The 288358-nt window shown below is 43.3% G+C and overlaps 4 protein-coding genes across 12 annotated transcripts in view; all 4 read left to right on the top strand.

The window, feature by feature from the left end:
* UHMK1 (U2AF homology motif kinase 1) overlaps positions 1–41418 on the top strand; it is a 52166-nt gene extending 10748 nt beyond the window's left edge. Inside the window, exons 6-8 of one of the 2 annotated variants that reach the window (XM_032845501.1) lie at positions 102–200; positions 2733–2821; positions 41361–41418. In XM_032845501.1, coding sequence (XP_032701392.1) covers positions 102–200; positions 2733–2821; positions 41361–41396 — 224 coding nt within the window. In that variant the 3' untranslated portion in view covers positions 41397–41418. Of the gene's footprint in view, positions 1–101; positions 201–2732; positions 2822–6502; positions 6670–41360 lie in introns of those variants that run through there. The other variant, XM_032845500.1, reaches the window with a different exon arrangement.
* A 1628-nt stretch (positions 41419–43046) lies between these two features.
* UAP1 (UDP-N-acetylglucosamine pyrophosphorylase 1) lies at positions 43047–77533 on the top strand. 3 transcript variants are annotated; one of them, XM_032845447.1, is made up of 11 exons: positions 43047–43270; positions 50702–51038; positions 59466–59670; positions 61798–61973; positions 63366–63538; positions 68517–68710; positions 69799–69939; positions 70747–70935; positions 71980–72027; positions 75801–75867; positions 76962–77533. In XM_032845447.1, exons 2-11 carry the CDS (start codon positions 50759–50761, stop codon positions 77052–77054), a joined length of 1566 nt encoding a protein of 521 aa, XP_032701338.1. In that variant the 5' UTR covers positions 43047–43270; positions 50702–50758; the 3' UTR covers positions 77055–77533. The 3 variants fall into 3 exon arrangements, with proteins under 3 accessions (XP_032701338.1, XP_032701337.1, XP_032701339.1); XM_032845446.1 differs by having other exon boundaries at positions 43048–43270; positions 71977–72027; XM_032845448.1 differs by lacking the exon at positions 71980–72027 and having other exon boundaries at positions 43048–43270.
* Positions 77534–112454: 34921 nt separating this feature from the next.
* Positions 112455–256630, top strand: DDR2 (discoidin domain receptor tyrosine kinase 2). 3 transcript variants are annotated; one of them, XM_032845463.1, is made up of 18 exons: positions 112455–112630; positions 135530–135676; positions 200506–200614; positions 226703–226805; positions 228241–228472; positions 228781–228928; positions 229315–229420; positions 233269–233452; positions 237005–237248; positions 240437–240499; positions 241272–241402; positions 243879–244089; positions 245536–245759; positions 246983–247110; positions 249383–249574; positions 249847–250081; positions 252777–252926; positions 254914–256630. In XM_032845463.1, the coding sequence occupies exons 2-18, from the start codon at positions 135671–135673 to the stop codon at positions 255046–255048; spliced, it is 2601 nt and encodes an 866-aa protein (XP_032701354.1). In that variant the 5' UTR covers positions 112455–112630; positions 135530–135670; the 3' UTR covers positions 255049–256630. The 3 variants fall into 3 exon arrangements, with proteins under 3 accessions (XP_032701354.1, XP_032701353.1, XP_032701355.1); XM_032845462.1 differs by lacking the exons at positions 112455–112630; positions 135530–135676 and adding an exon at positions 190848–190915; XM_032845464.1 differs by lacking the exons at positions 112455–112630; positions 135530–135676; positions 200506–200614; positions 226703–226805 and adding an exon at positions 227983–228029.
* An 8629-nt stretch (positions 256631–265259) lies between these two features.
* HSD17B7 (hydroxysteroid 17-beta dehydrogenase 7) lies at positions 265260–287262 on the top strand. Of its 4 annotated transcripts, none has more exons than XM_032845479.1 (10): positions 265260–265369; positions 267092–267295; positions 270591–270683; positions 271716–271830; positions 275164–275358; positions 278472–278576; positions 279766–279822; positions 283364–283462; positions 285909–286045; positions 286996–287262. In XM_032845479.1, exons 1-9 carry the CDS (start codon positions 265335–265337, stop codon positions 286026–286028), a joined length of 1023 nt encoding a protein of 340 aa, XP_032701370.1. In that variant the 5' UTR covers positions 265260–265334; the 3' UTR covers positions 286029–286045; positions 286996–287262. The 4 variants fall into 4 exon arrangements, with proteins under 4 accessions (XP_032701370.1, XP_032701369.1, XP_032701372.1 ...); XM_032845478.1 differs by having other exon boundaries at positions 275164–275373; XM_032845481.1 differs by lacking the exon at positions 267092–267295 and having other exon boundaries at positions 275164–275373.
* The last annotated feature ends 1096 nt before the right edge of the window (positions 287263–288358 follow it).

Below are 288358 nucleotides of genomic sequence, written 5' to 3'. Positions count from 1 at the left end.
AGACATCAGAGCTCACTTACACTCCCAAGCTCTTTTGCCTAGTGTTCATCCATTGATTTTCGTGAGTTTACATTTAACCGTGTTACGATGAACCTTAACAGCCCCTCATATTGAAGACCTGGTGATGCTTCCTACTCCAGTGCTAAGACTGCTGAATGTGCTGGATGACGATTATCTGGAGAACGAAGAGGAATATGAAGGTAACTGCTTCCTAAATTGTATTTTATGTCTTTTACAAGTAGAGTAGACGTATTGTTTCATAAGGTTCTCTATTCTCTTAATTTACATATTGAGGATATTGAACTACATGATTTCTAAAGGATCTCACTTTTTGATTCCTGTTGTAGATTGAATATGTCCCCCCAGAATTCATGTGGCAAAGTCCCAGTCACCAGTGTGCTAGTATTTTGAGTTGGAGCCTTTAGGATTTAATAGGACTAGGTTATGTCCTGAGGGTGGGGCTTTTTTTTTTTTTTAAGATTTTTTTTTTTTTTTTAAATTTATTTGACAGAGATCACAAGTAGGCAGAGAGGCAGGCAGAGAGTGAGAGGGGGAAGCAGGCTCCCCGCTGAGCAGAGAGCCTGATGCGGGGCTCCATCCCAGGACTCTGGGATCACGACCTGAGCCTAAGGCAGAGGCTTTTAAGCCACCCAGGCGCCGGGCTGGGGCCTTTTTAAAAAGAGGAGGAAACAGGAGAGCTCTCTGCTGCGTGAGGTTATGGCAAGAAAGCCGCCAGGTACATGGGACACTGAATCTTCCTATAACTTGCTGTGGGAATTCCAGCCCTTGGGACCAGAGAAGTAAATATGTGTTATAGAAGCCACCCAGTCAGTGTTTGTTATGGAAGCCACTCAGTCCGTGGCATCTTGTTAGAGCAGCCCGTTTAGGCAAAGATGATTCCTCGGGCCCATTGGACTCCTTCACATTTCATAAGCCTTTCCTGAATTAATCAAGGTTAATTTTTCCAGCATGTTCTTTCCATCTGCTCTTTCTAGTCCTGCCCCGTGCTTCCATTTCTCCATCTTAGCTCTCAGTTTTGCTTTTAACAACTCATTCCTTCCGTGTTCACTGAGGACTGGCTCTCTTCTTGCCTCAAGTATAGGAACAAGCGGGATTATTCCTTGTCTTTAGCGTAAGAGAGAGAGTTATGTCAACAAATGGTTGGAGTTTGATAAATCCGGAAGTAGGGTAATACACAGAGGCAGAGAGGAAAAGCACTAAACTCATGACACCATGAGGGTGTCTCTGGAGGTGATAGCCAAGCTCTGTCAGTAACTGGAGTGGTTTGGTTCCCAGTGGAGGGGTTGGTGAGGAAATGGCACAAAGACACAAAGATGAGAGAAAGTATGGCATGTGCCAAGAATAGTGAACTGTTGGGTATGTTCGTATGGTAGGTTATTTATTGGGGAGCAGTTAAAGAAATAGCCAAAAATATAGATACATAACAGACTCGTTTGCTGTGCTAAAGAATTTGGATTTTATCCCAGGGATAATAACACTGCAGTGTGACACCAAAGAACTTTGTATCAGGAGTAGAATAGTCCCTGGGTTAAAAGTACCCAGTATATTTGTTCTCTGTTGAATGTAATAAGAACCATTAAAAAATTAGGAGGGGTGCCTGGGTGGCTCAGAGGGTTAAGCCTCTGCCTTCGGCTCAGGTCATGGTCTCGGGTCATGGTCTCGGGGTCCTGGGACCAAGCCCCGCGTTGGGCTTTTGGCTCAGCAAGGAGCCTGCTTCCCCCTCTGCTTGCCTCTCTGCCTACTTGTGATCTCTCTCTCTCTGTGTCACATAAATAAATAGAATCTTTAAAAAACAATTGGACTAGGAGAGTGATATAGTCAGACTGAGGTTTTTGTAAGAGCAGTCTGAGAGCAGAGTGGTAAATGGACTAAAACAGAACGAAATTTAAAAATAGATGCTCACTGAAACTGTACAGATGAGATCGTTGTCACCTCATGTGGACGGTGAAAATGTTTGATAGCCCTCTTACTGGTAGAGTATAGGAGAATATTTTCATCATTGGAGAGAGTTTAAATTGCTAAACTTTATGAAAGGCAGATTGGTAATTCTAACAAACTTAAAAATTCATATTCATTTTGTCTTAGCAGTTCCACTTCTAGAGTCAACTTGGAAGTACATAAGTGAAATGAGATAGATACAGATTTATCTGTTACAGTATTTATAAGGGCAAAAAAATTGGAAATAGTTTATTTGGTAGTAGGGGACACAGTGGAGAATTTATTGATCACTCATAGGGTGAAATAATTACACAATCATAAAAACAAATGAGAAAATTGCACACAGTAATATTCAAGAATCTTCAAGATGCAATGTACTAATATAGAAAAAGTGAGACTGGAATTTTTACTTAGTAGAAAAAAGCATGTATGATCATGTTTGCTTGTATAACCTTAAAATATTTACGGAAGGACGCAGAAGAAACTGATAATGTTTGTTGCCTTCAAGGAGAGGAAGAGAGGCAGTTGGAAAACTGGGAAGAAGACATTTTGGGGGGGGTCATTTGAATATTAACTGTTCAAAATATTAAATTTAACAGAATTATTAGATGCATTGAATTTATATTAGTTTTAAGCTTAATTCTAGATGATGTAGAAAATGACCTCATTACTTAGATATGGATTCCTGAATTCTTTGGTGCTTTAAAATTTTTAAATAATGAATGCTTGGTAATTACAGCAAAGTGGTTACTGTTCTGTGTTTTCATAATCAGATGTTGTAGAGGATGTAAAAGAGGAGTGTCAAAAATATGGACCAGTGGTATCTCTCCTTGTTCCAAAGGAAAATCCTGGCAGAGGACAAGTAAGTGAATGTTTCTATAGTTTCAGAATTATTCAGAGGTTACTAAAATCCTGAGCAAATGTTTTAGTTCTATAGTACACGAAAATGTTGCTAGAAATGATGAATTTTGCATCATGGTTATTTTTATTTTCCTGTACTTTTCATTTTTTTCCCCAAGGTTCTGTAATATGCATGCTTTTTATATGGGTTAGAATTTTTTTTTTCTTAAAAAGTGTTCTCTACTTTTGAGCCATTGTGAAAAGTGACACCAACTGTATCATATACTAATTCAGGTCATGTCAGCTACAGAAATATTATGGCCTACTTTTGTTCTAATTAAGTAGAGTTAGAAAACCATTTAGGTTAGGTTCTCATTTTAATGGAATCATCGGTGCTAATTTAAAGAGGGAAAGTGTGCCAACAGAATCCTGAAATCGGAGCTCTGGTCTTAGTGTGACTGACTGACTGTGTGATGATGATCCTTAGTGCTCGCATCTCTAAAATGTACAAGCGAGAACTGTGAGTCTCAGTTTTGGGGGAAAGAATATTAGAGAAATCTTCTGAAAGCTCTTTTGAAGATCTTTCTTTTATCTGTAGTATATTTACTTTTCTGGGAACAGAATATTGTTTTATTCAGGGTTTCTCAACCTGGACACTGTTGACCTTTGAGCCAGCATCTTGGCTGTGGGAGCGGCCACTAGGTGTTTAGCAGCCATCACTGCCCTCCGCTCTGTAGATCCCCTCCCCCACTCCCCTTCTCAGTTGTGGTGATCAAAAGTACCTCTCAACACTGCCAAATGCCCCCTGGTGGGTGAAATCACCTCTGGGTGTGGATTGTTATTTTATCCTTTGGTTCAGTATTTTGAAAATGCTTGGCAACTGAAGAAAGAAATGAAAGAAATTTCACTCTAATCTTAGTGAAAAGTTATTGCCAATGTAGTAATAATATTTACCTCGTTTAGTGCTGGCAGCATACTATATGCATAATTGCTGTTTATTTAGTCAGCTGGTATTTATTGATCATCTGTTACGTTCTAGGCCCTGATACAACAGTGATCAAAAGAGGCACAAGGATATAGTGATAAGTGCTCTGGGGGGAAGGTCTCAGAAGAGGTTTCATAAGTGCCTGGTAGGGAGGATTATAGTTCCATGTCAGTGGTGGGGAAGGCCATACTGAGGTTTCATTTGAGTGGAAATATGAAGGAGATAAGGAAAAGAGTTCAGGCATAAGGGATAGCAGGCTCAGAGGCCATAAGTTTGCCTGGCAGGTTTGAAAGGGTTAGTGTGACTCTAGCAGAGTGAGAAAGGGGATATGGTGGATTTGCTCACAGGGGTGAGGGGGTGTAGGGTGAACCTTGTGGGACTCAAGACAGCACTGGCATTTACTCTAAATGAGAGGGGAAGATCTTTGAAGACTTTGAATGAAGGACTAACACGATCTGACCCAATGTTAACCTCATCCGTCCGTATGAAATAGAAGACATAGAATAGAGAAACAGAAGGAATATTTTCGGGATAGAAGTATCCCGGTTTCAAACAATACAAAAAAATAAATATTCATCAGCAAGAGGAAATTTGCTATGTTAAGAAGCTTTCATTGACGTTTAGAGGAGAATGAAAACAACCGATGAACTTGTGGCCTCACGGGTTTAACTTCTCCAGGTTGTTGAAATGTCAGTTGGCAAAGTCAGTCTTCATTTGAATTTTCCATTCAAATTAACAATGCTGTGGATTTTTTTTTTAAGAATATTTTAAAAATCACTGAAAACATGAATTATGGAATGGATCTCATAATTACAAAAGTAGTCAAGATTAAATTGATAAAATTATTTAATCTCATTGTAAATTATAAAAATGTTTCTCCTCTTTTGTTTGGAATGACGTAATATATAAAACTGTGGGTTGTCTCTGAGGTGAGGAGCATGCTAGAGAGCGGGGCATTCCTTCCGTAAGTGCATGTCTACTTGTTGAACTTCGTTGTATGGATTTAGAAGTCATTGAGAATCAGGTTAAAAATAATTTCAGAAAGAGCTTCATTCTTCTCACTGGGCATCATCTTCTAACTTCTCTTTTGTAGTCAGTGAAAAAGCATATGTTGCTAGAACTAACTGGTCCTACAGCCAGCATATACTTTCATTTTCTGTAAAAAAGGGGATATAAAGTATTAAGTATTTCTAAAATGAATAAAATAAGCATTGACTGGTTAGAGTATGGTTTTAAGATATAATTAGATAATATAGTTCTCACCTACATTATTATGTGAAGTCTGCATACTCTGAAAGAAATCACTGGATGGTATTGATAGCATTTTCTCCGTGCTGTTCGGTTTAAAGTAAACAGCCTGACTTACCGTACTGAGTTGGCCATTTGGAAGTGTTTTTATCTCCAGCTAATAACACAGTTAAGGATGGCTTTTAAGAATAGCTAAAAATCCCCACTTAGCTTTATATATATGAAAATCAGGGCAATTTTTAGTGCTGGATGATCTCTCATGAGGAACACGTAGCTTGAGAATAGTCGTGGCATGGGAGAGGAAGAGAGTCTGTCATCTTTCCACTTAACAGTATACAGGAATTCAGAAAATTCCATCCTGGGCCAGAGTATCTGAGGCCTGACGTCATGCATCATCCATAACAGAAATACTCACGTAAGACGGGGAGTGAGCAGTCTGGGAGTAGTGCTTTGCTTACCAGTGAAGGAAGATTCATTTAAAGAGTGCTGTATTTGGAATTGTCTTTCCTTTTCATGCCCTGGAGGTTTTTAATACCCTTTGGAAATAATTTTATCAGTGGGAGAAGGGCTCCCACGAAAGGGGAAATGAAAAAGGAGACTCTTGCCTCGAACTACTGGGTAGATCCGATTTTAAGAGAAGGTACAAGTAAAAGCTGAAAATTGGTTTCCTTCAGACAGTCTGTTTTTGCTTCCCTTTGAAAGTCCGAGTGTCTAGGATGCTGGCACCCAAGTTTGAAGACTGTTGACATCTCAGATGAGCACGTAACTGAGAAAGATGAGGCCGTTCTTTTTCTGGTTCACAAATTTATGGGTAACTGAGGACAAGTCATTTAAAATGATTTTCCCTCTGAGTAACTTTGGCTTTAGATCAACAAAAAGAGCATAAACTATTACGCTGTATCCTCTACCTGTCTCAGGTCAGAATTCAGATACTCTGGAAACAGAGATTTTACTTAGTTTTAAACTTACTCTTCACAGTAGTTAAGGCTTCTATGAGTCTTTAATAGGTGTAAAATCCGGTGACCTTGACTGGTAGTTTCTCCTCCTTCCTCTTCTAAGAGTGCGGACTGTCTTCCAGGCACCGTGGAGTGCATTTGCTCCCCGGGCTGTATGGCCCTGCCTCTGGCACACGTCCGCTGCTGCTCACCACTCCTGCAAGAACATGGCCAGTGGGTGTATATTTTTCACTCGACTTGTCTTCGATGGATTTTTCAGAATTGAACTGTGTAAAGGAATTGTTCTAACCTTGCTGCTCAAAAATGTGGTCCACGGACCAACCGCATTGGCATTGCCTGGGAGTTGACTTAGAAATGCAGAGACTCAGGCCCACGTTAGACCTCCTGAAACTGAGTGTGCATTGTAACAAGGTCCCCAAAAGATACTTGTGTGTCCACTAAAGTTGGAAAAGCCCTGTTCTGGAACAGTCTTGATGGAAATGAAGCCGACTTTGTTTTCTCTGTCCTCTTACAGGTCTTTGTTGAGTATGCAAATGCTGGTGATTCCAAAGCTGCTCAGAAATTACTGACTGGAAGGATGTTTGATGGGAAGTTTGTTGTGGCTACATTCTACCCGCTGAGTGCCTACAAGAGGGGATATCTGTATCAAACTTTGCTTTAATCAGTAACCTGAGGACTCTTTCCTGTTTCTCCTCCATTTCCTGGGTTATTGTATTCTATATCTGAATGCAGAAGTACCCCCTTACCATTTTAAGGGAATACTTTGTACATTTATTTAATCCTACTAATGTGCAGTTGAGCAATGGCTGCATTGCAAACATTTGGCACCGAGTAGGACAAGACCTCTCAGCTATACCTTGAGGGGTTTTAGAGCATCCATACGGGCAACCCTTTTTTTGTGCAGTAGGGCAAGTGCTGCTCTTCAGTATGTAACCTAAAAGGATATTAATTATTTCATGTGATCATGAAGCAAGGATGAGTAATATCATGTCATAGTGAATATTAACAGATTTGGTAAGAGTCGGTGCCGGCCCTCACGGATCGTTCCTTTACTCTGTGGGGCGGTTCTTCCTCATCCCAGATCTTCACAGCTGGCTCTGGACGCTCCCAGTCATTGTTAAGTGACCGTCAAGCAGCGATGACCTACTGTGTTCCTCACACTGAGTTATGAATTTTTTTAAAGGAGTACTGTAGTACTGAATATTCCTTTAAAGAAACTGCAGTGAGCCTATCTCCTTTTTTTTTTTTAATTAAGGCTTTTCAAATAGAAATGCTTGATCTTGCACAATTTTTATGTCTAGTACGTATGCTTGAGTGAGTGTGCAGGTATGAGAGATTAGAGAAGATCTGAGTCCCCATGCTTTATAGTGTGAATCTTGTGAGCTAATGCAGTCTACACCTCTCTCTTCCCTAGCTGTTTCGTATCTGTCAGGTTTAGGATGTATGTTCGAGAGTTGGTCTGTCTGACAGAATGTAAATGAGAAATAGATCATTCCTGAGAGGCTCAGAACAAATGAGTCTAGACTGAGTTACACTGAAACGCTCTTAAAGTGATTGGAACAAAGCAAAAGATTGCCCCATCCTTTAATCTCCTTGAGACCCTGTATTAGCTCATCTTTTTTGTACCGAACCTCCCATGATCATTGTAAGATTTCTCAAGATAGAGTTCTGCCTACAATGAAGGAAATTGAAATGGCCAAAAAGAAAGATGTTCAGTGAAGGGAAAAGAAAAAAATGGGCAAAGAGAAAGTGAATAGTCCAGGATTCTTTTTTTTTTCTTCTTCTTTCCTCTCTCTGTCCTCCCCTTCCCTCCACTGCGTCTCTTCTCTGTGGCTGTCTCCTGTCTCTGTGGCTGAAGAGAAGCTACTCTGAAAGTACTCTGGCTTCTGACTGCAGGGAAGTTAAGAAAAGTGTAGCTCTAATAAGATGGAAGTAGAAAGGAAGAAAAACTCCGAATTCTTAGAAGGATTCACAGCAATCTGCTGTGTCCCCGAGCCCAGGGTGCTGGTGTGCGTGAGTTCGTGAACATGGGTTGATGACATGGTTTTAGGAATTGTAATTATGGATTCTTCCCACTTCATGTAGATTGACTTCTAAGGTTTAGAACTTAGGAAACCTTTATAAAGCACTGATTATACAAAAAAATAAGTTGTATACAGGTTATGAAATTTTTTTTATTTCCTTACCTAAATGAAAGTTTTCATTTTTTTTTTTTTCCTAAGGAAAAAAGCCTTTTATACCTTTCCCTGTTGGAAGCCTCCTCATAGTCTTTCTTTGAAGTGTGTGCCGCACAGGTTGTTGAGAGCCCAACTAGGAGTTTACATTTCAGAGGATGAATTATCTTACCCTTTTCAGACAGTTACTATCTGACAGTTGAGTTATTTACAGTTATATCATTCAGGACTCTCCCTTCTTATTTATTATGAAGCCAGATTTGGTGTAAGGAGGCTGATTTATGAGTTGCCAGAAGGCCTTGTGGCGCAGTCCCCAAGGGAAAGTTGTGTATAGTATGTGCCCTTAGGAGGAAGAACTGTTAGTTCTAGTTTTGGCCCTCTCAGAAGTTGACTAGCTGTTATATGTTCAAATAACAATTCAAGAGAGTATAACCAGTACTCCAGAGACCTAAGCTTTCCTAAAACATCAGTGTTTGTAGGGGTGACAGCTCCCAGGGTGATTAGAAACACCAGGTTCTTGGTGTATACAGATGAACACAGAACACGAGTGGGTTCTTCTCAAGGGCAGGTATTCTAGGTGCGCACGTGTCCCTCTTTCATTCCCCCTCCCACCCCTACAAAGAGAAGAGACCCTGACACATGAGCTGCAGGTAGGCTTCTGAGCTTAGGGATGCAGTGTGCCGCCGGCATCTTGATGCTGAATTTCACAGCATTCTTTGTCTTCTTCTTTGCTGTTGTAGTCATACCTATATGTAGTGTTTAACACTGTAGAGTTGTATTACAGAAGATGCTAACTAGATTTTAAGAGAACTAAGGGACTAACTGATGAGCCTAAGAAACTATGCGTTGAATGCAGAATTTTATATTAAAGCCACAGAATTGAAATAAGATGCCTCCTGTGATTTAAGTGGTGATCTTACAGCTTTTAGCCCATGACTACCAAAGAAGACATTTGCAGATCCTCCCCCGCTCCTCTGATATTACATGAAGTTTAATCTTAGTTTCTCAAACCGGAACCAAATATTATCAGAAGATGCAATTTTTATGATACCTTTAGGGTGAAATAGATACACAGAGATTTTAATTCCTTAATTAGTAAAACCTAGGAATTTTCTTTTTGAGAGGCAGGGTAAAGAGGTGAGGGTTTTTGTCACTTAAACCTTACTCTTTGGGACAAATTTTATCTCAGGTAGTTTTTATTTCCCTCAGTTAACGTCTGTGCTTCCTTCCCTCTGCCTTTCCAATTTCTCATTCCGTGGTTTCGTCATGGTACATTTTTTGGCCCAGGAAATACCTATAAATTGGTTATTCTATAGGAAATCTTTGGTTCTTGGGAAACATCCGGAGGAGGTGACTAGCTAGCCACTTTCCAAACTCTGATGCCCTATTTCAAGGAGAGCAAGTCGAGCTGGACACCTCAGTAAAAGAAAGCAGCAGTCCAAGCAACTGTTGGCTGCATTTTAAAGGGACAATAAAACAGTAACCCTCTGGCAGTAAGAGATTGCACTTACTACCACTTGGGTGTCTTCCTTTGGTTTGTGGCCATCGGTATCGCAGCTCTTCGGGGAAATTCCCTCCCTGCTATGCCTTGAGCCAAAACTGGCTGCTTTTAGAACAAAACCATAAATGCAGTTTTACTTGTCCTTTCCTTTGTTTTCATTGAGACAAGGATTGCCTTCTTTTCGGTACTTCAGCTGCTATAGCATGCTGAGATATGTTAAATTAACCTTTAAAAAAAAATCCTTGAATTCTTATTTAACTTGCCTTCTACATTATATTTTAGTCTCTGAGCACATTTGTGATCAGGAATGCTGCCCGAAACTGTGCTGCCATGGAGAGGAAGTTGAAGAGAGAGTCTGGGCATAAGGTGTGTTTCTCTTTTAATGCACCGGGCTTTCACCCTGCTGAGGGCATCAGTTACCCTTCTGGAATAAATGCACACCCAAGGTAGAGCGCTCACGTTTCCCAGCCCCTTTGCGTTTGCTCATCCGGTGCAGGGAACACTCTTTCATCATTTTCGTCCCGACTTGATCATTTCTGCCATCGGTTTGACTCTGCACCATGACATTTTAGTTTCTGTCATTTAATAAAAATCAGCACCATTGTAACTGATGGTGATTATAATATCATAGTTACTGGGTGAGGCTGTGGGAGAGACACTCAGTGTGTTTTACCGATAGTTTTATGCAAGGGTACATGCTAGCTGGTATCGTTCAGATTAGGGTACAGATGGCATCGCGTCATGACGAAATTTTAGTCTGGTGGATGTGGAGACAGTCAAAGATTTAAGCAAGTGCCTTGTGTTTCCTGGAAAATATTAAAACTCATTTGGGTGAAAGCTCCCAGATGATGATAATTTATTGCACCTCTGCCTTTTCCTTGGAATAACTTTTGGATTAAGTCACATAGTATAAAAGTCCAAAATTTCCCTTGCTTCCCTTTATTTTATATGTGTGAAACTATTCATATTTGATCCCCCCCCCTCAATATTACATGTGATGGAAAGCCAGAGTTATCTGGCAGAATCTAATTCTTCCTGGGGTCTAGTTCCATTTTCAGTACTAGGTTCCTTCTTCAAATCTACTACTCTGGCTCTCTGATAGAATTTGTTTATTTCTTGGCAAATGTGGTCACGTACAGACCAGCTTTGGGGCATCATTAGCTCAAGAGAATTTCCATTTCTTCTTAAGGTGCTCAATAAACCACGTTCACTTGAGATGATAGTCTTCCCTTCGTATTGCCAGTAAGCTTTCTTGGTGAATATAAAGATGTTGAGTCTCTATGATGTGGAACTGCTCTGGACCTCTTGTGGTATACTTGGATAAGTTACATTTTCTTAGTTACAGAGGGACATGCATATTTTAGTTTTAAAGTCCCCAGAAATTTAAAGAATTTGTTTCGTTTTGTTTAAGGTTAGCTGCTTCTCTGCCTGATACCGCAGGATGTCAGGGTTATCTCAGCCGCCTCTCCCACCTCGCTGTTGGTCAGTTTTCTTTAAAATTGGGTAATGACCAATAGGTAGACACAGCGACACATAATTGACAAGTACTGTGGATATTTAAGAAGGAGGTGAACCATTTTAACTATTTTTGCTGCAATTTTATAGGGGAAATGGACTATAAAAGAAATACCTATAAACCAGAGAGCATGTAGGAGATTGTATATTTTATAGGTGGTAATTAAGGTGATCTTCAGGGTGTAAGATGCAAAGTTTATACAACCTTTGTTTTCCTGATGAAAAGTTTTTATTCATCTTCCTACAGCTTAGCACTTTTGTTGTTCCTTACGTGGCTTTTGAGGATTGATGTTTTAGATTCACTCTGTGCTTTTCAGACTGTCGTCATAATTGTGCGGTTCTTTTTATGTCACCATAAATGCTGGGATTCATGGGAAGCTTATCAGATGAGTGTTCTTTCCCATTAAACAGAGTAGCTTCCACAGTATCCTAAAAGAAACTGTACCTAGGGTCATAGTATTTTAGTTGAGAGGCAAAGAGAAGCATACTATCTTACTTGCCTTAACCAACTATCAATCCTTGTTGTGCAGAAAAGAGCTTATTTTGTTAGACTCTTGACTGTTAGCGAGAAAATTACATGTAGTTACTTGCCCCCCGCCGTACCTCCCAGTTGCAGTTGGCTTCCCCTTCTGGGCTCCCCTCTTACTGGTATTCACGATGTCAGGAGTGTGTGAGAGCAGACGTGGTGAGGTGTTCCAGATCATGCATATGGACATGGAATCACTTCGGTTATTGGAATTATGGATGGATGTATTATTTCGTTAGCATGGGCTGTCAGAAATCTGCCAAATTTAAGAGTAAAGAAGAAAAAGAAAAGTCAAAATAGAGAGGTGAGGGGAGGAAAACCGCTTCCTTACTGGTATTCGTAATCTTCCATCTAGTTTTTGATCAAAAAGTGCTCCTTTATTTGTAAAAATCTAGAGTGGTACCTGAAGCATAGAACGTTGCCTTTCTGACACATTCCTCATTGTCATTTCCCCAGAAAATCATTTTAAGAGCTTATAAAAGCAGACTAGGTATCCATATTCAGTTTGACCTAAATTTTTAAAGTAAACATTTAAACTCCACTTTTTGTGTGTTTGCTGTGCATCAACACTCATGCAAATCCGGGATCAGAAAGAAACTGGGGATTAGCCATCTCCAGATTTCCCTTTGCACATTGGGTACAATGGGTTTCAGTATGCACTTGCTGCAGAGTTTTCGAGCACCTTATGGGAGTAAGTAGTGTTTATTTATTATAATTAAAAAGAAAGTTAAAGCTGCATCTCTGTAGAATATTTACTTTGCAGAGTGTAAAGCTGTTGTATCTTTTCCAGCAGGATTTACTCTTTCATTCTTAATTCTTGGTTGAGAAAATCTTCAGTGATTTAACATTCCTTTATATCCTCTTAACAGTGTCAAATCTGGGGTAGAAGGGAAATTTCTTCCCAAAAAGGGCTCCATCTTTGTTACCTTTCTGATCACTCTTAGAAATCTAGCTATGATCAGTGGATGGTAACAGCTCATGGCTTCCTGTATCAGCACTGGAGAGGTTGGTTGTGAGGATTAAAATCTACTCTTTTCCCTCAGTAACATGTAATTGCTATGTTTTTGGTAAGAAGGTCTGGTCAGAAAAAATGTGAAAGATCACTCAAAACCAAAGCCAGTTATAAGGAGTACTGTCTCCTGTTGGTTTACCTTCACCTCAGAACTACAAGAATATTACAGTACCTAGTGAATAGTCTGTAACATTTCTACCAGTCGTTTCAATAGCCCATTGGTCTTGGCATTTCTTGGCACTGTGGTTCTCTGTTCTTGGTGATGTCTTCTTGTTTGTGACTTTTTTTTGTTGTTGTTGTTTTTTTTTTTTAAGTAACTAAATGGGACTATAAATGTAGATGTGTATCAGTACCAAGAAGTTTTTTCTGAAATCCCTAAATTCCTGATTCCTATTCAAGTCTTTTAAAGTTGTTTTTTTCTTGCTAAGTAGCAAAGAACTTTTATTTTTCATTTTCCTATATACCTAAGTATACCTAAAAAGTACGGACACTGCGTTTCAATGGATGTATTGCGTGTAGTTTTTTGCTGAAAACTTTTTCTGTAAACACAATGGCCTTGTTCAGTTTTGTTGTAAACTGACTTACCATAAGATGCACTGTTGATATGCTTTCTGATGTGTGTTTCATAAGGGTGATAAAATAAAGCTTAAAAATAAACGAGGTGTTTTTTCATTTCACCTGTTCCTGCAGTTAGTATAAATATTCCAAGTTAGATAACAGGTAAGTAGACTTATTTTATGATTTAATTTTTATTAAAAGCTATCACTGAAAAATTTCCATGTGGTCTCAACCATCCATTTCTAATATGGTCTTTCATGGATGGAAGTAGGGCATCAGACTGACAATACTGAAATGTAACTTTTTATTTTGGAATGAACATTCTTGATGTTGTAGAAACAGACTTATCTAATGAAAGAACCAGAATTCATAGTTGGGAGATTCGTGTTCTAATCTCGGTTTTTTATCAAGTTGGAAGGCTTTCATCAAGTGATAAGTGATTTAATTCCTGACAGTGTTGGTATTTCTGTGGTATCATTTTTATAGTAGAACAAAATGGGATGGTAGGTTCAGTAGTATCAGTGAATAGTCCTCGATTAGGGAGCATCTCTGGGATGACGGTACTGATAGGTAGTTTACAAATGGAGCCTCAGGCCCAGGTAGGGAACATACGCTTGCCCAGTTTCTCATAAGACTCAGAGGTGGTAGTCATATACCGCTGTGTCTGGGAGCGGCATGTTTTCAGGAAGCCTCTGGTCTGGGCAAGCAGTTCAAGTGAAAGGTGGCCTGGCAAGGTGCACCCTCTGGCTGTTTCAAGAGCTCAGACGGGAGAAAAGGAATGTTTAAATCCACAATTCCTCAACGAGTGAAGGGTCCCCTGGGAGGGCTTGTTAGATCACAGACTGCGGGACCCCAGCCCTAGTTTATGACTGTAGTTCTTGGGGAGCCTGCAAATTTGCATTTCTAACAAGTTCCCAGGTGACGCTGCTGCTGCTGGTGGCATGGAGACCTCTGTCGGAGAGGCACTGGGCTAGGACTGAACCCAGAAGTAGGCCAACTTGAAGAACTGCCTGGGAGTCCTTCTCAGCTCGCCCTTCGCCCCGGGGGCTGCCGTAATCACAGGAACAAGCTGAGCACTTACTTTGTGCCAGTCTGTGTACTAAACGCTTTGTGTGTCACCTTGCCTCGCCCTCCTCGCACACTTTGTCCTCACAGCAAGGCTGTGGGGAGGGGAGGGTACCCAGTGTTCACTCCATTGTCTGGTTGGGAAAATGGGCGTCTTGTTTCCACGGGTTGGCGGCAACAACCCCTGCTAGATCACCTCCAGTCAGCCCGGGACTCCTCTCCCATCCCTCTTCCTTTCCTTTCCTCTCCCACCACTTAGTCTAGTCGTTGATCTGTCCCTCCGTGCTGTGGCTTCTTACGGACTCCCCGTGTCTGGTCTCCGGTGCTTCTGGTCTCTCCTTCCTAGACTGACTCTGCATGATGAAGAATGAGTCCCGTCATGCTGCTCCCTCCTCTCCTTTGCCTTCAAAATAATATCTAATCCCCTGAGACTGGCACCTAAAACTTCAGAGTCTGGCTCAACCTGTAAGTCCTACCTCATCTCCTGTCTCTGTCGCTGTTCACACTGTACGCTTCCCTCCGCACGAAGCTACCCATACTTAGAGATTCATGGCTTTTTGCTATGTATCGAGCCTCTGACTAAAACACCACTCTGTTCTCTGTCCCTGCATCTTACCTGGGGGATAGAGTCCTGTTAATCTTTTCAAACAGCTCAATTGTCACCTTTTACATTTCCTTCTGCATAAAATTGCATATCTGAATAATCAAAGTCCTAGAGTCCTTGTCCTCCCCCTCCCCCCCCCCCGCTTTTTTTAAAGATTTTATGTGAGAGAGAGAATGAGCAGTGGGGAGGGGTGGAGGGAGAGAGATTGAGAGAGAGAAGCAGACTCCCTACCAAGCAAGGAGCCTGATGTGGGGCTTGGGGCTCACTCCCAGACCCCAAGATCATGGCCTGAGCCAAAGGCAGCCACTTTGTCGACTGAGGCACCCAGGCACTCCCTGAAGTCCCTTCTTAACATGAATTTGCTAGGCAAATTTCCGATATAGGGTGTTTTAATTGTACTTCACTATTCTGCAATTTTTTTTGTAAATTTTTTAAAAACATTTTTTATGTATTTATTTGACATAAAGAGAGAGAACACAAGCAGGGGCATGGCAGAGGCAGAGGGAGAAGCAGGCTTCCTGCAGGGAGCCTGATGCAGGGCTTGATCTCAGGACCCTGGGATCATGACCTGAGCTGAAGGCAGGCTTAACGACTGAGCCACCCAGGAGCCCCAGAAATGCATTTTTGAGCTTCATCTTCAAAAGTTTATTGCAAATTCTCAACTTTAATTTCCTTAATCTATCACTGATCTCTCAAGAATTGTGGTCTTAACAATATAGATGTTCTAATTATAAAGCAGTCATTTTTTCCTTTAGGACTGCTGAATAGTTTCCTACAAAAACATCAGTAATATGCCTCACTGCCTTACAATCTTAGTTAAACCGGTTTGTTCACAGGTCCTTGTCCCAGACGTCTTGCTGGGTCTTCTAACTCTGGGAGACATCTGAGTTAGCAGGTATTTCAATATGCTAGCGGGTATTTCAATATGCTGCTGTGATCACTTCCTTTCCTTTGCATTGACCTGAGCATTATTTTTATTTCCTATGTAAATCTATGAAGCATAGTATAGACATTGTATATAATTTATAAAACACAAATATAATTTATTAATGCACATAATAGGTATAATACATGGAAAATGGAATTTGAAAATGGTTTAATGATTATGCATTACAGACTCTCTTACAGTCCATCCTTATAGTCAAGAATTCTTAATAAAAATTGCAGAATGACCCCGACCAAGTGGAATTTATTCCAGGGCTGCAAGGTTGGTTCAACATCCGCAAGTCAATCAATGTGATAAAACACATTAATAAAAGAAAGAACAAGAACCATATGATACTCTCAGTAGATACTGAAAAAGCATTTGACAAAGTACAGCATCCCTTCCTGATCAAAACTGTTCAAAGTGTAGGGATAGAGGGCACACACCTCAATATTATCAAAGCCAACTATGAAAAACCCACCACAAATATTCTCAATGGAGAAAAACTGAAAGCTTTTCCACTAAGGTCAGGAACACGGCAGGGATGTCCATTATCACCACTGCTATTCAACATAATACTAGAAGTCCTAGCCTCAGCAATCAGACAAGAAAAAGAAATTAAAGGCATCCAAATTGGCAAAGAAGAAGTCAAACTATCACTCTTTGCAGATGATATGATACTATATGTGGAAAACCCAAAAGACCACTCCAAAACTGCTAGAACTTGTATAGGAATTCAGTAAAGTGTCAGTTGCATTTCTTTACACCAACAACAAGACAGAAGAAAGAGAAATTAAGGAGTCAATCCCATTTACAATTGCACCCAAAACCATCAGATACCTAGGAATAAACCTAACCAAAGAGGCAAAGAATCTATACTCAGAAAACTATACAGTATTCATGAAAGAAATGGAGGAAGACACAAAGAAATGGAAAAATGTTCCATGCTCTTGGATTGGAAGAACAAATATTGTGAAAATATCTATGCTACCTAAAGCAGTCTATTCAAAATCCCATCCTTTTTTTTCAAAGAAATGGAACAAATAATCCTAAAATTTATATGGAACCAGAAAAGACCTCAAATAGCCAAAGGAATATTGAAAAAGAAAGCCAAAGTTGGTGGCATCATAATTCCAGACTTCAAGCTCTATTACAAAGCTGTCATCATCAAGACAGTATGGTACGGTCACAAAAACAGACACACAGATTAACAGAACAGAATAGAGAGCCCAGAAATAGACCCTCAACTCTATGGTCAACTAATCTTCGACAAAGCAGGAAAGAATGTCCAATGGAAAAAAGACAGCCTCTTCAACAAATGGTGTTGGGAAAATTGGACAGCCACATGCAGAAAAATGAAATTGGACCATTTCCTTACACCACACATGAAAATAGACTCAAAACAGATGAAGGACCTCAATGTGAGAAAGAAATCCATCAAAATGCTCAAGGAGAACACAGACAGCAACCTCTTCGACCTTAGCCGCAGCAAATTCTTCCTAGGAACATCGCCAAAGGCAAGGGAAGAAGGGCAAAAATGAACTCTTGGGATTTCATCAAGATCAGGATATTTTGCACAGCAAAGGAAACAGTTAACAAAACCAAAAGACAGCTGACAGAATGGGAGAAGATATTTGCAAATGACATATCAGATAAAGGACTAGTATCCAAAATCTATAAAGAGCTTAGCAAACTCAACACCCAAAGAACAAAAAATCTAATCAAGAAGTGGGCAGAAGATAGGAACAGACATTTCTGCAAAGAAGACATCCAGATGGCCAACAGTCACATGAAAAAATGCTCCACATCACTCAGCATCAGGGAAATACAAATCAAAACCACAATGAGATACCACCTCACACCAGTCAGAATGGCTAAAATTAACAAGTCCGGAAATGACAGATGCTGGAGAGGATGTGGAGAAAGGGGAACCCTTCTACACTGTTGGTGGGAATACAAGCTGGTGCAACCACTCTGGAAAACAGCATGGAGGTTCTTCAAAAAATTGAAAATAGAGCTACCCTATGACCCAGCAATTGCACTACTGGGTATTTACCCTAAAGATACAAACGTGGTGATCCAAAGGGGCCCGTGCACCTGAATGTTTATAGCAGCAATGTCTACAATAGCCAAACTATGGAAAGAACCTAGATGTCCATCAACAGATGAATGGATAAAGAAGATGTGGTATATATACACAATGGAATACTATGCAGCCATCAAAAGAAATGAAATCTTGCCATTTGCGATGACGTGGTTGGAACTAGAGGGTATTATGCTTGTGAAATAAATCAATCAGAGAAAGACAACTATCATATGATCTCCCTGATATGAGGAAGTGGAGATGCAATGTGGGGGGTTTCGGGGGTAGGAAAAGAATAAATGAAACGAGATGGGATCAGGAGGGAGACAAACCATAAGAGACTCTTAATCTCACAAAACAAACTGAGGGTTGCTGGAGGGAGGGGGATGGGGGTGGTGGGGTTATGGACATTGGGGAAGGTATGTGCTATGGTGAGTGCTGTGAAGTGTGTAAACCTGACGATTCACAGATCTGTACCCGTGGGGCTAAAAATACATTATATGTTTATAAAAAATTTTTTAAAAAATTGCAGAATAGCTCCATGTTGGACTCCCTCTCAAATCAATGAAATCTTTTATTTGTTTATTTATTTATTTACTTATAAGATTTTATTTATTTATCTGACAGAGATAGACACAGTGAGAGAGGGAACACAAGCAGGGGGAGTGGGAGAGGGAGAAGCAGGCTTCCCGCTGAGAAGAGAGTCCAATGCAGGGCTGGATCCTAGGACCCTGAGATCATGACCTGAGCTGAAGCAGATGCTTAATGACTGAGCCACCCAGGTGTCCCAAAATCTTTTTTTTTTCTTTAAATAAATAAAATCTTAAGAAAAAAAAATAACTCTTTTAGGTAAAAATGGCTAATTTACAAAGATTGCTAACACATTTGATCAACTGACTGGACAGACGTGGCTGGAGAGAGCTTCTTGGAAGCCCAATATGCCAAATACTTTTTTGTTATTGCTTAAAAAGGCAAGCCATATGTTTAAGTGCATTTAAAAACGTGTTTAAGGGGTGCCTGGGTGGCTCAGTGGGTTAAAGCCTCTGCCTTCGGCTCAGGTCATGATCTCAGGGTCTTGGGATTGAGCCCCGAATTGGGCTCTCTGCTCAGCGTGGAGCCTGCTTCCTCCTCTCTCTCTGCCTACTGCTCTGCCTACTTGTGATCTCTCTCTATCAAATAAATAAAATCTTAGAAAAAAAAACAAACGTGTTTAAGTGTCTTGAGAGCAAGGATCAGGCCTGTGAAGGTTCATCTTTAAGAATGAAAGCCCAAAGATCAGGGAAGCAGGAATTGAACAAGCCAACACCAGAGAAGGGCTTCCTGGGTTTAGTTCAGCATTTTCCAAACTATCCTTGGAGCTCCCGGATGCCGCGTGGTATCGGGAGCAGCTTCAGGGAGCAGGGTAGGATGACAACATCGTGCATGGAATAAGCTGGAGGCACTGCAGGCTTTCTTCTGGGTTCCTCGGAGCAGTCTCGCAAAGAAGACAAAGATCTGGAAGGAGAGCACAGATGGTCTCCGCAGACCCTTCACCCAGACTCACCTGTCGTTAGCGTTTGGCCGCATGATTTACCTCTTGCTCGTCCCCATTTATAACTGTAGATAAACGTAACCTATTTTCTGAATGATTTGTGAAATTGTGTGAAAGTTGCAAGTATGATGACATTCGACCCCAAAGGACTCCAGAATGCTTTTCCTGCGAATAGACAAATAGACGTTGCCGTCTGTAACCGTGATACCTTAGCACACCCTCGGAATTTGTTGATACGGAAGTTCCCAGTGTACTGCCCGGATCCAGTTTTTCTCCATTGTCTCAATTCTTTCATAACCTTTCCCCCGTCCTCCACCTAGGACCCAGTCAAGACTCTTTGGTATTTAAGGTCTATATTTTTAAGGATTTTATTTACCTTTTTGAGAGAGAGAGAGAGTGCACACGAGCAGGTGGGTGAGGGAGGAGCAGTGGGAGAGGGACAAGCAGACTCCACGCTGAGTGCTGAGCCTGATGTGGGGATTGATCTCATGACCCTGAGGTTGCGACCTGAGCTGAAATCAAGTGTTGGATGCCCAATCGACTGAGCCACCAGGTGTCCCTTCAATGTCTGTTTAAAATTCATGGGATGTTCGTGTTCTGCAGAGCAGTTTGAGGAAAACTGGTTTGGATTGTATAACTAAATTTGTCCCAAGTCTTGCAATTTAATAAATGCTAACACTTCTTTAAAAGTCTGTTTCCTTCGGGGAAATAATACTGACTGAATGTATGTGTCGTCATTTGCGTCCCTCCGTTACGACGGAAGAGGAAAGCAGAATTATGGTTACTAAGTACCTGAACGTGCCTGACAGAATAATAAATATACAGAACATTAACCAACTCTCTCTAAGACTGTCCTTCAAAAATTTAATGTTAATTGCTAATGATGTATAGACCCATGATAGATTTAAGATTCTGTTTCTAATGATATTTTTTCAGTTCCATGCTCAAAGAAAATTTCGAAAAAAAATAGAGTATGTCTTCTTCCTGTCTTTTTTTTTTAATATTTTATTTATTTATTTATTTATTTGTCAGAGAGCAAGAGTGTGCACAAGCAGGCAGAGTGGCAGGCAGAGGCAGAGAGAGAAGCAGGGTCCCCACTGAGCAAGGAGTCCAATGTGGGACTCAATCCCAGGACACAGGATCATGACCTGAGCCGAAGGCAGCGACTCAACCCACTGAGCCACTCAGGCGTCCCTCCTTCCTGTCTTTTTTCTTATCAAGATTTTTTTTTTCAATTTTTAAGTAATCTCTACCCCTAATGTGGGGCTCGGACTCACAACTCCGAGAAGAGTTGCAGGCTCCACCAACTGAGCCAGCCAGGTGCCCCCTTCCTGTCCGTTTACTGTGTTACTACTACATATGGATCTGGGGGCAGAGGAATGGCATGATGAAAATGGCATGTGTTTTAGGGCCCAAATTTCCAAAAAATATTCCAAATGGAATGTGTGACTCTAAGAGGAAAAGGAAGGAGCATTAGGATCCAAAGAACCATCATAATTGACAAATGTCCTAGTGATCACTTAACAAAAAAATAAACTTTTTATTGCACAAAGTTCTGTGACAAATAATACTTAACACATGTTTGGAAATCGTCCCAGACAAAAATCCCAGGGCCACCGCTGATTTATGAGGTGCGGTCAAGTTTTTGACTCACTGAGGCGTTCTGGTCCCATTTGTAGTTGAACTAAGAAATCTTTCCCAGTTTCTTTAGCAAAGCCAGTTGTGTTACATCCTGAATGTATGCATTCTGGGTAGTGGGTGATGGGGTCATCGAAGTTGTCCAAGTTTGTTGATTTTTCCTGAACGGAAATGGAAGGCATGAGCAGGGGTATTCTTCTGGGATAATACTTTTTTGTGAAATTCAGTGTGGAGGTTTCTCTCTAATAATGTCTGTCATTACTCATTACTTCTAGTATTATTAGATTAATTATAATGTTAATGGACCTTAATCATACTTAATAATTCTAAGAGTTATGAAAAGTTCTGTTTTTAGCCACAACACCCAAAGGAGTCTTTCTACTCCCTCAGAAATAACAAGGCTTTAACTTTCCTCTACAGTCACTTTAGTGTCTAGATAGTTTATATGTATTTTTTTGTTTTTTTAAAAGATTTTATTTATTTATTTGACAGAAAGAGACAAGCGAGAGAGGGAACACAAGCGGGCGGGGGGGAGTGGGAGAGGGAGAAGCAGGCTTCCTGCTAAGCGGGGAGCCTGATGCAGGGCCCGATCCCAGGACCGTGGGATCACGACCTGAGCCGAAGGCAGAGGCCTGACGACTGAGCCACGCAGGTGCCCCTAGATAGTTTATATATATATTTTTAAATATTTTAGTTACTTATTTGAGAGAGAGCAAGGGAGAGAGCTCCTGAGCACATGAGCACACGAGCAGGGGGTAGGGAGAAACAGACAAACAGACTGCTCACTGAGCAAGGAGGCTGATGTAGAACTGTCCTGGACCCTGGGAGCATGACCTGAGCTGAAGGCAGACACTTAACCAACTGAGCCACCCAGGGGTGCTAGATAACTTATATTTTTCATCTCTTTCCTCGTGATCTATCTAGAGGACCATAGCCATTCTTATTCAGCCTCAACTTTTAGGCCAAACACAAGCAGATATTTATTTCATCCCAACCACTCACCCGCCCCCTTTTTTTGTGTGCACCAACTTACATGTCACACATCTTATTAGATGAGTCCATTTGAACGTCCCATGGATACCAAGAGTCTCCCTATGTCCTCAAGCCAATGTGGCTGTCTTTATGCCTATATTGCAAATAGCAAAGCAGTACTAGTGGAGCTAAACAGAACAAAACCCAGAAGCATTTTTATAAGGCCACGGTTGAGTTGATGGCGTCCAAGAGCACAGCGCTGCCCAGGGTCACGCGGGTAGGACACAGAAACTGGGAGGGTGCCAGTGCTTTCTCTGATTGCTTTCTTCCTCTCCGCTCTGAGGGTGCCTGCTTTATTCTCCTCCTCCTGCTGCTGGTACTACAACTATGACTGTCTTCCCTCTGCTTCTCCAGCCACTGATGGGATGTGACTGCCCATAGTCAGTTAAAATTCCAGCCACATGGAACAACGCTGGCTTTCGGTAAGCCCAGGCACAAATGACCAGAAGACAGTGTGTTAAGAGGCTCAGGGTTTTTAAGTACCCGTTCTAGATCAGTAAGATATGATCAAATATTGAACTACACTCTGCAAAGACTATTGTGGACTCTTCCTTCGGAGAGGGGCCAGTGCTTACAGAAGGGTCAGTTGCTCATGAGCTAAGGAGATATCTAACCATATTCTGTCTCCTGGGAATAGCGCATCCACCTAGTGACCTGCATCAGAAACATCGGAGACCTCTAGGTCTTCTCCCTCACCGTCAACACGCAGTCAGTTAAGTCCTGCCCTTCTAACACCTTTAGTATCTCTTACATTTTGTCATTTAACTTCATACCCATTGTCAGTAGCATTTGGGGACCCTCATAGTCTCTTGTGGAATCTATTACAACGATCTTCCCGCCTTCACGCTCCATCGTCCTAACGGAGTTAAAAATCCTGTTCTGATCGGATTCCCCCAACTCTTGAAGCTCTTCAGTGGCTCCCCAGATTAAGGCAGTGGTTCCTAAACTTTCTTGATCAAAAACGGGGGTTCCGATTAAAAATACACATTCCCAAGTTGCTCCTTCTGGACCGGTACATTTGTGGTAGAGCCCGGTCATTGGTGTTTTTAACAGGCATTCCAGTTACTTCCCATGTTCACCCAACTCTTCTCCGCTCCCCAGCTCTCCCCCAGGTGTTAAGGCCAGCGTTACGGTGTCTGCCGAGAGTGCGCCCTCCGATTCTGTGCATCACCGCTTGGCCAACAACTGCTCATCCTTCCAGAATCAGCCCGTGTTCCACTGTCTTTGTCAACACGCCATTGCTGGGCTGAGTCAACTTCTCCACCCTTCATGCCCCGATGATTCTTGGGCTCACCACCCTTAGCGTTTCTTCACACTAAATAACCTTCCTCGGTTTGTTCCCATTCTAAGAGCAGTGACTCTGTCTTGTTTATCTTATAGCTAAAAGGACATGATCTCATAGGAATGCTATGATTATTTCTGCCAGATCATGAGGGAGCTTAAAAAAAAAAAAATCACCCCTTTCTTCTGAGCCAACTTATCAATATGAAGTCATCAGGCCAGTGGAGCTCAAATAATCGCTGTCGGCTGACAGCTGGAGAACGTAGTTTAGGTTCACGGCTCCCACAAGCTTCCTAATGTTGCCCCAGACCCTTGGACAGACTTAACACGCAGTGGCCGCCTCCTCCTGCAGGTGCAGAGCACCGACCTTACCAAATGGCTGGTGTCTGCAGAAACAAGAGCTGTGCATGCCTGGTCCCTGTACCCAGATGGACATGCCTGGTCCCTGTACCCAGATGGACCCGTCAGTCCGCTCCCGTTCCTCTGGAAATGAGTGAGGGAGAAGCAATGGCAAGACAAGATGAAGGGAGCTCCTTCCACACAGAACATCAGGAGCGGGGACTAAGCATTCCCCCTCGACCCCTCGAATCAGAGATGGCTCCCGGCTGGTCAATTACTCTCTTATCACTGCAGCATTTCCCTCAAGGACCTCAGCATCTGACTTGCAGATTGAAGCCAAGGAAGAGAACTTGGAGATTGGTGCTTTGGTGCTAGATAACTTTTTTTTTTCTTTTTTGAGAGAGAGCAAGAGAGTGCGCGCACACTTGAGAAGTGTGGGGTGGGGGGCAGAGGGGGAGGGAGAGGGAGAGAGGGAATCTTCAGCAGGCTGCACACCTAGCACGGAGCCCGACTCGGGGCTCAATCCCTCAGATCATGACCAGAGCCAAGATCAAGAGTCAGACGCTCAACCAACTGAGCCCCCCACGTGCAGCATTGTTTTTATTCTTTTCATTAAATTCTCAAGCCTGTCAAAGAATGATTAAATATAAATTCTAAATATATATTTTCAAAATTTTTACTTATTTATTTGAAGGGGCCCGGACATGGGGAGGGGCAGAGGGAGATAATCCCGAGCAGGGCCCCTGCTAAGCGTGGAACAGGGCTCGATCTCACAGCCCTGAGATCATGACCAGAGCCGAAATCAAGAGTCAGACGCTCAACCACTGAGCTACCCAGGTGCCCCTAAATTGTACATTTTTACTCTTTGATATTGTGGGCAAAAAATAAATATTGCAGCCATCAAATTTTTACTTCATATAAAAACTACATATATTCACGTTAATCTCATTAATACAATTTCACTGTCAGGTTTAAGTGTGGATGTGGACAAGATTTTGGTTTGGAATCTTAATAATACCTTTTCCTTCCAAGATAATGAGCCCTTCATTTGCTTATAGCTTACAGCTGTGTGAATAGGTGAACGAGAATTATTACTTTAGGAGGAGAAACTCGGTAAGTTGGCAGATGACTAATTTACAAAGGATATTTTACTGTTGATGCAGGTGTGGGCCTGTGGGGCCCAGTTGTTTCCGAAGTTGGTTAATATGTCAGCAGTAAAATGCCGTGGCCTCCTTCAGTCTATCCCCAGTGTGGCCAGAATTTCAAGCCCTAAGTCTCTTTAATTCTACTTTTCACAATTGCCTTTAATGAAACTGAGTAATTTCCTGTGTGTACCCCACGTCCACACGCTCTATGTAGATAGACGACATTTCTTGGGTAAAAGTCACATTTACTCATTACTCATGATATTTCTTTGGAGTTCCAGGAACATGATCTGGGACATTAATTTTTCAGTTTTCAAGGGAAAACAAGAGGTGAGTAATGACAGACACGAATTGGATCCAACTGTGACGGGTCTCAACCTTCTGGTTGTCTGGGTTCCCAGGCTTCTCACTGTTCTCACACCCCTCCATGCTCAGCCCTTCCAAAGTTCCTTAGCAACTTGAAACCACAGCCTTTTGTTGGAAAAATAAAGTTCTTTCTAAAGGGTAAGCCCAGTGACTATTAGCTCTGTCAGAACAATCTGACGGCCGCTCAAAGACCATATGTAGCAGAGAGCAGGTTTTCCTGTTCGCGTCAAGTTAGCAGCCTGGCCCCAAGTCCAGCCTGAGCCCGAGGGACAGCACAAGCCTCTGCTTTCTAGTCAGGGAACGTGTATCCTATATGAAAATTCCATTTCCTATTTGGACATTTCCTATCTAAATCACCTCTGAATTTATTATTATTTTTAAAAATTTTATTTATTTGCGAGAGAGAGCACGAGAGAGAAAATGAAAGGGAGAGGACGCACAAGCAGGGGGAGCCGCAGGCAGAGGGAGAGAAGCAGGCTCCCTGCTGAGCAAGGAGCCAGGTGCGGGACTTGATCCCAGGATGCTAGGATCATCGCCATTGAATTTAAAAGGTATATATTCTAGATGGGATTATTAAGATCCTAGGTAGAAGCCCTGAACAAATAGTTTTGAAAGAGCTTTTCAGTGGCCATCGCAGGTTGTAAAAGTGTTACAGTCTTCTAAGCTGCCCTTTACAGCTCTCCTTAGAATTTGTCTTTTCTCTGGGGAAGCAGTTTAATGGGCCTTTGGGCTATGTAGAGATACTCACCGATCAGTGTGTGGAAGTAAGGAGCTGAACGGCTCCGTGGACTCAAGAATGTGTTCCTTAGGTAGACAGAGTCAGGAGGTCACCTGGTTTTCTGCCTTTGGGCTAATTTTATTGGGATAATAAAAATATGTTACTTCTGGTGGTTAAAAAGCCTCAGTACAGTTGGGCCGCATCTTGGGTCCCTCTGACACAGTGTTTAACCCTGGCGTAGCACCCACATGCCCTTAGCCTGCTCCCTTCCCTAGGATGGAGTCCGGAGCAGAACCTCCCCAGAATCCACGCGCTGACCGACCTAGGGCTTCACAGGCACCTTCTCCCCTCCTCCCGCAGCCACTCTTCTCCTAGAGGCTGGCCTTCAGAGTCTCTCAGCTGAGTGCCCACTAGGCTCCTGTTCTCTGGGGAAATTCTGTCCCACCTACTGGAGAAGGAACTTTTTCTTCTCGGTCCTGTCTGCAGCATTTAAGAAGAACGCCTCAGGCTTGGGCTAGATGCAAGCGATGGCCCTCTAGCATTCAGTCAGGGTCCGTTCCTGGGGGAAGAGGAACCAACTCTCCTTTCTGGGGTGTGGGTGGCGGGGAGGCAGGGATGTTTATTTTCTATTCAGCTTCCCCCCTGGTGAGAGCAGCCAACGATTTCCTGCTGACCTCACCTGGAGGATGAGCGCCATACTAACGAACCAAGAGCAGCCCACCCTCTTTGGCTTGGGAACCTTACGTCTAAAGTGAGAAAACTGAGCCAGAACCTTCAAGATTGCTGATCCGGCTGCTTCTTCTGAATAACCCACCTTGGTTCTTGAAGCATTTGCTTTTTCCTGCGCCTGGCTGTAAATTACTTTTTGTTTCCTAAAAAGAAGGGGAAGCACCAGTTCAGATTGAAATTCTTTTCTTCTCTAGTCCATGCTTTCTCCTGATGGCGTCAACAATAGTTCTTAAGAGCAAAGCAGCTCAATCCATATTTATAGTAAAAAAATTTCTTGGATGCTAAAACATGTATTGACGATGACAATACATTTTAGGTATAGAGAATAATGCACTTTGTTGGAGCTAAACGTTTCGTTTGTCCTGAGAGAGTGGAATCTTTGCTTTGTCTTTGTGTCACCAAAATGGATGTTGTAGCGCTCAAGGGTGGTGTGGCAGCTGGGATGAGAACAAGGTTTTTATAAGCCTCAGAATCTTAGAAGAAGACCATGATCTTTTCTTCTTCTTCTTTTTTTTTTTTTAAGATTTTATTTATTTATTTGACACAGAGAGAGAGAGATCACAAGTAGGCAGGTGGGGTGGGGTGGGGGGGGTGGGAGCAGGCTCCCTGCTGAGCAGAGAGCCGGATGTGGGGCTTGATCCCAGGATCCTGAGATCATGACCTGAGCTGAAGGCAGAGGCCCAACCCACTGAGCCACCCAGGCACCCTGATCTTTTCATTTTTTAAATTTTATTCTAATTCCAGCTAACATACAGTGTAATATTAGCCTCAGGTGTACAGTAGAGTGACTCAGCATTTTCCCACATCACCAGTGCTCATCACAAGTGCATTTCTTCATCCCCATCACCTGTTCTACCCCTCCCCCCACACATTTCCTCTCCGTTCTCTCTAGGTAAGAGTTTGTTTCTTGGTTTGTGTCTTTTTCCCCTTTGCTTGTCTGTTTTGTTTCTTAAATTCCACATATGAGTGAAATCGTGTGGCATTTGTCTTTCTCTTACATATTTTGCTTAGCATTATACTCTCTAGCTCCATCCATGTCATTACAAATGGCAAATATCATTCTTTTTGACAGCTGAGTAATAGTCCATTGTGTACACATATCACATCTTCTTTATCCATTCATCAAGTGGTGGACAGTTGGACCGCTTCCATATCTTGGCTATTGTAAATAATGCTGCTATAAATATAGGGGTGTATGTATCCTTTTGAGTTAGTGCTCTTATATTCTTTGGGTAAATACCCAGTAGTGAGATTGCTGGATCTTAGAGCAGTTTTCTTTTTTAACCTTTTGAGGAACCTCCATACTGTTTTCCAGAGTGGCTGCACTGGTTTGCATTCCCACCAACAGTGCACGAGGGTTCCCCTCATCCTCGCCAATCCTTGTTGTTTCTTGTGTTTTTGATCTTCGCCAATCCTTGTTGTTTCTTGTGTTTTTGATCTTAGCCATTCTGACTTGTGTAAGGTGGTATCTCATTGTAGATTTGCTTTGTATTTCCCTGATGCTGAGTGATGTTGGGTATTTTTTCATGTGTCTGTTGGCCAGTAGTACGTCTTCTTTGAAGAAATGTCTGTTCATGTCTTCTGCCCATCTTTAATCAGATTATTTGTTTTTTGGGTGTTGAGTTTTATAAGTTCCTTGTATACTTTGGATGCTAACCCTTTATTGGATACGTCATTTGCCAATACCTTCTCTGTTCAGTAGGTTATCTTTTAATTTTGTTCATTGTTTCCTTTCCATTTACAATTGCACCAAAAATAATTAGATAGCTAGGAATAAACCTAACCAAAGAGGTGAAAGACCTGTACTCTGAAAACTGTAAAACACTGACCAAAGAAATTAGAGAACACAAAGAAATGGAAAGACATTCCATGTTCTTGGCTTGGAAGAACAAACATTGTTAAAACATCTACACTACCCAAAGCAATCTACACATTTAATATATATCAAAATCCCAGTGGCATTTTTGCTTGAGCAAACAATTGTAATAATTGTATGGAACCACCGAAGACCCCCAACAGCCAAAGCAATCTTGAAAAAGAAGAGCAAAGCTGGAGACATCACAGTTCCAGACTTCAAGTTATATTACAAAGCTGTGGAAATCAAAACATCAAGGTACTGGCATAAAAAAGTAGATACATAGATCAGTGGAACAGAAAAGAGCCCAGAAATAAACCCATGATTATGTGGTCAATTACTCTTCAACAGAGGAGGCAAATGTATGCGATGGGGAAAAGGCCATCTCTTCAACAAATGGTGTTGGGGAAAACTGGACAGCTACGTGCAAAGGAATGAAATGGGACCACTTTCTTACACCACACACAACAATGAATTAAAAAATGGATGAAAGACCTGTGACTCCTGAAACCGTGACACTCCTGGAAGAGAACACAGGCTGTAACTTCTTTGACACTGGCCGTGGCAACTTTTTCTAGATACATCTCCTAAGGAGAGGGCAGTGATCTTGCAGGGAGAGGAGTAGGAAATTTATTTCTCACCTTCTACAGATAATCTCACAGCAACATGGACACACACACACTTGGGGTGGGGGAGCCAAGGGAAATAAATTACAGTATTAGTATGTTTTTCTCTAGGTGGCATTATAAGATACTTCTGGAGAAGGGAATCTTTTCTGTATTTGTCAAATTTTCAAAAACAAGTACATGTTGCATTTATCATTATAAAAAGCGTTAAATCATTATTTTACAGAGAAATCGTATCTGCGAGAATGTATGAGGTCAGTAACCTCATAAGTGCTCAGTAAATTTGAGTCCCCTATTATCTCTGATAAAAAAGGAACCGGCTACACTTCCAGCAGGAAAGATTAAGTAACCATGAGACTATCTAGAGCAATAAGCTTCTTTGATAGGATAGGACCATCACCACCGCTGCCCCAAGCTGCCAAAATTATAAATCAAGGACTGTTCTAAGATTCAACCCTTGGAGAGTCTATTCTGTATAAATCTGAGAGCAGCCCATCTGGAAGCAAATCCTCTCCCTCAGAAAACAACTATAAAACTGGGCAAAAATGTTGAAAAACAATGATTTCAAGGGCTCTGTTAAAAGACCACAGACAGCAAATTAAGAAGCATGTGTCTTTGAGACTGCTGACCTTGAACTTCTGCACACACAGTGAACAACTCAGTGTTCTTGCACGGGGATGCCTCTCCCAGCCCCACTGGTGTGGCAATGTCCCGGAGGTGGGGCTGGCTGGGAACACAAACAGACTCAGTGTTGGAGGGAGCTGCATTGATCTAGGAGGAAAGCAAGAGCCAATGGCATGGTCTGTAGAATCAGCAAATTTGCTCAGAAATAAGTGGGTGGCCTTCATAGGCAGGAGAACTAGGCCTCGAAAAATGAAAGCACATTAAAAATATCCACAGACTAAGAAAGTCTTAGAGACGTCGTTGCTAGCTGGCCGGCTTCAGGAAATCATAAAGGGTCACTTAATATTTCCAAGCATCTAAGAAATAGTGGAAATTTATCTATAGTTTAGTTTATAAATTACTAAAGGATTTGCATACATTATTTAAGCAAATTTTGGGTGAAATTTGTCCAAAATGTACTTTGCTGTGCATATCAAATGTTATCAATATATTTAATATTGAAATTTTGGAAATCTGCCTATCTTGGAACAATATTTCATGTTTAGGGCATAGTTCATAGGCACTTTTATTGGATTAATTGTGAAGACAATGGGTGATGGAAAAAATAGGCAAAATGATTATGAGAAAAGTTTCTTAATTTTTGTGGTCAGAAAACTTCCAAGCGCATAACTTTTCATTTCACACTGCAGGTTAATTTGATGCTTGCTTTCTTCATCCTAAAAATAATCCAAACCATTTATAATCAGGTGAATCACCAACTGATGTTTGGAAAGTTCCATTTATATTTTCATAATTTTAAATTACTTTTCAGCAAATCACTCTTTCTGTGTACTAAAGTGTGGCCTACAACTGTTGTCTTTTGTGGCTAACAACAAATAATCTTTAAACAGTTATTTAATAAAAGATGACTTCTAAGCAAAGTATCACAGCTTTAAAAAATAGAGGTATTTGGGCGCCTGGGTGGCTCAGTGGGTTAAAGCCTCTGCCTTCAGCTCAGGTCATGATCCCAGGGTCCTGGGATCCAGCCCCGCATCGGGCTCTCTGCTTGGCAGGGAGCCTGCTTCCTCCTCTCTCTCTCTCTGCCTGCCTCTCTGCCTACTTGTGATATCTCTCTGTCAAATAAATAAATAAAATCTTTAAAAAATAAAAATAAAAAAATAAAAAATAAATAAAAAATAGAGGTACTAGAACCTAAAAAACCATAATATCAACAGGATAGTATATTCAGCACCAAATATGTAAACAAAAGGACACAACAATATGTGTTCGTTTGTTCATGGGGGGAGGGGCAGAAGGGGAGAAAGAGACTCTCAAGCCGACTCCGTGCTGAGGGTAGAGCCCGCCGATCCCATGACCCTGAGATCAGGATCTGAGCTGAAACCAAGAGTCAGCTGCTCAACCTACTGTGCCACCCAGGTGTTCCCACACCAATCTTTAAAAAGCTCAAAGGGATATCAGTGGCATTGAATCATCATGTAATTTAATCAGGGATTCTTAGGAGTGGAAGAGTTTGTATGTTCACTTCAATCAAAACGTGCCTATTTGTGATCTCTGTCAAATAAATAAATAAAATCTTTTTAAAAAAAGATTTGTTCTATTGTTTTTTTATTTTAAATTAAATTTTTTTTAATTTAAAAAAATTTTTAAAGATTTTTTTTTTTAAATTTTTGACAGGCAGAGATCACAAGCAGGCAGAGAGGCAGGCAGAGAGAGAGGAGAAGCAGGCTCCCTGCTGATCAGAAAGCCCAATGTGGGGCTCGATCCCAGGACCCTGAGATCATGACCTGAGCCGCCCAGGCGCCACTTAGTTTAGATTTTTAAGTAATTTCTCCATCCAACGTGGGGCTTGAACTCACAACTGTGAGATTAAGAGTTGCGTGCTGCACTGGCTGAGCCAGCCGGGTGCCCCAAAAGGATTTAGTCTATTCCCGGGTGCCCCATTCGCCCCGTTCATATTTTATCACTTATTCAAGATAACTGCTGAAAATACAGCACAGCTGAAGTCATTCTTTTCCCCTCCAGAGAAGAACCGGAATCTCTTTTAACAGCAGCCTTATGGCCAAGACAAATCTAGTCAGAAGTTAGTCGCATGAAAACCCAGAAAAGTCGTGGGTTCATAAGCAGACTCCAGGATGTTTGTTCGGAAACTCGTGGGTGAGAAGTGAGCTCGGCTAGGGCAGGGAATGATGAGCTACACGAAATCACTTCTGAGAAGGTTCTGCTCCTCCCAGTCGCCTGGGCAGCGTCCAGGTGGCGATAGTTCAGAAAAGTACTTAGGAACCATAACTGTGGGTAGGAACTGTTTTTTATCGTACACCCTTGGGGGGATTTTCTTTTCCTTTTGTCTCTACCTTTTTCTTCCCTCCTTCCTCTCTCTCGCTCCCTCCTTCCTCTCGTCCTTTCTCCCTCCCCCCTTCCCTCCCTTCTATCCTTCTCTCTGGTTCATTCTGAATTTTAATGTTTGTAATACTTGTCTGAAAAAATTAAGAAGAGTTTCTAAAAATACTAAAAATTTCTGGTATTTGAATTTTCTGCTTTTCATCTTTTTTTCACCACAAAAAGGAAACTAAGAAAGGAGTCCCAAGCGATGCCAGTTATGCAAAGGGGACTTTTGTGCCCTTGCTGGAGGCAGCAAGGCTCATCACAACAACTTTATGATATAAGAGACGGATGCCCATGGGGTGCACAGGTTGTGACATCTTCCGTCTTTTGTCCCACATTATAGGCAGAGAAGATAGAAGTGGCTTACAGAACGCATCAGAAGCTTCCCACCACTCTCAGGACGGATTCTAATCTCCAGTCTGGCTCGGGTCTGGTGAAGCAGGGCAGGATATGGAGAACACAAAGGGAGAAGTTAGGGAGAGAAGCGTGTGTGTTGGTGACCCTGTTGGACCTTGTGGGTTGCTTGACGATTGTGCATTTTACTCCAGCTGAAATGAGAAGCCCTTTGAAGGTTTTAGGCAGAGGAGTGATGTAACTCCAGACATCACTCTGGCTGCTCCATTGAGAATGGCCTGAAGAGGGGTAAGGGTAGAAGCAAGGAGGCCTCCTGGGAGGCTACTGGCATGATCCAGGGAAGTGATGATGATGACTAGAGAAGGATGAGAGAAAGTGACGGTGAGAGCAGGTAGGATTCTACATACATGTTGAAGACAGAGCCCATAGGATGCATGTAGATTGGATCTGGGATGAGAGAACGTGCCAATGATGAGTCTAAGGTTTTTGGTCTGAGAAACCATGAGCATGGAGTAAAAACAGAGATAAGGAGTGGTAAGAAGTGGGATAGGGTGGGATGATAGGAATAGATCAGGATTCAGTTTGACATGTTAATTTTGAGATGCCTTTTAGCAAGCCAAGTACTGGAGTGATACCTTTGGGTGGGAAGGAGAAGATGAGCTGTAGCTCATAGGTAGAGAGCTTGGACAGTGGACTGTTTATTCCAAATACTTGGTGATAAAGTAAGAAATATGGGTACAGATAGAGGGAGATGAATGGATGGGGTGGCGGGAGCTCGGGCAAGTTCTCAGTTTTCTCAGCAACAAGATGCAAGGATATCTGGCAAGAGCGAGTGTGGGGGAGATTATCCCAGAGTTCTGAGGGAGAAAATGTGTGAAACGGTCACTTAGAAGAAAGAACAAGAGTGGACTAGGGAAGTAGAGTATATAGTATTGGCTAGTGGTTATGAATTTAAAGTGAGACCTGTCAGAATGGTTGTGTGTTTTCTTCAACCTCTTCAGCTTCCGGTTCAGCATCTCTCATAAGGCTGCAATAAATAGACAGGGCAAGGCTGAGCGGGTTTCTGTTTCTGGGTCTCACTGGACGGCAGCCAAGGTGCTGGCTGGGCCGCATGCTCATCTGGAGGCTGGACTGGAGTGGCATTTATTTCCTTGTGCTGCAGGACTGCAGACATCATGGGATTTGTTTGTTGGCTTCTACTTCTGCTGGCTCCAGGCCCCTGTCAGCAACTAGAAGATGCCTGAAGTTCCCTGAACATGGCCCTGTCTGTAGGCAGTTTGCTTCATGGCGGTTTGTCTCTTTAGGGTCCCGCTAGGGAGTGAACGTGAGCCCTCTGGCAAGAAGTCTTAATGGAACCCAGTTATGGGACCCATTACCTGAGCATATTCACGGGAGTGACATCCATCATCGTCTCCTTATTCTGTTACTTAGAAGCAAGTCACAGGTCCTTCCCATGTTCAAGGGGAAGGGTGTATTCAATCCAGGAGGTAAGAATTATGGGTGTCCCCTTAGAGTCTCTCTGCCACACCATTCAATTCCCAATACCTGATACCAAGAAAGCCAATCTTAGGAAATCGTATTCTTTTAAACAAAAACTTACAGAGCTTTTGTTCTGAGCCAGAAACTGTTCTAAGCACTTTAAATTGGTCCCCACAGCAACACTAGTGGTAGGTCCCACTATGATCTCCATTTTGCAGATAAGAAGAGAGACGGGCCAGAGACATCAGTGAACTCATCTGGGGGGTTAAGTAAGTTCAGAACTGGGACTCAGCTCACACTCGTGGCTTCCACGTCCACACTCATATAGCCTGTATACTCAGAGTAGTGTGCTAAGCTGTCAAAAACAAAGTCAGTGCATCAACGAAGGCTGTTGAGGGACACAGGAAATAATTACCCGGCAGTTCTGACGGACCTAAGTAAGTTTTAAGACCATGTTTTTATAACTCAGTTTAGAGGCCAAGCCATTTAGTGCTGTCAGAGACTTTGGGATATCGGGGTCTTTCTTCTGTTAACATTAAGTAACTCAGGCCAAATGGAGTTGTGGGGCCTGGAACAAAAATATGTGGAGGAATTTTTTGATTTGCCTGAGATTTCCTAGAGGCAATGTCCCCTTGTTATCTTGTCCTTATTTACCTAGGAACTATAAAGCAGATTCCATCTCTGGTAGAGTCCTAAAGAAACGATAGGTGGGGAAGATATACCCGACATGAATGACTTGTGATAGACTTTGTGTGTGTCCTGCGTATTGAGCTGAGAAGCAGAAGACCTAAAATGCACAGTTAGTCCAGCCCACTGGCCTTGGCAGTAGAACTGAAAACATGGGGTGAAAAATCACTCACATCTGAGAAACCATGGTACGCAAGGTCATTCAGACATAGGTGGGGAGGCAGGTTGGGAACAAAGTATGCTACAGTTCTGGTTTCAGTGTAGGCCAGATGCCATTCCAGGCTGTTTCTGAGGGATTTCCCCAGGGGACGCATGACTGGGCAGGAGAAAGAGCCAGCCAAATGGGCTCCCAAGAGAAGGTGTTGAATACTTGACCCAAGGCCCGTAATGGCGGTGAGCTGTTTACACTGTCATGCAGCAATCGATGGCTGACTTCTCCTCTTGCTTCTGCTTCTCACCTATCTATTCTGTCCTTAGATAAACCACTTCACTTTGGGAGATCTGGTTTCCTTATCTGTGAATTAAGGGAGAGGGATCAGATCATCTCTAGCCCCTAGCCCTGTGATGGCATTTAAAGTCCACTCTCCCACGTCACACAGGCCTGCTCGGTGTGGAGTCCTGAGGTGGGGCGCCGCTCTAATTATTACTCACCAACACTCTCTTGTTTATTTTCTCCCCCGCTCGTTTTACTGGGTTATTTTTGTACTTCCTAAATGGCCGTCAGTTTTTGAGGGGCTGTATTTTCAGTAAAAAAAATATGAAATTGAACAGGACGTATTCATTATTTCACAATGTTTTGAAACACACTATGAGCTACAGAAAATTTAGGGCATGGGAGGAGTGGTGAGCTAAGTCAGGATGATCTCCTGAGAGAAAAGTACTCATGTCCTAGGAAGCCAAAGCCCAAGTTCCTCCACCACCCATCTGTTTGCGTCTTGGAAACAGTGATCTCATGAAGGCTCAGGCCTGCTTTACGGAACGCCTTGCTGGGCCCGATTCTCCTGGTGATCAGATGTACTTCTGGGAAGGAACCTGCGTCCTTTTAGAAGTTCAGTGACCTACCTGAGGCAGTCTCATTCAGGACAATGACGGGGGGATTTCTTTGCTGGAGGCCTCCTCCCATGAGTTGGCTGTTTGAAAACTCTGGGTGGGTCATTCTTGGTTGTACTGCCTTGGAAACTGTGGACAGGCTTGGTCACCCACGTCCCACACCAACTGCAGGAAAAACAAGCAGGTTCTTTGAGTTGTTAAATAGTGTACCTCCTTTTCTGAAATTAAAAGAAATATATGCTTTTCTACTTATCAAGTAGTTTTCACATTAGAAATTTAGAAAAAAAAAGTTTAGAAAAAATTTGGAAATTTTTGGAAAATTTTAGACAAAAGCAGCCAAAAGAATATAAAAACTCCTATCATCCCATTGTCCCTAAAAGGCCAAAGCATAAGACCTTCTGTTGTATGTCCTTCTGGATTTTTGAATTTGTGTGCCTGTTTAAAGCATCTCTCTTGGAATCCCAACGTGGGATTCTGTGTTTTTAATAGAGGACTATTCCATTTTCTTTCTTGAATAGCTGTGTGGTGGGCCCCTTCTCTTTTAATTCTCTTTCCAACTCTGTAAGACATATTGTATTATCTCAATTTTGTTGATGAGGGAGTTATGGTGATTTTTCCAAATCACACAGCTTCTATCTACCTGTTATCTACCTGTCTATCTGTCTATCATCTATCTTATCTATCTTATTTATCAAAGGAAAGTATCATCTACTTTTTTAAACCAAGCTGGGATCATATATACTACTAAAAATATTTACCCTTTGGTAGATAATTCCTTTTTGGTGATTCCAATTTCACAGTTTATTTAATACCAACCCTTAGGTATCTAACTTCTAAGTTCTTTTTTTTTTTTTAAGATTTTATTTATTCATTTGACAGAGAGAGACACAGCAAGAAAGGGAACACAAGCAGGGGGAGTAGAAGAGGGAGAAGCAGGGGGAATAGAAGAGGGAGAAGCAGGCTTCATGCCAAGCAGGGAGCCCACATGGGGCTTGATCCCAGGGCTCTGGGATCATGATCCAAGCCAAAGGCAGATGCTTAATGACTGAGCCACCCAGGCTCCCCTCTCACTTCTAAGTTCTTTACTTGACTATGAATTCCTTGGTTTCTTTCACTAAGGAGGCAACAGGATTTAGAGAGGGGGATGGTGTTGCCAGTGGGAAAATGAATAACCAGTTAGCAGATGCCCCATTCTCAAGGCTGAGGACCTGGTCTCCTGCGATGAGTGAGACTGTCCCTTACCTCCCAACACTTTCTCAAACTCTTTTGGCCTATCCTTTAGGAAAATTTCTTCATTCCTTTATTCTCTCCCTCTTCTGAGCTCTGAAATCCTAGAACTGTGCATTCACTGTGGCCCTCTAGCTTGAAAAAGGAACATCTTCCCCGGCTTCATTTTTGTACTCCAGATTTCCCTTGAGGACACGGAACCCTAGCTTTTGATTCCCTCTGGTACCTATCACAAGGACTGGCACAGAATAGTAAACATATTTTAAACAAACATCTATTTGTTCTTGATTGAATGATGAACACACACCAGTTTGTTCTTTAAGGAGTGGTTGACCCCAGGCACATCCATATAAACATCAACGGGTTCTGGAAAATTTCCACTCCGCTCAAGTTCTTTTCCTATTCAGCTAAGCCATACTGTTTTCAACTGGAAGATGGGGCATCAGAGAAACACTGCCCATCATCATTCCTGCCCCAAAGACACACAGCTGCCACTATAAACAGCATGGCCTGTGGCATGTATAGCTTCCCAGGTGATGTGGCATTCTGCCTGGCTGATAGAGGGCATGTGACATGGGACAGGCAAACTACTTAGTGACTGTCACACCCGGGATCCTTTCCTTCAGAGCTGTGTGCTCTGTGGCTTAAGGATTTTCCTTTGTGTTTGTACTGACAATGAAGAACTCCATTATTAGTTGCACTTTCATTTTTGGGACTTTTAAACTTTTACAAAATTTCAAGCTTTTAGAGAAATTGTGAAGCTGTTATCAAGTTCTATATGCCCTTTCCTCAAATTCAGTAATTGCTAGCATTTCCCCCAAATATACATTTCTATCATGTATACACACAATCTATATCTGTCTCTGTATTTATGTTAATAACATGGTTTTATACTTATAACTTTGATTGCAATCTGCCACTAAAGAGGTAATTCTCGTCTCCCATTCCCTATTTGTGATTCCCTTCTCTAATCTAATCTTATACTCCAATTTAATCTAATCATTCTCTTCAATATATTTAGTCATTTGCTCATCTCCACTATACACAAAATAGTGTCAGAATTGCTAACTCATACCGCTATAAAAAGCCAAACTGCTAAGAGTTTACTATTTGTTTACAGTTCTTTCTGTCTTAGATTGAGAGCATATGCTTAAAATACTCTGCTCACAGATATATTCATATGTCAAAAATCATCATATTGTACACTTTAAATATCTGTAGTTTAAGTCAGTGTCAATAAAGCTGTACAAAATTACTGTGTTCAAAAGTTTCTAAGGTTCATTCCCCAGGGAAACATTTTTTTTAAAAGGATTTTATTTACTTATTTGACAGAGAGAGACAGCCAGAGAGGGAACACAAGCAGGGTGAGTGGGAGAGGAAGAAACAGGCTTCCTGTTGAGCAGGGAACCTGATGTGTGGCTCAATCCCAGGACTGGGATCATGACCCGAGCCGAAGGCAGATGCCTAATGACTGAGCCACCCAGGCGCCCCTCCCCAGGGAAACTTTTCAGAGAAGTTATGTTACTTAAGATATAGTGAGGTTGATTTGCTTCTGTTTGTTTTCTATGTCAGGGTTCAACTTCCCTCTTTGTTAATTTCATTTCATTTTCCTTCGGATATGTAAAGTATTAACATGGTTCCGGATGTCAAAACTATCCAGAAAGTTATATATGGAGAAGTGCCTGATTCCTACCTGGCCTATGCAGGTAACCAATCTTATTGGTTTCTGGTTTATCCAAGTTGCAAAATAAGTAAGTTCATCCAAGGAAAATTTGGAATACAAAAATCAAGCCAGAGAAGATGTTCCTTTATCCTTCCTTTTTTTTTTTTTTAAATAGGCAGATATAAATAGGTGAAGAGGATTAAGAGGCACAATCTTCCAGTTACAAAACAAGTCAGTCACAGGGATGTAAAGTACAGCATAAGAATGCAGTCAGTGATACTGTGATAATTTATAAGGTGACGGTAACTACACCCACGGCGGTGAGCATTTTGCAGTGCATCTAGATGTCAAAACTATGTTGTGTGCCTGAAACTAATATAATATTGTATGTCAACTATACTTCGGCTAAAAAGGAATTTGGAAAAGCTGTTTAGGCAAAATGAATTACAATGTGTTGCAGAACGCGTAACATATGTGAAAGCAAGATGTAGGACAACGGCACAAATGCTGGGACGGGAGATGTGCAAAAGCACTATGGCAAAGAAAAAAGAAAACAACAACAAACCCCAAACCAAAACCAAATAAACAAAAATAAACATTTCTTATTTCTCCTTTCATCTATGTATACTCATGTAGGACATGTTCCTTTTTTTTTTTTTTTTTTTTTTTTGGTCTTCTTCATGTAACAGTATATCCTTAAAGTTATTCCGTATCAGTCTTTTTTTTCTTCTTTGGGGGCAGCTTTAGAGTAGCAGTCCCTTCCTGTAGAACTTGTATGGTTTCATGCTTTCTGTTTAGATTTCTGATGTATTTGCACTTTATTCTTGTGACTGAGATAAAGTATGGATCTCGTTTTATCTTTTTGCAAGTGGCTACTCAGTTGTGTCATTTACTGAAATATTGACTTTTTGCTCCAGTGGTCTGAGCCGTGCTGCTCTGTCTATGATGCGGTTCTGGGGTCTGTTCTAGACTGTCTAGTCTATTCCACTAGTCAGTATGTCCACGTGCTACGACCTCATGGTTTTATTTATGGAGGCTTCACACCATTGTTTAATACGGGAGGTGGGTTTCTTATTGTAGCTTTTCTTCCTCTGTGTTTCTAGCTCTTCTTTCACCTTTCTTTTTCCATGAGAACTCAAGCTGAACTTTTGTATCAACTTGCCTAATTTATAAATGTGTAATTTAACCAGGGTGCTTTCCCATTTGATCAAGTATCTTTTGTGGCTTTTGTGTAGGAATATTTTCCAGTTTCTGTCCTACAGGTTTTGCACATTTTGTGTTAGATTTATACCTAATTATCCAATATTCTTTGTTACTATTAAAATGGTATTCTCTCTGCCATCATGTCATCTGTCTGGTTATTGTTCGTGTATATTAGAAACTATGGACTTCTGTCTGTTCATTTTATGGTCGGTTACCTTACCTAGTTTATGATTTAGCCTAATTGATTCCAATAGGTTGAGTTAGTCTTGCCATTGGTTCTCTACGGTTGTCCACATATATCCTCATCCCAAAGTAGTTCTACTAATTTTCTAATTCTTTTTTTTTTTCTCTTTGTAAAATTCTGAAGCCTCTTGTGAGTTCTCCTGTCTCATTGGATTAACTCATATTTTCAGTGTGATGTTAAATAATCATGGATAGAGTGGGCATCCTTGCCTTGCTCTCTGCCACTGTCTCTTGAATGACTATATACAGTTGAACCTTGAACAACAGAGGTCTGAACTGCACAAGTCTGCTTATACACTTTTTTTAAAAAAATAAATCCAGTATAGTAGTGTAAATGTATTTTCCCTTACTTATGATTTTTTTTTAAAGATTTTATTTATTTATTTGAGACAGAGAAAGAAAGCACGAGAGGGGAGAGTATCAGAAGGAGAAGCAGACTCCCTGCTGAGCAGGAAGCCCCATGTGGGACCCAATCCCAGGACTCCAGGACCATGACTTAAGCCAAAGGCAGACGCTTAACTAACTGAGCCATCCAGGCGCCCCACTATTGATTTTCTTAGTAACATTTTCTTTAGCTTTATTATAAGAATATAGTCTGTAATACACGTAAATACAAAATATGTGTTAATTGACTGTTTATGTAATCAGTAAGGCTTCAGGTCAGTCATGGGCTACTAGTTAAGTTTCTGGGGAGTCAAAAGTTATATATGTGGGTTTTTGACTGTGTCTGGTGTCTGTGCTCCTAAGCACCTCCATGTTCAAGGGTCAACTGTGTATGAAAAATACCTTAAAGGACAGAAATACTTCTTCAGTATAAGAAGTTTCTGGATGTTAGTTGGCAAGATGAGATTAAGGCCCTTCTTATGCCTGGTAACTATAAAAAAAACCTAGCAAATGGTAAAAGTAAAAATTTGATTTTATAATTGTTCATTGGAAATACTTGTGCTGGGCCCTCGTGTGACCTTTTATATTCAAAGTCCTCTTTAATTATATTCAGTTCTTCATTCATTCATTGGTGTAAGATTTATGGAATGCCTCCAATACTCCAGATACTCTCTTAGATTCTTTTTCATTTAATTTGTACTATACCCATTGAAGTAGGTATTACCCTCATTTTATATGGAGAATATTGAGGGTAAGAGTTCAGTGGACACACAGTCTCTAAGGCTGAACTCTAATTTTGAATCTGCATCTCCTGGTTTGAATTTTTCCAAAATCTCATATATTTCTTTGTCAGGGAGTAGAAACCCAGAAGAGTAACAACCAAGAATGACCCACCCAGAGTTTTCAAACACCCAACCTGTGGGAGGCGGGGCTCCAGCAAAGGAATCCTCCTTTCATTGTCTGAATGAGGGAGCCTCAGGTAGGTCGTGAGCTTCTAAAAGGACACAGGCAGGTTCCTTCCCAGAAGCACATCTGATCACCAGGAGAAACTGGCCCAGTAGGAGGTTCCGTAAAGCAGGCCTGAGCCTTCATGAGATCACTGTTTCCAAGACACAAACAGATGGGTGGTAGAGGAACTTGGGCTTTGGCTTCCTGGGACATGAGTACTTTTTCCAGATGGTGATAAGTATGTCAAAGTATCCAGGACCTAGAAGAGCATCTGACACCGAGTAAGCACTCAAATAACAGTAATTAAAGTTTTTTAGTTTTCATTGTTCTACATTCTTGTATTAACTGGTTTCATCCTCATAACAACACTAAGGGCATTTATATTATTGCTTGTATTTTATAGATGAGAAAACTTATACATGAGTTAATTAACTTACCAAGGATCATACTCAATAGAAAAGCAGGAATTCTGTCTTCAGATCCCTTGCTCTTAACCACTACACTATAAATCTTTCAAATAAGTGGGTGAAGTTCTGGGATCATGAAAACAGAATATTCTACCTCCTGAATATGAATCTACCGGCGTTACTTACCAAGTGTACGTTATTTCTGTTACTTAATGTGGTGGGTGATTTTGCAGTCGATTAAGTAAATGAAAAGGCTCTTCTATTTAAGGGAGAGAAAAGGCACCTAAGTGCCTGAAATTCTTTATGTCACGTGCTTTGTTAACGCTAGGTGTATTTTGGTGTTTCAACATATTGGACTTCTTGCAAAATTGCAAAGCCCAACGCAGCTCAGAATGCAAACCCAGCTTGTACGGGCCCGCACCGAGGATATAACCTGCTCGTGCACACCCACACAAGGCATGTAACAGGGCTGACAGTACGCAACAGGCAATTATTAACACTGGGCCGTGCAAGGGCCATGGAGGTCATCCGGTCCAACCACCAGTTTCGTGTCAAATACTGAGGCGGTAACACAGTCACAGAAAACGATCTCTGGGCTCTTTCTCACTGGCGCGCTTTTCATTACCTAAAACCTTTGCTTGTCTTTCTTTGCCTGCCTGTTTGTGCAAAAGTAAACGGGCCTGGCTCCCCGCATTTGGAACCAAAAACGCCATAAAGCTGAAGATCGGGCCAACCAGACACGAAACCGCCAGCCCAAGGTCAGACGGCGGCCCAGGTCCGCCCTCCCGGGTCGGTGCGCAGGCACCGCCGCATTTCGCAACCCTCCGCGCGGCCGGTCGGGAATCCACCAGCCGGACGACGCAGCTGCCGGCCCAGCTCCGCGGTGCGCTTCCGTTGACGGGGCGCTGGGCCAGGGGACGACGAGGAGCCTGGGCTGGCACCTCGCGGGGCCAGCTTTGACGCCAGGGCTGACAGGGGCGGGCCGCGGCCACCAGCGAGCCGCTCCGGCCTCACCCCCGCCCCCCAACTGACGCAGCGCACACCTCTCTCGCGCAGCACCGCGCCTGGGGGCGGGGCCCCCGCGGACCGGACCCCCAGAGCCGTCCCCATTGGGCCAGGGAATGAGTGACGCGCCCCGCCCCGCCCCTCCGCATCCGCCTCGCCGCGGGCGCTCGCGGCGCTGACGTGGCCGGGCGGGCGGTGGCGGCTCCTCCCGGCGCGGATAGCTACTCGTCGCTGCGAGAGAGGGGCGGGGTGGCCGGGGCCGTGTCCCCGGGCCAGCTCGCGGCCCGCCCCGCCGCCCCGGCCCCCCGGATGAGGGTATATATTCGGAGCGGGCGCGGGACGCCAAGGAGTGGCCGCGCGTTGGGAGCCGGAGCCGGGAGTAGTCGCCGTTGCGCCGAGGGAGGTGAGGGCCTCCCCGCCCAGTCGTGTCTCCTTCCCACGCCACCCGCCAGCCCGGAGGGGACGCCCGGGCCCGGTCCCGCCACGCGCACGCTCCCACGGCCACGTTGGTGCTCGGCGCCCGAGCCTGGCTCTGGCCGAGGAGCCGCCCCGCTCGCCCCGCAGGCGCTTCCCGTGCTCGGAGACCCCGTTGGGGAGGTCGCCCCAGCCGGCCGGGGGCTTTGGGGAGGACCCGAACGGGGCAGTGTGTGCAATCGGGGGTTTGTCGAATGGCTGGGGGTGGGCCTCACCTGGATTGGGCGGGGGACAGGGGCCTTGCGGACAGTTTGGGCGAGCTCGGGGGCGTCCGGTGGAGACAAGTGGTCGTTGGAAGTGTCCGCTGGGAACGGGGTGGGCCGTCTGGCACAGAAGGGGGAGAGAATTCTGAGGGCGTCGGCAGGGAGGAGTGGACATAACTGCGGGGGACGTGCGAGGGGGCAAAGCCCCCTTGCCCCTTTTTGTCGGTTGGTTGGTTTTAACCGTGGTGGTGGGAGAGGGTTGAGATTGCGGGGTTCCCCCTGCCTTGGCCACGCAGGAGAATGGGATTGGAGGGCTGAGAGAGCGCCCATGTGCTGAACATATGGCTTCCTGAAGATTGTATTAAGTTTGGCCTGATGCTGTTCTGTTTACTTGTGCATTGTTTATGAAATCTGAAATCAGGTAGTCGTGATTAAAATACGAAGGTGTCATTACGTAGTTCTTTTAGTTTAAAGCCTTTTAGGGTGAAATTCTTTAGGTGTGGACAGAAGGGTTTACAGGAAGCTGAAGGCAGTTTCTATTCACTTAGTTGGATCCCTTAGCTAGGGTTATGAAAGACTGAAGAAGGCTGTGCTGACAAACGTTTATAGGATCCAGTGGTTATGGGTCAACTCCAAGACTGTTTTTCCAAAGTTCTAAGAAGGTTTATCAATTTTGTGGGCATAATATTAGCAGCGGAAAGGGGGGCAGGAGGGAGACCAGGAAAGGAGGGGAAACACTGGAATTCTTTACAACTGGCGTTTAAATTCTAATAAAGGTATATTTGATCATGGTGGGTTTTTGCTTAGTTTGTCATTGTTTTTGATGCAGATGTATTAGGCTATGGGCGCATACCAAATTCTGCCATCATTTCTAGAGCAGATCCTTGACTTCTTCAGACTTTGCTCGTCAAAATAAAAATCCTGCTCTAACTCTTGTATTCACTATTGCTTGCTGTTAAACATACATTCAGACCTCTTACCAGAATTAACTTAGCACGTGTGACCTTGTCAATCTTGGCAGACCACCAGTGGTCTAAGGCCAAGTATCAGAGTTTAACCTATGTAGGGAAAAATTTAACATATGAATTGTCCTATTTGCATGGATCCATTTTCCCAAGCATGTAAAGGTGGATGGGTATCTAATGACTTCTTAGGAAAAGATTGATTTTTATCTTACATGTTACAATACCACATTTGCATTTGTGTTTTAGTAGGTAGGGACTCTCCACTCTTGACTCTCATTTGAGGGTGTGTCAGGAAGGCTGGTTGTATTGTCTTTATGAGGAAATGTGTACAGAGGGAGGTGGAATGATTTGTGCCGGGTCAGTTGATGGGGAGCGGGGTGGAGAACTAGACTGCCAGTTTTTCAGTTACCTGCTTGCCTGATGATCTTCCTGCTGTAGTATTCTCCTTTAAATCTGGGCAAAAACAGTAATATAGAATGAGACCTTAGGAAAGACCCAATTCCTTGGAAAGTAGTTAATAGAAAACTTTCTCAACTATTTTTTTTACATGATGTATTTTTGTAATTAATGGTGTCATATCTCTCTCTTTTTTTTTTAAGATTTTATTTATTTATTTGACAGAGAGATCACAAGTAGGCAGAGAGGCAAGCAGAGAGAGAGGAAGGGAAGCAGGCTCCCCGCTGAGCAGAGAGCCCGGCTTGGGACTCAATCCCAGGACCCTGAGATCATGATCTGAGCCGAAGGCAGCGGCTTAACCCACTGAGCCACCCAGGTGCCCCAGTGGTGTCATATCTCTTGAAATCTGTATGAATCAATAGAAATACCTTTTAATATCCTAATGTGTGTACAAGGCTCAGTCTTCTAACGTCTTTGCTTTTTTATCCATGGGGCTCTCATTAAGTTCATAACTTAATATCATGTATGCTGATGACCTTGAAAGTTTTCTCTTTCGCTCCAGTATCCCCTTTGAACTTTAGACTACTAAATCCTGCCTCTGCTTGCATATCTAATAGGCCCCTCCAATTTAACATGTCCAGAAGTGGAGTGTTGATTCCCCCACTGTCCGTGCGTTTTTCTAAGTCTCTTGTCCTAATGTTTCCCCACCTCAGTAAACGGCACCACCACTTGGAGTCCTCTTTGCTTGATTCCTATCTTTCTCTCTCTCTCCCCGTCCCACGTATAGGATTAGGTTCCACGTCCACCCCCGCTCTAAGCCAGTATCATCTCATCTGGACTACAGTACTTCCCCAACTGCTGGCCTCCATGTTTCCCTTCATTACAGAATTTTTTCCAGACAACAAATGTTCCTTCTGAAACCTAAATTATACCGTGAAGCTCCTCTGGTCCACATTCTCCAGGGGCTTCCCAAACCCCAGAATCTTAGACCGAAAGCCCCACTTGATCTGCTCAGTGGATGCCTCAGTTATAGTCCCGCAGGTGCAGTCACTGCTCCAGCTGCGTTGGTCTTGCACATCCCTGTGTCAGAAATGCTGCACTTGGAGCATCCTGGCCCTAGAATGTTCGTCTCTGAGATACTGACTTGCTTGCTTGGGATGGACTGTCACATGTCTCAGAGGCCCCACCTGACCACCACTTTTAAAATATCCACCATCCCCTGCCCCATTGCACATTCACCGCTTTGCCCACTTTCTTCTTCTCCTTGACATTTTATGTGTTTGCCTGTCTCTGGTACGGAATGTGGGCATGCGTGTTGTCACTTTGTGCATTGCTGTGTCTGTGTCCCCAGCATCAGCCCCTGGCAGGCAGTAGGTGCTCATTAAATGTCAAATGGATTAATGGCATGTGAAAGTTAAATAATGTTCCTTAATAAATTGTGTATTGATGTATCTCTGCATGTGAAGAGGAAACTTTGAGCAGGAACCTATTGGCAAGAGTGAGGTTGTGGGCTCATTTGTCTTAAAACCCAAGTAGCAGCACAGAAACACAACCAACCTCCTCTGTGTCCACTTGCCGCCCAATTCCCAGCACTACGACTTATTTCTTGAATATATTTCTTTACTTGAACCATTTTTGGTGCCGTTCCCACTGACTGGGTTTTCTTTTACTTCTTGTACCTTTGGCACACTTATTTTCATCCTCAATTGCCTGACTCAGGTAGTGGCTCTTCTTGTGTTCTGGAGGCTGTAACTCAGTGGTCTGAAGCACAGATTTCACTTTTACAGTAGTAGCTAATAACATTCCTGGAGGGCTTTTTTATGTGCCAGGTACTGTTTTAAATGCTTTCCATTTTAATTCAGTAATCCTCTTACCCTTAGAGGTAGTACTGTTTTTATCCTCATTTTACAGAAGACAAAAATTGAGGCATAGAAAGGTTAATTAACTTGTTCAAGGTCACAGAATTAGGAAAAAGTGGCCCTGGGGTCTCAGCCCAGCCGGGCTGGCTCTGGAGCCTGATGGTGACTTCCATCAGTTCTCCTGCCTCTTAAATGAAATGTTGGGTTGAATTCTTAGTATTTCTTCTACTTATGAGAGTTATTGTTTGATGCAAAGATCATAGGCATCAAAGTCAGGTTTATCTGGGTTAAAATTCCTGTTTTTCTGTCTACTAGGTACATAGCCTTGGGCAAATTACTGAATCGCTTTGAGCGTCCTTTTCTCATTGGATGTAGTTTCTCTTATGCCTCTGAACCTGGTGAAGAAAATTTTATTGTTGCTGTTTTGCAGATGAAATTAACAGAGTTGGAGGTATCTATGACTTGGCCCAAGGATTAGAGCCAGAAATAAAAGTTCTGTTTGATTCCTAAGCCAATAAAGATTCAACTGAAGCTAGAGTGTGGGAGGCAGGCCTTTAAGGGTGAATGGCATTTCAGTGGATAGGAGGGGTTAAAGGAAGTGCTTGGAGGAAAGGATGGGGGCCTTAGGTGACAGCAAGGTAGAACTGTGTCCCACCCTGATAATAAGGTTTCATTTTTGTTTCATATGGAAGCCTTAATTTCGTTAGGAATCATCAGTAACTCATAAAAGGGATTTCATAAGTCCTACCGTTGGATTCACACTTGAAGCATTATGTCCCTGAAGTAAATCTAAATAACAAACCAAAAATAAAAGTTGAGAATATAACACCCTGGCTCTTGTGTGCTCATCTAATTTGAAATTGATTTTATAAGAAGTATCGTGAATCCAGTCCATCCCTTCAATTCTAGAGGGCACCTTATTTAAAGAAAACAATTATAGAAGCTGTGTGCCTGTCTCTATTGTTTAATACCTCTCCTGAATTTATTTTTGAGTGGATGTTAGTTAAAGTTATTTCTGAGCAGTATCTGATTGGGATCAATATGCCCAGTACCAAAGAAAAAGTAGTAATGCATTTTAAAATGAAGTATTTACTCATCCTATGAAGTTCCTCCCCAGCCTATCCTGTGCGTTTTCTTTCTTTCTCCATTCTGTTGGCGTGTGAGCTCATTTCTGTGAAGTGAGTCAGGTGTCAGAATATCAGTTGTGTCTCTGTTTCTGAATAAAGTATAAATAATGTGCTCTCTGTCACTGCTCCTTTCTTTTACACACGCACACACCCACCCACACCCACAGCCTTTCCTCCTGAGAGCCAGTGTAGCATAATGGGTAAGCGTATGATTCTTAGAGTCAGGTTGTTAGGGTTCGAATCCAGGCTCTGTCACTTCACTAGTTTGGGACCTTGGGTGGTGTCTCTGCGTGGCACTGTCTTCCTCTGCGAAGTAATCCCAGCAGCAGGACCTTAGCATCGTTTTGAGGATTACCTGAACAAGTATCTGTAAAGCAGTTAGAGTCATACTTTGTCATACACGGTGATGTGGAAGCGATAGGTCTTCTTATTGCTGCCTCAGGGAGCCGATGTAGGTTCTCTTAACCCGAGTTTGTAAGTGGTGTTTGATGGTTAGTAGTCCTGATGAGATGCATGCTGTTACGAATCCCACTTTACAGGTGAGCCACAGAGAACTCCGGAGTATTGCTCCCAGCTGCCATGTCTGTTACTTCCCACTATTCTTATGGTAGGAGATAGCAGGCCATTTCTTTGGTACCTTTTTTTGGCTGCCCTTCACATCTAAACAGTTATAACGCGGTGGTGAATCTTTACAGTGACCCTCAAATTTCTCCCTTCCATGCTATTTCCTTTGCAACTAATCTGATTCAGAACTTTGGCTTTTCATACCTGCAATTGTCTTTGAACTTGTTTTCCTGCTCCTGATTGTGCCTCCTTACCATCTACGTTATACCATTGCTCCTTAGCTCTCTAAAGCATGGTGACAGGGCCCTGTTGAGTAATCTGCTGTGGCCTTCTTATTACTCTTTTAGGTCTAAATTGCTTGGCTTGGTTTTCAAGGCTCTTCCTGGTCAAGTCCTACCCTATATCACTTCCCATCACGCTCCATGGAACTTCAACTTGCTGAACTGTGCTGAGTCCCGCAGGCCAGCTGTGCTTGTTTTCTGATCTTATCTGTGTAATCCGCTCAACCCTTGCGGCACACACGGCTCCGTAATGCTTCCTTTGTGAACTCTTTCTAGACAGCCCTGCCTTCTCCTGCAGTTACCTAGAGTAGACAAGCAGGTTTAATATTTCCCTCTTTCTCTTATTTTTGAAATGTAGCAGTTTAACATTTTGCTGTATTGTCTTATCTGTTGATTGTTCTGTGTGAATTGCTTGTTCCTTTAGGGTTCAATTCTTGGTAAAGGTAATAGATACTTTTTTATTGCTTCTCCGTAGAAGTCGCTATTGAAATAAAATGTATTTTTCTTGATTATAGGTGTTCCTGTCTTTTTGTATTTTGTTTTATTCCGAATGCAACATGATCATTTTCATCATTGGCGCTAAAAGGAGAACGGTTGTTACTAAGAAGTCAAGTGTTCTTTCAGTGGTAGCTCATGGCCGGAGGAGTACTGCAGAGGCAGCAAAGTGGGGTAGTCAGATGTGAGCCCCGGAATTGGACCGCCTGGTGGGCTCACATCCTAGCTCCCCCGGGCGGCCGGGTTTTGTTGCCTCTCTGTGCCTCAGTCTCCTCAGAGTAAAGTAAGGAAAATAATAGTACTTATGTTGCAGAGTTGGTGAACATTAAATGAGACCTTGTAGGTCAAGTCCTTAGTGCAGTGCCTGGTTTATAATGCTGATTAGTATTACAATTAGGAATATTAATTGTCTTACACATTTATTTTTTAATTTTAATTTTTAAAATTAAAAATTACTTTTTAAAATCTTAATTCTGGGATATTTAACTGACAGTGTTATAGTAGTTTCAGGTGTACAGTACGGTGGTTCAGCAGCTCTGTACATTGCCCTGTGCTCCTTGTGATGAGTCCTTTTTATCCCCATCACCTATTTCCCTCTGGTAACCATTAGTTTGTTCTGTGTAGTTAAGAAGAAGTCTGCTTCTTGGTTTGTCTCTTTTTTTTTCTTTTGCTATTTGTTTTGTTTCTTCATTTCCACATGAGTGAAATCATATGATATTTGCCTTTCCCTGGTTGACTTATTTCAGTCTTATTTTAGCATAGTACGCTCTGGTTCTGTCTGTGTTGTTGGAAATGGCAAGATTTCATTCTTTTCTATGGCTGAATAATATTTCATTTTGTACACACACACACACACACACACACACACCCCTTTACCCATTCGTCAGTTGATGGACACTTGCGTAGCTTCCTGACTTGGCTATTGTAAATAATGCTGCAGTAAACATAAAGGCGCATGTATCCCTTTGAATTAGTGTTTTTTGGAAGGAGAGTAAATGGCCAGTAGTGCAATTACTGAGTCATAGGACAGCTCTATTTTTAGTTTTTTGAGGAACCTCCATACGGTCTTCCACAGTGGCTGTACCAGTCTGCATTCCCACCAACAGTGCATGACGGGTCTCCTCATCCTCGCCAATAGGTGTTGTTTCTTGTTTTTTATTCTAGACATTCAGACAGATGAAAGATGATATCTCATTCTGATTTCGATTTGCATTTTCCTGATGATCCGTGATGTCGAACATCTTTTCATATGTCTCTTGACCATCTGGATGTCTTCTTTGGAGAAACTTTCTTTTTATGTCTTTACAAGTTGGCTCTCTCTCAGATCTTGTGAGGGGAAAGGCAGAAGTTAATTTCCTTAACATCAGGTTTTTAAAAAAGTGTACTTATTTGTAGTAGGTAAAGCTCAGGTTTTGAGGTTGGACTTTGACCTGCTGTTGATTACTTTTTTTTTTTTTTTTTTTTTTTAAGGTTTACAAGTACAGAAACTACACCTCTGTTTTCACACAGCTTGGCTACCAGAGCATTATGAATGTTAACGATCTCAAACTCAGGCTGTCCAGATCTGGACAGGAACACCTGCTGCAGTTCTGGAATGAGCTGGATGAAGCCCAGCAGGCAGAACTTCATGCAGAGCTCCAGGCCATGAACTTTGAGGAGCTGAACTTCTTTTTCCAGAAGGCCATTGAAAATTTTAACCAGTCCTCTCAGCAAGAGAAAATGGATGCACGAATGGAGCCTGTCCCTCGAGAGGTGTTGGGCAGTGCCACCAGGGACCAAGATCGGCTGCAGGCCTGGGAGAGTGAAGGTACCGAGCATGGGATGTTCATTTTGAAGTTTGTAGTGAGATGTACCAGAGGTGTTAAAGGAACTGGACCATGTGACGGGTATTTGGACCCTCATACCTTAAACCAGGTGCCTGATCAGAAAGCAATAGATTATGTCATCAGAACTTCTGCAGCATCTCCCTTGCCGGTCCCTACGTGCTCTTTTCATCTGTTCTCCAGTCAAGGTTCTTCTCATTTAAGTCTTCTCTAGTCTCTTTCCTCGCTCATTGCCGTACTTCTGCCAGATTTCCCACCCTGAAGCCCAAGTTAAATATTTCAGTTTATGCTGGCTTCATGGAAAAACCTTCCCTAGCCTGTATTTCCAGTCTGGTCTCCTCTGTTTCCCTCCAGTCCTACTGTCTGTCCCATGCATTTTTGCGGGACCAAATAACTCACCCTTCCCTGAACATTATGTCTTTCCTGCCTTTGCTCATGCTTATCCTGGGCTTGGACTGGCTTTTGCCTCTTCCCTGACTAGCCTGGGTCACTTTGAAAGGCGATCTCCCAGGGTTGTGCTCTGTAGCGCAGTGGGGCTTGTGGGGAACGTATCCTCATTTCTTAAGGTTCTTTGATCATGATCTTTTCTTCAGTGTCCCAAGCTGGAGTTACTTGTCCGTGCGTGGCTTCCATCCTTTCTTAGAAAACGAGCCGTGTCTGTCTTCATCATGACATTGTGGACTCCTGAAGAGCGGCCCATGGCCTGTGTTCTGTGTCACAGGGCATTTGGAACAGGGTTTTGCAGATCAGTGTTGAATTGCCCCCATGTTTTTTCTTCTAATGTATCATAAAATCTATCCCCATGACCAGTTGTAATTAGTGCCTTTGAGAATAGCAGGATAGCTCAAATGTACCTTTTCTGGTGGATTTCAGAGCTGTGGTTTGGTAACCCACTACTTCTCTGTAAGTAATAGTGACTAAATATTGCAGCTCAGGCCATTGAGTGTACATGGTCCTTGTCTGATCTGGACCTCATGTCCTCAACCATAGGATGAACAGATCTGACTAATACTTTTCTTTCCTTTGTAAAAAATGTTACTTTATTATAGAAATAACATCAAAGTAACAGAAAAACTATAGAGAAGTTGCCTTTAACCAAGTCAAATCTTTTTATTTGCTTACATTGCCACCTATTACTTGATTTTATGTATATTTACTTTTATGAATGTGTAATAATAATGATATAGAAGTAACCGTAGTCTATTTTTGTACCACACTGTTGCTGTTTTTATTTTGTCTTTCATTCTTTGGCTTCCCTGTCCCCACAAAAAGGACAAATAATTGCCATTATCAGCCTTCTGTATGCTGATGTCTTTCTCTGGGCATTCAAATTTGATGATTTTCAAACTGTGTTCCAAGGAACCCTAGGGGTTCCACTACTGGGGAGACAGTCTGTCTCACCTAGGGAGGAGGGATAGATACTAAACATCTTTGCCTCTAACTACAAGAGCAGTGCTGGTTTGACATGCTTTATGTATTTGATCTTTTATAAAAAATGAGGTTTTATTTAAAAGGCTTTTATTTGAAAGATTAAAAAATGTCAAAAATAATTAAATGATCTCTAGGAAGTGCTAGATCTCAAGTGCTTGGTAGAAGCTAATCTAGCTTCTTAGAATAGGGCTTTGCCACTAAACTGTGAGAGATTCAGATGGATCCTTTTGAGTGTAGAGTGTAGAGCTGTGGTGATACTCGGACGCTTGCTAACTTTTGATTCATTAGTCCTCCCCTCTATCCCTGGGATTCAAAAAGGCTGCTACAATACAGCAAAAGTCACACAGGGCTCTTCATACCCTCAGGTATCCCGGCTGCCTGTATTTCTCCTTGTGATTTTATGTGATGAAGTCTTCGAGTGAACTCTTAGGGAAAGCCGAAGTTTTGACCTTGTATAATGGGGACCATGGGCAATAGTCAGAACTGTTATATAATTGGAGTCTTGATGGCCTTTTTGTTGAAATTCGTGGAACTCGTCTACCTTCATGACTTTTCATTTAAACTGAAATTTCGAACTGTTAGAACCAAGAACACTACAAGAGTGTACAAAACAAACTTCCTTTTGGCTTATTGTCAAGGGAGCAATAATATTTGTGGCTTAAACAGTAGGGATGAAGGAGACTTTGTAACTTGTCATTTGCTTAGCCAGAAACTTCTGTGTGTATGCAAATTCACAACAAAATGCGGTTTTTCAGTAAGTTATCAAGGGGAAGAGATTGCCATTGTGAAGATTCTAATTGTTATATATCAAAGACAGTGCCCCCCACAGCCCTCTCCTCAGGAGGGGGGAAATGAAAGCATTGTATGGTTTTTTTAGAATGTCTGGTGGCTGTTGACACTAAAATGGACATTTTCATGCCTAGGGTGGAAAATTATTTCTAAAGGGTAAATGTGTACATGACCACTGTGCTCCTTGTTCTGGAGAAATTTTAATTTGATTTTTTTTTTTTTTAAGATTTTATTTTTAAGTAATCTCTACACCCAGTGTGAGGCTCAAACTTACACAATGCTGAGGTCAAGAGTTGTATGCTCTACCCACTGTCCCTTAGTGCCTGCAGCTGCGAGTGGGGTGTTGGGAGGAGGTAGAGGGAGAGAGAGAATCTCAAGCAGACTCTGTGCCCAGGGGGGAGCCCGTTTTTGGGCTTGATCCCACAACCCTGCGGTCATGACCTGAGCCCAAATCAGGAGTCTGATGCTCAACTGACTGAGCTGCCTAGGTGTCCCTAATTTAATTCTTAATGTGTTCTGGCAAGTTGTAGAAAATGGAATGCAGAGGAACAACTGAAAAATTTCTATCTTACAAAGCTGAAATCTAGAGAGAGAAGTAATTAGAAGCTTTTATGAGAGTATCATTTTAGAAACTTCTACGAGACTATCATTTTAAACACCATCTTTAGCAAAGAAAGGCATGCTTACACCAATTATAAAATAGTCTTCCAATTTTATAATAACATATTAATATCCAGTATTAGGTTCTTTTGTCTATGAGACATTTATAAAATTCATTTGAATGGTAGAAAAGTAAGTGGATTGCTTAGAAAAAATGTATTCATAACATTATCTCCTGTACATTTTCTGGGATCTAGTACAGTGGTATTTTTTTTTTTTTAAGATTTTATTTATTTATTTGACAGACAGAGATCCCAAGCAGGCAGAGAGGCAGGCAGAGAGAGAGGAGGAAGCAGGCTCCCCGCTGAGCAGAGAGCCCAATGTGGGGCTCTATCCCAGGACCCTGGGATCATGACCTGAGCCGAAGGCAGACACTTAACCGACTGAGCCACCCAGGCATCCCGTACAGTGGTATTTTTAATAGATTTGTTTTATTTTAAAAGTAACACATATTTTAGAAAAATTGGAAAAATAACTAGAAATTACAAAGGAAAAAAAAAATCTCTAGCATCCCACATTTCAGAGATAAATACTCAGTAGTAATATAGTATTTTCTTAGATACACATATACTCTGGGATTATGGTTTGTGTATAATTTTGTAGCCTACTTATGAATTTGTTATGAAAAATTTCAAGCGTATTTTGAAACAAATATTTAGAGATAAAAACAGTATAATGAATCCTACATACATATCACTTTGTTAAATATCAAAATTTTACTACTTTTGCTTCCCCTGTCCCTTCTTTTCTTTTTCTCTGCTGTAGTACTTTAAGACAAATCTCAAACATCATGTTATTTTTACCTTTTTTGAGTTCAGTATTCATCTCTATACATATGGATATTTTCTTACTATTCAAAGTGCTATTATTATACCTCATGAAATTCACAGTAAACCTCCAGTACCTAAAACTGGTTCAAATAGTGATTTCCCTTATAGTCTGCTTTTTGTACTTGGCATTTTTGAGAGATAATAATAGTTTTACCTGTACAATAGGGTTAAACGTTAAAGACTTAAAATACCTTTTCTGACTAACTTTCTTGGATAGTCTTCTTTTATTTCCACCAGTTTAATAGCTGGTTTACTTGACTCAGGGTCCTGGGAGTGCTGACAGTTTAAATGGAAAGTTCTGGCAGGGCTGTACTTCAAACGCACCTGTGCCATCCTCCCTGTGTCCGGCACATGCCCAAGTCAGAGTGTGTGAGAGGCACTAGTCCAAGCAGGAAGTTATCCAGGAAGCATTTGACCTATTTTAGGCCGCTGTAAACTCTTCTCTTTGTTTCTTATAAATGTTATCAGGAAAAGTTCACAGACACTGTTGGTCCTATGACACATGATTCTCCAAGGGGAGAAATGTTCTCCAGCCCTGGAAGCTGCTCGCTCTGGCTTGATTTTTTTTTTTTTTTTAAACCTTTGATTTGGGCTCTGTTCGGCCGCTCTGTAAGTAAGCTGTGAGCTGTGAACTCTCCCTCAGTGGAAGGATGGAAACGGTGAGAATAGTGCTGTACTTTCCATTTTTATTTCTTATATTTTCGCAGAAGTTTTGGAATAGGAGAAGCCTATAATTTCCTAATTGCCACATGGGTTAAGTACATTTATAAGTAGTTAACATTTTCAGATAGGTGCGGTGCTGCCCATATAAAGTTTGTTATGACAAATACAGGTTAAAGTCAGGTATTACTGCCATATAACTAAATAGCTTACTGAATTTTATTGGCCCCTTTAATTTCAAGCAGTATTTTATCTGTCATTATAGGACAGATACTAATTTATGTCTTACACACTTATTAAACACTGCCGTTTTAGGGCAGTGACACAGATGGGGCAGATGAGTGCTTCACCAGCGAACACACAATCTGGTATTGTTAACATCTGTAGCTGCACTGAAGGCTTGAAATGCAACTGGCCTTGATACTCTAGGGACTGCTTTCTTTCCTCGTGTTTTTCTCTGGTCAGTAAGTGAGATGCATAAGTAGGAAGAGGTCAATGCAGAAACCTTTTCATCGTAAATACTTGTGGATCGTGTTACAACTCATTGTGGTAGTTGTGGTTAGAGGTGTACGTGTAGGTCTGCCTGGAATTGGATACCTGGTAGGCACAGTCTCTGTGCTTCTCTTATGATCTAGTGATTGGATGGTCCTCAGGTCCATAGATGGGAAAAGGACTGAAGAAAGTATGGCAGACAGGGGCTTAAGGAACATTTATTTGCATAAAAGATGAGCCCCTGTGAGCTGCTGTTTTGAGAGCCAGAAAACTGAAAAATTGGGAAAACCGGAATGAAGCCATGTTGAAGGAACTGCCTGTAGGAAGAGAAAAATGTATACAGTGAAACTGTGAAAACTGGTTAGAACCTATGGAAGGTACTGGTTGGTGCTGTGTGGCCATTAGGTGAGCAGGAACCTGGACATGGAGCTGACCCCGGGAGCAGGCTCCTCCCTTTTCCAGGTAAGGTGGCTGTGGGAAGTCACTGACTTTTGCACTGAAGGTAAAAGAAGGACATCAGAAAAGATGGCTGGAGCCACAGTAACAATGAAACAACTTGGGGTGCCTGCGTGGCTCAGTTAAGCATCTGTCTTTGGCTCAGGTCATGATCCCAGGGTGTTGGGATTGAGTCCCACATTGGGCTCTCTGCTCAGCGGGGAGCCTGCTTCTCCCTCTGCTGCTCTGCCTACTTCTGTGCCCCCCCCAACCCTGATCAAATAAATAAATAAATAAAGACTTGATAAAAACCACAGCAAAACAACTTAAAACACATGTGTTGGGTGAAGAAAATAAATAGTACAAAGAGAACAAAGGCCTCTGTGTCCAGAATATTTATCTGAGACTTTTTTGGAAGATGTTTAGAAATATTTCCGGTTCTAACACCTCTGGTATGTGAGGGTTTAGACACCAGACTTAGTTTTTCTGCAGTTTTGAAGCAGTGCAGACGGAGCCTGTTTTGCAGCAAAACTGAACTTGGACATGTTCAACAGAAGGCTGTTGGCGAACTTTATCCCATGTAATGGGATTGCAGGGTCCTGCCTCAGCTTTGCTGGAGATAATGTATAACACACACGTTATACACACACACACACACACACACACACACACGTGTGTGTACTCTGTTTGTTTTCTAAATTTTGAAGAGTTCTGCCCTTGGAAACAACTCTGATCCATGGGGTTAGGTAAGGGATTATGGACGTATGTTTTCTTTAAACAATGCTTTTTGGGTTGATGACAGCAGAATTAAACTTATCCATAGAAACCAGAGTTTCTGTGATAACTGAGGGAGAAACCAAATGGAAAGCAGTTTTCAGAACTGCTTTCTGTCATTGCCTGCTCCCTTCAGAATGGTTCATTTCATCCCAGTCACTTTGTTGCTTGGTGGTTACGGTGCTTGCTGAAGGGGGTTGCGGATCTGAAATGTCGTGCGAAATTTCAGTGTTCGGCAAGTTTTGAAGAAGGTGGACTGTACCCAGCAGCTCTTCCTTGTAGAGTGGTAGGTAGGAGAGATTAAAAAAAGAGGTGGCACAACCTCTCACGAATTCAGTGGAAAAGAGAAGGGGCAGGAAAGAAATAGAAAGTTTTTACCCCTCAATCCCCTGGTGCTCCCGTGGATCTGGTCAGTTTTCGGGTGTGAAAAGAGGCTGCTGGAGGCGGTGTGGTGCACATGGACCTGGAGTGAGTGTCTGACTCTTGTTCACATTTACTAGTGCTGTGACCTTGGGCAGGACCTGCAAGGTCTCTGAGGCCGTTAACCTCTCGCATGGGGGAAATTATACCTGCCTCTTAAAGTTGTTAGTTTGGGGTCTGTTTTCACACTTCGATAAGGCACAGTGAGATGCTCTGGAGAAAAATCACGAAGACAGTTTTGGCCTAGGCAGGAAGAAAGAGAAAATTAGGCGTCAGGGAGCTAGCTAACCTTTGCTTCATATCAAAGGTGAAAATTATGGAAATATCTATTGTGCTTTTTTTCGTAGCTGGATAGTTGCTGGATCATGTCCTTGGGCTATACTTACTGACTCCGGAAGATAGATTGTAGAATTAGGACTGGAGAAGGTTCTGAGTTTATAATGGGTTTAGAGTATTTCTTTCAAGCGCTCCATGTACTGGCACATTAGCTTCAGGAAAGCCTAACACATCAAAAACACAAGGCACAGAGATGGTAAATTAGACAAACCCCCATTACCTCACGATATAAAAAAGAACAACAATGGCTATTGGCCACCACTGCCCCCTCTGGGCTGGTGTTCAGTTCTGGGCGGTGGCCAGTTTCCTTCACAGAGTGTCTGAGGATTTCAGAAAACAACATCCAATCCCGTCAACCATCAGCAAATCCCGTCAAACATCAGCAAATCCCGTCAACCGTCGCCTGATCTCGTCTGGCATTTTCCAGCTTTTCTGGCTTCCCAGAGACGCAGTTTCCACGTTGCCTCTCCCCACAAGCTACTGTGCCCTGTGAGGCTGGGCTAGTCCAGCTCTGCATGATAAGGTGGTTCTCAGAAATGGTCTATGGCAAAATTTTTGTTTTTTAAATCCAAACTGAGAGCCTCTGTTAATAATACTTACAGTTTTATTTGTTTGCATTTGGGTCTTAAATCCATCTTGAATTATTTTGATTCAGAAAATAATATTTTGATTCAAGCATTATGTTTGGTTATTACTTATTGCTGAGTATTCAACTGATGACGACTGATGGGCTTCCCAGCAATGGGAATACATCATCAAAAGGACCGAATTTCACATCCTTGTGAGCTGGGACAGATGGCCCTTTGGCAAAAAGACAAGCAACCCCCTCAGCCCCAAACACCCCTGCATTTTAATCCATTCTTTTGACATATGATTACATACAATAAAATGCGCTAGTTTTATGATTTTTTGCCGTATTTATGCACTCATGTAACTACCACCCCAATGTTCTAGAGCATTTCCACACCCCAGAAAGACTCCTCCTGCCCTACCCTTTTGCAGGCAGATTCCCCAAAGCCTTTTCAGCTGAGTTGGCTTTCGCACCCAGGTATCCTGACCTCAGAGCCTGGCTTCTTGACCCCTGTACTGCATTGCTTTCCTGAGGGTTTCACCTTCCTTCCTTCTCTGGATGGTAGCTAGTCTGTTTGCGTGCTTGTTGACTGACAATTTTGTGTCATTGATGGATTTACAGGCTGGAGGTAATTTAGAAGCTTATCATCATTTATCCTGAAGCCCAGGTGTCTTTTATCATGTCTTTCTCTTGAGGCATCACATCTGATAAGTAGTCAGACACCTGTAAAACGTTTGTAACATCTTTTTGGGCTTTGCCTTCTAACATTTTCAGAAAAAGAACTGTTCATTAAAGCATATTATTCATGGCTTGGTGTTTGGTGGGATTATATAAAATTTAATTTTTTAATAGTAAAAATGTTTTTATTAACAAGGTAATTATCCGTGATTACACGTGGATTTCTTATTCTTTATGCCTTATGCAGATAGGGTGACTCATTGCTACTTTTTGTATGTGTAGTCCTAAAATGTTGAATTGCAGAGGTTTTGTGATACAGATGTTTTCTCTTCTAGGACTTTTCCAGATTTCTCAGAACAAAGTGGCAGTTCTTCTTCTAGCTGGCGGGCAGGGGACGAGACTCGGTGTTGCGTATCCCAAGGGGATGTATGATGTTGGTTTGCCATCTCATAAGACGCTTTTTCAGATTCAGGCAGAGCGTATCCTGAAGCTTCAACAGTTAGCTGAAAAATATCATGGCAACAAATGCATCATTCCATGGTAAGACCTGCCTTGTTGTGGGAGAGTGTCTGAACTTAACGCCGGTCTATAATATTCAAAATGCATGTACACTTTATTCCTAAGCAGACATACTTCCTGTTACTGGTGATTTTCCCAGGAGCTGTAATTTACTCTGTGTTAAAATAATCTGTATTCTAGCTAGCTAAGTGATCACAATGGTCTTACTGCATGATGTATATTCACCTCAGGCTTCTACATCCCTCCCTGACTACTTCTGGGGACTCACTGGGGTATGTCAGTGTAGAAACTTTATATTGATTGGCAGTTTGTCTGTTTATAAATTTCTGATTGGAAGTCAGTTTTCCTCTCAAATTTGAAGGCATCGTTCTCTTGTTGAGTGGTCCATAGCTGTCCTGATTCCCAGTCTGTCTCTCTCTTTCTCCCTCTTTCCCTTTCTTCCTTTCTTTCCCTGCCCACCCCCCGCCCCCAAGCATCTAATGTCTCTTCTTATCATTGGCATCCGAAATTTCATGGCAAGGTGCTACAAGTCTATTTTTAGTTCACTCTGGGCAGCAAGGGAGTTCTCACAGTCTAGAAACTCCTGTTCTTAAATACCAGGTTATCTAGCTCTGCCCCAAACCTGACCCTTCCATACATACCAGCTAAAAGCCGCACTGATTGTCTGCTGTGAGCCGCACTGAGCCGCACTCGGATCCCCAGGCTCTAGTAGAATGCTGGGTTCTCAGGGCCTCCTTTGGCAAGTGTTGGTATCCTGAGCACCAAGAGATTATGGGAAATTCTGCTTTGTTTTTTAAAAGTTTTTGATTTAGCTCTTAAATCTCTTTCCCAGAGCAGCTTTGGATATTCTGTTTTGAGGGGGAAACCAGCTGTGTTTGAGATCCCTCAAGTCCCTAATCTTGTTATTTTAGTCCCATGTGACCCACAAAAGCTCTGCTGGTTTCTCTGCCCTTCTGCCTGATCCAAGCCCAGAGTCCCTACCACTATACCCCCAGGAAAAGGCAGCTGCATTTCCTTAGTTCCTCTTTGAAAGATTCCCACTGTCTTGAATTTTAGTTCCAATCCATGTTGCTTCTATAGCTCTCTGATGCTTTTAAAAATAGGCTTTTTGTAAATTTCCCAGCTTTGCTAGCTTTTCTCAACATGAGTATTGGCGGGCAGGAAACTGTTTTTTCGATCTGGATTCCTTTGGGGATGTTTGAGGGACATCTGTGCTATAAGCAGCCAATACATTCTCCTTACAGCCCTGGCTCCTACTATCATGTTGGATTTTCTTCTCTTTTTCCCTCACGACTTAGAATCTCTGTGCTTTTCTTATGCAGAGCAGTCCAGCCCCCTCTTTGTACTCAAAGCTCAAAATCCCCAGGATAACTTGTTAAACAGATAGCTAGTATGGTGGGAAATTATACCATTTTCTTCATTTATTCATTCAACATATATGAATGTCTGCTTCTGGGTACTGGGGCTGTATCAGCAACCAGAACAGACAAAAGTCCCTGTTTACATGTGGCTTAAATTCTAGTAAGGGCAGCGGCTACTGCAGTCACTAACTGTGGTTTTTAGATAGAGTTTTTGACTCCTTTGCCACACTAGCATGGTTTGGATTTTTGTGAGAACAGAAAATATAATTACACTTTTAAGATTTTAAATGGAGGGTGAGCCATTTGGGGAAGCCATTTGGGGAAGCCATTTGCTATTTAATAAGCAGATTACATTTCAAAACTTTAGTGGAAAGAACCATGAGAGATGATCAGAATATTTTATGTCTACCCTTTTCTTCCTATTTATTTATAATGGCAGTTTTAAATTCAGAGTACAGTTTTCACAGAGTTCTAAAATGTTGTTTAAGCCAGTTATATGGGCTGTCTGTTGCTGGAGGTATGTTTACTATTGTTACATAGATTTATTTTATATGTAGGATTGATGATGTTACTGGAGGGAAGGCATTTGGGCAATAGCTAATGCTACCTTATCCAGGAAGAGGATGAAGGAAGTCAGAACAAAGAGGCAGTGTGCTCAATGATTTTCTTTCTTTCTTTCTTTCTTTCTTTTCTTTTTTTCTTTTTTTTTGCTTAGAAAATAGACAAGTTTGAATTTTGCCCTAATACCCAGAGCACTGTTGCTTAGAATCTGCTTTTCTCTTGCAAGGTATATAATGACCAGTGGCCGAACAATGGAATCTACAAAGGAATTCTTCACAAAGCACAAGTACTTTGGTTTAAAAAAAGAGAATGTAATCTTTTTTCAGCAGGGAATGCTTCCTGCTATGAGTTTTGATGGGAAAATTATTTTGGAAGAGAAGAACAAGGTTTCTATGGCTCCAGGTTTGTAACCATGCTTATTTAGGGGTGACTAGAAATGGGGGTAACATTCCATTTTGATTTTCTTTCTGATATGGTCATTTGGGTGTTACAAAATTAATATTTAAGATTTTATTGCAATTTGGCAATGACCTAAAAACAAAGAATATGCCCATGGGTGGAATGGATACACTTTTGTATTTTTTGTGGATGCCTGCCCTTGAGAACCACCTGGGCAGCCTGTGGAGCGTTCATTCTCTTTACCCCGCATTTTATATCTGCGGTGTTCATGGCTGCATTACTTCTTGCAATGAAAGATCGGAAGCCATTTGCTATTTAATAAACAAGAGGTAAATTACAGTTTATCTGTAGTATTCTCAAACTCTAATAAAACAATTGATTGGAGATACTAAATGACAAAGAGAAGTAGTGTCAGTAGCTAAGTGAGAGAATGGGACGCGTGAAGCTGTGTGTCTGGCGTGGTGAGGGCCACCGCCCTGGACGGTTGTGGGAGGTGCATGCACGTTGTGGTGTGTTAAGGGCACCCCTGCCCTTGGGTGGTGCACGCTGTGTGGCCACAGCAGCAACCGTGAGTATGATCCCAACTCTGAAAATAAACGTGTCGACAGATTCTTATCTGTGTGAGTATTTGGAGGAAAGGCTGACAGGAAATAAATGAGCGTTGACGTGGTAGCCTCCAGGTACAGGTTTTATTTCATTTTAAGCCCTTTTTTCTACTCAATTCTTTCTCATTAATGGAGGACTTTGCTGTTTTTAGCTCTCTTTTTATGAAGTTGTCCAATTTTTTTAAGCTGTGGCTGCGGGTGTTGGCAGATGAAGTACATTAAAGCAGCACTATAAATAGATGGGAAAAGAAGAGGCTTTTGCCTGTATTTATTTTAAATCTGACCTGATACTAATCTGGTTTCCTAATAACATATTATTTGGTATAAAATGCTCATGTATTTTTTATTTTTGAGATGAGTGAAATTGTCAGTGTTGGGGCTGTAAATAACAGAGCTAACTTGAATCGCATAAATATTAATAAAACTTGAAATGTTATGAAATAATCATTGCTTGAGAATGAACTTTATATTTTATAATGTATTATGGGCTAAATTGTTAAAAAGCCCGAGTTAAGAAGAAAAATATGGTCTTTGGGTTGCCTGGTCCTACATTAATTAATAATGTTATTCTCTTGATACTTAACACTAAATTACTTTAAAAGTCACGTAGTATAATTTTTTTGACACCGGAATTCTTCCTTCTGGGTATTTACTTTTCCTGGCCCTGTGATATAGAACTGCTTTTCAGAGATCTTCACCACTTTGGAAACATGAACCCTGGTAAAGCAGCTTTGGGGTTACCTTCATAATGGGCTTTGCTGCACTTCTAATGGGCTGTTTCATTTCCCAGATGGGAATGGTGGTCTTTATCGCGCTCTCGCGGCCCAGAATATCGTGGAGGACATGGAGCAGAGAGGCATTTGGAGCATTCATGTCTATTGTGTTGACAACATCCTAGTAAAAGTGGCAGACCCACGGTTCATTGGCTTTTGCATTCAGAAAGGAGCAGACTGCGGTGCGAAGGTAATGCCTTTCTCAGCTGTAGTGAGGTCGGCAGCTTGCCCTGTCAGCTCATTTGTTCAGGACTCGAACTGGAACCGTCTGGGTGGTTGGAATGCGTTAGAGCCATTTCTCTCTCTCAGGTAACGGAGCTATCCCCGACCTGCTCTTTCTCTTACATTGGCGGCATTTGATTCTAGAAATAATGCGCGCTTGTCCGTTGCAAGTTAGAGTTCAAACCATACGTGCAGATGGGAGGCTTGCGTGGCTCCCTGGGTTGAGTGTCCGATTCTCGATTTCTGCTCAGGTCACTGTCTCGGGGTGTCCGGCTCTGCGCTCAGCATGAGGCTTGCCTGATGTTCTCTCTCTCCCTCTCCCCCAGTTCATGTACACACGTGCACCCCTGCTCTGTCACTCTCTCTCTGTCTCAAATAAGTAAAATCTTAAAGCAAAATATGTGTGGGTGATTTGTAAGTCCCTGGGGAAGTGAATGATTGTCACTAGGCCTGGGATGGGCTCGTTAATATCAAGTCATATTTGATCAGATTAGCCACTTTCTTCCTATGACAGAGTTGCTGGAGTAGGAGGTCAGAGAAATATAGAGGGAACAGCAGATCGAGACTTTAGCAAAGCATTTGACAAGCGACCTCATGATAGTCTTACGATTAAGATGGAAATGTGCAGTTAAGGGCAGGGCAGTAAGGAGATTAGTAATTGTTTGACCACAAATATACTGATAGGAAGATGGAGGGAGGTATTCCTTTTCAGTATTTTTTTAGTTGCGTAGATGATGATGTAGGAGACTTGCCTGTATGGTGGCTAATGAAACGTGTATCTAGGAGTAAAAGAGAACATGAAAACACTTCAGAAGATTTGAAAATATTAATAGAAATACTGCTTTTCTGGAAATCTGTAAAGCTATCAGTTTTTACCAAATTAAAGTAAACATAGTTTTGGTCAAAGCTCCAATGAGACTGTTTTAGGGACATTAACAAAATGATTGTAAAGTTTAGAAAAAACATGTAAAGGTGGCCAGGAAAATGCCAAGAAAAGGTGACAGGGCAGGAAGAGGGTTGGAGACGGTCTACCAGGTACTAAACTGGGTTGTAAATAAAAGATAATTAGGAGCGTAGTACAGAAACCAGGAGAGAACGACAGATTAGTGGAACAGAATAGATCAGTCAGAAGTAAGTCCATGTATACATAAAGAATACAGTATAGAAAAACAAGGCATTTCGAATCGGTGGGGGAAATGAATGAGATACCTGGTGAAAAATAAAGTAAGCGGTCTCCTTCAAAGCTCATACCAAAATCAATTTCAAATGGATTACACAGTTAAACATAAAAAACCCATAAAGGTGTTAGAAGAGGGGCGCCTGGGTGGCGCAGTGGGTTAAGCTTCTGCCTTCGGCTCAGGTCATGATCTCAGGGTCCTGGGATCAAGCCCTGCATTGGGCTCGGTGCTCGGCAGGGAGCCTGCTTCCCCCTCTCTCTCTGCCTGCCTCTCAGCCTACTTGTGATCTCTCTCTCCGTCAAATAAATAAATAAAATCTTTTTAAAAAGAAAGGTGTTAGAAGAAAAGTGAGAATAATTTTACAATATTGACATGAAGGGAGGACCTTTCTGCCAACAACAAAAACCATATACAGGTTTCTGACAAAAACAAATTAGCCTAGATATAAATTTGAAATATTTGGATTTAAAAAGGTGAACTGCCATTAAAGTCATACCATAGCCTTGGTTGGAGATTTTCTGTTATAAAGATGTCATTTCTCTTAAAATTAATCTGAAATCTATGGCAAAGTCATAGAAGCTGGAGTTTTAAATTTACCAGTGTAGGTTTTGTGAGATTAAGCTGGTGGACCTCATAAGACTCTTCTGGACTCCGAAAATAAAAAAAGTTGGTTTGGTTATTTAAGACCTCTCTGCTCTAATACTCTGTACTATAAATAGCTATTAAATTGTAATAGAAAAATAGTGCATTGTAAATAGCTACTAAGCTTTAAGGGAAAAACTAGACTGTATTTCTGACTCTGCCCCGCTTGGTGTCACTCTTCATTCTAAAACAGAAACTTAAATTTTACTGCTCTGAGCTTCAGGTCCATTTAAGTACTAGTTGATCAGAGCGATGGAGCTGGAAGGAACCTCAGCAACCATCTGGTCACCCCCTACGATTTCAGAACCGAGTACTCTGAGTTCTGGTTCTGAGTGAGTTCCAGGCTCAAGGTCCTTCATCGCACTGACAGAAGCAGGATTAGAACTCATGTTTCCCAACTCCTAGCTTTAGTATCCTCTCACATTATAAAACTAAGCTCTTTCGGTTGATTAGGTTTTTGCTGACAGCTTAAAAAATGTCCGTGTGCTAACCTTTGTGAGTTTACTAGTCACATGGAGACAAGGGTGTGACCAGACACTCTTCTCCACCACCTCTTGTTTCTCCAGGAGCCTCAGGCTTCCTGCTCACTCTGTGTCTGGCGCATAATGTAGGAGTCACTCAGTAAGTGACTACACATTCAGATGGAACCCAAATATGACACGAATGGTATGTGTTAAAAACTTTCAGAAATGATAGAAACCGTTTTTGTGATCTGTCCTCCCACCCTTTTAATTTTAATTGCAGAGTCAAGATATCAAAATACATTTTTAAGAACACTGAAGTTAGGGAGTTATTCATAGTATGGGAGTAGAATAATTTGTCTTATTTCTTTAAAAGGCTCTGGTCTTTGTGAGTTAAGGAATTAAGTATTTTTTATGGAGTGACAGGCTTGGGAAAAGACGGAGACTGCAGTGGTTTACAGAACTACAAAGCTAAAAGGGTAGGAATCACTGTTAACTAAAGGTCACTTTGTAAAGCACTTACAGTAACTATGACATTAAAGTGTTATTTGAACTGAGCTTTTCAGGATTGAAGCTGGAGAAAATCAAGCAAACTTTTAAATTTTATACTGTCTAACTTTCTGTGGCATATAAACTTGACTTCTGGTTTACACAGTTCACAAACGCTTTCTTTTGTAATCGAGGCTTAAAATATTTGGAGGCTCCTAGTTGCCACAGAAGTACATCTTTCAGGGGCTCCTGATGGCTCAGTTGGTTAAGCCTCTGAGTCTTGATATTGGCTCAGGTCGTGATCTCAGGGTCCTGAGATGGAGCCCTGCATTGGGCTTTGTGCTGGGTATGGAGCCTGCCTGGGATTCTCTCTCTCTTCCTCTGCCTCCCTCCTCCCCATGCCGCCCCCCGCAAAGAAAACACACACAAAGAAGGAGCTCTCACTGACAGATGAACACTTGGGCAGTGGAAAGTGTGAGTATGCTTAGTTTTGTTTCCTGTGGCTGGTCAGGAGTCGGGGTCTATGGAGGTGACTGGAAAAGTGGAAATGAGAGGAATCTTCCAGTTTCCCTATCTAGTGAGACCCCCACTGAGGAATATGTGAAGTGAGAGGTGGTGCGGAGTCGGTAGTTGCAAATAGGCCTGTGATAGATGTAAATCATTTGGTTGTATGTTTCCCCCCAACGTAATTCACCTCTTTGGTAGAAGGTTTCTTTTTATGGAATGCTGTGCTCCTTCCAGGCTGGCAGACAGTGAAAGCACACAGCAGCCTTGCGTACCCAGGAGCCCTGCCTCACTGAGCTAGACCCGGGCCCGTAGCTCTGACTGCTGGGTCTGTGTCGTGGGCAGTAGTGGCTTTGGTTGTCTGGAGGAGACTGCTGCTGGCTGGATTTATTTTAAGAAATCAGTTGCTGAAGAAAAGTTTTAGCTTTATTGATGTAATTTCTTAGGATCTTTTCAAATTGAGGACCGAGTTTTCAGACTGCTCTGAAGCACGCTGAGTTGCTCACTGAACAGGGCAAACAAAGCAGTATCTTTAAGTACTTGGTATTGTTTGTTCCATTGGATACTCATCTCATCGGAATCTTGGTTTTATATTAGCGTATCACACACAGTTGTTCGGTGATTTTCTTCTAAACACTTCATTTAGGTCAGTGCTGTGTTGGATTAGGGTGGTGAGGTATCAGAGTCACATGTGAGGGATTTTTTAAAATTACATACTCTATATTTCCCTGTGATATCTTCATTGAACTTCTCTTTATTTTAGGGGAGATAGAGGGAGAACGTGAGTCAGGGGAGAAGCAGAGAATCTCAAGCGTACTCCACACTGAATATGGAGCCTCATGGGCTCCATCTCATGATCCATGAGCTCATGACCTGAACCGAAATCAAATCAGTCGCTTAACCCACTGAGCCACCCAGGCACCCCTGTTTTTCCCTGTGATTTTGATATACACCTTTCTCTCAGCCACCCCCACCGGCCTAGAGCCATTGTTAGAGTATCAAATCACAGGTTTTCAAACTTTTTTTTAAAAAGCATAGAAACTTTTCTAGCATGCAAAACAGATAAATATCGTATGGGCTTCTCTGACTGAAGTTGGAGCCAGACCCCAGTGACTTGCCTATACTCATGCCTCCTACCTCCTGGCCAGGTCTCTGAAAAGCAAGGAACATGCTGTATTCGTGAATGAAAATGAAAACAAAACAAAACAAAACAAAACTCTGTTTTCAAATGAAATGATTTGGACAGTACCAAATGAGAGGCAAGATGCCATACTTTTTGTCGTGTCTCCCCAAGAAATTTCATTTATTCTGAAAGCAGGTTAGTGTAGTTAAGGATACACTGATTAAAATAAAGCATATTTGGAGGGAGGTAGACTCCTCATTTAATGATTCCCAGTCCAGTGTGATTTCCTCTGGGCTCTGTGTATAGGATGGAATTTCTGTTCCACAGTTTCATGAGGTGATAAATAGGAAGGAGATAATTAACTTCATTTCCATTTGGACAGTAGTCTGCCAGAAAATATAAAGATGGACAGGTAGTTGTCTACACCTAAAGATTCCTTTGCTTGAAGACAATATAAGCAAAACTGCAGCTGTGGCCTTTGCAAACGGCACATGTCCAGTGTAGCATTTGACTCTATTTCTTCTGCTGCTGCTGTCTTTCTTTGGGCAGGTGGTGGAGAAAACGAACCCGACGGAGCCGGTGGGAGTGGTTTGCCGAGTGGATGGCGTCTACCAGGTGGTGGAGTACAGTGAGATCTCCCTGGCGACGGCTCAGAGACGAGGCTCCGACGGACGCCTGCTCTTCAACGCGGGGAACATCGCCAACCATTTCTTCACTGTGCCGTTTCTGAGAGATGTTGTCAAGTATGCGCGAGACGGGGGCTTTTACAATTTTTCTTGTACTGGTAATCAGGAACTGAGTCACTTGAGAAGTAGTAAGACTCCCCAAGTCCAGATTCTACAGAATTCATCTTCTCCCCTGAGGATCACTTTTACCAAATGGAACTTTTTCTCACGTTGTAGTTGTTTCTTGGGAAGGTGCATTACAGGGGGTAGATTTGGAGGACTCTGTCCTTCAGTGCTCTGCCTGCCGTCTAGAGCACTTCCCGATTACTTCCTCTTCTCCCTCTGACTGTGTTAGGTTCTGGGGAAGCGAAGAGTGAGAGATGAAGTACGGTCTCTCTACCACAATGGGAAGCTTTAAAAACGTGTAAAGATCTGCCCTACATCTACTGAGTCAGAGTTTCTGGTGGTAGATGCAGGTCACTGGTATTTTTGAGAAGCTGCCCAACAATTGTAGCCAGTTCCCAGACTAGCATTTAGGAACTAGTGCATTTGAGGGTCAGGAAAAAAGAACTTGAGCCCTGGATGGAAACTAGCATGGTAGATAAAAGAATAAAGTAAGAGCTACTTTATTCTGGAGGTCTGTTAAATGAAGGGCATTCTAGCTGTTTCTTCATTTGATAGCTTTTAGACATTCACGATGACGATCTCCTTTTAAAACAAGTTACTTAGCCTTACTTTAGCATATTGACTCCAGTTCTGGAATATTTCCCATTCCACTGTGCTGTCTGTAGCCGTGCTATTAACGCATCCATAGTAACTTATTAATACTTACTTTTCCATTCCACACTTTAGGGGCTCTCAGTTGGGAAAGTTGGGGCAGAGAGAACATTTTCTGGAAGACAGGGGAATTAACGGGAAAGACATTGGTGTGAGCTGTGTGGTGTATATTCTTTAATGTGGAGATCATGATAGGAGTTTTTAAAAAATATAAGGAGGTGAATTGGGAAATCTAATGTTTAAATATGAACCGAAACTTAACAGATGCACTTTGCTTTGAAAATCTTAGTACTGGTTGTTGATGCATTTGTTCCTGAGTGTGATTATCAGATTTTCTGGCATTTTAACTTTGGAAAGTGATTATATCTTTTTTTTTTCTTCCTACTTAGTATTTATGAACCTCAGTTGCAGCACCATGTGGCTCAAAAGAAGATTCCATATGTGGATTCCCAGGGGCAGTTAATTAAGCCAGACAAGCCAAACGGAATAAAGATGGAAAAATTTGTCTTTGACATCTTCCAGTTTGCAAAGTATGTTCTGAGTAGCACCAGTAGGGTTAGAGACAGGTCTTGAGATGTTGCTTTTTACTCTGTTCGGCAGGGCACTGTTTTTAGGAGACACTGGGTCACATATAGTCAGGTATGGCCTTCTGATTGTGAGTGTCCTGTCTAGACTCATTATCATTCTCTAGTATGAAACCACCAGCCCAGGAGTGTGGTGTAAGTTGCCTGTGAGAATGTTTTCTTTAGGTCGGTTAGTCCATTATCTGAGTCCTGCAAAACTGAAATTTTGTTAAAATTGTCACTTCTTTTGGCTAAGAGACTAAAAAGGTTGAGCTAGAGAATTGGCCCAGTTTGTATGTAGGATGCCTTCCTGACCTGTGCGTAAATGTTTCAGGGAACGTGGTTTTAGATTGTATAGCTCTCTGCCAAAGATCGCAGTTGGTGTTGAGGTATGTGTCTCAGAATTTGGCCAGTATGAAAATGCACAAGACAGATGAGCTGTGTAAGATTAATCTTGCCATAAGCATTTCTCAGTCATCCTTTTTTTTACCCCTCCCCCCAGAGCTGATTCTAATGTAATTGACATGAAGATTTCTGACCTTTCTGACTTAAGAGGAAGTGTTTTATAGTTTGGGATGAAAGTAATTTTCCATTTTGCGTTGGACAAGGGAATTCCAACTTCATTTAGTGCAGGGACAAGCATTATTCCGGCATTCATCTGAGAGAGCGCCTGTGACTAGGGACCAGGGGCTTAGCCCCGTAGAGAGGGGTCAGAGCCCCCGTGCTTGCAGTTTTCCCTCCTGCTAGAGCGGTCTCTGTGTGGTTCCACTCCAGGAAGTTTGTGGTGTATGAAGTGCTACGAGAAGATGAGTTTTCCCCACTCAAGAATGCAGACAGTCAGAACGGGAAGGACAATCCTACCACTGCAAGGCATGCTTTGCTGTCCCTTCATCACTGCTGGGTCCTCAACGCAGGGGGCCACTTCATCGATGAAAATGGCTCTCGCCTCCCAGCCATTCCCCGGTAAGTCAGTGTCCCTTCTCTGGCGTGACGTCACTTCCTGGACTTTCCTTCTCGGACCTTTCTCCTCTCTCTCTGACCTATTCCTAGATCTTTTTAAAAAAGCATAGTACTGACGTGGGCAGTCCTGGTGTGATACACCGACCGCCTGGTCCATTACAAAGAGAATGATCACTTTCCTTCCTGTTAAAGAGGAATCCCTTGTTTTGGACACACGTCCACCACGCCGTGGACGAGTCTCGCTGAGGAATGGTCAGGAGGGAATCCTGTTGGTGTGCCGTGCGGTAAAGGCCATCAAGGAGCCACTCTCCCGGGCGCTGCCACTCCGTTTTGTGTGCAGAAGCCCCACTCCCACTGCAGACCCACTGCCCCCAGGCCGCGAAGGAGACGCGGGCCCCTCGTCCTTCTTTCCATGGTGCTTTCATGGTTGCTGAGAGAGATGCTGGCAAGGGAGGGGAATGGCACTTATATTCCGGCTACTCAAACTTTAGAAATGTTTTGGGATTTTTAAAACTTAAAAAAAGAAGGTACTACTAGTTACTTAAATCTGAGATAAAACATTTTGAAGCTCAGTCTTCTCTTTTATGAGAAAACCTTTGTGGGCACCTAGAATGGCCCCCTTCTAAATCATTTGGTATTTATGTACTTCTGCCAACAACGTTCTGGCCTATCATTTATATTCTTGAGGGTAGAACGGCGGGCTGTGTGCACTCAGGCGCTGGCATGCCTCGGTCCGTGTCAGGGCCCTGGCCCTCGGAGCTCAGTGGCCCAGGACTGTGTTTTCCTGGGAAGGAGCTGCGGTAAGCGGCCAACAGAGCCGCTTCCGGGCTCGGTGTGGTCAGCAGCCCTGCTCCGTAGCATGTCATGTCCTCGTGCTTCATCGTTGGCCATTGAGTTTGTTTTTACCCTTCAGATTTCCTTTGCCAAGTTTATAATTTACCATAAATACATGCCTTTGCGGTCAAGTATATTTTGCAATTCCATTTCATTGCTGTTGTTTGATTTGTTTTCCATTCCCATTAATGCTTATTTGTTCCTACATAGCAGTGCTACAAATGGGAAGTCAGAGACCATCACAGCTGATGTCAATCTCAAGTAAATATCCCAGCCTGGCCTGCAGTGCATGGTGACGGGGCCGCGCTTCCCTCCGTACTAACTGGCATCATAGTCGAGCGCTCTGCCTCTCGGTGGTCTGGGGGTGGTGGATGGTCGCAGCTTTGGTGGGGGCGGACTGTGCTTCCTTGGTGGCAGGTGTCTGTCTGGATGACACTAACTCAGAGTCTCGGTGCATGCTGGAAGTGGGGAGCATGCTTTACTAAAGACCTGACCGTGGACGTTTGAGTCTGCAGGGACAGCTTGACGAGCGACAGGTAGGGTGTTGGGCAGGCTACAGGCCAGGGAGAACAAATTTGGATCCCAGCAGAAGCTAGAGGAGCCTCACGTTCGGAAGCTGCGTTGTCCTGGGTTGGATGTATGTTCACAGTAGAAAGGCTGACTGCCTCTGACATGTCTGATGGCTCCTGATACGGAGGAAACGGTTCTCTTAATGTTTTTTCATACTAACAGCTCCCTCTTGGTGTTAGTTTTAGTCTGTCATTATCCTGCTCCCAAAGAGGGAAGCTTTTTTTGTCTGAATGGCAGATAATTTTTAGCTAGAAGTAGCACCGTATCCTGTCTTACCTCAGTGCTGACAGAGTTTGAAAAAACCATTATCCTTACAGCTAAAGAGACAGCTTGATGTCCTTGCTACATTTGAAAAGTTACTAGTTTAGTTTGAATTTTAAGTTTTGGAGATAATTTGGGAAATGTGTGCAGGGCAAAGGATCTGGAGATGGGAGTTACTTCAGAAGTAGAGCAGCAGGGATGTCATTTCCATCCCTGTGGTTTTTTTTCCCCCTACCTTTGCCACTCACTTTTGCCCCATGGAGAAAGATGCTTGTGGGTAGCAATGTTTCCCTGGTGTGGCCCTGTCTTATAGACAAGGAAGTGGACTTAGAGATGCGGGAGTTTCTTAGAGGAGCCATAGGTGACTGTGGGCCTTCGTGCCGTGAGAACTGGATGCAGACTGCTTTGTTATTTTCTGCCCCTTCCATCATTTTAATATATGGAGGCAAGTTGCTTTTAGAATTTGAGAAATGGATTTTTGACCCCAAATTTCCTTCTCACTGAACCATGCTTTTAACCTCAAACGTGAAATAGTTTCTTTATGCAACTGAAATCAACATCCGGCTGTCTCAGGCAAGACACAAAGTGTTTCAGACATTCTTGTTTGGCTTCTCTTATTTAGTCCGTATCCCCTCAGTCCCCCTCATTCACTTCATTGTAGCCACCTGTAGACTAATTAAACAAATCAAAGTTTGGCCCCAAATGAGATCGCAGACTTAATTTCAGCAGGAACGATTTCTGTCTCTAAGTGATGTCCTCGAGAGTAAAAAAAGATTATTGAGAAATGAGAGATGACAACGAAGTACTTTGTATAAAAGGGGGAAGAAACAGCTGGGAGATGATTCTCAAAGAGCGGAAGCAAGGATGCTGAGTTTTGACCAAGTGACATTATTTTTATTTTTTATCTCAGCACTTACAGACCAGTTAGTTACTGAAAGTCCGCTTGGCTAAAGAATTGGGGGATAATATGTTATTGGTTTAAGTTGCATATCTTCTGAGATTTTGCATTTGGTGACAGTAGCTTCTGTCTTCCTTCTGGGTATCCATCTTTGTTTATTAAGAGTGACTTTCTTAGTTTCTTGCAGTATCTTTGTGGTACTTGACAAGAAGTTATATTTTAGGTCAACCTTGTGTTCCTTGGGTTCAAATCCACCTTCTGATCGTGGCACAGCAAATCTGGGAGGGATTCTGGTGGGACTGGACTATCTTATCAGTGGACCGGGTCCTTATTTTTCCCATTTGGTTTAATTTGAGTCCAAGCTGCCCCAGAGAGTCTGGACCAGATTTCTTGAACTCTTTTAGAATCTGACACATATCTGGGCAGATGTGTGGCACATCTTTAATTTGTCTCTTCTTCAGGTTAGTCCGTTACCTGTCTGCCCCCCCATAGTCCATTTATTCATTCAGCCAACAGACGTTTGTAGGTCTGCTCACGGACCTGCACGTGCTGCTGGTGTCTGGGTGCTGGAGTAGCTTTCACAAGAGAAATGAGTCCTTTCTGACCGCCTGCTGGGAGGGCTAGATGCATGAAAGCCAAGTAACATCAGGCAGTATCTGTCTATGTGTTAATGTATGGTATAAATATCAACTTACAATGATTTAAGGGGCAGCGACTTGGCAGATATCTATTAAAGTTTTTTTTATGAAGTAAATGAGAGCAGTCACTACAAAATACAACAGTGAAGGGAGGAACGGGCTTGTGCCAGATCTTGGAGGAAGGCTGTAATTTGGATAGTCCAGATTTTTCTTTGACCATAGTTGCAAGTGACTTGGAATAATCCAAAGTGTGTGCAGCTGGTCTGTTTTGAGTGGAAAGTAGTGGGATAAGTAAGTGGGAGTAGGATATAGAGCACCTTGAATTTAAACTACCTAGTTCTGTTTAGAGAAGTTTGGGCATTGCTAAGCTCAGAAGCCCTGTGATTTTATTGACTGCACCAAAGCCTCAGATGCATATTTGGTAAAACAAAGGAGAGCAATGGGTTGAGGCTGTAAGAGACTAATTGATTGATTGTTTGTTTGTTTGTTTGTTTTAAGAGAGAGAGCGGAGCAGGAGGGGGAGGGGCAGAGGGAGATGGAGAATCTTAAGCAGGATTCAACGCCCAGCCAGCATGGAGCCCAATTCGGGGCTCTATCCCACGACCCCGAGTTCATGACCTGAGCTGAAATCAAGAGTTGGGCACTCAACTGACTAAGCCACCCAAGCTCCCTGAGACTAGCTTTTGTGTGCTCTATATCCTACCTGTGGAAAAAGCTAGAGGTCTAGTGCCTTTATGCATATTAAAAACATTATTTATTGACTTTTATATTAAAAACTTAGAGACTTTTAGAAACTCAGGATTGACTGGCCATGTATGTTAGAATGTGGCCTGGAGAGAGCAGATGGTGACTTTGGCCTTGCCTTTGCTTGGGTAGCATTCTGTCTTAGCTCTTTGAAAAGAGACTTTGGTGAAAGTAGCAGAGAAGCACTTTGAAACCTTGAATAAATCAGCTCAGCTAATCTAGGAGGTGTGGGTTGTATAGAAAATATGTATTGGGTGATAACTGACCTTTAGAACAGTACTGTCAGTAGAACTTGCTATGGGGAAGGAAGTAATCTATGGCTATGCTGTCTGATTTGGCAGTTGCTGAGCACTTGAAATGTGGTTTTAATGACTGAGGAAATGAATTTTAAAATTTTTGTTCATTTAAAAATTCCTAATTAATTTAAGTTTAAGTAACCACATGTGGCTAGTGGCCAGTGTATTTTGGCCAGTGCAGTTTTAGAACATTTGTTCGTAGTAGTACTTACGCTCAAGGTTGGGGCTAGGATTGACGGGAAATAGGAAGGATTCACAGTACCTAGCAGTGGGCCTGAACTGTAGTTTATATTCCATAAATAGTCCACCCCTATCACAGTAAAAGTTGGAAATGATAAAAAATGAGATGTGCATTAGCAGATAAGTATATCAATATAGGTGAAGTGCTTTGAAGACCTACTGGTAATTATTGGCACTTGCCCCAAATAGTGTCATCTGGACCATGACAAATTCATGTTTACTTAATCCGCAGGGAATTTGGTGACCATCATGATAGAGGCTATTCTGTTTGTCTAACTGGGAGAATTTGATTATCTGCAAGCTTCTCAGAGGAAAGTGATGGTCTATACTTTCATTCTGGCAATAACATGAGAAGCAAAACCTTTAACATGCTTGTTTTCTTCTTAGCTTGAAGGATGCCAATGATGTACCAATTCAGTGTGAAATCTCCCCACTTATCTCCTATGCTGGAGAGGTAAGTTTGATTTGCTTTTTTCCCCTCTTTTTTTTAATGATAGGATCTGGAGACTGTTTCATATTTAAGTAGAGTTGCCTATTTCCCAGTCCTCTGCCCTGCTTATCCTGGGAGTGAGCAAAGAAGTTCATTTGTTCTGAATTTTTCTCTTTGAGAATTCCTGTTAATGGCTTTGCATCTGTCCCACAAATGGTTAGTTGCCACAAATAGAGTGTTTCGTAATTTAATCCATTTCACTGACACATCAAAATGCAATGGTCTTTCAGAAAAAAAAAAAATCAACCTTGTGTTTTAGATAAATCAGCCACCTCTTTTTTTTTTTTTTTTAATTGAAATACAGTTGACCCACAATGTTAATTTCAGGTGCACAACATAGTGACTCACCAAGTCCACACATTCTGTGCTAACCACGAGTGTAGCTACCATCTGTCACCATACAATGCTATTACAGTGTTACTGACTGTATATATTCTCTGTGCTGTGCCCTTTGTCCCCATGACTTACTCATTCCATACCCAGAAGCCTCTGCCTGCCATGTTCCTTCACCCATTTTGCCTGTTCCTTTACCCCTCCCCGCCACCATCAGATTGTTCTCTGTATTTGTGGGTTGTCTGGCTTTTGAAAACAAGGTCATTTTTCCTCTCAAAGGGTTATTTTGTTCATATACTTGGTACTCTCACTTTTAAAACTGGGAGATTTAGGGGTTACTCTTCTAATATGGAATATTTTTCCTGGAGATCCTTGTCAGATTGCTTAATTTCAGCATCAGAGACAGCCGGCTGCATTGCTTAGAAAGTTAACTCTATTGGGTGATGGTGATGAGAAGAATGACTCACATCATATTAACTTTAGAAATTATAATTAGAGTAATTTTCCTTTCTTTGTTGTTTGTTTTATGATTCTATAAATTGGTCATTAAGCCCAGTTTAAAAAGTATATGAAATAGATTTTTATTGACTCAGATTCTACATTTACACCCAACTTTTTGGCATCCGTGCTTTCTATCTTCATTCTGGTCACGAAGACCAGCCTTGTAGGACTAGTGCCCACTAATTTTCTAGCTATGTTTCATTTCATTTCCTCTGTTCTTTCAGGGAATAGAAAGCTATGTGGCAGATAAAGAATTCCATGCACCTTTAATCATTGATGAGAATGGAGTCCATGAGCTGGTGAAGAATGGTATATGAACCAGAAACCAAGTTCACCACAGTAAGAATAGCTTTTATTTTTGATAGACCAACTGTGAACCTCAGGACCTTTCCTGCAGTACTCGTGTTTGAATAGCCACAGGGTTTCACCTTTCTTGTTGAACTCTTACAACTACTCCATACTCCCCAAGATCCAGATGACTGAGCTTCAGAAGGCATTTTTATGATTCTCAACTCATTGAAGGTCTTATTTATATTTTTTAATTGTATGATTTTTTTTCCAAGCCAAGGAAAACATTGGCCATCCAGTAAATTTCCTAAGCTTGGGTATAGTCAAGGTGTTCAACATCATTGTACTTAGAGCTGGAAACATTTGTTTTTGAAGTTGTACATAGTAATATGTCCTTGTTTGTGTGTGTCGAAAGGTTTCTATGGTACTAAAAGTTTGTTTTATTTTATCAGAAATTAAATTTTTTTAAGAAAATAATTGGATGGTAAAATAAACGTTTCTTCTTGTCTCTGGAGTGTCATTTGTACCTTGAGGGAATTATTCCACTAGGAAATAAGAAACTTGGGAGAAATTTTGAGATAGTATAAGAAACCAAATTGGCGCTCCAGGGAAATGATGGCCCCACAGGTTTTGAACGAATCCCTATATTTGGACATTAGCCTTCTGTCACTTTATAACAGTGGCTCTGAACCAGAGATGATATGCCCCTGCAAGAGGCATTTGGCAGTGTCACAACCAAGGTGGTGGGATGGTGTTCTGACGTGTAACGAGAGAGGCCAGGGATGATCCTAGACTTCCTGTGGTGCAGAGGGCAGTCTCCCGTAGCGAAGAATTCTCTGGCCCACACTGTCAGTACTGTTAAGGTTGAGAAACCTTGTTTTGTATCATTGGTTTATTCTCTCACCCAAATATTTGGTGGCACTTAGGAATTCAGAAGAGCAAAGTTCTGGCATTTCCCCTGGCAAGTTAATCACTCCCACTTCAGGTTTTCTTTGTTCATCTAGAGGATGAAAAAACAGAGTGGGGTGGGGGGGGTGTTTCCTTAAAATATGTGCCGTAGATCGTTGGCCATTAGTAAGGGTACTCCATGTCTAAAAATAGAGTTTGCATGAAGATACTGAGTTTTATAAGTGCATTTTATATAGCATTTAAGTGTTGACCAAAGCATAACATTTAATATCTGGATAAATGAAAAATTCTAAAAATTATGTCTAGAGAAGAAATTAGTCAATTTTATCTTTCACTGATGGAATGTTATAGGTGGGTGTTTCTTCTCTAAAAGTATAAATTTTAAGGGTCACTTTTTTAAAAAGTATGATATTTGTACCTATCTAAAGTTATTTTTTGTGCTAAGGTGTAGGTAGTGTGTCTAGCATATTTTCTCTTTTATTTCAATAACAGCCCAGTTTGCTGTTGTTGTCCATTCCATTTCTCAAAAAGACTTGTGAGGTTTGAGTTCCCCATCAGAGCAAGCTCCGAATGGATCATGAGGACAGAACCACAGGGTCGTAGCACCTGAACGGTACGCTTCATCTCCTTTTTCTGGACCTTCCTCTGCGATTTCCCCACTCCCCATCTTTAAGCTCCTGCCAACACCAGGAAGGGGAGGCCAGGTGGTGTGGAGTGGGGGTTGTGGCTTTGCTGGAGAGGAGTGGTGGCCCAGGCACATTGGGTCCAGTGAGGGTGGAGTGTCTGGGAGCCTGCGGCTGTGAAATTATGAGGTGGCAGCATGATGCACCTTCAGGAGTCCTTGTTAAATAACCGTTCTAATTCGGAAAATACAGAATTGGGTAAAATGGTTATAAAAATATGAATTAGAATCATTTGAGAACAGTGTGGTGGAGTTTATATGAGAGTCAGTAATCTCTTTGAGTCTGGTTGAAATCACCCTTTAAATGTGTCAGGAGCCTCAGTTTCTCTCTTGCTTCTTGAAATTGATCCAGTTTTGACATCTATAAAGGAATTACTAGGGACATTTACAGGAAGATGAACAACAAGAATTTCATTTTCCAGTTTCTAGTCCTACCGTCCCCTAAAGTTTGGGCTGTTAATGGCAACAGCGTGGGTTCATTGCTAACCCCAGCTTGCTGTCTGCAGTGCTTCCTCTTGATGATTCGTCATGGTGTGGTCAGATCTGTTATCCAGGTAAAACGAGGCAAGGAAAAATGCATAATCCAAGAGAGTGACTAAAACACCCATCAGTCTGTTGGCTTGGAAGTCTGTTTTCCTACTGGCTGAGACTGTTGCTTGCACTTCATGGCCCTCGTGGGAGCCCCAGTTAGGAAAGACATGTTGGGAAGTGATGGGGTGTCAGCCAATGGGGGCTGAGTGCTGATCACATGTGCGGCCCTGCGGGCACACATAGCCCTCTCTTCCACAGCCTGCATTCTGGTTCAGGGGATAAAATGAACCCACTTAAACAAGGCAAAGATAATTTAGTACTAAAATGTAAAGAATCAAGTTCAGTGGAAGTTAAGCAAAGGCCATCATTATGAACTGGAGTTCGGTAAAGCAGAACTTCTCAATAAAGAACCCTGTCATTTTGAGAGCAGAGCTACTATGCCTTTCTCAAATTAGGGTCAGAGGTTTATGTTCTAACAAAAAAAATGTACCTTAATAATTCTAACATGTAATATGAAAAACCATGTTTTGCTCATAGTAAGCGCTCAAATAATTGAGCTCTGATCTATTGGATTTGGTTGCCTTGAAGTCAGATGTGTATTGTGACTTAGATATGGATTATTAAAGGGAGTCTGGTTGTTGTGGGGGAAGGGCTACTTAGCAGCATCGAAGCTGCCAGGTGTTGCCCAGGTTGTGGGATCAATGAGCAGACCTGCAACAGTGATTTTCTGACTGTATCCCCCTGCCTGGGTACATCAGTGTCATCGGAAACTTGTTAGAAATGCACATTTGCAGGATCCTTGCATCACACATTTTTGAGTGAGGCCTAGAAACTTGTGTTCACATGAACCCTCCAGGTGATTCTGATGCACACCAAAGTTGGGGAACCACTGCTCTAAGAAGGCCAACCAAAAGGTCCATGGATGTTACAAAAAAGAGAACATACATAAGAGGAAAACAGGCCAGTGTTCCTGAAGCCAGGAATAGGGTGAGCCGGAAACCAAACAGGTATGTCTTATGTGAGCTTTACTCTTTGAAATACCGAGGCAATGGTACTGACGGCAGTAAGAGTGAGGATGGCCCTAGCAAGACCTGCCCAGCACGATTGGTGTTGCTGGCGCAATGGTATCTAAATCCTTCGGAGTCTCTGGATCTCTTGGAGCAGTTAAACCAGCACCCAGTTCTGGACATGGTGATCCTCAGTCTGGTGAAAGCCGGAGTAGCTAATTTTATAAACACTAGATGATTCCAGAGCACAGCTAGGAGAGAGAATCATGACTTGGTTTAGAAATCAGCAGCCAAGGATGATGGGGAAAGGAGTTTGGATGTGTTCTGGCTTTGAAAAATCAGACAAGGGAGGTGAAGAGTGGAGAGCGTTTCACTTGAGGAGAGCACACACAGGGAAGGCGGCGGGGGCCTGGGTGCGTGCATTCTGGGGTTGAGTCCATCTTGTAAAGACCTCAGACTGCAGAAAGAACCACCCTAATTGGGCTCGTTCTAAATTGTATCCCCTCTGATTCATAGCGTTTCCTACAGCTAGAGTGAGGCTGGTGTAGGGAAAAAGAGAAAGTTAATGAATTTGGCTTAAAAATAGGAATTTCAGGTTGAATGAGAAGTAAAAAGGAAAATGATGTGGTAAGGTGATGGCATGATGGGTGGCTTTTTCCTCTGTATTTCATAAATTTTTGGATGATGCATTCTTACTAATTTTATGATAAAAAGTTGTATTTTTTGTAAAGGCTCAAAGGATAAATAAACCAAGGGTAGTCACATTAACCAGTTAGGTGCAGCTGCAAGAGAACTTGGAGGTGAAATTGGCTATAGTGAGGTCGGGGGGAGGGGGGTACAGATGTACCTTCAGACAATGGAATGTAGACAGGGCAGTATTGGAGCAGGAGACGATGTAGTCTTATATGCTGTTATCTCTGACCTTGGCTGTTACTTGGAGTGTCCTCAGTTGTGACCTATGATAATGTCTTAATTTGGAGGGATGTACAAAGCAAATACACTGTGAATTCAAGGTAGTGAGCTTTGAGAGAAAGCCTTGCTGCAGGAGGTTTAACAGGAGTTCTCTGGTAGAATATATGAATTCAGGATTACGTTACACTCTCTTAAAGATGAGAGGCCTAAGAGGCTTGCCAAAAGTTCAGTGAGTCAGTGGTGACACCACATATGTTTATATAGACAGTGTTTTCAAAGTTCTGAACCAAGTTAGAAGGACAACGTAAGAACAGAAAGTCTATTATTATAGTTTCATGACTCACTGTTTCCACATAAGCGCTCATTTCCATCTCGGTGATTCTACTTCTCAGGAAGTGTTCCTTTTCAGATTTTCTTCTACTGGGCAAGTTTTGTTTCTACACATCTACAAAATGATGTGTAGAACTCATAATGTACATATTTTACACTGCAAAACATGGAGTAACATAGGTGGTGTGTAGGACATAGAAATGAGGCTTGATAAATTTCCTTTTTAAAGTTTAAAATTTCTCCTAATTCATATACTTCTAAAAGGTCTGAAATTCGACAGAGAGAGTAAATCTCATGAATATAACATAATGAGTATCAAGTAGAGATAACTGTGGCCAGTATCTTAGGGCCCTTAACCATGGGCCAGGTATTGCTTGAAGCACTTTATCTACATCGTCTCATTTAATCCTTATTACTTCCTCTGAGGTGTGAACTTCTATTGTCTAGTCCAAACTAGTAAAAAGGTGAGCTGGAAATTGAACCCAAAGTCTGAATCCAGAGACCTGTTCTTTTTCATTTTTTTACTTAAAAATTTAAAATATATACAGTAGTAGAGAACATAATAATGACCTGTTCTAACAGTTAACATTGGCTAATCCTGTTTCATTTCATTCGCACCTCCAGTGCCCAATCAGTTCTGTGTGTTGGATGTAATACTGCAGTATACATCTAAGATAGAATCGTGTGTGTGTGTGTGTGTAACAACTTAAAAACCTTAACAATTAATGATTCTTGAACATCATCTGCCCTGCACTGAATCTTTGTTACCCACCCCCACCCTGCCCCATTCATACGTTGAACTCTAACCCTCAGTGGGCTATTAGGAGGTGGGGTCTTTGGGAGGTCATGAAGGTGGAGTCCTCATAAATGGAATCAGTGTCTTTATAAAAGAGACCCCAGAGAGCTTCCTTAATTGTTTCCACCATTTGAGGACACGACAAGATGACGACCGTCCATCTGTGAACCAGGAAGCAGACGTTCACCAGATACCAGATCTGCCAGTGCCATGATCTTGGGCTTCCCAGCCTCCAGGACTGGGAGAAATAAAGTTCTGTTTAGAAGTCACTCAGTCTGTGGTGTTTTTGTTACAGCAGCCTGAATGGACTCAGAAATCATCGAATAAGATCCAGCAAGTGTTCAAATGTCCCCGAGTTCACGTAAATTTCTTTTTAATATCCATTTGAATCAGGTTTTAAAGTCCACATGTTGCCTTGACTGTACTGTCTCTTAAATGTTTTTTAACCTGTGCAGGTCCTCCCTCTCTCTATATGTACTTATTTATTTGGAAAAACTGGTAATTCTTCCAGTCTTGTCTTACAGATTTTGGATTTCATTTCCATGTTAACAGTTTCCTCTATTTTCCGTATTTCTTGAAGACTAATTGCATCTGAGGCTTGATCAGATTCAGGTTCACTTTTTTCCCCATAAAAACACTTTATAGATGGTTCTGTGTATTTCCTACTGAATCTGACTAGAAGGCATGTAAGTGTCTTGGTGCAATGAAGGTTGATTTTTTTTTTTTAAGTTTTTATTTATGTATTTGAAAGAGCGAGCACAGAGGGGAGAAGCAGAGGAGGAAGCAGGCTCCCCGCTGAGCAGGGAGCCCAACATGGGCCTTGGTCCCAGGACCCTGAGATCATGACCCGATCCAAAGGCAGATGCTTAACTGACTGAGCCACTAAGGCGCCCCGAATGGCGTTCTTAATGTAGGCCTGATCCAGCCATCATAGAGTCCCCACCAACCTTTCATCTGGTGTCTTAGCAACTCCTGAGGCCCGGTTCCAAGATGCATTATTTCATTAGGGTCTGAAAAATGAGATTTTCCTATCTCTTTTGTATTTATTAGCAAGCATTCTTTATAAAGAAACACTTCCATCAATTGTTTGATTAGCTAGGACAGCAGAAGCAGGATAGATGCTTGAATGTTTCCTTTTACCAGTTTCCAGAATAATGCGCTCTGCCCCGGCAGTCTTCAAAGCTATGTTTGATGTGTTTCCATCCATTACAGACATTATTAGTTTTGGCCAGTAAACCCCTCTGATTTGGCTCCTGTGTCCCTTCTGACATAACTCTAGTATTCCTTTGTAGCTTCTTTGCCATCTTATGTGACAAAATGTCTCAGGATCAACTTGAACATTTCCAGACCTACCCTAGACAAAATTTGTTTTGAATACAGTTTAGATATTTTATAAAATATATTTATTAACTAATTTATTGTGACACATTTACTTTTTTCACTTTATTTAGGGGAAATCCTTGCAGTGGAAATTTAGATTTTTAAATCCAAACTTGTGTGATGAAGTCTGCACTCTAGGACCACAGGGCTTAGACCTCGTTCTAGAAAGATCCAGTCCTCTGAGATGAGAGTGTAAATGATGACTGAAGTCAGGGAATGCGTCAGGAGTCAGTCTCTGGGAACCATGGTATCCACACTCTTCTCTCCATGTTCCCAGAGTCTGTGATTCAACCTAGTGCAGTGGATAATTGCTACAGACTTCAAATGAGACTGCAAGCACTTTCAAGAGAGAGGTACTCAGTGGTGCCCAGCACTGGAAAGAAGTCCAACTTGTCAAAGGAAGCCATTTCTCCAAGAAGCTTTGTTCCTTATAATATGGTATTTAGATGCTATAATCTGGACACTAGGAATCTTTACTGCTAGAGGTTTTAGGCCTTTTTAGAGGACTGAGCTTGAAAATACATCTTGTTTGTTTTGAAAAAGAAAAACATGATGCAAGTTTATACTGGTTAATTACAGTTTTTAAAAATAAGATACTTCTTTGGGTCTATGTTTATGACTCTTTTTGTCCTGAGCTGAAAATCTTGGTTCCTAATGATCAATGTAATTGTTTATTTTTCAAGATTTATTTATTTGAGAGAGGGGGTTTGTTTGGAGGAGAGGCAGAGGGAGAAGCAGACTCTCTGCTGAGCAGGGAGCCTGATGATGCGGGGCTCAATCCCAGGACCCTGAGATCATGACCTGAATCAAAGGCAGATGCTTAACCTACTGAGCCACCCAGGTGTCTCTGTAATTATTTATGTTTAGAATATTACCGTGATGGTTAATTTTGTGTGTCAACTTGGCTGGTCCATGGTGCCCAGGTATTTGGTCAGGCATTATTCTGGATGTTTCTGTGGGGGTCTTTTGGGTAAGTTTAACATTCAAATTGTTGGGTTTTGAATAAAGCAGATTAGCCTTCATTGTGTAGGTGGGCCTTGTGCAATCAGTTGAAGACATTAGTAAAACAAAGACTGACTTCTCTTGGACAAGAAGGATTTCTTGTCTTAACAGATGGCCTTTGAACTTGAATTGCAATATTGGCTCTTCCCTGGGTCTCCAGCCTGCTGGACTACCCTACAGATTTTAGGCTTAGCCCGTCCTCACAATTACAGGAGTTAATTCCTTAAATTTCTACATACCCACATCCTTTTGGTTCTGTTTCTCTGGAGTTTAAGAGAAACTTACTGGAACTTCCATTTCTAATGGAGGATGGAATAAACAGAGACTAGATTTGCTGCTCCCATCTGGAACAACTGATAAACCAGATAAAATAAATGAAACAGTGGTACTGAAGACATCAGACATCAGGCAGTGAAAGTCTGTGATCCCTGGAAGATGGCACAAATGAAATAAGCCCTGTGGTTGTCGTGAGTTGCTTCCTGTAGAGAATTTTTAGGTCACACCGCAACACAGAGGAACCAGGAAATATTTGGCCGTCTCCTTGAGTTGAGAGGATGGAGTTTGAGGAAGCCAAGGTGGCTAGAATTCTTAGGGTATCATACTAGAGGAGAGAGGTGCTTGAAAAGGCTGGAGGTCTCCAAAAGCACCCCTTAGAATACTCAGTTGAGTATGAACTGCATATATGTGTGTAAAGAAACTATTTGATTCCACATACAAGTAAAATCATGTGACATTTGTCTTTTTCTGTCTGAATTGTTGAATGACTAAATGGTGCACCTAAAAATGGGATATTGTGTGTCAGCTCTACTTCAATATAAAAACAGAAAATGAATGGTGAAAAACAAAACACTTGAGGCTGAAGAAAGAACTGTCTGAAAGACTGAATAAGTGTCGGGAGTGGAAAGCCTCATAATTTCCAGGTGTTGGATTAGAGTACCAAGAAGGGACCTGCCTAGACAAAATGCAATTCCTGTCTGACCTAGCAAAGCTTAAAAACAAGACCTGAAAGAATCAAACTGTTTCTGTGTAATTTAATGGTGTCTGTATTATTATTAATTTTTTATTGCTACATACTACACATTTATTTTCTTACAGTTTCTAGGGATTAGTAATCCATGGAATGCTTTAGCTGGATGGTTGTGGCTCAAATTCTCCCGAGGCTGCAAGAAGGCAGAAGATTCAGTGTTGTTCAGATGTAAATTTTCCTCAAATTGATTCATAGATTCAATTTAATCCCAATCATTGTCCATCCCAGCAGCGTTTTGTTATTGTTGTTGTTGTTTGCAGAAATGAACAAGAAGATTTTCTTTCTATAAGATTTTATTTATTTATTTGACAGACAAGAGATCACAAGTAGGCAGAGAGGCAGGCAGAGAGAGAGGGGGAAGCAGGCTCCCTGCTGAGCAGAGAGCCCGATGCGGGACTCGATCCCAGGACCTTGAGATCACGACCTGAGCTGAAGGCAGAGACTTAATCCACTAAGCCACCCAGGTGCCCCGAACAAGAAGATTTTAAAGTATATATGGAAATATAAAGCCTCAACAATTTTGAAGAGGAAGAAAAAGGTGGAGAACGGATAACTGATTCTAAGACTTACTCTAAAGCTACAGTAACCAAGACGGTATGGTAATGACACAAGGTAGACAAATAGTCAATAGGACAGAATAAACTCTAGAAATAGACTTCATATATAGTCAGTTGATTTCCAGTGAAGTGCTGAGGCATTTCAATGGAGAAAGAATAGTCTTTTTTTAATAAATCATCCTGGAAAAATTAGTATCCGTAAGTAAAAAAGGTGAACTTTTATCTATTCTTCGTCCTATATATAAAAATCAACTCAAAATGGATCATAGGCCTAAATATAACACCCCAAACTATGAATCTTCTAGAAGAAAACAGAAGGAAATCTTGTGATCTCTGGTTAGACCAAAATTCCTTAGCTATAGCACCAAAAGCATAGTCCATAGAAGAAAAAGAAAAATTTATTAAAACTAAGAACTTGTGTTCTTTGATAGGCAGAGAATGAAAACACAAACCATAGATCATTAGAGAAGGTTTGCAAATCACTTATCTGGCAAGAACTTGTTCCCAGAATACACAAAGAACTCTCAAAACTCAATAATAAGAAAACAGACTAATTTTAAAAATGATAAAAAGCTTGAACAGATACCACACTAAGATATATTATTGATAGCAAACAAGCACATGAAAAGGTGCTGCGCATCATTAGTTATTAGGCAAGTGGAAATGAAAACCATAATTGGGTCCCATGACATCTATTAGAATGAGAAGAACTGTTGGTACAACAGTTGGCAAGGATGTGGAACCCTTCTACACTGCTGGTGCCATTATGGTGCCACCATGTTGGAAAATAGTTAAGTAGGTTCTTAAAAATTTACACATAAATTAAGCCCATTGCCTAGGAATAATGTTGGAAGAGAGAAGTCAGACCCAAAGAGTACACACTACACTGTTCCATTTACCTATGATGATCAAGAACTAGCAAAATGAGTGTGATGAAGAAGGTCAGAAGAGTATTTATGGAAGGGATATCTATTGAGTTAAGAGTACAGGGAGCCTACTGAGTGCTGGAAATGCTCTATATTTTGACAAGTGGTGGTTATAGATGGGCATATATTTGTAAGAATTCAAGCTGAACCCTTAAGATTTGTTCATTTCACTCTCTGAATTTATACATCAAGAAGAAAAGTAGGTATTTCATTCTCCTGTGTATCTTGAGGTTTTAAAATACATTTAAAAATAATCCACTGATCAAAGAGAAAGTTTAAATAACTTACCTGTGACTCAATAGCTTAGTAGGTGGCACAGTAGGGATTAAAATCCCCACTCAATCTGACTCTAAAATCCGGAGTTTTACTTACTATGCTCTGCTTCCTGGCCCTCCTCCTCCTGACCCCAACAGCATTCTGAAAAATGCAATATCCACCAGCTATAGCTTTTGAAGGAGAAGAGGAATGACATAGTCGTGTGCTGCGTCTTACGCTCATCAGAAGGAGGAATGGAAACAGCTGATACAACAAAGGGGACGCAGTTGCTTTCAGGGAACTTCACAATTAGCAATTCAAGTGAAAGGCGACTTGGTACAAGATTGGTTTGGCCCACAGCCCCGAAGGAGGAAGGGGCCATAAGCACCACGAGAGAGAGAGAGAGACCCAATGATGACCAGGACCGGATGGCTGTCACCAGGGCCATCCATGCTCAAGTTAGTGTGAGATAAGGGGAATCACAACAAGGTTATGCAACACCAACCCCAAATCAGTCCATGTTCTTGAACCTACGCTACATTTCCTCTTTATTTATAGGAATGTGTGTGTGTGTGTGTGTGTGTGTGTGTGTGTGTGTGTTTGCAAGGAATACCAGAGCAATTCTGGGAATAACTAATCAACAGTCGAATTGGGCTATATTTAGATAAGCATAATTGTTTCAGTGGAAAACTTTCTCATACAGTTCTCCCTCCGTGTACTGTGTTCTCAGCACACATTCTGTCCACTGTTCATAAAAGACAAACTGAGGGGCAGTGAGTGCATCTGGCAGGCCGCATTTGGCACTGGTCAGTCCTGGCAGAGAAGGGCCCCGAGGACACTAAATTCTGTTCAATCCCGTTTATTGAGCTGTTGGGAAATGGGATGGGAATCTTGATAACTTGTCTCTGGGGACTGAAAAGAAAAAGGCACGACCATCGATTGGTGCCTTGGGTTGCAGGTGGGAGTTGAAAACTCCACCCCTGCAGAGAATAAAGTTGTAAGACCAACTCTTGGGCTTGGCGCTCTGTTCTCAGAGAGATGACAGTATCTGAACGGCGATCCAATGCAAAGACCCGTCGTACTTGGTTAACTTAGCTTCTACTGGAAAGAGCCGTTTTTGCCTCACCCTTCTATCCTTGTATCCGTACAGTGGCACGCCGGGGGACTTCTTTCTGGAGCCGTCTGGAGACCTTTGGAATGTGGCAGCAGCCCTTGGCCTCCCCGAGCGTTCTACCTTAATCTGCCCTACTGTCAGGGGGGCTGGAGTGAGCAGGACTTGACAGGAACGATGAGGTCATATCTGAAGCCCCGGAGCAGAATGTATTTGCTTAAGCAGATTTTTACGGCTTGATTTCTCACTTAGTTTCTGAGCGCAGTATAGCAAGTTCCTGTGAGTCAGCTGCCTCCCTGGGGGGCTGTCCTGGCCCTGCTGTAGTTGCTGGAGGCCTTGGTAGCCGCCCTGGTAGCCGCCCTGGTAGCCGCCCTGGTAGGCTTACTTCTGTACAGCAGAGGGCAGCAATTTCAAATGCTCAGGCATTCAGACTAAACGGGGAACTGGAGGTTCTAGAATGTTGGGATATGTATGTTTATCCCCGAATGCCAGCTAGAGAGCTCTGTGAGCCCTCTTCCCACTCCAGGTCAACTTTTCCGGGGCGGTCTTGCCCCAGTTTGGCCCACACAAACGTGTCTCTGTTGTCACCACCTCCCATGTGCTGAAGGCCTCTGCTATCACTTTGTCGGAGCATTTCATTTTACAGATGAGGCAGCCGAGGGCCGGAGGGGAGAGGTGACTGCCTCAAAGTAAGTCACAGTGCTAGTTAGTAACAAAGGTCAGGCTAGATTCTAGGTCGGAGCTGGAGTTAGAATTTAGGGGTCATTCACTTACTGAGAGTAATTAAAGGTCTAGGTGTGGATAAAATGGTAGAGGCCATAGAGTAAGGTAAGGATGGACAGGGTAGGACAGGGCCCCGGACCGCATCCTAGAAATATTGCCAACAGCGTGGATTATAGAAATTAGTGAAACTTTCTTCATATGTGTGTGTGTGTATATACCATGCACAGTCTTCAGATTTCACACCAACAAAAGCTTTTTAGAAAACAGTGTCTGATAAATTCATTAGTACTAAAATGTTACTTGACGAATTTAATCTTGACCTTGCTTGATGTGTTTAGAAAATTAAGTGATACCCAAAGGATTGTTTAAAAAATACCAATCCTCTGCCCCACCCATACTCAACCACTTCATTTTTATTTATTTATCTGAGAGAGAGAGAGGGAGGGAGGGAGGGAAAATGTGCTCACACACACTGCGTGGGGACAGGGGTACAGAGGGAGAGAGAGAGAGATTCCTAGTCAGGCTCCATGCTCAGAGCAGAGCCCATCATGGGGCCCCATCTCATGACCCTGAGATTGTGACCTGAGCCAAAATCAGGAGTTGGATGCTTAACTGACTGAGCCACCCAGGAACCCCTGAAGTAGCCACTTTACATTCTTGAAGCTTTTTGAGTGTCAGCTTTGGCTCAGATCACGATCCCAGGGTCCTGGGCTCCTTTTTCAGCAGGGAACCTGCTTCTCCCTCTCCCTGCCCCTCTCCCCGTTTGTGCTCTCACTCTCTTTCTCTCTCTCGGACAAATAAAAAAATAAAATAAAATAAAATAAAATAATTCTTGTAGCTTCTTCTTCTGGTATTTATTTCCATATTTTCATATATATGTATTTCTATATATAGATACAGCCTTTGATTTATGTGTCAGTTTTAGGCATTGTTAACTTTCTGTATGGTTGTAAGGGATTCTAATACCTTCCCTTACAGTCTCCCTCTGCCCTTCTGATAACCTCTCGGTATGATTATAGCACAATAGTTCATCAAATCAATACTGGCATTTGCAGTATTTTCATATATAAATACACCCCACAATTGCTTCAGACAGTGAACTATGATTAGGCTTTCTTTGATATACAACTTTCTGGTTTAAATTGGAGTTAATTTCCTCATCTTTTTCTCCTTGCTTAGCTTTCTGTTTACCTGCTGCTATTTTGTGCAAATGCTCCAAAGGATCTGTCAGATGCGCAGCAATTGTGTTTTCAAAATGTTTGAACACATCAGACATCCCTTCCGCCTCGCACACGGACTGGGTCTCTAAGCCTGCTTCGTGGCTTTTGTTCGGTTTTGTCTCTGACGGCTTTACCATGTTGACTCTCTGCAGCTCTCCTTTGCTGGCGTACTCCCTTGCAATGACGGAGAGCACACGCCAGGACTTTTGGAAATAAGGGTGGGACACATAAATTTATCGAACCCTTGCATACTTTAAAATATTTCTATTTATTGCCACACTTGATAGATGGTTTCGTTGGGTACAGTCTTCTAGGTTGAAAAAGATTTTCCTGCAGATTGGGAAGGCATTGATTTCGTTTTCTAACTTCCCGTATGGCTGTTGAGAAACTCCGTGCAAGGTGGATCTCTGTGTGTACTGTTTTCTCTCTATAAGCTTTGAGGTTCTTTTATCTCTATTGTTCTGATTTCATAAAAAAAAATTCTGTAATATGAGACAGTTCTCATTAATTTTTTTGGCTTCTAGGAGATGATATCAAACTTGGGATTCATGTATTTTAACTCTGGGAAATCCTTCATGTTATTTATTTAATAAATTCCTCCCCTTCATTCTTCTTGCTCTTTTTTTTTTTTTTTGAAAGTCTGGTGAGGTATTGGACCTGTAGAATTTATCCTCTAATATCTAATAAGATGTCCTCCAATATCTAATATCCTCTAATACCTAATTTTTAAAAGAATTTTTATTTATTTTTCAGAGAGGGAGAGAGAGCGCAAACAGGGGGAGCAGCAGGCAGAGGGAGAAGCAGACTTCCTGCTGAGCAGAGAGCCCAGTGCGGGACTCAATCCCAGGATGCTGGGATCATGACCTGAACAAAAGGCAGCTGCTTACCGACTGAGCCACCCAGGTGTCCCTTATCCTCTAATTTCTCATGTTTGCCAATTTCTTTTTTTCTTTTTATTCTCCTTGCTGGAGGATTTCCTTATATTTAATTTATAACCCCTTTTCCTGAAGTTTTTTTTTTTTTAATCTTGTCTATCACATTTGTAGGAACTCTTCCTTAACTAATTATGTTTCTTTTTAAAATATAACATCCAGTTCTGACTTTATGTATAGTGTCACTCTTATGTATAGTGTCACGCTTATGTATAGCTCTCTTCCACAACAAGAAAATTTATCTTGAGGGTTTTGTGTGTTGTGCAGGAGCCCTTTGTCTCATCCCTGCCTGTCTGGCTCCACAGGGCTTGTTGGTCCTACTTGAGGGCCTCATGGGGACAATGTGGCCCACTTCTCATCCATCTCTCCCTGTGCAGGCACTTTAGTTTTAATGAAACTTTTGCCCTGCTAAATGAGTTAACAATCCTCAATCTAATTGATCTCGCTAAAGTTTATTGAAATTCTTGTTCACTGTGCTTCCTTTCCCATGTGGTCAATCCGGCACATTTAATCAGGAAGCATTGTGTTTATATTTTAGCAGTAGATGGAACTTTAAGTCAGAGAAAGAATTCTTAATCATGCATTTTCAGAAATAACAAGATTTGTGTGTGTGTGTGTGGGTGTGGGGAGTCTGTAAAGAAATATTTATTGAAAACACAAGACAACATAGAACACTTTTGTTTGCTACCTCTTAGTAGTTTAGAAAGAAAAAGAGCATCTTTTCAGAGAAACCAGATGAATGAATGAGGGCAGTTTGACTCAGAGAGGAATTAGGAGTGAATTACATATGAAGAATGTCATATGCCACCTTTCTAAGAAAAAAAAAATTAAGTACAAACAAAATTTCTTTGTAGAGAAACAGTAAGGGGTAGCAGCTGGTCATAACATTTGAGAAGAAAAGTTAATATTTACACTCATCGGAAAATAGAAAGATTAAAAAATAGCTTCTCAGTAGCAACTGCAGAGAGCTTGAGGTTCTATAAGATCTTGAGTGGTCCCAGAATTGAGACAAAGATTAGAGTCTTTTTAAAGCTGTAAAGAAAGCAAATATGTAGATACGCAAAACTTATAAAAGTATAGAAGACCCAGTAGTAATAAGCACATCCAGTACCCAGATCTTGGTTTCCAAATACCATTTTCTAGGGTTCCTTGGAGCCCCAGGTGCTGTGGCTGGGGCAAGGAATGAGCCTGAAACATCTTGTGGTACCAGAACGTAAGGAAATGCCCGACCAACCAAAAGGAGTGGGGCGTATCAAAGGAACATGAAAGTCAACTTGGAATAATCTGAGTACCTAAATACTGCAGTATTGTATTATAACCTCAGATATGAAATGACAATACATGAGTTCATACTGATATAAACAAATGAGTAAATAAGTATATAAGTAAGTAAGTAAATTAAAAAATGGGGAGAAGAGACAATCTTCCTTCGAGAAGAATTTCAAGTAAAATATATCGATATTCCCTCTTCCAGGAGGTGAAGCTTAATTACCACCCACCTCCTCTTGAATTCCTTGTTCTGTCTTTCCAGACCATCTTTTAGTTAGATGTTTTCCCTTCTGGACTTTGACTTAAGTATTTACTTATTTTATGTCTCTGCCTTTTGGCTCTGTGTTCACAGTTTCCTTAACTTTAGTATCTATAGAGTTCTTCTACTGAAATATATTTTTAATTTATAAAAGCTTTATTCCTATCTACTTGCCCATTCCTTTCTGCTGTAAGATCTGTACAAATTATATTGTTATAGACTATAAGTCCCTCAGCACATTTTGTAATTCTTACTTTATACAGTTGTGTAAATCAGGAAAAGAAAAGTATAGAAATACATTTATACTGTTTTCATAGATACTTGTGTAGTTAGTTTTACCAGTGCTTTTTATTTCTTCATATGGATTCAAGTTTTTATCTAGAGTCCTTTCATTTGAGTGTGAAGGACTCCCATCACTATTTCTGGCAGAGAACGTCTGCTAGAAATGAATTTTTTGTTTAAAAAAAATATCTGGCAGTGTCTTAATTTTTTCCTTCATTTTTGAAGGATGGTTTTGCAGGACATAAAATTCTTGGTTGCATCCCCTTTGTTTCAGTACATTAAATATGTTATCCCACTACCTACTGCCATCCATGGTATCTGATGGGGAGTCAACATTTAATCTTAATTTAGATCTCTTTTTAATGTTGGGTCATTTTTCTCTTGATGCTTTCAAGATTCTGTTTTAAAAGTCTTAGGCATTCAATAGTTTGACTGTAATGGATCCATGTGTAGATATTTTATGGTTTTTCCCCTTGGAGTTCTTATTTGTCATCAAATTTGGCATGTTTTGGGGCACTATTTGTGCATTTTTCTTTTTGATCTTTTCTCCCTCCTTTTCTTCCAGGACTGCCATATGCGTATGCTAGTTCACTTAATAGTGTCCTACAGGTCTGAGGCTTGGTTGCTTTTTCTTTTTCTTTGTTTCTTTTTCTTTGTTTCTCAGACTGGGTTTCACAGTTGATCTGTTTTCAAGTTCACCAGTTTTTATGTCTGCCAGCTCATATCTTCTGTTTAGCCCTTCTAGTGAATATTTTATTTCAGTTATTGTACTTTTTTTTAACTCCAGAATTTCTACTTAGTTCTTCTTTTTTTTTTTTAATAACTTCTACCTATTTATTTATATTCTCTGTTTGGGAAGACATTCATATACATATATATATATATTTATATACTAAATATATTTATATATTTATATATTCTCATATATTTACTTACTTTTAATTCTTTGGGTATGATTTTTTTAGTTATTAGAATATATTTATAATAGCTGATTTAAAGTCTTTGACTAGTAAGTTCAACACATGGTTTTTCTCAGGGATCGTTTTTATTGACTGCTTTTTTTCCTTGTGTAAGCTATATTCTCCTCGTTATATGTATGTGTCTTTTTATTTTTTAAACTGGACAACTAATGCAATATTCCAATCTCGAAATCGGGGTCCTTTCTCCTCCAGGGGCTTGTTGTTGTTTTTTGTTTTTGCTGTTTTTTTGTTTAGTGGTTTTTCTCGACTAATTCTGCAGTCTGTATTCTTTGCATGTATGGCAACTGGAGTCTCTGCTGTATTAACTTAGTGGTCCGTTAATGGTCAGAGAGATTTTTAAAAAGCACAGGGATTTGTCTTGGGGCCCACGTTCAATGCATTGCTCAGTAGTTTACAAGTTTTCCTAGTCCTCACTTCCTACTTGCTCAGAACTTCAAGGTTGGCCAGACGTGAGAGCTTAAATCTTCCTCAGGTCTTTCTTGAGCTTACTTACAGGTATATGTGTGGCCTTCTACATCCCTGGAAATACACTGGGCTTTCCAAAGTCCCCTATTTGCATAGCATACCCCAGTTTTCCTTTTAAGTTTTTGGGCCAGCCTTTTTTTGTCCCAGCTGTCGTTACTGCTTTACATCACTGCAACATTAAACCATTGCCATTGATTGTTTTTGACAATTTTCTTAGGAATAGGGTTTTTTTTTTTTTTACTGAGTGAGATCTGAGATAAAATTCTGTGAGTGGACCTTTTTCAGAGATTTATCAGATAGGTAAGAATAGCAGCAATTTTCTGGGGATGTGGTTTGTTGGGAAGCTCTAAACCCCTCTGTCTTATATCATGGTTTTGAATTGCTCATTTTATTATTATTTTTAAAAAGTTTATTTAAGTAATCTCTACACCCAGTGTGGGGCTCAAACTCACAACCTGAGATCAAGAGTCACATGCTCCTTCAGCAAAGCCAGCCAGGCACCCCGAGGCAATTTATATTAAAGGCTACTGTAGAGCTCAGCAGAAGAGGATGAGACTAGAGCAAGTTAAAATTCCACAAAGCCCACTTAGTTTCTTACCTAGTTTTAGCTATTTTTCTTCAACAAAGACTCTTCAGATGGTTATAAGCCTTTGCTTAATTTCCAGAGTTTTGAGAAAGTTGATTTTGACTATTTTCCCAGTGTTCTTTTGATTTTATGGAAGAGCAGACTTTTAGAGGTGCTAATGCTTACTCCACTATTCTGAGAAAGTTTCTCCTTTTGCTAACATTGGGATGCAAAACTCAGGTAGAAAGAGATGAAGTGCATGTAAATATGTCATTTTGAAACGGCTAAATTGGTTTTTAAAATATTGGCTCTCCACCTTACTATTCCTCCTGGCCATAACACATCACAACACATCTCACACAGGCAAATTATTTTATAATCATGTCTCAAGGTTTATGAACATAACCTCAAAATGTGGTTTTAGCTTTAAAAAGAACACATCCCATGACTGATCCAGAGACTCTGATTTTTGGAGAGAATACAAACTAGTGGATGGCGATGCATCCATATTGTTTATTTTTAAAGGATACCATTTGGAAGATACAAATATATTTCTGCATTGACAGCTCCATAAACATATACAGACACTGTTTTTACAGGATGCTATTTTTATTGGTGAAGCTGAAGTATCAAATTTCATGGTTCAGGCCAGAATAATTTATAACCAATAGCTAAGGACCATGATTCTTTGAGCCTGTGTTCATCTTAGTTGATTTAGGTGAATGAACCAAAAAAAGGATTTAATGAGTGGTGAAGTTGGAAGCAGAACTTTGCTTTACCCTATGGGAATGAAAGAGATGGGACCCAGAAGCCCCAATCTCTGCTGTCATTTAAAAATTTCCCATACTCTCTAGAAGATTCTCTGTAGGGGGAAAAAAAAAACCAAAAACTAACTCATGGAGCAAAACTCTGCCTAGTATTTACAAATAGACCTTTGACTGAAAGGATAATGAAAATATCAATTTTCAGTTGGCAGGCCAAATAAGAGTTCTATTTTAGACATTTTTTCCTTATTTTTTTTAAATGTGCAATTGAAATGATGATGATAGTTTCACATTTCTATAATCCCTTTCTTTTTTTATATTGGGTTGTTTAGGTCCCCAAACCCAGAACACCAATTTTATTTTGATTTGATTCTTCTTTTCTCTGAAAACTACAAATTAAGTCCCTTTATATTATTCTAAAAACAGACTTCCTTTCTTTTTTCCATTCCTGGTTTCTCAAATAATTGCTCCTTTGTGAAGAACCGAACAATAGCAAACCACTGGTAATCTGTTGCTGGTTTAAGTCCTATATTTAACCAGCAAGTTGTTTAATCAGAAACATAATCTGACATATTGGGTTACCAAATTTTGTTTAATATATCTGAGAATGATTTATCTCAATCCCTGAGACAGTCTCATCTAGCTTTCCGTAGACAACAGAGACTTTAGTACAAAATAGGACACACTGAAATGATATCATTTGATGAAATTTGAAAGTGGAAAATTAAAAGCTTAGCTGATATTTTATTTTATTTTTATAATTACACAGCAAGTGTGGTTTCTTTTTTAACATTTTTTTCCATTTTCTTTGAGACATTATTTCCAAATGTACATTTTAGGATATGATTATGATTATACAATGTTGTATTTCAGATTTGGGTACTTTGTCAGTGGTTTCTAGAGACAGTGTCTTTTTTTTTTTTTTTTTGTAAAGATTTTATTTATTTATTTGACAGAGAGAGATCACAAGTAGGCGGAAAGGCAGGCAGAGAGAGAGAGGAGGAAGCAGGCTCCCTGCCGAGCAGAGAGCCCGATGTAGGGCTTGATCCCGGGACCGTGAGATCTTAACCTGAGTCGAAGGCAGAAGCTTAACCCACTGAGCCACCCAGGTGCCCCCTAGAGACAGTGTCTCTAATCCAATTTCAAAACAGAAATAAAAATGCAGGAGAACTGAGTGAGTTAGTTCAGTTCAGTGCAGTTGGTCCTCAAGAAGCTTCACCCCTTAACTTCTCTGGGTCTCTCTCTTATTCTTTCAATAAATCACTCCAGATTTTGATCAGATGGTTGGGTCACCTTTACAGCATTTTTTGTGAGATGGTTTCCTTCCCCTGAATTGGGTCCTCATTCTGTCTTGTTATTGACAAGAGTAACTTGGGACCAGATTACTTATTCTTTCTGAGTCTCAGGTTTCCTCCTCTATAGATTGGAACAGAGTGTGTGTGTGTGTGTGTGTGTGTGTGTGTAGGGGGAAGATGTTGGGATCAATGAGCTTCAGGTATATTTTTGTATGACTCAAAAGAGAAATACTTATGGTTTTGCAATATAAGTCTTAATTGTGCAGTGCTTTTGACTTTTCCTAGTTTTCTTGATCGTCAGTCATTTTCTATATATAGGTGTCCTCTACCTGAGAGCATTCCTGTGAAATCTGCAAATTGAAGTGGTGTAAAGTGAAGAAGCAATCACCATCAATTTATATGAAAAACATTTTGAGCATCCTCAGATGCAAAAAATAACCTCTCTTTGGCTTTTCTGATACCTTAGGACACATCTTGCTAATGAACGCAGAAGATAAATTGACGTAAAGCAACAAATGCTCACACACACATTTCCAAGCTATGGCTGCTTGATGCTGAGATCCCGAGAGTAATTCTGGGGGAAGGCGCTTGGCCATGCCACTCTTGCTGCTCAGGGTGTGTACTTCTCTGTAGTGCCTTACTGCAAGACAAGTGCTGATCGTTATTTTCACTTTTTTTTTTTTTTTTTTTTTTTTTTTGGTAAAAGCAAAAATCCTCTTCGGATTTTTTTCAGTTAGCAAAAATTGGTATTAATTTAGATCTTTCTTAAAAGTGAAGTGGTAGAATGGAAACTTTTGAGAAGCAGAGGATACCTGTATTTCCATACATATACATGGAATGGAATATATATGAAAATATATATATATATATTACACTCATATGCACATGTTCAGTCTTCTATATTCTAGCTGGTTAACATTTATCGAGTGGTTAGTATAAGCTAGATACTGTTGTAACCCCTTTACATTTCTTAGCTCATTTATTCCTCACCACAACCATCTGAGCTACATATTAAGGAAATGGGGCACAGAAAGGCTAAATAAGTTGTTCAAGATCACTCTGATAGCAAGTAGTTGAAGTAAGATTAAACTCTAGCAGCCAGATACAAGGGTCAGACACCACACTAAACAACTTTCTGTGTAAAAACTCTATATTCCAACGTAATAAACCCTTAAGCTACTATCATTTTATTCTTTGCTTCTCACTGCAAAATTGTATAAAACATTCTTTATTCACCATTTTACTTTTTTCTGCATACTTATTCCTCAACACCTTGCAAACTGACTCTTCATTCCCATCTTTAAGTACTGTAGCACCTAGGGGTGCCTGGGTGATTCAGTCAGTTAGGTGTTTTCCTTCAGTCCAGGTCATGATCCTCAGGTCCTGGGATCAAGCCCTGTGTCAGGGTCTCCACTCAGCATTGAGTCTGTCTCTTCCTCTCCCTCTGTGATCTCTCTCACTTTCGATCTCTCTCAAATAAATAAAATCTTAAGAGAGAGAGAGAATTGTAGCACCTAGCTCAATATCTCTCTCTTCCACCATCTCCTATTATCTTCTCTGATCACAGGGAGATCTCTGGTTCTTACTTTTGCTCTGCCTTACCAACTATAATTGCCTTTCTCTCTGTTCTGTTTCAGATGCACACAGGTACCAACATTTGAGATCCTGTCACCTTTTCTTTCCCCTTCTAGGATGTGGTATTCATTTTCTGGCCTTGATACATTTGCTGGCTTGGTTCTAAGTTCCTGGAATTCCAAATTGTATTAGTTCTCCAAGACCTTGGACAATACTGTTTTTTCCGTGGAGCCTTTGTGATCCATCCAACAGGATGTCCTCTTTCCCCTAGAATATTATAACATTTGTTCTAGACCTCACGGATGGCATATATTTTCTACCATGTACTATATAATTTTGTTGTCATGGATTTAATTCTGCTGGCATATATAGGATGTTCTATCCAACAGCAGCAGAATATAGATTCTTCTCGTCACACAGATCATTCTCTATGAATGAGCTCTCCTCTGAGCTGAAGACACTGGAGCTGCAAAAATGGTTAGGGCATAATACCAACTTTCAAGAGGTTTTAAGGCTGGTGGAGGAGATATTCACTTGAATATTCAGTGTGGAGAGGTGGGAGGAAGGGGGCAGGAACTATGTTAGTCAGAGGCACTGGAACAAGCTTCACTGCAAATGTATCTCTGTGGGAGGGTTTCCTGGAGAGACTGGTGGATTCCAGTTAGTCATCATGCTCTGTAACTGTACAGAAGGCCTTTCTCTTCTTTCATGAGAAATTTTCTGGAAGAGGCACTTGAGGCTTATTGGAAAGTAATTGTTAATAGTTTCCAGGTGGGAGCAGTTAACACTTGAGAGAGAATTAAGACACTCTGATGAACTTAGATATGTGTAGGACTGAAATAAATGGTAGATGGGAGCCTGGAGTGAGCAGAGAGACCATTTAAGGGAATTGGTCAAGCCTGCATTCAAGAATAGTAATTATAAAAGTAACATATAATGGCATAATTATAATGATAATGATGGCTAATGGTGAGGAATACCAGCATGATTATAAACTCTTAAAGTATACTGATTCATATATTCTTATTAATGTTTCATAGGATAGATACTATTAACATTTCCACTTTACAGATGAGAAAACTGAGGCATCAAAAGTCTAGATCATTGGTGGAATGGCTTCTTCTTAAGTTATGTTGCATGGGATCCTAGAATGGAAACTCGCCTTGCTCATTGTGAGAATTTTGATAAAATTCTTTTCCAAATGTCATGGTTAGTATGTGACAGAGTGGGGAGGAGAAAATAGGTCAAGGGGAACAAAATTTCAATAATGTAAGATTTGAGTTCTGGAGATCTAATTTATAGTAATGTGAATATAGTTAAGAATACTGTATTGTATACTTCAGATTTGCTAAAGGATATATCCTAATTGTCTCAAGGCGTACGTACACAGAAGTAACTATGTGAGGTGATGGATATGTTAATTAGCTTGATTGTGGTATTTTCTGATGTGTAAATGTATCAACACTTATATCATATATCTAAATATATACATTTTAAAAATTTATCAATTATACCTCAATAAAGTTTGGGGGGAAGTGGCAGAAATCAGATTTAAACTATGTATTTCTCAAAGACCAGCCCAGCCATCTGATGGAGGTGAAGAATGCAGTGACTTCAGTAGAGAGTTTGAATAGCAGACTTAATCATGCCAAAGAAAGAATCAGCAAATTTGAAGGCTAGTTATTTGAAATTATCCAGCTGGGGGAACATACAGAAAAAAAAGAGTAGAAAAGAGAAGAAAGCCTACATGACTTATGAGATACCAGCAAAAGAACTAATCTATGCATTATGGGAATCCCAGAAGGAGCAGGGAATGAGAAAGGTACAGAAAGCTTATTTAAATCAATAATGTCAGAGAAATAACAAATGTTGGCAAGGATATGGAGAAAGAAGGAACCCTCATGCACTCTTGGTGGGGATATAAATTGGGCAGCCACTGTGGAAACAGAATGGAGTTTCCTTTAAAAAATTGGAAACAGCAATACTGTATGATCTAGTATTTCCACTACTGGCTATTTACCCAAATTTGGAAAGATATATGCACCCCATGTTTATTGCATTATTTAGAAGTGTCAAGATATAGAAGCAATCTAAGTGTCCATTGGCGAACAGATAAAAAAGATGTGATATGTATATTAATATATGTGTAGATATATCTTCCCTAATATTCCATAATACATATATTAAAAAACAATGAGATCGTGTCATTTGTGACAACATTGTTGGACCTAGAGGGTATTATGCTAAGTGAAATAAGTCAGAGAAAGACAAATACTATATGATTTCACTTATTTGTGGAATTTAAAGAACAAAACAAACAAATAAAAAAAGTAGAAACAGATCCATACATAAAGAGAACAAACTGTTGGTTACCAGAGGGGAGTGGGTGAGGGGATGGGCAAAGTGGGTAAAAGGTGTGGGAGGTACAGGCTCCCAGTTGCGAAATGAATAAGTCACAGGTATGAAAGGTACAGTATAGGGAATATAGTCAATGGTATTGTAATAACATTGTGTGGTGACAGATGGTAGTTACACTTGTGGTGAGCATAGCATAATGTATAGACATGCTGAATCACCATGTACTCCTGAAACTAATGTAACATTGTGTGTCAAATATACTTCAATAAAAGAAAGAAGGAAGAAAGAAAGAAGGAAAGAAATGAAACAAAACGAAAAGAAAAGAAAAAAACTTCCCAGATCTGCAGAGAGAAATGGTTCATGATGTTCAAAGAACCCAAAATAGACTGGACATCAAGAAGTCTTCATTGAGATATTTTGTAATTAAATTGTCAAAAGTCAAAGACAAAGAGAATATTGAAAGCAACAAGAGAAAAGCAACTTATCACATAGAAGGGAACCCAATAAGACTATCAGTAGATTTCTCAGCAGAAACTTTGCAAGATAGGAGAGAGTAAGAGTAAGATAGGAGAGAGTAAGAGTAAGATAGGAGAGAGAGATAGGGGTAAGATAAGTAAGTAAGATAAGGAGTAAGAGTGAGATAGGAGAGAGAGAGTAAGAGTAAGGTCAAAGGGCTGGAAAAAAAAAGTCCACCAAGAATACTATAACTAGCAAGCCTGGCTTTCAGAAATGAAAGAGAGATAAAGAGTTTCCCATTCAAACAAAAGTGGAGGAAGTTCATTCCCTCTAGACCTGGTAGATATAAAAGGACCCTAATTAGCAACATGAACACATATGAAAGTATAAAACTCACTGGTAAAGGAAAGTATATAGTTAGATTTAGAATACCATCATACTGTAGTTGTGGTGTGTAAATCTATTTTATCCCTAGTATAAAGATTAAAAGACAAAAGCATTAAAATAATTATAGCTAAGTTGGTTAAGCATCTGCTTTTGGCTGAGGTCATGATCCCAGGGTCCTGGGATTGAGTCTTATGTCAGGCTCTCTGCTCAGCAGGGAGCTTGCTTCTCCCTCTCCTCCCTACCTGTGCTCTTTCTCACTATCTCTGTCTCTCCCTCTCTCAAATAAATAAAATCTTTAAAAAAAAGTAATTATAGCTACAGTAATTTATTAATGGATACACAATATAAAAGGTGTAAATTGTGACATAAATTATGTAAAAATATGGAAGGGAGAGAAAAGTATAGAGTTTTTGTATGCTTATATTAAAATTAAGTTGCTACCAACTTAAAATAGACTGTTATAAAAAGTTGTATCATGGAAGCTTCATATGGTAATCACAAAGAAAAATATCTGTAGTACATATATAAAAGAGAAAGATAAAGGAATCAAAGAAAACTACAAAATTATCAAATCACAAAGGAAAACAAGTTAAGAAAAGAGCAGAGGAACTACAAAAGAGTCAGAAAACAGTTAACAAAATGATGACAGTAATTCCTTAACTGTTAGTAATGATTTTAAATGTAAATGTATTAAATTCTCAAATCAAAATACAGGGTGACCGATGGGTAAAAAAACAAGACCCCGCTATATGTTGTCTACAAGAAACTCACATAGCTGAAAGTGAAGGGATGAAAAAAGATATTTCATGCAAATAGTAACCAAAAAAGAGCCTGGGTGGCTGTATTTATATCAGACAAAGTAGACTTTAAGTCAAAACTGTCACAAGAGACAAATAAGTTTCAAAGAATGATGAAAAGGTTATAAATACCCTAAATAGATATTAACAGAAAAGAAAGGAGAAATCAGTAGAATTACAATAATACTAGGAGACTTTAATACCCCACTTTCAACAATGGCTAGATCATCCAAACAGAAAATCAATATGGAAACTGCAGACTTGAACAACACCATGGACTAAATGGGCCTATCAGGTATGTATAAGACATTTCATCCAATAGTGGGAAAATATACATTCTTCTTAGAGTCATATAGATCATTCTCCAAAATAGATCATATGTTAGGTTACAAAACAAGTCTTAACAAATATAAGAAGATCAAAGTTGTGTCAAGTATCTTCCCTGACTGAAATAAATGAAACTAGAAATCAGTAACAGGAGGAGAATTGGAAAATGCACAAACATGTGGAAATTAAATAACATATTCTTGAACAATAAATAATGGCTCAAAGAAGAAATCAAGAATGAAAGAAATATCCTGAGGCAAACAAAAATGGAAATATGACATACCAAAATTTATGGGATACAGCAAAAGCAGTTCTAAGAGGGAAGTTTATAGTAATAAATACCTTCATTAAGAAAAAAGAAAGATCTCAAATAAATAACCAAACTTTGTACTTCAAATAACTAGAAAAAAAAAGAGAACAAACTAAACAGGAGGAATGATATAACAAAAATCAGAGCAGAAAATAAGAGAAATAATGAATAGGAAAGCAGTTAAAAAGTTAAATGAAACTAAGAGTTGGTTTTTGAAAAGTTAAAATTGACAAACCAGCTAGACTAAGAAAAGAGGCAAATAAAATTATAAATGGAAGTGAAGACATTCCAATTGACACTACAGAAATACGAAGACAGAAATGAGTCTATGATGAATGAATCATGAAGATACAGAAAGATTGAACAAATTAATAACAAGAAAGGACATGGAATCTATACTCAAGGCCTCCCTTCCCCATGTTCATCTGTTTTTTTTTCTTAAATTTCAATTCTCAAATGAGTGAAATTGTATGATATTGTATGATTGTCTTTTTCTGACTGACTTATTTCACGTAGCGTAATACCCTCTAGTTCCATCCACATCATTGCAAATGGCAAGATTTCATTCTTTTTGAGGGCTGAGTAGTATTCCAGTGTGTGTGTGTGTGTGTGTGTGTGTGTGTGTGTGTGTACCACATCTTCTTTATCCATTTGTCTGATTCTTTCCATATTTTGGCTATTGTGGACATTGTGCCATTATTATTTCTGATTAGTCAGCCATCCAAAACCTGTGGAACCAGTTCCTTTCATTAAATCTCTCCATTGAAATATCTAGTGTGGGTTCTGTTTTCCTGACTGGATCCTAGACAGATTTAAGAGTAGATCTCAGCACACAGAACTTGAGAGGGAACTATTACTCAGGAATCCGGGCAAGGAAGTAGTCGGTCAAGAGATAGTTACAGTTACTGTGCATGTCTCTGTGAGTCTCTGAGCTGGTTTCCTTGTCTGTTGTAATTGGAATAAGGATAACTACTTCCTGTTAATTTACCAGAAGAGGAACCTGTACAGAACCCCGGAAGGAGTGTGATTTCAAGTTACAGACACCCAGCTGACATAGTTTAAAGAACACATGGGAACACATTAGAAGGATGCAGAGTGTCTTATGGGATCCAAAAAGAGGCATGGTGACCTTGGGAAGACCTTAGGATTGGGAATTAGAAAACGGTCAGGATTCTCACTTGCTTTTGCATTTTCTGCATGTCACATTGACTTCATTCTTTTCTTCTGCAGACCATCTTTCCTTGCACTGATGGTCCATGTTATGCAGAGAAATCACCCATTACTGTTTTAGAGTCCATAGCTCCTCTTTCCATGAAACTAGCCTACACTGGACTTGCAACCCCTTGCTCCAATTTCAAATGTTATAAAACAATTTCTTGCAATCTATGGAGTAGAATTCAAAAAACAACTTGAATCAGCTGTCTAATCCTGGTCCTTTCAATGATGGCCATGGAAGTGGAGATTATGTAATATAAACACAGATTCTAGTAGTCCAGCCCTTTAAGGGAGGGGCCATACTGAGGTCATTGTGGGTTGAGCAGACCTATAAGTATTTACTATCTTGGGCCTTGGGAGCATTGATAAAACTTGGCATGGGGGCCATGACCAGATGTAAGTCTTTAATTCTAGACAGACTAGCCAGATCCTCCCACCTCTGGCTGGGATTGATTCTAACAAGGTGGGGGTGGGGACTGAGACTGAGTTGGCAGGTGAGGATCCAGGGGCCTCCACTGGAGGGAGTGGGAAAGATGCAGACTCAAGACCCATTTCTCCATCCTCCTTTGCCAGATGTCAAGTATATTCCAGCTTTCTCATGGGGGAAAAAAGTTCTACCTCTAAGCCTCATTCCGTTGAAGAAACGGTCATCCCCATAGGCTAAGTGAAGAACGAGAGGTTGGAAGGACTTGGTCTGCATTCTCAGAGCCTGCTGACATCCCACGGGGTGATCTTCTGCACGCTCTGTTACCATCTGGCCACTCCCCGAACCCTCTGTTGGTCTGGGGATGCTTTGCCTATTTTTTCCTGTTTATTTTGTTGGCCTCAAATCTCTTAAATATTTAAAATAAAAAGCATTTAGTGCAACTGCATGACCTTTGGGGAAGACCAATGGATGGAGGCTCAAGAGAGATGGGTTTGATGCGCGCTTTCCCTTCCTGTGTTGTGTGACCTCAGACAAGTCACTTAATGGTGCTGAGACTGAGCCATCAGACAAGGGAGCTGGGCTGGTTGACCTCCACAGCTCCTTGCAGCTTACAATGCACCTGAAGTCAGGGTAGAAGGACTTGCCCTTGCATTCTGTTGCATGGGTCCCCGAACTGAAGCTTGCCCCACTGGCTGTGAGGACGCTGGCCAGAGGCCACTGCAGGATTCTGATGGAGCCTGGCTTGGTACTAGTGGTTCCTCTCGGGGCGTGAAGGTCCCTGGAGAATGCAGACTCCATCCAGAAGACTAGCATCTGAGCCTTTCCAGAAGCACACAAGGATTACATTGAATCAGGATCTGGTCTTTATCTTGAAAGGCAATTTGAACACTGCTGGACGTTCCAAACTGGAATTGTACATGGAAAAATAACATTGGCGCTATAAATTCCTTTCTGCTTTGAAATATGTTGTGTATTAGAAACAGAGAGGTGGTGTTTATGGTGTAACTCAGGGCAATGGGATGCAGTTATGCATTGAGAGCTGAATGATAGGACATGAAGCAAACAAAGTCTCTAAAGTGAGATGTTTTAGAAGATAAAATAATATTTAATAATCACATAGCGGCTCCTTCCCAAGAGGAGCTCACAGATATTAACCCTTCAGACTTCCCAATGCCCTCGAGACACATGAGGAAAGGAGGATGAATCCCTAAAAGCAAGACACACATAACCAAAAATCCTTTGATTTTCCAAGTTTCTTGGATCCGTAACAGGACAGTCCGTGCAGATTATGTTGTTTCTCTCCCAGATGCTGGAAAAGCCCCAGCCCGGAAGTGAGGCGGCTGAGGGTCTTTTGATTTCACGAGGCCGGTTATCATTATGTATAAGATGGTTGCTCCAGACTGGGTCTTAGCATGAAAGCATTGCACCGCTGCTCCAAGTCCAGTGCGTCTGAAGCAGTGCATGTTCGCGTATGAGGAGGGGGGTGTATTCATGCAGCGCCGGCAGGGCTATGGTACCAGGGGGAGCAGGTGGGATGCAGGGCAGACACAAAGCAGAACTTCCAACACCATGTGTTGATACACACTCAGGCTGTCCAGAGATCCTGCTCCCTGGGGACACTTAAAAGTAGGTTGCTTTCTTATCTGACAAGCACAGCTTAGGTGTCCAGGCTCTAGCCTGGAGGAGCGTCACATTCCAAGGAGGAGGCTGTGAGCGTCCTTGTTTTAGACGCCCTTCTGGTAGCCGACTCTCCTTGGGGAATGGAAGCCGGGCTACGCTTCTGAGTTTTCCCTTCTGAGTTTTTTCTCCATGCATCTCCGAATTTCTGCCCAGGCGAGGGTTTGTTGTTCTTGCTCCGCGGTGCAGAAGGAACTGGAAGAACCACCAGGCGGACAGGGAGAGCAGATAACCTCGTTCACTAGAGTCGGTGCCCAGCGGGTTTAGAAGCTCTGAGGTCTGTCGCTGTGCCAAATGGACGGAAAGAGCAGTGAGGCACGGCAGACGTGGATTCAAACTCGGGTTCTGCCGTTCACCAGCAAAAACCCTCAAGGAAATGACTCCTTCCCCGAGCTTCGTTCTCCTTATTTGTAAAATGAGGATATTAATATCTGCACTGAGTACATACTGGGGCTGTCTGAGGATCAGATGAAGTCATGTCTGTTGCTCCAACCGTGAACTATTATGTGCGGCATTGTTAACAAAACAGGCAGGGAAGAGCCTTCCTTTGGCCGTTAACCTCAACTTCCTCTTCACTGGACGAGACAGAGTGATTTTGTTTTTTTAAATTTCTCCTTTCTTTCCTAGTGGCTACACTAAGAAACAGTGACACAAAGGTGGGCTTCAGGGGAAAAAAGGATGGGAAGGAAAATGATGTAGGTGATCCCCCAGGTGGATAATAAGACTTCCGTCCCTGAAAAACTGAGAATTGACTCCTCCTTCCTTCTTCCTTCCCTCCTTCCTTCCTTCCTTCCTTCCAGACAGAGCATGAGCGGGGGTGGGGTGGGGAGGGGCAGAGGGAGAGAGAATCTTAAGCAGGCTCCACGCTCAGCACAGAGCCTGATGCGGGGCTCATTCTCACAACCCCGAAATCCTGACCTGAGTGGAAATCAAAAGTTGGACACTCTACCGACTGATCCACCCAGGCGCCCCAAGAGAACCCACTCTTTCTCATCCTCCCTGCATCTGACAATGCACACACGTCTTCTGGCGTCCCCCGCTATGACTTTGGGCATATTAACTTTTTTGTGCCTTAGTTTCCTTGTAAAGAAATCATAGTACAGGGGCGCCTGGGTGGCTCAGTGGGTTAAAGCCTCTGCCTTCGGCTCAGGTCATGATCCCAGGGTCCTGGAATCGAGCCCTGCATCGGGCTCTCTGCTCAGTAGGGAGCCTGCTTCCCCCTATCTCTGCCTGCCTCTCTGCCTACTTGTGATCTCTCTCTGTTAAATAAATAAATAAAATCTTTTTTTTTTTTTAAGAAAGAAATCATAGTACACCTCCCACCCTCTCTGCTGCCGCTTCATAAAGTTCTCATGAGAAATGTAAAGACAAAGTTCTTAGAAGAGTGCCTGGCATATAGTAAAAATGCAACAAATTATTCTCCCCCGTTTTCATCTGATCCTGATGACCCTGCGAGTTGTCAGTTGGTGTCATTCCTCATCTCACAGATGGAAAGATCAGTGATTTGTCCCAGGTCAGGCGTTTGAACTTGGATCATCGTTTACTAATGTCTGTCACAGAAGAGCAGCATCTGGTAGCCTATAGGGTTAGGACCCAGCCCCGCAAAGGAAAAAATTTCTTCGGGTTAAGATGGTCTTTGAAAGACCTTCAAATCACTCACCAAGACAGTATTCATGCTTCTGTGGATGCAGCTTCATAGGATAAATAAGAGTCTCAATTAATGAGCTAAACTTAGAGGAAAAAAAAAAAAAGGAAGCTGTCTCTGCAGCTGATCTGCCGCTATCCAGACATTCAGACCATCCTGCTTTAAAGAAAGCCCAAGTATTTCTATTGCCTCCAAGATTTCTACGTATCGACTTAAAAAATTAAGCTTTTATACCTTCATATATGGCAGTGGGTTGGTCTATTGTGCACAGATTAACCAGTAATAAGGCATCTCATTTTAAGGATTAGGTTCTAAAATCGGTACTTAAATACCATGTGACTCCATTGTCTGTAGTGTTCTCTGGTATTGGTTGATGAGGTACAATACTTTAAACCCAGGGACTGTCAGGCTTTGTTAATTACCGATGCTGCAGATACTTCGACCTGTCTACTACTGTATGACACCCTTTTTCTGAGAACTGAGCCCCTTGTGAGCGGGATGCAGTGGTGTTCATATGTCATGACCCATGGCCCTCCAGCTTAGAAATAGAGGATGTGAGTACAAGAAACACACCTGACCAGTCATACTCGTCCTCTCAAGGTTCTGGATCTGGGCTTCAATAAAACTAGTCATTCTCTCCTATTCATTTAAAATAAAGAGCTATACGGGCACCTGGGTGGCTCAGTGGGTTAAGCTTCTGCCTTCGGCTCAGGGCATCATCTCAGGGTCTTGGGATCAAGTCCCGCATCAGGCTCCCTGCTCAGGGGAGAGCCTGCTTCTCCCTCTCCCTCTGCCCTTCCTCCTGCTTGTGCTCTGTCTCGCTCTCTCAAATAAATAAATAAATAAATAAATAAATAAATAAATAAATAAAATCTTATAAAAATAAAGAAAGGAGCTATACATTTGAGAGCTAAAGCATCATTTTAGGGTAACCATCTTCAATAGCATGTGAAAAGAATCAGAAAACGCTGATCTGCTGAAAAAAAATAAGTTAAAGGAAGATGTATACAGATAAGCAGGAGAGAGAAAGGTGAGGAGAGAAAGCGGTTAACTAGGAATTAAGTTACAGGGGGCTAACTTGTTGCTTTTAATTCCTTGTGAAGTTTAAATGTACCAGTTGGGTTTGGTTTCTGTTAATACTCCTATAGTCTTGTAAGATGTGTGTGTGTGTACATGTGTGTCTTTAAACTAAACTAGTGACACTCCTTACTTACATCTTCTATTTTATTTTCTAAAGCAGCACAAAGGTGTCCAACCCATGGCCATTTGGAAGCAGGAATACCAGAGTTATTTCAATTTTTAACACTTGTATTTACTTGAACCTTGGCTTGTAGACTAGAAAAGATCTTGAAAAGTCCTCTTGTGCATTTCCTTACTTCTAATTAATACTGCATCTTGCCCATTCCAGATAGATCTCCTATTTTTAGTAAAGTCCAGGTAGCCGAATTCTGTACTGTTTGGCAGTAATTCATTTTTAGTGTAAAACAGCCCTTGTAACTAGGATGCATGACCTTCCCGTGCAACATAAGTAATTCTGATTGCAATGACTCATGCTTCCCCAGCCAAACCAGGGGGCAAAATCTGTTCACACAAGAGTAAAACAGTGGTATTTCTGCACATCTGTTCCCACAATTTTAAGAATTTCAGCCTTACTTAAACCTCTATCAAATAGTTCTGGGAGTCTCCAAGAATTTTTTTCTGTGTAATCCATGAATTACCCCTCTCAGCTTTGAAGTGGCATGTGCCTTTGCCTTCCTTCAGCTGTGACTTCCTGTATCGATGGCTGTCAGGCCTGAGGAAACACACCCTTCTCCCCCAACCTGAAGAACAATCCTCCGGAAAAGGAGGCTTCAATCTGATAATTCCTCTTAATGCTTTAAATGTCCCCCAAATACTTTGGTAAAACATTACTTTCAGCTTTTCCTTGCCCGTTTTGTTTTTTTTTTTTTTTTTTGGTAACATCTTAGAGTTCAAGGTTAGAGCCCAGATTTGGCTGAGAATAACCTGAGTGATAGACATGCTATTTTCCTTAGAGCTCCTCCTGACTTTTGACACAGCTCTGTTGCATTGGGGACTGTCTTTCGTCCCTTGGTGCTCTCTTCACTCAGAGTTCCCAGGAGTCTGCTTGGCCCGTAGGCCAATAGACATTTGACAGAGCTGCCCGTCCTTCCTCAACACGGACTGCTGTGTGTCTGGGTTCTGGAATCAACGTCACTGGCTCAAGCTAGAATCCTAGTTAGACACACCTGGACAAAAAATCCTGCCAAGTACCTTAGACACTGGTGATTGGGGATACATCCTTATAGGTAGTTCTTCTTTATTAGGGTCCCGATTTATGAAATTATTACACTGTTTTCCATTTGACCTGTGGTCTCACCACATCTGTGAAATTATAGGTCATCCAATGGGTGCGTTCTTTACAGTAATGCCAAAGACGGAAGCTACTATAGACAGAGTTATTTGGGGAGGATTCTAGGACCATTTCTATAACCAGATGTCTGGAGTTGTCTCAGTCAAGCACCTAGTCAAGGGCCCATAAATGCTCAGTATACATTTACTGAGTTGAGCCGAGTGTCCTGGCCTGAGTCACCCTCAGACCTGATCTCAGATTTTCAAAGTTAATTGAAGAGCTTCCTTACGAGGTTGAGCTTGCCTTGTTGCAAAATAGTCCTGGTTCTAGTTTTTTCCTCTTAGGTCTTGTTTTCTGCCCTTGATCCTCTCTGTGGCTGCCCTCTGAGTCACCTCCAGCTTCTCCATGTCTTTTCTATGTGAGGCACAGCCACGAACAGCCATCTTCTGACTGAGTATAGTAGCGTGGTAAGGACCTACCATGGACAGCTTGGCTCTTCCTGGCCATTCCAGTGGAGGTCTTCTCCGTCCCCATCCCTCTTATGAATTATCTCCAGCTCCACACTTTCTGGGGGAATATCCTTCCACGGTTCCCTTCCCCTCTCCTTTTCCTGGGTGCCTCTCTTCTCACTCATCTTGGGGGCTATGCAATCCCAGAGTAGCTGCCTATGCACCAGCAGACAAGAGATGGTCATAGCTCGAGAGCCCAGAGGAAGGCAGTCTCTCTGGTAGGGGGCCGTCTCTTAAGGGTGGGTTAGGTCTTCATCACCTCTCTGTTGCCACCTTCCTTCCTCCACGGATCTCCCAACCTTGAGTCTCTGCTTTGCTCACAGACAACCAGGATCTCCAGGGTGGCCCAAGCCTGGGTTTGGTCAGAAGTGATCCAGGCTCGGAAGGGTTAAGGACAGGAGCCTTGATGGATGGAGAAGATTATTAGGTATCATTGAGAGAGCCGAGAAAGGGCTTTTCTTTGTGGCCTACAGTCCCCTTTCACACGATCTCTGGCTCTGGCCACTGACAGGAGAGGGGGGAAATAAAGAGGAAAAAGGAAAAAAAAAAGGTTTTCAAAATAATTTTTAAAGTCCTTTTACATGCTTGTGTTTTCATCTAGCAGCACGAATCCCAGACAGCAGTAGACCCTCAGAGGCAACAACCCATTGGAAATTGAATGGAAAAGTAGGAATCCTAGACCCCCAAACTGTCCAGTTTCTTTGGTGGGAGAGGGAGTGGGGGGAGGGATTAAGTCAAATTTTTTTGGGGGAGGGCTCAGCTCTGGGCTCTCATGGATAAAACACTGAATCAACTCCATGTGTGTGACCCGACTGTCCTGGAAACTTCAACTGGAAGAGAATCCAAACCTTAAGTTGTACTTATAACTTCAGCCCAAGTAAGAAAAACGAAGTTGGGGGGGGGCACAGGGGGGGGACCAAGTCTTGGGGGGGGGGGGGGGGCTTGGGGATGGATGCGGTGGGGACAAGGCGGAAGAGAGCTATGTCTTTAATTCTGTCCTATGGTTATACATATTTTTTCTTCTATGAATGGGTTTTGCTGTAAATTATAGCTTTGCCCGTGGTCCCTTGGGTCAAAAGAAATAGTCTCTAAACAGAAAACAGCTCTGATTGGTGACTTTCCTTCTTCCCTCCCCAACCCCCTTCCTAATTGAAACCAAATGTGCAATATATTGGATCCCTGGCGCTCTCCCAGGAATCCTCAGAATGTGAGGTTTCTCTCAAAGCATCTTGCATCAGCCTGTGGATGTATGCCTACCGCCGGGCTCCTTCGCCGGCAAAGTGGAAAAAGAAGCGTTTCACAACAAATTCTTTTTTTTGGGGGGGAGGGTTGGGGGGACGTAGTGGATTATAACTGTGTTCTTCTTTCCGAATCTCTGTACTCCTGGATGCACGTAAGTTATGTTTTTGTTTTTCTTTCCTTTTTTTTTTCTTTTCTGAAAACGAAAGCTCTGAATATGCTTCTGATGTCTCGAGAAAAGTTTTAAAAAGGAGGCAGAAAGGGGTTTCAAGGCAGCGAAGAAGAGTAGGGAATGGGGTACCATAGACTTGAGAAATCTAAGATCTCACGTTTTCTGGGGGGTGGGGGAGCGTCCTGGACTTAACACTTACGGAAGGAAGAATAAAGAACACTAAACCCAAGAAGACGGGAGCAAAACAGGAATCCGTACAGCCGCAAGATCCAATAGACAGTGTTAGCCGGGTCGGAACCGTTGGCAGGCGGGACAGGCCGATTGCAGAACTGATCTCCTTTGGCTCAGAGGAAGCGGAGCGGGGTAGCTGGGGTTTTAGGTGTTCAGTAGTGGTGTTGGAGGGTCCCGAGGCTTGAAGAGGACAATCTCTGTACTTCCATTTTCTCGCGGTGTCGCAAACTTCCTTGTGAGAAGGGCATCTTGGGGCGGAGGGTGCCTTCCCCGTGAGGTTTGGGGTGGCTGTGAGGGGCCCTGCGTGGAGGGGGCACTTCCCACCCTGCCTGGCCTGGGGTGCCTTTCCCTTTGTTACCAACAACTTGGGACCATTTGCAGTTGGGACCTTTGCGTCCTGGCTGAGGTTCAAGAGTCCCATCCAGGGAGAAAGAGAATTTTTCCGAGTGGCTGAGACTCTGGCCGGCCGGTGGTTTGAGGCGGGAGCCAGCCAGCGGGGAGGGGGTCAGCACCATTTTGCCGACTGTTTTCTGCATCCACTCCCTAGGGGAACAGGGAGTTGGAGCCCCGGGAAGAGCCTGAGAGATCCATCTGGCCCTTCATTCCGCAGATGTCGGAAATGGTAGCAAAGAGTTGACATGATCAGGGACGCACAGCGTGGTGCTGGGGCTCCAGTGGCGGGGCTGGAAATGAAACTGGGGCTTGCTTTGCTGCTAATCCAGTGCTCCTTCCACTCCTTGCCTCTACTTTCTTGTTCATTTCACGGCTGAGATAATGGAGACACTGTAATGAACAAGTCCCCACAAGGACCTTGGTTACCTGACGGGAGGATGCGAATGGTGGCCCGTCAGCTCACGGCATCTCTGGTCAAACAGTGGAACTTTGAACAACGGGGCTCAGGGCGCCGACCCCTCCGCAGACAAAAATTCACACATGACTTTTGACTCCCCCAAAACTTAACTACAAAGAGCCCGCTGTTGACCAGAGACCTTGCCGATAACAAGTAGTCAATTAGCACATAGGTTGTGTGTTACATGTATGGATGTGTGTACATTAATGCTGTATTCCTACAATAGAGGAAGTTAGAAGAAAATTTTATCAAGAAAATCGTAAGGAGGAGAAAAAAAAACATTAGCAGTATTGTACTGTAGTTATTGGAAAAAAATCTGGATTAGCAGACCCACGCAGTTCAAAAAACCTGTGTTTTTCGAGGGTCAACTCTCTTTGGTTGTGTGTGTGGAAAATAAAGCAGCAGACATCTGAGTACATACTGTGCACCAGGCTCCACGTTCAGGGTTCATATGCAATGTTTGATGAGTGGTCCCAGTTCTGGAAGACAGCTCGACTTTTATAAGGGAGAATATTATGGTTTAGCAGAGTGGAGTGAGTTACTCAAGGAAATGCAGCTAATCAGCTTGAAATTCATGTGCGCCCGACTCTAAAACCTGGCCCCCCCCATTTTTTTTAAAGTCATTTGTATTTTATTTTTTTAAATTGAGGCCTACAGCTTAATGCCTGGATATTTGTAAACATGGCCAAGTGATCAGCACACTGAGTTCGGTCACCATCTGTCTCCTCACATGGTTACACAAGACCATCGTCTTCTTGCGATGAGAGCTAAAATCGGTGCTTCCCGGCTCGGGTCAGTCGTGCTCCCCTCGCTCCTCCACACATGCACTTGGTTATTTCCCAAGTCCATTTCCACGTTTCCCTCCATGAGCAGGAGGTGAGAGAGGCGGGCTGGGGGGCGGGGTAGCTCCAAGTGTCTCGCCGGGACCACGTCTGTGCACATGGTTAAGTATCTGGGTCCCAGAAGGGGGCTGCGAGTGGGCATCTCTGTGGGCTGATTTCTGCGCCCCTGGAAATGCTTCCCTCTGTTACGCAAGGAGCCTGGGATTTAGCGTCCGAAGAACCAGGTTCAGCTTCTGGCTCTGCGTTTTACTACCTGGCAGCGTGGCTTTCCCTTCCTGCACCTTGGCCTCTGTATTTATTACATGGGAATAATGGCAATACTTTCCAGCATCCTTGTTTGCAGAGATACTGATCACGAATGTGTTCTGGAGGCTGGGAAAGGCTGAACCCATACCGTGGGGATAATGACGAGAATTCCGAACACTGGGACGCAGCGTGGGGCAGCGTCTGCCATGCTGGCCAGAGCTGGTGCTGGCAGGAGGGCGGCTGCGTTTGGCTGTGTACACAACTCAAATGGGAGGGCCCAGTTCCCGCACCCATCTCCTTTGGATGGAAGCCATCCCTCGTCCCAGGGAATATTTCCAGGGTTTCTATCTGGAGCTCCCCTCTGGTGGTGTGGCTTGGCCGTTGCTCCTCACCCGAGGAAAGCAGCAGGGGCTGGAGGACCCCATGTTGTTCAGGCGTCCCCTGCTTCGGTCCACAGCCTCTCTGACCAAGAGGGGTGTGCAGTCAGGAGCCATCCCTTGGTTTTTCCTCAAAGGAGCTTTTGAGGAGCTTCGCATCTCGCTGAGGGTAGATCCTTGACCCAAAACTTTCTTGTCCCGGGCAGGCCCACCTCACCCTGTCTTTTACCTTACGTTCCCCCTTCTGCGCCTGTAGTCAGAAGGAGAGCAGCTGCTCCTGGGGGTGGGGCTGGCAGGACGGCAGGCAGCAGGGAGGCCCCTGCCTCCACTTCGGGTTCAGATCTGTTTGCTTTATAAACACCAAAGGTAAGGGAAGCGGGGGAAGGTGTTTTCAGAATCTTTGCCTAAGAATCCTCAAACTGAAATTCCCAGCAGCATCTGCCTCTGTGAAATAATAGAAAATATATGGACTGGTCTCTGCCCCCAGGTTTTGGCACAGGACTCATAAAATCCTCCTCGTTTTCTAAGTGATAGGAGCACTGGGGACATTTTTGTTCCTGTCTTTGGTCTCTGACTCTGGTTCCTGACACAGAGTTCCTTAATCCCTCAGAATTTCCTGGGTGATGGAAGTGTCCTTTGTTCTAGCAAGTTGACTCCAGGTAGGTTCCTGGAGGGGGCCGGTCACCGGAAAGACTGAGCCCTGATTAGAGGCCTGGGATTTTCAGCCCCACCTGCTGTGCTCCAGGAAAGGGGGGAGAGGCTGGAGGGTGAGTTAATGACCCATCGTGCCTATGCGGTGAGGCTTCCATGAGGATCCCCGAAGCGTGTGGTTTGGGGAGCTTCTGGGTCAGTGAACTCGTCTATGTACTAGGAGGCTGGCACACCCCAGTCCCACAGGGACAGAGGCTCCTGTTCTCGGGCCCCTCCCAGACCTCACCTATGTGTCTCTTCTTCCAGCTGTTCATCTGTGCCTCTTATCATGTCCTTCCTTATATAATAAACTGGTAAGTGTAAGTAAGCGTTTCCCTGAGTTCTGGGAGCTGTTCGAACAAATGATCAAATCCAAGGAGGCGCTGATGGGAACCTCTGATCTGTAGCCAAGTCAGACCGACATTGTTGACCTACTGTTTGCAATTGATGTCTGCATCAGGAGGGGGCAGTCCTGTGGGACTGAGCCCTTCACCTGTGGGGTCTGCACCAACTCCAGGTGGTTTGTGTTGGAGTTTCTGGGTGTGGAAAACACACAGAGTTGGTGTCAGGAGGATTGTGAGTGCACACATGGAGGAAATGGAGTTTTTCCTTGATGATGTCTGAGCACAGACTGGGAGCATCTTCCAAAGGAGCCCCATCACCCCCTGCTCTTCTCCAGCCTCTGTGAGCTGTCTTCTTCTGCACTCCCTCCCTAGACTTTAAGTCGGATGAATTACCCATCACACATAAAGAAGATAGTTCAGACCTTTCCATCTGATTGCATTTCTAAAGGACACCCTAAAAAATGAGAGTGGTCACCCCCTCCCCTTTGGTTAAAGTCACACCATTTTAAATTAGCATTCATTCTCAGACACACTTCCCAAGCTCCTTTATGAGATCCACTGTCAGGAACTTTATATCACCCACACCTCAAACACGCAACCCAAACACATGTCTCACTGGCATCCAGAAAGCTCACCCCCATCTAAAAATGGACCTCCACAGCCATGCTGAAGTCCCGTGCCAACTCACATAAATGGTGACCATCCGAGCGCAGACACACTGGGTTCTTTATGTCCCTCGCCCTGTTGGAAGCCGTGCACCATATGAATCGACTCTCTCCCAGCGATGACGACTCAGTCCAGAAATGTGCCCAACATCCTCAGGCATCCAAGAGCATCTCTGAGTTCAGCAACCATCCACAGCAAGGGCTGCTTCCCAGTAAATTAGAAACCTCAGAGGAACTCACAGACCTCCAGACCCACTCTGTCAGAATATCTCCCGCTGGGGACTGGGAACCAGTACTTTGAAGTGTTCCCAAAGTGGTTCTACTGTGAACCTTTCTTGGTAAAGATCCACGTCTGTCGCCTCAGCCACTCCTCGGCACAGATGAAGGGCAGGCTAGGGAGAGAAACCAGCCTGGACCACATCCCCTTCGGCCGTGGTCCTATGAAGAATTTAACTCTTAGTGCTTCCCTTCTCTGGTTGGCACACCTCCCACCTGTTGCCTCCTGTGAGCTTCCTGCAGACGCCCTCATGATGTCTATAGCCTTGCTTTCCCCTGAGGTGGAAGCTTGTCCAGGCCTCCACTCTCTCCAGTGTAAAGTCACACAGACCTGACCTCCAATCTCAGCCCAAGCTCACCCACTCTGGGACCCTGCGCAAACTGCTCAAAGCCCCGAAGTCTCCGTTTCTGACTCAGTGAAATCGGGGTTATCATTCCCATTTAACAGCCATTACAGACACCACCTGGGTGCACTCAACATGGTGTTGCACATGTAGTTACTAGAAGAGGTCTATGCGGATGATTTATATTAACGCTTCAGTGTGGCTGCTTGGTCCTCCTTGTTTTCCCATGACCCATTCCTCAGTGAACAGTGTTCACCTGCCCAAGTCCACATCTGCCAGCAACACCATCCGAAGTGCTCTAGCAATGCACAGGACATGGGTTCAAGTTCTGGCTTGGCCACCACTTACTAGCCGTGTCACCGGGACAAGATACCCAACCTCCTTGGATATCCTTTTTCTCATCTCTTGGGTTTTTAGGAGAAACAGGGGCCATTAGATAGGCAAGGGAGGCCAGCGCAAAGCCTCACAGCCTCCGAAAAAGTGAATGTTCAGTGAATGTGCCTCTCTTACTTGTTTTGACAGTATCATCGGGTCCTCACGGGCTACAGGCTCACCACGCGTGAACCTTGGGGACCTCTATCTCGGATTGATTCCTTTCATTTGAACACCTTGGTTAGGTCATGGATGTGATTTGCTGGAAATTGGCCTTTTTGGGTTTGAAATAACAGCCATCATGACATCTCCTCACCCCTGACCTTCCCTCCCCCACTGTACCTTTACTGTTACCCAACCTGTCGCCTAATACTCGAGACACACCTGTACCCAATACCATCTTGTTACGGAGAACTGATCACAAGAGTGGATTACTTGGCTGGGGGTCTACATGACACCAGAAGAGAAAAGAATGGGCAGTTTTGGGCAGGTAGGGAAGAACGGATACTCGATGTTATCCATTGGGCAAGTTAATCCCATTATAGTGAAAAGGTTTAGAGGCCATTTCAATGAAAACAGAATCCTACTACAATGAGAAGTATGAGTCACAGTGACGACTGCTGTTGTAACTGAATGCCAAAGGCCTTCAGGGAAGGGAGGGATGAGTTAACAAAAGAGAAATTCATGTTTTGTGCTTCTCTGGAGTCCTCCAATAACGGACTGGTCCCACCAAGGGTTCCAAGCTGGAGGGACAATGGTGGGGCAGAGGGTGGGGGAGGGTGGGGGGAGGGCAAACTGGCCTTGGCTTGTTCATGTTCATCTATTTTCCCCTCCTTCTCCTCACATCCAAGTCTCAACCTCCCTTCTCCATCTGGCTACACTTCTCAGAAATTTTTTTATCTGTTTCTCTCTGGTTGTTCTGGGTTCCCTTGGCAATTCCATTTTATTTTATTTGGTTTTATTCTATTCTGTGAGCATTTATTCACTGCCTATTAGTGTAAGACACTCTGTTTAACATTTTTAAATAACCGTAGCTTTATAAGGGAACTAAGATGTCTAGATGCCTCTCTGGGGACATTCACCAGAACACCCATAACCTAATGGCTAAAGTGATGGTCTCTCTCAACTTTCTCTGTCTCTTTTCATTTCATGTGTATGCCTTTGGATTTGTTGTGATTGAGCCTGTGTTATTCAGACATGACTTGGTTGGAAGTAATTCTCTTCTTATTTTGATTTCCTTTCTTATTTTTGCTTTCTGTCCTTTCTGTTTTGCATGGAACTATTTGATGTTTCCAAGTTTCTGTAATTATCCAACCAATGGAGAATCCCAGCTTTTGGAAGGTCATACACTTTTTAGCTGGAATCTCACCTTGGCCTCCCAGCACTGAGAAAGATCACGTCTGACCCAGTCCAAGTGTCCCTGAATCCTGGAAGAGCAATGAAAAGCCAAAGAAGTTCTAAAATTGGCTAGGCTCACTCCAAAGCCCCTATGTTCAGCTGGGCTTCTCCTCAGCAGGGTCTGCCATGGGTCACTGATTTGTGGGTTGTGTTTTGTTCCTAGACAGACACCAAAGAAATGTCGAAGGAGTCCCTTGGACCTACTGCTCAGAGGTTAATGCTACCTCAGTGTGGTGTGTGGGTCGAAGGGGAGGGCGTGTGAAGAATAGAACCTCGTGTACAAAAGGTAGTGAGGAAGAAGAAAACGTAGTAAGGTTTGGGTCCCAGCACCATCATTTTCCAGATTTTTGACCTTGGACCTCATCTGTCTCCCTCATGAGTTTTTATCCCCTCCTTTTTAGGTTCAGATGAAATAATGTGTAAGAAACTTTGTATACTGGGAAGCATCATGCCTATGAAGATGGTAGGTGGCATGCCCCTTGGGATGCATTTCATGAGTAGCTAATCCAGCAGAATTTACTGGATGCAAGATTATCTTTAGGGTCTTCATGGCTTAGGCAGCCAAAAGTAAATTGAGATGGGAGATGGATTAAAAAGAAGAATGAAGAGTATGTGAAAGAGAGTTAATGCCTACAATTTGAAAGTCAAGGAGTAGTAAAGGGGGGGTTGCTGTTTTTCTAAATAAACATGTGAGTATATATAATTTTGATAAAAATATGTCCTAAATACAAAATAATTCTTTTGCCATATATGCATATGTGTATAAATTTAAAGTTTATTGCTTGTATCTTGATTATAAATTTTTATGTAGTCATAAAAAATGATGGGCAAGTAAATTTTTTTTCATTTCTTCTTTTAAAAATTTGAACACTTTATGAATTCAGAATAATCAAACAATTAAAATCTTGGCGAGCTCTCATATCAAAGAGAAGCAGTTTCTCACTGAGGTAATGTCTTTACTCCAATGGAGCTGATTTTTCAAAAAAAATCAGATTTTTTATCCATTATCAGTTTTACAGCATTCCGGGAAGCTCTGTTATAACTCTGTTTTTGCTGAATTCATTTATTTATTTCTTAGCAAATAGTTATTATGTGTTGGCTCTCTGCTAGGTGCTATTCTAGGTCTTAGTAATCAAGAAGACCAATAAGATTTTAGATGTTTATGATCATTCATTACCTTAGACAATCACTTCTTTACAGTCTGTGGAGCAATAGTATGAATTCAGACAAAATTCAACTTGGAAAACTGGTATCCAGGATTGGGTTAATAAGATTTTACTGTTTAAATTTTCACTGTAATTCAAAAATAGTTCTTGTGCAGTGGGTATCAGCAGAGTCAGATGTTATAAAAAATGAGATACAAAGTTTAATATTTTATTTTTCATATTTTCTTTTTTTAATTAATAGGCTTTATGTTTTAGAGCAATTTTAGCTTTACAGAAAAAGTGAGAAGAAAGCACAGAGTTCCCACACACTCCCTTTCCCTTTGCACACAGCTTCCCTATTAACATCTTGTATTAGTATTACATTTCACTTTTCAATCAATCACTCAATAAGTATTTATTAAACATCCACCATATGTTCTGTGCTAGTTATGATGGAGGTAGAAAAGAGTAAATCATATTTATACCCCTCAAGTTGTTTATAATGTTGTATATCTACAAGTTGGAGTCCCTCATTCATTAAAAAATTATTCATTGTGCACTTAGTGCCTGCCTGATTCAGGCTAAGGTTTAGTATAACGCCTGGACATAGTAGACATCAATAATTATCTGTTGAATATATGAAAAATGAGAATGAAGGATCTAGAAGTAGAAGACATTGTCCCTGTCCTTAGGAGCTTGGGGAACAATGGACACCTATGACAGGGACTAGTGAAAATTTCAAAAATAGGTAGATAGTACTGGATCTCAGTAAAGGTGACACTGGTATCAGCAAATAAGACATAAGCCGATCAGCGACAGTCCCAGCTTCTTTACAGGGATTGTCTTCCTAACCAGAGGAATACAGAGCTTAAGAGGAGCGGTGAAGGTTACTAAGTTGCTGGCCCTTGTCTTTGAGGACATACGCTCTTGAGATTCTGGGGAACAAACTGATCTGAAGAAGAGAGCAGTGGGAGTTACGTACACTCAAGAGCAGATAGTTGTTCCTAGGACCGAGGTAGTTCTACTTTAAGGATGTTTACATTGTGTAGAGTTTGTGAGGGAGAAAATGTTAAAATAACATCACAGGAAATGAAATCGAAATCCTAATCCTAGTAAATCCCAGCAAGTTATTTTGTGGATATGGACAAACTGATACTAAAGTTTATATAGAGAGGCGGGAGACCCGGAACAGCCAACTCAATACTGAAGGAAAAGAACAAAGACAACGGACAGCCGATTTCCAGGCTTACTCTGGAGTCACAGACAATGTGGTATAATAAAGCACTGTGGTGTTGGTGAAAGAACAGACAAGTAGACCAGTGGACCAGGATAGAGACCCCAGGTAAATAGAGTCAACGATCTTTGACAAAGGAGCAAAGGCAATGCAACGGAGAAAAGACAGTCTTCAATAAATAGTGCTAGAACAACTGGGCGCCTACATGAGAAAGAAAATGAATAACTTGAGACATAGATCTTTCAGAAGAATTAACTCAAAATGAATCATGGACCTAAATGTAAGACACAAAACTAACAAAACTCTAGAAGATAATACAGAAGAAAGTCTAGGTGACCTTGGGTATGACAATGACTTTTTAGACACAACACTAGAGATGTGATTCTTTTTTTTTTATTTTAATTCCAGTTAGTTAACATATATATAATACCAATAACATATGTATAATACCAGTTTCAGGTGTGCAATATAATGACTTGACACTTCCATACATTACCCAGAGCTCATCACAACAAATGTACTCCTTCATTCCCGTCACCTATCAAAGATGTGATTCTTGAAAGAATTGATAACCTGGGCTTCATTAAAATGAGAAATTGCTGCTCTGTGAAAGACAATGTCAAGACAACGAGAATACAAAACACAGACTGGCAGCAAATATTTGCAAAAAACAACATCTGATAAGGGATGGTTATCCAAAATATGAAGAGAACCCTTAAAATTCAGTGATAAGAAAAGGAACAATCTGATTAAAAAATGGGCAAAAGACATGAACAGACATCTCACTAAAGAAGAACACAGATAGTAAATAAACATACAAAAAGATGTTCAATATGATGTCATTAGAAAATTTCAAATTCAAATTGGGATCATGATCTGAGCCAAAGGCAGACACTTAATGGACTGAGCCATCAGGTGCCCCATGATAAGCATTTCTATTTAAAAACTATTATTATTTAAAAATTGTTTTTATTTTTCAGATAACTATTGCTATTATACCCTAACTTTAGTCACATCTTATTTATTAAAGATAATAGAGGCAAAATCCTTGCTATCAATTGTTAAAACGATTGTTAAAGACTAATTTAACAGGTTGTTAGCAGATATTTGGGAAATCTATTTGTCACATCATTCAAATTATAATAACTATCACCTGGAAGGATAGTCATTTGTTTTAACTAACGTAACATACAAATCTTCTCACTTAAAATCATGGTGTGATAGGAAGAGTGAGATAAGTCAGGTTAAAAGAGTAAGTTTTTCTTTTTTTAAAGATTTTATTTATTTGTTTGCGAGAAAGCTAGTGACAGAGAGAAATTGCAGGCTTGTGCGTGTGCGTGAACATGGGAGGGGAAGGGCAGGGGTAGAAGCAGATGCCCTGCTGAGTAGGGAACCCCATGTGGGGCTTGATCCCAGGACTCCAGAGTCATGATCTAAGACAAAGGCAGATGCTTAACTGACTGAGCCACCTAGATGCCCCAAGAGTAAGCCTTTTTTTAAAAAGTTTTAATTTAAATTCCAGTTAACAAACAGTGTAATATTAGATTCAGGTATACACTATAGCGACTCAGAACTTCCACACAGCTCCCAGTGCCCTCCTTAATCGCCATCACCTGTTTTATCCATCCCTCCCACCCCCACCCCCTCTGGTGACCAGTAGTGTGTTCTCTGTAGTAAAGAGTCTGTTTCTTGGTTTTTCTTTCTCTCTCTTCCTCTTTTACACCCCCACCCCCGGCTTATTTGTTTTGTTTCTTAAATTCCACATGCGAGTGAAATCATGTGTATTTGTCTTTTTCTGACTGACTTATTTCACCTAGCATTATACTTTCTAGTTCTATCCACGTCATTGTAAATGGCAAGATTTCATTCTTTTTCATAGCTGAGAAGTATTCCATTGTATACATATACCACATCTTCTTTATTCATTCAGCAATCAATGGATATTTGGGCTGATTCAATAGTTTGGCCACTGTAGACAATGCTGCTATAAACATCGGGGTGCATGTGTCCCCTTGAATTGGTATTTTTGTATTCTTTGGGTAAATACTAGTAGTGCAATCACTGGGTTGTAGGGTAGCTCTAGTTTTAACTCTGTGAGGAACCTCCATACTGTTTTCCCGAGTGGCTTCCCCAGTTTGCATTCCCACCAACAGCGCACAAGGGTTCCCTTTTCCCCATCCTCACCAACACGTTTCTCGTGTTGTTGATTTTAGCCATCCTGACAGGCGTGAGGTGATACCTCATTGTGGATTTGATTTGCATGTCCCTGATGATGAGTGATGTTGAGCATCTTTTCATGTCTGTTGGCCATCTTCTTGGGATGTCTTCTTGGGAAAAGTGTCTATTCATGTCTTCTTCCCATTTTTAAATTGGATTATTCATTTTTGGGGTGTTGTATTTTAAATTTTAACTGCTGCCTATTAGCACTCGGACTTCGCGCAAGTATATTTTAAACCTATCTGCATTTCAGTGTTCTCTATAAAGGGCAATATGAAATTTCCCTACCTTCTAGTTCAATTACGTTGCTGTCTGTACCTGCACCCAATCCCCCAGTTTCACTTTTATAGCTAAGTCTTCAATCACTACAGTGTCCCTGTGGTTCTCACCCAATCGCATGTGCTCTGAATATCTTCCTCTGTCCTCTCATGTGTGCTCAATTCTGCCCTTCTCTAAAGGCCAGCTTGGGTTTCAGATCCTCTGGCCAACTCAGATCTTGCTTCTTGGAATCCCAGTTCTTTTGGTCACAATCACATCTAGCAAGGAACATGAATTAGGCAATCTCTATAACTCACCTCGTAGCATAATCTGTAAGTATTTGCTGAGTTCTCCATATATAGTCTATTAAGGTCTTATGATTTGCCTAGCACGGTGTTATTTGTCGCTGGGAAATTCTTTAAGGGCTGTAATTGAAGCCTCATCTACTGTAGTCTTTGAGGGTATAAAGGAACTCAGTAGATTTCACTTATTTTGTTATTTTGTAAGATCAGGTTGTCCAGAGGGCCAGGTTATGGAGAAATGCTGTAAGCACTGGGCTTGTTATCAGAAGTACTGGGCTCAGTTTCTGCTTCTCATGAGCTGTGAAAAATGAAGAAATGAACTAGTTAATGTCTTCATGAGTACAGATGAGGAGGAATAAACTCACATATGAACACTTGGTACCCTGGGCATATGATGCACACAGGGCTAATTTTTATAAAAGAGCAATAAGTAGAGAATGGTTATTCCCAGAGACTCATCAGGTTTCAGGATACGGCACCAGGTTAGGCTTCTCCTGTCTTGATGATGGGCAGAGCTGGTGTCTTTGTTCTGACCATGCTGCTTCTTCTCTCATGGGTCTGCTCAGACCTCTGGGAATAGAAGCGCTTACCTTTCACCTTCCCCTGCCTTACTAATGCTCAGTCTTCCCTGAAACCCCTTTCATTTAAAAAATTATTTAAAAATTCTCATTTGAACATTTAGTGTCATGTAAACAGCAAATTAACTCTTGCTTATTATCATGTTTGGAAGTGAAAAAAATTTTAAACATTTTGTTCAGCCATTCATTATCAAAGGGATGTCAAGCTAGGATACGTCCTAGATTTATGTGGGCCCCTCAAAGGAGTGTGAAAAGTTACTTTCTAATCCCTTTGCTGTGCTTTTGGTGATAAAATTTGTTTTTGCAGGAGAGAAGGTGGTCAATGGTCTTCCTATTATCTCTTCACAATTTTCTGATGTTTCCTTGCCTCCCTCATTTTCATGACTGAAGGTGCTAACTTCAGTCCCTCTAACCAGGTCTATAGGCACTCCACTTTCTCCAGAGAAAAGGGGGGGTCCTTCTGTGCTGTATGCCTAGCTATAGGAAGTTCCAGCTCTAGGATCCCAGGTCTCCTGACTTTCATTTTCTAATTGATCATGTAGTTGCCAGCATTTATGATAGATACTCAATCAAAGACAGGGTGTTTAAAGTTACCCTGTGAATCATACACAAACTTGAAATGATTGTACATTTCTGGATGATCCTATTCCTTGGAGGTTTGGGCCTTGAGCAGATAATCTGGGAGACAACAGGAGCATTGAAATAGGCAGAAAGTCTCATTTCCAGGTCCAGCTTCCCAAGTAGTACGGCTCTTATAAGGAATTTCAGTGTTTAAGATCTAAGTCTTCTTTTGAGTTGGTCAGGGCAAGGAAAAGTCTGGTGAAGAGTTTGACACTTTACAAATGGCCTCACATTGGTCATCTGCAGACTATGCGTAACACACGAGTCCTGGTTTTGAGGGAGATGGTGCATGTGAAAAATCTAGATACACTTACGATGTTACTTTGCACAAAGGTGATTAAGACTCGAGCTGCGTACCTCCCAGTTTCTTTTGAAAATAAGCTGATATTCCGTTTTCCAAAGAAGTATTGAAAAAGTCATAATGAAGAAAATGGAAACTTTGTTGAATGTTCTTACACTTAATGCTATATTTTAGTGGTGTTTTTTGTAATGAAGTACTTGCTGGGGGGAGTGGGGAAGGTGCTATGACTTCAGTGTTTGGAGCCTCTAAAGGTTCTTAATCCAGCCCTTTGTAGGAGTGTAAACCGTAATCTCCTCCCGGATTTGTTCTCAAATTTACCCAGCCACAGTCCTCAGGGCTGTTGGAGAAGTACTTATGGAACTATTCAAAAATACATCCAGGGGCGCCTGGGTGGCTCAGTCAGTTAAGCGTCTGCCTTTGGCTCGGGTCATTACCCCAGGGTCCTGAGATTGAGCCCCGGATCAGATCGGGCTCCCTGCTCAGCAGGGAGTCTGCTTCTCCCTCTCCCTCTGCCCCTCCCCCTGCTCGCTCACTCTCTCTCTGTCTCTCAAATAAATAAGTAAATAAATAATCTTAAAAACAACAGCAACAACATAACCCAAACGCGCATTCACATCCGGCCCTATGATGAGGTAATTCTAGTTTCCACTGAGCGATCCGGCAACAAGTGTTAGGGAAGAACATCCACTCCACTGATCATGGGGTCCTAAAACACTTTCTTCTTAATAAATGAGGGTTAGATGACAGTGGTGACAAAGCATGGTGACACCTAGACCCACGTCCTTTGCTTTGATCAGAATTCAGCAATTCCCAGCCCTACCAGTAGCCACAACTCTTAGGGCCAGGCAAGTGGCTTCAAGTGTGAGGTGAACTGTGTTCTGTTTTCAAAGACGTTATTCTCTTGGCCACCCCTCCCCACCACCCTCAAGTAATAGCTTTGCTGATGCTGATGTAAGGGCTTTGGGAAGTTAAAGAAATGGTACAGAAGGCAGTATGGAACAGACATCCTGCAGGGGTGGCTTTGGTCGTGGGTTTCCGAAAGAGCAGAGTCTCTGCCGTTTCCCTTGGTGAAAAAGCGGGAGCAGTCTTTACAGGAGGCAGGTGCTGGAGGATAGACTCAGCTCTCTAAACATCTTTCCCTGGGATTATCTGATTTGATGTTACTCAAACCCGAACAGTAGGTAGACATATTTTATATGAAAATTTTTTTTCAGCTCCTCAGGGTAATTGATCATTTAGATGTTCTTAAAATATGTACAAACATAAAACAAATATAACTATAAACTCGATAAAATAAATTAAAAACATTATTTTACTGCGTTAAATGATGTGGTCCATTGAGACTAACCACTAGTGTGGAGGATAAAGATTGAGTGGAGCCGTGTGGTCTCAGGGCCTGGTCTGTGTCTCATCTGGGTCTGTTGTGTAAATGTAGTTAATGTGCATGCAGAAAACGGCCTGTTGGTGTACGTATGTTAAGCAAATTGTTAATAAGAGCCTCAAGGGTTTATAAGTTCAAGAAAATCAAATTTCATACTTAACCAAACTCTGCAAGCAGGAAATGGTCAAATGGCAGTTTTTATTTATTTATTTATCTCAGAGAGAGTGAGAGCGAGAGCAAGAGTGAGAGAGAGAGAGAGCATGCATGTTAGGGGGGAGGGCAGAGCAGAGAGAGAGGGACAAGCAGACTCCACTGAGTGCAGAGCCTGTGGGGCTCGATCCTAGCACCCTGAGATCATGACCTGAGCCGAAATCAGCATCATGATCAGACGCTTAATTGACTGAGTTACCCCCAAATTTGAGGTGCCCCCAAATGACAGTTTTTTTTTATGAGCTATTATTTGATAAATTGTTTAATTTTCTGTTCTCTTGAAGGTAAGATTAGCCTGGTGGTGATTTGAAATTGCTGCAAATAAGTATCTCTTGCAATTGCTAATGAGATTAGAGACAGAAGCATTCTGCTTTGTGTATTTATGCCTTGGGTTTCTGCCTATAAATCGGTAGGTGTTGGTATGTAAGAAGTCAGAGTCCACATCACGCGTCTGCTGGCAGCATGAACTGATGGCCGTGGTCTATGGCAAGCAGACTGAACTGCCCCATGCCATTGGACGACTCCGTTCTCCCACTGTGTCCTGTTTGTGGATTGGCTCTTGACTTGACCTGCCTCTCACTTGGCATTTGTATAGTTGTGAACACAAGTGAAAAGGCAGGCATTGAGATTGCATAACAGTGCTTGGCTCCCACCCATATTAAGAGTTTCAAACTGGGGCGCCTGGGTGGCTCAGTCAGTCAAGAATCTGTCATGATCCCAGGGTCCTGGGATTGAGCCCCACGTCGGGCTTCTCACTCAGCAGAGACCATCCTTCTCTCTCTCGCCCTCTGCCTGCCACTCTGACTGCTTGTGTGCTCTCTGTCAAATAAATAAACAAAATCTTAAAAGAAGGGTTTCAAACTATAGAATCATAGTTATAAAATTTCAGAAATTCTAGAAATTTTATAGGTGGCAAGAATACATCTACACTTGGGGATGCTGCTTTTAAACTAAATTCAGACTCCAATGCTTCTTAGAAAAGACTTTCTGATCTCCCCACTCTCTTTTAAATGTTTTCATAACTAAAAATAACAATCATGATGAATTCAGAGTGATGTGTTTATTGTGCACCAAGATTTGGGTGTAGCCCTTGCTATACATAATCTCACTGAAGCCTTGTGAGAGTTGTGTGAGGCGGGTGTTTTTCTTGTTTTGTGTAGGCGGACACAGCACAAATCACACAGCAGTTTGCACATGGGTCTCCCTTATTGTCACACCTGACTTCTCCCCACTGCATAGTTGTTCTCCATGCATGAAATTCCATTCTGCGTCGGGAACTAACCTTGTGCTGGAAGCAGGACCCACTGTTCTATAATGATCTCCTTAGAAGCCTGCCTTTTCTGCTGGCCAGTGGGTCGCTCACCTGAGTACAGTCAGAATCACCTGGAGGGATTTAAAAAAAAATTATTTACGTATTTATTTGTCAGAGAGAGAGAGAGAGAGAACACACAAGCAAGGGGAGCAGCAGGCAGAGAGAGATACAGGCTCCCTGCTGAGCAAGGAGCCCTATGTGGGACTCAATCCCAGCATCCTGGGATCATGACTCAGCCCAAGGCAGACGCTTAACCAACTGAGCCACCCACCTGGAGGGATTTTTAAAAATGCAGCTCCCAGGCTCTACCACAGGCTTGACTGAATAAGACATTTTCTGCACAGCGTCCAGGGACCCTGCATTTTTCTTTTAAACAGCCTCCCCACTGCTGATTTTGTGGCAGGTGCTCCTCTAATGCACTCTGAGTAAAAGTGTGTCTGACTGTGCTTGTCTTCTAACCACCGCTGCAACCCCGGGACTTGCTCGCTCAATGTTTGTTGAATAATTCAGAGAATGAATGAAGAAACGATTGTCCAGAGAAAATACGTTCTTGAGAAGAGCACTCTTCTGGCCAGACCTTTGGGAAAATGTAGAGATATGTGTGCAAATATCACGTAATGTATTCAGGCTAGATTTCCCCCTGGGGGCCACACGTGTCAAGAAGCCTGCAAGAAGGTGGCAGGAAGCACAGCTCTGTCTTCCAGAAAAAAGAACAAAAACTTGCTGGGGCCTTCAGCATGGGATAGAATCTGTCTTCCTCCCTTTTAATAAAACCAAGATCAATTGAACTAGAAAAACTTGAATGCCTGTGAGGCCCAGGAAGAGGTTCATGTCCCCAGTGTTTTATAGACGTGAAGTTTTCTGCTGGACATATGGTTCTGAGGTCAATGTGGATTAATCCCTTTATTCAGCAAGGGGGGTTTTGAACACTTAGTAAGTGCCTTGAATGTAATAAGGCATGGTCTTTTTTCTTCCTGAGTTTATGACCCATCAGAAGATTCAGGAAAGAGTAAAGCCACACGAGTGCTTGTGGGGTTAGGAGCTCAGGGTCTTCAGGTGCAAGAACTCACGGAAGGGCTGGTATAGCCAGGACCCTGGAGCTGGGAGTTGCATGAGGCTGGTTAGGATCAGAGAGGCAGGAAGGGAAGAGCAGGCTGAGGAGGGCCTTGGCCATCAGACAGCTATGGACAGTTCAGTTAGCAGCAAGCATGCACGCCTGGGGCGGTAGAAATTTGCACTGGGGAGCACAGAGACCTACCAGTGCACAGATGTGTTTTCTTACATTAAGGGTTGCTGATGTTGTGGAGTCTGGAACATTCTTTTTTATCTTGAAGCAGGTGAACAGTTGTTTTAAGAAGATTAATGTGACTGTAGCCTGGAAGGTGCGTGGCAGGGGAGAAGGGGCTGAGTCGGGAGACTCATTAAAAGGCTGCTCTTGGTCATCCAGATGTGGTTGGGTTTGGACCAGGGAGGTAGAGTGAGCAAGGGAAAGCCCGACTGGCTGTGGAAGATACTCAAAGGACACGAGGAGAGAGGATTGCTGGTAAGGGTGTTGGCAGAGCAGACATCTCAGAAGATGCCTGGACGGTCTGCCTTTTCCCTCTCCTTCTCTGCCTCCCATTGCTTCCCTGCCTCGTTCCCACACTGAGGACCTCTCAGTCCTGACACTTCTACGTGGGACCTTCTAAGGAATTTGGCTAATTAGACAAAAGTGGTATCTCCCAAAATACAATCCTTGGAAACCTGTGGGTTTTTAAGTAGACAACAACAGGGGTACGGACAAGGGCCAGAGTTCTGTGGTCAAACAAGTTTGGGAAATATTCTTCGAGAATGACCCACGTTTCTTCCCTGCAGGATCTGCCAAGGTCTTTAATATGGTAATAAGCATTTTGGTTGTCCAAGAGAGGGGTAGCTTATAGCACTCCACAAATGTTTTGGACCATGGAGCTCTTTTCTTCAAGAGGCGTCTTAAGGGGAGAGGGCTTCGTAACATACATTTGGAGAAATCAGACTAGAGAGCTTGTCTTTAGAGCAAGTCTTTTGAGGGATGCCTTGCGGGTGGCTCAGTTGGTTAAGCATCAGCCTCCTGATTTCAGCTCAGACCATGACCTCAGGGTCCTGGGTTTGGGCTTCGTGCTCAGCCCGGAGTTTGCTTAAGATTTTCTTTCTCCCAAAAAAAAAAAAAAAAAAAAAAAAAGCTACTAAAAGGAAAAAAAAGTAAGTCTTGAATCAAAATCAATTAACTTCTTATCCATAAAAAAAAAAGATTCTCTCTCTCCCTCTGCCCTCCCCCAATTCTCTCTCTCTCTCTCTCTTTCCCTCCCTCCCTCAAATTAATAAGTAAATCTTTAAGAATAAGTCTCTTACAAGGAAGGTTGGTGGTGAAATGGAAAGAAAGGAGACTGGAATTTTGGTCTGGGTTCTACTACTAACTGCTTATCTGGTCACTGGACTTCCCCAGGTCTGTTTCCACAGAGGCTACACTAGTACAGGTCTTTCAACTCCAGAAGTCTATGATCATGTGCACAATCAGAAGAACATCGTCGGTGATTTTCTACTCTGTAATAACACTGGTGGCAGAGACAGTGGTGGAGAAAGTTGAGGGCAGAGGGGCCGTGACAACAAGATGAGTAAGATGTGGTTTGAACCTTGAGCTGATAATGTGGTTGGGCACAGTTACAGGGCTGGACTGATGTAGCAGAGATAAAAGAAGTTTCCAGTTTTTTCTCAGGCCTCCCTGAATCCAGCCGTGTCAGCTGGTGCACACAGAAGGCCTAGTCGCCAAGGCAGTGCTAATTCCCAGTGGTCACTTAACCATCTAGTTGCAGTTTTGCAGCTGTGAGGCCTTAGATAAGTTACTTGGTCCTCTAGACCTGAAGAAGATGACTTCTTCATCTGTGAGGTAAGGGAGTTGGGTTAGACCAGAGGCTTCTGATGTTTTAGGAGGAGGAACTGTTTTGAGTCATTCTGGTTCTTACCTGGAGATGTTCCTCTTCTTCCACACACTCAAGGCAGATGGGTCCGGAGGTTTTGTCTTCATTTTTCTTCTCTCAGGTCATTTTATCTGCCTCAGACTTCACTTACTGCTTTTATGAATTTGATGTTCAAATATGTGTCTCTAACCCCAAACTCTCTCTTGAACGCCAGACTCTTCTGTGCTCATGTGTTTACCTGCTTCCATCTTAAGAAAACAATCTTTTTTTTATGGGACGAGGGATGGGGAAGGTGGAGGGAGGGAGAGAGAGAATCCTAAGCAGACTCCACGCCCAGTGCAGAGCCCGACGTGGGACTCTATCCCACAACCTTGAGATCACAACCTGTGCCGAAATCAAGAGTCAGACGCTTAACGGACTGAGACACCCAGGAGCCCCTTAAGGAACCCAATTCTTTGTCTTCAGAACCAAACTCACCATCTTCCCTTACATACCAGTTCCTCTTCCAGTTTTCCCAGGGTTTGTTAATAATGACGTGTTCCTGGTCATGTGCAGGTTGGAAACTCAAGCTTCTTTGACTCCTTCTTTCTTCCCCACTGTAGCCAGTTACTGGTCAACCCTCAGTTCTCTCCGCATTATCATTTCTTTCTTTTCCCTTCCTGATGTCGTTATTCTAGGTCAGGATCTGGTGGGTCCCTCTGCCCCTTGGCTCTCCTCTGCAGCATCCCCCATGCCAGGTTAAGCCTGTAGCTTAAGCCAGAGTCTCTAGACCTACCTCCCTCTCTTCCAATGCTGACAAAATCTGATTTCTACTTCAAGAGGCAGTTGTGCGATGCCTCCTCACTCCTTCAGACCTTCCCTGAACACCCCACTGGCCGCATTTCTCCTTCTTGTAGCACCTTATTCTTATCTATCTTATTATCCCCCAACCCGTATATGTATATGTTTATATCCTTTATATATTATGATATGTGTTATATACCTTCTTGGAGGCCAAGAGACATGTTTCTTTAATCTGCACACCTGACATGCACTAGGAGCTAGAAATGTCTTTAGATAAATTAATATTACATTATTTACCCATTATTCAAAATAATCATCTGTAAATTGAAACCACCCATTCATCTTAATAACAACCCCAATCAAACACTAATTTAATAAATAATCTCTAAATCCCAAACTAATTAAATCTTGGCTTTGGTGTCCTGCCATTCTTACTTATCTGTCTAGCATAGCGATGATTTTCTGAAGAATTTTGATTTTGATTACAGTCACGGTATTGGGTTAGTAAAATCATTAATTTACAGTTAAAGATAACTTGTCTCTTTTGTGAGACCATCGCTAGGAGGCCCCCGGCTTTGCTGTTTCATTCCCCCAAGGGCTGCCTTCCTTTCTAGCTGGAACATTGCATGATGGTGCGGTTCAGTGCCTGGGCTTTGGAGTAGGACAGACCTGGTTCTGAATTCTGACTCTGACTTTGCTCGCTGTGCTGCCCCGGCAGTTACTCCCAGACGTGTTCAGGAGCAAACCTCCTGAAGAACCAGCCCAGTCCAGGACATAGGATCAGTCTCACGTTATTTCTGTTCATAGAACGACAAAGGAAGGAGGCTACCAACAGCCAAGCATTGAACACTTGCTATGTGGTCGGCAGAGCTTATAGATTATTACGATTACTCTTTTTTTTAAAGATTTTATTTATTTGAGAAAGAGAGAGAGAGGGTGCCTGAGTGAATGGTGGGGGGAGACCGAATGAGAATCTCAAGCAGACTTGGCCCTGAGTGTGGAGCCGAGGGGGCCATGGTGGGGGAGGGACACAGGAAATGACTCAGTCTCATGACCCTGAGATCATGACCTGAGCCAAAACCGATAGATGCTCAACTGACTGAGCCACCCAGGTGTCCCTAGTTAATTACAATTATTCTTAATAACTTCACAAGATAGGTACATTACTTCCATTTTATAAGTAAGTGGACGCTAAGATTCTACAGCTAGTAAATCTCGGAGAGAGGCAGTGAACCCTCATTGGTCAGCATTAACTTGAGTATTTGAAACCTGCGGTGTAATGTGACCAGATTACCCCTCCAAGGGGAGGGTTTCCTGCAGGTGAGGGGTGTTCTGTTTCCATGTCAAGGAAGTTGTGACCGAAGACGGTTAATCTCGGTTCACTTGGTATACCACAGGGAAATAGTTTTCAGGAATACTGTCTGGGGATGCTGGGACCCTGATCCTGCCTTCTTGCCTCACGATTATGTGACACTGATGACAGTGAGTGTGTTACCAGAGAGGTTGTTTGCAAACATTCCTATAAAAATAGGCACAGAGATTGTTAACACAAGTCTTTCTGGTACAGTGAGGTAAGCCCCAGGCATAACACTGGGTGAGCCCCCAGTAGTATGGCAAAAAATTGGGTACCTTCTCAAATTTTGAATACTTGGGCCGCATGCCTTCTTAGGGAAGCAGAAGCCGGAAGAAAGCTGTACTAATATGTGTGACATCTGTTCTTGCTCCGTGTGGCCCATTTATTCCCATGAAGCCCTGTGTCCTTCACTGAAGAAAGTGGCAAGTCACAGTCACTGTTGAGCAGCCTGCCTTTGTACTGTGGTGCTGTGCGGACCTGGGGGGTGTTATATCCCACCAAGATATCCACAAGGATAGGACAAGGAGGACAAGATATCCGCAGAAATGACATAACCACACGCTAAAATGCAACACCGCCCAACACGTGTGACAGAAAAGCCGAGGAGAATGTATAGAGTGCTCATACGTGATTGTTAAAAATTGATACAAACTCTACATCCCTATATTTTCATTTATGTCTAGAAAGTTCTAGAAGACTGCTCAGGTAACTGATAACTAGTGGTGTCAAAGAAAGACAGGGATAGTCAGAGGGGGAAGTCAGACCTGCTTTGATTGCACAGAATGGTGGGTCCAGGGCTCAGGATACCCCTCAGGGGATCAACAAGAACAAGACCATTTTCACAATAATCCTAAAATGTTTTGTTGTTGTTGTTTTTATTTTTTTTTACTCTCAGTCTCCCACGATTACATGGTGGAGTTTTTCAGAGGTTAAGTGATAGGTGATATTGCAACAGACTGAATTCAGAAGCAGATAAAAGAATCTGCGTTGGATCAAGCCAGATATCAAAGGGATTCTTTAAAATGTAAAATAATGCTACTCTTCTCATTATTTTTTGAAAATAGCTATTTTTATTAAAAAATCATCATTTAAGCTAACACATAATCATCATAATAATTTAATAATAATGTGTAAGAAATTAAACATGAATTATAAAATTTAATAATTATTATTTTAAATAAATACTAAACTTAAATTCTGCTTTAGTTTCTTTTTTTTTTTTAAAGATTTTATTTATTTATTTGACAGAGAGAGAGATCACAAGTAGGCAGAGAGGCAGGCAGAGAGAGGGAGAGGGGGAAGCAGGCTCCCTGCTGAGTAGAGAGCCCGATGCGGGGCTCAATCCCAGGACCCTGAGATCAATACCTGAGCCGAAGACAGAGGCTTGACCCACTGAGCCACCCAGTGCCCCTCTGTTTTAGTTTCTAAACTGATAAATATCAGTAGGTATAAGAACCCTTAGAAACAAAATGTCTTGGAGATCCCTTTGGTGCCCTGGGCACTTGAGGGGTTTCTGTTTGTTAGTCACGTGCCCCAATGTCAAGTAGGAAAGAAAGTGTGAATGAAGCAAACATTTGTAACATGATACTGCTTTCCCTTTCTTCCTCCTCCATAAAGGGATATCTACAAGTGGTCTGGAGTTCCATGCTCTAGAAAGTTCCAAGGCCTGTGGCTTCTAGCAAAGACGCTGTGACAGTTGAAGAGACGCAGAAGCCAGCTGTCGTGGAGGATCCTGTTGTCGGAGAATGTTCTGCACCCATGGATGTAAGTAGAGCCCATTGCTGAAGCTGTCACCCCATGAGCCAGGAGGGGGGGCAGTGACGACAGGACATGTACCCTGAAGCCATTCACTTACCTGGCTGGTGTCACAAGGACCGTCAAGCGCACATATTCTGTGCTGAGAGCTGGTATCAGAGGAGATCATGTATTTGATTGTAGGAAAAGCCGATGTTGAATGTCAGCTCACACTTGACTGAGCCTGGTTAGGGGCCGATCCCGGGGTGTCCTGGCTCAGGGCATCCTCCCTGGCTCTGAGTGGCCCAGGCTATCTTGACCTTCCCTGTCCCTACAGAACCCACTAGAATCTCAGGGTTCCCACATTGATCTGGATCTCTCCTAATTTCATTAGTTTATTTATTTTTTTAAGTTGCCTTCTTCCAGCAATAATTTGAGGTAGCTTAGAGAAAAATAATAATTCACAGAACTACTGAAACCAGGGTTATTGAAGCAGAGTGCCATGATAAGGTTTGGAGGACTTACATGTACCAGAGAACCGAGCCCGGGCTTCTCACTTAGTCCCGGGCCTCTGGGTGGTTAGAGGAGCGTGGTGCATCTCAGCGTCTCTGCGGGTTAGCCAGGAAGCGTTTGCCCATGTCGAGGTGCTCTGCTCTGGGTGCATTTTGGTCTTGAGGGGACTTTCAGTTCATCCTTCAGCAGACTCAGATCCCGCTAACGAGTCTAGAACTGTAGTCATCCACCGTCTGCCTGGAGGTCTCAGAAGGCAGAAACCGTATGTCCTTCATGCCCACAGCCCCGGCATCCAGCTCGGGTCTGGCGCACACGAGGTGCCCCGGGGGAGCCCACGGACTTGATTGAGACTAACTTTCCTCATGGCTTCAACTTTCCTCACTGCTTCGTCAAACTTGCCGAAGGAATGGGCGGCTGAGCGAATAACGTGGACCCTGAGTCCTGGGGAGGGACGCCTCCTCCCAGAGATCTCCTCTCACTGCCGGGATGCTCACCGAGTTATACGCGCCTCCCATTTGTTATCTAAGGAACAAGCCTCCTCCCCATTTCTCCTTCACCTCCTTGTGGTGATAAACCATGCTGGGTCCCTTTCTTCCCGCAGCTTGCCTTGAAACTGATTTATTTCCCTCCTTCCTCCCTCCTTCCCTTCCTTCCAGTCGGCTTCCGAGAGACTCCTGATACTGGAGGCCGGAGAGGTCTTAACCAGGCCCCTCACGGCGTGCCGTTACCAATGAATAATTCAGGGCTACGCTTAACCACCAACCAGCAGCTGCTGCAGATTTTCTCTATTACATGAGATTCCTCCAACGTGATTTCTTTGTGGCTCTCACTGCTTTATTTTCCAGAAATGGTCCCTGCAGACCCCCCTCCCCCTGCCACCCAATCCAGAGTGACTATGTCCAGAAATTAGTATTTCAGTACCCCAGCGTGTGCTGGATATAGATGGCCTTGTCCTGTGAAGCCTCCTTGGGCCGCCTCTCCCTGCCTCCACTCTCACGTCACACCGAGAGCTCCCCTCAGGCACTTCTGCCCCCAAGGAAGACGCCTTCTGCTCTCTTCTGGTTGCCAGTCCAGGCTTCCTCCTCTTCTGAGAATGACCGCACTATTTCCTTCTGTTCAGAGACTCGTCTCCATTTCCTGTGTCTCCTCTTAATAGGAGGACCAAGCTATTTAGCATCTGAACGGGAACCCGTGTGAGGGAAGGGGGGATTAAGAACAGACGTTCTGTCATGCGGGGCTCACCGGATTGCGGGGTCCCCTGCTTCTCAGAGCTCCGGCTTCACTCACTAATACTGAGAGCAGAGGTTACTGAGGGCCTTTGGAGAGAGATGCCACCGGTTCTGTTGGTTGTTGGTTTGCCCCCACCCCCAAACCCAACCTCTGGTGTAGATTCCACTCAGGGGAGAGCCTGTCCCCTCCTGGAGGTTAGAGCTCCCAGGGGACACTGTCAAGCTTGTCACAGAATGGGTAGTCTGTGGGCGAGCCGGCAGAGCCGTGGGCCTGTCTTCCCTGCCTTTTCTTTCCTCTTCATCCCTCCCTCTCCCCTCCCCTCTGCTTCTTCTTCTGTGGGTCTTCCTGTTCTCACTCTGCCTCCCACCTGCCTCTCCCTCCGTGCCTCCTTCCTCTCAGCTTTGCTCTCTCTTCTCCTGTCCACTTGTCATTCACACTGTCTTCCTTTCCCTCTCTCTCCCAAAATGGCTCTTCCAGCGGTGCTGGAGTGCGGCTGCCAACGTTAGCTTCTCCTTTAAAGGAAAAGTTTGTATTTCCAACTGGAACTTGATTTTCCTTCATGAGCGAGAAGCTGTCTTTTTCCCATTGCGAGGGGCCTAGGCCTGGTCTGTTTCACTTGAGTATCTCGGATGGGAGGTCCGGCTTTCCTGTGTCCTGGAGGAAAGTTGTCTTGGGGATGGCACAGCCTGGGTGTTGGAGGTGGGGGTGGCGGTGGGGGGGGGTGGCATTTGGAGCTGTGACCAGAACACACGTGGTCGAACGCAGAGTGTGTTATGGTGGAGATGACTGAGACGCTGAGACCACGTGCCTGCCTAGACCTCGAGGTCTGAGACTTTGGAACATGGCGGTGCCAGGATTATTTTAGAAAAGGCAAGATCAGGGTCAGAGTCTAACTAATGAGAGAGTCACGGCTAGTGTGCCACACAGGAGAGGAGACACCAGTTAGAAACCGAGGCACCAAGCCTGCCTAGGGGAAGGGAGGTCCGGGGAGCCAGAGGCTGGCGTAGATGTTTCTGGATGAACTGGGCTCCAGCAACATTCTGAAAAGCATGAGCCGAGAATGGATTGTGGTGCAATGCAAGGAACTGTGAGGCTGGAGAGCAGCATGGGAAGGAACAGAAAAGAGAACCATGCCCAATGTGGAGGTAGGGGGGGTGCGAGCAGGAAGGGAGACGCCCAGGAGGTGGTCTGGTGATGAGTGGTAATGGAAGAGAACAGCACTTGTGGCTGGGTGGTCCTCAACTGTGGAGGGGGTGAGGCTGGGGCCCAGCCTGGGGGCTGGGCAGCAGTGCAGTATGCAGAGGGGGTGAGATGGGGTCGGTCATTATCGGTGAAGCTGACCTCAGCAGCAAAGCCACAGAGTGACCAGTGAACGAGGGCTGCACTGGACGCAGGGGTCAGGGGTTGGGGGGAGGGAGCAAATGGCAATCTATGGGGAGCAGAGGGTTGAGGAGGGGTGGAAGAGAGAGCTGGAAAGGAAGACAGCTGCCAGATTGGGGAGAGCTCTGACCGCTGGCTGGGCTGTGACATCTGGACACCATCTCAGCATGGGCCTGGTCCGTGCCCCTCTTGCCAAGTGTGAGTGCAGCTCTGAACCAGGTTTAAGGGGGAACTAGTCAGGGCTCTAAAAATAGACATACATGAAACCCTCGGAGCCAGCGTTATCTATGGTGTCAGCCTCTTGATTTTGTTTTGATCTTTAGTTTATAAGACTCGATTGAAGGGTCAGCCACAGACCACATCACCCAACCTAGGGCTGCTAGCAAGAATCTTATTTCCATTGTTTCAATGTTCATTGCCTTCTAATGTCTCATATGTTAATGACCTTAGCCTGAGACTGTGGGCTGCAGGAATGATGTTAAGTTTCCCCACAGGCAGCATTCACTGAATTTCCTTCTGCACTTGAACCTACTCAAAGTTCCTGCTTCGTGATATGTGGAGCCCCTGGTTCCTCCTTCTGTGGTAGATGAGAGGGGTAGGGGTGACCCTTCTAGACATTCATAGCGTTGGTCAGGATTTTTTTTTTTTTTAGAATTTTTTTTTTTTAAGATTTTATTTATTTGTCAGAGAGAGAGGGAGAGTGAGCGAGCACAGGCAGACAGAATGGCAGGCAGAGGCAGAGGGAGAAGCAGGCTCCCTGCAGAGCAAGGAGCCCGATGCGGGACTCGATCCCAGGACGCTGGGATCATGACCTGAGCCGAAGGCAGCTGCTTAACCAACTGAGCCACCCAGGCGTCCCTGGTCAGGATTTTCTAACTGATGTCTCCTTGTCTTAGATCTTCCTATGACCTCTTATACTGATTTTTTTTAATGTGTATGAGCTCCCCTCTCTCACTCCCCGCACTCCCCCGCCGCCCCCCTCAATAAAGATATTGTAAGAATCTGTTAGCCAAGGTTTGAGTTTCCATGAGGAATTTTTGCGTTTGTTTACCATCCAGCCTAGTATGATACATGCATTCTCTGTTTGGGGGTAGAGAAACTGGGTAGGTGGGGGTGGGTGGGAGCAGGACCCACCCGCTCCCCTGTTTCACCCCAGAACTGGGTTTTGTGCAGGATAGTCCCAAACAGATCTTGCTTAATTGAAGCCCCACCTGTGGACCACCTCCGTGTCATCAGGAGCTTGTCAGAAGTACAGAGTCTCAGGCCTCAGAACTCAGAGTCTGTAATTTGACTGGTGTTTGAGACGCGCTGGTCTCCAGATTAATGGGTACAGACCACCTGGGGATCATGTTAAAAAATGCCGTTTCTGATATTATCTGAGGTTACTTAGGTAATGGTAGAACAAGGAGGCCTCAAAGTTTTCTTGTACCAAAGCAGCAACTTCCTTCCTAAGGGTGTCAGTGAATATCATTTCTTCCTCACACTGACACTCCTGCACAGAACAGTTTATGTCAGGGGTTCGCAGACTATAGCCTGTGGTCCAAATCCAGCCTGCTGCTTGTTTTTGTCAATAAAGTTTTATTAGCACCCAGTGCTGCTTATGTATTTTTACATTGCCTGTGGCTTCTTTTGAGTCACACAGCCCAAGTCAAATAGTTCTGACAGAGACCTTTTGGCCCACAAAGCCTAAAATATTGACTCTCTGGGCCTTTACAGGAAAAAAAAAAAAAAGGAGAAGAAGAATAATTTGCTGGTGCTGACTTATGCGATGAACCCAAAATATTTCCTTGAAGTAAAGGAAATAGCTATAATCATTTGCCCCAGCTGCAAAATTTGCAAGCCCATCTTAATCCATCATGGAGAGCTGGAATCATAAAATGTAATTCCCAGGTGGGCAATGAAGTATCTCGAGTCCCAAATCGATCCAGATAATGGTACCAAAGAGTCTGTGATTTGCCAAGGCCCCTTTCATAACAACCTCCTTAAAAAAATGATTCTAATTTTGTTGAACTGACTCCTTCCTCCACAAATTGATTCCATTAATTGTTCAAAGTAAGCTTGACTTTCTTCAGGAAGTGGGAGGAGCCGAGAGGACATTCTGAGTAGATGTGTTTGGGACCAAGGAATCAAAGAGTATGGAAAGGGTTGGGTAGAACCTCCTGAAACAGTGGCCTCAGCCCAGCCCCACCTCTGGGCTGTTCCCTCCGCAGCCAGACTCAGACGGTGTGGGCTTGGAGTCCTTCTTTTAATTCCCTGGGAGAATCCCACCACCTGTCTCTTATTTGGGGTTTTTGAATTGTGAAATGATGGCACACTCCAGCTCCAAGTTTGCTGCGTGCATATGCCAAGCCTACAGAGACAGGAGGCAGAGGCTTGGGCCGGGGAGCAGGAAGCACGGAAGGGGGGTTGCTGGTGGAGGGCATCTGCTCTGCAACCCAGAGAAGCAGGGGGGTGTGGGCAGACAGAGGCAATCCGTGGGATGGCTGGAGGATGTGGGCCCCCTGTTCTGATCTTTAAGTCTCAGAAATCCTGGCCCTCCTCCTGCCAGAGCAGGATTTCAGAGGAGGTGGGGGTAGGAGAATTAGGATCTTTTTCCTTGTCCAGAGAGACCTGGGGCCAGCGCGGTTTAGTACAGGCTCCTGGGGGGGAGGGGGGCTCTTGGCTGTAGCTCAAGGAGCTTTAGGCTTACCGAGTTTCTCTTCCCCTTGTCTGCATTTCCCGGGACACCAGCAGGGTTCTTCTGAGGAAGTGGAGTGGATGAAAAGTAGGGAGTCCCCCCCCCGTTAATTCCGGACTATCTTAGCTTGAGCCAGTTCCACAAGGTTGTAGGAGCGAATTAGCCCCTCCTATGCTGACAGGGGCTCTGCCCTTGCAGGAATTCCCTGAGGTTCATCAGCTGATTAGCTCAGCTGGTCGGAATGTGGGGGGTTTCAAAGCCAAAGTTACATTAGGGCATTTCTTCTTTCATTCAGTGACTATCCACTGAAAGCCTACCAGGTAACAAGATGGTGGGAACAACGTGGGCTGGAGAGTCAGATGAACCTGGGTTCAAATTCTAGTTTCCCCACTATGAAACGACTGCTCCTCACTCACGTTCCAGTTGGCAGGTTTCCCTCATCCTCAAGCCACTTCCCCTGCACCTCCCTGAATCTGTATTTGGGCTGGATGATCCCTTCTTGTGGCATTGGTAGCAATGCCTGCACGGTCTGGCCACACACCATATTATGTGGCAATGATCTGTTCAGGGTCAGTCTCCCCCCACCCCACCCCCCCGGTTATAAAGTCATCGATGGTGGGGACCTCTGTTAATGATTTTTTACCTGTAGTTCTTGATACCCATGGGTATTACAGTCGTTCTGAAATCTGGATCAGTTGGGGTTCGGTAGAAGACAAGCACAGGAGAATCATGAAAATACGTGGAGGTATCCTAGTCCACTTTTCTGGAAGTGAATGGTTGAGCTGGGGGTGGCTCTGGAGACCCAGGCTTGGGAGGCACAGTTTGGGTAGACGAGTTGGCAGTGGACAGGAAGCTCTGTATCCCTCACTATGTTCTATGCTCACAACAGTGGGGGCACGTCTGATTAGTTTCTGTGCCCCTTTATGTTCTTAAGCACAACTGAGGAAGTGAATAAATAGATAAGTAGATATTGATGCGCACTACAAATCCAAGATCTCCTGCCCTCAAATCTCCCCATTATTCCTGGGCTCCTGGGGGATTCAGTCAGTGAAGTATCTGCCTTTGGCTCAGGTCACGATCCCAGGGTCCTGGGATCAAATCTCACATCAGGCTCCCTGCTCAATGGGGAATCTGCTTCTCCATCTCCCACTGCCCTAGCCCCACCGTGCTCTTTCTCCCTCAAATACATAAATAAAATCTTAAAAAAAAACCCTCCCCATATTCCTGACATGGATCTCTCTTGTCTTCAGAGCCTGAATAGTGGAACCATTGTACAAAGAGCATAGATCTGGGGAGAAGAGAGCAAGTTAGTCTGAAACATGTCAAGCTTGAGATCTGCCTGTGGAACGTGCAGGACTGGAGAACTGGAAGAAGGTGGGGACCGGAGTCCTGTGACTTTTCATGTGTCTGTGTTAGCTCCCCGAACTAGACACAGAGCTCATGGTAGAGCCCCTGTGGTGCTTAATGGCCCTGTGAAAGGGCCCATGGTACGTGTTTATTGATCCATTCCAAAATACCGGACTTCCCATGTAAGTAACAGAGATCTGCTGTGGAGGCTTGAGCAGGGCTGTAAGATGATATGAAGTTTGCTCCAGGAAGGCCTGGTTTTGCTGCAGTGTATGAGGAGGACTGTAAGGGAAAGGAGGCGGACGTGGGGGAGCTCGTTAGGAGGCCAGCACAGGGGCAGCTGGGGCGTGAAGGAGTCTGAGCAGAGCTGTGCCGAGAGGAAGAGAGAAGAGGGGGTTTTGACTGTGTGAGAGCCTGGTGGCTTTGCTCGCCCCATGGCAGTAGCTCTAGAGAAGTCTCCTTGCTCTGGGAGGAGCAGGGACCAGCCTTGTGTGGCTTTGGAACAAAAGCCGATAACTGCATCCAAGGGAAGATAATGAGAAACACACAGGCCATGAAGATCAGGAAAGCACCATCAATCTTTTCATTGCAAACTGTACTTTTCCAAAGCCCTGGGCAAGGGTGCCAAAGCCTCTGTGTGTGGACTTGGGCCCTTTACTAGGAAATACAAGACGGAATCATCCCCCTTAATCAACACAGAACAGACAACATCCCAGAATCTGAGAGGCTGGGAGAAGAGGGGTGGGGTAGGTAGTGAGGAAAAGGAGGGGGGAACACCGATCAGAAGACAGGAGAAAGCCCATGTGGTCCAGAGTGCGTGGACATTAAATTTTGTGGAAGCTGTGTCTTCCCCCACCCCCCATAGTCTAATTTTATGGGGTATTTTTTTCTTCTTCAAATATGAAATACTTCTGTAATTAAAGACAAGCCATCCAAACAAAGAAATTGCTTTCATTCAATAAAAACTCTAGTTTTTTGAGTTATATGTTGTATGTATTAAGAACCCCCCACCCCCGAATTGTAAATCAATATGACGAGGTGTGTAAATGACCTTAAAAACCGTCCATACTATTTACTGTAGGAATTTCACTTTTGTGAGTTTACTCCAAGGAAGTACTCTGAAGGGGACAAACATTACACACAACAATGTAGCGTTTAGGGAGGAGAAAGGAAAGACCTGAATGGCCTGTCTGGAGGTTGTGGTTAAGTACACAGATCATATGCCTGTAAAATGATGGTTTTGAGACTCTTTGATGACATAAGAAGGTATTTATGGTTTTATATTAAGTGAAATTAGAAATTATAAAGTTACGGGGCTCCTGGTTGGCTCAGTCGCTGAAACATCTGCCTTTGGCTCAGGTCATGATCTTGGGGTCCTGGGATCGAGCCCACCATTGGGCTCCTTGCTCAATGGGGAGTCAGCTTCTTCCTCTCCCTCTGCCCCTCCCCCGGCTCGTGCCGTCTCTCTCTCTCTCTCTCTGTGTGTCAAATAAATAAATAATATCTTAAAAAAAGTAAGTTCTAAAGTTATATAGTTATGTAGTGGTATTTAATAATTATGTAAAATCCAAGGAACAAAATCTCTGATGGAAAAGTCATGAAGTCAGAACATTGACTGGGTTTGATTTTTGGTGAGGAGACTGTGGGAGCCATTTTGGTTCTTCATCACGTTGGAAGTTCACAAATAAGCATGCATGGCTTTTATATTAGAAAAGAAAAGACATTCTGTAATTTTTTTTGTAAAAAAGGGAACACTATTATAAAGGAGTATTTGTAGCTTTCAGAGAGAAAATATGAGAAATGTCGGTGAGCTTTTTCCTTCCCTGGAACTCTGAAGGTCTTTCCTCTCTCCCAGTCAGATGTGCTCACACGTTGCTGGGGATGACAAACAGCGAGTGTGCCATCTGAGCTCTGCTCCGACACACCTGTAGTTCCCTGCCTTCTATATGGAAAAAAGACCCAAACCCGTGGGTCTTGTATTCAACGCCTTTCAGAAGCAAATCCCAACCAATCTCTCCACCTTCTCTTCCCATCAGTTCCCTACGTGTATTTTCTCCTCAAGTCAGAGTCCCGTTCCCTGCCTCAGACTTGCTATTTCTTGTACGTGTCCCATCTTCCCGTTTCTGAATGCCTGCTCTTCTTGGGGACAGCACGGGCAGGGAGCGAGTCCAGGGGATGGGTCGTGCTATGTGGTCTTGGCAGCCATGTCACCTCTCTGGTTCTCAAACGGCTCATCTCTGACATGCAGAAGGTAACAGATGGTGGCCAAGCGTCCTTGCAGCTTCAAAGCTGGGGGAGCCGTGTTCCTTCAGTGTCTTAGCTGTGTTTACTCCTCCATCCCTTGCCCCACATGTACCTGCTGCCTTAAGTGTCCCTCCCCTCCTCTCCACCTGTCCGAGTCTGTGCTTCCTAGCTCCCGTTCCTTTTCCTTCATGATGTGTCCCTCAAGGTTCCAGTGACCAATGACTGCATGTGTCAGTCCTTTGGCCACTCATGCATACTGCCTCTTGCCAAATTCATGGCTCATGCTGAGATATAACAGATACTCCCATCTGAATAAAAATTCAACTCCATGGGGAAAAAAAACAAATTACATAAACTTTTGAGAGGAAGGTACACACTTCCCTAAACCCTTTGTTTCTGGTCCAGACAGAGCCAAGCCTGTGATCCCCACAGAATTCAGGGGAGAGGGGCAGTTAGACTTTTAACAGTATTCCCCCAAATCCTAAGAAAAATTGCACAAGGGACCATAGCAAGTCTGTGTTTATTTTGAGTCAGAGGAATTTTTTTCTTTTTTGGCCAGCATACAAATGTGAATTTTACAGCTCCCCCTTCTGCCAAACACTGGTTTGACCTTCTGTCCCCGTGTGGCCCCCACCATGACCACAGGCCCTCTCTTCCTTCGGATTTCTGTAAATACCTTACTCCCCTCCTTTCTCTCCACTACCCATACCCATTCATGTCGGACAAAATGAAGAGGTGGGCTGGGCAAACTGAGGTGTACCAAAACGTAGAGGGCATCTTTGCCACTTTCCACTCAAGAAGAAGGGACTCAGAGTCATCTTCTGACTGAACCTCATTAAGAGTAGCCAGGGCAGCTGGGCTGTCCCCAGCTGTTGACTCTGTCTCTTCCCATAGAGCATTCTGTTTCCTTCTGTTTCTTATTAACAGCACAAGAGACTGTGAGCTGCTTAAGGGCAGAAATCTTGCCTTGTTCATCTTTGCAGCTCTTTCTGGAGCCAAGTATGGTGCTAAACACAGGACAGGCCTTAGTATTAGTGGACTGAACGAATGAGTATAGGAAGGACAGACATACTCTAATGGCAACAGGCCAGTGTGAACTGTGGACAGCGGAATGGACCATGGGTCCTTGCTCTGACTTAGTGGTTCTGGAACCCTGGGCTTGTCTCTTCAGTACCGTGGGATTAGCTCCCTACCGCTGTTGAAAAAGTACCTGTGTGCGTGCGTGTGTGCGTGTGTGTGTGTGTGTGTGTGTGTGTGAAGTGGCAAATGATTGAAAATGCTTACCTTAAGGAGAGTGCACATAAAATCACCCGGCACAGGGTTGCAGTTGAAGAGGGGAATTATATAACACTGCTTTCCCTAAATATTCATAAAATTAAAAAACCTGAAAATCCCCATAATCCCAGCATTTAAGAATGATATAAAATGAGAAGTAAAATTACCCTCCTGGCCATCTCTTTTAACTCTCCAGAGACAACTGCTTTCTTTAAGACCTAAGGGCTTGACGTTTATTCTTCCTGATGTGTTTCCAAAGTTGCACAGGCCTACATATGTGCACACACACCCACATTTTCCAAAGGGAGCCAGTCACGTCTATCTGTCCATCAATTTTCTACCTGTCTACCCACCTATCTATCATCTTTGAGTCGATTATTTTTTAAATGTTTACAGAATTATCCATCATTGGAATATCCTGTAATGTACCCCAGTCCCACAGTTCCAGGGTTTTCTGATTACAGACAGCACCCCCTTACACATACATATTGGTAAGCTTTCACACAGCTCTTACTTCAGCCACACCAGACGCCTCACCATCTACCATGATCCCAACTCATAACCACCATGAGAAGGAAGGATGGATATTGTTATCCCATTTTACAGCTGGAGAAACAGAGGGTGTGAGGGAACAAGTGCTTTGCCAGAGACCCACAGCAGGACCGTGACGGAGTTGGGGTTTGCCAATGCTTGAATTCTGGTGCCCAGCCCCCCTTAACGCAGTAGCCAAGTGTGATACGGCACTTAAATAGGACACTGGACTGAGGGGCGCCCGCGGAGTGCAGTCGGTTAAGTGTCTAACTCTTGGTTTTGGCTCAGTTTGTGATCTTGGGGTCATGGCATTGAGCCCCCCCATCGAGCCCTGTGTGGAGCCCCACGACGGGCTCTGTGCTCAGCAGGACATCTGCTGGAGATTCTTTCTCTCTCCCTCTGCCCCTCCCACTTGGGCTTGGGTGCTCTCTCTCTCTCTCAAAAAAAAAGAGTGGGTCATGAGCAGGCACCTGTATTATTGTATTTAGAAAACCAGGCACCTGTATTATTGTATTTAGAAAACCCCAGAAGAATACAAAAAAGAAAAACAATTCTACAGAAAACTCAAGGCCAAACACATTTAAAAGCGTTGTGTGGAAGAAATGCACCCGGAACTAGGGAAGGGCGGCAAAAAGGCGAGTCATTTTGATCTAGCTGCCACCTCTTTCAAAGGCGGAGTCTGACTCAGGTGGTGTGAGTGTGGCAGGAGAATTACTAAGGACACCCCAACCATCCCAACAGTGACACTGACGCCCCCAGGCCATCACAGGGCAGTGTCTAGAAGGGGCCTGTCGGCATTGGGTTAAGATTGGCCTTAACTGACATCTTCCTCAATTATCTGCAGGAAATCATCAGCTTTTAGTAAAATATGAAAAAAATAAAACTAAAAACAGATGCCACTTGTGGCAGAGTCCCTGGAGACCAAGAGTTACTGCACAGGCATTGGAGAGGGTCTGGCCGGAAGGAGAACAATTCAGCCTGGAAAAATGCAGACTAATGAAAAGAGTGCAAAATATCTGAGGGAAACAGGGCCAGGCCTGGGCTAAGATGGGGAGGCACATGCCTCCAGTGGAAACTGTACAGGGACACCCAAAGACCCAGTAATCAAGATGAATAAAACTCTGGTGTTGCTGGGTGGCTCAGTCGGTTAAGTGACTGCCTTCAGCTCAGGTCATGATCCCAGGGTCCTGGGATCAAGCCCCATGTTGGGCACCCTGCTCAGCAGGGAATCTGCTTTCCCCTTTCCCCCACCCTACCCCCTGCTTGAGAACTCTCTCTCAAATTCATAAATAAAATCTTTTTTAAAAAGATGAATAAAACTCTAATGTAATATTAAAATAGTCAACTTGGCAAACTATACCCCATGGGCTGGTGGCCTATTTGTAAAAAACGGTTTTGTTGGAAAGCCACTGGAAGTGAACACAGAGCAGCAAGGGGACTCCAGGCTGTTTCTGACCTGCAGCAACCCAGGTCAAACATGAGACTGTTAGATGACACATCAGACCTTACTTCATCTGTGATTTATGGGGCAGATCCTTCCAATGAAGAAGAGTGAATGGATTTTATTATTTTTATTACTTACCTAGGGTCACCTTCACAAATTCCCACAAACTGGGTGGCTTAAGACAAGAGAAATGTACTGTCTCGCCGTTCTGGAGACTAGAAGGCCCAAATCACCATGTTGGCAGGGTCAGGCTCCCTCGCAAGTTTCCAGGAAGCATCCTTCCTCACCTCTTCTCCCTCCAGGGGCTCCTGTGGTCATTCCAACCCCTGCTTCTGTTGTCCCAGAGCTTTCTTCCCTGTGTGTGTGTCTCTGGGTCTCTATGTCCCTGAAGACAGGGAGTCAGATGCTGTGGGAATATCTCCTGACAAAGCTGGAGGTCTGGCACTGGCGTCACAAGGCGGCAGCCCCCCACCTGTCTTTGTTCTACTCTCTTTCATCTCCGCCCTCTAGAACAGGGCATCTAGAACAGCAAACACTCCAGTAGTTACTGACTGGATGCATCTTTCCAGGGGCCGTCCTGTGTTGTCTCATTCAGGGTCCAACCAGAGAAGCAGAACCGGCAGGAGATATAGGTCAAGCGGGTGATCGCAAGGACTTGGCATAGGCAACCACGGGGGCTGCGTTGGCAAGTCCCCAGCCCTCAGGGCCACTGGAGAGGGCAGCCTGGGGGTCTTGGGGATGGGCCGAAGCTGTTGTCCCCAGTGGAACTTCTGCAGGGAGTCTCAGCTCGCTTTTGTGGCCTTCAATGGATGGAATCAGTTCCGTCCAGATTATCCAGGATAGTCTTGTCCGTAGAGTAAACGGAGTATGGATTGTAGTCACATCTACAAAACCCATTCCCAGGAACACCCGGATTAGGGTTTGAATGGCTGGGGACTAGCGCTTTGCCAAGCTGACAGATCAAAGACTACGGCCCCCACAATTAAAGAAACTGCCGCCCCGCTAGTGTACTACTGGGCATTGACCATGAAGCTAATATCAGCCCCAACACTTCTGATGATACTGACTGAACTCAGCTCTGCAGCCAACCCTGAGCCGCATCTGTTGGCTGATGATACTTGAGGGCTCAGGCCGTCTGGGAAGGGCAAGTGTCTCCTCTTGGATTTGCCAGAAGCAAGTGGTTATGTTAGCTGAGGAGCTGGAACATTCATTTCAGAGATTTGACTTTGGTACAAGTTCTGTGGGACCAGAGGCTGGGGTGATGCTTTTCCCCTTTGGCCCTGGTAAACATCCTATGCTTGTTATGGTGGTTGGTATGCTGGATTTGATCTTTTCTTCGTGGGCCAGGAGGTTCACAGTAAATTAGGGGTGTGGTCTGCTGGGGGAAAGTGGCTGTGGCCTGGCCTCTGCTCGCTGTCAGCACACACATGCTCCAGGACATGTGAAGGCATCTTGTGGGGGCGGCCCCCAGAGACTGCAGCCGGTGGTCTGGTGGAAGGGGAGGTGCTGGGGCACTGGACAGACAGTGCTGGACCCGGAATGAGTTTCTTCTACTGCCTTCTCACCAGGGAAGTCCCGCCAGACCCCTGTCCCGCTCCTTGTTACTCAGGACGTAGTTTAGTCAGTGCCGGGCTAAGCAGGAGGCTTTTAGGATTGAGTGGCATGCAGGACAGACGCTATCCCTGTCCTTTCAGGATTCCTGTTGAGTCATTTCAAAGAGCAATAATGATCAGATCTTGGTTTGTTTTTTTAGCTCAGAAATAGCCCACACGCAGTGCAATGCGAGTTTCGGGTGTGTAACATAGTGATTCGACGATTCTGCATGTTCTTCCTGCTCACGGCACGTGGGCCGCCATCGGTCACATGCTTCAGTCTCCAGTGTCATTGTGTTCCGGGGGCTGTGCCTTTCCTCCCCGTGGCTTACCCCATCCCCAGCTGGAAGAACGGCCGTGTCTTTAGTGCTTACTGAGGGCTGTTGTTTCCCAAGGAGGTGGGGGTAGTGGATGCAGAAGTAGGGGTTGTTGCAGGTTAGGGCTGGGGAGCCTCTGGTAGCTGAGGATTGATTATTAACGCCTTTCCTGCTCGGAGTCAAGCCTTTTTTCTGACCCTCTTTTCCTCTCCTGTGAATCCCCTCTCGGCTGTCTCAGGAGGTCCCCTGGTCTGGGTCTCCCCTCTTCAGAGACCTCTCTCCAGTGAGCCTCTCCAGCCTGACCTTTTGTCCAAGCTCTTGTCTTGACTCTCCAGCTGCCTGATGGACACCCCCTCCTGGAGAGCCCCCAGGCTTTTCAAAAGCATAGCATCTGGTAAGAATTTAATGTTTCCATTATATTCTTCCTTCCCTTTCTTGTCTCTGGAAATTTTATTACAAGCCCATCCCTTCCTTCCTCCCTTCCTTCCTTCCTTCCTTCCTTCCTTCCTTCCTTCCTTCCTTCCTTCCTTTTCTACATTTAGGTTAAAAACTTAGTCATCTTTGATCTACCTTTCCGATCATACCTGTTGGTCCCATGGCCCCGCCCTCTGTGTTCCCTTATATCTCTTCCCTCTGTTTATTTGCCATTCCCAATGCCCAGTCAGACTGTCTGAACCACTTTCCCCCCTACAGCCTCTCTACTGCAGCTTTCCCCCGTGTTGGTCCATCCTTTCCGGAGTTACCAGAGCACATGATCTTGATAGACCTTGTGGGGTTGCTTTGCTGCTCGGAAGCCTTCAGTGGATCCCTGCTGGGCTCTGCAGCCAGATGCCGGGGTTCTACCCCGATTCTGCCAGTTAGGATGAGGGACTACTCACCCTGTGCTGTAGCTACGTCATCTGCAGAAGAGTTGGGCCCATCTCACGCAATTGTGATGCAGCTTCTGTGAGCACGCCTGTGCGTGCTTGTAGAAGTCCTTGACACTGTATGGCGTTCCATGCTGGTAGACCCTCTGGCCTCTTGTTTTGCCATGTTTCCTCTCTTGTACCTTGACTTTGCTTTTCTAACTCATTGTCTGTTATGTTCCTGAATCATTGTTTGCCAAGTAGTCCACACAACTGGCCAGACCTATATGGAATGTGTGATAGAGGATGTATTTGTCTCTCTTCAGTTCCCCTAAAAACTGTGTGTGTGTGTGTGTGTGTGTGTATGTGTGTCTGCACTAAACTATACACATGTATAGATACACACATATGCATAATATACTAAACTGTATAAACACACACATAAACATATAGATTCACATACACTCTCTTCTTGTTTCTTAACCGACTCAATGTTCCCATGATGCTTCCAAATTAAAAAGACTTACTTATGCAAATTCCTACCTTTTATGTGATGGTGAAAGAGTAATTTTTCAGAACTGTCCAGAGAACAGCTTCCCATCACCCAAATCATGAGTGAGATCTATTTCCCGGTGTACCAGTCTTTCTGATAAGGGTGCACTGTGCTGGCTGGTCTCAGGGAAGGGTACCCAGAAACACGCTCAGGGACCCTCCGTCCCTATGGAAGAGATCCACGTAGAGACACTGAAAACCTCTGAGATGAGCTCATGTAGATGGTCTCTGTGATGAAAATAGCAGTGTGAGGCAGTGCCAGGGATGTCAGGTTCCCAGAGTATAATTATGATTTTTCCGACTCATTGCACACTGTAATTTCATTGTTATGTGCATCCTTTAATTTGGGCTCTAATTGTCCATTTTAGTTCTGTAATTAGATATAAAGATGTTAATTTTGTAGATATTATAATCAGCTCTGATATAATTCCAGATTCTTTCCCCTACCCTACCTTTCAAAGAAAATTAATACATCATTAAAAAGTTTGTACACTGAAGGAGCCTCTCAGAGGGCACCTTTTGGGAACCGGTAGTCCCTGGTTCAGGAAGGCTATGGGAGCGTTACCCTCCCTACACTCCCCACAGACTGCATGACTTCATGTCCTAGAGATAGTACTGGGTCCAGAACACTGAAGACCTCCTTTGACTCATCTAGAAAAAATGTCTCTTGACTAGAAAATTTAAAGGTGACACCAATGCTTTGTGAATCTTCAGAGAAGAAAGAACTAATGTTAGGGCAACACTGACTTTTTGTCTCTCTCATGACGTATTAAAGATGAAAATAGGAGGCATTTTAGATTCATGGAGTTTGTATTTTTATTTATGTATGGGCAGCAGATTATCTATCTATCTATCTATCTATCTCTCAACTACCAGTATCAGGGAGAGAGAGAGGGAGAAGGGGGTTGCTTTACTTAAAACAAACAAACAAACAAACAAAAAAAAACAACAACCCACAAGCCTTAATTAAATTAGAATTCATTTTACAAGTATTCTCAACAATTCAGATCTCTCTTCATTTTTTCCTCTATAGCACTCTAAGAAAAAAAAGACAAACTCTGGGGTTTTAACCAAGGGACTACGCTGTGCCCATTTCATCTTATATATTGTATGTATATCCTATAAATTCTGCATATTTACCTTCTTTCTGCCCCCATTGATAAATCCGAGCAAAAGAGACGGTATGGTAGAGTAGAAAGGGCCTCACTCAGTCTTTCTCTTCTGCATTATGCAAATACACTGTGTGATTCTGCTCATCTCAGACTTCACGGGCTGCCTTTATGCTTCTGTCTCTCAAATTTGTCTCCAACTCCACCTCTCCCCTGAGCTCCAGATGCAGATAACAATCAGAACTCTTGATATTTCCTCTTGAGTGACTCATAGGTATTTTAAGCTTGGTGTGTCCCAGACTGAATTGACTTTTCCTCCAAACTCTTTGCTCTTTTCTTCCCAAATTTGATCAATGATGACATGTCCACTCGGCCAGCCAAGCCAGAATTCTCAGCCATCCTTGATGGTTCCTCTTTCCACCTGTGAGCCATCGGCAAGGCATGTTTTGCACTTCAGGGCACACCCCATATCTGCCCAGCAACTACCCTCGCCAGGGCCATTGTCCTAGCTCAGGCTGCCATCATGAGCTGCCTTGTGACTGCAACTCATATAACTTCTTGCTCTGCTCCCCCCCACCTTGGTTGTCCTTCCCCACCTTTCTCCCCAGTGCCAACAAACACAAAGGCCATAAAAAAAAGTATATTAGTTGATGTCACTCTCTTGCTTAAACTTTTTCACTGATTTCCATTATATAAAACTCAAACCTCTTACCATGGTGTATGCATCAGCTTGGGCTGCTGTAACAAATATGCCATAGACTACATGGCTGACACGACTGAAGTTTACTTCCTCATACTTCTGAAAGCTAGAGGGTCCAAGATTGAGGTCCTGCAGGGTCTGGCTTCTGGAGAAAGCTGGCTTCCTGCCTGGTCTCCTTCTTGCAATGTCCCCATGTGGCACATAGGGAGAGCAAGTGAGCTCTCTGGTTTCTCTTCTTTTAAGAACACTAATCTTATAGGATCTGGCCCCCACCCTATGACCTCATTTAACCTTAATTACCTCTTTATAAACCCTGTCTCCAAATACAGTCACGGTAGAGGTTAGGGCTTCAACCTATGAATTTTGCCAGGGGCGGGGGGCAGTGGAGCTCAATTCAGTCCACAGTACATAGTTGTGAAGCTCTGTGGGGCGTGGTGCTCTTCCCGCTGGCTCTGGTCATCTCCAATCTGGCCACTTGGGATTCTTTTTGGTTTGAACCAGTCGAACTCTTTCCTGCTTAGGACTTTCTCTCAGACTATTTTATTTGCTGGGAGCACCCAGCAACCTTTCTCCTGGTGACTCATCCTTCTGGTCTGGGCTGTCATCTTCTCCCTGCTTCTGCAGGCTCCCACCTTCTCATTCTCAGTCGCTGTGTTCTGGCTGTTTCTGTCATGGGACTCAGCATGCTCCAGTAATTCAGAGACCCTTAATTCACCAATAGGGAATCTAGCATTTAACATGTAACCTGGAACATGTTAGATGCTCAGTAATAGACCCTGAAGAATGAATGAAGGAGAAATAGGGTTGTGTCTGATAGGAATTAACAATTCAGAGCAGGACTGACACACTTTCATATGAAATCGATGAATAAGATAAAGGATGACATTTATCTTTTGGTGAAAATGGACTCTCCCTTTGTTGTACTGTTTCATCAACAAATCTCCCCCTTCTCCTCCATTTTTTTTTTAATCGTGGTAAAATCCATATAAAATTTTGTGTTAACCATTTTTAAGGATATAGTTTAGTTATATTAAATACACAGTTGACCCTTGAGCAATACAAGGGCTAGGGACATTGACCCCTTGTGCAGTCAAAAATCTGTGTATAGCTTTTGACTCCCCAAAATCTTAACTACTAATAGCCTTCTGTTGACCAGAAGCCCTAACATACAGGTCAGTTAATGTATTTTGTACGTTATATGTATCACATACTATATGTTTACAATAAAGTCAGCTAGAGAAGAGGATTTGTTATTAAGAAAATCATGAAGAGAAAATACATTTACAGTATTATGCCATCTTTATGGAAAACCATCCACATAAAAGTGGACCCATGCAGTTCAAACCCATGTTGTTCAAGGGTTAACTGTATTCATGATAGGCAGCCATTACCACCATCTTTCTCCATAGTTCTTTTCATCTTGGAAAGCTGAAACTCTACACCCATCAAGCAGGAGCTCTCCATTTCCCCCTCTGCCCAGCCCTTGGCTGCCAACTTTGTACTTTCTGTCTCTGTCAGAAATGCTTTTTATGAATACTCATTTACTTGGCCTAAAGGCTCATGAAGTACTCCTTATCCCTTCTATCTTGAACACACAGTTCAGTTGGAAGTCTGAGTCTGAGTGGTGCAGAACACTGTACAAAACTTATTTTACCACTTGCTAATTACATTGTAATTGTTGATAAAGCTAATATCAACATTGGAGACCCACGTAGAGCTTCCTTTCTAGAACTGCTTGATCGGGGAGGAGTAAAGGATGCAAACCGTTTTCACAATTGGGAACCAGGCAGAAACATGGCTTCACTCTGCATGCCTTTCCTGAGAGCTTCTCACGGTCCAGCAACATGGAAGTGCCTGGTACAGAGCTCAGGGGTTGGGGGTGTGGGAGAGGTGGACAAGGACTGGAAGGAAGAGGGACTGTCGCTGGTACAGCTCCCACCACAGTTTGGGTGAGACCCCAGAGGCCTGGGGTCATTTCTGTAGGGCAATGACTATGGGAAGGGGAAAGCTGGTAATCGTATCACTTTCGTGGTTCGTTTACTTGTTAGAATGTACTGACCAATGGGCAAAGACCTGGAAAATAGGGAAAGTCTGGGGGCGTTTAGGGAGCCATACTGATGCAGAAATTTCAAAAAGAATGTGCTTGGCCCAAAGGCTTGCACATAGTAGGCACTATGTGGGTAACAGTGGCATGGGGGGGTGGGACTAGAGAGTTCAAGAGAGAGGCAAGATGACAGAGGGCCTTATGTTCTGTGCTGGGACCACGATGGGGTGGAAAGGTGGACCCTGGGGTTTTATCTAAGCACTACATAGGGAGAAATAGGCAGGGGGAAGGCCACCATCTGGGCACAGATTGGAATGTGTGAGTATGATTAAGTTGAAAGTATGTGTTGGATAAAGTTGGGAAGTGTGGGGGGGGCACATGAGTTGGAATATGTATGTGTATGTTTGGGTGATTGAATTGGAATGTAGGTGTGTGTGTGTGTGTATGTGTGTATGTGTTGGAATGCTATATATTCTAGTGCATTGGAGTGTGTGTGTGTGTGTGTGTGTGTGTACAAACTTGCCTAAGTGCAAGTGAGCAGTCAGGAATGCTTTCTAATACTCATCTATTCAGCCTAAAGGCATGTGAAGTACTCCCTATGCCTTACTCCTGATCACATGGTCCAAGTCACAAGCAGAAATGGGCAGAAGAGCTCAGAACAGTAATTCCGTCCTGACTCACCCTAAGCTGCTTCCAGCCAAGTTCATTAATTGCTCCTTCCTCATTGCTCACACAGCACTTTCCTCTATAACACTTGTCACACCACTATTCTTAAGAGTTTATATAATACTTTCCTTGCTAGCCTGTGAAATGCTTAAGGCTGGGAAAGTGTGTCATTTATCTCTCTTGTCCCCAGAGCCTAACTTACTCAGAAACATAGTAGTTTCTCAACTAATGTTGAATAAACTAAAGGAAAACTTATTTAGCCAAAATTGGCTGGTTACATAGAAAATCTCATTATTGCCTCCTGTGTTTTGGAAGCAACAGTAATAATGGTTACTAATTTTTAAGAAACTACTATGTGCTAAGTACAATACCAAATACATTATGTGCAATGTTTTTTTTAAGTCCCTGGAGTTTCAAAAATCCTAGGAGGTCAGTATCATCAACTGCCTTCTACAGGTGACAGGGGGAGGCCCAGTAGGATTAAGTCACTTGCTAGGTCACAGCTGGAAAGCAGAGAGCTGTGACTGGAACCGAAGCCTATGCCCTTGACTCATGTGTTCTCAATCCCGCCATTCCCCATGGTGCCCTATCCCCAGCTCTCTCTTTCCTGCACAATGGGAAAAGTCACTGCTTTTCTGTGAGAAATAAAAGGGTTTAATTTGGTCAAAAGGAAGCAGCATTTCCTCTGTGCTTAAGGGGGTTTGGCCAATCACGGAGAGGGAACCAAAAACAATATTATCCCAGAGACATGGCCAGTTTGGGTGAGATCCAGCTCTGGATGCTATGAGCTGGTTCCCAGGAGCACAGGAAGAATGATAATCATTCAGTTGAGAGCCAAGCTCATGGTGGGTTGGGGATAGAGATTCCCCTTCCCTCAAATGTTTGCCTTTTTCTTTTCTTTCCCAAGGATCCAGGCAGGACGCTGTCTACCCACTGGGGAGCCACTTCCCAATTCTACTGTTGCTGGGGTGAAAACTTCAAATTTATTGTGGGTTTTCTTTGTCCAACTCTTTGTTGGTTACTGTGGTAGATTTAAACAAAATGACAAGGACATTCTATCTCCAGATTGCCTTGCATATGTAGTTGGTATTCTATTAATATTCTATTTGTTGATGGCTTCTCGTTGTCTGGTTACTCTTTGCAAGGCTTCATTCATGGATAAATTGCGGTTGATCTTTGCAGGCTCTTCAGCTCTTTTCCCAGTGGGTTTCTCATTGTCATGGGCAACCCAGGGAGATGGAGTGAGCACAGAAGAGCTTCCTACAGGGACAGGTGGGAGTATCCCAGGGAAGTCTTATAGCTGTTCCTTCCTTCCTGACTTTTCCGTACTCTCCAGCTTGGATGACTCATCCACACAGTTCTTTCTATTTAGCATCTTGGGGCTGAACAGCACCTCCCAGGCAGCCTTCCACCGTGGGAACCAGGCAGAAGTGAACATGGGGGTTATGAATTTTGGGAAAGTCAATGATTTCAGGGCTCCAAGAAGGTGTCATTCTTCTGAAAACCACTTCCTGGATATTATCTTTATTCTCTCAGCTTTAGGCTTACATCTGTAGATATGCTGTTCCTCACCTCTCTCATTTCTCATTATTTATACTTGTGTTCTGGGGCATGGGCAAAGGTTTTTTTTATCTTTTAAAAATACTTAGAAGGGAGATGATGAAGAGTTTGGTCAACCTGCAGGGATGGGGGAATGAATTTGGTTTGACCTGAAGTTAGTAAAGTCCACTCACTGGGGAAACACTCAGTTCCGTAGACAGATCTTTCCATGCAGAATAGCCCTTAAACACATGGTTCTGAAACCAAACCAGCTGAGTTCATGAATCAACTCTGCTACCTACTAGTTGTTGACCTTGGGCAGGTTAACTAGTTTCTCTGAGCCTTAGTTTACTTGGGTGCAAATTGGTGATAAGAATCATTCCTACCTCATGGAGTTGTTGTGGGCATTAAATGGAGCAGTATACATAGAACCCTAAAAATAGTACATGACACATAGTAAACACTCATTAAAAAGCTATTATTAATGTTTGGTGGCTAAAGGCCTGTCCTACTTGGTGTGTCAACCTCTCTCAAACAAACCCTCTGGAATTTAGCATTAGGGACCCTAGGCTTAGAGAACGTTAGGATGGGGAGGAACCTTAGAGATTGTCCAACCTGAACACTGAACAGGAATGGAGGGCCTGGGGTCACAGACTGAGTGACTGAGGCATGAGAAAAAAGTGTCCAGACTGCTGCCCAGAAAACGTTCCTCACAAAGCTGTCTGCTTTCCAGGTGTGACCTCTCATCTCCTTGTAAGTCCATCTCCCATCAAGCACTGGTACAATTTCTGTGAGAGTCTCTCAGATAACCATGGGTTATGTTCAAAGACCAGTGAAGTAAAGAAACTGCTGGTCTCCAACTTGGCTTTGGTGAGGGGAGCTCTGTGGAGTCTGAGAATCCTGCAGATCCTTGGGTAAAGGAGAGGTCCTGGGGTAATTTGACATGGAATAAGAAATACACAAATTCTCAAAGACACAGATGAACATCCTTTTTTTAATTCAAAGACTTGGGTAAACTGTTGTCAGGATGCTCAGGTGTGTTCTTAATAAGAACAACACTTCCTAGCTAGTTTCTTTCTTGCCAAAGGCTTCAGTTCATTGGCCTCAGACATAATTAGAATGACATTGGGGAAAATGGACTCCTTTGGAAAAAAGTGTAAAAATAATACAACTCAGCCTTAGAGAAGGTTCCCTTTCTGGGGGGGAGAACTTGACTCATCATCCTATAAGCTTGAATACACTCCAATCTTCTTCTGTCAACACAAAATTTTATTAAAATTATAGAGTTAGACATTTCTGAGAAAACTCAAGTCCTGTCCTTGGTTCAGTCAAGGACTTGCTGACTATTCTCTGAGAAGTCAGTCTGGCTTCTTTTGTGGGAGGAGTGTTGCATCCCTACAAATGTGAGCATTGGAATCTACTTCTGTAGATGGAGAAGATTGGAATTCTGTAGATTGGAATTCTACTTCTGTGATGGAGTGTGGTAGAATGGAGAGAACATCACTCTGAAACCAACAGGTCTGGCTAGAAACCAGACTTTAAGACTGAACTCTGCTTACCCATGTACTGGATGACCTTGAAGAAGTGTCTTAACCTTTCTGGATCCATTTTCTAGCTTTTCTAAAATAGATTACTGCCACATATCAGTAGCATAGGCTGTTTAATGTGCACTGTGCTCAGCCTTGACGAAGGCACAAGATTTCTAGGGGCCCAAGCTAAAATCACATCTATATTGTCTTTATTAACTGCAGTTTGGTTGATTGATTTATACAGTTTACAGTTGTTGATTGATTGAGAGTCTTTGTTGTTTTTCTTTATGCTGGTTCCTTAGGTCTTCTCCTCTCTGTGGTGACAGGGGTCACTTAGCAGATCACTTTATCCTATTTTTATTTATCAAGTCATTGGAGCCCACCCAGATCCCAGGAGACCCTGCGTAGATGATGGGGGTGGTAGGAGTGTGAATGTTCCTGGCCCAGGGATGTTCACAGCTGAAAGAAGCCATGACTTGTGTGCAGAGCTCTGCTTCTCTGCGCTGAGTCATCCCATTAGCTGCTTCATTTCAAGGGAGGAAAGTTAATTTTGGGTCCTCTCCGGAACATTCAGGGAACTCTTGCCATATTCAGAATAGCCTCGAGCTATAACCTCATGAGGTCCCTGATGTGTCTTTGTGTCTTCTTTGGATCAAACCCAAGGTGCTGCCCTGTATTTTATCCACAGTGAGGGTGGAGGGTGGGGAAGGTCAATGTTTATCTTGTGGGCCTCACTTAAGCTGGACACTGCTGCTTTGTTGGCTCAGGCTGAAGTATGCTTCTCCTCTTTTAATTGCCTAGGGACTCTCCCCCAGGCAATTGGTCTGCCAATGATTTTGGCTCCTGCATCGCAGGCCCTCTGGGATCATAAGGAGAGCACTATTTACCCCTGCCTGCCCCAACCCTGCAGCACTCAGTTATGAGGGGCATGCGCAGTTGCAAGAACTATCAGGCCAAACGTCTAGCCCATGAACTGGAACTATACTTCTCACCTTGCTGAGCAGGTGGACCTGTTAGAACATTTACAGCCCATGCTAAACAACTCCAGGGGCAAGAATCAGGCAGCGTGCTTGCTGGCTAGCCCAGGGTGGTGAAGCATAGTGGGTTTAAGCAAGTGCACTGGAGCCAGATTGGGTTTAAATTCCAACTCCGCTGCTGCTTGGATGTGTTACCTTGGGAAAATGTATCTCAGCTTTCTAATTTGTAAAATAGGTATATTTTGAAGGTTTTGAGGATATTATGTTAAAGATTAGACAAACTAATACATTAGATTGAAACACATATTTCGAAAAACATGTTTCACACATTGCTGATATTTTAACTGTTTTGAATCTAAGACATAACAAAGAACACAGAGTGCTCTAAAAATATGACTCAACTATATGCTGTCTGTAAGAAATTCACTTCAAATGTAATGATATAGTCATGCTGAAAGGAAAAAAAAAGTTATGTCATGCAAATACTGACCAAAAGGAAGCAAGAGTGGCTGCATTAATAGATATGAAAATCCTCAATAAAATTAGCAAATAGAATTCAACAATGTATAAAAAGAATCATATGCTATGACCAAGTGGGATTTACTCCAGGTAGGCAAGTGTGGTTCAATGTGAAAAATCATATGGTCATATTAATTGATATAGAAATAGCAAAAACCCCTCATGATAAGACCTCTTCACAGGTTAGGAGTAGAAGGGACTAATAATGTCAACTTGATTCAAAGCATTTATAAAAAGTCTACAGCTAATAGTACACTCAACAGTGAAAGACGAAATAGTGAAATATAATGCCATTTCTAATCACTCAAAACCACTAAAGTGTAAATTGAATAAAGCTTGCACAGAACTTGTATGCTGAAATGTATAAAGCATGAGGAACGAAATCAAAAGAAGAGTTAAATATATGGAGAGACATACTATGTTCATGGATTAAAAAACTCAAAATAGCCAAGATTCCAATTCTTCCCAAAGGACATACAGGTTTAACACAACTTCTATCAAATTTTAACAGTTTTTAAAAGTAAATGTAGACTAGATTATCCTAAAATTTAGATGAAAAGGGCAAGGAACAATAATAACTAGAATAATTTTGAAAAAGAAGAATGAAATGGGAGAAATCAGTCTATCTTGTTTGAAGATATATATAACTATAGTAATCAAGACTGACTGGTACTGGCAGAAGAGTGGGCACATAAATCAAAGGAACACAACAGAGAATATGGAAATAAACCACAAAATAGGCCTCTGTGTAGCTTTATTTTGCAAAAAAGCTCTAGGCTCAGAGTCAGGAGGCCCATGTTTGGGTACCCAGGACTAGTATTCACCTGCAGCATGGCCTTTGATGAATGACTTCTTCCAGTTGTAAGTCTTTGATTCTGAGTCTACATCACTTTACTTTTTTTGTTTCAGTTTCCTGTTCTATTTACTAGGGAGAATCTGCCCTCTCTTGCTTCCAGCCTTCTGTTTGACAAGAGATGACAAAATACTTCCCAATTTTTACTTGTATAAAGAATTCTATAAGCAAAATAACTGCTACATTGACTGTTGTAAACAGTACATCACAATGAGATCTCTACTGTGTGCACCTGAAGCCAAATGCCAAGCCGTTAGTGTAATGTGTCGATGTGGTTTTTTCCTTCCCACCTAACACCATCTGTTCTTCATTTAGACTTCTTAAGGAGCACAAGGAACAGGGCTCACTTTCGAGGAGGTGTGATTAGAGTTCTCTAAGGCCCAAAGTTCTGATTTGGTAATGTGAACCTCTGAGAGTGTCTGTGAATAAGAGATTTTATAGCAGTTATGAGAGCTTCAGAGGAGCACCTAGCTGACAGTCAGTTAGCCTCCGTCTCTTAATCTCAGCTCAGGCCTTGATCTCAGGGTCATGAGTTCAAGCCCTGCATTGGGTTCCATGATGGGTGTGGAGCCTACTTAAAAAAAGAAGAAGGAGAAGACAAGGAGGGGGAAGGAGAGAAAGAAAGGTGTTCAGGGATAGATGATATGTTTCCCAGTAAACTGCTTTTGCTTATGTGGGCGGAACAGTCTTGAAATGATTCACCGAACCAACAATCAACCACCCGAAGAGGATTATATGTAAATTCATGTTGTGTGGGTACTGGGAGGTTTGCAAGCCACGTATGTGGAATAAAGACACACAGATACACACACATACTCTCAAACACACAGACTAATAGCACCCATAGTACCAATGCTGCCTTATGTGATTATTGCCAGAAATATTCGTGGTTAAAAGCAAGCAATAAAATTTAAGACACATATGATGTTAATAACACCCAAATTTGAACTGGACCACAGGACTTTTCCCTCTCAAATTAAATATATTGAGAATAGAGTGAAGCAGAAATGGTTGGGTTCTTTCACATAATGTATAACAACAGTGGGACAATGGGGGTCCACTGCCTTAAAATAATTTCTCCATGTATCTTGTCATGGTGTGGTCACTGTGATACTCTTATCAACAATTCATGTTTTTGTTTGAGTCACTAAAATACAAATATGTTCTGAGGAGGGTCAGCAGAATTATGTATAAACCACCTTCTTAGACTGGGAGGCTGTTTGCAGACCTGGGGAAGGGTTTGACTCAAGGCTCATTCTTACTTGTATGCTGAGGAGGCCGAACTGTGTGTATGATTTCTGAAGTCCTTTCCAGATTTTACATCTGAAGAGACAGGATGGTGTGTGGAGGAAGAGACTGTCTTATCAAAATCAATACTGTGGAATTCTACAGTGGTCATTTACTTAGCCTTCAACCCTTGCAGCCATCCTATAAAAGAAGATAATGTCCCCATTTGGGGAGAAAGATTTTGTTTATTTATTTATTTGAGAGAAAGAGCAGTGAAAGAGAGAGAGCATGAGCTGGAGTGGAAGGAAAGGGGCAGAGGGAGAAGCAGACTCCCTGGTGAGCAGGGAGCCTGATGTGGGACTTGATCCCAGGACTCTGGGATTATGACCTGAGCTGAAGGCAGACACTCAACTGACTGAGCCACCCAGGTGCCCCTATAACCCTTGTTTTTCAGATAAAGAAACTGAAGCAGAGAGAGGCTGTGACTTGCCCAGGGTCACGTGGCTATAAAGTGGCACAGCTGGGTTTCATATCCCTATAGTGTAGGGCACACATTGCAGACATTCATTTCAGTTCCAAGAATGCTGGACAAGCAACAAAGGAAGAGAGGCCGGGTCTTCCTCATCCTCTTCACCCCACAGACCCGTAAGAGTGCCTAGAGCTTTGTACAGGTCCTCAGTAAACATCTGTCATTCTTGTTGCTGATGATGACACCTTCGTTGGGTTGTGTTCATTTCAGCCTCCTGGGTTGCTATGAGTGTAGCAAAGCTGACCATGTTCAGCTTCATTTTTTGTTGTTGTTGAAATTATCCACACAAAGTGAAGGTTCTGGTTAAGGGCACAGGGAGGCTCCTGGCAGGGTAGAAAGTGGGTATACCCAGAGCAAGAGGAAGACAATGAGGCTGCCAGGCCTTGAGCTAGTCTAGCCTCTCTTCTGCCTGCCATTGCCTTCGTTTCCTGACTGGCAAAGTGGTCCTGCTGGGTTCCTGTGAGACCGAGTTGTACCTCTCTCGTGTGCCTCCAAGGCGCCGTGAATGGGGTAGAAGGAAGAGGAGACAAGTCATTACCTAGACCAGAAATACTGACAATGGTTTGCTTGATTCCTGTTTACCTAGTACACTTGTCTCAAGCCTAAGAACGAGTGTGGCCACCAAGGCCATAAAATGGCACCACTGTTTGACTCGCTTTCCCTCCCGTCGGTACGTTGGCAGCTAATGACGTAGACTCCCTAACAATGTTGACAGCTCATTTATTATTTCCCAATGTGACCATGATAGAATAGCAACGTTGCTTTGCTTTGAACTTCTACTTGAGTTTTGTTTTATTCATTTTATTTTAGTTTTTTAGTTATGCATATTGTTGAAAGGATATAATCTTTAGAGGTGTTTTCCCAGCTGTCTTAGGAAAAGAGCTCTGATCTTGGAGCCAGTAGACCTGGGTGCTCTAGTCTCAGTTTTAGTTTTAACTGACTGTCATCCTGTAATCATACTCTGACCTGTGTTCTCTTGTGACCCAGATTTCTGGTGTCGATGGAAGAAATGCCAGATGCACTGAGGCAGAGGGCAAGCTGTCTGTGCCATGGAGGGGTTGGGGAGAGGTTGAATTCTAAGACCTCGACCTGGTTAATTCTGGCCAAATTGCAGTTACACACCTTATCCCACAATGAATAATGAGTATTCGGGATACACATGCCAAGCATTCATGGGATAGTAAGGTGGATCCTTTTTGTGGGTACCCTTTAATATTTTGGTACAATCAGAGAAGCAAAACATGATGTAGGTAAGCATCTGGTGTTTTCACTCACAGCTTTTTGAAACTGCAACCCAATCCAGTAAAAGTTTCCAGGCTGACTCAGTGCAAAGGTGATTGCTTTGGAAAATTTGAATGAGATTGGTTTGGGCAACTTCAGTGTTATGCAAGTAAAGGGATGGGGGCACTTGAAAGGATCTTTGCTTTGGACTCAAGTAATGGGAACACTTGAGCATGGGTCAAGAGGGAGGCAAGGGAGATGAACAATTTCTCCAGTACAAGCACCAGCGCACGCAAACGGGCACAGTCTTTGGTTCTGTTCAGTGTGAGACTTCTTTTTATGTCCTTCCCCTGCTTTGCACAGATACCTTTACTGCCTAGTGTAAGTGGTGTGTTAATCATAGCTAGCTGTGTACAGTGCTTCCTAGTCATCAGATAAATTACGCATGTTCTCTTGTTTAGTCTCACAGAAGCCATGTGTGGGAGATACCATTGTTATATTGTACTAATAAGGCAACTGAGGCACAGAGAGGTCAAGTGTCTCACTCAGGGTAAATGAGCGGTTCAGCTGAGATTTGAACTCAGGTAGGGTCAGTCTGTAGAGACTAACCTCATAACTATAGCGCTACACTAGCTCTATAAAATACACAAGTTTATTGATTTTCAGCCCTGTTCGTTGAAAAGTGTTTATACACCACCCCTATTAAAAATCTGAGCTGTGTGTTATGAATCTGTCCATAAGAAAGGCTCTGCCATGACTCACAAAGGAGGGGCGTCTGGGGGTGCGTCAGGAGACACGATCATCCGAAAGCTGTCCTGGGTTGAACTGAGCCATTGGGGCTGCCAGAACACTGGCTGGAGAAGGTCCAGGGAAGTGCAAAGCAGTGGAAGGTAACCCGAGAGTGCTCAGCTCCCAGCGTGTTCCTGGCACCCAGCATCTGTGGCTCTGCCGATTCTGGCTGAGAACCAGCCTGGTGGTGTGGGCTCTCCTCAGACTTTTGCCCATGGATGGGTACCTTGGTGGCTTTGTGTCCACCCATGATGGAGACCCAGACCCTTGGGTCCCTTTACAATGTTCTGCCAGAAAATTGCCTCCATTCTTGTTGAGTGACCCAAGTCTTTAAAATCAGTCTGATTGACTGGGCTTTGTTCCAGTCATCAGTGCTGACTTTATGTGCTGTTCTGTGCATCTCTTTAGGCTGGTGCCAGGGCTGGACCGTGGGCTGGGACCATGGCTCTTGGGGCCACTTGCAATGCAGTTAAATGCTGCGAGGATAGTCAATGGAAAGATAACAATACACGGTCATGTCGCCAAGTCCATGACTTTGCACATCTATTCACGTGGGCACCCACCACACATGGTGATGGCCAACACTTGTAGTGCCGTCCAAGTGCCCTGTTGGGAGGTGCAGTCACTAAACTCATCTTTGGGCACCTGGGAGGTTCAGTCAATTAAGCAACTGCCTTCTGCTCAGATCATGATCTCAGGGTCCTGGGATTGAGTCCCGCATCGGGGCTCCCTGCTCAGCCTGCTTCTCCCTCTCCCTCTGCTCCTCCCCTCAGCTCAGGGTGTCTCTCTCTTTCACAAAAATGAGTAAATAAAATCTTAAAAAAAAAACACCCAAAACTCATTGTAAATTGAAGAAGTGTAGGCACAGAGAGTAAATAAATCATCCCAGGTCATACAGTAAACAAATGGAGGAAGGAGGATTGAAATATCAGCCGTTAAGGCCCAGCATCTGTGCTCTCGGCCACCAGGCTATCCCACCTCACCTCCACTTGGCTTTCTATGGGATAAAGTGATAAATAACAGAGGACCTTCCCTCAAAGACTGTCTCACTCACTTGGGTTTTTGGTCGTCTTTGAATGGACTTTAAGTTGATGGACTTCTGGAAAAAATGTGAAGTGTCATTTATAAGTAAAGCTTCAGGTATGGTCTCAGGTTCATTTTCCAAAGAGCTTTCTGACCATGAACACAGATGACAATGCTGAGCCATTACGCACTAAGGTCATTTAGACTCATCTCATCATTTGTGGTATAATAATAACGGCCCTCGTAGAGCGAACACATTCTGGGAGCTGGGCACTTGCGAAAACCTTTACATTTACTTCCTTGCTTGATGCTCATGATTGCCCCTGGGGAGTGGACCATGATTATCCCCACTTTATGGAGGAGGAAATTGAGTTCCAGGGATGGTATATAACTTACCCAAGGTCCCACCATTAGTAACTGGTAAGGCTGGCTCAGGATCCCTAGCAGCCTGGTTCCAAAGCCCCGTGTTCTTAATTAGCCACTGCTCCAGGGTAGAAAGATTGTTGGGTTTGGGGTTAGGACACTCACACTGGCCCTGCCAAAATGTCGACATGCCCAATGCTGGCCAAGTCACATCTTTTCTCTGGTTCTCATTCATTCATTCATTCATTCAACAACTACTTCCAGCTTACCAACTGGTATGTACCAGCGAGTAAGACAGACTTGGTCCACACTGGTGTAGAGCTTATGGTGAAATGTTCAGTTTTCTTATCTGTAAAAGATGAGAATTAAAATATGTTAAAATAGTCCTCATCCTTTTGAAATCCCATGCTTCTTTTTATAAAACATTATTCCTTCCTTCGTGTTCTTTGAAATTTCCGAGGAAGTGAATTACCATGACTAAAAATAAGTTAAATCAATTATAGTATTGAGTAATTTTTGTTTGAATCACGCTGGTCCTCATCCCTACCCCGAGGGTGATTCTGATACACTGCCTATCCTCCGCCCCTCGCCATCCCCAAGCCTGGGCAGTCTTTCAGGGAAGAATCATGGGGATGGTATTTTCACTTTAACAACAAAGGGATCTACAGTTAATTTTTTAATTGCTTGGAAATGCTGGGGGTTGTGTCTTTTTTATTTGTTTTCATTCTTTTGCTAGGTTTTGGCCCTTGGGTGTGAGCAGCAAATAAAACTTCACTCATTCCTTTTATTGAAAACCCCCTTACCCCCACCAGGCATTGTTGTGAGTCATGAATTGTCTCACCAACGGACATTTCTTCGTCCTGTTTGTGGGAGGAACACCAAGGGACGTGCCCGTGCGTCTGACACGGGGGCCCACAAGCTCCTCCTCATTCGGGGGCCTTGTGAGGGAGATGAACTTTTGGCTCTGCAAAGTGTCTGGGCAGTTTTTACTGAGATTTGCACAGGAGGCCATACTTCACAGACCTCTTAGGAGCTCCAGCTGGCTCAGAATGCCTTCCAAGGCTGGGCTTCTCCAGCACCCCTCCTCACCCTTGACTATACACAAACTATGTGCTGTTCTCTTGTCATTTCATGGGTGTGTAAGCTCCTAGGGACAGTGTCACCATGCAGAGTAAAGGAGCACCACATACTTGCTAGCTGGACTGAGGAGTGGAGAGCAGGATTCTTTAATTTTTTTTTTTTTAATTTTGGTAAGAACACTTAACATGAGAACCACCCTCTTAAAAATTTTTAGCGTACAGTACGTTATTATGTACAGTACACAGTGTTGGACAGCAGATCATTAAAGCATGTTCATCCTACTTAACTGAAACATTATGCCTGTTGATTAGTAACTCCCCCTTCCCCTCCTTGCCTGGCCTCCAGCAACCACCATTCCAGGCTTTGATTTTACGGATTTGACTGTTTTAGATTCCTCCTGTAAATGGATTCACGCCGTACTTGTGTTTCTGCTTTTGGCTTATTTCATGCAGCATGATGTCAGTTATAATGGGAAGAGTTGATTTACTTATGTTCTAAAAGGAGTGATAAGTATGAAAAAAATGCAGTTTAATTCAACAGCCATTGGTGTGGACACGAGATTCAACGCTGTCATCTAGAGACGAAGGAGACCCGTGTCTAGCAATGTGCAGGCAGGTGCTTAACCGGGGGCTCTGTGGGGCTCTGTAGCTTGCTGATTTCCATAGCATAAAAAGCCTCTCACCGTGGTTAATTTCCAACCGCCCACATGTCAGACTGGCTCGCTGAGCTCTCCAATGTGTAAGAGCTCTCCTGAGGCCCTACAGTCTCGTCCTGCCCCTACCACCACTGTTTTCAAAAAGTTGTCAGTTTAGACTCTGACATAGGTAAGAGGCAGGTGCAGTGTGATAAGGCAGAGAGGGGCAGAATGTACTAGGTAGGAAAGCATCAGGAGGACAGAGATTCCATTTTGTGGTGGAGACATCCACACGGGGAGCTGCAGGGACAGGAAGGACGTGTGGAAAGGCCCACAGGTAGGTGGGGCTGGGGACCTTCAGGGCCCCTCCACTGGGTTCAGGTCAAGGGGAAATGCCTTGGAGGTCCCTCATGACCTAGGCTCACCTCACCGGGCTCACTTTTCTCCCATGTTGAGCGGCACAAACTTGTTCCTCCAGCCGGTCCAGCCCAGGCTTGGAACACAGCCGTGCCTTGGCTCACACTGGTCTTCCCATCTGGAAAGCACTTTCCCTTCATCCCCATCTCCTTACTTTCCTCCTCCTCCTTTACCACTCTTCCAGATCACAGAAAACTCCAACCAGCAGGGAAAAGGCGTAGAAAGTGGGTTCCATCAAACTTAGGAATTTATGTTCTCCAACAGTCACCGGGAGAAGGTGAAAGGCAAACAACAGAGGCAGAAAAAAAAATATTTGCAGCCTTTGTAAGCACTGACGGGCCTTTACTAGAATGTGGAGGCAATGCAGGAAGAGAAAGACAGAAAGCAGGGGCGAGGCAGGAACTCACAAGAGTGGGTGTCCCAGTGGCATGGATGAGAAGGTGCTCGTCTGTATGAGTTAGTCCCTAGCAGGTGAGGCACCACCACACACCCACCCAAATGGCCAAAACGAATTAAGCCTGCACTGCCTAATGTTGTGGATGATTTGGAGACATGGAAAATAACGAATATTGCAGCTGAGAGTTGAATTTGCTACAATCATTTCAAAAACTTTTGGGCTGTGTTTACTAACATTGAACATATGCGTACCCTGTGACCCAGCAATGACTGTTCTAGATATATAGCCAAAAACCACACACATAGTTCACCCGCAGGAAGGTACTGGAAAGTTCATAGCGAACATCAGTAGCAACGGCTCCCAGTGGGGAATACCCAGATGCTATCAACAGTAGAAAGTAAGTTATGATTCCACTCCCACGGTGGAATCCTATACAGCCACAAAAAAGAATGAAGTGTTGTTCCTGTAACAACAGAGGTGAAACTCACAAACCTAATCTGAATGAAAGGGGTCAGACATGAGAGGATACAAATGGAATTATTCTGTTTATAGAACGTTCAAAACCAGGCAAAACTCTTTATGGGGTTAGAAGTCAGTCTCCTGGGAACTTGGGGGAAGAGCAAGGTGGGTGGTGGCTGGGAGGGTTGAGTTAGAAGTCTTTGCTGGTGTTTTATTTCTTGCCCTTAGCTACCTGCGTAGGGTTTGTGTACCTCTCTGTATATATAACATTTTCATTAACTGAAAAACAAAGGATCTGCTGAATGGAAGTGTTAGAAATAGAGGGCAGTGTGTATTTTTCTAGACTGCTTCTGTGTTTTCTCTTTTAGCATTTTCTATTTTTACAAATTTAATCTTTAGACAAAATATATTGAGAGTGACTCTGTGCCAGGAACTATGTGAGATACCGAGGATAAAAAAGGGAACAAAATAGAAAAAAAAATAAAACTGCTGCTCTCAGGGAGCTCCCATTCCCATGGGGCCAGGAAGGCAATTGAATAAACAAATCATAAAATGTGAGGTGGTGATGAGTGCTATGAACTAATATGGGGGATAGGAGGATAGGGAGTCATGAGCTGCGGTGAGGATTTGGGCACCAATTAGGTATCGTTTCATATCCAGTAGATGAAGACACTGTGATAGGGCAGCATTTGAGCAGGGACCTGAATGTGGTGGCAGAATGAGCCCTACAGGAATGTGGGGAAAGAGCACTGTGGGCAGAGAGAACAGCAAATGCAAAGGCCCTGTGGTGGGATCCCTGGCTTCCCCCGTCAGAAACTTGGGTCCCAATTTTGTCTTCTCTCTTTCCTCTGGCCTCATATTCAAACCAGATTGCTAATCCATTTGCTTCCCTACCTAAATATCTCTTAATTTTCCCACTTTTTCCTCCATCTTCACTGTTGCTGCCTATTTGGGGAATAGTTTCTTAACTCTGTCTTCCATTCCCCCCTCCTTTTTTTTTTTTTTTGGTTTGACAGGGCTCCCCTTTATACTTAGATTAAATGCCCTACTTTCCTGCTTTCCTCTCTGGTCTCCTTTCTTGCTGCTCATGCCTTGCAGCCCACGCTCGAGTCAAGCCAAAATGATAACCTTCCTCAGCTTCCCTTTGAGCCCTCTGGACTCTGAGACTTTCCCTCTTGAGAATGCCCCTGCTTATAGCAATCCTTCCCCTCCCCACCTGCTCATTCTGAGTTTTGCCCATCCGACACATCTTAACTTAGATGTTATTGATGCTGGGACGTTTTTCCTACCCCTTAACCCTGGCCACGTGTCCTTCCCACTGGTGTCTCCCCATCATGGCTGGCTTAGATCATTCTGTTACCTGCCTTTATTTTTCTGAACTTCCCGCTAAACTCCATGACACAGGAGGGAAGGAACTCTGCTTTGTATCTCACTGCTTAGCATAGTTCCTGACCTTTAGATATTGTACAATAAATGTTAAATGAATGAGTGCGTGTTGACGTAGATCCCTATGATACGAAACAAGTCTTGTAGTACTTTTATCGGTAATCGATGAAACGGTTTTACAGTTAAGACAATCTTTGTCAAGACACAAAAGCCAGACCTGCTGGGTTTAGATTCTTATTCCTGGTAATTCTGTGTTCCATAATTTCCCAAACACAGAAATATTATCCATCAAATTTTAACGTTACCCTATTTCACTTAGTCATACGTAAAACATCTATTCAGAGAACTTTGAATCTGTGAAAACGTTCAAATGCAGAGACCCAAATGTGTTTCTCTGGCAGCAAAGCAATATTATTGTGACTTATTTCTAGAGTTGAAACTTAATTTCTAGAAAACAAAACCGGAGTTAGACTTTATTAGTCTTGTCGGGTTTGGGGCATGCTAGGTGGAGTTCTTTCCTATGTATCACAGCTCCTTCATATGGAAATGAAAGCTTTTAACATGATGAGAGAGTGGGAGACACAAGAAGAAGGATGAGTAGCCCTTCTTATACCCACATCTCACCCACATGAGAGGGGATGCTCTTGATCCCTCTTGGCATGAGGGTCAGAAGAGAGCTGAGCAAGGACTTCAGGTGGGCCTGGGGCACTGTGCCAGAGTCTCTCAAATTGACTTTTAAAAATTGTATCAACAGGATGATTTGGAGAATTATAAATGTTTAAGCATCAGATACATCTGTAGCTCCTGTCTATTAAGCACTTGCTGTGTTCCAGGCCCTGTAACTGTTTCAAAAAGACCATCTTATTTAATATTAATCCAGTCATATGGGATAAGTACCATTATATTCCCATCCCGAAGATGAGGAAAGTAGGTCTAGAGAGATTGAGTGATTTGCCCTAGGTCACACAGTAGATCAGTGGTAGGACTGAGCTATGAACCCATTCCTTATTTTATTTTATTTATTTTAAATCCAGTATAGCTAACATACAGTGTCATATAAGTTTCAGGTGTGCAATGTAGTGATGCAACCATTCTGTACATCACCCAGCTGCTCATTACAAGTGCCCTCCTTCATCCCCATCACCTGTTTTCACCCATTCCCCAACCACCACCCTTCTGGTGACCTTTAGTTTGTTCCAACAGTTAAGAATCTGCTTCCTGGGGTGCCTGGGTGGCTCAGTGGGTTAAGCATCTGCCTTCGGCACAGATCATGATCTCAGGGTCCTAGGATTGAGCCCTGCATTGGGCTCTCTGCTCAGCGAGGAGCCTGCTTCCCTCTCTCTCTCTGCCTGCTTCTCTGCCTACTTGTGATCTCTCTCTCTCTCTCTCTCTCTCTGTCAGATAAATAAATAAAATCTTAAAAAAAAAAAAGAATCTGCTTCTTGGCTTGTTCCTCTTTCTCTTTTTCCCTTTGGTTGTTTTTTTCATTTGTTGCTTTATTTCTTAAATTCCACATATGAGTGAAATCATGTGGTGTTTGTCTTTTTCTGACTGACTTATTGTACTTAGCATTACACACTCTAGCTCCATTCACGTCATTGCAAATGGCAATATTTTATTCTTTTTATGGTTCAATAATATTCCGTTGTGTACACATCTCATCTTCATCTGTTCATCAGTGGATGGACACTTGTGCTGCTTCTGTATCTTGGCTGTTGTAAAAAAAAATGAAGTTATAAACATGAATTCGTGTTTTTGTATTTTTGGGGTAAATGTCCAGTAATGTGATTACTAGATGATCGTAGAGTTGTTCTAGTTTTAACTTTGTGAGGAAGCTCCATACTGTTTTCCAGAGTGGCTGCACCAGTTTGCATTCCCACCAGCAGTGTAAGAGGGTTCCCCTTTCCCCACATCCTCACCAACACCTGTTGTTTCTTGTGTTGTTGATTTTAGGCATTTGGACAGGGGTGGGATGGTATCTCATTATAGTTTTGATCTGCACTTCCCTGATGCTGAGTGATGTTGAGTATCTTTTCATGTGTCCGTTGGCCATCTAGGCATTTTCTTTGGAGAAATGTCTGTTTATTTCTTCTGCCCATTTTCATTTATTTATTTATTTTAAATATTTTTATTTATTTATTTGAGAGAGAGAGAGAGAGAGAATGAGAGAGCATAAAAGGGGAGAGGTCAGAAGAAGAAGCAGACTCCCCGCTGAGCAGGGACCCCCCCCCCCCCACAATGCAGGACTCTATCCCAGGACTCCAGGATCATGACTTGATCCAAAGACAGTTGCTTAACCAACTGAGCCACCCAGGTGCCCACTTCTGCCTATTTTTAAATTGGATCATTTGGTTTTTGTTGTTGAGTTGTATTAGCTCTTTATAAATTTTGGATACCAACCCTTTATCAGATATGTCATTTGCAGATATCTTCTCTAATGCCATAGGTTGCCTTTTAGTTTTGTTGACTGTTTCCTTTGCTGTGCAGAGGCTTTTTATCTTGTTGAAGTCCCAGTAGTCTATTTTTGCTTTTGTTTCCCTTTCCTCAGGAGACATATCTAGAAAAATATTGCTGTGGCCAATGTCAGAGACCTGACTGCCTGTGTTCTTTTCTAGGATTTTTATGATTTCAGGTCTCATGTTTAGGTCACCCATTTTGAGTTTTTTTGTGTGTGTGGTTAAAGAAAGTGGTCCAGCTTCATTCTTTTGCATGGAGCTGCCTGGTTCCCCCAACACTATTTCTTAGAGAGACCCTTCCCCGTTTCCTGCTTTGTTGAAGATGAATGGATTGTATAATTGCCGGTTTATTTCTCTATTTTCTATTCCATTCCATTGATCTATGTGTCTATTTTTATGCCAGTGCCATACTGTTTTGATTACCACAGCTTTATAGTATAACTTGAAATCGGGAATTGTGATGTCTACAGCTTTGCTTTTCTTTTTGAAGATTCCTTTGGCTATTCAGGGATCTTTTGTGGTTCCATACAAATTTTAGAATTGTTTGTTCTAGTTCTGTGAAAAATGCTGTTGGTATTTTGATAAGGATTGCATTAAATGTGTAGATTGCTTTTGGTGCTATGGACTTTTTTTTTTTAACATTTTATTTATTTATTTGGCAGAGAGATCGACTGTGAGAGAGAGAACACAGGCAGGGGGAATGAGAGAGGAAGAAGCAGACTTTCCACCAAGCAGGGAGCCCCATGCGGGGCTTGATCCCAGGACGCTGAGATCTTAACCTGAGACGAAGGCAGATGCTTAACCACTGAGCCACCCAGGTGCCCTGATACTGTAGACATTTTAACAATATTTGTTCTTCTGATCCATGAACATGGAATGTCTTTCCATTTCTTTGTGTGGTCTTCAATTTCTTTCACCATTTCCTCTTTCTAATCATTAGGCTGCACTGCCTCCCTTATTGAAAAATAAACCAACAAATTCTAGAGATAAATACATCTGACTTTAGGGTGTCTATTGCTGTGGATTATTCATGGCCTAATCCACACGTTATGCTCCAGTACTGATTAAAAGATAAGAGAGTTGTGATAGCAAATTCCCTGCAAATGTGGCATCTGACCTACAGAAGACACTTTTTCACCAAGTAGCACCAAAATAAGCTTCACTAAGCAAGGGTTCATAACAGAAGATCCTTCAATTGTGGGCAGGGTGGGTAAGTGTAATCTTTGAACAAAAAGAGTCTCCCCTCTGGAGAAATTGTGATCCTGGAGAGAAGGAGGGAGCGGATAGCTGGCCCTCCTTCCCTCTCTGGCCCCTGGGCTCCGCTCTGGCCAAGGGTGTGTTTGTTTGGCTGTGATTCTTTTCCTTCAGTTTCCCTCTCTAGGTGTCATGTTTCATGAGCTCCAGGCTCCTGCCTGTGTCAGCCTCAGCCTCTGGCTTTAATCGCTGCTCCTTGGCCAAAGCTGAGTGAGGGTTTGCAAACCGACTCTGATTGGATGCATATTTGCTGGGGGCGATTGCTGGACAAGCACCTCACCAATCCCTAGCCCCCAGTAACACTGACAGCGACACCCTCCTGGTTCTAGCCCAAACCACGGCCTTATTAAGAGAGGCCCCTTTCCTCTCTGCTCCTACCCACACCCTTGCTGCTGGCCCACGCTTCCTGTGGCAATCAGAGGTAGGCCTTGCACCTCACAGCTTTCTTCCTGGCCCTGCTCTCCACCCGCGGCCAGTTTCCTTGCACAGAAAGTACCAGATGTTCCAGAATTCACTTCCCTACCTCTGGACCTTGAGTCCCTGTCCTTAGCAGGTCAGGATCTCCACTGCCTGCTGGGGTTTCTCTCAAACCAGCGCCCCCTCCTTCTTTGGAGTCTCCTTTCCCCAGTCTGGCTGTGGGGTGGGGTGGGAGGATATGTGCATCTGATTCTGGTTATCATTTTAGGGGGAGAACATAATGGAGAATTAATGACCTGTTTATAAGAGACTCTCTTGGTTCCTTTATTTGTTGACTTCATAGGATTCGTGGATCAGGATATTGGTGAGAGTGTGTGTCTCTTACAAGACATAGAATTAAAGACAGGTTTTTTAAAAAGGATTTTATTTCTTTATTTATCTGTTTAGTTAGAGAGTGAGAGCAGGGGGAGGGGAAAGGGAAGAGGGAGAATCCCAAGCAGACCCTGTGCCCTGCATGGAGCCCAACACGGGGCTTGATCTCAGGAACCCCAAGATCATGACCTGAGCCAAAATCAAGGGTCGTACGTTTAACCAGCTAAGCTATCCAGGTATCCCTTAAAGATGGTTTTTAAGAAGAATCAGAGACTGCCTCCCGGAAGGGCACAAAACAACTCCCCAACTGGACCGAAAGTAGCATCCTGGGTAGGTCGTCAAATCCAGATCCGAAGAACCCTCTGGCAAGGAGGAATTGAGACTGCGGAATCTCACACATGTGCTGAACGCAAAGAATCCCCCCAAAGTTTATGACTCAGACAGCATCAGGATGTATGCAGAGGATCACGTTCCAGGGAAAGATGGGCTCTGACAATTTTGCATGCTAACCCAGACTGCCTCTTGTTGGAGCGAGGGAGAGGGGCTCTTTGTTCTTGGGATGTTTGTTTTTGCTGCCAAGGTCTTGTCATGTCATGATTGTTTAATATATATGAGCCCAAGCCAGGCACTATGGGGAGTCAAATATCTTTACTGCAAAATGAGACAAACTCCAATTCTTTAAACAGCGCCAGTTGTAATAATAAGACTTGAGGCTAGACACTGTTCTACGTATTAACTTGTTTCTCTTTCGTGATGCTCCTCTGGGATGGTATTGTGGTTAGCGTCCAGTTCTTAAATGAGAAAACTGAGGCACGAGTGCTCTGTGACTCACGTAAACTCACCCAGCTAGTAAAGGTCCGCGTTGAGATTTAAAGCCGAGCTGGGTTGCCTGCTCGGGATATTGAAGGGGGAGATGGTAGCATCGATCAGGCTTGGGTTATCTGTTCCCAATCCCAAGAATCTCCAGTTCCTGATAATAAAGACAACAGCAGCCAGCTACAGAGATCCTCTCTGAGATTGAGAATAGAACCTACTAATTTGTTGGTGACCGATGTTTGCTGTTTATCTTTTTGTCTATGTGCATGAGAACTGTCATAGGACACTGTTCTGAATGAAAATTGACCACTGTGGGTGGGTGGGGGGACTGAGAAGCAGGTGGAACAGCTGGGAGTCAGGGAGATGGGACGAATGGTGAAGCTCTGTGGGGTGCTGTGTCCAAGGATCTGGTTCTCAGAAGCTGTCCTGCTTATCAGAGGGGATCAACCCCTGGCCATGAACATGCTTGTTCAAAACGTTGGGAGAGGCACAGTCTGAGCCTCATACAGGATGCTTAACCCCCTGCTCCCTTAGGCCGGCCTGGCACAGAGAATATATTTAACTCACCCTTCCTTGTCCTTCATGTTCACTCTAGTTGTGCCATGGTGTTCGTTTTCCAGGGGAGAGGGAGGAATAGCGCCTCCCAAGCTGGGTTAAGATCCAGCCCTATGATTAGGGTCAAGCTGTCCTCCGCCTGCCTCTCTCCTGCCTCCTGCTGTGTGGACACGGCTCCTTCACTGCTGGGAGAAGGTCATGGCTTTGAATGTTTCCACCTGCCGAAGCTGGTATCTGGGAAGCTCATAGGTACTCCAACACTCACAACACCCTTCCAGATTGTAAAGGAGCTCTGAGGGTTCGGTTAGAGGTTCCTCCCTGATTGTCCCTTTGCTAGTTTTGGTGGGCTTCTCTTACCATTTGAGGCCTTGAAGAACATGCTTCATCTCTAAAGGCCATCCTGAGGGTTTTCAGAGGAGAAGGAGGAGAGATTAGATTTCCCCAAGCCTGGAATTGCTCTGTTTGATTTATAGGGTGAGGAGTTTTCAATCTGTAATCCTTTTGGGGTTTTCTGTGCTGCAAGAATATTCCCTGGGGCTCTCCAGATCCTTATTTAACCCAGATTATCTGCCATAGGATGCTCCCAGGGCAGGCTGTGCAGCAGGAGGCCAGCATGGCCTGCTGACTTACATCACTGCGCCCTGATGCAGTGACACAAACATGGCAGGAGGGAAGGAGATTTCAAGAACCCATCAGAGGCATTTGGATTTCTCAGTGCCTCCTCAAAAACTGTGCGCAGAACTGAATTGAAACCTGTCACGTTAGCATCATAATCCTAAACACTGGCCTAGCTGGGCCAGAATGATTTAATAGTTGCCCTCGTGAGATCTGTACTGGTTCCACTCGCATTCTCTTATATCCCATTGTTCTGTCTCTGCGTTCACTCTGGATGCTTCTCCCCCTTCCCCACTACTCCTCATCGGCTTTAGCCTGCGCTGCACATCCAGACTTTTGTAAAAAAATGGACTGTAGTTGTTGCTGTAATTTGGGGTCGCTCCCTTCTGTGGACATTGGCCTTAGAGCATGGAGAATGGTTTGCGGCTAGATGTGGTTATGTCGTCTGGTCCCTCCAGGCCGCCCAGCTGGTGGCTGGACCCTGTTGTGCCATTCTCTGTTCCTCATTTGGTTTGTTCAGAGCATGAGCAAATAAAAGCAACATGTAGAATTTCTCAGTGAATTCAACTTAAGTTTGTTTTCATTTTCTCTCTGGAAGACTCACTCACTATTTCTACAAATGCCCTCAGTTTTATCCAAGTGAAAACTCAGTGTTAGCTCCGTAACACTACGGATAGAAACTCAGTTGCTGAGGCTCCCTGGGAACATTCTTAGGCATAAAATGCCAAGATTTTGGGGTGTGCAAACAAATTGTTTAGAAAATGCTCAGAAAGGTCTCTGCCTCCTTATTAGCTTCTTTTCTCACCTACCCCGTTTAATGAGCTGGGATGTGGCTGAATTAGTTAGGAAAGTGATAGCCCACACATGCCCTGACTATAACCATAAGCATCTTTGAACACATGTTGTTGCTCCTGAGAGAGCTTCTTTAAACTACCAGGGGCCACACAGAGGTGTGTGTCCCGCACCTTCACAGTGACTGTACCTTTTCCGTGAGACTCTTCACCCTGTTTCTTGTTTCCAGGATTGCAGGTTCTGACCTTATGAGTTGCTTTCCCGTTTTCACCTTAGCTCACCCCACACTTGATGTTCAGCAGCAATATCCTGGCTTCCCCTGGCAACACTGTATTCTGCTACTTTGGGTAAATGTGCTCCTTGTCTTTTCAGCCCTGGACCTTATACGCAGGCTTGGGACCTTGTGAATGCTATGCCTCAGGCTTTGGTGGACTCCAAGGCCATGACCTCGATACTTTTGCGTGTCATGACCCTTTTCAGGGAGCTCAGCCAAGGATATCACGTAACGTATTTGAGCACCGTATCGGCGACTCACACCTGGGGGACTGTTTTGTTCCTGGGAAGCCTGAGACTTCAGGACTCCGGGATTACAGGAGTGGTGCTGAGCTTTCAGGATTTTTATCACATGCCGTCAGCCTTGGGATCCTGGAAGTATACACAAGAGGAAGTATTTGAGCAGAAGGATGAGCATGCTTGGGTTGGGTCATTCTTTTATTAAATGGACAGTAAATATATGTCTGTTAAAATGTACATTCAAACCAAAATTTTGGAAGCCCTGGGACTGTAGGACTCTGATATTGAGATTTGAGGCTATGACAAGCTGTTAGAGGAGATGGTTCTGAGGGGCTGTGGGCTGTGAGATGTTGATCAGTCATTAGTCACCTGCAGGGCACTGGGGGGACACGTGGAGTCCAGACCCCCAAACAGCTTAGAGCTATTGGGACAGAAAAGGAAACTGTATACACTTTTGTGATCCTAACCCATGTTTTCTTTCCTATAGTCTGTCTTCTGTGTGTGTTGTGGTGAAACCAAGTAAGACAAACACTGAGAGTATTGGCTTTCACTTCTGTGGAATTCAAGACCCTGATAAATAATTTAGGGTTTGGGGAGATCAGGACACAAGAAGTGGAACTGAAAAACAGAGGTAATTTACTAACATATGTTTATAGATTCAAACACTTCAATAACTGGGATTTTATGACTGACCCCAGTAGATCTAATTATTCTTTGTAACTGTTAAGTGGCCTTAAATAAGTTTACCACATTTTCTTGGAAAAGTGACCGATACTACTCTCCAGATCTTACTTCTGACTGAAGCTCAAGTTTACTTTAAACGATTTAGCTGTAGCAGAGCGAGGTCCTGATATGTCACTTTTGCCACAGGATCTGGGCCAGATAGCCGACAATGGAAGGTGACAAGGACCAGCTGCGGTGTCTGCTTGTAGAGGCGGTGTGAGCATGTGAGGGTTCACATGTCTACAAATCAGATAATTCTTGGGCCCTAAGTTATCATTATGTGTGAAGCTTCACATCTCCATTGGCATGAAGAAGGAGTTCTTTCGTGGTCCTCTGTGTTGGACTGGTGTCCTCTTACCCAGTTTTGGGCTCTAATGAACAGACACATAGATTATTAAAAATAGGAAGGGTTTTAGAAGTTAGCTGGCCCAGTCTCTTGCACAGAGAAGGACTCTTCCCTACAGTCTTCTAAATCAGATGATTATCCGTCCTCTACATGAACACTTCCTGTAACAGGGGGCTCATACCCCCACACAGAAACATACCCGTTTTGGATGCCTCTAATTCTTAGGATGTGCCCCCGCTTATGTTCAGTTGAGATCTGCCCCTCTGGAACTTCCTTAAGTTATGACTCTGAAGCTCTGTTGTGTGATCTGAATGCCTCTACTTCAGGAGAGTACGTCAATCACATGTTTGAAGACCATCAACTTCTAGTGGAATTTTTTTTTTTTTTTTGCCAGGTGAAACATTCTAAGGTCCTTCAATGAATCCTCTTGTTTTCTTTATAGGGAAGCCACTCCTCCCCTTTTCCCACTTGAACCTGTGGACTCTGGAGACTCTGCTCCCTTGTCATAGGGTTCACTACTCCCTTCCTGAGGAAAGTCTCATTCTTCTTATGGCTCTGGATGTATAGTTTGGAGTTCTTCTTTCTCCTCTTTTCTGAGTTTCTTCCCAGCATCCTTGTCCCAGGCATTATTGGGCACAAAGTACTGAATCACATTCCTTGCTTTTGCTTTTTTGCCAACACGGTCACTGTTCCTTCCTTCCTTGTTGGATGACTTCTGCCATTTTCCTTTGAAAATTTTTAACGTCTCCCATTGGCCGGGACAAAGAGATACACTCTGTTAGGTTCATTTCTTTCTCCTCCAACTATAAAACCAGATTGTATTTATAGCTCATGGAACCGGTGAGTTCTAAAAGGCCAAGAACAATATAAAGCCTTATATTCACTCTTATTTTGTGTAGAAGTTGGGTGCCCAGCTGGATTCACAAGTGTCACTTTAAGTATCGCCCAGTCACTGAATGTCCATTGCTACTAAAGTCTCTGGGTATGGACTTTGTTGATGTGGTCTTAAAAGTAGCTGCTTCTGGTCACAGAATCAGTTTTTTTCTAGGTCTGTCTCCTCTGGCAATAGGTGAAGGGGATCGACAAGTACAAACTTCAGTTATAAGACAAGTCACAGGGATGAAAAGTGCAGCCCAGGGAATAGAGTCAATGATGCTGTATTAACGTTGCTCAGTGACAGATGGTGACTGCGTTTACTGTGGTGAACACTGAGTAATGTACAGAATTGTCGAGTCATAACCTTGTACACCTAAAACTGATACACACTGTGTGTTAATTATAATTCAAAAAAAGTAGCTGCTTGCCCACACAGTTTCGATTTTATCTCCTAACTATTTCAATCTTGTGCCTCTCATTCTCCTCTCAATAGCTACAGCTTTTTAAAAATGATTTATTTACTTGAGAGAGAGGGAGAGAGAACAAGTTGGGGGAGGGACAGAGGGAGCGAGAGAGGGGAAGCAGACTCCTTGCTGAGCAGGGAGCCCAACGCAGGGCTCGATCCTAGGACCCTGAGATCATGATCTGAGCCAAAACCAAGAGTCAGATGCTCAATCAACTGAGCCATCCAGGTGCCCCAGCTTTGGCTCTTTTATTTTCCACTACAGACTGTGGTCACATGCACTTTGCAACTGCTCTCCATCCACCAGCAACAGAGTATGAGAGAGGGAATGTCCTTTGTTTTACAGACTGAGAGACGGAATCTCAGGGAGAATAGTGGTCTCTCCAAGGCTACACCATTAGTTGAGGAGCCGGTTCGGGCACCATTTCTGCTGAACCACTCAGCTGGCTCACTCTCTTGGCTTTTGTAGAAAAAGAGGCTTAACTGGAGGCATTTCTGATCTACGCTGCGTGTGTGTGTGTGTACACACACACAGGCACACCTCGCTTCGTTGTGCTTTGCTTTTATCGCTCTTCGCAGATACATACTGTTTTTTTTACAGATGGAAGGCTTGTGGCACCCCTGTGTCGAGCAAGTGTATTGATGCCATTTTCCCAACAGGTTTTGCTCGCTTCATGTCTCTGGGCCACATTTTGGTAATTCTCACAGTATTTCAAACTTTCTCATTGTTACGATATTTGTCGTGGAGATCCGCGCTCAGTCATCATGACCCCTGAAAGCTCAGATAGTGGTTAGCATTTCTTAGCAATAAGTTATTTCTAGTTAACATCTGTACTTTTTAAAGGCACAATGCAATCGCACACTTAATAGGCTACAATACAATGTAAACAACTTCTATGCCCTGGGAAACCAGTGAATTCATTTGACTCACCTTATTGCGATGTAAACTTTATTGTGGTGATCAGGAACCAGACCTACAATATCTCTAAGATATGCCTCTGTATAGCTTTCCCTCTTTCCCACACAGCACACTGTCTGGTATGTGATAAGTGTCCATAAATGCTGGTTAAGGAAAGTTTGGAGCCTTTTATCCTTTTAAAAGTTGGGACTACACTTAAGGGAAAAGGCTCAGGGGGAGCCATGAGGAATACTGTATACCTGGAGAAGTCTGGGCTTTGGGGAAAGTCTGCAAAGTTTGGAAATTTAAAGCACGGTGCAGAGTGCCATGGTGCGTACCACGGATCTATAACTTAGTCCCCGATCTCAGTGAGTTTACAATCAGGTAATATAGCCAGCCCTATACAAATGGGATAAAAACAGTGACAAGACTGAATTATATGAAACAAATGAGCTTCCAGGCCAAGATAGAAGGTCATCAGCATCAGCGAGGAGTTCAGGGAAGGGAAGGTAATGGAGAGCTTGCTGTCGTGTTACTGTTCTTGGTGGAAAGGAGATGGTGGGGGAGGGCCAGGGGAGGCCAGAGGGAAAATGAGAAACAGGGAGGTGTGCTCTAGGACAGTCTTGTCCGTTTAGTACCAGCCACAAGTGGCAAAAGGGCCACAAACCCACAGTCCACTTAAGTTCCTGAGAGTAACTGAGAAGGAAAGGCAACAAATGCTTATGGACACCGACTGTGCGTTAAGGCAACAAGTATGTCCTGAGAGTCTGCTCCATGACAGGAACTGTGTTTGGTGTTGGGGATTCAACAGTGACCAACAGAGAAAGGTTTCCCTTCAAGGAGCCTAAATTCACATGCAGGCCAGGCCACGTGGTCCGAACCAGACACTCCAGGGCCTGGAGTGTCTGGTTTTCATAGTTCAATGGATTTTTTTTTTTTTTAGCAGTTTCCACCTGCCCAGCCCCAACCCGCCTTTTCCGAAGACTAACTTCCACTGGCCTGACTCTGTCCTCTGTGAGCACGTGGGGATCCCCATCAGATTGGTGATGCCCTTTCTGGCAGGAGCTGCGGGGCAGGCTCCTGGCAAAAGGACCTCCATCCTTCGCTGGACTTCAGAACTTCCACTTGCCTTTAAAAATGTCTGACTGACATGGTGGTTGAGAAACCTCATCCAGCAAAGGACCTAAAGGTTAGGAAAGACTTGCCCATGGGTGTCTGCTGTCAAACACAAATTATTGGCAAATCTCCTCTCAACTTCCTTTTCTGGTGTCTGTTAGGGGTCAGGGTCTGGACTGGCATGGTGACGAAAGAGCATCTGTCTGCCCCTAGCCCCTACCTGTCCTGACATATGTGTCCACTACTTTCCCTAATCACTAGGGAGCACCTTGGAGCAGCAGAGTCAGTTACCTAGAGAGAGGGACGGGGAGAAGGAGCCAGGTTTGTGGGCTGAGGGTCTGCGTATGGCCCTGCTTGCTGCCTATGAGCAGGATTGCTCAGTGTGCAAGCCCTTCATCCTGACTTGGTCCATTCCAACACCAAATAACTATATGATAAGGCCTCTGAACCACCACAGGTCATTTTACAGAATATGAGCTTAGTAGGGCCCCTGTGTGGTGAGCTGAACAGCAGAGCTCTTGCTTCTAGATCTTCTAGGGTCTGCCAGATCCCCCTGTGGCTTTGGGGAAGTCCAGAGGGACAAAGTATCCAGCTCCAGGCCTCTCCACATTGCCCACCGGCTCTGTCCCAGCTGATGAATGCTTGTTGTTCTGCTTTGCGGGCGCCTCCCAGGACCCGGGGGAGGCTCGCCTCATTTCTGTGGAGACCTTTGGCTGGACTTCTCTGCCTCTCCCAGAGGTGAGAGACCGCAGTCCCTACAGCCTCAGGCTTGGCACCAACTCATCTCTGGTGGATCCAGGACCCGGGTCTCCAGTCTCACTACGTCTAGGGCCTCTTTGTCCCAGAGTGACCTCGCGGGCTCTCCCTCTGACTGGCCCTTCACAGCCCCTGCTATTGGTGATTTTCATTCCAGATATGAGCCAATGGATTCCTGAAAGGGATTCTGTGGGCTTCTCTCGCCATCTCCGCTGTGGCCTCAGTCTGCCGGCTCTCTCCTCTGTGGTCTGGACAGGGGATGACGATGGACGCAGGCTGCCCGTTGTTTTTGTTTTGTGATATTTAAAGCAACCAAAGCTCTCATTACTGTAATACAGTATGTGCCCAGGCTGGAGGGAGGAGCAGAATCCCTCCTGGATCAGGGGACGGTTGTGTTAGGTTGTGGTGAGCCTGGGGATGTGTTTGGCATCATGCCTGTTAGAATTCAGTGTGTCAGGGCTGAGAGGGGCCTCAGAGCAGCTCCACTCTTCCTCATCCCAGCCCCTCCTTTGAACAAGGGGAGGCTGAGTCCAGTCAGGGAAAGGATTGCCACTTGGGTGGCAGAGTGGTAAGCGGGCAGAGCTGGGACTAGAACTCGGATCCTGAAGTGGATTTGCTGTCAGATGGTGAAGTTTCTGCACCTGCCCTCCTAACTTGTTCTGAGGCCTCCTTCTGAGGCCCTGCACCTAATTTTGTATTGGTAGTTTTAGTTCTCAACAAAGTAGGCCTTTCCAACTAGTCAAGCTTCAAGAACCATAGAAATAGCTTCCCTCTGACCAGAACTTTCTACTACCCTGAACCAACTGTGTGTGTGTGAGTTTGAGTGTGAGGGGAATAGGCAGGTGTGAACACTGAACTGTCCTGGTGTTGGGATGCCAGACCCAGCTTGGAGGTGCAGTACCTGAGAGGCTCCTGATGGTCAGTGGGAAACAGCAAGCACCATGGCAGAGTCAGGTGGGAATTCTCTCAAGTCAGAGTCGCACACTGGCAGTTTGATGGAAATCTTGTAGGTGGAGCAGAGGTGGCCACACCTTTGTGCCTGATGAGAATGTCCTATCGGACTGGTAGAGGGCTGGTGGGGGAAAACATGGTGGGCACCGCTGCAGAACCATGGAACCATCCCGTAAGTGACCGGAGATCAAAGGCCATTGCATTTGCTACTTGGGTGATCTCGGGCACATTATCTCTTCTCAGTCTTTCCATCAGTGCAATGAGGATAATAATAGTAATAACCTCAGAGAGCTAATATGAGGGCCGAGTAGGGAAGTTCAGGTAAAACTTAGCATGTTGCCTGGTATAGAATCTGTGCTCCATAAATGTCATCATGCTCTCAAAAGCCCTGACAGTTTGCAAAATATGTTTGCCCTGCAGGAGCTCATAGTCTTATTGAGGAGACAAGATGTTCATGCCATGTTTAAGCACAATTAGGGAGCAGTAGAAACCCCTCTATGGCATCTGCTAAGTTATGGGGTCTTGATATCATGGAGGCGAGTCAAGGGAGGAGACTCCTTTAGGCTTGGAAGGAGTGCTGAACAGGAGTAGGGACGAAAGGAGAAAGCCTGTGTACTCATCTTCTCAGCCATGAGCCACGTCTAGGCACTCCTAGACATTCCTGGATACTGCGGACCCCGCCGGTCCCCCATTCATCCTGCCAGCACCTTCCCTGCCCATCTCCAGACTCTGCTCTGCACTGGGAATTGAAAGGAGCCCTTGACAAGGTCCCTCCCTTGGGGGAGGAACTCACAGCCTCACTTGTATAGACCTACTTGGTGAAAAGGGACAACTCAAAAGACATGAGCTCTTGTCCAAGGGAGCTGATGGGTGTGAACCTTCTGCTGGAGGAGTGGGGTTGCTTGCTTTAAAGAAGAGCATTCTCTGACTACATGGAGAAGGCTCCAAGGCCAGGATGGGGGCAGACCCTTGGTTCCACATTCAGCCCTGGTGATGTGGCATCTTTGAGCCAGGCTGGGAAGTGCGGGGAGTGGGCCTGGTGGACTGGGGAGGGGCCCTTTAGATGTCAGGGGTAAACGCCAGGCATTGGTGACTCAGTAGGGAACTTCTGAAGGCAGATGGAGTCTACAGATGTCTTGTACCCTTAAATCAACTTGTATTTTCTGCACCTTTTGCTTCAGAGGCTGCCAGCTAAAGTAGCAGAGGAGGGAGGGTCTAGTGAACCACGTGAAGGAAGCCAGAAATGGAAAGTGTGAGAAGCGGAACTCTTCTTGATGTGCGCCAGGAGTGTTTTGGCAAGGACTGCAGAAGCTGCAGGCACCGAGGGCGTGACTTGTTGAAGGAAGGCCTAGGGACCAGCGAAGGAGCCCCAGACACTTGGTTCAAACCCAACTGCTGAATGAGGCCTTCGGGCTCTGTGATTTGGGCCGAATTCCTGGCCCATATTTGTCCAAGGTGGCGGGCCCATGAGCTTTGGTGTCTTTGTGTCCCCGGGCCCCCAGCTGTGTAACACCCCGGGTTCCACGTTGCCCCGCCAGCCCGAGAGTCAGGGCAAGATGGGGACTCGCTCCCCTGCTATCTTGTTTGTTTTTCCACATGTTTCTGGGCACCAGGCCTATGCACCATTCTCCTCCTAATCCCACCACAAAATAATAACTAAATGTTAAAAAGCACCTACCATCTCCCAGGCACTGTGCTGGGACCTCTTTACATGTCTCAGCCCATCTCATGGTCACAGTGACATCATTTTCAATTCGTACCCATATCTCATACTTCCTGATCTCCAGGAGATGCCTTTCAACCGAGAGCTGAATTGACATCTGGTTGTTTAAAGGGTCTGACCTGGGGGACCTGGCTGGCTCAGTTAGGAGAGCATGTGACTCTTGAGGTTGGGGTCATGCGTTCAAACCTCACACTGGGTGTGGAGCCTACTTAAAAAATAAAAAAATATATGGTCTGACCTGTATTATAGCTGAAGTTTTCACCACAGAATATGGTTGTGAGGGCCTAGTAGGTGAAATCCTCCCTGCCCGCCTCCTTTGGATGATGGTCTCAGGAAAGGAGAGGAGGCCCTGAGGGTGTGAAGGGAAAGACACTTGGATTACTTTGCTGAAAGGGGAGGTCCCGGCTGGTGTCTGGGAAAGAGGATCCACGTCTCTCTCTGTGGAGAAACTCTGGCTGAACAGAAAGCAGGGTTTGCTAGTGTCATATGAATCTCCTCTAGGGTTCCGCAGAGTCCCCTGTGGCTGGATGAGATGGGAGCTCCTCACGGCCCGGAGATGCTGCAAGTGCATGTAGACGGGGCCCATGCAGAGGCCAAGCAGCCCGAGAGCTCTGCCTTATTCAGGGGCCAGCATGACCAAGGACCCCAAGAGTGGGGCACAACCAGCACAAGCTCTCAGCCTTGAGGCTTTGGGTGGCATGTTGGAAGCTGTTGAGATGTGGGTGCGATCCCACACAGGGACAGACCAGCCTTCCTCTGAGCAGCGTCCACGTCACTATCCCCACAGAGGTGGCCACCGCTTAGCCCTCCTCCGCTCCGGGCTGGTTCACAGTTAAGCACGTGGGTCTGTTGTGACTTACAAATGACTGCAGAGAAAGACACAAGTCATTGCTCCAGAGGCAACGTCTCCCCCAGGCAAGGCACGGAGTCTGTGGTGTTGTGGTCGCCTGTTTTATTACCCTGAGATGACCCATCAATTGCCCCTCAGTGTTCTCTGAGCACCCGTCATGGAGCTGCCAGCCGATACCAAAAATGAAGACATGGTGGAGGGAAGCGTGCTGTTTGCCTCTAACTTGCAAATTTATTGAGGAGACAATGCCGAGGCACAGTTAAAGTAAAACAGAAATACAAATACACATGAACGTTTTGGAGCCGGGTGGTGTTCTCAGCACTTCCTGGGAGATAACTCAGTCCACCCACATGACCCTCCATGGATTAGGTGCCATTACTGCCCTCATTTTCCAGGCGAGGAAACAGGGGCCCAGGTTCCAGTCTGTGGCCAGGTCCACACGGCCGGTAGGGGAGGACACAGGACTTAAACCAGGCAAGTGGGGCTATGACAAGGTGACTGAGAAACAGCCACCAGCGAGGTTGGAGGCAGGAGCAGCACCAGGTTCCCGGGCCCCAGGGGCCACAGGAAGCAGCAGCCTTGCCGGTGCTGCTCCCAGATTCACTGTGTGCCCTCCCCGGGAAAGGAGTCTCATATGTAGACCCTGTCTTTAAGCCCACTTCTGGGATTCAGGAGGGATTTGCCTCTCCTCCTTCCCATCATTCATCATGTCTCCTCTTTACTCTGTGGCCTACGTCTTCTTCCGGGGCATTGAGGCGATGGGAAGATTAGCCATAAGGAAAAACAAGGCGACATTTAAAAACCAATACTTATGTTTGTGGGCGGCCAGGCCTCACTCAAGGAGGTTTTTCCGTGTTTCTTCGTGCTGTGTAGTTACCTCACAACGTAAAATAAGCCCTGCACCACTGTCACCATCCCTCGTGCTCCTGAAGGCACTGGGCTCAGCGAGGTCGCGTTTGCGGCAGAGGGCCGGGGGCCTCCAAGTCACTGGCGAGCCCTCCTCGCTCACGGCGTGAGAGTGGAGTCTGCCCTCTGTGGGGACCTCGGCAAGGACCGTGGGCCCGAACACCTGCAGGCTGTGGCTTCCCATGGGGCCTGGGCCCCCTCACGGCCTCGCAGGTGGGTTCCCCTGGCAGCTGTTCTGAGAGAGAGAGCGAGCCAAGTGGAGGTGTATCCCCTTCCGGGACCCAGCTCTGAAGTTCCATGACCATCAGGTTTCCTGCATTTCTTTCGTTAGGGGCAAGTCACTCCCTCGAGCCTGTTGGAGAGGAGGGAAGTGAGGTACCAGCCCTCGCTGGGAGAGGGAAACAAAAATCTGTGGACGCACTGGCAAACCACCACAGAGATTTTCCAACTAACTTCACTCTGGTTCAAAGAAATCGGTTATCCCAGACAGGGCCCAAGGAAGGCGTCCATGTTCCGAGTTTGGGAAGGAAAAAGAGGAGGTAGGGCCGGGACAGGCAGGGCTGACAGGAAAGCAAAGCTGGAGAGAGAGTCTGGTCGATCAGGGGCCCGGGCCCTGCCTCTGACCTGTGGTTGTCTTGTGAACAGGCCTCCCTGCTTCTGGAGCAGCCCTACTTTCCTCACCTTTAACCAGAGGGGATCGAGACAGGTGAGCTCTTGGGTCTCCTGAGCTCCCGCTGTTGTGGGTCCATTATTTGGGGACTAGTGTCTTTCTTTTGTAACCTCCAAACCCCTTGGACCCTAGTCCGTCATGCCGACCTTCCTGTGCCCAGCAACGCAGGCAGACAGCCCTCTGCTCCCCAGCACACGCACTGGGGGTGTGAGGAGCCCAGGACAGAGCGTGAGATGGGGGAAGGCATGGGGGCTGGGTGGGAAAATGCTCAGGGTCAGGCTGGTGGGAGTCAGGGGTGACAGGGACCTATCTAAACGAAGAACCAGTGATTGCCGGAGCTCAGTGAGGCCAAGCGAGCTGCCCAAGGACTCAGCAGGCCCAGGGGTACTGGGTCACAGGTCTTTCTGCGTCTGGAAAAGGCTTTGCCTTCACTATGTATTTCTTCTCCTTCTTCCTCCTGCTAATCGCGTGAAGGCATTAGATCTGACGTCCTGAGCGCCTCTGATCTAGACAGTGACATCAGATGGTGCCACACAGTCAGAGTTCTATGCTCCATTCTGTCCCTGGGGAGGGGGGAGTGTCTTCGATGGCAGGGACATCACTCAGCATCCTCTCCCCTCCAGAGAGCGACAGCTACCTGGCTTTCTCCTCACTTCAGGGACAGAGGTTGTCATGTTGTTTCCAGTTTATAACCCGGGAGTGAGGAGGAGGAGGGGAGTGACATGTGCTTCTAACCAAGGCAGGGGGACCCTGGCTCACTGTCTCGCCGCCTCTGGGCTTGGAGTGTCACCTCGGGTTGTCCGGGGCCTGTCCTGCATGTGACTGCTCACAGATGCGGCCATTTGGGGCCTCTGGCTGAGCACTGCTGGCTGCACTTTGAGAAGCACGAGCCTGGGCCTCCCAGGGGCAGGACGGGAGTGAGGAAGACTACAGTAAATCTTTGGGAACCAGACAACACGGGGCTGGCTGGTGTGTCAGTGGACACTGGCGCATGCGCATGCGTGTGTGTATGTGTTTGGGCGCCCATCTCTTGCCAAAACCAGGCTCATTTCTGCATATTTGTTTGCTGAGTATTAAACACTCCGAAGATTACTCTTTCGATTTGTTGAATCTGAAATGAAAATGAGTCAGCACAGAGGAAAAACAAGCCCGAAGACCCTGAATGAAAATACACGGCCCCAAAGCAAGTGGGTTTCCCCCCCCTTTCCCCTCCACACCCCCTCCCCGCCCCCAGGTCCGAATCTTACACACACAGATTCGAGTACCAGGCACAGCTGTGTGCACCAGGCCTCCTGTGTCTGCTCAGGCCTGACCTGGGAACTTTATCTCTGTGCCCTTCCCACCCCTGCCCGTCCGAGCCCCTCCCTTTCCTGCAGGAAAGGCCTGTCTTTAGGCGGAGGGGTGCAGGCTGGAGGCTCTAGATAATTTTCTGGGAGGGCAGGCACTTCCTCTCAGACCTTATCACAGGCTCAGCAGGAAGATGTCCGCAGGAAATCTGTGACTTTTTAATCCCCACCCCCCCAAGGGGTGGTCATCTCACATTGCCTCTAGCTTTTGAATCTGGGAAGACAAACTGTCTGGGGAGAAGGGCTGTCTGCCAAAGCAGATGCTCCTCGCTTCGTACCCAGGCCGTATTCCCGCAAACTCTATTATGAACTGGATTGAAATGTATGGAATCATGTTTTGAGTGTATCAGAGGGATTTACCGTTCAAGGGAACCCAGCCCTGGATCCTTGTGGAAAGTGGAGAGCTATTCTGTAACGTGCAGCCTCACCCAGTGATTTATGAGCTCAGTAAGTAGTCGGAACATTGCTGTGTGCTGAATGTTAGTTTCATCCTATGTGGTGGAAACTTGTTATTCAAAGGTATAACAGTGTTGTGCAAAGAATTACTCTGTAATGTGGATAAACATTTCATGATTGATGAGCTTGGCAAGTTTAGGCACTTCTTAAAGTGGGGTGTACCTCTAGTGCTGCTTCAGAGAAAAAGATGGTTTGTGCTAATATTCAGACTTGGGGAAGAAGGTAGCTTGACTGTCTGAAAGTTAGGGTCCCTCCAAAGGTGCTTGGAAGGAACAGAGGCGCTCAGTTTCCATCCAGTTAGGGCAAGAGGTCCCAAGGGTTGCCTGCTCTCACTAACTTGCCACATTATCACAGAGTGGAAATGATGGTGCTTCCCCCTCCCCTCAATAAATGAAGTTACCTATGCTAGCTATATTTCTAAAAGAATTTCTCTTTGTGTCTCAATATGTGTCATATCTATCACCTATCTATCACCTATCTATCTATCTATCTATCTATCTATCTATCTATCTATCTATCTATCATGTGTATTGAATTCCATAGTAAAAGAAGAGACAAGGCATAGGGCTCATGTTTCAGAGCCCTGAAAGGCTGTTGCTTGACTGTATGGAGTAAGAGACTTGACCTTACCACTCACCCTTCCTCACTCAGAAGCCCAAAGGCATTTCAGACCCCTCTCCTCTGTGCTCTATCCTCGCATACCACCATGTTTGGGCCCTAGAATAGAGCCTGTTACTAGGGAAACAGTCTGACTTTTCAAGGTGGTTGGAGAAGAGGACTGTGTTTGTCCCCAGGCGTGTCTGACCCGGAGCTGTGGGTGAGCTGCGACTGACCAGCAGCAAGCCCTCCCTGGGTGCACAAACTCTCTGTGGCACGGGATAGTGTCAGGCATAATGTGCTGAAGACTTGCTTTTTCACCATGATGCGACCCTGACTATGTTTCAGAAAGAGGCTTTTGGAAGTTCACGCAATTAGCGAGATAGCTTGTAAGAAGTTTGACCTTCTAGATTCTTGTGTGTTTTATTCTTGCTAATTTCTAGTTATGGCTGCTATACTTCCATTTACCTTCCGCTTACTTCCTGGTTGTCCTGATGGCTTTGCCACAGCCTGTGCAGATCCTGGTGTGGGCAGACCTGACATGGAGAGCCAAACATCTCCCATCAGGCCTGGGGAGTCCTGAGCCATGGCTCCCTATGGAGGCAGTCTGGAGTGTTCATCCTGCTTGGCTGGGGGAGGGGATTTTGACTGAGAGGAGGGAAGTGCGTTCTTCATTAGAAGGGACACATTCTCTCTGAGCTACAAATCCATTGTTATTCCTTGGAAAATACTGGGCCATGAGCAGGTGAAGTGACTCAGGTCCTTACTTTCCTACTTTGTAAAGGGAGATGGTAATCTTTCTCCATAGGGTTATTGTAAGGCTAAGTTAATAATGATGCATTTATTAGCACCTATTGAAGTGCAAGAGTTCTAAAAACACCAAGTAAGGTATAAGCAGCAATTCTCAACAGGTTTTTTTTTTTTTCTTATTTGCTTCTACTTTATTCATGTGCAAGATATACTGATCAAGAATTCTGCTCCTTGCCCCAAATGATTGGTCAGACACAAGATGAGTTCCCCACCTACCTCGGACCTCCAGGATATACACGGTTGGTTGGAAAGTACCCTCCAAATTCCGATAGACTGCCCCCAGAAAATTGCTTTTTGTCAGAAAAACCAATATATAAGACATTAAAAAGGAGCATATTTTCCTTGTTAAGATTCAAAATATGACCAAAAAGGCTAGAGTTTCCTTTTGATCAGCATTCCCAGTCTCCTCTGCCAAGATATCCAGTCCTTGAGGGACCTACTGTTATCAGTACTGTCTCCTGAGGGGCCTCACTCTGTCTCTAGTTACCTCTTATTTGAGCACTGGAGTGAGCACAAGAGTGAAGCTTGTTATTAGCATGGGGTTTATCCTTCTAGAGCTTTTGTGTATATATAAATGAGTATGAGTGTGTATGTGTGCGTTTACCCATAAAGATACAGAGTGTGCTTTATGTAAATCTTGTAACCTGTTGGTTCATCCAAAAACGTGTCATGAACACGTAACCATGTAATTACTGCCTATATTCTCTAGGATTTTGATAGAATTCTGTCTCACATTGAGGTCTTTAATCCATTTTGAGTTTATCTTTGTATATGGTGTAAGAGAATGGTTGAGTTTCATTCTTCTACACACAGCTGTCCAATTTTCCCAGCACCATTTATTGAAGAGACTTTTTTCCAGTGTATATTCTTTCCTGCTTGTTGAAGATTAGTTGACCATAGAGTTGAGGGTCCATATCTGGGCTCTCTACTGTGTTCCACTGGTCTATGTGTCTGTTTCTGTGCCAGTACCATGCTGTCTTGGTGATCACAGCTTTGTAGTAAAGCTTGAAATCAGGCAACGTGATGCCCCCAGTTTTGTTTTTCTTTTTCAACATTTCCTTAGCAATCTGGGATCTTTTCTGGTTCCATACAAATTTTAGGATTGTTTGTTCCAGCTCTTTGAAAAATGCTGGTGAAATTTTGATTGGGATGACATTGAAAGGATAGATGTAGGCAGTATAGACATTTTAACAATGTTTATTCTTCTGATCCATGAGCATGGAATGGTCTTTCATCTTTTTGTGTCTTCTTCAATTTCTTTCAGAGTGTTCTGTAGTTGCTCTAGTACAGATCCTTTACCTCTTTGGTTAGGTTTATTCCCAGGTATCTTATGGTTCTTGGTGCTATAGTAAATGAAATCAATTCTCTAATTTTCCTTTCTGTATTTTCATTGTTAGTGTGTAAGGAAGCAACTGATTTCTGTACATTGATTTTGTATCCTGCCACGTTACTGAATTGCTGTATGAGTTCTAGTAGTTTCGGGGTGGAGTCTTTTGGGTTTTCCATATAAAGAATCATGTCATCTGTGAAGAGAGGGAGTTTGACTTCTTCTTTGCCAATTTGAACACCTCTTATTTCTTTTTGTTGTCTGATTGCTGTTGCTAGGACTTCTAGTACTATGTTGAACAACAGTGGCAAGAGTGGACATCCTTTGGAACTAGAGGGTATTATGCTTAGCAAAATAAGTCAGTTGGAGAAAGACAACTATCATATGATCTCCCTGATATGGGGAATTGGAGATGCAACATGGGAGGTTTGGGGGGTAGGAAAAGAATAAATGAAACAAGATGGGATGGGGAGGGAGATAATCCATAAGAGACTCTTAATCTCACAAAACAAACTGAGGGTTGCCGGGGTGGGTGTGGTAGGGAGAGGGTGGTTGGGTTATGGACATTGGGGAGGGTATGTGCTATGATGAGTGCTGTGAAGTGTGTAAACCTGGCGATTCACAGACCTGTAGCCCTGGGGCTAATAATACATTATATGTTTTAAAAAATTAAAAAAAATTATTAAAAAAAAAAAAAAGAATGGACATCCTTGTCATGTTCCTGACCTCAAAGGGAAGGCTGTCAGCTTTTCACCATTGAGGAGGATATTCGCTGTGGGTTTTTCATAGATAGATTTTATGAAGTTGAGGAGTGTCTCCTCTATCCCTATACTTTGAATTGTTTTAATCAGGAACGGATGCTGTATCTTGTCAATTGCTTTTTCTGCATCAATTGAGAGGACCATATGGTTCTTTTCTCTTCTCTTATTGATTTGTTCTATCACATTGATGAATGTGGATGCCAAGATTCTCAACTAGATCCTAGCTAATAGGATCCAACAGTACATTAAAAAGATTATCCACCATGACCAGGTTATTCATGGGATGCAAGGGTGGTTCAACATTCGCTAACCATGAAATTATACAGATCATGCTTTTAGAGTCTCGGATAGTATTTCACAGTAGGAATATATCATAGTCTCTAGCATTCTCCTATTCGTAGAAATTTCCCTAAGTTTTTGTTATTTAAAAAAAAATTGTGTCAATGTTGTCTTCACATCCTTGAGAACACATTTCTCTCTCTCTCTCTGATACTAGCCCTCCTGACAGGTGTGGAATAATACCTCATTGTGGTTTTGATTTGTACTTCCCTGATGATTAGTGATGTTATACTTTTTTTTTTTGTCATATACCTGTTGGCCATTTGTCTTCTTTGCAGAGATGTCTACTCAAGTCCTTAACCCATTTTAAAATTTGGTTATTAATCCCTTATCAGATGTATGGTTTAAAAATATTTTCTTCCATTGTAAAGGTTGCCTTTCACTCCATTGAAGGTTTCCTTTGCTGCGCAGAAGCTTCTTAGTTTGGTGTACTCTTGCTTGCTTATTTTTGTTGTTGTTGCCTTTGCTTTTGGTGTCATATCTGTGAATCATTGCCAAGGCCAATGTCATGAAGCTTTTCTTCCCATGTTTTCTTCCAGGAGTTTTAAAGTTTCAGAGCTTTCAACTCTTCAATCCATTTTGAGTTGATCTTTGTGTGTGGTGTAAGATAATGGTCCAGTTCCATTCCTTTACACGTGGGTATCCGCTTTTCTTAATACCATTTGTTGAAGACCCTATCCTTTCCCCAGTGTGTATTCATGGCACCCTTCTTGAAGATAAGTTGGCTACAGCCATTATGGAAACCAGTATGGAGTTTCCTTAAAAAATTTAAAAATAGAACTACCGTATAATTCATCAATCCTACTTCTGGCTATTTTTTCAGAAGAATTGAAATCATTATCTTGAAGAGGCATTAGCAATCCCACATTCATTGTAGTACTGTTCATAATAGCTAAGATGTGGAGACAATCTAGGTATCTAAGAATACAAGAGTGAATAAAAAATGTGGCATATACACACAATGGAATATCATTCAGCCTTTAAAAAGGACATTCTGTAATATGCAACAACACTGATAAATCTTTAGGACATTATGTTAAAAGAAATAAACTAGTCACAGAAGGACAAATACTGCATAATTCCACTATAGTAAGGATCTAAAATAGTCAAATTTATTTAATGGAAGAGTGGAATGGTGGCTACCAGGGAAATGGGGAGCTACTAATCAATAGGCATAAAATTAAGATAAAACAAGATGAATAAATTCTAGAAATCTGATGTACAACTTTGTACCTACAGTCAAAATAATATACTGAATGCTAAAAACTTGGTAAAGAATAGATCTCATGTTTAGTATTCTTACCACAATGAAATAAAGTAAAATTTTAAAAATATTGCAAAGCACTTCTTTGTGCATACCTCATTGTGCAGATACATAAGTCTTTCTCTAGGGTAACTAATAATAAGTGGAATATATGGATCATAGGATATTACTTTGTTATAAAATGTCAAATATCTATGTTAGCCTGTTGCTTGTCTCTTAAGTATATGATGCTTTTGGTCTCAAAGACCTGTAACATTTTGATGGAGATTTTTATCATTTTTTTTTGTTGTTTTTGGATTTTGTTTTCTGTCTCATTTGTGCAGGCTTTCCTTACTGTTTCTAACTAATGCTCCTATACTTCCTTGAACTACTTTGAGAGTTCTACTTCTACATTATGGGCTTTCTCTTTTCTGTATGAGTTATGGATATATCTTTACTTGCTTCTGAATTAAAATGAACCGTTCCACTGATTTTAAATACCCCTTGTATAGTAGGTTCACATTTACTTATGAGTCTTTTCTGGGTCCCTATTCTCTTTGCTGTTCTCTTTATGTATTTCTGTGCCAATCCCACACTCAGGGTTTTCCCGGCCACCTTATCTGAAGTATCCCTCATTCACTCTCTACCACCTAACCCCACTGTATTTTCTTCATGGCACACACATCTCTTTAGAGTTCTTATTTATTTACTTGTTTGCTTGTAGATTACATGCTCCATGAGGACAGCTCCAAACTGCCTTTTTTAGCATGTGGAGTAGCACGCATAGACATTTAGAGAATAGTTACTGGAGGATGGATGAAAGAATACCTTCGATTAGGGATATTTGCAGTTTGAGCTTTATTTTCAAAACTTCAATAAATTGTCAAAGGAATTTGTACTATTGACCAAAAATGGATACAGAGGGGCCTTTCTACCTCCTTAAAGTTCTTCCATGTATGTTTGTGGGTTCTGTTCACATGTCACATGGCTTAAATATGGAACCCTTGGAAAAACTCACTCAAAGGGGCAGAAAAGGTTGATGTATGCTTATCATAAACCTTGGGTGCACTTCCTTTTAGGGTATGGAATTTAGTGTGGCTGGATGTAGTCACTGAATAACATGGTTCAAGGCAATCATTAATTCATGCTGCAAATATTTATCCAGCACCCTGGTGGGTGTTGAAAAAGCAATGGCGAGTAGAATAAACATGGAACTTAGGGCGGGAGGGGGTGGAGAAGACCCTAATGAGACATGACAGCAATGAACACATAATTAGAGGCTAGGATCATTTCTATGTAGAAAAATAATAAGATTTTAGTGCATGTAACAAGAGGGCCAGAGAGGCCATGGAGGAAGTCACTAATGAACAGAGGTTTGATCCAGATGAAGAGAGAGTGAAGCGTGTTGGCTCTGTGGCGTGCAGCTCTGGTGACGCTGGCAGAGGCCAGATCAAAGGAGAGTGCAGTATGATGACAAAGACAAAACAAACAACAGAACCTGTGTGGATATGGGAGTAATACAAACCCTGGGTTCACATGAGTTTTGGCACCTGTCAACTGTGTAACCAGATCAGTTTTAATCTCTTCCTCCTCAGTTACCTTGCTGATGAAAACTCACCTCATTGGGTCACTGTGCATACTACATGAGAGTCTTCCGCACAGGTTAGAGATCCGTGGTGTAGTTAGAGTTCTTCGTTCTTCTGTGTTTGTTAGCTGCCAACACCTCACTTTACAGCAAGCAAAGCAGAAATGATCACTTGTTTTGTGGATTCACAGCCTGAAACCAAGGAACAGTTTCCAGAAGGAAATTCAGTCTAATTTTTTTGAGCATCCCATGAGTTCTGCTTCATTCAGTTAAAAACCATTTTAGAGTACCTGATTTGTACAAAATATAAAGTACTCTTTTGGAGATAGAAGAATGAGCTATTTTGAAGGTAGTGACTCCATGGATCACTTTGTAACTGTGTTATGGAGGACGTAATAGAGGCAAAATCGGTGTGTATTTTGGTGAAGGGAGTGAGGTGTAAGAGACAGTCCTTGTAGAAGGAAATCCTGGGGAAGGTTCTAGAGGGGAGGGAAGTTATGGCCCACAACTCCTGAGAAAAGTGCCATAGGAGAGAATTGTAGGACTCCTCTACGAAGGGAGAGGGTGGTTAGCTAAGGCAGGGTTTGCATGGCCAAATGGTTGCATGTAAGGAGCTTGGGTCCTTGTGGAAGGACGTCATGGATCATGGCCATGGGCAGTGCTGGTTTACGGCCATGACCAATGTCTCCAAGATCTGCCCATGTGTTTCTTTCTCTGGGCATATTAGTCTGGGGACTCATTTATGGAAACACAGTGTTCCTGCTGCTGACAGTGATGCGGCACACCGAGACATATTTTAGCCCATCCAAATCATGCCATGAAACCACGCTTATCATCCTTTTGAGGTCTGTGGATCATCCACCCCCATCTTCACCATTAGCCTACTTTGGTCTTGTGTGTTTGATTAGTTTTTGCTCCATCCTTTTCGGGCATCTGAACATCTGCCTTTTTTTTTTTTTTTTTACCACTTTTTTTGAGGAGGGCAGGTCAGAGTTCTGCCTAGAAAACATAGAAAGCTTCTGTTTCACCAAAAGGGCTCTTGGCTACATTAGCATATTATTTACTCCATTCCTGTTATAGCCCATTATAATCCTACTCAGCCTTCAAGACCCTGATCAGATCAGATTTCTCCATGAAATCACCCCAGTTGAATGGAATTTTGTCTCCCTTTATAATTATGTATTATTTATAACAGTAGATCCAATGTTTGGTTGATGATTAGTGTTACCTGGTGGAAACTTCTGAATAAAATTTTCATTCTAGAACAGTTTTATACTTACAGAATCAATACAAAGATAGTGCCTAGAATTCCTGTTTACCCAATACCAAGTTTCCCCTATTATTAACATCTTACATTAGTACAGTACCTTTGCTACAGTGAAAGAGCCAATGTTGATATACTATTATTAACTATTATTAACTAAAATCTATACTTCATTCACATGTTCTCAGTTTTCCCCTAATGTCCTTTATCTGTTCATGATCATCACCCAAGATGCCATTACATGTGGTTGTTATGTCTCCTTAGGCTCCCTTAGCTGGGACTTCTTGGGACTTTCTTGTCTCTTGTGATCTTGACAGTTTGGGGGATGACTCAATAGGAATTTTGTAGAGTGTCCCTAAATTGGGATGGGTCTGATGTTTTTCTCATGATTAGACAGAGGTAATGAGTTCTTAGCAGGAAGACCATGGAGGCTAAGTGCCATTCTCATCATACATATCATATCAAGGAGATGTAGTATCAATATTACTTATCAAAGGTGAGATTAACCTCAATCACCTGGCTTGAGGTAGTGTTCATCAAGTTTCTCCACTGAAAAATTCACTGAAAAGGCCACTGTGTGCCATTCACCCTAAGGGGTGAGGTTATTTGCTGCCTCTTTAAGAGCAGAGTGTCTGCATAGATCATTTAGAATTCTTTTGAATGGGAATTTTTTCTTTTCTCACCCATTTGTTTATTCAATCACTTATTTATATCAACATGGACTTGTAGATATTTATCTTATTATACCTTGAGTTATAGTCCAATGGTACTTTATTTATTTTGTCACTCACATTGTTTCAGCTTTGGCCACTGGGAACTCTTTCAAGTGTTTCCTGTGTCCCTTTGGTACGTCCCCATCATTTTTGGGGTATATACTTTCTCAATTTCTGTCACTAAAAGATTCTGTATGTGTTCTGACCCAGGCCTGGGATCGGCCACTTCTCCAGGGAGCTCTGGTTCCTTTTACTGGAAAATAGTATTCAAAACCAAGATGGCAGCACCAGACTTACTTGCTGCTATTGTGGTGTCTGGTTTCTAGGCCCTCTAGAGACACATGTGTATATAATAACCTGTAATTATGCTATATCTTTAAACGCTCCATATGTAACTGTATGTATCTCTATTAAGCCGAACTTGAGTTCAAACTAATGTCTCAACTCTAAGCCCTTACCACACAGGTCATTTGGGGAAATTTAAAAGATAGAGAATCCCAGGCACCTACCACTCCAGAGCCAGTAAGTCAGGATAAATACTTACCTTTTGAAAGGCAAACACATTAACATCACTGACTATTTTTCTTGGTTTAATATTGGAATGAGTATCAAAGTTATGAAAACTTCATAAATTTAAGTTTTAGTTTATCACCGTTCACAATTTGGATAAGTATGTATCTTAGCAAAACTTTGTTACCTGCCTATAGTTTTGCTAATTTTAATTCCATGATCTAATAAGAGTTTGAAAATTCTTACATTATGTGATCATTGAATGTCCCACCTGATTCTTAGTCTATGATTTGAAGTCCCAGATACAGAAATAAAGACTCTAAGAACAACAAATATAATCATGCAAATTGTATTCATCAATGTTGGTAGTATTTATCTCACTCATTTCCTCTCCTTTTTTCTTGTTTTCTCACCTTTTTTGGTGGGCTCCAGGCTCCAATTCCAACACCATCTTCTGAGCTGACCTCCATTCCCAGGATGCCCTTGGTGCTGCTCCTGCTGCTGCCCCTCTTGAGTTCTGTGAAAGCTCAGGTTAATCCAGGTAAGACAGACATTGCTCAGCCGCATGCTAGAAGACCAGCTGGACATTCAAGTTCATCAGTGTTCATCTTGGGAAAGGCCCTGCCAAGGGTATCCACAGGGCTTTTATTTTTTTCCTCCTCTTTCTTTCATCTCTTTTCTTCCTTCCTTCCTTTCTTTCTTTCTTTCTTTCTTTCTTTCTTTCTTTCTTTCTTTCTTTCTTCTCTCTATTTCCTTCCTTTCTTCCTTTCTCTCTTCCCCCTCCTTCCTTTCTCTCTCTTTCCTCCTTCTTTCCTTTCCTTCCCTTCCCTCCCTCCCCTCCTTCCTTTTTCTCTTTCCTCCTCCTTTCCTTTCCTTTCCTTTCCTTTCCTTTCCTTTACTTTCCTTCCTTTTCCTTCCTTCCTTCCTCTCTCTCTCCCTCTCTTTCTCTCTCTTTCCCTCATCCTTTCTTCCCTTCCTCCCTCCCTTCCTTCCCTTTCCTTCCTTCCCTCATGCCTTTCTTTATTCTTTTCTTTTCTTTTCTTTTCTTTTCTTTCCTTTCCTTTCCTTTCCTTTCCTTTCCTTTCCTTTCCTTTCCTTTCCTTTCCTTTCCTTTTCTTTTCTTTTTCCTTCCTTCCTTCCTTCCTTCCTTCCTTCCTTCCTTCCCTTTTCTTCCTTCCTTCCTCCCTCCCTCCCTTCCTCCTTTACTCCCTTCCTTCCTTTTACTTTCAAGATGAAACATGTCCAAAGCAGAATCAGAAACTAAAGTATTATATCTGTATAACATCTTAACTATTGTGAAAGGGCTCCTGATATCAAGTAGAGTGGAGTGAATGGGAATTAAAAAAAAAAAAAAGGGAAATGGGAGAAGTAGCCATTTGCTTCTGCATCTTCTAGGGAATAGAAGGAGAGAACTTTTTAGGTGCCTTTTAGAACCTCTGTACATTGGGTTTCCAGTTATTTTTCACTGGTTCAGGCCTGTGTTTTACTTGGATGTCATGTTGTGCTTTTGGGACACTGGTCTTGCCGGATCTTGGCAGTCTCTCCTACCGGTGTGGCCATACTCAAAAATAGATGTGTGAAGAGAAATCTTTTTGTTTTCCCCAATTTTTAAAAATTAGATGTCTATTTTAACTTTACATTGATGTGTACAATTTTATCACTTGTCTATTACACAACAGTGCCTCTTAACAACCTGTGTAGTGCTGGTGATTTAGTCTGAGCTTGGTTGAACTATTGCTCTGATCTCTGGCTTCATGCACATATCCGGGAATCAGCTGGTTATTGGTTCATCTAGGATGCCCTTGGCTCCGACGACTGGGCACATTGGCAGTGCTCTCCTCCAGCAGACTAGCGTGGGTATGTTTTCATGGAAATTGCACAGGAGCAAGAGCTGGAGCAGAAACATGCGGCATTTTTCAGGATTTCATTGGTGTGGCCACGCCCAGAGTCAGAGTGGGCAGGCGTAAAGAGTTACCTAGGGAAGATCTGGATATAGGGAAGGGGGACGGACTGCTGTCCATTTTTCATGCATGCACAAATATAAATATAGGAAAATACCCATAGTGTAAGTGCTCAGTGGGATGAATTTTACAAATGGAATACATCCATCAGCAGGATCCAGGTTAGAAACAGAACTTCACCAGACTTCAGGGGCTCTCCTCGTACTCCTTTCTAGCCACTTCTCCCCACCCTCACCCCAAGCTAATTGTTATCCTGCTTTCTAACAATATAGGTTAATTTTGTCTGTTTTTGTACTTTGTGTAAGTGGAAGCAGATGATGCCTAAATGCACTTTTGTGTCTGGCTTCTTTCATTCAGTGTGGTGTTGGTGAAGGTCTTCTGCAGGGTTGCATGGAATTGGCAGCTGTGGTGTTGGTGATGGTCTTCTGCAGGGTTGCTTGGAGTTGGCAGCTGTGGTGTTGGTGATGGTCTTCTGTAGGGTTGCATGGAGTTGGCAGCTGTGGTGTTGGTGATGGTCTTCCCTGGTGTTGGTGAAGGTCTTCTGCAGGGTTGCTTGGAGTTGACAGCTATTTGTTTTCATTGTATAACATTACTTTGTGTGACTATTTTATTTATCCAGTCTTCTGTGGATGGGAATTGGGATCGTTTCCAGTTTGCATTCATTATGAGTAAATCTGCCGTAATCATTCTCGTAAAGGTCTTTGGTTGAAGTATGTGCGCAGCCTTTTGGGGGTAGACCCCTAGAAGTGGAATTGCTGGGTTATATGTCACATGCAATATGCTTTTCTAGATACTGCCAAAGAGTTTTCCAAAGGGCTTTAACCCATTTTCCCCTCCACAGTGGGGTTGGAGAGTTCCAGTTGCTGCGTGCTATAGTTGGATTTTTGAGGACATTTTATTTTGTCCTTTTCCTATAACATGAAGGTACATTGTGAACATTCTCATCCTCTTCCCATCACAAGAATTCCCTCTTCATGGGATATTCTTCATACCCGAGAAGGAAGATCAAAGATTTATTGGTTTAATAAACCCACTGTCTTACTACTTTCTTGTAATGAGCTTACTTGGTACATCTGAACTCAGATCTGAACTCGGCCTTACCATTCTTTCATTTTTCACCTCTGTGTTCCTCGTGCCCTGTTGAAGTGTGGTTGCCTCCTGCTCCATGTAACAAGCCCAATGTCACCTGCCTGATTGGGTCTCCAAGGAAGAGTCGCTATGTGTGCACAGAATGGTAGAAAGTTTTGGTGCCAGAAACATTCACAGGGACCAGAATGACATGAGAGCATTTCCATGAATACACCTAAAGAGCTAGCCATCTGTCTGGAGAACACTGCTGTAGCCCTCTGGCAGGAAATGAGCTGTTTGAAGACAGCAAACAGTTATCTTTAGAGCATTTTCTCCCTATTCCTGCTTTCAACTATTTCTGTTGGCTCTTTCTACCACAGAAAAAAGAAATAAAGTTCTTGACTTGCAAAGATCTTTATAGAAACATAACATGTTTGAGTTGAAGAACTAATCCTTCTCTCTTCCATGCCTTCTATTTTATCAAGGTAAGCTGGAGACAAGCAGTGGGAAAATGTAATCCATGTTAAAGGATATGGTCACAAGGCTTGAGGTTCATGGAGTCCTAGGGCATGCACACTGATGAACATAGGGTAGGTAGGTATATAATAATACGTGTTTTTATGGATTTCTGGAAGACTTTCTGGAAGTCCTTATTGGTGTCTCTTGAAAGATGGAAATTCTTGGCCAGCTAAGTTTTCTCCATAGGTTGGTCACATGGTGTAAGTAGATGGCAACTTGGACTTAAGTCAGGAGAACTGGGTCATAAACAGATCTGCTATAGAGCCAATTGTTAAAATATTGACACATATTTTAATAGATTATTTGATATAAAATATTGGCTGGCAAATAGTAACTGGATTAAGCATCAGACTTAACCAATAATATAATTAATCTCAAACCAGCTCATTCATTTAAGCCCACTTTGGAGACTTCATCATGACTGCTGGCATCACCATAGAGGCTGTGGAGTGGTTCTAGGGTGATAATGGGTAGTAGGTTGTGACATGATGGCAGGGGGCTGTCAGCCCCCTGCTGTACAGAGCTCTGACAGTGGCAGCAAAGCAGGTGATGGGGCAGGTGGTCATGGTGGTATTTCTGGTAGTGGCAGTGTTGAAGGCACCATTGTAGGCAGTAAAGGCTGGGTCCCCACGGGAAATGCTGACCTGCAGGACCACGTACCTGGTTCTAAAGTGTGGGCAGTGTGCTGAGCCATCTTCTAGTTCTAACAGTGCACCAGGAACCAGGTCCATTTGGGAAGTCACTGAAAAAATCTGAGGCAGTTTCCTCTGTCAAAATCCTGGCTCAGGAGTATCAGTAAGCTGTGGCATCTCAACAATGACAATCATACCAACACTTTCTGAAAAACATTTCTACAAATCAACAAATGACTTGAATGTTATTAGGACATTCTGGTGAACAATTTGCAGCTCACTTATAAAATACTATTTAATTCACTTAAGAAGCTATTTTGAGGAAAAACCTGTTTAGGATCCTGGCTTGGTCTTAAATCAGCTATAAGACACATAGCATGCCATTGTACTTCTCTTCACACTTCCTTAATCCTTTCACCTGTAGTGAGATAAAGTTGGATTAGAGGATCTGTGAGAGCCTTTCTGTCAGAAACTTACCATGCTTTTATTGTGTGGGAGCTTTAGTGCCTGTATTGGAAGATGTGGATGGGCTTTGGGCTTGGAAGCAGGTGCTTTGATCTTGCATGGCTGTTCTTTGTAAGAAAATCCACTTGCCCCCAACTTCCTGGCACCTCTCAGACTCAGGGATTTAAAATCTGAACTTCAAGACAACCTTGCCTTGGAGGTGAAGCACAAAGAAGATAGCTGATAAAAATTTATTAAAATATAAACTGTAATATTTATATTAATTATAATATAATATATTTATATTAAAACCCTCATGACAGGTTGGGTACAGAAAACCTGCCCTAGCCTACCCTGCAGGAGTTTCATAGTACTAGAAGCCTTTTGTAGGGCTTTTGTTTTCTGGAGGTGGGTCCAAGAAGAAGTCTTTCAAGAAGAGGGAATAGTGTACACAGTGGCTGGAAGGCAAGGAGAGGTACACATGGGCTGCCTAGTGGAGGGCGCTGAGTGAGGGACCCAAAGGGCAGCTTTTCCATCCTCTTGCAAGTCCTTGGGTCAAGTTTCCTCTCCTTCCCAGCTTGGGCTGGGCTACAGGACTTAAGTGGAGAGCTTGGGAGTACCTCCAGGAGATAGGAAAGTCTGGCCTTTGCAGTGAAGCTTAATACTCGGGGCTGGAGTAGCTGTTTGATCAGCCACCAAGGTCAGACTCCTCCAGGCTTCTCCTTCTCCTTCGATGATCAGAATCTTGTGGATTTCTAGGTAGGAGGGCAGGTAGAAGTGACCTGATTGCCTTGGACACAGAGCCCGTGGGTCTGAGGTCCTAAAGACCCACCCTACCAACCAGATAATTGCTATATATGAGGAGCACAGGGGTGATTGGTCCCAACCTCAGACTTGGCCTGTGACAACTGCTTTTACTTGGAAAAGGTAGAAACAGCTCTTTTCCCTAATAGGCAACCCTGGCACTCGGGCTCCATGGTGTGGAGCCAGGGCAGGGCAGAGCTGGGGCTTCCTGTTTCCATTCCACACTTTCCCCTCATAGGAAGCAGGCAACTTACTAGCAGTTCAGAGCCCTGGGGTAGGAGAATCCTCCTTCGGTGTCTAGAATGTTCTACTTTCATGGGAGGGGCAAAGACTTTAGCAGGTTGGGATTTCGGGAGGAGGAATTCTTCTCCTATGGATTCCACATTTGTTTTAGGCTCATCACTGTGGTTTTATTTTTTCCAGCATCCCTCCTACCTTCCAGTGAGTTCTTCAGGTCCAGGCAACTAGCATCCTAGGCTGTTTGTATTGCAATAGACCATAATAATATTCAGGTCCCTCTTCCTCATTTTATAGGTAAAGGAAGTGGTGTCAAAGGGGGTGAGTGATTTGTCCATGAGCACACATCTAGCTAATTGTAAAGTAGGAACCCATGACTCCTGTCTCCTAGCCCCAAGTTCATTCCACTAAAACCACCCAGCCCCATGAGGGAACCAGTAAGGAAATGACCTTTGATGGTTTCCTTTTTGTGATTGCCAGTGAGTGTTCATGGGGGTGAGAGGTTACTGGCGTTGGAGGGACCACCTGAAGTGGAAGAATAGAGGAAGACTAACAGGATCATACAGGGCTCCTTCTGGGAGCCTTGGTCTCATTCACATGCCCAGCAAGCAAGGCTGGAGATAGAAGCCCTTCAGGACTAACTCAGCTTCAAAAAGAAACTGAAGCACGAGGAAGGCACTGGCTCCCTTCTGCACAGTTTCTCCCCTTCTCCTCACCCCCTTGTCTCCCACCTTGTCTCCCACCCCTTTGGTGGGAGAGATACATGTTAAGAGAGAGATACATGTTAAGTTATGTACACACATTTCCAAATTGGAGAATCATTTTTGTTTCCTTGGGTTCTCATCATTCATGTCCCCAGAGACAAGTGAGAGGGTTTGTGGGGCCTCATCTAATGAGACTGTAGTACTAGTTTCAGGTTTCTGAAACCAGACCTGAGGTACTAGTGCTGTGCCGGTGTGTGTGTGTATATGTGTGTGTGAGAGAGAGACAGAGAGAAAGAGAGAGAAAGAGATTGGTTGCTTGCTTTATTGAGCTTGAGCAGGGCTCTCAGAGGGAGATAAAAAGGCTGGGAAGAGACCTCCCTGCTTGCATTTCTCTTAAGCAAGCAATGCCTGATGCTGCCCAGATTGGCTCTTTCTTGCTTGTATGTTTGTTTGTCAAGTCTAGCTTAGGGGTGGCCTTTGATATCCTTCCTGCCAGTAAAAGGATCTTTCTCTGGGGACAACAGAGACTCATCTGCCCCTCAAATATCCTTGGTTGTGCCAAATAGGAAAAAGAGAACACAGAGTCCAAGGAAGAGTACCAACTAATATCGAGTGAGCACTTACTGTAGTCCTGGTGTCTAAGTGGGTGTCAGCAAATTTAATCTTCACAATAGCTTATGGTATATAATCTTAGATAGTATTATTATTCCAGTTTTAGAAAGGAGAAACTGAGGCCCAGACACGTTAGGTAACTCATTCAAGATTATAGAGCTAGCTAGGCGGCAGAGCGAGGATATAGCCCAAGCGTACTCTTGACCTCTGTGCTCTACTGCCTACTGGAGTGTCAGACTTCATAGAATGTTCATACGCTACCCAACTAGGTCAGGTCTCCAGTGTCCTATTGGTTGAAATACTGAAGGTGTGAGAATGAGCTGGACATGAAAGCATTTGTGAGGCTAGGTGAAAAGAGGAAAGGAGAACATTTGAGCTTAAAGAAAGGCACAGAGCACAAATAGAAAAGTAAGAATATGGAGATGTTCGTCATCGAGTGCTCATGAGGTTAAAAGTGAGGTTAGAGTGGTACCGAAAGCAGCAACAATGTAATTGTGGGATCCTCAGTATGTGACAGGTGCTTTCTGATCACAGGCTTTGTCTTTACCCTGTGATAACAAAATGCTATGCCATGTCTGTCCTCCCAGGATGCAGGTTCTTTCTACTACCCGCCCCCAACAGTTAGATTCCTTATTTTACTTTTTAATAATTTTATATCCCCTTCACCTATTTCTCCCACCCTCTACCCCATGCCTCAGGCAACCACCAATCTGTTCTCTATATCCATGAGCTTGTTTTTTTGTTTTTTTGTGTTTTTTTTTGTTTATTTTTTTAGATTCTGCATATAAGAGATCATAGAGTATTTGTCTCTCTCTGTCTGACTTATTTCACTTTGGGTAATGGCCTCTAGTTTTATTCATTTTGTCACGAGTGGCAGAATTTCCTTCTTTCTCATGACTATGATTCTGTTGTGTGGTATATCACAATTTCTTCATCCATTCATCCATTGATAGACACTTTGGTTGTTTCCATATCTCTCATAAATAATGCCACAGTAAACATGGGGGTGCATACTCACTAGTTCAAAAAGATTTTTGAATTAGTGTTTTCATTGTCTTTAGATTGTCCAAAAGTAGAATTTCTGGGTCACATGGTACTCCTATTTTTTTTTTAAGATTTTATTTATTTATTTGAGAGAAAGAGTGCATGCGTGAGAAAGCAAGCAGGAGTCAGGGCAGGGTTACATGAGGGGAGAGCAGAGGGAGAGGGAGAAGCAGGTGCCCCTCTGAGTGGGGAGCCTGACCTGGGGCTTGATCCTAGGACCCTGGGATCATGACCTGAGCTGAAGGAAGATACTTAACCAACTGAGCACCAGGAGCTCGCATGGTAGTTCTTTTGTTTGTTTGTTTTTTAAGATTTTATTTACTTATTTGAGAGAGCATGAGCCCAAGCATAGGGAACAACAGAGGGAGAGGGAGAAATAGATTCCCCAGTGAGCAGGAAGCTGGATGCAGGGCTCAATCCCAGGACCCTGAGATCATAACCTGAGCTGAAGGCAGATGCTTAACAGACTGAACTATCCTGGTGTCCCCATAGCAGTTCTATTCTTAATGTTTTGAGGGAACTCCACATTTGGTTCCTTTGTTGTAAATTAACTGACCACGTATGTGTGGATCTATTTCTAAGCTCTTTATTCCATTGATCTATATGTCTTTTTTTATGCCAATACTGTTTTTAATTACTATAGCTTTGTAATGTATCTTGCAGATGAGGAGCATAATGCCTTCAGCTTTGTTCTTTTTTCTCAAGGTTTCTTTGGCTATTCAGAGCCTTTTGTGGTTCAATACAAGTCTTAGGATTATTTGTTCTATCTCTTTGAAAAACAAAGGGAATTTGGGATTTTGATAGGGATTGCATTGAATCGGTAGATTTCTTTGGGTAATATGGACATTTCAACAATATTGGTTCTTTCATCCAAAAGCATGGAATATATTTCTATTTATTTGTATCTTCTTCGATTTCTTTTATTAATGTCTTGTAGTTTTCGGTATATAGGTCTTTCACCTGCTTGTTTAAATGGATTTCTAGGTATTTTATTATTTTTATGTAATTATAAAGGGATTATTTTCTTTATTTCTCTTTCTGATACTTCATTTTTAGTGTATAGAAATGCAATGGATTTTTTATGTATTGATTTTATATCCTGTAACCAGGAAGAAGATTCCTGTTGCTATCATGTTTTTTTAAAGGCTTTATTTACTTATTTGAGAGAGAGAGCATGAGGGAAGGACAGAGAAGATCTCAAGCAGACTCTGCATTGAGCATGGAGCCCAACATGGGCTTGATCTCACAACTCTGAGATCATGCATGATCTGAGCCGAAATCAAGAGTTGGATGCTTAACCAACTGAGCCACCCAGGTGCCCCTTGCTATGGTATTTCGACAAATCTGAGACCAAGATGTTCTAAGATATAGACGGGCAGTAAGCCCTCCTGAGTCCTCTGTCTAGATTGTTCCCCAGATTGATGGCTTCTCTTGACCCTGAGGTTTCATGATAGATAGTGTACAGAGTGAGTGCTGACACAGAGTGTTATGCTGATGTGGTTGATAAATAGACCATGGCAATGGAAATCAGGAGACCTAGAGTCTGGGTCCAGCTCTGTCACTATCTAGCTTTGTGACTTCAGGTGAAAATCTGTATCTCACTTTGCTCACTTATAAAACGGGCAGAATTAACTCCACTCTCTACACTTCACATGGCTATTCTAGGGGGCCCAAATGAGATAAGTCAAGTTAATGTGCTCTGGAAAGTTATATGCAAATATTGAGGGTTGTGATTTGTTACTTTTGGAAGAAAAGGAAAATAAAATAAACCAAATACGATAAAACAATGGTTTCTATTTAGCAGATGGGGGAGGAAAGAGAAAAAGAGTTCATTAGTGACCATTATGGTCCATTGTGGTTTCCAAGAAAGACTCAAGTTACCTTTGAGAATTGGGGATTCTAACAACCCTGAATTCTGGCCATCAAACTCCAAGGGAACACAGGGCCCTGTACCCAGCCGAGCTTATCCACAGCAGTGTATTTTTCTGGGGGAGAATAGTGCGATTGTTGACTTAGCTTTTGGTCCTAGCCAGCAGGCCTCTGAAGAGCATGGATGTGGCAAGATAGGCCTCCCAGCAATTTTTGTGGTTTGGATGCATACACAGTAAAGTAAAGTAAAAGTTAAGACATTCAAAACAGTGAGGTTGGGGCGCCTGGGTGGCTCAGTCGTTAAGTTTCTGCCTTCGGCTCAGGTCATGATCCCAGGTTCCTGGGATCCATTCCCACATCAGGCCCCCTGCTCAGCAGGAAGCCTGCTTCTCCCTCTCCCTCTCCCTCTGCTTGTGTTCCTTCTCTCATTGTCTCTCTCTCTTTCTCTGTCAAATAAGTAAAATCTTAAAACAAAATAAAACAAAACAAACAACAACAACAACAAAAAAAAACCCAATGAGGTTTTGAGGGGCTTAAGTAAGAGGTGATGAGTTGTTTAAAATATGCAACTCTCCCCCACCCCCGCACTTCACAGATGTTATGACTTTGGTCTTAACATCTTGGGATGGCAATGATCTCTTACGTATTCACAAGCAACACCTATCACAGTCCTTGGCTTATACAGGCAATCGACAGATACTTGAGGAGTAAGGAGAAGGCGGGAAGGAAGTAAGTCAAGGGTACCCCAGGCTTTTCTCTATTTTTCTGCAAAAAAAAAAAGTCCAAATTATGCCATTTGAGATTTGATTTCACAAAGAAATGAGGAACCTGAGAAAGAGTTCATTGGAAGATCATCTCTTTGAAGGATAGGGATGTAACTAAGTACAGAGGGAGTGAGCCAGAGGTAGGATGAGGGACCAAAGCTCTAGCTACAGCTGCTAGGGTAAAGTGTCAGGGGTCTAGCCTCCTGGTATCTGAGGGCTAGGGGAGCTACAGCCTGTGCAGAGAGAGAGCAGCCCCTATGCCTTTCCCCAAATGCTAACAGTCTCCCTGCTTTGGCCTAGCAGCAGAGCATTTTAGTGGTTGTAAATGGAGGGAAACATGCTTCAATTTACCCAAATATGTGTAAAGTTCTTACTTTTGGCATTATGGGAGAGGAATTCAGTCTTTTGGGTGCCATAGCCTTTATTCAAGATATCAGGCCAAGCAATGAATTGTATTTTCTATGGATAAAGCCTGGTTAATGTAAGAAATGATTCTTCCTGGCATTAGAGAAGCCCTGGCTATGGGGGTAGGGCAGATCCACCTTGGGAAAGTGGTCATTTTAATTCATTGGCTTTCAGTAGGTTAGACCAATATTTAGGACTTTGTTGGGGCTTTTCGTATTGAGAAACTTGCTCACCAGTGATAGATAGCTATGCTTTTGGCATATGTGCTCAGGAAGAAAAATGCTGTTAGCTAGTGGGATCCCTGGTCTTGTTCAAGGGCTCTGGGATTTTGCTCCCCGGGAACATTCTGCCTGTGCAAAGCCCAGAGCCAGCCCTCTATCCCTGCTCCAAACTGAGGACTGGCTAAATGTGGCTGCAGGAGTTACAGGGCCTCTCAGACTTGCCCTTCTCTGAAGTCCTAGTCCCCTGTGCTCATAATCTCTTTGGAAAAACAGCTGCTTTTATATTCTGCCCATTTTTAACTTTTTTAACCTCAGGCAGCAAGCAGATGCTTTCAAATAGATGCTTTATGAATTTTATCTAGGTCTTCCAGATATGCTCAGGGGGAGCACTGGTTACTGCAAGCTACTCCATCCCACCTGGAAACAGAACTAAAAAGTTCTGTTGCCGTTGTGATTCATGTTAACTCGTTATCTTGTGCTTTTTGCATTGGCTCCTGGGAAGCTCAGAGCCAAATTTGAGAGGCCCATCACCAGCAAAGGTCTAGATCCAAATGTGATATATTTCTGATATTAACCTTAGCTCTCTGGCTTATCTTATTGTCCCTATATCTTTCCCCTTAGCATACCTTTATTTGTTTGTTTGTTTGTTTATTATCTTACACAATTTTGGAATCCAATTCCAATCTTTGTTTTAGAATGAGTCAGAGTCAAAATACCTAAAAAATACATAACATCTAACCTTTGTTATTACTGTTCTAAGCTTTACTCTACTTTAAACCATATAAAGTACTTGATATATGTTAACTCCTATTTCCTGACAGCATTCCTATAAACAAATATTATTATTACCATTAAGCTGAGAGGCTGAAAGTGAAGTAATCCTCCTAAGACCATAAAACCTCCAAATTGCTTAAGAAAGAGTGAATGTAATATTTAAAACAAATAATCCCCTCTCTTCCTCTTTCTGGATGTCATTCCTGGAGCCCAATTCTATTTCATGAAGCCCTTTGTATTCATTGTATTAAATCTCTGTAACAACTGTCTTGGTAATATTATTAATGATGAGGAGATTCGAGTTCAGAGAGGTATAGTAACTTGTCTTGGAGTCCCATGATCTAGAAGCGGTGGGCTCCAGTTTTCAGCTTCCAGACCATGCCCCGGTTTTCTTCTCAATTCCTAGCCTTCATGGCGACCCTGCTGTCCCTTCAACTCACCTCCTTGTGGGAGAGAGGGACATACTGTTTCACTGTGAAGCCTTCGCTGACTTTGTGAGCCAGGATGAAGAATATTTCTTGGCGGACTCTTACTTTATTACTCTGGAGTCCCATACAGCCTGGGGACCCCTCTTCTGCAGTAACTGTTTCTGGGAAGTATTTTGGGCTTCTAGGAAATCTGCAGTTTGAAAGGACTAATCCTAAGGGGAATTTCAACTTCAGCAAAGAGGGTGTTGGCAAAATAGCCCCATGTATCTTGAGGAACCCAGATAATCTTCCTTGACTCCTAGCAGCATCCCATTGTGCAGATTTACCTGAATAGTGAGCCAGTCTGCAGTAGCCTCCAGTGTGGAGCTTGTGGCGAGCAGCGACCCAAGCAACAGCTTCTTTAATGGGACCATCTTGTCCTTTCTGGAATTGGAAGAATTCCATCAAGGTAGCCAAGGGTTGAAGAAAGAGGAGCCAGGGATCGGGAGACCTGAATGTCAGTCCTCATTACACTCTCAGCAGTATATCCTTGAGTAAGTCAGTTCACTTTGGGGGGTGTTCAGAGGTTCTCATATTTAACATAGAGCCATTGGGAGGGTTGGTTCCTGAAGTTCCTTCTTGGGTTTAAAGTTTATGATTGAAGATGTTCTTTCAGACCATAGATTGCCTTGGGTCCCCTGGTTGACCCCAGTAACCCTGCTGCCAGTCAGTCTCATCTTCCCAGTGTCCAGCGAGGCCCAGGTGTCAGCTCACCATGCCCCTGGCCTCACATGTGCTGTGTGTGTGTGTGTGTGTGTGTGTGTGTGTTCCTGGAAGCGGCATATAGGACACTCATTGATGGGTAAGCCCGTGGTCTGGAGCTAGCAGTGAGATGGTAAACATCACGGAACAAGCAGCCCTTTCAGGCTTTCCACCTTGGCAGCATGGTGTGAAAATAATTCTTGGGAATTTGGGGCCAGTGGCAGCTGCATCTCCTCAGCCTGCCTGCCAGGCGCTACCAGCGCTCAGGACAGATCGAGCTCTGCCTGGGCATGTGGGCAGCTGGTGCTGGTAGTTTTCCACTCTGGGAAACTGGAAAGTGAATTGGCTTCTCTGGCCAGGAGATTGGCGGGTAACGGAAGCGTCAAGAACCACCAAGACAACTCAGCAGGCAAAATCAGGACACATTTCTGTGCTGCCGGATCTCTTGCTTCTCTTACTGTTCCCTGCATTTTCATGCTCCCCTGTCTTTCATAATGTGGAGTACAGAGACAGATGGAGGGGCTCTGATAAAAAATGAAGTGGGCTTGGGGAACGACAAGGGGGCCTGACATTTAGGACTTGGCATTCTGTGTCTTTGCTATTGGCTGGGATCCCTTCCACAGAAGGAGTTTACCAAAAATAGGCATACTCAATAGGAAAACCACAGTGGTACTGCTGAGAAGTGCCACGTTGGTTGCCCTGGGCCACGTCTTATCCCGGTTCCAAAGACCCACTAGGATGCGAAAGGCCATCCAAGATCAGCTTGTCTATTTTCCTATGCCCTTTCTCTGAGGCCCCTGGGGATACTGATTCACCAAGAAACTTTGCCTAATGGCTGCTTTTCTGGCTCTTATCTCTGAATTCTCTATCCTTATCCTTATATTCTTTGGTCCCAACATCTAGACCTCCAGGCCCACTCCCATTGCCTAAAGAAGGTTTGTGATAGCAGTGGCTCAGAGCCTTGTTCTGGCATCGAGCTGGGGATCCTCATCAAGGCATATGGTGGGATTCCCACCTCTTTTCCTCATCCTCTGTGCCTCTTGTCACCAATGCTTGGGATCCCTCCTAGTACAGCTTGTTGGACAGTTATCCAGTGTCCATTGACTAATATCCTTGCCAGAGCTGCTCTTCCTCTCATGCAAATGGCCACAAAGCCCTTGAAACAGCATCCCTACTGCTTGCTGTTGTTTGGAGATGGTTGAGAAATAATCATTTCTGGAGACATGAACCAGTCACAACAGCTGTCCTCTAGAATTCAACCCATGTGAAATTCCTTCGTTCAGCCTTACATCCATCCACCCATCCATCCATCCACCCATCCACCCACCCACCCACCCATCCATCCACGCATCCGCCCACCCACCCACCCATCCATCCACCCATCCGCCCATCCATCCATCCATCCATCCATCCATCCATCCACCCATCCATCCATCCATCCATCCATCCACCCATCCATTCACCCATCCATCCATCCACCCATCTCTCCATCCCTCTACCTTTTTGCTTACCTATTTATTTGCCAAATATGTTTTGAGCATCTAATGGGCACCATGTGCTGGCAGTTGCTGAGGAGGAAAAGGAAGAGTCTGACCTGGTTACTATTCTCAAAATTGCTTACAGCTTCATTAAGGAGGTAAACAGGCACTAGGGAACTAGAAAATATCTGGTGAGGATTACCTCAAAGAACACGCTGACCGTCTCTGTTAAACCCCTGTCATATTTTAGCGTTTTTCCATAGTTCTGTCATACTATCTGAAATAGTACCAACTGATAAAAGCTGTGGTCAAATAGACAATTCGACAATAAGTAGGAACTTACTTGTTCAGTAAATTCAGTAAATTCGTGAACATTAAATAAATTTACACTAAATACATACATTCACTAAATTAATATGTGAATGGAAAGATGGGTTGCCATAGATACGTAATGACCCCAAATAACAAGGAAGTCTTATATGTCTACTGGCTGGTTAAAGATCACTGGTCAAGGCTACCCTTGTCTGATCTCCCAAGTCTCTGTTTTTAAGCCCCATAATTATGAACAACAGAAAACTCCTCCTTTATTGCTTTTTTTTTTAAACAGATATTTACCGAGCACTCAGCTAATGCCAGACACCCTACTAGAAATTAGGGAAACAAGAGAGAAAAAGAAAGACAGCCTCCCTGGCCATATGCCACCTAACTGTTTGGTGGAGAGAACCAAACTAACCAAATAACTATTTGTATTACAAGTGTGAGGAACACTAAGAAGGGAACCAGTGCATTATAAGAGTATTTACTTTCCCCAAGGGCTCAGAGGAATTCCCTGAGAGCTGGAGGATGAGAGGGAGTCAACAGGTAAGGGAGGGGAGGGGAAGAACATTCCAGATAAAGGAAACAGGAAACACAGACCTTGAGGTCGGAAGGTACTTCGTGCCTTTATGAAGTAGGGATGAGACCAGTGTGCTGGGATCTAGAGAGTGGAGATGTGGGGAGAGCCCAAGGTGAGGTTGGGGAGGTAGGCAGAGGTCCGATCCTGCAGACCTCATGGGCCACACAGTCCCAGGAAGTCCCAAAGGCTGTTAGAAGGTTCTTGTCAGAATAAGGTTTTAGGAAGCTCTCATGGGCTGCCATGTGGACAAGAGCTGGCGGAGGAACCGGGAAGAAGAGCTAGATGGCATGAGAGAGGTTCAGCTGTGAGGAGACAAACAGCTGGACTCCCGAAATTTGAAGGAAGTAGGAGTTGTGGGATTTGCTAATAGACCTGACGGCAGACTCCCAAAGGACAGGTTTACTTCTCACTCCTCGACTGTCTCCTCGCAGGAATAAACGTGCTGTCTGTCCTTCCTCTCCTGGTCCCCAGGTGTGCGGGGTCTCGGGGAGACCTGCCAGTTTTTGTCCTGGCGTTGCCACTGCTGTCTACCCGTGCTTGGGTGAGAGAAGGCCTGGAGGGGATGAGAAATAGGGGCACACCGACAGAGTTAGAATTGTGTTTTTTTTTTTTTTTTTCATGTGGAGAACTAAAGTCTCCTTTTGTACCCCAGTCCTTCCAGTTATGAAACTGGGGCTGTGTCAGAGTCCCCTGGAGGGCTGGTGACCGTGCAGTTGTTTGGGCTCCCCCTCAGGGTGATTCTGTTAGGCTGGGGTGGGGAATGAGGCTTTACATTTGTAGCAAATTCCCAGGTTGGGGTGGGGCTGCTGGTCCCTGAGAAACTTGGAGGATAGGCCCAAACACAGTCATAGATAAGGGAGCAGAGAGCCTTGGGACAGGGGTTGGGGGAGGAGGGGGAGGGCAGGGGAAGTGGTGCACCTCTGACACCAAACAGAGTATCCTAGGTGGGATCTCTCTCCCTCTTTCTCTTCCTTTCTTTGTTAACTATGGAAAGTACCTACATAGTTACAGTCAGAACACAAAATAGACAGGATTCCTGAGCCCAGGAAGCATCGACAGGTTTCGTAACATCGGCTCAGCTGCAAGCAGCTCTGTTAAAACTCCCCAGTTGCTGTTCCCAGGATAAGCAGTACTTGGTGGAGAAGTTATTTGCAACAATATCATGACTCACCCCATGCGACCCTCTTTCCCCATTTCTGGTTTACTTTAGATGTTCCGAGAAACAAAAGTTCTCACTACACTTGTGGCCCAGGGACTGGAGATGCATGAGAGTCAGGAATGAGAGCCCAGTGGGACTGTGAATGTGGATGTCTCTGGACTTTGGAGTGACCCCAGAGAGTCACCATGTGTCCAGGCTGGAAGGGACTTGGGAGTAGTGATTCCTTAGCCTGAACACACAGCAGGATCACCTGGGAAGTTCTGTAGATCTGCAGGTTCCTGGGCAGTTTCAGATGTCCTGAAGTCTCTAAGACGGGGCTCTTACCGGATGTTCTACAACCTTCCCAAACAAGTCTAGAGCGAGCAGTTGGTCCATGGACCGGCTTTTGGAAACCCCTGCCTTGGAGAACATCTGATGCAGCCCTTGCTTTTCACATGAAAAAACTGAGGCCCAGAAAAGATGTGAACTTTGCTCAGATGCTGGAGTGGATTTGAAATCTCTTTATTTTCAGAGGTTGTATAGCCGAGAGGGCAGTCTTTAGAGTCAGATTCTAAAAGTGACTTAGTATCTACTCAATGAATGGCCTTGGGCAGGTTTTTTAAAAGATTTATTTATTTATTTTGAGAGAGAGAGAGAGGGAGGGAGCATGAGCAGGAGGAGCAAGGAAGAGGGAGAGAGAATTCCAAGCAGACTCTATGCTCAGCACAGAGCCCTGAGATCACGACCTGAGCCAAAACTAAAAGTTGGTCTCTTAACCAACTGTGCCACGCAGGCACCCCCTTGGGCCATTGTTTAAACTCTTACCGATAGTTGGGTGATTGGTGAGAAATATGAAGTAATAAGTGAGAAAATACCACATTGTCTGACACTTGACAAATGCTTTTATCTTATTTTATTTAAATTCAGTTAATTAACATATAAGGTATTATTGGTTTCAGAGGTAGAGGCCAGTGATTCATCAGTCTTCTATAATACCCAGTGCTCATTACATCGTGTGTCCTCCTTGATACCCATCCCCCAGTTACCCCCTCCCCCCATCCCCCACGAATGCTTTTAAATGGATGCTATTATTACTGTACTTCATCAAATGTAAGACACTCCTGACTGTACCATGTCTCACTATTTTGTGTAACTCTAAGAAAAAAACCCCAGACAGTTGAGCTCTGACTCACCATTTGCTTGTAAGATGCATTCCGATTTCAGATATGTTAACATGTGAAAAATAATAGGAAATGCAGTCTTTTAATTCTCTTTCCTCAACCTGCACCGATTATTCCCATCACTAAATTAAATACTTTGATGCCGGAAAGAGAAGCATACTTAGTGTGTTTGAGGAACAGCAAGGAAGCTAGAGTGGCTGGACGGCGGCAGTGGGTGTGCTGGACAGGGGTCCAGGACAGCTGAAGACCAACTCTGCAGGTTTCTGGGACCACACATGGCATTTTGAATATCAATTCAGGGTGATGAGCTGAAGACTTACATGGTCTGACTTACATTTTCACAGATACATTAGGCAAGGTGGAGAAAAGGAAGTCTGGCGGCGGTGGGGTGGGGTAGGGGGGTGGGGGGGATTATTGTTCTATTCCTGGTGATAGGAGATAGTGGATTGACCTAGAATGGTAGCAGTGTTAAGTGGGAAGTAAATGGGCTATGGGAACTTTTTAGGGTGGCTAACAGGATTTCTCATCAGCTGATGGGGTGGATATGGAGTATGAAAAAAGTCAAAGGTGGCCTCAAGATTTTTGGCTCAAGTAATTGGCAGAATGGAGTTGTTTGAAATGGAATAGTTTGGGGGGGGTAAGGTGTGCAGGGAGACATATTTTACTCAATTTTATCCTTACTCCTAATCCGTATCTATCTCTTTTTTCAATCAATATTATGAGCACCTTTTGTCTCCCCAGATGTGCACTGAGAAATAAAATTGAAGAAGATATTAGCCCCCTGTTCCCCCTTTTTTCCTCCAAGAAGTTTGCCATCTGCAGGGGAGATCAGACTTTCACACAAATAATTATATGACAAAATACTATGTACCTAAGGCTACAAAACAGATATTAAAAAATGATGGAAATTGGAGGAAGGAAAATTTAACCAAAATTGGTACTATTCTTTCCCAAAACCATTTGGTTTAGTTTTGTCCAATTTTGTTACAGGGCAATGGGACAATGCTGGATAATAATTTAAGCTAATCTATCCATTTTGGATGTGTGACCTCCGTGCTGATCTGAAACAACCAAGCAGACTTTTTCTTGTTTTCCTGTCCCTTTTCCATGAAACATGCGCCCTCTAAGAGTCACTGGGCTCACTGTCTTTCTCCACTCAGGCCTCTGCTCAAAGTCACCTCATCTGAGAGGCCTTCCTTATTTCTTTACAGGAAAGAACACTTATTTCCTTTCCACACTTGTTTTTCTTCTTCTTACCATCTTCTCTCATCTTACATTCGCCTGCTGTCTGTTTCCCTCCACTAGAATGCAAACCCCGACACAAGGCACTTGTTTTGTTTATGGCTGTATTCCCATAGTGGTCCAAAAAAATCACTGAATGAATGAATGAATGAGTGAATTAATGAATGAATGGAAATAGGAACTCAAGGACTGCATGGACTCAAAAAGCAATAAGCAAACATGCAGAATGTCGTGCTGGGGATGGAGATAGGACTGGATTCATGAACAAAGCTTTGGTTTTAGAAAGGAGGCAAGGTGCCAGAGACAAACTCTCTTACTAATCTGCAAGACTCTGCCTCTGCTTGACATGTTGGGAGAAACAGCCTGCATCGCATTGCAGCTGTGGTTAAAGCAGAGGGGGAGATGAACCAGGAGAGACTATGAACTCTGAAAAACAATCTGAGGGTTTTGAAGGGGCGGGGGGGGGGGGGGGGGGGGGTTGGATGAGCCTGGTGGTGGGTATTATGGAGGGCACGTATTGCATGGAGCACTGGGTGTAGTGCATAAACAATGAATTCTGGTACACTGAAAAGAAATTTAAAAAATAAAAATTAAAAAAAAAGCAGAGGGGGACTGTCTAGTACATTGGGACTCATTTTGGATTTGGACTGCTTAATAGCTGTGAGACTTTAACTGGTTTGTCTCCTCGTGTATAATCTGAGAATAATAACACAGACCCTGTCTACCGTGTAGGGTTATTGTAGGGGTCAACAGGTAGAAATAATGGGACACCGCTTTGAAAACTGTGAATAGCTGTATTTTAGGAGTCAAGATAGCAATTGGGGGCACCAGGACATGAATGATAGCCAAAGGAGCAGGGGTTGCCTGCCTTGGCTAGCCAGGCTCCCTCCCCAGAAGGTCCTTGAGGGAAATATACACATAGAAAACAATAACAAAGGGAAAGCAAAGGTCTAGTTTATTAGTAGCTGGCTTCTGTCCCAAATGCCAATGTGAGTGTTCTGGCAAATTGGACTGGGTCACGTGGATGTGGGATAAAGGTGTCCAGAAGCTTCTCCTTGCCATTAAGTCACTGATACTGAGAGACACTAAGCACCAGGGTTAAAACACTTAGCATAGGCCTTGAGTCAGGGTATGGCTTTCATGGCATGGAGGGGTGGATCACAAGAGAGGGCACACCCTGTGAGTGATTTCTGAAATGTTCATTGACCTCACTCACTGGTAATTTTGGCCTCACTGGTGTCCTGTATCAATATTTCCTATCCTTACTCCTCCCTTCAATTTCACATTCCAGAGGGTTTAGAATTTGAGAATTTGATGCTTCATTCCTGAACAGCCCAGAATTACACTTGAGATTCAGGCATAATTATTATTTGTAGAACCTGTCACCTCAGATGGAGAAAGTATACATCTGACCAGAGTAGACAAAATGATACTAGATCCCACGTTCCTCCCTTGACTCAAATTTGACTTGGAAAATGCAGTGGACAGGAACCCTCAAGGTGTTTCCAGTGGGTAGATGGTCATGACTCTTGCCAAAGCAGCTGTATATGGTTTTGCTCCATCATACTGTTTCTGAGAGTATCAAATGACATCACGGATGTTGTACATCATCAAATGCTCTTTCTGCATCTGTTGAAATGATCAGATGGTTTTTATCCTTTCTCTTATTGATGCAATATAGCATGTTGATTGTTTTGTGGATATTGAACCATGCTTGCATCCTGGGAATAAATCCCATATGACTGTAGTGTGTGATTTTTAAAAGTATATTGTTGGATTACATTTGCTAATATTTTGTTGGGGATTTTGCATCTATGATCATGAGAGAGTATATTCATGAGAAATATTTGTCTGCAGTTCTCTTTTTTTGTGGTGTCCTTATCCAGTTTTGGTGTCAGGATGATTCCTTACTCTTGTGGGTTTTTTTTTTTTTTCAGCATAACAGTATTCATTATTTTTTGCTCTTGTGTTTTTTGAAATAGTTTAAGAAGAATAGGTATTAACTCTTCTTTAAATGTTTGGTAGAATTTTCCTGTGAAACCATCTTTTGTACGGATTCGACTTCATTGCTGGTAATTGGTCTGTTCAAATTTTCTATTTCTTCCTGCTTTAGTTTTGGTAGTTTACATCTTTCTAGGAATTTATCCATTTCTTCTAAGTTGTTCTATTTTTTTTCTAAGTTGTTCAATTTTTTTGGCATATGGGTTTTTATAATCTGTTACACGTGTTTGTATTGAGGAAGTTCCTTTCTTTTTTTTTTTTTAAAGAGCAAGCAAGCGAGAGACAACAGGGGAGTCGGGTCAGAGGGAGAGAGATAGAGAGAGACTCTTTTTTAAAAAAATTTTATTTATTTATTTGATAGAGAGATCACAAGTAAGCAAAAGGAAGGCAGAGAAAGAGGGGGAAACAGGGTCCCCACTGAGCAATGTGGGGCTCAATTCCAGGACCCTGAGATCATGACCTGAGCCGAAGGCAGTGGCTTAACCCACTGAGCCACCCAAGCACCCCGAGAGAGAGAGACTTAAGAAAACTCCATACTTAGCGTGGAGTCTGACTCGGGGCTGGATCTCATGACCCTGAGCTCATGACCTGAGCCAAAATCAAGACTCAGATACTTAACAACTGAGCCATCCAGGTACCCTGAACCATCCAGGGTATCCAGGTATCCAGGTACCAAGTTCCTTTCTATTTCTAGTTTGCTGAGAATGTTTATCAGGAAAGGATGGTTGATTTTATCAAATGCTTTTTCTGTATCTATTGAAGTGATGCTACAGTTTCACTTTTTAGGTTTGTGATGAATTTCACTGAATGATTTGTGAACGTCAAACCAACTTTGCATTCCTAGAATAAACTCCACTTCGTCACAATGTATTATCCTTTCTATATATTTTTGATTTAATTTACTAAAAGTTTGTTTAGAGTTTTTGCATCTATGTTGATGACAGTTATTAATCTATAGTTTTCTTATAATGTTTCTGTTTGGTTTTTATATTAGAGTAATGCTGATTTCATAGAATGAATGAGGAAATATCCTCTCTGATTTTCTGGAAGAGTTTGTTAGTGCTTGCTATTTTTTTCTTTCTGAAATATTTGGTAGAATTCAACAGTAAAGTCATCTTGTTCTGGAGGGTTTTTTTGTAGGAAGGTTATTGACCATATATTTAATTTTTTTAGAACATACAGGGATATTCCAGTTATCTATTTCCTTATAAGTGAGCTTTGGTAGTTTGTATTTTCTTTTTTTTAAAAAATATTTTATTTATTTATTTGACAGACAGAGATCACAAGTAGGCAGAGAGGCAGGCAGAGAGAGAGGAAGGGAAGCAGACTCCCTGCTGAGCAGAGAGCCCGATGCGGAGCTTGATCCCAGGACCCTGGGATCATGACCTGAGCCAAAGGCTGAGGCCTTAACCCACTGAGCCACCCAGGGTCCCTGGTAGTTTGTATTTTCAAGAAATTTGACATTTTATCTAAGTTGTTGAAATTGTTGGCATAAAACTGCTTACAGTTTTAACTGTATATTTTTAACATCTGTAGTATCTGTTCCTCGGTAACTTTTCACATTCCGGATATTTGTAGTGTATTCTTTTTTCTTTCCCAATCAGTCTGGCTTGAGATTCTTTTTTGCTTTTTCTTTTTAAATCTTGTCAAAGAGCCAACTTTTGGTTTTAAGGAATTTTTCTGTTTTCTATTTCATTGATTTCTACTAATATAACTATTATTTTCTTTTTGGAATTACTTTGTATTTTTTTTGTTCTACTTTTTCTAGTTTTTAAAGGTGAAAACTGAGGTCATAGTTTCAAGATCTTTCTTCCTTTCTAATATAGGCTTTTACTATGGTAATTTTCCCCATAAGTACTTCTCAAGTGGTATCCACAAATTTTGTTAGGTTATATTTTCTTTATCTTATAGTACAGAATACTTTCTAGATTCCCTTTTGGTTTCTCATTTGACCCATGGCATATTCAGAAGAGTTTTATTTAGTTTGCAAATATTTGGGGATTTTCCAGATACCTTTCCATTATTTATTTTTCTAAATAAATAGTATTTATTTATAATCATAAAAAATTATAATCATAAAAAATTACTATTTTCTAAATAGTAATTACTTTATGACAGAGAACATACTTTGTATGACTTGAATATTTAAATTTATTGCAGCTTGTTTTATGATTCAGAATATGGTCTATCTTGGTAAATGTTGCATATGCACTTTAAAAGAATGTATACTCTGTTGTTGGGTAGAGTTCTATAAATGTCAGTTATATAAAACTAGTGGATAATGTTGTTCCAATCTTCAATATCCTTACTGATTTTTCTGTTCACTTATTTTCCAATTATTGAGATGTAAGTATTGAAATCTCCATATATAATTGTGGTTTTGTTCAATTTTCCCTGCAGTCTTTTTTTTTTCTTGCTTCATTTGTTGTGAAGTTCTGTTATGTGCATATTTAAGACTGTCATGTGTTCTTGATGAACTAACACCGTTATCATTGTGAAATACCATCTTTATTTCTTCTGTTAAAATCTGCTATGTCTGGTATTAATATAACCACTCAAGCTTTTTTTAAAATAAAGTTTTTATGGTATATCTTTTTCATCATTTTACTTGTAACTTGTCTGTGGTTTTCTGCTTTCTTTTCAATGAATTGTATTTTTTTTATTCCATTTTATCTCTTGTTGACTTATTAGCTATAAATCTTTTTGAAAACATTATTTTAGGAGAACCTGGGTGGCTCACTTGGTTAAGCATCTGCATTTGGCTCAGGCCATAATCTGGGGATCCTGGGATTGAGCCCCACATCAGGCTTCATGCTCAGCAGGGAGCCTGCTTCTCTCTTTCCATCTGCCTGCTGCTCTCCCTGCTTATGCACTCTCCCTCACTCGGTCAAATAAATAAAAATCTTAAAAAAAAAAAAGAAAATGCTATTTTATGCTTGCTTTAGGATTTGTCGTATACATCTTTAATTAAATAAAGTCTATCTTTAAGTGATATTATATCCCTTCATATAGTATAAAAATCTTCCAACAGGATAACCCATTTTTCCCTTTTCAGCCCTATGCTATGTTTTCATGCATTTTATTTTTTTATATATTGTAAACCCCACAGTATATTGTTACTGTTTCTGTTTAAATAGTCAATTACCACTTAAAGAGATGTAAATAACATGAAAACCCATCTTATATGTTATACTATATAATTACTGTTTCCAGTGGGACATTTGCTGTCATTTTTATCTTTGGTCCTCTTTTCATAACATGTTCTTTTACTCTGGCTGCTTAAAAACTTTTCTCCTTATCACATGTTTTAAGCAGGTGGATTATGATGTACTCTAGTGTAATTTTCTTCATGTTTCTCATGCTTCAGGTCATTGAGCATCTTGGGTTTACACTTTCATCAAATTTGAAAAAAATTTCCACCATATTTTATTCAAATACTTTGTTTTCCTCTCTCCTCTTCTTTAAGGGGTCCATTTACATGTGTATGAGGATATTTGAAATTGTTCCAGAACTTACTAATGTTCTGTTTTTTTGTTGCTTGATTGATTATTTGATTGATTTCTGTCATTGTTTCATTTTGGATAATTTCTATTTCTGTCTTTAAGTTCGCCAATCTTTTCTTTAATGTGTGATCTTCCTTTCATGTTATCCAGTGTCTTTTCTCACACAGTCAAGTTTCTTCTCTAGAAATTTGGTTTATATCCTTTCTATATCACCTATAGCTTTCCTTATATTTTTATTTTTTGTTGTTATTATTTTTATTCAAGTATAATTAGCAAACAGTGTTATATTAGTTTCAGGTGTGCAATATAATGATCAAATAGTTCGACATTTCTCAGTTCTCAAGATTAACTGTACTCTTGATCCTCTTTATCTGTTTCACCCATCTTCACCATGTACCTTCCCTATGGCAACCACCACTTTGTTCTCTGTATTTAAGAGACTGGGTTTTTCTGTTTCTTTCTCTCTTCCTCTCTTTTTGTTGTTTGCTCATTTGTTTTGTTTCTTAAACTCCATATGTGAGTGAAATCATATGGTATTTGCCTTTTCCCTGACTTATTTCACTTAGCACTATATGCTGTAGGTCCATCCATGTTGCTGCAAGTGGCAAGATCTTATTCTTTCATGACTGACCAATATTCCGTGTGTGTGTGTGTGTGTGTGTGTGTACCACTTCTTCCTTATCCATTCATCTTGGGCACTTTGGCTGCTTTCATATCTTGTCTATTATAAGTAATGCTGCAATAAACATAAGTATGCATATATCTCTTCAAATTAGCATTTGTGTATTCTTTTGGTAAATACCCAGTAGTGGATCATATGGTAATTCTTTTTTAAATTTTTTGAGGAACCTCCAAACTGTTTCCCACAGTGGCTGACCTTGTATTTTTGGACATGTACAATATAGTTATAACTGTTTGAATAATCTTCTTAAATTCTAACTTCTATATAAGTTCTGAATCAGTTTCAGTTGATTGATTTTTTTCTCATTAAAAGTTCTATTTTCTGCTTCTTTACATGCCTGCTACTTTTAAAATTGCATTGTACATATTTACACTAAAAATGATTTGTTATTTATCTGAAATTTAAGTTTACCTAGGGATCCTGTATTTTCCTGGCAGCCCTAGATCCTTGTGGCTTCTCCAGACTCTTCTCTTTGTCTCCTTGATTTGGGGAATCCTGTAGACTGTGCCTGAGTTCTCACTCACTGTGCTGCAACCTGACTCTGTCACAGCAGTAAGCTGGTGCCACGTAGGACTCATCTTCTTTGTCCCTGGTCTCTCAGGGATGTCATTGTATTGAAACCCAGTCTTTTGTATACTTTGTCCATTTTTTTGGTTGCTTCACCCAGGAGAGTAAGTCTGGTTCCTGTTACTCTGTCTTGGCTGAAGGTAGAAGTCTCTCTCCAGAGGTTATTATTTTTAGCCAGAGGCCAAAACATGGTGCTGATGAGGGCCAAACCTGTGTGTTCAGTCCCTTCATAGGAGAGTTTGTTGGCTTCGCACCATAATTTTGTGCAATCAGCTACCTAGAAAAAAGAATGTTTTGGATCACAAGTGGTACCTGGTGACTGTGAAGATGATTCAACACAGTTGGGAAACTGGTTAGAAGTGCACATCTTCTAATAGGGAAATGGGGGGACATGGGCTTATTACCAAATAAAAGGATAAATCAGCACACTGAATTATGTTACATTACTTGTCAGATTTTGGACCAAAAGATAGGTGTGGCTGAAGGTCAGTGCTCAAGGGATTGGATGCTAATAAGTTTGGAGGCAGGGTCAGGGAGAAAAGGCTGAGAGAATCAGGGTGATCAAACTGGGGTCATAGAAAGGCTTTGAAAAATTTAAGCCCCCTGCTTCCCTGTCCAGTAATCAATTACGTTATTCCTAAAAGGGGCGGGGGATCTTCAGAAATAAGAAGAAAAATATTTCCTCTCTTTTTTTCTTTGGTTTCGCTTGGTCTAGCCATATGCCGCTATCCTTTGGGCATGTCAGGAGGCCACATTCCAGATGAGGACATCACAGCTTCCAGTCAGTGGTCAGAATCCACAGCTGCCAAATATGGAAGGTGAGGATGGATACCCCAAGAAAGCCTAAATCCTGAGTTGGGTACATTTTCTGACTCAAGGGACTGGGGAAGGAGGGTGGTATTTAATGGGACCTGGGAGGCGTGAGGGAAGAAAATCAAGTGGGCCTGTCCTCTTCTGTATGTTTTCAGAAAGATAATTCAGGGCTGGGCGCCATGTGCTGGTCTGGCAACCCCATCCCAGTCACAGGGCCTTGCACGACACTACCCACAACAGATGGGTTCATTGATATGCAGTGGATCTGCTTTACTCACCTTCTCACTGTGAGCAACTGCAGGAAGCTGGTGACAGTGGTAGGTAGGGGAAGATGCAGATGAGATAGGACACTGGGAGCTAGGAGACTCAGTCCTCCTCTCAGTGGGTTTCTGTGAAACATCACTCAGTGCAAAACATCAAGGCTTTCAGCATATGATGAGGCCTCCAATAAATTCTTCCCTTCTCTTAAGGATACCTCATAGAAGGGCCATCCTCATCCATAAAGAGTATGGTGGGTTCCTAATGGCCTAATAGCAGGGGTCCTCTAAAACAATGAACTCCCTTGTCAAAAACTAGTCTGCTTGTTAGGGCATAATCCTCCTCCTCCTGGAATCTAATTCTTTTGGTGTAAAATGTTGGTTTCTGTTAAAATGGAATCACCCGTAAGAAAAGTAACCTCAATAAACCTTCCCCATAATCTCTTAGTATTTGAAAGATGAGAATGATGGTTGGTGGGGTTGGAAGAAAACAGTGATGAGTAGGTGACATCTGTGAGAAAAGGGACATTTCAGGGAAGAGGAAAAGTGGTAAGAGGCTCCCAAAATAAACCTTATACTGATTTCACAATTTTGTTCACTGATAGCTCAGCTTGGAGGTAATAAAATGAAAGCGGATTATTTACTGCTCCCCTGACACACTCCTGCCCCTCACTCTCATTATGGGTTCCCATGGCTTTTTGCTGGGCTGCTATGCCCATCCCGTTGGTTAAAATTCCACTGTGTTACTTAACCCACACTGGGGATCTTATGATCCCTCCCTCCTCCTTCCTATAACTTGATATCCAAGCAAGGAGTGGCCACCCTTGTTATGCTGGGGCTGAAAGTGGAAGGGGGTGGTAAAATGACTCATGGGGGAGTATAGGGTAGAAAGGGTTTCATTTCCCTTGAGGTCTTTAAATCAGGATGAGAAATAAAGACTAAGTCTGATCTGAAGGCCTCTAGACCCTGGTGGTAAGTGTCTTTCTCAGTTTCATAGTGCCCCAGGGCCAGGGGACTGACCACAGGTGGTGGCAGTCAGGCTTGAGGGGAGACCCGAAGAATCTTTTTAAAGTGGGGTTGCAGCCTTTTCTCTCCCCTCAGGACAGGGCAGCTGCTTGCTGTGGATTGGTAAACAACTCTGGTTTCATGGTTTCTCTTTGTCTCCCCAACCCTGTGTCTCAAGGCTGGACTCAGAAGAAGGGGATGGAGCCTGGTGCCCTGAGATTCCAGTGGAACCCGATGACCTGAAGGAGTTCCTACAGATTGACTTGCACACCCTGCACTTTATTACTCTGGTGGGGACCCAAGGGCGCCATGCTGGGGGCCATGGCATTGAATTTGCCCCCATGTACAAGATCAATTACAGTCGGGATGGCACTCGCTGGATCTCTTGGCGGAACCGGCATGGGAAACAGGTAGGAAGAAGAGACATCCAGACCCTGAGATGTCCAGGACCATATTTTGACTTAGGCTAGAAGAGGAAGTACACAGGCTGTCTTGTAGGTATGTGCACACACAGACCTGGCATGCCCTTACCCATGTGGGACCAAGGATGAGGGAGGGCAAGGTGGGAGGACCAGGAGGAATATCAAGGTTGCTGAGAAAACTGAAAGGATACATTCTGCTCCTTCAGTTCAAAAGAGAGGGTCCCTGAAAGGGTTGATGAGGGAGAGTCAGCATAACCTCATAGCATCTTTCCTCCCTTTCTCTTCTCTTTCCTCAGGTGCTGGATGGGAATAGTAACCCCTATGACATTTTCCTAAAGGACTTGGAGCCACCCATCGTGGCTAGATTTGTCCGCTTCATTCCAGTCACTGACCACTCCATGAACGTGTGCATGCGGGTGGAGCTCTATGGCTGTGTCTGGCTAGGTAGGTTTCCAGAGAGAGAGAGAGAGAGCTTATAGATCTTATTAAAACCCCCAACCCCTGGAAAATAAAGGCAAACAAGTCAGAAAGATATGGGATTAGTCATCTCTGGAGTGAAGTGATTCCTCTAAGCTCAAGCCAAGAAAGGACATTGCTCCTTCACCAACATGTGGTGCTCTATACATTAAATGATACAATCTGAGTCATTTCACTGACTGCCACTGAGGAGTGCTCCTTGGCAGTGCTCCCTTTGTGCCCAGATTGAGTTCTGTGCAGACATATTGAACAAGATTTCACCCCTGAAGTCTTGTGTAGCTCCCTGGGATAGTTGGTCTAACCAGTGGGTGCCTCTTCTTCCTAAGGCACTGACACACCTGTTTCCTTGGCAGATGGCTTGGTGTCTTACAGTGCTCCGGCGGGACAGCAGTTCGTACTCCCTGGAGGCTCCATCATTTACCTCAATGATTCTGTCTATGATGGAGCTGTTGGGTACAGGTAAATTCTGGGAAACTTTGGTCATCAGAATGGAAAAGTGGCCACTAGAAGAGAATAGCATTTTATTATGGTTTCGGATTAATAATTAATCAACTGGTCAACCAACTGGTGTTTATTTAGACCCTGTATTAGGCATTGTGAGATAATTTAGATGAAGTAAAATAGGGACTCTTTATTTGCAAGGAACTGAAGTCCTAGTTTGGGAAGACAGGGGAACAATAAATTACACAAAGTAAGAACTGAAATTGTGGTATAGTTCTAAGTATGGTAGATATATATAGATATGTATCTATCTATCTATATATATATATGCCCTTAAAACAGGACATATGGTCTGACACAAATAATGGCCTACTTATAGAGATGAAAGGCCAGAAGAACTGAAGTTATAAGTATACTAAATTGGAGAGGTCAAGAAGTTCAGGAAGACTGTACCCCATAAATGGAAAAGCTTTGGAAGTCATGAAAAGGAGACTCATAAGGCTTATGATAGACAAGGAGAGTTTCTAGGATGATATGATTTAGAGCAGAGGAGGTGGGCAGAAAAGTGCAAAGGAAAGGGAACAAGACTGAGGACAGAAATGGTCTGACTGTAGCAGAAGCTCGAGCTGGGAGCAGCAAAGAGGGCCAGTGTAGCCCTGAAATGGGCCTATGGAAGGCCATGGTAGAAGAGTCGGACACAGTAATAGGGCTGGATGAGAGACGTTCCTCCTATATCACTTCACTCTGAGCCTTGCCATTCTTCTTCTAGTCCACTTTGACACTTTTCTCTCTCTCAGCTTGGTCTTTGTCTGCAAAGATTGCACCTGGAAGAGAGATTGAGTCCAGACTAGAGGATGGAGGTTTCTAGTGGTTGAGAGAGGAAGAAATTAGTCTCCAGAAGGGGAGTGAGGGATTATAGGACATCCATTGTTTTAGGTGTGAAGAATAAACTCCTGACCCCCATGCCTCCCCCCACCTCCCGCAGCACCCCGGCAACGGTCATCCCCTCAGTGAAGACCTGACTCACCCAGTATTTGATTTCCAGCTACTTCCTTTCCATCTGCTTAGTCACTGTTGTTTTCTGTTCACTCAAACTGTATGGGCATCATTTCATTTAGCCACTCCCCAGCTGACATTTACTCAAGGTATAGAGGAAATTGAGATCAATTGAATTCATTTTAGATTAATAAATCTTTGCTAACCCATTCTTGCTACCTCCGATGAATTTGGCCAGACGTGGTAGGTATTCAAAAATATAAGGAAGTCCTGGATCCTACCTTAAAGAAGCTCCCAATTAGGAATGGGGACTAGGGCAGGAAAGCACAGCACTGGGAGTGAAAACACCTGGATTCATGTCATGAAAGTTATTTCCATTTCCTTAAGTTATAAAAATGTATAAGAAAAGCATTTTTTAAAGGTAAAGTGCTACATACATGTAAATTTTATCTGATTTGGAAAACCAGCAAAGATATGATGAAATAGCTGAAACTAAAGTGGGCCCCAAAGGATGGGTAGAACTTTCACTGGTAAAGAATCTTGAAATGGCATTTGAGGCAGAGTGCATAGCATATCAACAAAAGAATCACACTTAAAGTTTAGGGAAATGTCTGCCAAAGATCAATCATTTAGTTAACCATCAGCGATACTTATGTAGCAAAATAGTAGATGAGAAGCATGATTGGGCAGATGATGTCGTATTTTGGAGGAACTTGAATGTCAGGGCCAGGAAGAAGAGGAGGAGGGGGAGTTGTTTTTTTCTTCATAAATATAACCATCAACAGGACAAGTCATTGAAGATTTTTAAAGCTGGAGAAGGACAAGATTGGAACTGTGCTTTAAACAGATTAATCAAGCAGCTCACAAAGGTTAGATTTGAGTCAAAAGAGGAGGTGAACTCTGTCCAATGAAAACAATGAAGGACCAAGGCCAAAATGATGACTGTGGGAATGGGAGGAGGAGACAGTCACATAGGGACCATTTGCAATCTGACTGGGTTTAAGTGTGAGACAGTTGGGTGAGGAAAAGAGGTAGATGAAACCTTGGGTTGGCATTTATTCATCAACAATCATACTTTGGTACATATGGTGTTCCAGGCATTTTCACTGAGCCACTGAGTATGAAAGAATATAATGGGCAGAAATGGGAAACTTAGGTGAAAGATTTAGTTTAGAAAGGGGTAGTGATGGATTTAGTTTGGGATATAAATTTAAGGGAATGGCAGGACATTCAAATGGGTAAGTAAGGCACTGTTAACAGGAAAGGTGAAGGGAAACTGCAGAGATTTCAATACAATCACTTTCCACTTGTTAACTGAGATAGTGAGGTTATCTCTATGGAGCGTGCCTGGGTGATGAGGTGTAAGCTACCTGATTCAGAATCTTGGGAATAGATAGTTTTAATAGTAAAAGTTACCTTTTTTTAACTAAAAAAATTACAGAAGTAATACATGCTTGTTGTAGGAATTCTAACAATCTAAAGGATATGAAGTAAACCAGGAAAGTTTCTTTCCTTACCCATCCCCATTTGATTTAATTTTGACTAAAAGAAATTAATTTTTCATTTGTGTTGCTTTTCTTAAGTTTCATGGGGATTTATTATTATTGGGACAATGGGAAATATATTTATTGCAAGTAAACTTATGTTCTCCTAGCCTTCTGATCTGTAGAGAGAAGAAAAAGATGGCAAATCCTTGGAAGGGAGATCCAGGCTCTGGTCACTGTGGATAAGGCCAGTCAAATTTTATAATTTGCCCAACATTTTTCAATGAATAAATAAATTTAAAAGTGTATCTGTAAGGCTGGCATAATCACTCAATTTTTCTTTTGTGAATCCACAACTTTTACATAAACTCAAGGGGCACATGTATTATTGCTTGAGGGTGAGTATCCCAATCTCTTCATTTGAGAGACTCCTGGCTTATCATTTGAGCTTACAATGCAGAGCATGAAGAGAGTGGAGTCCCAGTGGATGAGTTCTTGCTCTGTCTCTCCATAAAAAGAAGGCCAAATAGAAATAGAAAGCTAAAAATAATAGCCAAATTAACATAAATACACAATCATCCCACATACCAATCAAGAAGAGCCTTACAATCAGAAGTGGAAAGCATGCCAATCTAGAAAACAAAACTAAATCCAATGCCTGAAACCCTCAAGTAATTCATGTGTTCTATTCTATGAATCTGTATCCTACCAATTTAATTAAAATTACATATAAATTAGTATTTAAGTTTGGCATTGATGACTTTTTCCCCCCTTTAGTTTGACATCAAATTGGAATGTTGGATGTGGGGTAGAAGAGGGCATGACTGGCTTCTGTGGAATTGATTCACTGAAAAACGACAACATACAGTCAAAGGAGAGTCAGAAAAATTTCCAACAAGCTCTGGGACTATTTATTGAGTGATGGTCAAGTGCTACTACCTACTGTAGTGTTCATTCTATGCATGCATGCATCCATTCATTCATTTACTTCTTAATGGATTAATTAATCAAATGCATTTGATAATACTGAGTTAGTATATAAAAACATTACATTCAGTCTACAAGAATAGGTAAGGATGCAATAGATTATAGAAAGCTTTTCTTATAAAATGATAAAATATTATTTAAAAGCTTGGCTACTAAAGCAGTAAGCATTAAGTATTTTGTAAAATTCATTTATATGAAATTCTTTGTTCTCCATTGATGCAGGATGAATGCATCAATGCTATAAAATATACTGGATTTTTCATAATTCTTCAACCTTCAAGATAATCAACTCTTACAAAACCTGGGGTGAAGAAGCTGGGTATAAAAGCTCTTCCGTGAACGTGCAATTAATTCCAGGTTCCTCTCTCCCTTTCCCTTTTCTTCCCCTGGCCTGAGCAGCATGACTGAAGGGTTGGGCCAGCTGACAGATGGGGTATCTGGCCTGGATGACTTCACTCAGACCCACGAATACCACGTATGGCCGGGCTATGACTACGTGGGCTGGAGGAATGAAAGCGCTCCCAGTGGTTACATCGAGATCATGTTTGAATTTGACCGAATCAGGAATTTCACGACCATGAAGGTCAGTGGTGTTAGGTGTGGTGGAACATGTGCAGAAGCCAAGATAATGGTGTAGTGAAAAGGCATGCTAGAAAGAACCTTGGGTGGTGTCAGCAGAACTGGATTCAAATTGTTATTTCTCCACTAATGAGCTACATGCATTTCCAAATCACTTCATCTCTGGGCTTCTTGCTTCATTTGTAAATAAGGGGGTTAGACTAGGTCACTATTTCTCAATGTTTTCTGTTATTGTTCCAACATCAACGTCTACATACCATTAGGCACAGTGGATCCAGTGTCTAGAGCCCACAATACTTTGAAGGCCTATGGAAATATTTTAACTTCTTTTAATGTCAGGGGGAAAAAAAGAGCTTTTAGGGTCAAACATAATTTTCATCTGTTTTAACGACACAATTTCAAAATACAATTTTAATTTTTTATGGAGGGAGGGGCTCACAAAAGCAAAAGTAAATAGAACCCATGGAAATCATTTTATGGCCCTGCCCAATGCTCCTGAGGGACATGCTTTTATCAGTAAGGATGGCTCATTGCCACTCTAATTCTCAATGGAAGAATTGAGTATTTTGTATCTTGTCTTTGAAATCACTTTCCACACCTATCCTGTTTCTTCTATTCCGTGGTCACTGTGAAGTTATGACAGGAGGCTCCACACTCTTCTGTTTCCAGAGGTCTTTGTTTCCTTATCTCTTGAAATAGCATATCTTCTGTCTGGTTGTCCTACCAGATTTCATGCTCCTCCAACTGGAACTCTAAACTTGAGGAAAAACTGGGGCTTAACAGTGGAAAGTCCTTTTATTGAGTGTAAGGGAGACCCCTGAAGTTTTTGTGGTCCATGTATAACTCTTACTGGTTTATTGAGGAGCATGAGAGGACACCAGAATGAGGCCCAAGAGAGTGGGCACATGAATTTGACCTCACACATGGACTCCTGTTCATCTGTTATTTTCTCTCTTCATAGATGGGTACAGAATATTAATGGCCAACAGATTGGTGATGCTGCCTCTGTCTAAATCCTCTTGGGATGATTTGCCGTTCAGTGGGGGGAAGGCACCATTTATTTGCAAATGGAGATATGTAGGATGAGATGAGGACCCAGAAGAAGGAAATCTTTGTTATCTTTAAAATTTGTTATTCTTGGCACAAAATGGGAGTCAAAGAGGAAATCCATGTCTGTTATATTACCCTCATATGTTAATGTGATTATGTCTCCTAACTGGATTAATAGCTATTAGTTAAATGAGCAAACGTTTAGGTTGAGAACAGAAGGATCAATACAGGCCCATCTGCCCTTATATTGTTCAAGGGTGGCTTCTTGGCAGTTGTAAGAATGTAAGTGTGTGCAGTTGTGTGTCTAACACTTAGCCTTCAGAGGGTTTTCTGGAGGGGGGAGGGGAATTCGCATAGTGCCAAATATCTAGCTCCGGGAAAATTTATTTCTATTGCTGAATAGTGAGATAGCCACATGCACCTATGAACAAATGTATCAATTCACACAAATATACCATTGGGGTAATTTTTAGTCTCACAAATAATACAATGTATTTTAAACTCTCCACAAAGTTTTAATATTTAGTCAATAGACCTTGATCTCCCTGAGTCCCCTGTAGCTCTGTCTAATTAGTTTATCACAGGTCAGAATTATTCAAAAGCGTATTCTGCAGTAAGCAGTTACCAGAATCTTCTCTATCTTAGAGTCCATCCTCTCGAGGCCAAACAAGCCTCTAGTGTATTTTAATTTTCCTGAGACAAATAAAATATTAAAAATGACTTACAGGTCGCTAACATCTTCTGGAAAGTAGTTATTAGTTTCTAGGCAAATTATTGTCGTTCCCCCTGCCCCTTAAATATAGTCAAAATATTCTATTGAAATATATTACTGTCCTTTTAAAATGTATTGTACTTATTAAATAAATGTGTTAAGTCCACAGGGGAATGAAATTCTATACTATTTATTTGCATTCCAGGAGAATTCCCAAAACATCTGTAGGAGAGATTATTACCTCCCCCACAGGCTACTTATCCAACACTTTGCAGATTGCAAAAAAATCTGAAAAATCTATTGAAGCTGTAGATGGTATTTTTTTTAGATTTTTTTTTTCTTAGCCTTGCTCCATTGACTTGTGCTCAGTAAACTGGAACAGCTAATTCATCCCAAGGAAGATACTAACAGATGTTTTCATTGTTAAAATATTTACAGGAAAATCCAAATGGAGAAGTCAAGGTGACTTGTTCCATTTCTGGGTGGCGTGGTATTGGTGAGGGCACTGGACCAGGAGTCTAGGGTCCTAGACTCCATTCTGTTGTTGACTGGCCATGGGCAGGTCATACCTACCTGAGCACTAGCTCATTAGAAATAGAGAGTCAGAGTAGGTGATTTTATTCTATTCTTTCAGAGTATCTCTGCTCATTTCTTCGATCATAACATTTCTACAATCATTGCCGCTGTTTCTTTAGCTAAACATAAATTCTGAACAGTAGTCCTGTAGTTGCTCTCCAGAACACAGAGGAGGGTATCAAAGACAGTCAAAGGCTTACAATGCAGGGCCTAAGCAAGACATTAAAATGCAAATAGCAATTATCTTCCCAGAATGGCAATGAGACATTTCCAGCCTATGAAGTCTTTTAATTCAGGGGCTTGAGACCAGCACAGCTCCATTTTCCACGTACAGCTGAGCCAGAGGAAATGTCAGTGAACAACCACGAGGGACCTGACCTAGTTACAAATATGCACATTCCATTTCTGAAGGATGTTGAGCACACAAAGGTGCTCCAGAGGAACTGTTGTGGGATCTTTGTTTCTTATGACCCTTTTACAAGCCATACAAATATCCTGGTGAAAGTGTCAGGGCAGTGGGGAAGAGAATGCAAGCTACTTTCTGTAAGACCTTTTTTTCTCATCTCAGAAAATATCCCTGAGGAAGATCCCATGTCCTCATCAGAATGGCATTACCTAAACTGAACTTCATCAAGACAGCTTATTAAGTCTTGTGTCTCTGGCTGGAAAATGCTAATACGCAGCCCTTGACATGAGATTTTTAAAGAGAAAGATGAAATCATTTTTGGAATGTGTATTATTTCAGGTTCCTCAATTAAACCTGTTGGAAGGGGTGGACTGGTTTAGAATGTACCTGGGAGGAAGGAAGATAGAGGGTGTCCCCTTACCTCAGTTCAGAACAGTTTGTTTTTGAGTGAACAGCCAGTAAGTGTTAGGGAGGGTTAGAGACTTGGGAGTGTTAAGGGCAAGGAAGGCCCCTGAGAAGATGCTGGTCTGACCCTCACTTAACAGGTGAGGTGACAGGAAATGAGGTGGCTGGGGGCACACAGTTGCAGAGAGGTGACTGGGGAAGCCACACCATTTTTAGGGTGCCAGACCAATGTATCAAGCTGCTGTGAAGAGGGTGGAAGGGCAAGTCGGAGACACTGCAGAGCTAGTCACCAAGAGCGGAGCTCATAGAAATGGGCAGATGGAGGATTTTACCAGGTTAGTTTGCCTTGTGTCCCTGCACCACTTGTTGGTGTCAGCCTGTCCCTCACATGCCTCCTTCTCTGCCAGGTCCACTGCAACAACATGTTTGCCAAAGGTGTGAAGATTTTTAAGGAGGTGCAGTGTTACTTCCGCTCAGAGGCCAACGAGTGGGAACCGAACGCTGTGTCCTTCCCCCTTGTCCTGGACGACGTCAACCCCAGTGCTCGGTTCGTCACGGTGCCCCTCCACCACCGCATGGCCAGCGCTATCAAGTGCCAATACCATTTTGCTGATACCTGGATGATGTTCAGTGAGATCACCTTCCAATCAGGTTGGGAGCTGGGGGCCTCCTGCAGAGGTGGGAGTGGGGTAGCGTGGTGAAGGAGGCAGGTGCACCCTGGAGCTGCTCAGTGGGTGGGTGTCTGAGGAAGAGGATTGCACAGTGGCTTCTCACTGGTGGATAGAGAAATCTACATGACTAGAATATTTACTGGGCTCTCACATATTATTTAAAAGGCATGTAAATTAAAGGATGAAAATATGAGAGCACAATGAGTTAAAACTGTATAAATTAAGCCAGTTAAGGGGAAGCACACACTATTAAAATATTTAAATGAAAATTTCCAAATATACACAAAAGTAGAGAACAATGAGCCTTACCAACCACTCTCAGCCTTCCAATCACTGATGCTGTGACTGTCTTTCATTATTTCTCCATTTTCACTATAGCATTTTAAGCAAATTTGAGACATTATTTGAGTTTATTACTAAAAATTTGAGAATACATCTAAGAAAATAACATCTTCTTCATAAGCATCATGCCTTGCAAGCATAAAGCAATATAAAATCTAACATTTATTAATAATTAATTCCTTAATATTATCTAACAGGCTGTCCATGTTCAAGTATCCCTGATTGTCTAATATCCAGAGAGTTGGCTTGATCAAATTCAGATCCAAATAAGGCCCTCTTGGGGGATTTCCTTTATTATATTCCTAAGTGTCTCTTTTAATATAAAATAGTCCTTTAAAAAAAGCCAATCTGTTCTGGTTTGGCTGATTGCTTTTTGTGATGTCATTTTCTAGAGCTTGTATCTTTTGTCATTCTTGTAGCTGGGAAGTTATATCTACATGCTAACTTGATTCAAGTTCAATACTTATTTTTGTAAAGAATTTTCATAGATAATGCTGTGTCCTTTTAAAAAAATTTTTTTAACATATTTAATTTAGCTGTGTCCTTTGAACATCATCATAGATAATGCTATTGAACCTCATCGTGGGGGTGTAGTGTTATATCCTCTCACCTTTTGTGATGCTAAGATTGATTTCTGGGCTCAGGTTATCACCACAAACAGGTGACAACTGCTTGAGTTATTTATTTTATTAGGGCTTGCTAAATAGTGGTTTTCTAGTTCTTGCATTCCTTCTGCATTTATCGGCTGAATTTCTTCTGACTAGTAGAACTGTTCCTCATGCACTTGCTTACTCTGAGATACAGTTCACATTGGAAGGGCAGGATACATGATTAAATTTTTTCTCTTCATCAATTTTCAGAGTTGATGCCCTAGCAACCTTCAGTAATGTCTAGTGAGGTTTTTGGTGTGTTTGTTTTTCATACTTGTTTTGCTTTTTAGTATCATTATGGACTCGTTGCTTTTTTTAAAAAATAAATTCCGTATGTTTAATCAGTTGCAATTATTAATTCTTTCTGGTGTTCACACTGTCTTACATTTGATCAGAACACACACCTTTAAGCTGGCTCTGTGTTCTTTGGATCTGATCCTATAAGCCTTTGATGAATATTTTATTTTCTGGAAGAACAAAATTACCCAAGTTCTTTTTGAACGTTTGTGTTCCAGATATGAAGCCAACCATTTCCTTAAGAAGTCGCGGTTCCTTTTAGTGGAGAATGGTGCTTAGAGACCACAAATTGGGCAGTAAGGATTATACTGAGTGCTGAAAAGTTAAAAAGCATTTAGGGCATTGTCTATACCACTGCAGTATAGATGGGGTGCAAAACCCACACAATGATTTTTAGAAAGATGCTCAAAGTGATACCAATAATAAGTGATCAAGAAAGAGGTCAGTAGAGAGTGGTTTTTTAACAATCAAAAGAGTGAGCCTTGCACTGGACCTGGGCAAAAGTATAGGTGGAAAAAAAAGGCAAAAGAGACTAGTATAAAGATAAAGCAGAAGACCTCATGTTTCCGATTTAACTTTTATTTTTTAAATTTTTATTTATGTATTTGTTTGTTTATTTATGAGAGAGAGAGGAAGATGAGCAGAGGGTAGGGAACAAGCAGACTCCATGCTCAGTGTGGAGCCCAACATGGGGCTCGATCCCGACCCTGAGGTTATGACCTGAGCTGAAACCAAGAGTCATATGCTTAACTGACTGAGCCACCCAGGCGCCCCTGATTTAATTTCTAAAAGAAGAAAATTTCAATATGGCTTGTTCATAAGATGTCCTGACAAGGAAATAGAACATCTGTTTAGAAAAACATGTTTGGTGCCTCAGTATCTTCTGTTATAAAGATTTAATTTAAGAATAAATGGATTGATTATTTTATATGGAGTATTTATTAAGATCAGAGATTTAGATGCTCAAAATCAGTGTCATTACATTGTCTTAACTAGAAGGCCACAGATTCTCATCCAGCCTCAGGGATCCTATTCCCTTGGCAGAGTAATTAGTATACTTACCTCGTTATATCCAATTGCCACTATGGACTACAGTTTTTGACTCCTTGGATCTCTTGAGTTTTAAATCTGATGTCATGATAATGTTCATTTCCACTGGAGCCTGAGGACCCAACACAGAAAATTACATGTAGATGTAAGCTACCTCCCAATCTGCATAATTTAGTTCTAAGAAGAAGAAAAACTAGGACTTATGGAGAACATGCCTCTTAAAGGGAAATGCATATTCTAATTCTTGACCTCCTTGGTTACACAAATCAAAGGGTAAAATGAGTTGCCAATGTCAATATAGCAAATACATTTTGGGAGGTCTAGTTTTAGAACATCACAGTAAAGGACACTCCAGTATCAATAATCTACCTATAAGGGTGAAGTCTTGGTTTATAAATTAAAGGGCTGGGTCAATGAGCATAGTGAAAACAACTTAATTTCCTTGAAGGAAAGAACCTCTTAGCACTATGTCTGTCCTATGCCTGCATACTCCTCATGTTCTTTCCATTTTACAGGTCTGACTTCCTATGTATGTTTTATGCTAATGTGTGGTCACAGCCCATTGAGCCACCATTTCTTAAACTTTCTTTCTACCATGACATCTTGTATCATTTAAGCAAACACTTTACAAAAGAAGAATTGCCCTTACTGTCTAGATGGATGGTGATTTTTTTTTGTATTTAGAATATTCTATGAGTTCATTTTTAAGAAAGGCTGATGGCAACCCACTAGATTGATTTCACAGTGTTCTGGGTCACAGTCTATGACCAGAAAAAACAATACTTAGTTGTCTTCTCCCCAGCTCTGACTCATGTTTGTTTTGTAACAGATGCTGCAATGTACAACAACTCTGGAGCCCTGCCCACCTCACCTGTGGCACCCACAACCTATGGTATGTGTGATATCTAGTTATAGAAGTTAAAGTTGAAGGGACCTTCTACAGGATGAAAAAGGGTGGGGATTTTGCAGGGGCCTGACTGTGTGGGAGGCTTTATACCAGGTGGCTTTGGATAAAGGGTAGTTCTGGAAAGGTAGGCTCCAAAGTAAACGGCCTAAACTCACTCTCCTCACTGCTGGCTCATGTGATTCTTCAGCTAAAGCAGAGTCTGGAGTTGTTCCAATTGTTTCATGGAATTTAGGTAGCTTAGAATGGAAACAAGGAAAGGGACATTTCTAGGTAAGACCCATAGTGGGGATCTCAATGAATGGATGGAAGCCCATTAAATGAAATGGTATTCTCGCTAATTGGAGATATATGCAGAAGTGTACCCTGTACTTCAGATGGTAACTGGCCATATGAGTCAGCAATCTGGGAAACACACAAGATTAAGTGTCTCCAAAGGAGACTCCTCACCTATTTTTCATGAGGTGTGATTGTGAGCCAGTAGACCTAGGCTGTGGTAATAAAGGAACAAAATTTGGGGATGAATGGAAAACCTCTCCATTATCCAGTCTGATACATGAGGAGAAGGAGGCATGTACAATAGAGGAGCAAAGTCATACAAGAGTAGCAAGACCGAAACTAAGCAGAATTATTAAGGTGGCATTTTGTGGAATTATCTTGGAAGGAAAATGTTCTACCTTTCTGTCTCTAGTCCAGTCTGTCATGCTTTCCTTGCCCCATGAGATGATGGTGTTCTCCATCTTTCTCTTCCTGGTCACAGATCCAATGCTTAAAGTCGATGACAGCAACACACGGATCCTGATTGGCTGCTTGGTGGCCATCATCTTCATCCTCCTGGCCATCATTGTCATCATCCTCTGGAGGCAGTTCTGGCAGAAAATGCTGGAGAAGGTGAGGAAGTGTAGAACAGTCATGGTATAGGAAGCTGCTCCACCCTTGCCTAAGCTACTGTTAAATAAGGAGAAAAAGGCAAATATAAGATCTTGTAAATACTTAGAGTGTTAACTGAAGCCACCAAGAAGCATGGGAGTGGTGAAGCTTGGTGCTAAAGGGAGTCAGAAAAGAATAAGCTAAGTCCATTTTCTCATGTTTAGAATGGGGATTTTGGAAGCTCCCTAGAAAACTCAGAAAACTATTCCTAATCTGTTGGATCTCAACTCAAATATCTTGCTTGAAGGTTTTGAGCACGGGTTTGGAAGGGAGTGCATGCATCTGTATTTTTTGAAAAAATTAACAGATGAACAACTCGTACATATCTGATAATGCTGTTCCTTCTCTTTTGTTACTGTTTGCGTGTGTGTGTGTGTGTGTGTGCGCGCGCACATGCACAGAAAAACATTCAACCTCATTAATATCCAAGCCAACTTTTTCATAGTCCTATTTCTACTTCTTTATGTATTTGGAGTTATGATTATGCATCTTTCTGGGCCCCTCAGATTTGCTTTGTCCAGTCTAACTTATCTGAATAATATTTACACATTTGTCTAACATTTGACAATCTGCAAGGCCTTTTTTCACATGTATTATTTTACTTGGACCTCATTGAATAATGGTGAGCTGGGCCCAGTGGTTGTATTTAATGCTTTTTCTGTTGAGAAAATGTCATTTGCGCAAGGTCATATAACTGATATCCTATTTTCTATGCTCATTCCAATTGTCAGTCTTGAAATTTATAAACTTTTTTTCCTTCCAATATATATCTATTCTACCAAAGATAGAATATGTATGACTTTTCTTGGCTTCTTAAGCTAGAAAGCAATTCTCTGGGCACTTCTGCTAAGTATCTGATGCTCTTGGTGTCTGCTGATGGTTGAGGGTTTCTAGAGTTGACCATAGAGATCTGCACTGATCAATGAGTTCAAATCGATGTGGGACTGAGAGGTTTTAGAAACTCTGAACTGTGAGGCTGTTCAAAACCTTTCTTCTAGAATGCTGGAGCACACTGGGTATCTAAATTCAGGGTGAGGGACAACGAAGAGTGCTGGTGGTAGTAGAAGCTGGTGGACTCAATGTTCATGGGATGGCTTGAAGCTGATGTGTGTCTTACTGAGTATCTTGTTATGACTCCATTTTAATTGGGAAGAGGGAATCTGTGTTATTTATTCTACGAACTATTTTTCTCTTCATTGGAGCCAGAATTTGCCATACTTCTCTGGGTCTTTCTTCAGAGTCTGATTGGAATATTTCCATGGGCTGGAAGAGGAGTGTTGGATTGGAGACCCTTCAAGTAAAAGGGAGGGCAACAATTTTGCCTTGAAATACTTAACTTTGTCCTTCAAGAAATTCTTCTACCCTGCATATCCTAGTAATAAAATTCCAGATTCTCTGGAATGGCACAAGATTTTTTCCCAGGGACAGATGTGTGTGTGTGTGTGTGTGTGTGTGTCTGTGTGTGTGTAAAACCCTTAAGCGTATGTATATATTTCAAGAAACATTACTCAAAATAGCTTTAGAGTAATCAATATTTGTAGGATCATTTTGGTAGTGTCCTTAACATTTTTCCTTTGCGAGAGTTAACCCATATTTATTGAGTACCTACAATGTGCTGGGTTCCATGCTCAGTATTGGGGGTGTTATTGCACCAAAGGACTTTTCAGTCCAGGGAACAAAGTAGATATCTAGGTCTCTCCATTGAGCATTCAAAGTGTGTTTGTTGTAGTGGGATATTTTACATGTTCAAATCCAAATAGTCAGATGTATTCAGATTCTGGCATTTTCCTTTGGAAGGAGCAGGTACGTCACATTGGATAGGATGCCAAAACAATTTGTTATTTTATTCTTTTTCTTCCTTTATTAGGTATAATTCACCTCAGTATCTCCAGGGATTTCCTTGCCCATTTTTATAGCCATTTTATTTTTGCTTAGTAAAAATGCTGGATTGAGGGCGTATTACTCTAACCTTCAGTGCTAGACTATTGATCCATCATGTAACAGTGAATTTGTTGAATGAATGAGCATTTTAATGTGTCTACACAAGATCAAACCAATTAAGGGATAAGTCTGCAAAAACCTATTATTTAATAGAACGTCAAAAACTCTGCAAGATTGAGAAGATCTTTCATTGATAACTGATAGGTTCTCATAGTGTCAGGTAAATAATGTTTATATTGCTTCGATAAAAGTTAATGAATATTGACAACACGAAAGTTAGGGGGGTCAATTTCTGCCTTGAAGCAATCAGTGAAGGATTATTCTAAGTTTCTATGACCCAGGCATTTGGGGATCCAGACTACACCCCTGTCACGATGCTTGCCAAGTTGAAGAGAAATAGAGAGGCATTCCACCCAAGTGGAAGACCTGGGTCTCAGAAGAGGAGGAAGCCCCATCCTCTTTGTGCCAATATGCCTTCCCCATCCTTCTCGTTCAGGCTTCCCGGAGGATGCTGGATGATGAAATGACAGTCAGCCTCTCCCTGCCCAGCGAGTCCAGCATGTTCAACAACAACCGCTCCTCATCGCCAAGTGAGCAGGAGTCCAATTCCACTTATGATCGCATCTTTCCCCTTCGCCCTGACTACCAGGAGCCATCGAGGTTGATACGAAAACTCCCAGAGTTTGCTCCAGGAGAGGAAGAGTCAGGTGAGGATGACACCATGGCAGAGAATGAGGGAGATGTCTTGACAGGCATTATGAAGGCGTGACACTTGACTCCTACTCAACCAAATCTGGTTTTTGTCAAGAGCAGTCCACGTTTCCCTGAGAAGTCCACACTCTCTTTCTAGATTGATCTGCCATTGCTCCTACCCCAATCTGAGTGCCTCTGAGGTGTTTAATCACATAGTTGGTGTTTAAAGGGACTCTCAGGTCAGAAGAGAAAGAAAATAAATAAAGGGTGTCACTAAAGTGTTAATGCCAGAAGAACCTAAGCAGTCCAGCTAGTCTGGTATCCTCATTGTCCATAGGAAGAAGCTGAGGAGGCCCAGATAGGCCACTCACCCAATACCAAACATCATTAGTGGTAGATTCAGGACTAGCATTTCACCTGGAGAAAATGAACCAATAAAGCTAAAGACATCCTGGAATTCCCAATTTTCTGGCCCTCAAGAGTTTATCTAATTTTTGTTTATTTCTCTTTGGTGGAAATGTATTTGACTAATACAAGATCTCTTATGACAGCAAATATTTATTGCCTTTCTTCAGGAAAAGTACTGCTTTGGGAAAACAGGGCCAACTGATTCACATCCAGTGGTTTTCTTTTTTTTTTTTTTTAATGTGCCGCAGAATGACATCAGAAGGGATTCTGGGGTCATCACTGAGGCTCACAGCAGCTTTTCCAGAAGGTCAGCAACTGAAGAGTGATGCAAGTCAGTAGAAGAACTTGTGTTCAGGGGAGAGCCAGATGGAGGAGCAGACAGGACTGACTGGGAGCACATTAGCTTTTCAAGGGGTCTTTTCAAAGGAAGTGAGGAAGCTCACATGTATTCATGGCTCAGTGGATAGCAAACACTGAAGGAGCACATTGAATTCAGGGCATTGTAGGAAGATAGCAAGATAGCAAGAATAAACTAATTTGCAACAGAGATAGCAAGAATAAACTAATTTATTTTAGGCTGGACTAAAGTAATTTACCTGTTTTCTAAAGTCTTAAAACATCTCCCCCCTCATATTTTAATTTTTTTAAGGAAGGTTGTGCTTTAAACTAGAGCATCAGAAAGTTGTCTAATCCCTAAAGTAGGTTGTTAAACCAATGATAGTGTCTTAAAGAAACATGTGATGAAGTCTTCCAACTTTAATACTCCTGCCCTTATGTAACACGAACTGTCCTCTAGTTTCACCACAATCCCCTCAAATTAGTCAAGGAGGTTGTTAATGATCACACAGTTTGAGAAGAAGAGAGAAAATGATGTTTCACATTCTGAAGGCCACAAGAAAGAGTCTCTAGGGTAACCCTTCTCTGAGTGAGAATGGCGTGGAGTAGCGTAGGCTGTCTTCGGGGCATGTCCTAGCCTTCCTCTCAGATTTTCTTCCTGGAAGTATCTCCAAAGATGCCCCTTGGAGTTGGACTCACTGCGGGTGTCTTCCCAGGCTGCAGTGGTGTTGTGAAGCCTGCCCAGCCCAGCGGGCCGGAGGGGGCGCCCCACTATGCAGAGGCTGACATCGTGAACCTGCAGGGGGTGACCGGAGGCAACACCTACTCAGTGCCTGCTGTCACCATGGACCTGCTTTCAGGGAAAGATGTGGCCGTGGAAGAGTTCCCCAGGAAACTCCTGACATTCAAGGAGAAGCTGGGAGAAGGCCAGTTCGGGGAGGTGAGTTGAATCCCCTCGTGGGGTCTCCAGTTCTTGGTATCCCAAAGATAGTAGTTGAATAAAAATGGCCAGGAGAGCAGAAAAGTACCCCTTCTAAAGTGGATTTGTACCTGAATGTCTGCTTCCCTCATCTGTCCTTGCCTTGTCCTCTAGAAGGCTGGGACTGGGTCCACCTCGCTCTTACGAAAGAACTCAGAAAGGTTCCTGGGTCTTCTGACTTCTGTATAGGAGTTTTTAAAGCCAGCAAGTCACTAGACTTCAGATATCGTGAAAAACACTCAGTATTTTCAATTTTTTTTTTTAACAATAGGTTACAGAGAGGGTGGGGACGAGTAAGATGTGATCATCTTTGATAAACTGCCCAAGAACATCCTGCTACTTGATAGCCACTTTGTTTTCCTCCTTTCTATGGGAGTTACATGTAAAGTGGTCAAAAACAACCTCGCCCCTGACTTGAGTCCCAGACTCAGCCACGAGGGGATGAATTGCCAGTTGAGATAAGGAGGAGCACTCTTCCCGGTCACCGTCCAAGCGATGCATGTCATAGTGACTTTGCACTCTTACGTCAGTCACGTGAACCTTTTGAGAATCCAAACCCATGATTTAAGTGGCAACAGGAGCCCTTCAACGGTACCATCTGAAATCCAGATGAAATAGAAGAATGTGTTCTCGGTTTTCAGTGTGGGTGGCACGCTTTGCCCTTGCATGGGTTTGGTATTGGTGGAAGGGTTCATGGCATCTTTTCGTGATGTCATTCTGTCCCCGGGGTTGAAAACACATGCTCATTATTTTGTTACTCTTATGTAGGGGTTACTTATAGTCCTAACGCCACACTAAGGGACTACCTTAGAGAAGAAATTGCCATCTGTTTCGTATGAACCAGTAACTAAACTTCCTTGAATCAAAATGGGAGCATTTATGCTGAGCAACATTTTATAGTGGACCCTACTGGAATAAAATGCTATGTTGTAGATTCGTTCACATATTTAACGTTCCAATCAATGTATATATCTTTTATAAAGTAGTAACATGTCATACTAGCTGGGTTTTACCCATGTTTGTCTCGGCTATTTGAAGGAAAGGTATGTTATACGTATCTTAACAGTCTTTGATGATTTTGCTTGAGTTGTAAGAGTTAGCTTATCTCCCAAAAATGCCCAGCGAGAGTACTGAGCCATCTTCAGGAGAAACGATGATGCTGAGACTAGATGACTTTTGTCTAGGTTCATCTCTGTGAAGTGGAGGGGATGGAAAAATTCAAAGACAAAGATTTTGCCCTAGATGTCAGTGCCAACCAGCCTGTCCTGGTGGCCGTGAAAATGCTCCGAGCAGATGCCAACAAGAATGCCAGGTCTGTGGTCTGCATTTTGAATTTTCCTTTATGTATTTCACCTTCAGGATCAGAAAGAGTCCTGGAAACTGTGAGCAACTTCTTTCTTTTGAGATGGGAAGGTCTGTGAGCTGCCTTACCTTTCACTCTTGTGCTCTCGTTTTCTGATGGGCCTGCAGTCCTCGTCTGTCTTCTCTATCTCTGGCAAATGCAGATGTCCGCTTTCCACTGAATTAGCTACATGTTGACTTCCAAATTCCCTTTGTATAGAGCTGTACTTCCCAACACACACAACAGCCCGAATATGGGCTCCTTTGACCATGATGCACAGACGTACTCCTGAATGTCATTACCGCCTCCTGGCCGACTTCCTTGTTCACACACAACTTTCTTGCTAAGTCTCCTCTGTTCTCCTTTATGTGCATCTCTATTTACTTTCTTATTCCTTTTTTTTTTCTCTTTTGCTCTTATGCTCCTTTTCTTCAATGTCCAGCAACCCCCCAAATGAGAAGCTACCTCTACTTGGCAAAGTATCCATGGACCTCAAAGCAAAAGGATCCTACAGTCCTTTAGCAGTGCCCCAAACTGGCTAATAGTCTCTTGGATCCTTTACTACATAAATTGCAGTTTCCAGCCATACTCCGTTGTCTGACAGCCTTTCCATTACAGTAATGGTGAGTTAATCCTCACCCAGAGAGGCATGCTGGTTGAAAGCTGGTTGTCTCTGTCTCAGAGAAGTTGGCACATCTGGGTAACGTATGTATTTCCCCATTTGTGTTGACTTGATTTGTCTCACTGATATTCAGAGTAAGAGAAAGCTTATTATCCCTCTTCCCCAAATTATTGGAAATTCCAAGAATGGTGATAGAGTTTCCACTGTCTTGCAGTGGACAGGATGTGGAATGAAGAAGAAAGAAAGTTGAGAGAAGAGAACTGGAATTTTAACTGTGAGAACCTCAATCTTAAAGACATTAGTATGCATGAAAAATGACATCCTCTGAGTCCTTTAGAGAGGAGGAATATTCTTAATATTAACCTTGGCACACAATTGGAGAGAGTGGCAAGAAGAAAGAACATAGGATATAACAAAGCCTTTGCCCATTGTTTTGATTGGTGAAGTTTGGTGTCCCTTCACCTATGCTTACTACAATTTAGCCATGAAGGATGACCTAGACTCTGGGCTCCCCAAACTGTGGAAATCCCTGATTTTGAGTAGAGGGGGGAATGAAAGAGGGGGAATGTCACATCAGGAATGCATTGATTTCAAGGTTTTTATATTGATACAGTATGACTCCCAGTTCAGGGTTGCTAGAAAACTCACAGGAGATTACTAACTGATCTGCTCTGATAGTTTTAAGAATGTGGGCTAGTGGTCTTACTTACAAATATTGTTCCTGGGAAGGGGAGAGCCCATTTTTTTCGACTCAAGGGAGGAGTGGTCACTAGGTACTCAAATGGCTCCAGTCTTGGCCAAGTGAGTACTGTTTTTGAAATGACTCCACATCGCCACCGTGAGCTTTGAAAAGCTCAGCTTTGACCAGACTGCTCAGAGTGTGTTGTGATGGACTGCTGGTATGTCCTGTACTATGAACAGTCAGTATGAGAAAAATAAAGATGCACCAGATAAGGGGCCCCTGGGTGGCTCAGTGGACTAAAGCCTCTGCCTTTGGCTCAGGTCCTGATCCCAGGCTGCTGGGATCGAGCCCCGCATCAGGCTCTCTGCTCAGCAGGGAGCCTGCTTCCTATCTTCTCTCTGCCTGCCTCTGCCTACTTGTGATCTCTGTCTGTCAAATAAATAAATAAACAATCTTAAAAAAAAAAAAGATGCACCAGATAAACTAGAAGATGATTATTCACTTTATAAAAGATTTCTTTGCTCTATTAGTAGAGAAAGTCCATGGCTTTTAAAAAGATAAATACCCCAGTGCACTTAAGATAGGATATCCAGGGAAAGGTTTCATTTTGCAGACTTGTTTTTAGCAGCATATATTTGATTCAGCAAATGGTAATCACTTTCTATATGGTGGGCCTTTTGTTGGATTCTAGGGATGCATATGTGAGCAGATCATGGTTCATGTTCTCAAAAAGATTGCAGTTGAATAAGGGTGCATCCTATTCCGGGGTATGTAGAATGAGATAGTTTCTAGGTACCAATCTCTGTCCTTTCAAAGGTTATCCAAAGGGAAACAAGCCTCGGGATAATGGGTAGGACTAGGCTTTGCTGTGTCTTCTTCCCCCTCTTTTCTCTAACCCTGGGAACCTCTGGGTTTACCTATGTCTGTGTCCTCCAAAGGAATGATTTTCTTAAGGAGATAAAGATCATGTCCCGGCTCAAGGACCCAAACATTATCCGCCTCTTAGCCGTCTGCATCACCGACGACCCTCTGTGCATGATCACTGAGTACATGGAGAATGGAGATCTCAATCAGTTTCTTTCCCGTCACGAGCCCCCCAGTTCTGCCTCCAGCAACGCACCCACTGTCAGGTAAATATGTCAAGTCTCTTAGCTCTACCCTGTGTTTGTGGCACTAAACTGGGCTTTGAAGACAGGGAGCATCAAAAGTTCAAGTTTGTCAGTATTCTGGCCTGGTGGGGAATAATGGCACCACTGCCCTCTGGGGGAAAGCACAAAGATGCACTGAGAACAGAAAAGGGATGTTGAGGTCAAAACTCCAGTTCATTGGTACCAGCTGTAGAACGTATGCCTCTCATGGCTTTCTCTTCCCATAGGCCACTTTCCTCTTTTTTATTCCCCAGTTATGCCAACCTAAAGTTTATGGCTACACAGATTGCCTCCGGCATGAAGTACCTTTCTTCCCTTAATTTTGTCCATCGAGATCTGGCCACACGAAACTGCTTAGTGGGTAAGAACTATACCATCAAGATAGCTGACTTTGGAATGAGCAGAAACCTGTACAGCGGTGATTACTACCGAATCCAGGGCCGGGCAGTGCTCCCCATCCGCTGGATGTCTTGGGAGAGTATCTTGCTGGTGAGTTTGTCACTTTTTTTTTTTAAGATATTATTAATTCATTTAAGAGAGAGAGAGCAGAACTAGAGAGAGGAAGCATGAGTGGGGGGGAGGGGAAGAAGGAGAGGGAGATGCAGACTCCCTGCTGAGCAGGGAGCCCGACACGGAGCTTGATCGCAGGACCCTGAGATCATGACCTCAGCTGAAGGCAGACGCCTAACTGACTGAGCCACCCAGGTGTCTTAGAGTTCCTCACGTTTTTAAGCACTACCTCAGCAACTGACATGTAGGCAGGTGCACTTGGCACATAGAGACAAATGTGAGACAGTAGGAAGCAAACAATAGACGTTGATATTTTCTGACTTGAGATGATTTACCTTGGGTGAATTAATTACTATTTTGTTTTTTAATTACTATTTCTTAACACTTGACTATTTCTGCTGATAAAATGTAACATGCTTACTATAGAAAATTTGGGGAAAAGATTAAAAATGTACCTATCATCATAAGGGATTTAGTATCATTTTTTTCTCTCTCTACCTTTTTGACATAACGATTGGTCTTCATTAATTTATTAAAAATCTTATCACTTAAAGAAATATTATCCACAAAAAATATTTTTCTTCTGTATTAACTTCAAACTATATTTCTAATGAATTATTTAGACTGATGTCTATGTATTTATTTTAATGAGTATTACTATTTATTTTTTATTTTAAGTTCATCATTCTTTCCTTTATAATTATTATTCAACTCTTGGTATTCTGGACCAAGAGTGAATGATTTTTTTCCAGATGTCTTTCTTGGAGGTATTTTTTTCTGACCTTGCATATTTGAGACATTTTATTATTGATTTTATACCACTTAGCTGATTTGTGGAATTATTAGACTTTAAACATTTACTTCCTACAATGGTGTGTACCTGTAATTTTGTCATTTGTCGTTTAACATGGCAGAGAAAAGCCCAAGAGCAATCTAGCTTTGTTCATTTATAGTTAATCTGTGTATTTCTTGTTCATATTCTTAAGGGATTCATTAATTAAATTCAAAGTGAAAAAATATATATAGTTATTCCCTTTCTCTCACTAAGATAACCATTATTAATATTTTGGCATATTTCCTTTGTGGGTTGTTTTCTATACATACATTTCTGTGTGTTTATATATATGTCTATGTATGTGTACATATGTACATACATGTATGTGTGTATATGTGTGTGTTTACATGTGTATATACAGTAGTCTCCCCCTTATTTGTGGGGATATGTTCCAGGACCTCCAGTGGACACCTGAAACTGAAGATTTTTTTCCCATATATACATATCTATGATAAAGGTGTAATTGTATATTTTAATGTTTTAATATAGAAATCAGGCACAGCAAGGGATTAAAAACAGTAGCTAGTAATAAAATAGAACAATTATAACAATATAATGTCAAAAGTTACATAAATATGGTTTCTCTCTCCACAATATTGTCGTGTACTCACCCTTCCTCGTGACACTGTAAGATGACACAATGCCCACGTGACGAGATGAAGTGGGTGCATTGTGCAAATGTTGTGATGGGGGGTGAGGCTATTGCTGACCTTCTGATGGTACATCAGAAGGACGCTGCTCTGCTTCTGGGTCGCTGTTGAATGTGGGTCACCGAAATCATGGAAAGAGGAACTGCAGATAACGGGGACTGGTGGGTACCAACAATTACATTACAGAATCAGGACAGCACTGTGCACATATAATTCTATATCGTTAGCATTTCCTATGTCATTAGATTTCTTCAAAAACACAATTTTAATGGCCGCATCATATCCCATTGGGTAGCTCTGTCCAGTAATTTAATAACGTCTCTGTAATTTGATACGTAAACGCTTTCCAGTTTCCCACTATTACGCCTGATGCTGTGATATATCCCAGTTTACATGAGTTCTCACAAGGATCTTTATCATCTGTATATGTGAATCAGTACTTCACCCATCTGGCATTGCTCCCTTTAGAGGTATTCTATAGTGTTGGAAAAGCAGATCAACGTGAGAGACACAGAATCCTGTTCCAAATCTTAGTTTTTCCATTACTCATGGCCTTACTCTCGAGATTTTAGTAAACCTCCTTTGTCTCACTTTCCTGATCTGAAAAACTAAGGATAAGTAACATCATGGACTTGAGCATTGTATTTATGGAATAGGAAACATGCACGATTTTACACGTGCTGATAGCACCTGACTCCCATTGCTGTCACGTGTGGGTCTCCCCTTCAAGAGGTGACTTTTACTGATCTGGGGAGCCAGAGCCCTGGATTCTTCAAGAGACCTCTCCCAGCCCTTAAACTAGGTTCCTCTGTCTATAACATAAATATGATCGATTTCCCATTCATCTATTGCCATTCCCAAGGGCATTTTCCCATGGTCATTTTCCCATGAGCATTGAAGTTTGAGCTTCTGACACTCAGTGGGAGAGTCAGATAGCTTACGGCTGTACCTCGAGGGTCTCATCTGCAGGAGAAGTAGACCTAAGAGACCAGGAGGGCAAGAGAGCGGCCTCCGTAGCTTGATGTCAAAACAACTTGACTTTGTCGTTTTAGATTCTCCATATACATCATGGCAGTTTCAGTGTTCTGTGCCCTGGCTAGTGGACGGGGTACCCAGGTCCTACGGATCTTACCTGCTTTTGTTACGTACAGACCACTCCTGTGCCCTCTTCTTTTCCTTGCGTAAACAGGGCAAATTCACGACAGCGAGCGACGTGTGGGCCTTTGGGGTGACTCTGTGGGAGACGTTCACCTTTTGCCAGGAGCAGCCCTATTCCCAGCTGTCAGATGAGCAGGTCATCGAGAATACTGGAGAGTTCTTCCGGGACCAAGGGAGGCAGGTGAGAACAGCTGGGGTCGGCCAGGTGTGGGTTCAGGTGCTCCGGAAGGTGAGAAGAAGAAAGCCCTGACTTAGCAGGTTAGCCTAAGCTGGAAGGTAAGTCATCTGGGTGGCAGCCTTTGGTCACTAATTATCCAGATGATGCGAAAGACTGAGAGTTACCCCTGCCCCTGCCCTATCAGCCATACCCTCTGCCTTATCCACACGGCAACCCATGATCATTGGACAACACAAGGGGTTAGTTACGCCAGGTTCTTTCCCAGCCCCAAGATAGCAGGAAATAAGATTCTCTTTCTCATGTTTGCTCTGTTTCTTGATCTGGACTGTGTGGTTTGCCCTCCTGGTTAAAATATATAAGGACAAAAATATAAGTTTAAAAGTGAATAAGGGATTTACTGGCAGGGGTTAACAATTTGGTTTGGACTAAATATTTAGCCATGTTTCTAGATGTATATGCCCAGAGACCATCAGGTGCCTGGACCGTGGCTTTTCAGAACTTGGGAAAAGCTAGATTCCCACGCTGACAAGGATCCCATTTCCCGGTCAGGATACTCTAAGATTTCTTTGGCTGGCTCAGTTTGTAAGATCCCTGTGAGATGCAGGACGTAAGGCTAGCTGATGCAGTTGGAGCACTGAATCTCCCCAGAGTGGCCTGGCCACAGCACCCTCGAGCATGGCAGCTCAATCCAACAGCCAGGGATGGAAGGAAGGCTCTTGTGCAAAATAAAATTTTGATTCTCTGAAGGCTTAAATACATCGAAGCAAGCAACAGATAAGGGAATGACAAGCGGTAAGACAATATGCAGGTTGAAAATAAGAGCGAGAGGTCCTGGAATTTCATTTTATCTTGACACTCTAGAGATTTTGGGAAGAGGGGATCCAAATTATCCTTGTTAGTTATAAAAATAATTGCTTTCTTACCATGACAAAGGGCAAATTTACTCCTGTGTGCAGAGATAAGTGAGTGGACTGAGGGATAAGATGTTTTTTATCCTGGACAAATCTGTCATGACCCCAGGTTGACCTAGTTTTGTTTTAATTTCTAACATCTCCAGTATTTTATGTTTCTTATTTAGTTTTGAATACTCAGCTTAAAAGGGCCCACCGTTTTATCTTCACTAAATACTAGTAGTGAACCAAATGTATTTTCACCAACCACCAAATTGTCGAATAGCAAAGTTAAGTATTTGATTGAAGCCTCGGTCAAAATCAAGTATTACCATTATATGCTGAGTAAACTTCTCACCTATAGGTGTAAGTTTAAATTGTCAATAAAATTTTATTAAACTGAATACATTAATTACTAAACATGATTTATCAAATTTATACTCGATTACCTTTTACAAAATTTAATTACTTTAAGTTTTATTACTAACATTTCAGGATTCACATTTTGAACATTTGACATTTTGAACGTTTGACAGGGGCAGTCATTTCTCAACCCTATCAGCTGCGAGGCAGGCTCTGTGGTCAGCAGACTCCTCTCCACGGTCCAGTCTGGGGTAGGGGGTCACAGAGAACATGACAGTAGGAGCGACACAGGTACATCCCAGGACCTGGATACACTGCAGTGTCTGTGTCTGGCCAGGGTCCTATTCCAGGGGAGGAGCTGAGACAACCAACACACTTGCCATCCCCGCCCCACCATGACTGGCTCGGCCAAGATCAACCTCAACATGCATGGGTCATAAGCAGAGGGTTTCGTGGTCTAACCACATGCTTTCCAGCCTGAGTCCTCATTTTGCTTCAGGTTCATCTTTTGCGTGATGGTTGGGACCTCAGAGTGGTCCATCAGGAGATCCTGGTCCAGACAACGAGGCACAAGGGAAGGGGACAGGGACCCAGCTGGGAGTGGGAAAGACAGACACCACACACGTTTCAGTTATCAAGCTCAAGCATCGGGGGAGGCAGATAAAACCACAATGCAGCTACACTTCCTTTTTGCCCTTCTTAACACTCTGGATTTTTGTGGACTTTTGTTTTCCAAGACGTACCTCCCGCAGCCTGCCATGTGCCCGGACTCTGTGTACAAGCTGATGCTCAGCTGCTGGAGGAGAGACACCAAGCACCGTCCATCGTTCCAGGAAATCCACCTTCTGCTCCTTCAGCAAGGGGACGAATGACGCTGTCACTGCCTGGCCCCATTCCGATGGCCCAGGTCCTTCTTGCGAGACCTACCACTCACTCACCCACGCCTAAGCCACTCCATCTGGACATTGAATGGGCTCAGGAGATGGAGGCTTGTTGGCTTCTCTCTCTCTGTCCCTGGGCTCCCTTCACTCCACTCCCTCACTCTCTACCCCTGACCTATATTTACTCTTTTTTTTTTTACATTAAAAAACTAAAAAAAGAAAAAAAAGCCTAGGACAGATAAAATCTAGTAAAGAAATCTTACTTAATATACCGAAGTGTTGGATAACAGGCTAGACAATTTAGATAATTTATAAAGGTTAAATATGCTATGTTTATAAATGTGCAGATGCTACAATGTTTTTCCCATGTCACCTTTTAAAAACGTATTTTCAGAATGAAAAACTTGAAGAATACTAATGTCTTAGGAAACATGATGAGGCTTAGGGAAAACACTCGGTAAGTGTGGAGAATCGGATGGAATGGTTGGTATTCAGCAACTGGTCATGGATTTCTTGGTTTCCTAATTTGGCCCTCTGGACGTGTCCTACCCTCTGTGTTTCCCTCTCCTGTCATAGCAGATGATACGTGCTTGAAAAACCCCTGCTTCTTGGAGTGGGTGTTTTGTTCACTCGTGGGCAGGGGTCAGGGGTAATGTCTCTGTGGTCTATTTGCGTAGACAATACAGAGGATGTGCATAAGAGAGAATGTCTGTCACAAGGCTGTGTGAAGGGGGATTGTCACTTGCCAAAAAAGTACCTCGTGCACGGAAGGATTCTTGAACAGAGAATGGACATGGGAAAAGAGGTCTGTGGGGGACAGGCAATAGGTGTGCTATTCACCTGTGATTTCTGCAGAAGGTCCTCTTCTCGTTCAGATGTTTCCAGGTGTGTGTTTTGCTGAGACCCTGGTTTTGAATCCATAAAGCTTGGTGTTTTGATGTCTGGATCACGGGCCCTTAGGTTCATCTTCTGTAAATATTCCAGCTCTTTTGGCAGATGTATCCCCTAGAGGACCCCTCTCTGAAGGCCATGTATTGTAGGGAGTAGATCTGCGTGTTTGCGGAATGTTAACCAAGGAGGGCTGAGGAGGGAAAGTTACAAGCAGATGGATTTCCACTCCTTATTCAAGAAAGCCTAGTCCACAGAACACACAGGGCTCTGGGGCCACCTCCAGAGGGCGGGGAACGGGGAGGGGAGAGTCCTTTGTCCCTGAAGAGCTTCAGATGTAGGCTTTCAAACACAAGGTCATATGAGATGGTATTTAATGTCTTTTTCTCCCTAAGAGTCCTTGATTTCAGAGAGACACGGGGTGAGCACAATAGAGAAGTCATTCCCTGTTCCTGCTTCGTACACACTCGGGGATGTCGTGGGCAGCAGAAGAGAAATCGGGAAGGTCTGGGTTCAGAACTCATGGAGACTGATACATTGTCGAATGAGTCCCCTCAGAACAGACTGGGAGCTCTGTGCTCCACAACAGCTCAGATTTAATGGGAAGCAAGAAAGGAGGCCTCTCCGCTCCTGCTGAGAGAAATCAGAAAAACTTACAGAATAAACTTCCCCACCTCAGAAAAAATAGTCTTGAGTCGTCCTTCCTTGGGTTTGCTGCTGGAGCCCTCACCTGGTCCCCCTTGTGCACAGTCGCTCAGGGACTTGACTGTTCTCCCTTGGTCAGCCTTCAGCAGCGCTCCAGGCTACTGCAGAAGTGAACTTCCCAAATCCCCAGATGTGACCCTGGAATATACTTGCCCCCATCACTGTCCTTTGATTCTGGGCTCCAGCCTCTCCCAGGACTAATTCTGTGGAGATTGTAGGTTTGGGAGTCAGGAGAGCGTTAGTTTGGAAATTGGTCCTACTCTGCCCCAGGCCAAGTGTGTCACCTTGGACAAGTCACTTCACCTTTCTGGACGCCCATTTCCCTCTCTGTAAAATGAGGACATCAGATTAGAGGGTCTTAAAGCCTCTCCCATCTTGAAATGTGCAGGGGTGGCTGGATAACTGGATGGACAGTTGATACAGATTCCCTTATGTGGTCCTCTCCTGCTCTGAAAATCGTGGTCAGCAGAAGGAGTCATGCAGGGAACTTACTATAACAGTAACGGTCATGGCTGCCACCGGTACAGTGCTCTGAAGTGTCACCAGGTGTTTCCACAGACCCAATCTCAGTTCATATGTGCGGGGCCAGACATGTCCTTATCCCCTATGTTCTGCCCTCAGGACCAGGACAACTTCATGTATTAGAGAGCTCTCTAGAGAAACAGAACCAATAGGATATCTATACCTAGATGTATAGAATTTATTATAAGGGACTGGCCCACATGGTTATGGGGCTTCAGGGTCTCACCATCTGCCTCCTGCAAGCTGGAGACCGGGGAAACGTTTTGAGAAACAGAGGGCAGGAGATGTTCTAGCTCAGCGGTCAGGCAGAGAGCATGAGTTCCCCCTTCCTCCATCTTTTTTCATCTATTTCCCTCTGCTCTCAGAGGATTTGATGAGCCCCCCCAACACACACACACACACACACACACACACGCGCGCGCAAGCGCGCACGCACACGCGCACGCGCGGGAGAGGGCAATGTGTTTCACTCAATGCACCCATTCAAATGCTAACATCATCTGGGAACACCCTCACAGACCCATCCAGAAGTAGTGTTTCATCCGGGCACCCCCTGCCCCTGTCCCAGAGACACATAACCTTAATCACCTCACTGCAGTAGAATCAAAGGGCCTTGAAATCAGGACTGGCAGCCTATTGTCCATCCTGCTTCTGGGAGAGCTCCATGCACACGGTGCCCACGATGTCTTGTGTGGCAAGAGAAGACAACATCATTTCCCCATCTTTGCCTCATCTCTCCACTTCTTTCTTTTTCCCTTTCTGCCTCAACTCACTGCATTCCATCATCCCATAAAAAAAAAAAAATCGTATTGAAAATCAACTTAGTGTGTCTGGATTTTCCTGGCCTTGAGTCACAGAATGATCTGTTTCAAGTGGCTGGCAAGCAAGCATTGTCCCATACAGTGACCCTCTCCTGGGAGGAAGACGCACATTTTCCGGCTTTGAGCCTCCTCTGTCATAGACACAGGTCTAGCGTCTAGCCTGGTCAGACCCGCACAGCCTCGCTGCACAGACCCAAGAGACCCAACAGAGGACACAGTGAAGGATTAGTACATTGAATTTAGAAGTAGCTCCAACCTCAACGAGAAGATGTAGCTGGGAAGTTTTAGAAAGGGACACAGGAAAAGGGACAGCCAACCACGGGGCCCTGCTAGTGTGTAGTGAGTTGTCCTCTTCATGACACATGTGAAATAGTTTATGTCCAGATTGTGTTTGTGGAATGGCGGATTTAAATTTATACTTTTGCGGTAAATGGGCTGACCACTAGGTCCACATCTTGATGTGCCGTCTGGACACAGATGTGATTAGGCGAGATCTGGAGCGGGAAGGGGCACTGGGTAGAGAATGTGGTTTTCGTGCTCTGGAAAGGTCACTTGCAAGTGCAAGAGACAGTGTAACAATGAGCATTGTACGGAAGTGGAGTCAAAAATGAAGCAGTGAAAGTGCATGTGGCTGAGTGAGGGAGGCGGGTGGGGGGGACCAGAGAGGAGGCAACACAAAAAGAGGTAAGGGAGGGTACAGGACACAGGGCCGGGCAGGGCAGGGCAGGGAGGAAGGAACAGGTGGCACAAGTGGGAGTCTGTGCTGAAGCAGGAGAGCGCATCTCTGAAGAGAGGTCCGAGGGAGGGCAGAAAAGCAAGTGTCTTGAAGATAAAGGATAACTACAATAGAGAAAGGAATTCTGGATGATAGAGATTATGCAAGTATTTATTAAGAAATGAAAAGGCAGGTGCCGCGTATGAAAAGGAAGAGAGCTTTTCAGAGTCTTCAGGAAGGGCAAGTCCTAACAAAAACACGTAAGCAACCATCAGGGAAGGGTCTTCTTGGTTCTGAGGGGCCCCCAGGCTGAAGTTAGGCAAGACTAAGTCTTGTTTGATATCTGTGCAAAGAGGTATGTGCCACGTTGGAACCATGTGTTTTTCTAGTCCCATCCAGACTTCCCACAAGAAAGCCATGATGTGGGGCTAAGCCATGTGTTTTGAGTAATGGGGAACAGAAGAAGGGGTGTGTCTGCAAGAGGGAGAGAGGAAGATGTTCCAAGGAAATATTCTAAAACACAACAGCATCTGTTTTGCCCAAAACTGAAAAAAAAATGAAGAAACTTAAAGTTAGGGCTTAGATTACTCCAACATACGGCTATTAATCTTTGATCCGAGCTTGAATTTATATACCTGCCATCTTGTTCTCTTCAGTAAGACCTCTGACTTCTGGCAGAGCATATGGTAGGTCTCTAAATATTTCTGGAAGTTGCAGATCCTGATCTATGCTGGGAAATCCTTCTGAATTGAAATTTAGCATTTTTATAGAAACAGATGAATGTCTTTTCCACGTGGTAAATGTCTTGGAATGCTGAATCAAGATGGAAAGAGACCAGAATGGTTAACAGTGATTAGATTGCTGGCATTTTGAGTTCTCTGGCACAATTAGCTGTATTGCTTGGTGGCAGACAAGCGGTGGGTAATTATTTACTTGCCATATCTTCTTTTTTTAATTTGTTATTTTTAAATACTTTTAAGACTCACAAGAAGCTGGGAAAATAGAATAGTTTTACCCTAACACCAGACTTTCCCCATTGATAACATCTTCCATAACCATTGTCTATTTTCAAACCCAGAAGGTTCACATTTGTAATAGTATTAACTAGACTACAGACCTTATGCAGATTTCACTGTTTTTTTTTTTTTTAAACATGTATTTATTTAGTTTCTGGACACTTCATCCTTTTCTGATTTGTAACCTGGCTTTGCTTGGATGCAGCAGGAAGAATATTATCTGGGTACGATTCTACAAAATTCTAAAGAGAATATAACAAATTAATCTGTTCCTTTATCAACGAGCAATATCCTGCCTAGACTGCTTCCACATTTTCTGACTAGTTTGGCTATTTAGCATCTGGAACAATCCAGGAACAACTTAGAAGGATTTGGAAACACAGGGGCAGTGAGATCTGCATGGATCTTGCTGACAAGAGAATCAGGCATGGGGCATTCTGGATGGTTCCTGCGGTTCCTATAAGTGAGTAGGGTTTGCAATGGTGTCAGGCAGAGGACTTAGGGTTAAAACCAGTATTTTGGTCAAGAGCTGGGTGGCACTTAGTTAATGGCATCAGGACCGGCTTGTGGAAGGAATAGAGTACAATGGCATAGAGTCCTTTAGTGTGTGATGAAACACAAAGGTCAGAATGGTAGAGACATTTCATTTGCCTGAATATCAGTTCTTAAGTGGAACAACAGCTATATTGGACCAAATTAAATGTAAGCACAGAAATAACCTGAGGGTAGGGACTTGAAACAGCTGTGAGTTTTGTGATGGTATCTTTCACCTGCTGTATTTGTGGGTCACGGGACGGTTACTGGGTTCACACTGCTTTCCGCATGTCCTGTCAAGTTCCAAGCACGTAGTGAGCACTCAACAGATATTCACCGAGTGTTGTTTTTGGAATGAATAAAAGAAACTGAAACTTGTCACCCAGCATAACTGGGATGAATTTAGGGAGAACTGCTTTGCTATAATGCAGAGAGTTTATTTTCCAATGAAGAAAGAGAGAAAAGTGCCCAGGCTCGTACCTGGTGTAGTACATTCTCCATTCGTGTATTTTCTGAGGATGAAACAGATCTATGGAGATCTATATCATTCTTTGGAGTAGTTAGACAGCAGCAAGGCAGTTAGCTCAAGGCACCCCGTCAACAGCAGGGAGGGACTCTGGCCCCAAACGCAGCCCATTTTGAAACAAGCTTTCTGGTTTCTCCAGCAGACACCTGTCAAGAACCCCTAAAGGGGAAGGATCAGAGTCCCAAGCTAGCCTGTCTAACCCACATTCCCAAAAGCATATGAGGGAAGAATTTGCAAAGAGACTCAAGGGAAAGCACAATGCGATGAGGCAATCACCTGTTTTCTTGAAAAGAGGCTTAGAAATGGTTGGAATTGGGTAGGATTCCTGCAAACACACCCAAGAGTTTGTAACCCAGCCTATTCACTTTATGTCCTTTACTACTCATGATATCCTGTTCTTCTACCCTGTTGTCTGCTATCTTTTTCTGAGGACTGAGTTTCTGAACCAGCATGGCTCACTCTTCCTGTGAGGAAGGAATCTCTGGGCCTTGTTTTGTAGGCTTTGGAGGAAAATGTGTCTTATCAAGGGGTAGAGCAAACCGATTGATCTCTGCTTGAAACTATCATAGTCATCCCAAAATAGAATACGTAAAAGTTCTCTGTATTAGAAAAAGAAACAAGATACCCATTGTATATTTTCTTTTCTTTATTTATTCTCTGTAAGTCTGTCAGATGATAAATTGTAAATAACAATGATTAAAGAAATATGCTACTGATGGATCCTTCTTTCTGTGTCAACAGCACCAGTTCTGGGCTTGGTTATCTTACAGTCTTTCTGGACACCTGATGGGGCCCCGGGATGGAGCCAGAGAAGTGTGCGGTGTGCGTGGTGGGCATGCCTATTTGTAGGGGGATATCCGACAGAGGGTTACATACACAGGCCTCTCGCATATTGCTTGACTGTCTATTGGAGGAAAAGCATCTTGGTCTCTGGCACATCCAAACATACTAGAGATTGGGATTCTGGGTTGTCACATTAGTTCTGGAGAAGCCAGTCCAGAATTAATTGCAGATGCTTTATTGTTGTTGCTACGAAGTGGTCTTGTTTGACACATAGAAATCTCTTCTAAATCCACATGTCATCTGGCTCAAGACCACACAAGCATACAAAAAGCAACAAGAACTCTGAACAGCCAGAATACAGACTTGGTCTTCGTAAAAGAAATTCAGATGAACCACCCTCTTCCCCAAAGAAAAAAACGTGTTTCTTACTTGGTCTCTGAAGAATATATTTATACTTTTATTTTTCTGAATGATTATATATTTTTTCAGCAACGGCTAAGGTAGATAAGAGAATGGATACAAATTCTCAGAAAATACTCAGAGGGCAAAAATAATTCACGAAGGCACACTCTGACCGTCAGAGTGTTTGGTCTGATGCCGGGGCTAACGGCCAGGGATTCAAGTATCTGTGCGATGGGAGTGGGGTTGGAGGCAAAGGAGAAAAAAGTAAACAGGAACAGCAGAGATACTCAGAGATACACCTGTATTGTCAACACTGTTGTCAAGCTTTAAAGAAAGTTATGCGTGATATGTATTCGTACACCATATGGCATCTATAGGCTATGCATTTATCTGAGCATGTAATTTGTTACTGATTTATTGCCACTTAGAATTTTATGTTCATTTTGTATTTGAAAAAGAAGTATACACACTTACCTTCTGGTCCTTGAGAGGCACCCAGTAACTCCTTATGTATAAGCGACACATATATCTCTTCCTATCGAGTGAAATGAGTAAAATCCCTCTCTCAGAGTAGGTTTGGGCCAGGCTGAAGGACTAGTGATTTGAAGAGGAGACGGATGAAAGACACCCATGAGAAGAGCTACGTGGCCCCTTGGCAGCTGTTCTTTTGCCCCTGTTTTTAAACCAGAGACAAGTCCATTCTGGAGAGGTTTCTAAAGACCCTGAATAGGGAGAGCTCTGTCCCAGGTGTTAAAGGTACCTTTGCTCATCTCTGTCTACCTAAGGACTGTGTCAGGCACCAGCAAAGGAACCAGAGATGGGTTTCTGCATTTAGAGTAGAGGCAAACTTACTTTATAAGGTAATAAATAGTCAAAGGTAGGAGTGCTCCATTTACGATTCTGTTCAAGGGGCCAAAGCTTACCGGGGATAAATGGATTGTTGCATACTAGGTTCTTCTGGTTTCCAGGAAAACAGCCCATGAACGGTATAAACTCAAGATGACTAGTTTGATTCGATGAAAGCCATACTTACTCACCTATCACTGAACTATATATTATAACCATTACTGAGGTGTCCTACATCTGATTAGATATTTTTAAAATATAAAATTTAATGCCAACTGTTTCAATCGATCTCTGTTCTCCTGGTCTCTCTGGAACCTCTAGTGGTTCACCCATCCTGGGAAGGTTACAGAAACTTGAAAGGTCCAACCTGAATAGAAAGAGGGAAGCAAAGAGCAAGGCTTCTTAACTTGGACTGGATGGATATCACACTAGTAGGAGATGGCAGCTCTGGTCATCCTGTCTTCACTTAACTCACAGTGGGTCCCATACTGGCTGGCATCGCCAAATTGTGGGGAAGCTGAATCCCCAGAGCCTGGGCCCTCCCCCTTCTCTGTAGGAATGAGTTTTTCATAGGACAACCCCACAACTCTTATTCCTTCTACCTGCCACTTCTGAGCCCTAGGACACCTTAAAAGGAAACTTTGGGTCTAAACTGTAAAGATTGGGGTTAATTTTATTCTAGGACTCCCAGAAAATATTGCTAAAATGTGGTCTTTTTAGAATATTTGAAAATGGCAGAAGGGTAGGTGCTGAGTTCCACCCAGATAACAACAAAGATGTTTGAATGATTTAGGAATCTAATATTCAAATAATTGGATTTATTTTTTGGATATAATTTTATTGGTATAAGAAAGTATTACTAAACGAGTTGATATTGTTCCTGGACAGAGAACCAGTTCTGAACTCAGGTTCGGCTGCTTGCCCCTGGAAATCAACACTCGAGAGACAAGTGATGGTGGGAAAGCCAAGTTTGCTTTATTCAGGAAGCCGGCAACCTGGGAAGGCGGTGGAGTAGCTTCTCAAAGACCATCTTCCCCAATCGGGTGAAGGTGGAAAGTTTTAAAGGAGAAGGCATGGGATAAGGGGGTGGGGTGGCTGCGTGGAGGAGAAGCAGGTGCCCAGGTGCTTAGTCGTATGTTGACATGACCCTGAACAGACATGCTGGTTGGTATCTGTGGCAGTTGTTTCTAAATGTAGTCAAACCTTATCTTCTGGGAAAGTTTACTTCTTCGCTCCTTAAGGCCAGTGGTCTGCAAACCTCAAGGAAAATAGGTTATTCTGTTGCAAACCAAGGGTGCAAGCAAGGAATGCATAAACTTGAAGCAAGGTGGAGTGCCGTTACGATATCAATTAACCAAGACCTCTATGAATTCAAAAGCCAGTATAAGTTATCAGTCTCACATTGCTCAGGGATCATCGCTGTGCATAAATAATTGAAACTTTGAAAGAGGCCAGGAAGTAGATTAAAGCATGTTCCCCAGAGTTAGGCACATGAGGTGTGGAGTTACTTAGTGTGAACCTAGACTAGTGATGGTCACCTTGTAACCAATACAAGATACATACAGAAACCTAGAGTAAGCCTCAGAAACTTTCATAGCAGTTTGGCAGAATATTCTTTTATGTGTTGTATCTAATAATAAATATTGAGGACTTGTATTTGTATACTTCCCTTTTTATTTCATTTTTCTAAAATGCATTGTTACCGTATTTTCCAAAAGTACCCATCTGGGATGGCTTGGAAAACCAAAATGGGTCCTTTACCACTGAGTTGGAGGAACACTGAAGTAGGAGCTCACAGTATGCGGCTCACAATGTCCTATGAAGTTCTTAGATACTCTGATTCATACCACACTCCAAATTTTGAAAATTGGTATTTCATGCAAGATTCTACATAAAGTTTTTTAATGAAAGCAATGTTCATTTTTCCAAAGATGATTTTTTTAAGGAGAAAGAGCAGGTCTGGAATCAGAAGGGGCACAGTTCCTGCAGCTACACTTCCAAAAAGAAGCGGAAAAACAAAGTAGATGATAATACCCAAACTTTAATTCCTAGACCCAAAACTTGCCGCTAAAATTAAGCCTTTCTAGTGCAACTATCCTGAGGGCTTCCCGCAACAGAGCGGCAGGCTGATATCCCTTGCGTGTCGCGATTCTGCACCTAAGTCCTTCTTCGGGGCGGGGGGTGGGGGAGAAACCCTCAGGCGACCCAGCCGATTCTGAAGGAGCGTGGCCGGTCCTCCCGCACTCGGGCGCCGCCTAGGGACGGGAAGAGTCCGGATTGGCTCGGGCCCGGCTCCGCCCCTCGGCCTACCTCACCCCACCCCCGTCCCCCGCTCCGGCAGCGCGCCGCGTGCCGCGATTGGAGGGCTCAGCGCGGAGTCGATGACGCAAGGAGGCGGGCCCGCCGGGCTCTGATTGGACCGCGGCCGCGTAGGCGTGGCCGCGGCGGACGGCCGGATTGCTCTGCTCGGGAGGCGGTGGCGGTTCCCGGCAGCGCGGCGCGGCGGTGGGAGGGAGACCATGCGGAAAGTGGTGCTGGTCACCGGGGCCAGCAGGTGAGGCGTCTTCGGCGGCCGCGATGGCGGGTCAGGGGTCGCGGGGAGCAGGAAGTACAGGGCCGGGCCACCGCCGGCGCCCGTTCCCGGGAGGGCGCGTCCCCGGCCTTGCCCCGCGGGGCCTCGCGCGAGCCCCGGTCCTCTGTCCCCGGGTCCCCGCCGCGCCCGATCGGGGCGTCGGGCGGCTCGAGCCGCTCAGTAACCCGTGCTGGAATTAAACGTTTCGGCGGAAAGGCAAGCTGGAGCGTCGCGGGGGTCCCGTTGGGATCTGGGACCCGGGCGCTTCCCACGCGGACCCCGCCTCCGCCGGCTGGTCCGTGTGGACCTCAGTGCCCGGCGCTTAGCGTCGCGACCACGGTGTGCTCCGGGCGCCGCATCTGTGCAGGACTTTGCGCCCCAGATAAGTCTCAACACCCATGAGCGGTGCGGCGGGTTCCGGGTGGGGGGCGGAGTTGTCATTCCACCCAGAACGGGGCTAGACACCTAGACTCGCTCTTTAAAGTCACCGTCTACCTGGCGAGGCGTGGCGGGAGCGCAGACAGCCATTACCCCCAGTTCCTAGTTATTCCAGCGCTGCCCCTGTGGACCCTTGGCCTCTTCTGTCCCCTGCTCTGACTTCTCATCCGCACTTCTTGAAGAGTGGGGAGGATGACACCAACCAGGCCATTCTTCTGCCTGTTGCAGTGGGCGGTTTTGAGGGATGAAGGCAGAAGACATGTCAAACGTCATCTAAAATCGTCCCCTTTCCGTGACCTAGTCACATCTGTCTTAGTCCAGCCAGTGTGGCAGGGGTATGTGAGTGCCCTCACTGGTCGACAAGGTGCTTCCTGAGCTGGACTCTTGTCAACGAGGCACAACTGGTTTTGTGTGTTTCTTTCTTTTACGTATATGGTGATGTTATGCACTTCGATATTTATTGGAAAGACTTGCTATTCTCCAGTGAGGAAGCATAAATGTAAATACATCTGGTGCTCTGTTGGCAAGGCCCAGGCTTTGGTTGCACTCAGCCCTGCCCATCTGAGTGGTGTCCTCATTTACTGTGCAGTTTCGCAAGTAGTTTATCTGTCTTTGACTTGTGCCCTCATTCTCCTGCTCTTTCCTGGGGCCCATCTTACGTTTCCTCTTCTTACCTGCTGCTTAGTCATGTGGAGTTTGTTCTCTTCCTGTGGGTTATTCGATCACAGTGGTTGAGAGGCACTTGGCTCGTGCTGTGTTACTGAAAGATCCATCCATTCCTTATCGGGAATTTTGCAAGCTCTGGATGGTGGCAGTGATGCCAATGGGTAGTAGAGCCCTTGCCCTTGAGGGACAGAGACAGCAAAGCAAAACAGGCACCCGGGAAACGGCTAGTACGATGCTCTTCTCAGCTCTTGCTGGTGATATACTGACTCCCTTTCATGAGTGTCCTAGCCAGTAAAGAATGCAAACCGCTGGATGAAAAGTGAGTTCTCATGTGCAGTGCGCCTATTTGTGTGTTCGGGCTTTTGCAAAATGGGAGAAAAGCAAACTGGGCAGCGTCCTGAGCGAGTGACTGACTATTCAAGTTTGGTTGCAGGGGGCGGGTGTCCCTTCTTCTTTGCAATTTTTGAGTCTTTTTTCCTCTGCTGGGGCTCCTCATGGGAGCTCATGTGGACAAAGGCAGTTTTCTGAACCAGAGAGCAATGCCTCCTATGTGGCACCATCTGAACGAACGCATGTTCTGTCTCCGAATTGTCCTGGCAGTGGCGTTGGCCTCGCACTCTGCAAGCGGCTGCTGGAGGAGGACGATGAGCTGCATTTGTGTCTGGCGTGCAGGAACGTGGGCAAGGCGGAAGCTGTCCGCGGGGCGCTGCTGGCCTCTCACCCCGCTGCTGAGGTCAGCATCGTGCAGGTGGATGTCTGCAGCCTCCAGTCAGTCCTCCAGGCCGCCGGGGAGCTCAAGCAAAGGTACGCTTCTGGGTGACGGGTTTTCTCTCGCGTGATTGCATGAGACAGCAGTGAACAGAATGAGAAAGAAGAAAACCTAAAAACACAGGTGCAGTGTAACATTATGCTGGCGAGATCCGTACAGAGTGATCCGTGGTGTCTCAGGAGCACATTTTCAGGTTCAGTCATAATCGTGATTATTTCATGAGGATGAATTTGAGTATACCTTGATGTATGGTTAGTTGTGTGGACATTATGGTAACTCCTTTCTGGATACAGTTTCTGCATCTCTCCTCCATGTAACAACTTCGTTAAGTTGGACAGGTGCCTAAGAATGTTATAGGACTTGATGTTGATTGGGTTGGCCTGAGAACCCACATCTGCACCCTATTTCTTCAGAGATTTCCACACCCACCCCCCAGGCCCATAAAGATTTGTTCACATCTGCACGGTAATTGGCATCTAATAGGCGTTTGAGAAATACTTGGTATAGGAAGGAATAGAGTCCTTGGATGTACAACTCCCTGGAAAGTGTACACAGAATTGCATATAGGTGCACAATGCATTTTTTTTCTGGGGAAAGAGGGCATGCTTCATTTTTATTTTTAAATTCTAGGAGGAATTTATGACCCAAAAAGGTGGGGAGCCCGTACTAGTCCATATTCAGCCTTAAAGATATGCAGAATAATTGATTTTCAAACTTTTTTTTTTTGAAAGATTTTGTTTATTTATTTGAGAGAGAGAGAGAGAGAATGAGAGAGTGAGCATGAGGGGGAGAGGGTCAGAGGGAGAAACAGACTCCCTGCAGAACAGGCAACCCAATGTGGGACTCAGTCCTGGGACTCCAGGATCATGACCTGAGCCAAAGGCAGTCGCCCAACCAACTGAGCCACCCAGGTGCCCCTTCAAACATTTTTGTCATTGAGGTCCTTAAGAAACGAGAGCTGCTTTATTTCCTTGGACAGTAAAACGAAGTACAGTAGAAACACAGAAGGTCTTTTTGGTAAAGGCATTTGCTGAAGAATACAGCTCTGTGTTTTATGTTTGGGGGTTGCTAGCCCATTCGCGTTTCCCTGTTGCAAATGCACAAGTTACAGAGTGAAGGTAAAGCTGGTTTTCTTCATCCCGCTCTTCTAGTTTTGGCTTTAACCTCTTGTGAAATGTCCTTTCTCCTAGAATTTTTTGTCACAACATCTTTCTGAAAAACTGAAGAGGTTTTCTGGTTCCATATGCCCTGCTCTTCCGTAACCTTGAGTTTCCAAGTCTATGAAGCCGCACAAGAAATGTCCTTACTGAGTTAGGAACCCTGGAGCCAGTACAGCAGTTTTGAGCTCAAATCAGGCTTCGGGCATTCCTTTCCCTGAACCTTCTCAACCAGTTCTTTCTGTTTTGTATGGATTTAACTATATTTCCTCATTTAGCAGAAAAGAACCTTTCATCCTCAGCCAAGATAGCTCATTCCAGGCCTACAGACACATGAAAAAATGCTCCACGTCACTCGGCATCAGGGAGATACAAATCAAAATCTCAGTGAGATCCCACCTCACGCTGTCAGAATGGCTAAAATCAACAGTCAGGAGAAGACGGGTGTTGACAGGGATGCGGAGAAAAAAAATTCCCACCGTTGATGGGAATGCAAGTTGGTGCAGCCACTCTGGAAAACAGTACAGAGGTTCCTCAAAAAGTTGACAATACGACCCAGGATTCCACTACTGGGTATTTACCCCAAAGATACCAATGCAGTGATCTAAAGGGGCACGTGCACCCCAGTTATCATCATGCACTGAAATAAAGTTCTCAGACAACGATCTGAGTGGGTGTGCAGGACTGCCTCTGGGAGAGAGAGCAGCAGCTGGCTTCTGCACTTGGCTTTTGTTCTGTTTTTTATTAGAACAGCAAGGACAGATGTGGCACCATCTGAACGAATGCATGTTCTGTCTCCGAAGTGTGGGAAAGGGGTATAAAGGAACAGCGGTTATCCTGAAGATGTAAAGTAGGCCTGCACCTTTCCCTACATGTAGGCACACAGGGAGGCAGGCATGGGGAAAGGGGGAGCAGGATGTTTGCGCTAGCTATCTCCTGAGGCAGGAAGGGGGATTGAGGTTAACGTTCTTTCATAGCTCATAACCTGTGCCCTGCCCCAGGAGATCATGGGATCCTGGTCATACCGGGCTGTTGAGTTCAGTAGCCCAAGACCAGGAATGCCTCTGATGCTTCAGCTGCTTCCACAGTCACCCCTGAGGGCTGACAATACATTTTCTAAGAATAATTCCACACCAATGTTTATAGCAGTGATGTCTGCAATAGCCAAACTCTGGAAAGAGCCCAGATGTCCACTGACAGATGAATCAATAAAGAGGATGTGTGTATATATATATATATATATCTCTACACACACACACACACACACACACACACACACACACACAGGAATACTACTCAGCCATCAAAAAGAATGAAATCTTGCCATCTGCAATGATATGGATGAAGCCAGAGGGTATTATGTGAGCAAAGTAAATCAGAGAAAGACAAATACCATATGATCTTACTCATATGCGGAATTTAAGAAACAAAATAGTATCATAGGGGAAGGGAGGAAAACACAAAACAAGATGAAATCGGAGAGGGAGGCAAACTGTAAGAGACTCAGTCATAGGGAACAATCTGGGTTGCTGCATAAATCTGCATAAATCTGGGTTGCTGGAGGGATGGAGGGATGGGGTAACTGGGTGATGGACATTAAGGAGGGCACGGGATGGAACACGGGGTGTTATATAAGACTGAGGAATCACTGACTTCTACTTCTGCAACTAAGAATACACTATATGTTAATTAATTAAATTAAAAAAAAAAAAAAGAATAGCGCTTTCCAGTACAACGACTTTCAAGATTTTTGGTTGTAACATTCATAGTTATAACTATTCTCAGTTGCCTTCAAAGTTCCAAGATATTTGTCATCACAAACTTAGTAACTTTGTATTTAGTATATTAGGTCACTTAGCAGGGACTTGAGGCAGCAGGGCTGTGACGTGGGAGGGCGCATGGAGGTGCAGTGCACCTGCCGGAAGGAGCCTTGATCTGGAAAGATTTAACTTCAAAACCCATTGCAGTTCCCCAAATTCTGTTTGAAGCTACTGTCAAGGAAAGAATACTCAAATATTTACTGTGGCTGGAGAAACAACATTGAGAAAGAAGTGGTGTGACCCTCATGTGTCATGGGTCCCCTCTGGAAAGCATCTTCTGTCCTTCATGGGTTTTCTGTGTTTCAGTTGCTCTAGAGAAGATGAACAATCTTGTCTTGGTGTTTTCCTTGCAGGTTTCAGAGATTAGACTATGTCTATCTGAATGCTGGGATCATGCCCAACCCACAGCTAAACATCAAAGCACTTTTCTCTGGCCTGTTTTCAAGGTAATGTCCATTTTCTAGGTGAACCGAGTGGGAGAAATCAGTGGTTTTTCCCTCGGTAGGTGAAGTGAGGGGACTAAGGGGCGGTGGAGAAGATAAAGACAGGAAGAGTTGCATCCGTGTTTTGTGGGGGGTGCCGCAGGTCCTGGATCTCAGGTTGCTCTAGGTTTCCGGGACATCCCAAGTGGCCAGATGCCTTGGAAGGTCCATGTCTGGTCCACCGGGATGTGACCAGTAGCAGGAACATTTCAGAGCTGGGCAGAGTTGTCAGTGAGATTGTTGGAGCAATCGGCACGCCCAGCTCTGCGGCAGGGGCGCTGGCCCACAGGTGGGGACAGTACGCAGAACTGAAGGTCTCCCCCGGGAGATTCTCAAGTAACACAGTAACACAGTGTTCTCACACAGTAACACAGGGGCTGCCAAGAATGTTTGCCCACAACCTACAGTGAGAAATAAATCTTATCTTCAACTTAAAGTATACATAGATATTTGTTCTCTTCCTACGGTGCTACTTTTGTTTTACTTTTCTTCCATTACACACCCACACCCACACAAACACACACACAGATCTTGACCAACTCAATGGATCTCACAACAAATCACAAGTTAATGGGATGTGTTCAGTGCTTTAAGAATTCCCAGTAAAAAACAACCAACCTGTGTGACGTGGCAGTTAACCATCCGTTTGCACAGAGGAAGGCTTTTTCTCCCTGGTGTGGCTGTTTCTTCCCCAGAGCAGTTCACCTGCAACCTGATGCTGAAAAAAGGTGAAACGAGTTCTAGCAACAGGTTTTTTTGAGTCAGGGCCCAGTGGGTGCTGTGAGTTATAATGTAAACACTTCCCTGAATTGGGGGAAAGGAAGCGTTTTTGCATCTTATTTAAATCCGCACATGAACACAGTCTGAGAAATGGGTGTTTTTGTAGGAGCAAGGAAAATGCATTTTCGGGGCAGGGCAGGGCAACAGGGAGTGTTTTCCAGTATCTTCAGTTAAAGACGCTTTTAAAAGGCATACAACTGTCTTCTCCTGTTTCAGAAAAGTGATTCATATATTCTCCACAGCTGAAGGACTGCTGACCCAGGAGGACAGAGTCACTGCCGACGGGCTCCAGGAGGTGTTCGAAACCAACGTCTTTGGCCACTTTATTCTGGTAAAAAGACTTCGGGCTCAAGAAGCTCTCGTTAGTGCTGTAATCCTAAAAGCTTGCATGGACACGTCCCAGGCCTGTTTGTTAAGCCCATAGATCATGGCTAGCACGAAATCCTGGAGTACTGAAATAGGGGCATCACTGCACTCTATGAAAACATGGCTTCCCTAAAGCATTCGATTGACATATCCTCTTTCTTTTGACATCAACTCTAGAGAGCGGAGACAAAGTGAGAAGGAAACACACAGGGGCCTTCAGAAACAATGTACAGAAGTGAGAAAGTGGGCCGGTCCTGTCCGGAACGGTCTTTGAAGCTGGGCTTGGTGCCAGATAGGATAGGGGTGGGCAGGCCTCTGTTAAGCAAGAATCCACAATTGGTCTCTTACTGTCTTGATCTCCAATTCTTCGGGATCTGTACCGTGTGTTATAGTTCCAGGCACACGTGTAAATGTGAGTGAGAGATGTGATGCTTGTTCTCGCCTGTTTTGCGCTCTTGCTTTGGGCGTAATCCCCGAGGACAGCTGTACTGTCTAGAGGAAGTAGTGCCTGACCGTGTCGCTGGTGGCCTGTCATTCCCCGGTGTTGGAGGAACTCCGAGGCTGGGTGTTTCTGGTGCCTGTCTTCACCCCCACTCTTCTTCACCTTCAGCCTCATTCCCCTTGGCGCTGGAACTCTTCGAGCTCTCGCCTGTATTTACGGTAAATGAAGATGTAGGCAAATGTTGGGATATTTTGGACCCACTAAAAGAAATGAGATAAATGTTTTGCACTTACATGGGACAGCCTCTCGTATTTTATTATGAAGAAGGAATAGCAGAGTGCTGTATGTGTAGCGTGATCTCATTTGCGGAAACAGAAGATCTGTCTTTATGTAGTGTGTATAAATGTACATAATATTTCTAGAATGTTACAGATGAAACGAGGAGCACTGGTTGACTTGATGAAGTGGGGTTCCAGGATATCAGGGATGAGGGGGAGCTTTGCGTGTCATTCTACAACCATTAGTGCTATTTGTTTAGTGCAACATGGTGTCACTTTTTCAATGACAAAAGTTAATTAAAAATGTAGAGTTAAAATGGGATTGAATTCTTGTCTGGTCTTTATACCTTTACACAGATCCATTATCTAATATTTCCTCTATCTTTTTATAATACTTGTTCTTTGCCTTCTTTTTGAGTTATTAGTTGTTAATGCTAGAAGATAATTCTTACTAGTCTATTAATTTTGTGACAATCTAGTGTTTAAAAATTAAGTTGTTCGGAAGATCAGGTATTTGAGTCATCTGGGTTGGGGGAATGGCAGAGGAGAGCCATGGCCATGGGTGCAAGGATCACAGGTGTCCTGATGACATGGCCTATCCTTGTGTATCCTTGTAGAAGGAGGCATTTCAGCAGGGGTTTTGGAATGGATTTATCAAGTAAAATCTTCAGAAGGCTTAGAATGCTTCCCACTGTCTTCATATTAGGTTTAAGAATCTTACCACTTCCTATGGAACACAAACTTAGATTCTAGGTTCAGGTATAAATGCGTTGGATAAACAGATCATCCCTCCCCAGTTTGGTTATGTGTAACATGACCAAACTTTGGGGGCTGTTATAAAGAGTAGAGGTGGTTTCGTGATGTTCTAAGCGCAGTGTAGTGTTATAGTCCAGGAACCAGGTAACTGCTTTAATCTCATGTGTATCAGTTATATCTTGATTGCATTTGACTGACTTGTTCATTGCAAGTGTGGAGCACATCTGGGAACTTTCCTAGATTTTTCTTTAATACAGTTTTTGTTTTAGCATAGCTTTAGATTTACAGAATTTTGGCAAAGCTAGTACAGAGAGTTCTGTGTTCCCTCCCACCCCCAGTTCTCTCTACCACACTATTTATGGCAGTTGGAGAACCAATACTGATACTTATTATTAATGGAAGTCCAAACTTTATTCAGCTTTCTTCCGTTCTGCCTGATGTCCCCTTGTCGGTTCTACGACCCCTCCTGGGATACCGCAGTACACACAGTGGTTATCTCCTCAGGCTGCCCTTGGCTGGGACAGTTTCTCAGACTTCCCTTGTTTCTCATAATCTTGATGGTTTAGAGGATTCTGGCTGAGCTATTTGTCCTCAGTTGGGATTTGTCCAAAGTGCTTCTCAGGGTTAGACTTGAGTGTCCTGTTTGCGGGAGGAGCCACAGAGGTGACGTACCATTCTAGTCACATCACATTCCAGGTGTGAGCTGTCACTGTGACGTTCTCTTTGATCACCTGGCTTGAGGTAGTGTTTGTCCGGTTTTTCATCGTAGTCTCTCTTTTTATTTTTCTCTCCCTTTCCATATTGTACTCTTTGGAAGAGATGGACTATGTGTAGCTCTCCCTGAAGGGGTTGTGTTTGATGCCCTGAAGGGTCGATTAGCTGCATAAATTATTTAGAACTTTCCTGCAAGAGAGATTTGTCTGTTCTCCATCTACGGCTTTACCCCACCATTTCTTGGTCAAGTATACCTCAATAAAGCTGCAAAAATCACTTATTTTATTCTTGTGGGCTTGTAGATGTGTATTTTCTACTTTGAGATGGAAATACTACTTTATTTTCTTGCCCAGATTATTTCAGTTTGCCATTGGGGGCTCTTTGCGATGGATCCTGCATATCTCTGTTGAGAGCCTCATTGGTGTGCTTTTCTGTTTTGAGCATATCTTTTCTGGCACTAGAAGATGGTTCAAGGTCATTGGATATATTCCTGCCCCAGTCATAGAATCAGCCATCTCCCTAAGGAGAGCTGGTTCCACTTTTTTTTTCTTTTTTCTTTAAGATCTATTTATTTTAGGGAGAGAGAGAGCTTGAACAGGGGGAGGAAAAGAGGGAGAGAATCCTCAAGCAGACTCCCTGCCGAGTGTGGAACCTGACGTGGGGCTCCATCCCAGGACCCTGAGATCACAACCTGAGCCTAAATCAAGGGTCAGACACTTAACTGGCTGAGCCACGCAGGCTCCCCAAGATCTGGCTTCTCTTACTAGACAATGATGTTAGAAACCAAGATCTGGTGCTTGCTGCTGCTGCTGGAGCAGTGGCTTCCAGGCTGACAGAGCAGGGAGATACACGTGCATGATAACCCACGGGCACCTGAGTACCTGTACGTATTTTTATATGTGACCGTCTGTATCTTCATGAAGCTAAACGTCCATTCATACTGGTCTCTAACTGGTCTCTGCGGGGGTTGCTGTAGCCTCCCCTGTCGTGTGTCTGGAGTAGCCCCTCCAGCAATGACACTCCCGGTCACAGTGGTGTCCCAGCTGTCCTCCTGTGCTCCTCCAGTAGACCTTGATCCATTTGGTGGTTCCTTTTTTATCTCACTCAGATTCGGGAACTGGAACCACTCCTCTGTCACAGTGACCATCTTTCCCGGCTCATCTGGACGTCATCTCGCAATGCAAGGAGATCTAATTTCCACCTTGAGGACATCCAGCACCGCCGAGGCCAGGAGCCCTACAGCTCCTCCAAGTACGCCATTGACCTATTGAGTGTGGCGCTGAACCAGAACTTCAACCCGCGGGTGAGGCCCGGCTGGGTGAGGCGGGGGCAGCCGGGCGGTGGTTTTCCAAGTACGGCTGACTTCCTATAACAGGGCTGGCGTTCTATGAAGTGTTGTCCTTTAGAAGATGTGGTGTCGTTTCTTGAGCAGAATTTCTTCTTGCTGTGCGGACAAGAGAAGACGTACAATCACAGTTGGTGTGCATAAAAGTTTTGGGGCAGAGATAATTAGCTCCTGACCTTTTAGGTACATGGGGCTTCCTTCACCATTCTGTATCTCTTCAAGAGCTATAACTTATTGGACAGAACAACACCACTGACAAAGCCAATACTTACTGTTAAGCATGTACTATGTCTGAGGGGCTGTACCCCTTACGTGTGTGTCACTCAGTGCCTTTCCTGTCATGGTGAGTGTAGGTCTGAGTATTCCTATTTTCATGTGGTGACACCACACTTTGGAGAGGTTAGATGGCTTACCCAGAGGTCACACAACTAGTGAATGGTGAGTTGAGCCCACGGCTGTCTGACCGTGGCTTGGAATTTTCCCCCTAAACCATGCTGTGTCCCAGTGTTCGTCACAGACCGTCAGTAGTTACAAAGCCCTCTGGATAGTGGCAATCTTTGGTGAGATGCAGAGCTCTCTCTGAGGACTCCGGATGTCAGGGGTCTGTCTTTGGAGAAGGCGTCCCTTGCCGGTCATGCCGGCTCCCTGTGGCCTCTGGTCTGGAGCCTGCTGTTCTCTGGATGTCTCTCTTGCTCAGGTCTGAGACCTTCACTGAAAATTCCAGCCTTTCCCACCGCATTTTCCTTTGTTGCTTTAACTCTGCTGTTTGAGTGTAGGACTGGAGAAATTTAATTCCGCTAATATTTACCAAAGAGCTACCATGTTTAGGGCACTGGGCCAGGCTTAGGACTGAGGAGAAAGGAGAAAGAAAAAGATGACCAAGAAGCTGTCTGCCCTTGTGGGACCTTCTCTGGTAATACGTCAGACACAGAGCCTCCTGTGATGGTCCTGACTGGGTTTATCCTGGAATGGACGTCTTACCAGATAGAACTCTCTCTCCTGGAACCCTGTCTCTTAGGGGAGAGGATTGCCTAAGAACAGAAGCTGAGAGCATCTCCTAGAACTGGATTTGAATCCTTGGACAGATTATTTCATCTCCCAATGCCTCAGTTTCCTCATCTGAAAAATAGGGATAAAGATAGTGCCTGCTTCACAGATTTGTTGGGAGGGTTGAAGAGGGGGATGGCGTGAAGCACTCGCAGTAGCTCGCGGTCTCAGAATGTGTGTGTGTGTGTGTGTGTGTGTGCGCGCGCACGCATGTGTGCATATGTGAGTGAATGGGGGAGTGTCTGGACATGGGCACATGTTGGGTTGTGGGTGTGTGCATGTGTGTGTGCTGTGGGTGCACATGTGGTATGTGCATGTGTGTGGGTGTCTTGTGTGGATGGAAGGTGTGTGGTCTGTGCTGTGCCTGTGTGTGTTTAAGTTGGCTGTTGTTGTTGTTATATTTATTATTACTATTATTGTTATTATTTGAGTTCAGTGTGTTGGTCCAGTGGTCAGCCTCCTTCTGAGGTTTCTTGAGATGTTTCAAAAGTTGTCACAACTGCTTGTTCTCTGGAAGCTTCCTTTTGGGGACACGGTCAGAGTGGATTAGCATCTCTTCTCATAAAATGCTTTGGGATTTCACTTAAGTTTTTAATTGTCAGAAGCTTTGGGATTTCATCTTTTACAAGAAAGAGAGATTTAGCTAATACTGCTGCTTCTTAAAATCTGTATGATTGGTTTTCAGCCCACGGCTTTTGCTCCTCGACTTTTAGGAAAAGAGAACCACATCCTCTTGAAGGCTTGTGTCTCTGGAAATGCTGCCGGTGCATTCGGGCCACTTGCTAGAGTTTAATCAGCACCCCTCGTCCACGTCTCATAGCAGCTCTCAGGTTGCCTGTCACAGCTGAGCCTTGTGACCTATGGGGGGACCGGGTTCTCAGATGAGGCTGCCTCCTTGTTTATTTCTTGTGTCGCTCAACATCAGAACATCACAGGTGTCAGAGACCCTGGATTTCAGGTCACAGATGTCTTCCCTTAGGACTGAAGAGTCCCTAACTTCCTAGCTGGCCCCCAGAATAAGCAAGCCCCCGAAGCTGTCACTGGGGGAAAATGTGCTACTCTCTTGGGGAGAAGTTTTGGTCTCTGATGAGTCCAGGCTCTTAACTCTTTTCAGGGGACCTTTGGTAAATCAAGGGGACCCCCTGGGATTGGGTAATCTGTCAGGTCTACGGCGCCTCTGCAGCGCCAGATAAAGGAAGAGAAATGCTCCAGCTTCTGCTCAGGGTGCTCTCTGCCCACTGAACTGTCATGTTGCACTGGTGCACGGTGAAAAAGAAAATTAAAAGTAATAAAAAGCAGAGTTAAAATGGTCAATGGCTACATAAGGTAAAACGTAGTAAAAACTGAATTAAGTCAACTAGTAGAACCAATCCCCGTGCTCCCAGGTTGACTAAAGCCCACCCAGGCCTCTCCCAGCAGTGCAGGCTCTGTGTTAACTGGGCTCTCTTTCGAGGGCAGATCTTTCTAAATTGGCAGGTCCTGGGCCAAGGCCCTGATGCAGAACTTGCAGGTGTGGGGGAGGAGCTTCGTGGAACCACACGCAGCCCTTCATTCACCTCTCCTGACAGGAGTGTGCGGTTTCTGTACCTGCAGGGGAGCAGACACAAGCTTTAGGTTTAGCTGTCTGTTCTCTACCAGACCAGAAACTTCTGGAAGGCAGAGACGGTATCGTAGATGTCTTTTTTTATCTGAAGTGTTTATCGTGATCGATAAGCTGATCTTCAATTAAGCCAATCCCCGGCAAACTCCAGTAACCAAATGTGCCTTTTCTCCTCCAGCTTGAAGCTGGGTTGCTCTTTATTCTGTGAGTTTCTGGAAAGCAGAGACCTCGTCTTACTCATCGTTGCATCCTGTGCGCCCTCCTCCCGAGTCCTCCAGACAGGAATCCTTCTCTGAAATGGTTTGCCCAGAGTGCCCCAGCTTCCCGGCTCATATGCAGATCTCCCTTACTCGCAAGCCCCTGGACGGGCTGTGTCCATATTCGCTGAATCTGAATTTTACTCCGCTCCTCCCTGTGCTGCCAGGGTCTGTATTCCAGCGTGGTGTGCCCAGGGACAATGGTGACCAATTTGACCTGTGGAATTCTCCCTCCCTTTTTGTGGACTCTGCTGCTGCCCATCATATGGCTGGTAAGTGATGACACTTGTTTACTTCAGCTCTTTGACTGGGAACCAAACAGGTGGGCTTAAGGGTTGGGAAATGACTTAAGAATTAGTTGAACCATCTATACTATGGAGTGTGATGCCCATCAGAAAGGATGAACACCCAACTTTTATATCAACATGGATGGGACTGGAGGAGATTATGCTGAGTGAAGTAAGTCAAGCAGAGAGAGTCAATTATCATATGGTTTCGCTTACTTGTGGAGCATAAGGAATAACACGGAGGACATGGGGAGATGGAGAGGAGAAGGGAGTTGGGGGGAACTGGAGGGGGAGACGAACCATGAGGGACTGTGGACTCCAAGAAACAAACTGAGGGTTTTGAAAGGGAGGGGGGTGGGAGGTTGGGTGAGCCTGGTGATGGGTATTAAGGAGGACACGAATTGCATGGAGCACTGGGTGTGGTGCATAAACAATGAATTCGGGAACACTGAAAAGAAATTAAAAAAAAAAAAGAAATTTTAAAAAATTAATTAATTAATTTTTTTAAAAAAGAATTAGTTGAACCAGAAGGTGGCAGAGTTTCATTTCATTTGAAGTTTTTGACGATCCTCAATGTGTAAGCTCTGCTTCAAACAACCTGTCCTCGCTGCCTCACCGTCCGAGTGTCTGCTTCTCTGCAGGAGCCCGTGTCTCTGATCATGCCCTAAAGCTCCCGAGAGTTCTAGGATGACGTCACTCTGAGAAACCCTTGTTAAGTGATATTAAACTGGATTTCTCCGAGCTCTCAATGTGGTCAAATGCGTTAAAAGTCCCCAGGAAGGGAATGGTTGTACATTGTGTGGCCACGGAACTGTGTTCTTGCGTGTTTGTGTTGCATTTCTTGGAGGATCAGCACCCCTTTAGCACACCTTAGGAAATGCTGCTTGTAAGAAATGTTTCTTTCTTGCCCTGGGGAGCCCTGGGGGAAAAAAATGCCCCTTCATTATGACAAGTGTAAGAAAAAGAGGAGAAGGAATTATGCCTCCATGTTAAAAAGTGGTTGGCTCAGAGTGGTGAAAATTAAGTGATACTTCTTTTTTAGAATTTTTTCTCCACTTTCAGTACTTAGAAAATGTCCTGTGATGAGAAATGCAGGTTATCTTTTTTAATATGTAAATGAATAATGCTTCTGTTCTACCCTGCCACAGAATGACACTTCTTTTCTTTTCCTCAGATTCGCTTTTTTGCAAATGCTTTCACTTTGACGCCGGACAACGGAACAGAAGCCCTGGTACGTTGGCTAGAGTTGCAGTCGCTTGTACGGTTGCTTAGCAGATGTGAACGGAAGTTCACTGGGAGTGGAAGCTGTCTCAGCAGAAGAGATCAGCTCTGTAATAATCATCAAGGTCCTGTTCTGGACTACACGGGACCAGGAGCCCGAGGACAGAGTATGAGGAGTGAAATTTAAAAGTAGTATTTACCATAGTGCTGGATACCGTGTGGTATGGACAGCATTTCTGCCGAAGCTAGATGCATATCAGCTAGGGGCAGAGCCCCTACTGCAGGCAAAGCAAGATGGCAGCCAGGCCAGCGGTTCCCATGGAGAAGGTGCATCTTGCAGGCCAAGAGGGCAGGTGACACAGTCTAACTCCATTTCCTTATATGAAGATTCTCTTTCCTCTGTTTATATATTAGAGAATCAAGCTATTACTTTATTAGAAAGGCAGTGCATGTTCTTAAATCCCACGTGGCAAACGGATTACATGGGTTTCCTCATCAGTGGCAGACATTACTAATTACACAAACATTGTCTCTGATGATTCGTTAACCCAGGGCCCCAAAGGCACCTTGCGCTCATGGATCAGAATTGTCACACCAGATGAAGCTTATTTGTCCTGTGTCACTCTAGTGCTTATACTGAGTAGGCTCTTAAATCTTGGCTGAATTGAAATTAACCAAGGAAAACATTGAGGGAATCGGTTGGCACTCTTATTTTGGTAAACGTTGCAGAAATAAATGCGTTTGTCATAGGAACACAAATGGATTGTCAAAGCCAGTGCTTTTAAACCAGTTTTAATTAGTCCTTCATGTATTTGCCAAAGCATTAGAAATAGCACGTGGTCCTTCAGAGATTATGGACTCGAACATCTCAGATACTGAAAACCAGGTGTGGAGGTCAAGTATGTATTGAGTACTGGTGGTGTGATGAGGAGTTAGAAGACAAAATCTCCAGTTACTAAGGAGCTTAGGGTCATGTTTTGGAGGGGAAAAAAAAAGGAATGTAGAAGATAGGCAAGAAAATAAGTCATTTTGTCATCGGGTGGTGAGAGTCGGAGTGATCCGAAAGGAGGACCGTTGGAAGCCAAGCTGTTGGGAGCAGGCTTTGCTCACTAAGTAGGGCTTGATCTGGGCTCTCAAGGATGAACTGGATCTGGATGGGACAGCATGACCCAGGTCACAGTTTAAAAAATTTGTGACCCTGCTGTAAGTTCCTAAAATGTGGATGAATGCCTCCAACTGCCACTTAGTAATGGTTGTAGACGCTGGTAGATATGGACCCATGAGGGTTTGGGCCTAGCGCACGTGTGGTGATGCCTCTGCAGCCCCGGTCCTCAGGCTCCTTACGTGGACTCGGCTGGAGTGGCCGAAGGCACTGTGGTTCAGCATGTGGGCTCTGGAGCTGGACTGGTTCTCTTCAAATCCCACTTCTCCAGCTTCTGGCTATGAACTACTGCGGTGCATTTTTTCACTCACTTAAGCCTGTTATTATCTGTAAAACAGGAATTATGGGAAAGCATTAGAGGAAGCTTACCGTAAAGGATTTTGTGTATTTCAGCACTTAAGATTTTAAGGAAAACTATGTAAATGAAAGCAGTATAGTGCTGGCATGTGACTCGACAGATGAGTGGAACAGAAAAGAAAGTTCAGGACAGGCCCGCAGCACACAGGGGTCTGGTGTATGATAGTGATGGCATTCCGGATTAGTGGGGGAGAGGGTTACTCAGCAAATGTTGCCGAAAAAGAGAAGAGGATCTTTTCTTTAGACCACACACCCAAATAAAATTCTAGATAAATTGAAAGATTTACACATAAAAGTTAAAATATACAATGACTAGAAGGAAACATGGGGACATGTTTAAATAGTTTAAGAATGTGGGTGCTTAGCTACTCCCAGAACTGCAAGAAAAAATACTGAATATATTTTTTTAAGATTTTATTTATTTATTTATTTTTAAAGATTTTATTTATTTATTTGACACGGAGAGAGAGATCACAAGTAGGCGGAGAGGCAGGCAGAGAGAGAGGAGGAAGCAGGCTCCCCATTGAGCAGAGAGCCCGATGCGGGTCTTGATCCCAGGACCCTGAGATCATGACCTGAGCCGAAGGCAGAGGCTTTAACCCACTGAGCCACCCAGGCACCCCTTTAAGATTTTATTTATTAGAGAGAGAGAGAGCACGCATAAGCAGGGTAAGGGCGTAGGCAGAGGGGGAGGGAGAAGCAGTCTCCCCACTGAGTAGGGAGCCCAACCTAGGACTCTATCCCAGGACCCGAGATCATGACTTGAGCCAAAGGCAGACTCAACTGACTGAGTCACCTATGTGAACATTTTGATTACATGAAAATAATCAAATTTCGCATGACCAGAATCCTCACCATGTAAATCCACTCCAAAGACTAACCACGATATGGAAGAAGAGTAGCTGATGCTCATAGCCTAGGAAAGGGATCGTTTTCATACTAGTTAAGGAGCTTCAGCAAATCGAGAGAAACAGCCTTTTGGAACAGTGGGCAAAGGGTGTGACTAGAGAGTCTTTAAACTCTTAAACACGTGAAAAGGCACTGACCCTCACTCATGCTAAGAGACCTGGAAATCAAGATTGTGATGAAAGACGGTTTTTCAGCTCTGTTCAGCAGAGATGAGGACGTTTGGCACCCATGGTTGTGGCAGGGCCGTCGGGAGCGAGCATTCTCCTGCACCGCCTCAGGGCCGGTGCACTGATGTGGCCCGTGTCTGGGACCGTTTAGCAAGGTCATTCAAGATGACACACACCCAGCCCCTCGGCCCAGCAATTCCGTCTTTGGTGTTTGTCTCAGATTCGCACGAGGTGACTGATGGATGCGTCATTTACTGCTGTGTGTTTTGTAAAAGCAAAGACTGGAAACACGTGTATGTCCGTCATTGGAAATTGATTGCGTAAATGATGGTCCATCCACGAGATGCGGTACTGGGCTTTCTTTAGCAATGAGTGAAACAGCCTCTATTTGCTGATTCGAACCTATTTGGAAAGTCGTCTTGTTCAAGAGAAAAATGCAAATTATGCAATAATGTGTATATTTTGCTGCCATTTGAGTAGGAGAAGAGGACATACGTGTTTTTAAAGACACAGATTTTCTTCGGACGAATATGTAAGATACCAGCAAGAGTGCTTGCTTCCGGAGAGGACTGGTGGGTGGCTGGAACATCGGGACGGCAGGGAGACTCGCCTTCTACCACGCACATCCTCTCAACAGGGCGTGTTCAGGCTTACCTATTAAGAAAATGAAACATTACGGCCCAGCAGCAGCTCTGAAAAAGCTAGTCAGTGCTGTGCACTCTGATTTGGGGATTAAGGGAAGAGACAGCTTAAACATGAGGGTTTTTCCTGCTTTAAGTAAGTGTACAACGGATACTACGAAGCAGGTTGCCCTGGTGGTTCGCGAAGATGTCAGCGATAGCTGGTGCTGGTCAGGAGAATGTTTAGGGCTCGGTAGGGAGCTGGTCAGCGATCCCCACCAGCCTCACTCACCTGGGGCCGAAGAAGAAAATCACTGACGTCCTCTTCCTTCCCAGGTATGGCTTTTCCACCAAAAGCCGGAGTCTCTCAACCCTCTGACCAAGTACCTGAGCGCCACCACTGGCTTTGGAAGCAATTACGTAACGACCCAGAAGGTAAGCGTGTTTGCACGGTCGCGTGGAGGCGGTTCACTGCTCTGCTGCTGAACCGGTCCCCGGCTCCTGGCTGCCCTCCCTGGTTTCCCTCTCTGGTCACTGGCATCACACCAGCCTGTTTTCATCCCGGTCTGCTCTCGCCTACCTCCGAGCCGTGCGTGTCTTCTTCTGTCCACCCGAACGGCTCTGACCCTTCTGCTTTCAGCCCACTGATTGCTGCTTGGGTCTCAGACGTCCGCTTGTATCCCAGCCTTCTGTGACCCGTCAGGCCGTCCGGAGCCTCCATCATAGGCTTTCTTGACATCTCGTACTTCTTCTCTGTAGGATTCACTCAGTGTTGGACTCCTGTGTCCGGATATAAGCACTGTGAGGGGGAGGATTGTACCCCTTCCCTAGCATGTTGCCTCGCACATGGGAGGCGCACAAGAAGCGGGTTGCCAAGTGGATGACATAGAAGTGTCTTTCTGGGTGAAGTTCACGTCCCTTTGAGCGTTCATTTCTGCTTGTGACAATTATTAGCTCCGATCGATTGGTATTTTCAAGAGGCAGGGGATGAAGTATGGAAAAAAGAACCCTTGGTGCTGTGGTTTTTAGACCCTGTATAGTCTTCTAAAAGGAAGCTAAATGTGGAGTTACATATAAGAAAATGAGAAAGTTTATTTGGAACTTATAAAGCTATATTTCTTGTATTTTTGTCATGAGTAAGATTTATTTCAGCCTCCTGTTTCCCATTGCCTAGTTTATGTGAGAGACATTGGCATAAAATAAAATTAGATTGAGACAAATAAATTCTCTCAATGTCCGATAATTGGCAGTAGTCTTGTCTGTGTCAGTAGCTTGAGGTCTAAGGGGAACAATTCTCTTGCTTCCCATGGTATCTCTTTACTAAAAAGGAACCTATGAACCTCCAGTGTTCTCCAGAATATGTTCTGTGAGATTCTGGTTCCTTGAGAAGATTGGCAAAGAGCTGTTTATTGGCCAAGTAAATTTGAGAAATGCTTCATATTTTACTCCCCATTTTCAGAGACTTCCACAAAACACATTTGTCCAGAGAAGGCTCTGAGAAGGTGCCGTAGTTCACAGTGTGAGTGTGCGTGTGTGTGTGCAATGTTTCATCCTACCATTTCCAATTTTTTCTTCACTACATGATTTTTTCCCTTCACATTTTATGTAATACTTAATAATAACACAGAGAACACACCTTGGGAACTCTGTTATAAATTAATAAGCTTCCTTTTAAAAGAGCCCTCAGAGTTTGTTGAACATACTGTGAATTAATCTCAAGAGACTGACTTGTTTATCATAGGGAGAAAATGCTTCATTCTACAAACCAAAATACTGCATTAGCATTTTATGGAAATGGGTTGAAGAAAGCGTTTTAAAAACTTTGATTAATTTGGGCAAGTCACCTTTCTCCTCTGTTCTGAGGTGGAGTTGAACGAGGTCTCTAATGTCTCCTCCAGTCCCAGTATGGGAAAACTGATGAGATTTATAATAAACATAAGTGTTAGTTCAAAATGCTAAAAAGTTTTTAATTTTCAGCCTTTCAGCCTTGTGAAGAAGAGTTTTTTTGTTTTGTTTTGTTTTGTTTTGTTTTGTTTAAAGTTTAGGCTCTGTGTTGACCAGAAAAAGAGATACTGCTTTATTTTTTTATAGGGCTTGAGAGTTTGCTTTACATACAGTGTGAGTTAAAATTAGATTTTCTACATGAAACAGAAGGGTGTGAACTAGCAGCAGATTAAACTGGATGGGAGCTCAGGTTTCCTGCAGGTGAAAGCAGTTTTGAAGAGAGGTCGCCTCAGGCTGGTGGGGCAGCTCCCCAAATTGCCAGGCACCAGGGTCCTTCAGTCCCCTTTGCCTCCCTGGGGTGTGAGCCTCATTCTTGTGCCTCGGGAGAGCAGGATGGAAGGAGGGGGAAAGAAGAGGGTGCCCAGGCCTTCCAAGCAGACTTGTGGGCAGAACCACCCACTTTTACGAAGATCTCATTGGCCAGAGCAGAGTGACTTCCTGTGGAGCCTGGCAATGTGGGCTTTAATCTGGAGGCGGGTGAACCCGGCTAACGTTTGGCTCTTTACGAAAGAAGGTGGCCATTAAGTGGATGGCAGTTCAATTTCAAAAAAACTTTTTTCTCTTTGGTCCTTACATCTCAGTGGGCTGGGGTCCCCTGTGACTGGACACGCAGGTGTCAGGGGAGAGAGCGAAGCCCGCAGTCTTCCAGGCTTGCCATGTAAGGGCAGCCTGCAGAGGTTTGCCGAGGCGTGAGTTTGGACTGAACACGTCCTCAGGATCTGAGGCAGGAACCCAGCCTGACCTACCAGGCCTGTTCTTTTTCTTTTCTTACTTTTTTTTTGGTTCTCTCATGTATGTTGAGTGCCTTTGTTTTACACAAATGCCATTTGTTTTATTTTTTCCTTTCTGTTCATCCCTATCTTTGCTTCTTTTCCAGATGGACCTAGATGAAGACACTGCTGAAAAATTTTACCAAAACTTACTGGAACTGGAAAAGCAAGTTAGGGTCACCATTCAAAAAAAACAAATAATCAGAGCTGATGATGGCACCCCCTGAAACACCGCAAACCTACCGTGAGCTCTGGGTTTCCGTTGAGTTGGGTGATGTGCCTGTGTGGCAATCGCTGAGCTGTAATTGTCTCTTTTCCCCGGTTTCAGGATTATCTCTTAAGACTGTGTATGTGTGCACGTGTGTGTATACATGAGAAAAAGATTGATAAGTAGAATATGAGTTAGATGTTCTCCAGAACGGTGTCACGTCAAAATTGTGCTCGAGTCACCCAATCAAGCATGCGCGTATTGGTTCTACCGACTGGAGCCCAAGCTCTGCTTGGTGGGATGAGGTCTGGACTCGAGTGGTTGTGACAGAGGCACTCACCGGTCCTCCTTTTGGCCTTCCCGAGCAGGAGGAAGTACTGTCCACTCCTTGAGTGGTCATCTGAGCTTTGTTCCTTTTCTCATGGACAGTTTTCTTAGGTCTTATACCTAATTTCTCCTTCCATGTGCTGCTTCTAGAAATCCTGAGATTGTGGGGCATCTGGGTGGTTCAGTCAGTTAGGCGTCCGACTCTTGATTTCAGCTCAGGCCATGATCTCAGGGGTGAGAGATTGAGCCCTGAGTTGGCCTCCATGCTCAGTGTGGGGTCTGCTTGGGATTTTTTCTCACCCTCTCTCCCTTCCGCACTCACATAAACAGGCTCTGTCTCTCTCACTTAGATAAATAAAATCTTTTAAAATCTGAGATTGTTAGAATCCTAACAGTCCTAATACGGATACCCACGTAGTTAATTGCAGGAACAAAAGTGTATGTGTTGGGGCCTTGAATTATTTCTTCCCTTGGAAGTGTCTTTCATGGATGTCGAGGTAGTCTGCGTTAATATTGGGCCTGACCTTTAACACCGTTGGCAGATTTGTTCGTTGCTAACCAACCTGTTTTTCATGATTATATTTTAATGTATGTAAACTTGCAGCAAAAAATTATTTACTCAGATTTTTCAAAGAAATTTTCTAATTGAATAATTGCAGGTGGGATATTTGCTGGTATCAGCAATGGTTGGAAGTGGTTTGCATATGAAGACAAAAATGCTAAAATGTCTAGATGTTTTTACCCTACCTATAACCACTATTCTTGGAAGATAGTAAAGTGAGCAGAATTTTGAATGACTAATAAAGGTGAAAATTTATATAGAAATATAGTTTTTACACATTCTAAGTATGAATTTTTGGTTACAGTTTCTCTTATTTTGTTGGTAAAGATATTTTTAATAAAGTTAAGCATCCTGTATGTGAAAACGAGGGCTGAATGCTTCTGCACGCTCCCCGCTGTCTTTGAGAAGGAAGAGTGGGGTTGGAGAGCTGAGAGCAGCACTGGGCTGTGCTCTTGGGATTGCTCACACCGCGATTGTGCGAGAAGCGCATAATTGTGAATCTCAGGTTCCTCCTCTGTGAAGTGAAGTGGTTCTCTTTGTGCTCCCTCCGCTCGGGGGTGTGGAGGAACGTTAAAGGCAATAATATGTATAGTGAATAATGAGCATCTTTGAGAATGATGACAGTACAGTTCTTCTCAGAGATGGAGAAGCCAGAATGTCATGGTTCCGATGTTGGGGCGTAAGGCACTGGGCGACACTGTCCCATCTGACTGAGAGTGGGTTTGGTTTTGAGTATAGGACCTGCACTGAGGAGGCAGCATCTGGACAAGCAAGAAGGTACCAGGGACGAGTGTGGGCACTGGGATGGGGAGGACACTGGATAAATCTGGGTCTAGTCATTAACTAACTTGATAACTTATGGCAAATAACTTCAATTTGTACCTTGATTTAGTTACAAAAATACTGCAACCAGTGCTTACCTTGAAGATTTGTAAGACTATGTTCTAGTAGATGTGTAGTCAGTACAAACTTAATTACTTCTGTTCTGTAGTAAGTGCCCAAAAGGAGACTTGAAGAGGGAACTAAATCCTGGTATCATGCCATTTGTGTTGTGTCAGGTTGGTGCTCTGTATATTTTCTGATCCATTTTATCAATTTCCTTGAAATGGAGAACAAATCACAGCCCCCCCATCCCTTTTCCCCTCCCAAAGTACGTACACCAAGTGGCATATGTCAATAGTTGGTTCTTGTCATTAAATCATCCCAAGTTCCAGTTTTTATACCTGAATTTGGCTACTAGGTTGAAGATTCACCTACTAGGAGTTGGGCTCCAGGAGATGCCCGAGTTTTGTCTTATAAATGGCTACTCTGATTTCTTCGGGCTGCTGCACGTATTCTTTTTTTTTTTTTTTTTAAGATTTTATTTATTTATTGGACAGAGAGAGAGATCACAAGTAGGCAGAACAGCAGGCAGATAGAGAGGGGGAAGCGGCTCCCTGCTGAGCAGAGAGCCCGATGTG

Source organism: Lontra canadensis, unplaced genomic scaffold (genome assembly GCF_010015895.1).
Source record: "Lontra canadensis isolate GAN:19392208 unplaced genomic scaffold, GSC_riverotter_1.0 scaffold164, whole genome shotgun sequence".
NCBI classification, from domain to species: Eukaryota; Metazoa; Chordata; class Mammalia; order Carnivora; family Mustelidae; genus Lontra; species Lontra canadensis.
This window is presented reverse-complemented; position numbering and strand designations above follow the sequence as displayed.

Bases quoted from the DNA above. Each gene is read 5' to 3' on its own strand.
- UAP1 (XM_032845446.1), top strand. From the start codon at position 50,759: ATGAATGTTAACGATCTCAAACTCAGGCTGTCCAGATCTGGACAGGAA. The intron at 63,539-68,516 runs GTAATGCCTTTC...TTCTTTGGGCAG, and splicing joins GAGCAGACTGCGGTGCGAAG to GTGGTGGAGAAAACGAACCC. The intron at 69,940-70,746 runs GTATGTTCTGAG...GTTCCACTCCAG, and splicing joins GACATCTTCCAGTTTGCAAA to GAAGTTTGTGGTGTATGAAG.
- DDR2 (XM_032845462.1), top strand. The intron at 249,575-249,846 runs GTAAATATGTCA...TTTATTCCCCAG, and splicing joins AGCAACGCACCCACTGTCAG to TTATGCCAACCTAAAGTTTA. The intron at 252,927-254,913 runs GTGAGAACAGCT...TTGTTTTCCAAG, and splicing joins TCCGGGACCAAGGGAGGCAG to ACGTACCTCCCGCAGCCTGC.
- HSD17B7 (XM_032845478.1), top strand. From the start codon at position 265,335: ATGCGGAAAGTGGTGCTGGTCACCGGGGCCAGCAG. The intron at 275,374-278,471 runs GTGAGGCGGGGG...CTGTGCTGCCAG, and splicing joins CGCGGGTGAGGCCCGGCTGG to GGTCTGTATTCCAGCGTGGT. The intron at 278,577-279,765 runs GTAAGTGATGAC...TCTTTTCCTCAG, and splicing joins TGCTGCCCATCATATGGCTG to ATTCGCTTTTTTGCAAATGC.